The sequence below is a fragment of the Hyperoodon ampullatus genome, assembly GCF_949752795.1.
Source record: "Hyperoodon ampullatus genome assembly, chromosome: 2".
Lineage (NCBI taxonomy): Eukaryota > Metazoa > Chordata > Mammalia > Artiodactyla > Ziphiidae > Hyperoodon > Hyperoodon ampullatus.
Window position 1 is genome coordinate 15,453,575 of NC_136915.1, and position 234,081 is coordinate 15,687,655.

The following is a 234,081-nucleotide window of genomic DNA, read 5'->3' on the forward strand; positions in this document are numbered from 1 at the left end:
CCTGTTTTTACATATTTAAATAGCTGGGGAAGGGCGTGGAGAATCAAAAAAAAGAAGAGTATTTTGTGACACGTGACAAATATATGAAATTCAAATTTCAGGGTCCAGAAACAAAGTTTAATTGGCACACACCCAGGTTTATTGATTTATGTTTTGTCTATGGCTGTTCTCACACTACAGTGGCAGAGTTAAGTTGTTGCAACAGAGACCAAATAGCCCACAATGTTTAAAATATTTATTATTTGATACTTCAGAGAAAAAGTTTTCTGACCCCTGGTGAAGGTTGTTGGCTGACATGGCCAAGATCTTGGTGATGGTACCAGAGTGAGTCAATCCCTCATCATTTGTTTCCATCCAGTTTACAGGTGAGAAGGTAACTGAGGCTCAGAGAGGTTTAGTGACTTGCCCAAGGTCACACAGCCAGTCAGCAGCCAGTGGGAATTTGAACCCAGGTCAGACTCCAAATGGGCATTTGGTGGGCAGGGCTGAACATCACATATGCTTTGCTGATCTTTCTTCCACCCCTTCATCTTCTTCATGTCCCCCAGATAAACCTGGTACTTTCTTTCCAGCCTCTGCACCTTTGTTCCGACACCTCTTCTTCCTGTTATTAAACCCAGCAAAATGGCCTCTCCTCTAGGAAGTCTCCCCCACAGCCCATCCCTCCTGGACCCAGGGCAGACCTCCCTCCTCTGCCCTTCCCACACTGGTACCTGCATGGTGGTGGATTATTCATCATTTCCTGATGATGTGGCTCATCTCCGCAAGCTCAGGAAAGGCCCTGGAGGGCAGGGACTGTGTCTTATACAAATTCCTAATGATTTAGCAGAACAAGACAGGTCTTCCACGCCTTGCTCCTGGTCTATGACCTCACCTCACCTCTCCCCTGCTTCTGCTTTATGCTCCAGCAGTACTGAACCACTTGTAATTCACCACACCCATCATGCTAGCTCAAGCCTCCCTGCCTATACACAGGCTATTCCTTCTGACAGAACACCCTCCCTGTCCAGTCTGCACCTAACTCCTACCCACCGTTCAAAGCCACAACCAGGCATCAGTATGGAGACCGCTATGTACCCCACTCCCACCCCAACAGAGGAGACCTTTCCCTCCCTTGGGCTCCCACATGCCCCCTGCCCCTGGTGAGGCAGTAGAAGGGGAGGCTTAGCCTGCAGACTCTGGAGCCAGACAGCTTGGGGTCAAATCTGGCTCTTCTCAGCTCTAGTTCTGTGTCATTGCACAACTGAATGAGCCTTGCTCTGCCTCAGCTGCTTCGCCTGTAAAATGGGGGCAGTGACAGCAGGTTGCGCCTGGTGTCGTTGTGAGGATTGGATGAGATAAAGCCTGGGAAGCCCCTACTTACAGGGAAGCTCATCATGGTCTGATGTTATTACTGCACTGTGGTTGTGACTGTCAGTTTCTTTGTTTCCTTGCCCTCCAAGTGCAAGAGCGGGTACTGGCTTTTGTCTCCATGACTGTCCTGTGCCCAATACAGCAGATCGGGGTTAGGTGCTCAGTAAACGTGAGTTCCCTCCACCTTCCTCCTCCTCAGTTCCTCCCCCATCTGTGTTCCCAGCTGTTCAAAGCAAACTGGCCCCAGGGGTGGCACTCAGCCTTTCCAGGTACCAGTCTGCTTTCTCACAGCAGTCCCTGACCAAAGATCCAGGGCTGCAGGCCCCAGACTCCCCAGGGCCACCCTGAGAGCTATCCCCACAACAGCCCTTCCAGCCCCTTGCAAATCCGAAGAGTGTACCCCATAAACTTGGTTTATGGGCCAGGAAACAGATTGACACTTGCCTTGTTCATGAGTCACTGGGACCTCAAAGAAGGCCACACCAGCGTCCTTGCTCCCTGTCCAGCACCCAGGCTCTCTCTTGAGAGTGGGTTCCCCCCACCATAAATCTGTAAAAAAAAAAAAACCCAGCCAACCAAAGACACATCTGAATGGTGTTCTTACAGCTGGGCTCAGGGCCAATGCGGCAGCAGGCAGAGCAAACAAAAACCTCCCCTAAACCAGAGTCCCCATAAGTCTAAATGGAAAGGAGGTGGGTCAGCTGCTTAGCAGGGCTCCAAGAAAGGCAAGGTAGTACCATGGCCAAGAGCTCAGGCCCTGGGTTCAAATTCAAATATCACAACTTAAACACTGTGTGACCTTGGGCAAGTCACTTCACCTCTCTGAGCCTCAGTTTTCAACTCAGTCAAACAAAGCATGGAGCTGCTGTGAGGATTAAATAATACATGGGCAGTGCTTTGCACGTAGTGCCAGGCACCAAATAATCTTCAATCCACCTAGTTATCATCACCTGGAGAATCCTTGGGTGCCTCTCTTTCTTCCCCTGGGCCTCAGCTCCTTCCAGGGCAAGTCCTCCCTCCTCAAAGTGGAGTAAAGTAGAGAGCCCAGGGCTGTACAGCACACTGGGAGCAGATGGAGACAGGCCAGCTGGGTCAGGAGACAGGATCAGCCTCAGTGGGACCATAGTCACAGTGCTTGGAAGCACTGCCTTGGACAGGGCACCCCTAAAAGCTGACCCAATTCAAGGATTCATGTACCTAAACACATAGTTTATTGGGGAGGTGATCCCAGGAAATGCCAGTAGGAGAGTGGGGAAATGAGCAGGAAGTGGGGAGGTAGTAGCAGGTAGCTAGAGCTCAATCCCAATGGGGAAATTCTGCAGCCGGTGTAGAATCCAAGCTGAGAAATCTGGGGTCTCTATGCATCAACTCCTGTCTATCATCTAGTGTATCTTGGGGGCAGGGAGCTGTGAATTCCCCAGCACTTCACGCCTACTACAGATGCGGCCTGAGAAAGCCCCCAGGTGAAGACCTGGAGGGGCAGTGGCCGGAAGTGGGGTCAGAGCACTGTGGAGTAGTGAGAATGTGGGTCTATGGGGGCACCCACTGCATCTGCTACAAGCACCTGCTATGCTCCAGGCACACGGGTACCATATACACGGTTTCTCACTCAATCCCCACAACAACCTTGCAGAACAGACATCACTGTTTCCCTCCTCTTTTTAAATAGCTTTACAGAGATGTAATTTACATACCACAAGATTCACCCATTTGAAGGGTGCAATTCAATGTATTTTATTATATTTACAGAGTTGGGCTACCATCACCACAATCTAATGTCAGAACATTGTCCATTTACAGTCACTCCCCACTTCCCCAAAAACAGCACCTCCCACCAGCCCTAGGCATTCATGAATCTATTTTACGTCTTTATAGATTTGTCTGTTCTGGACATTTCACTATACATGGAATCATACAACATATCGTTTGAGGCTAGCATCTTTCATTTAGCATGTTTTTGAGGTTCATCCATATTGTAGATGTTTCAATATTTCAATCTTTTTTTATTCTCAAACAGTATTCTATGGAATGGAAATACCACATTTTGCTTCTACATCCACCAGATGAAGGACATTTGAATTGCTTCCTTTTGGGCCATTATGAATAATGCTGTTATGAATATTCATATAAAAGTTTTGGGGTGGATGTATGTTTTCATTTTTCTTAAGCAGATAACTAAGGGTGGAATCACTGGGTCATATGCTATCTCTATGTTTACTATTTTGAGAAATTGCTTTTCCAAAGCAACTGCTCCATTTCACATTCCCACCAGCAACACACCCAGGTTTCAACTCTGTACACCCTTGTCGACACTTGTTATTGCCCAATGAGTGTGAGTTGTATCTCACTGTGGTTGTGGTTTGCATTTTCCTAAGGACTAAGGATGTTGAGCAGTTTTTCATGTGCTCATTGGCCATTTGTCCATCTTCTCTGGACGTATGTCTATTCAAATCCTTTGCCTATTTTTTAATTGGGTTATGTGTCTTCTTCGTCATTCCCCTTTTACAGATGAGAGGACTGAGGCTCAGAGAGGCAGAGCAGCTAGCCCACCGCACCACAGCTTATTAGGGGGGACAGGCAGCCGGACCGCTAAGCTCCTCCCTTGGCCTCACTGCAGGCCACCTGCAGATCCGCATTTGACCTTATTCCCTACAGGCTCGTTTGGAGCTTGTTGGGAGTGGAATGTTTGGTTCTTTGAAAACGAAGGGGCTGGGGGACCCCTCACATCTCTCCTACCTTTAGAAGTCTACGATCCCCAGAGAGAAAAGGACTTCGCAGCAGCCTTTGCCCCTCCCCAGCATGAGGACCAGGTGACAGCAGAGTCACTCTGCCAGGTGTTCAGTGTTCAAAGACGTGCGTCCTGGACCATGCGGCTCCGCCCCCACACACCCCCGCTTCCCCCTCACTCCCGCAGCCTCTCCATCCGTCTCCCTCTCAGTCCTCCACTTGAGAGTGTGGCCTACTTTCTCCTGACCTCAGGCCTTGGCTCGGTTTCCTGACCACTGTGCTGATTTCTTCTCCACAGTCCAGTGATTCCACTAATGGCACTCTGGGTACCAGCCCTGCTGGCCTGACCCAGCTCTCCTCTAGAAGCCCTCGGTCAATCCCCTTAGCAGACACTGTCTTAACTCCTGCTTGGTGCGGGACACCAGGGACACAGAGAGGACAGGACATTGTCTGTGCCCTTGATGGAGCAGATGAGGCAGAACCATAGATGACTGAGAGCCAGTGAAGGTTTATAGGAGCTGTGACAGAGGAGAAACGTCTGTACAGGGGATGGTGGGGTGAGGGCAGGAAGCAGAGGGAAGCAGATGCTGTGGACAGACTCCCCACAGGAGGGCATAGGCAGGAAGTGCATTCCAAGCAGTGGAAAAAGCAAGAGCCATGGCAGAGAAGTGCAAAATCTGTTTGGGGGAAATGCAAGCTGCTCTGGGCTGTTGGGTGTAAAGGGCATAATTGGGACCTGGTAAACCTGTGGTCATGGAGGACCTTGCCGTACAAAGGAGTTTAGAGCAGGGGGAGTGAATAAGGGTTTTAAGCTGGGGATGGACATAGTCAAATTTGTGCTTTAGAAAAATACAACCTTGGTGATCAGTCTCATCAAATTCAGCCTACTACTCTCCATGGGGTATTTTGTGGCTGCCAGCCCATCCCATTCCACTTCCCAAGCGATTCAACTCTCATACTCTTCTAGATGAGCATTTCACACCTTCCCTCTCTCAAAGCTCAGGCACCTCTTCCCCATCCTCCTTCTCAGCTTAATGACATTCCTTCCTATGTACTAAGGAAGCAGAAGCAACCAGAAGAGATGGCCCACATCCAGCCATCACTTCATTCCAACCTATATGACTCTGCTCTGCATTCCCACTGTGACCATCAAGTGAACTCTCCAGCTCGTACCCGAGCCCCTTTACTCCCTTTGTGCACTGGACCTGTCTATTCTCCCCTATACAAGGACATTGCCCCATCAGCCGGCCCCTGTCTGCTGGGTCATTCTCATCACCATATAAATCTCTTTCTTACCTTGAAGTAATTTCTCAACCTTTTTTTTTTTTTGACCCTACATCTCCAGCAACTGGCCCATTTCTCTGATCATTTTCACAGCACAATTTCTCAAAAGGGTTACATATTTTTCTCTAGCCACATTCAATTTAAAGAATTGAATCAATTCAAAAAAGAGTCAAACTGAACATGGAGCAAGAGATTATAAAAATGACCATGGAGTTTTGAAAAAGAACCCAATAGAACTTCTAGGAATGAAAAATACATTAAATGAAATTTAAAAATCAATGGGTGGGACTTCCCTGGTGGTGCAGTGGTTAACAATCCACCTGCCAATGCAGGGGTAACAGGTTTGATCCCGGTCTGGGAAAATCCCACATGCCGTGGAGCAACTAAGACCATGTGCCACAACTACCGAGGCTGCACCCTAGAGCCCACAAGCCACAATTACTGGGCCCCTGTGCCACAACTACTGAAGCCCATGTGCCTAGAGCCCATGCTCCACAACAAGAGAAGCCACTTCAATGAGAAGCCCACGCACCAAAATGAAGAGTAGCCTCTACTCGCTGCAACTACGGAAAGCCCGCATGCAGCAACAAAGACCCAACACAGCCAAAAATAAATTAATTAATAAATTAATTAATTTAAAAAATAAAAATCAGTAGCTGGATTAAATAGCAGATCATTTAGGGCTGAAAAGGTAACTTGGGAAACTGAAGATATATTTGAAGAAACTATCTAGAATGTAGCACAGAGAGATAAAGTTATAAACTACAGGAAAAAAACCCTAAAGACATGGAGGACAGAGAGGGAGGGTGTAACATTGGAGTTCAGTGAAGTAGGCTGAAAAATGGCCCCCCAAAAGATATCCATGTCCTAACACCTGGAACTTGTGAATGTTACCATATATGGGAAAAAAAAAAAGGTCTTTGCAGATGTGATTAAGAGTCAAGGATGGGGAAATTAGGGTAGATTATCCAAGGTCCCTAAAAGCAATTACCTGTATCCTTATAAGATGGAGGTAGAGGGAGATTTGACAACACACAGAGAAGTCTACATGAAGACAAAACAGAGATAGATTTGAAGATGCTGCCTTGAAAACAGGAGTGATGCTGCCACAAGCCAAGGAGGGTTAGCAGCCACAAGAGCCTGGAAGAGACAAGGAAGGTATCCCTCTTACAGCCTGCAGAGGAAGCATGGCCCTGCTGACACCCTGATATCAGCTCAATCATACTGATTTAGGACTTTTGGCCTCCAGAACTGTGAAAGAATAAATTTCTGTTGTTTTAAGCCACCAAGTTTGTGGTAAGTTGTTACAGCAGCCAGAGAACACTAATACAATGGGAAAGAAGCAATGATTGAAAAGATAACAGTAAGAATTTTTCAGAATTGATGAAATACATGAATCATATTAAAGAAGCACAGTAAATCTCAAGTAAGATCAAAGCTTAAATTCACATGTATGTATAATATAATGCACCTGGAGAAGAGCATGGTCAAAGAGAAAATACAGTTAGAGAGGGCAACAACAAATGATGAACCAAGAAACAAGGATTCAAGGGCAGCTAACTTTTCAATATTAACAACTATGGCTGGAAGACAGTGGAATAATATTTTCAAAGAACCAAATAATTGTCCCATAGTGAAAATAATTGTCACTAAGATTGTGTATCCAGCAAAACTATCTTTCAAGAGCAAGGACAAAATTTTCAAACAAACCAATACTGGGTGTCTTGACCACCAATAAACTTTCACCAAGAGTAAGTCAAACAGAGAAAGACAAATATCATAGGATATCATTTATATGTGGAATCTAATTTAAAAATGGTACCAATGAACTATTTACAAAACAGAAACAGACTCACAGATCTCAAAATCAAACTTATGGTTACCAAAGGGGAAACGTGGGGGGAAGTGATAAATTAGGAGATTGGGATTGACATATACACACTACTATATATAAAATAGATAACTAGTAAGAACCCACTTTATAGCACAGGGAACTCTACTCAATATTCTGTAATAACTTATATGGGAAAAGAATCTGCAAAGGAATGGAGAGATATATATGTATAACTGATTCACTTTGCTGTACACCTGAAACTAACACAACATTGTAAATTAACCATACTCCAATGAAAAATTTTAAAAAACTTTCACGAAGGGAACTTTAAAAAATGTACCTCAGGTCAAAGGAAAATGATTCCAGGTATAAGGTCAAAACTGAAAGATAGAACAATGAAAAAAAGGACAACCATGCAGGTAAATATAAACCAATGTTAACTATATAAGATATAATATCTGCAGAAATTAATTTACCATTCAGTGCAGTTCCAAATAAAATCCCAACCAGGTGTTCATGCCATATGACAATCTCTTTCTGTAATTTATATGGAAGGACAAAGGGCCAAAAGGAGCCAAGACATTCCTAAAGAATTACAAGAAGTAGGACTTGGCCTACCAGGTATCAATACATACAATATAAAGTGATCATTAAAGCATTTTAAAGCTTTAGTAATTGGAGTAGTGTGGTCTTGGCTCAGAGATAGACACACAGGCCACTGGATCAGACTAGAGAGTCCAGAAACAGACTCAAGCATAATGGAAATGTGATCTAGAGAAGAGGTGGTTTTAAAAATAACACAGAAGATGAACTATTCAATAAGTAGAGCTAGAACAGTTGCTTATCCATATGGAAAAAAAACCTGAAATTAGATCCTTATTTATATAAAATCAATTCCAGTTGGCTAAAGACCTAAACGTGCAAGGCAAAACTTTTAGAAGAAGATACAGGAAACTATGTCCTCAGGGGAAGGAAGGATTTCCTTAAGAAGACACAAAAAGCACAGACCACACAGGAAAGCATCAATAAATTCCACTATGTTAAGCATAAGAATTTCTGTTCACCAAAACACACCATTTAGAAAGTGAAAAAATAAGCCACAGATTGGGAAACGCTACTTGAAAGGCATATAATTTACAAAAGATTAGGATCGGAATATATAAAAAGCTCCTAAAGAATCAATAAGAAAAAGATGACACAGCAGAAAAAGACTAGAAACTTAACCAAACGTTGCACAGACAAGGAAACAAGTATCGCCAATGGTAATGAGGTGGATGGACCTTGAGTCTGTCATACAGAGTGAAGTAAGTCAGAAAGAGAAAGACAAATACTGTATGCTGACACATATATATGGAATTTAAGGAAAAAAAATGTCATGAAGAACATAGGGGTAAGACAGGAATAAAGACACAGACCTACTTGAGAATGGACTTGAGGATATGGGGAGGGGGAAGGGTAAGCTGTGACAAAGTGAAAGAGCGGCATGGACATATATACACTACCAAACGTAAGGTAGATAGCTAGTGGGAAGCAGCCGCATAGCACAGGGAGATCAGCTCGGTGCTTTGTGACCGCCTGGAGGGGTGGGAGGGAGATGCAAAAGGGAGGGGATATGGGAACATATGTATATGTATAACTGATTAAATTTGTTATAAAGCAAAAAATAAAAAATTAAAAAAAAAAAGTATCGCCAATAAACATTTAGTCTCATTAGGAATCAGGGAAATGCAAACCTAAAGCCTCCATAATATGCCAATTTACTCCTACCAGGTTGGCACCTGTGTTAAAGTCTGACAACACCAAGTGTTGTCAGGGTTATGGAACAATGAAAGCTCTGTACACCATTTGTGGGAGTGTTGTTAGTTCATATGGCCGCTTTGGAAAGCAGCTTGGCATTGTCTGGTCAAGTTCAGATGCACATATCTTCCAACCCAGCATTTTTATTCCATGTGCCTCACCTAGAAACTCTTATACATGTGCATCAGGGGATGCAATAAATATTGACTGCAGCAGCCCTATGTCCATCAAGGGGAGAATGGATCGGTGATCTTTGCTTTATTCACACAGTAGAGTGCATTACGGCAGCGAAAATGCATGCACAACAGCACTACTCAACAATATGGGTGAATTTCAGAAACAAAATGTAGATCAAAAACAAACGTTGTGTCGGAAAACTCAGACAGCCCAATTCCATTCCTCCAAAGTTCAAAGACATGCGAAACTAGACAGTATATTGTTCAGGACTGCATCCATCTGTGAGAAAACTGTAAAGAAAAGGACAAAGAAATGATAAATACAAAATTCAGGTTATTGTCTCCAGATGGGAGGGACATGCAGAGCTCAAGGAGAGACATGGAGAAGCTTCAGGAATTAATAATGTCAGCTCTCCTAAGTAGGTGGTGGGTATATGAATGTATTATTATTATTATTTCACTTATGTGTTTTACATGGATGAAGTGTTCTTAAATTAAAAAAGGAAATGCAGGGAATTCCCTGGCGGTCCAGTGGTTAGGGGTACACACTTTCACTGCTGAGGGCCGGGGTTCAGTCCCTGGTCAGGGAACTGAGATCCCGCATGCCGAGTGGTGCAACCAAAAAAAAAAAAAAAACCAGCAAAAAAAATTTTTTTTATTGAGGTATAGTTGTTTTACAATGTTGTGTTAGTTTCTAATGTACAGAGACGTGAAGTAGAGTTCCCTGTGCTATACAGCAGGTTCTTATTAGTTATCTATTTTATACATATTAGTGTATATATGTCAATCCCAATCTCCCAGTTCATCCCACCCACCCCCACTTTCCCCCCTTGGTGTCCATACGTTTGTTCTCTACATGTGTGTCTCTATCTCTGTCTTGCAAACTGGTTCATCTGTACCATTTTTCTAGATTCCACATATATGCGTTATTATACGATATTTGTTTTTCTCTTTCTGACTTACTTCACTCTGTATGATGGTCTCTAGGTCCATTCACGTCTCTACAAATGACCCAGTTTCATTCCTTTTTATGGCTGAGTTGTTCCATTGTATATATATACCACATGTTCTTTATCTATTCATCTGTCGATGGGCATTTAAGTTGCTTCCATGTCCTGGCTATCGTAAATAGTGCTTCAATGAACATTGGGGTGCATGTGTCTTTTTGAATTATGGTTTTCTCTGGGTATATGCCCAGGAGTGGGATTGCTGGGTCGTATGGTAATTCTATTTTTAGTTTTTTAAGGAACCTCCATACTATTCTCCATAGTGGCTGTATTAATTTACATTCCCACCAACAGAGCAAGAGGGTTCCCTTTTCTCCACACCCTCTCCAGCATTTGTTGTTTATAGATTTTCTGATGATGGCCCTTCTGACTGGTGTGAGGTGATACCTCATTGTAGCTTTGATTTGCATTTCTCTAATAATTAGTGATGTTGAGCAGCTTTTCACGTGCCTCTTGGCCATGTGTATGTCTTCTATGGAGAAATGTCTGTTTAGGCCTTCTGCCCATTTTTTGATTGTGTTGTTTGTTTTTTTGATATTGAGCTGCATGAGCTGTTTTAGAGATTAATCCTTTGTCCGTTGATTAGTTTGCAAATATTTTCTCCATTCTGAGGGTTGTCTTTTTGTCTTGTTTATAGTTTCCTTTACTGTGCAAAAGCTTTGAAGTCTCATTATGTCCCATTTGTTTATTTTTGAAACTACTGCTCATGGGCACCCATACTCCCTGGCAACCATGAGGATGGTGTGGACTCCAAAGAGAGAAACTGGAGAGGGGAGACCAGCCATGAGGCTTTGCCTCTGTGAGTCTTGTGAGTATTAAGTGAAATCACGAATGTTAAAATGCTTCAGACAATGCCTAGCCTGTGATAAGGTCTATATAAGCATTCACTCTTATTGCAGTGATGAGGGTTTAACACAGGGCGATGGCCATGGGAATAGGGGGAGAGGAATATATTTGAAAGATCTTTGCTGCTTAGAGTGATTGAATGGGAGGGTGAGAGAGTCAATAATGACACTATGATTTCATTGTATTTCTTTCTGTGGCACGGCACGGTTTACAGGATCCTGGCCCCCTGTTCAGGGACTGAACCTGGGCCACAGAAGTGAAAGCGCCGATTCCTAACCACTGGATCACCAGGGAATTCCCACATTGTATTTCTTAATACACTTAGTATTTACAGAAAACCAAGCAGGGACCAGTGGAGGAGAAGCAGTTGGGGGCTGCAGGGGTGGTGGTTGCTCCTTATGTTATGTCACGTTTGGGTCACGTAAAGGTTATTTCCATCAATGTGCTGTGTGCACTGGCCTGAAGAAAGGTGGATGGAGAGGTTTTATAAGGGTGGAGAATCAAGGATTTGCTGGAGGAGCCTTCCTCAAGCCTGCCCTGAGAGCCAGGCACAGACACCATAACTCATGGGTCAAGGCTGCTCTAGCCCTTGGGAAAACTCAGAGTTTACTGGTCACCTTTGGGGCTCACCATAGAACCCTTCTATCACACGACTTCCTCCTTGCCTCTTAAAAATGCCCAGCATCTTATTTGGGGAGGTATACACACCTTTTGAGGTGGCTACCTTTGGAAAGTGCAGCAAATCCATACTGGAGCCCTGTCTTTGTGGGCCTCAAGGGAACATGACTCCTGACGGGGCTCTCAGATGGCAGAGTTTTTGAAGATCCTCCCAGGGGCTTTAGCCCTCACAGCCAAATGTCAAAGTTAACCTTGATGCAGCTTGCCTGGTTTGTCTTCTTGTTATTGGAACCTCAGATCAGTTGTGGAAGGGACTTCAAAAGGTTATCTGGGTGGGCTTCCCTGGTGGCGCAGTGGTTGAGAGTCTGCCTGCCGATGCAGGGGACACGGGTTCGTGCCCCGGTCCGGGAGGATCCCACATGCCGCGGAGCGGCTGGGCCCATGGGCCATGGCCCCTGAGCCTGCGCGTCCGGAGCCTGTGCTCCGCAGCGGGAGAGGCCACAACAGTGAGAGGCCCGCGTACCGCAAAAAAAAAACAAAAACAAAAAGTTATCTGGACAGCTCTACCTTTGAAGACCAACCCGGACCAGACATAACACTTCTTTCTCTGAAGGTCGCCTATGAGAGAAATGCCACTGATTCTCTCTGGATAAGAAGCTGCTCTTGAAAAGCCTTGAGGCAAAGAGGACCTGTCTGGAACACACTGCCTTTGCAGTCTGCAATGGGTTCCCATTTATGGAAGGTGACTGGGCATTGCGTATCAAAAGCTTAAAAATAGCTTCATCCCACATAGTTTCCAAATAAAATTATCCTAAATAAACAACTGGACAGCTGTATAAAGATGCACTTACAAGGTTGTAGATAATAAAGAAAACATATAAATGAGCTATGTGTCAACCACAGGGGATTCAAGTGCATGATGGTAAATGTAAGCATCATAGAACATTAAATGCATCCATTAAAAAAAAACTTGGCTTAACAGACAGAGAAACAAATATCCTATGATATCACTTATATGTGGAATCTAAAAAAAATGATACAAATGAACTTTTATACAAAACAAAAACAAACCCACAGACATAGAAAATGAACTCATGGTTACCAAAGGGGAAAGGGAGGTGAGGAATAAATTAGGAGATTGGGACCAACATATACACACTACTATATATAAAATAGATAACCTACAAGGACCTACTGTATAGCACAGGGGACTATACTCAATAATCTGTAATAACCTATGTGGGAAAAGAATCTGAAATATATATATATATATATACATATATATACATATGTATAACTGCATCACTTTTCTGTATACCTGGAACTAACACAATAATGTAAATCAGCTATACTTCAGTATAAGTAAATAAATAAAATATGTAAAAAGTAAAAAAAAAAACTTGAGAGAATATTTATTGACATAGAGAGACACAATATAGTATTTAAAAAGCAGGTCATAAAACAGTATATTTAATATACTATTTTATTTATTTTTATTTTTGAAGCAGTGGAAAATATAGAAAAGATTCAGAAGCATGTGTAGTAAGATCTTAATAATGGTTATCTTTGGGATGTATTTAATATACGTATTTTCCCCTTCATTTGCATAGCTGTTTTTTTCAGAGGCTTTGCAATGACTATATATTAGTTTTAGCTTTAACTTTTTAATTACACCAGTAATGCACGAAAATAGATTCAGGGTGAAATATTCAAACAAAACACATAAGGGCAGCATCATCTTTAACCACCACCCGCCCTAGTGCCCATCCTCTCCCATCAGTGACCACTGTGATGAGTTTAATATCATTCCTTTGAGTCTTTTTCCTATGCATTTTGCATAGATGTGTGTGTACATTTAGAAATGGACAGCATTCTTTAGGGTTTTTTCTTTTTTTACATATCTGATATTATAATGTATGTACTGTACTGATATGTAACTTGTTTGTTTTTTTTTCACTTACCTGCAGACCTAGAAGATCTTTTCATGTTGGTATAAGGAGATCTACCTCAATTATTTTAACTGCTGCATGGTATCTACATGGATGGACCACAGTTTGTCTACCTATCCATAATTGATGGATATTTCAATTGTTTACAGTTTCTGTTATACAAACACTGATACAGTGAAAATCCTCATCCAAGCTTGTATGCATGCAGGTACATACTCATTTCTCTAGAGGAGGTTCTAAGGAAGTCTGTGGTCATACACATTTTAAATTTAAATAGATAACCCCAAAGTATGTTCCAAAAAATAAGATTTACCTGTTGATCTTCCCACTAATGATATGTAAGATACCTGCTCCTTGCCCACATATGACATCATCAATCTTTTAAATTTTTTGTGTATTACTTTAATAATCAGGAAGAAAAATAGGGTTATCAAAGGTCATTCTGATCAACCTCCACCATCTGATACTTGACTAGATCTTTAACACCTTCCAAGGGGTCCACCAGCCTTTCTCCCCATCGCGAATACCCAGGAACACAGTTTTGTGCTCGGTGCCCTGGGTGGCTGGGGTCACATGTCTGAAGGCTGGACAAGGAGTGCCAGTGGGGCTCTAAATGAGAGGGGAGGTCCCAGAAATGTAGGAATCATCTTCCATCTCCAAACACTATGCACGGAGTATTGGTCTGCCTCCAAAATAAATGCCAAATCTGTCCGTCTCTTCTGACTTCATCACCACCATTCCAGACCCAGCCATCCTCATCCATCCCATGAACCCTGAAATTGTCTGCAATTGTCCCCCACTTCAACTCTTGTCCTTTCAATCCTGTTCATTCTCCACCCAACAGCCAGATTAATCTTTCTTCAAATGTAATCCAGATCCCATCACTCCCACGCTCAAAAGGCTCCTATAGCTTCCTACTGGACAGGGAATTACATCCCAGCCCTTTTCCATGGCTGCAGAGCCCCGCACCATCTGACCCCGCCTCTGACTTCATCTCCTCTGCTCTCCCCCTTGCTCACCACCATCCAGACACCCCGGGTCCTTTTCTACTCCACATAGATCCCCCAGCTCCTCCATACCTCAGGGTCCCTGCCCATGTTGCTCCCTCTATCAGGGACATTCTTCTTCCCTTGCTGGCCCCTGCTCATCTTTCAGGTCTTAGATTAAATGCCATGCAGTCTAAAATGGCTCTGCCCCAACTTGTTATTATTTTCCACGCTTTGCCTTCATGGTACCTGTCACAACTAAAATGTAGAAGTTAATCTGTGTGTTTGTTTCCAATATTTCAGGTTCATCTTCCCACCAGAGTGTGAGCCCATGAGGGTAGAGACTTGTCCACTGTTTCTTCCTTGTATCTTAGCACCAAACACAGTACCTGATAATACTAGATGCTTGGTGAGGAATTAATGGATGGATGGATGGATGGATGGATGGGCATACAAGAAAGAGGTAAGAGAGGCAGCCTCGGAACCAGGGAGGAAAACAGGAGAAGTAAGGAGGTACTTGAGGGAAACCTCACTCAGGAAGGAGTCCTGGGAGGCAGTGGGGGCCCAGAGGTGGCTAAGAGGATGAGCATCTAATGGTACCTTCCAACTGTTTGCTGTTCTGTGATGCAATTCTCTCCATGACCCCAAATCTCAGTAAAAGCCTGTGCTACTCAGGTGAGTGGCACCTTGAGAAGTTAAAGGAAGACGGGCTACTTCTGAGTCCACATGGGGTTGGAGAGACAAGGACAGCTGCAAGAGGCGACTCAGAGAAACACCGCCCCCCTGCGAATCCTTGGCGATTCAGGCCAGGCGGGGGCACCATGGGTCCCCATGGTGGGGACTCATTGAAAGGAAGTGTGACCCCCCATGGCTAGAGGAATTTGGTGATTCCATTATTCTACCAGGTTCCCCATTTTCTTCAGAGGAAAAGAATATTAGAAAAAAATCAGGAAGGACTCCAAGAATGAGGTGGCTTATTCCTCTTAGGAGGAGAGGTGGCGGTACAGGGGCATGAGCCCAAGCCCCGGCCTCAGCTAAGTTCTGGGTTCCAGGGCCAGGCCTGCCTCTGCATCTCTACTTCCTTGTCTGTAAAGTGGGCAGGACAGTCACTGTCTACATCTGGATGTCGACAGATGACATGAGGTAACAAATCTCGAACCTTGGCACTAGTTGACACGCTTTTCACCTTGTTCACAGAGGGTGAGAAGGGAAGGCACGAGTCTAATGCCAACAGCAGGGACCTTGTGTGTTTGCGTGGGGGGAGGGTTGGCTGCCTGGCCTCATGACCTGTGCAGTCACACAGGCCCAGGGCGCACAAGGGACCTACACTTGGTTAATGCTCTGCTTCAATGATGCCATCTTGAAATTCATAATTTTTGAACAAGAGACGCTGTATCTTCGTTGTGCACTGGGCTCTGCAAATTAAATTGTGTAGCTGTTCATGTGCGTGTGCGTATGCGTGTGTGTGTGTGTGACAGAGAGAGAGAGAGAGAGAGAGAGAGAAGGATGCTGCTGTGGGTGCTCAGTGAAGAGATGAAGTGATGTCCTCATCAGCGAAGTAATGTTAATTGATGGTAATACCCACCCTATGGTCTCAAGCCAGCACCACTCACCAACAAGCTGAGACAGCACCTAACAATAGCCCTCTCAGCTCCAAAAACCAACAACCAAAACAACCCTTCCTAGACTTTGGGCTGGTACCCAAACACCTCCACACCCACAGGCTGAGGCCCAACACCCAGTGGTACCAGGTGTAGATTCCCAACAAATTTTCCCAAGGACTCAACCAGCCCGGAGGTTGCTTGCTGGCGTTTCCATACACGAGGCACACGATGTGCCCGCTCCCACAAGCGCTGCCCGCACCACCCTGTGGGCACCCTAAATGATGTGTTTACTGCTCTGCCCTCCCTGGGCGAGATGATGAGTTCCTTGAGGGCAGGAGCTGGGCCAGCATCATCTTGGTGTCCCTAAGGCTGGTTGCAGTGCTTAGAACACAGTGTGTGCTCAGTAATTTATGCAGTCATTCTACAGACATTTATCATCCGGTGGTGGAGATGACCACAGACAAGATGAACATAAGATAAAGGAACACTAAGAAGTTTACAGTCTGAGCAAGAATTTGGACTCTTACTACCAGAGGCTCTGCCTTCTGCCGGCTGGGACTCTCACTGCTGAGAAGTGGGGAGCAAGAAAAGGCTTCTGTCTCCAGCTCCACTTCCAAAATTGCTGCTTCTGGGATTGGTGTTCAGTGACCTGCTCAAAACAGGGCATTTGTCGAAGTGGACTAGAACAGCCCCGACAGAGTCAGGAGACCTTGGTCCCGCTCCCACTCAGCCCAGTGCCCTTGGCCAGACTACTCTTCTCCCTGGACCTTACTTCCCTCTCCATCAAGTGAACTTACTGGATTAGGGCTGCGCTATCCAGTACGGTAGCCACTCACTTGAAATGCGGCTAGTGAGACTGAGGAACTGAATTTGAGATTTTATTTATTTTTAATTAATATGAATTTTAAAACTGATACACAGTCACTGGAGAATTGTTAGGTACATTTGGAACAAAGGGATTTTTGTTTCTGTTTTTTGTTTTTGACGTAGCTATCTTCGAATGTATTTTTCTTCACCTGAAAAATAAAACTTTAAAAAAACATGCAAGAGTTTTTGAGTACAGGTGTATCTTAAATGGCTGAATTATAAATAATGTCTCTGGTCAGGCTCACAGCTAGAGTTGGCTAATGTTCCAATTCCATTGTAAATTTGATAAAATTTAAACACAGATGAAGTATTTCTGGAGAAATTTTAACATTTGGACTAAGATGTGCTGTAAGTATAAAATACAGATTTTGAAGACTTATTATAAAAAAGAATACAAAGTATCTCATTAACACTTTATATTGATTATATACTGAAATGATAATATTTTAGATCTAATGGGTTAAACAAAATATACTATGAAAATTAATTTCACCTGTTTCTCTTTTTCGTTTTTAATGTGGGCACTAGAAAACTTAAAGTTGCATCTATGGCTTACATTCTACTTCTTTTGGACAGCACTGGATTAGGGAATCTCTAAAAGTACTTCCTTTTTAAAAATATTCTAACATTCAGCAAAACAACAGGCTTCTATGCTGGGTAATCATTGAATTCTAGGTTTGCTTGTCCAGCATCATACTCCTCACCCCATTCTTCTGTTGACACCTTGACTTTCCGAAGGAAAATTGCCTCGGGTAGAGTCATCTTTGCCCCCAGCTATAGGGATAGGCATATGACCAGGTCTGGCCAATCAGAGAAGAGCGCCCTCTCTTTGACCACAGTGATTGGCTCAGGAATGACCCATGACCACCAGTCAGTGCCAATGAGACTCCATTTGATTGAAAGGTTGGCAATGAGCCCAGCATTGTTGCTGGGATTGCAGAGGGAGTAGGATGGAAGCCTAGACTTGCAGGCCACCATCCTGACCCCCGCGAGAGAACAGCCTGCCTGACAAGGAGGCCAACACAGAGAAAAGGAGAACCAGGAGAGAGGCCAAGTCTTGTATCTGAAGTCAGGATCTATCCCTGGAAAAAAATAATTCCTTTTTGCTTAAACCAGTTTGAATCAGAATTCTGACCCTGGAATCTTGAATAACACCTGGACGATCAGTTAGGGCTAGGGTTAGGGTTAGGGTTAGGGTTAACCCCAGCTCAAGTGATTGTGTTCTAAAACCACTGGGCTGCCCTCAACCCCCGCCTAAGCTCGGCTTTCCCATACTCCCAGCCTCTTCTCTTGGGGCCAGTTTCACCCTCCTATCAGCTGGAATAACTTGTAGTGACATGAGCCTGCCCTCTTGCCTTCCTGCATTTTCATATCCCTGCATTTCCCACTGCTTGGAAAATCTTCTCTCTCTCACTCCCCACCCCCACTCTGCCCCCTGCCTCATAGGACCTGGCAAACTTCTCATCTTTCAAGTCTCAGATATTCTTATCAAGGTCACCGATGACCTCTGTGTTGCCAAATCCAATGGTCACTTCTCCATCTATCTCTTATGCGACTTTTTGACAACATTCCACACAATTGACCATTCCCACATTCTCGAAACCTTTCTCTCGGCTTCCATGATACCTTATTCTCTTCCTCCTACCTCGCTGACCACTCCTTCTCAATATCTTCATTCATTCCTTTATTCTTTCATGCGTTCCTTCAGCAAATCTTTACTAAGAGCCTACTACTTGCTAAGCCCTATGCTAGGTCCTAGGCAGTCAACAGAACAAAACCCTGCCCCGTGGAGTGTATGTTCTAGGGGAAGTCTACTTTACTGATTCTCCACCTCTGTTCAACCTCCAAATGTTGGCTACGCTGAGGTTCATCGGGGGATCCCTTGTTGTTTCCATCTTATCCACTCTCGTGACTTGAAATTCCATCCACGTGTTTCTGAGTCCCAAATGTTTATCTCTAACCCTGGCTGTTTCCCATGAACTGCAGACTCATAGATCCAACTACCTACTTGATTTAACCACTTGGATATCTACAGGCTGTCTCAAGATTAACATGTTGTAGACAGACTCATAGATCCAACTACCTACTTGATTTAACCACTTGGGTATCTACAGGCTGTCTCAAGATTAACGTGTTGAAAACAGAAATGTTTACTCCTCCACTCTCAGCCTAAACCTGTTTCTTCACCTGCCATTCTCCATCACAGTCAATGGCGCCACCATCCACCCAGTTGCTCAGCCAAAAACCTAAGAGTCATCCTGATTCCTATCCTTTCTTCTCTCCCCACATCCACTCTGTCACCAAGTTCTGTCAGCTCTACCTCCAAAACTGCAACTGTCCACTTTTCTCCATTTCCTCTTCTACCACGCTGGTGCAGGCCACCATTATCCATCCCTGGACAACTATTATAATGACCTCTTAACTGGTTTCCCTGCATCCACTCATGGCTATCACCCGGATCTATTCTTCACACCATAGGCAATGAAATCTTAAAAATGTAAATCAGATCACTTCGCTCCTCTTCTTAAAACCCTCCAGGAAGCAGTGTGGGAGAAGACGTTTGCAACATTTATGAAAGATGATGGATTAGTAACTCAGGGAGGGGATATGGGGATATATGTACCAATAAGGATGTTAAAAAAAAAAAAAAGGGAATGACAGCCATGTTGAAAAATGGGCAAGGGATATGAACAGACAATTCACAAGAAACTCCAAGAGCCAATAAATACAAAGTTACATGTTTAATCTCACTAGTAATCATGGAAATGCAAATTAAAACGAGTTACCACTTTACACCAAAAACATTGTCAAATTTTTAAAAGGCTGACAGTATCAACTGCTGGCAAGGATATAAGGAAATGGGAACTTTCAGACTCTGCTAGTGGGAATATAAATTCGGATGCCAACTTTAGGGAACCATCTGGCAACTTGTTATAATGTTGAAAATGCACAAACCCATTAATCCCCCATTTCAAAATCAGTTGTAATAGTAAAAAATGAAATGCAACCTAATGTCTGTCAATATGAGAATGGATAAATAAAATATGATATATATGTGCCCATATAATTCTATATAGCATTGAAAACAAATTAGCTAAGTTAATTCAACATCTATCAAGGTTCGTTGGATGAAAAAAAGCAGCCATAAAAAGACATGTGCATACTGCTTCCATTTATGCAGGTTTAAAATTTTAAACTTAAAGAGAAAAATGGTTTCCCACTAACCTCACAATGAAACCCTTAGAGCCTTTCCATGAACTGTTCCCTCTCGCTGGCACTTTCCCTAAAGCAGGGTCCCCATCACCTCCAGACATTCTGTGTTTATCTTTGTCTCTCCCCACTAGACCGTGATCTCCAGAAGAGCAGGAAACTTGCTTCTCTTAGTCAGTGGTATATCACGAATGGATGGCATTTTGTCAGTGCTCAATAAATGCTTGTTGAATGAATAATTGTGAATTCCTTCAGGAAGTCTTTCCTGTATTCCTAGACTAAGAAACGTCCCTTAGCTTTGCTTCAACAGCATCCTGCTTGGCTCTCTCAGCTATTTTCCCATTATGATTCAGAAACTCTTGATCTGGGTTCTCGAATGGGTGTCAGGCGAACCCATAAACATCCTAAAACTGTAGGTAAAATTTCATATGCATGTGCTTATTACATTTTCTGGAGAGAAGTTTCTTCACTTCCATCATATTCTTAAAAGGGTCTATGCCACAAATACACAAAAAAGTTTTCATAACACTGCTGTTTCCATTGTTTTATCATTTTACCAGCTCCTCTAGACTGTAGGCTGCTTGACGGCAAGTCCACAACCGTTTCCCTAAACACCAGTGCAGGGCCTGGCATATAATAGATGAATTTCAGTGAAATCTTGAATGAATGAATAAGGGAAAGACTGCATGCTTTTGGAGCCTGGGTACCGGGCCCACATTCACTCTCAGAGCCTTTGGGAGGCCTAGACCTTGGAACTGGAGCAGAGAAGGAACAGAAAGCTGGCCTCAGAGTCAGGAAGGCGAAGCACTCAGAAGGACAGGGTCCTGGACGGGCCTCTCCTCTTGCTCATCCTGAGCGCAGCAAAGCTGATTCATTACAGGCTTTTCCATCCTTGGCCCAGAGCCGGCAGCACCCTCCTTCTCTCTCCTCCTCACACTTCAAGGTGAACCAGCTTTGGTACCAGGGGTGTTGCAGCCAAGGTCAATGCAATTGCCAAGCTCCGGCAGCCCCATGGAAACCCCATAACAAGGCACCAAACAGAGACCAAACCCTTCCCAGGAAACTCCAGGGGCAAGGAGGGGTGCTTCCTTCACCAATGACTTAGGAATCTAGAAATTCCGGTGGAGCCAACTGGGCAAGGGGCGCAGGACACTCAGCCTCCTTCCATATAAAGAAATCCCAAGCTCCAACATACAGCCCTATCTGGTCTGTGGCCAGAGTCTTTGCCCAAGGCCATCTTGCACACCTCCCAGGGACATGTATTTCCCTGCGAAGTTCATGAATGGAGTCCAGGCATGCTGGGTCCTCAGATATCACGAGGAATATTTAATAATACTATTGGCTCCATTAACTGAGGTCAACCATGTGCAAGGCCTTTGTGCTACATGATCCACATTTAAAAAAATTTAATCCTCACAATGTCCCTATTAGCCCCATTTGACAGAAGAGGAAATTGAGGCAGAAAAGGTTTGCCCGAGGCCCCTTGGCCAACGAGTGTCTAAACTGAGATTCAAACAGGTCACCTGATTCCTATGACCTTCACCTCAATCCTAGAGCTGCCATCTACATAGTTGCTCATTTAGGGCTACGCCTGATTACACTCAGGCCTCACAGCAACCCTAGCAGGGGAATCACCATTACTTTCCTTATTTTATTCTATTTTTTAAATTTAATTTGTATTTTATTTGGGGGTATAGTTGATTTACAATGTTGTGTTAGTTTCAAGTGTACAGCAAAGTGATTCAGTTTTACATATACATATATCCGTTCTTTTTCAGATTCTTTGCCCATACAGGTTATTACAGAATATTGAGTAGAGTTTCCTGCGCTATACCGTAGGTCCTTGTTGTTTATCTGTTTTATATGTAGTCGTGTGTATCTGTTAATCCCAAACTCCTAATTTATCCCTCCCCCTTCCCCTTTGGTAACCATATGTTTGTTTTCAAAGTCTGTGAGTCCGTTTCTGTTTTGTAAATAAGTTCTTTTTTTTTTTAGGTTCCACATATACCTGGTATCATATCATATTTGTCTTTCTCCATCTGACTTACTTCACTTAGTATGATAATCTCTAGGTTCATTCATGTTGCTACAAATGGCAGTATTATTTTATTTTACATTTGCACTCTAATCCTAGGTTTATTCAACACAGTCCTTTTACTCTACACGACAAAGTACAACCACAACATTATCTAAAATGCTACAAAGTTACAAAACTCAAAACAGAAAATTTATAGTACTGGCTGTACAATGAAAGCCAAAAAAGCAATGTACATGTTGCCAAGGTAACCTGCAAGACGGCCAAGAACACCAGTGCAACAGGGAGTTCTGTGATGACCCTGAAGAACTGGCCTTCGACCTGTTCATCAATTTCAGAGACAGAAAGGGAGACATGGTGTGTGTATGTGTGTGCGCGTGCACCCACAAGAAAACATGTAAAAAGAGAACCATTTTCAGCAACTAACAGTGGCTATTTGACCCTAGAGGTCAAAAGAGGGCTCAAGCAAGAATGGCAGCTGCACAAAAGCATGCCCTTTCCTGTGGGACCCTGCAGGCCAACAAGCAAGGGCATGACCAGGCCACCAGCGTGGCCCCAGGTCACTGGTGGAATGGAAAAACCTGCTCGCAGGCTCGGCCACACGGCCACCTGGAGCCCTGCTCATCCCTGCTGGCTTTGCCACTGACCTGGCTCTCAGGAACTGGAAACATGGGAGCTTTGTAGCCAGAAAACTAGAGGGCATCTTTATAGATACACCCCTGATAAAAGAAATATTCACATACTGAGGTATGGAAAGTCATTCGGGCTTATACATGAGTTAACTTGAATTTCATGCTAGCTAACACAGCCTGTTTGTGGCCTATCAAACAAACATTGTGTATCTGCTTTAATTATTAAAGAAAAGAGCACATTGACCAGAAGCAAAGAATGTCCATTTTAGAGAACAGACTTGTGGTTGCCAAAGGGGAGTTTTTTATATATATATATAACTGAGTCACTTTGCTGTACAGCAGAAATTAACACAACATTTAAATCAACTATACCTCAATTTAAAAAAAAGAAAGAATGGCCATGTTAAAAATAAAGATTAAATGCCTCCCTTCCCGGGATGCCACTGCTGGTACTTCTTCAATGGTAAGACCTCCTTCCCAGGTGCCAAGACGGTACTGACTCACTGTGTACATGCTGATCTGGGTTTTTTTGAAAGCTTGAAGGAATGTATCCCTGACTCGTTTGATGTTCTTTGTTCTGACACAAAACTGTGCTGAAAACCATGCTTCTCCCTAGCAGTTCCTCAGAGTTACCTGAGAGGCTGTCTCCCAGGCTATAGTCCTCAATTTGGCTCAAATAAAACTCTTTTCCTATTTATAGGTTGTTTATTGATTATTTTCGTCAACACCAACAACCAGCAACACCCCTGCAGCCAGAACTCTGTCATCAGGGGAAACATCTCAATCCCTCGCCTTCAAATCCCTGAATGAGGGATTTCTTTCTGACCGACCCTCCTTGGTTAGAAAAATGACAAAACTGAGTTGGATGGGATATAACTGACGGGGCAGAGCTTCGGTGGCCCTGCTTATTGGGAGGAGTTGGAGCTGCAGCGGCTGCTGTGCCAGTGGCCGCGGGGGCGGCGGGAACTGCGCAGAGGAGAACGTGACTTCCTTCACCTCCACATGACCGGCGCCACGTGGGGTGTGGTGACAGCATTCTCCTGGGAGCGCTGAATCACCAGGGGATGGCCTAGGCCAGGGGGCCAGCTCAGCAGTGGCAGTGATCTCCAGGTCATCAACCTGTCCTGTGTCCACATGCGTGTGTGACCCCCTCCTGGTGAGGCAGGACCCGCCAAACGTTCTCCCCGGAGGCCAGGGACTCCTGTGTGGCGTGTGTGGTGCCAGAAGCAGGCTCACACGGGCTCCTGGAGAACCAACGCTGTTGTTTGCACAACAGTAACCAACCCTTAGTCCCCAGAGCGCTTGGCACACACACGCTCACGTGGTGAGAACCACGGCCACCATGAGGGTGGCACCACGCTTCCATTTTACAGGTTAAAGAGGCTGTAGTGGGACTTCCCTGGTGGTCTAGTGGTTAAGACTCTGCGCTCGCAATGCAGGGCGTCTGGGTTCGATCCCCGGTCAGGGAACTAGATCCCGCATGATGCAACTAAGACCCGGCACAGCCAAATAAATAAATAAATATTTAAAAACATAAAATAAAGAGCAGATTATTTCTGCTCTCACTGGGAGAGGATGTGCTCTCTGTCCTCGACAGCTGCTGGGAGAAAACTTTAAAAAAAAAAAAAAAAAAGGGGCTTCCCTGATGGCGCAGTGGTTGAGGGTCCACCTGTCGATCCAGGGGACAAGGGTTCATGCCCCGGTCCGGGAAGATCTCACATGCCACGGAGTGGCTGGGCCCGTGAGCCATGGCCGCTGAGCCTGAGCGTCCGGAGCCTGTGCTCCGCAACGGGAGAGGCCACAACAGTGAGAGGCCCGCGTACCGCAAAAAAAAAAAAAAAAAAAAAAAAAAGAGGCTGCAGCACAGAGAGGGGACATGAGGTGTCACCCAGGAACAGGTGGCAGAGTGGGGGTCACTTCAAATCCCTCGTCCCTTCTCCTCCGGTCTGTCCCTGTGTATTGGAAACTGACCTTAAGGCAGCCACGGGTCAGGGATGAGATTATAGGACTGCCAAGTGTTTGCCTCTAATCCACAGGCCAACAAGTTGGGGAGCAGCATCCAGATCCCCATTTAAAGGGAAATGAAATGGAAACAGACATTCCATGGGATGTACTCAGAGGTCTCAGTCAGATAATCAGGCCCGGAGGACTTCTGTGAGCTGCACGGAGGACCTCAGATGGGGTCAGGCTGGAAACCAGGCAGAGAAAGAGGGGTCTCACCCAGGGTTGGCCAGACAGGCACAAGCCCAGGCTCAGGTAGCCCCAGGAATCAGCAGTGGGCCCCCACCTGCCCTCCTGCTCACCCCTCCTGCTGGGACACAGGCTCATCATTGGGGAAGCCGAATGCCAGGTAACGGGCTGGGAGGGCAGACCTCTCTCTGGTATGGGCATGGCGTGGGGTTGCCCGGCCCTGCCAGGCCCTCACCAGACAGCCAACCACAAAGCCTCTCTCAGGCAGGCAGACAATTCAGCCCTTTCAATCCAAGCGCAGCCGGGCTGGCATTCCCTGCACCTCTGTTTCTCTCTGGCTCCTGTAAGTGAATCACTTGGAGTTATTGACTCTGGGAACAATGAACTAGGAGCAGGCTTAAGTCCTTGAACAGACAGACAGCTGGGTCCTAGCACACCAAAGCCATGGCTGCTGATGAAGGTCAATGCCGTGGACGCTCCAGGGCTGCAGAGCTGCACAACAGAGTGTCATAGAATCGACACCACAGAAGGGTAGGGTCACAGCATCATGGATTGTTCGAGAGCTACAAATTGTTCTAATCACAGAGCCACAGAAAGCCAGTGTCCCAGAATCATCAATTATTAAAAGTCTAGAATCACCACCTCGGGGAACCAGAGACTTCCGGGACTATCAACCCTCAGCTGCCAGAACCCAGCTCTTTAGAGCAGGAAAAGTTCATCCTGTTTGAGGCTTCATTTTGCAGGTGGGGGAACTGATCAGCTGATCACGGTCACAGAACAAGGGCTGGGACACAGACATCACCACTTCCCATCCTTGCTCCACTCCCAGGGAATGTGGGCAAAAACAGCAGCCCCCTGAGGTCCTGGACACTCGGCCCAGGGACCTGCCCCTTGGGGACTGGCCTAGCCTCACTCTGGGGGGTCATCACTCTGTCAGAGCACCTGTGGTCAAGCCCCTCCATTGCGTCAAGATCTGAGGCTTTGTGAGCTCTAAGGTCAGGATGATGTGTTTGGCAAGTCTGGACAGGCTTGGATTCTTTTCACCAATCCCTCAGTCCCCGGCCTAATAAGGGAGAATTGTGCACCCTAATGATCTTACCTGGGAGTACGCCTAGTGGTGATCACACTGGGAGAGAGCCGGCCCTCCTGGGTTTCAGACTGGGATGCCCATTGCCTCATCGGGGTCACTTCAGTTCACTGTCAAGCTACACAAGGTAATCCTGCCTCACTTCCCAAGGGCCCATCACATGCTAGGGTCAGAGAAGTTACTAAGACAAGCTAATAACTTTGAGGCCCTCATAATCCATTGAGACAGTCACATATGTATGTAATTATAAGTCAAGGCAGAGTGTGATGGCAATAAACACAGAAGAGACACAAATTAAGAAAGGCTTCACGAGAGAGGGGTAACATTTAAACTGAGCCATTAGAGAGATTTTCTTTATGTCAGTTCCTGACTTCTGCTTCTGATTGCGATGCAATAACAAGGATTAGACTCACCTTCCCACCCTACCCTAAACGACTAGAAAACTGGACAAAATACATGAAACAACTGTATTTCAAAATACAATGAAAAGCATGACAGGATGTGATCACTAACAGAAGAGAAACAAATGAAGGGGTCGGGGGTGGGGTGGGAGTGCTGACTGTCCTGGTTTTCTGCCTGGAGTCATATTCCAGACCATGGTCCAAGGAGAGGGATCCCAAGCAGAATATAGTAATCTTGCTGAACTGAGCATTTGGAGATTGGTGTCCAGGGACACAGCTAGAGTTGTATGGCAAAGTTCCAGAAAGGAGGAAATTGTGCAGAAAATGAGCTCCATAAATCTGCATGGGACCTTCTGGAGTTGTTGCTGAGTACTAGGGTAAAATTCCCTGAGATAGAGCAAAACTAAAAAATTAAAGCTGCAAGCAGAACAATTCCCAGAACTCACACAAGTCAGGAGACATTTGAGTTGCAACCAGCCAGAGTAGTGAAAACTCAGTAAAAGCCTCAAACATTCAGTGGAAACTTTGTAGACATCATGTCTTAGCCGTAGGCTGAGCTATCCCTAGAGTGAAGGCTAGTCCAGACCAGATATAGCAAAGTTTGAAAACAGGCTTCAAAGGGATAAAGATGGTGTGCAAGAAACCAAGCTGCATGTTACAACAAAGCCCAACATTCTTTAAGACAACAAAACTGAGACACTCAACTATATAACATCCATAATGTCCAGTATCCAGTCAGAAACTGCTAGATATGCCCCAAAGCAGGAAACTGTGACCCATAACCAGAAGAGAAATCAATCCATAAAAATGGACCCAGAAATGACAGAGATGATGGAACTAGATACAAAGATGTTAAAGTGTTATTATAACTACAAGTATTTAAAGAAAAATGTAATCATAATGAGTAGAGAAATGGAAGATATAAAAAAGATCAAGTAGAACATCTAGAGATGAAAAATATCCTATCTAAAATGAAAAGTTTATTGAATGAGATTTACAGCAGATTAGACACTGCAGAAGAAAAGATAATTGACCCAAAAGGTCAATATAGCAATATAATGTACCTAAACTGAAGCACTGGGACAAAAAAAGATGAGAAAAAAATGAACAGAGCTTAGACATCTGTGATACGACATCAAATGGTCTAACATATGTGTAGTTGAAGTCCAAGAGGAGAGGAGAGAGAAACAGGAAGAAAGAAAGTAAGAAAGAAAGAAAGTAAGAAAGAAAGAGGAAAGAAAGAAAGGAAGGGAGGGAGGAAGGAAGGAAGGAAGGAAGAAACATAAAATATATTTGAAGAAATAATGGCTGGAAATTTTCTAAATTTGAGAAAAACTATAAACCCACAGATTCAAGAATCTCCACAAACCCCAGTCAGGATAAACATAAAAACCCCACACCAAGATACATCATAATCAAATTGCTGAAAACCAGCGTTAAGACAATCTTAAAAGTAAACAGAGAAAAAAGACATGTCACATACAGAGAAAAAATGATAAGAATTAAAAGAATTCTCATCAGAAACTATGCAAGCAGGAGACAATGGAACCTCTCTAAAGCACTGAAAGGAAAAAAAAAAAACAAAAAACTGTCAACCTAAAATTCTATGGCCAGCAACAATACCCTTTAAACAATGAAAGAGAAATAAAAACTTCTTCAGAAAAGAAGAACAAAAGCTGAGAGAATTTGTCACCAGCAGACCTGCACTACAAGAAATAGTAAAGGAAGTTCTTTGGGTGACAGGAAATTATACTGGATGGAAATTTGAACTAAACAAAGGAATAAAGAGCACCAGAGATGATAAACATGTGAGAAAATAGGAAGGTCCTTTCTTCCCTCAGTTGTTGATTTCTCTAAAAGATAAGCAAAAGTAATATGACTGTTTTCTATTACTGTATTACTGTTTACAATATATATAAAAGCAAAACGTGTGGTAACCCTAGCACACAAAGGACAGAATGGGCAATGGAAATATACTGTTATAAAGTTTCTTACACTCTCTGTTAAAGTGGATTTATATTGTGCCAACTCAGCAAGCTGGAACTATATTTCTCAGAATATCTTTCCCTGTATAGTTCCAAGTTAGCATAGGTCACTAGAGACATTTTATACAACATCTGCAAGGTACAGTAAAGCAGTAGCCACTTGCTTTTTTTTGTTTTGTTACTCAAAAAGTTGGCATAGGGACACCAGGTGCAGCTCGCATACACTGTCACTTAACAGCTGGGTCACCTTGTCATCGTGAGGCAGCTGCTGAGCCCACAGCCCCTCTGGCCCCTGCTGGATCATCCGGCAGTTTCTCTGATCCCTGGCCCAGGTGTTTCAACTTCATGATGGGAAGCCCCAGTTTCTCGTCTAGGTCAGTCACATCACTGAAGATGGCATCTTGGAAGGAGTGAGAGATGACATGTGGGTGCTGGTTTGTTCCTGTTCTCCCCCACTCTTCCCCCACTTTGAATCCATCTCCCCTTCCCAATTTCTTTCCCTTCACTGCCAGTAATATACTAGGACCAGACACAAAGAAAATAGCCTTTTAGAGACTGTTTAGCCAGCTCCATATAATTGCATAAGGTCAAATTCCTATAATAAATCCCTTATTATATATCATTCCCAGTGGTTCTCTTTCTCTGGTTGAACCCTGACTAATAAATATGTAAAGTATGCAAATATTATGTGATAAGTTAAAGATGCATATAATTAACCTTAAAGCAAGCACTAAAATAGAAAATAGGGTTTTCCCTGGTGGCCTAGTGGTTAGGATTCTGGGCTTTCACTGCCATGGCCCAGGTTCAATCCCTGGTCAGGGAACTGAGATCCCACAAGCTGCGCAGCCAAAAAAAGAAAAGAAAAGAAAAGAAAGAGTGAAAATGAAATGGGATTATAAAAATATATATAATCCAAAAGAAGCCAAGCAAGGGGAAACAAAGGGACAAAGAAGAGGTGGGACAAATAGAAAGCACATAGCAGGACAGTAGATTTAAACTCAACTATATCGATAATTACATTAAATGTAAATTGTCTAAACTCAGACAAAGTAGGCCTTCAGTACAAGGGATTTTACCAGAGATTAAGAGAGATATTAATGAATGAGAAATTGATCAATGAATCAAGAGGATATATTACTCCTAAATATATATGTGCCTAATAACAGAGGTTTGAAAATACATGAAACAAAAACTTAAAGGAGGGCTTTCCTGATGGCGCAGTGGTTGGGAGTCCGCCTGCCGATGCAGGGGACGCGGGTTTGTGCCCCGGTCTGGGAGGATCCCACATGCCGCGGAGCGGCTGGGCCCGTGAGCCATGGCCGCTGGGCCTGCGCGTCCGGAGCCTGTGCTCCGCAACGGGAGAGGCCGCAGCGGTGAGAGGCCTGCGTACCACCAAAAACAAAAAAAAACCTGAAAGGAGAAGTAGAAAAATCCACAACGAGAGCTGGAAATTTCAACACCCTCATCATTGAGAGAATAGGTAGAAAGTCAGCAAGGATATAGAAGACTTGAGTAACGCTGTCAACCAGCTTGACCTAATGGACATTTGTACAACACTCCACCCAACAGTAGAGTACACATTATCTTCAAGGGCTCACCAAGATACACCAAATACTGGGCCATACAGTAAGTCTCAATACATTTAAAAGAGATGCAATCACTGCACTGATGCTGGAGGGGAAACAAGAAGATAAAGGGGTACACACGTTTTGTTTGGTTTTTTTGCTGTGTTTTGGGGGGGTTTTTTGTTAAAAGATAGAGACGAGAAACTTTCCATATAATGCAAATGAGTTATCTTTGGCCACTTACAAGTGATAGCAGTGGATTACTGCAGTGCGTCTTAAAACCTAACTCCTTTCAAAACAGATCATGAGTCAGAAAGGACTTCTAGGCCGGTAGAGCATGTTGTTGAAGGTCTGGATGACTTTTCAAAGGGAGGGTGCTGGTAATAGTGACTCGAGTCAAGAAACTGGCCAGTAAATAGCTAGTTCCCTGAGCTCCTGTGATAAATTCCACTCTTAACACTTCCTCCTGGGGGTCCCATAGACACATCATTATGTCCAAAAGCAAGCCAACAGTGTAATACCAGCCCCCTAGAGCTCCCATCTTTATTCCTCCATCTCAAAACTTCTATTTCTCCTGCATTATCCATCTTAGTCAATGTCACCACTCAGAAACTTGCAGGTCGTCGAAACTCCTGCCTTTCTTTCAGTCCCCACAGTTTAGTAGTCACAGAGTCCTACTGAGTCTTCTTCTCTCATTAATCACTTGAACCCTCTTTTCTTCCCTTCCTCATCACCACTGCCAAGTCCAAGCCCCTTCTCACTTCTCGCCTTAGTCTCTGTCTCTAACTTGCCCCAAGACTTCTGCCTTATTCCACCTCCCTCTGTGCTATGCCCTGCTTGCTAAAGCAGTCTTAACTTTCATGTGTTTCACGTTTTAAAATTCACATAATAATGCATATTGCTCAACAGAAAATATCTAATACAGGTAAGCGAAAACCAAAATACATTACTTAATAAAAAGAAGTAAAGGCTAATTGTAATTTCCCATCAACCCACCACTACCACCAACTGTTAATATTTTGGATGAACAGCCTTCCAACTCTTTTCTGAACGTTCATTTATATTCTTTACAAGATAGGATTGTTCTAGACGTGCTCCTAGGGTAACCCGCTTTGTTCGGGACAGTCCCAGTTTTAGCACTAAAGATCCTGCACCCTGCAATTGTCACCCTGCAATATATTAGCTTAATATAGTAGCACGTTTCAATGTTAGTAATATACAACTTTATCTTCATTTTAATGACTTCAGGGATTCCAGCATTGGAATTCAATGTATTGAATTCAATTCAACATTCAATGTATCAATGTCAAAATGGCCTTTTAAATGTAAAAATCCACTCTCTTCCATGTGCCATCTTTTCACACACCCCGAGCTTCAAAGTGGGGTAAGGGAGGGCTTCCCTGGTGGAGCAGTGGTTGAGAGTCTGCCTGCCGGTGCAGGGGACACGGGTTCGTGCCCCGGTCCGGGAGGATCCCACATGCCGCGGAGCGGCTGGGTCCGTGAGCCATGACCGCTGAGCCTACGCGTCTGGAGCCTGTGCTCCGCAATGGGAGAGGCCATAACAGTGAGAGACCCGCGTACCGCAAAAAATAAAAATAAAAAAGTGGGGTAAGGGAGATGTATTTCAGGAGATACACAAGAGCAGCCATTGGTGCAAGGGAGAGAAAGTACCAGGATTTCTATTTATATGTATTCTTTTTATTTCTGTTGAGGAATCTGGACAGCCACATGCAAAAGAATGAAACAGGGCCACTGTCTTACACAAAAATTAACTCAAAGTATATTAAAGACCCAAACGCAGGATGAATGATTTGAAGTTCTGGTTTTAACTTTATGTGTTTTATTACATGATTTTCATGGTTGCCTTAGTTTTTTTTTTTAATTAGGTACCTTAAAAAGTGATCTTTGCTGGCAATTCTTTCCAAAATATTAAAATCATCAAATTATACTAAACAATTACTCACAAGAAAAAAAGAAAGAATTGAACGTAAGACCTAAAGCCATAAAACCCCTAGAAGAAAACATAGGCAGTAAGCTTTTTTGACGATGGTCTTGGTGATGATTTGGCACCAAAAGCAAAGGCCACAAGAGCAAAACTAAACAAGTGGGGCTACATCAAACTAAAAAGCTTTTGCTTAGCAAATGAAACCATCCACACAATGAAAAGGCAATCTACCAAATGGGAGAAAATATCTGCAAATCATATATCTGATAAGAGGCTGATATCCAAAATATATAAAGAACTCATACAATTCAATAGCAAAAGAAAACAATCCAATTAAATGCTTGTATTTTTGTGTGTCTTATAATGTACATGATATATTTGTGTGGCAGTACATGTATATAATTTATTCATAACTAAATCTCCATATAATGGAGATTTTTTTGTATGTGTTTATTTGGAGCATGATCCTAAAATTTGGGGACACTGGCCTAGCTGATAAAATATTAACTTTTTAGCAGTCCTGGAATGTTCAGCGTAGTTAAGGCTTTGCTGCTCTTCTTCTTCTTCTTCCCGTTTAGTCCCCCCAACGGAGATAATTATCCTCCGTTTACAAGCAAATTGAGCAAACTGAGGCTCAGAGAGGTAAAAAGACTGACCAACTCCAATTTTCCTGCAACCCTCCCTGTTTTACAACTGAAAGTCCCATGTCTCAGGAGCCCCTCAGCCCCAGGCAAACTGGGACATTTGGTCACCTTAGGCGTAAGCAACCCACCCAAAGAATTGGATCCCCGAGATTCCAGCCCAGATCCGATGCCAATTCCCAAGCCCTTTTCTACCACACTGTGCTGTGCTTCTGGAGAAATAGATAAACTTGAGAGGGAGAAGGAAACACATAGACAAGCCAGTTGGGATGGGGGTGAGAAGTGGGCTGGAGGAGGGTGGGCACAGAGGGGCAGCTCTGAAGTCAGGTCAACCCTGGGTCCCTGCAGCTGAGTCAAGCCATCTGGGAGGTCGGATGCTACTGGGTGACGTGCCATGGGGGGACAAACAGAGGCTGTTCTGTTCTTCCCTCTTTATCCCCGGAGGGGTCTGTTTACCACGATAACAGCCCTGTTATCTCAGCCAGGTCTCTGGTTTCTTGCCAGGCAGTGATGAGGGGTTTAAGGTCTGAGGCTCTGACAAAACCAGTCTCCCTGGGACACTGGCACGCTCCCCGTCCTCGCCTGAGAGCCTGGTTGTTGGGATGGGGGGAGCCGTGTGGAGCGCCGAAGGGCAGGGGCTCCCCACACAAGGAGGCCCCTGGGAGACGAGGACCCCTATGCTCAGACGGTGAATTCCTGTGTTACCAGGAAAAGGATGTCACAGTGGTTGACCAGCTGCTGGAAGCCAGACATGGCCCAATACTGCCTCTTTTTACCTTCTCCCTCCACGAAGCGCTAGAGATAGGAAGCATCACCTCCACCTGACAGAAGAGGAAGCTGAGGCCCAAAGAGGGGACGTCCCTTGATGAGGTCACACAGCATGACAGTGACACAGAGTGTCAGTGACAGAGCTGTGACCCCAGCTCTCCCTGCCCCCCAAGCCTGGGCACTTTCCACCCCTGGACACTGCCCTCTCCCTCCTCCACCTGGCTGAGTCCTCCCCATCCTTGGACACCCAGCTTGAGGGCCCTCACCTGCAGTCAGCCTGCCTGACCCCTAGCCTGGATGAGGGTTCTGTCCCAGAACCCCTGGGGGCCCGTGCTTGGGCAACCAGAGTTCTTACGGTTTGGGTTATAACAGGTACTTGTCAGTCTCTTCCCTGCACTAGGGCACCCAGGGGCCAAGAACTGATTCCCCACCTCCCAGCAATAATATATTTAGTTAATTGCCAGATCACCTTTAGTTGTTCTCAAAACAGTGGCCTCGGGCTTCCCTGGTGGCGCAGTGGTTGAGAGTCCGCCTGCCGATGCAGGGGACACGGGTTCGTGCCCCGGTCTGGGAAGATCCCACATGCCACGGAGCGGCTGGGTCCGTGAGCCATGGCCGCTGAGCCTGCGCGTCTGGAGCCTGTGCTCCGCAACGGGAGAGGCCACAACAGTGAGAGGCCCGCGTACCGCAAAAAAAAAAAAAACCCAGTGGCCTCCTGAAGGCAACAGCCCACTAAAAAGTCTTCCAGCAGGTGCCCGTGCTTCATCCACTCCCTCTCCCCAGTCCCATGATCCCATTGACTTTCATCTGTCACCTCACTACTCAAAGGGTGGTCCCTGGGTCGGCAGCATCAGTACCACCCAGAGCTTGTTGGAAGTGCAGAACCTCAGACCCCAATCCAGACCCCTGGCACTTAGCTAAGAGCTTGATTAATGTTAGCTATCATTATAATATTGGACCCTTGCTCCAAACCCTACTATGTAGCCTTCATCATCTCCATTCCTGCAGACGGAGTGGGGTTCAGGGAGGGGAAATTACTTTCTCCAGGCGGAGCAGCCAGGAAATGATAGAGGTGGGGTTCAAACCTAGGGTTCATCTAGCGCTGGTATTCCATGTGGTGGAAAGAGATGGGAAATCTACATTTATCAAGCATCCACTCCATGCAAAGCCCTTTACCTGGCTTATCTCATGTGATCTTCCCAACACCCTTATGAAGTAGGCGGTTGACAGTCTCATTTTACAGATGAGAATACAAGACTCAGGCAGACAAAGGGACTTGCCCGAGGCCCACAGCCAGGAAATGGCAGCAGTGGGATGGAACCCAGCTCTGCTTACCTGACACCAGTGCCACAGCCTGTTCCTGGCCCAGCGGAGCAGGGCTGCGGACACGGGCTGAGTGGGAGGCTGGCTGGTTCACTGCTCCAGCTCCCACCTGTCCTCTCCCCACCTCTGAGAGCTTGTGGCCTGGGGTCAAAATCCACACTTCCTTCCCCTTTCTAACCCTCAGCCTTCGGCTTAATCATTATCCACTTCTGACAGAACACAAACACCTGCCTATCATGGCAATCAATAGGCTGCCGATGTGTGATGTCACCCCCCAACTATTTCCGTCAGTTGCTGGCAGGTGCTGGGAATTCCTGGGATCTCCCTCCTGTATGCCTAAGGCTCTCCTTGCAGGTTGCTCTCTGTCTGATCCTGGATGTGTGTCTCTGCAGCAGACAGGTCAGAGGGACAGCATCGTGCCCAGTTGATGAACACAGGAGAGGGGGATGTGAGAGGCCCACTCCCGTGCTGTCCCCATCCCTCTCGGTGGTGAGATTTGGGCAGATTTCTCACCATTCTGAGCCTCAGCTTCTCCATCTCTAAAATGGGTGGGTGATAATTCCCAGGTGATCATGAGAAGTATCAGGGCTGCACAGAAGTGGCTGGGGATGGTCACAGTCCTCACTGCTGAGAATCAAAACACAGCTCAGGACTGTCTGTTGGGTTGGCCGGTGAGAGCAGGCAGGGCAGGGGCATTGATCTGTATGGATGGCTCGTGGTCAGAAATGTTATTTCAAAGAGGAGGGAGCATGGGATCAGGCAGTGGCACCGTGTGCGTCCCCTGTGAGGAGGTTCCCGGGCAGGGGGCAGGAGTGCTGTCTGCAAGGACCAAGGTGTGAGCGGAGTGGTAAGAGCAGCCTTTGCTCACCTTCTGCAGAAACACAGGACCATGGACCCAGTGGGGAGCGGGGGAGCTTGGGAAAACAGCTCTTGGCATGAATCTCCATATTCCTACAGATGGCACTGGCCACTGAGGTCAGGCCCCCTTGGTGACTTCAAGGACAAAGACATGGAGGGGTGAGGGGTGGCAAAAAAGAAAGGACAAACGAACAGGGGCTGCTGATGAATGTAGTGAGGTTTCTGGGGCACTGGAGACCCAAGAGGTCCCTACCCTCGGACTCCCAGACCCAACCAAGTAAGATTTTGTGGGGGCCAGATGTCCGAGGAGCAGTTGGCAGCCAGACCCACCGAAACTTAGGTGGGTGCTATTAACACGAGCCTGTTTATACACAAGGCTGGAGAGACAGGTTCCAGACAGAGGAGAAAACACACTCTAGCAGGGGAGGGAAGGGCCCCTGGAAGCACGGCTGGCAGAGCTGGGACTTCAAGCTGGGAGCCCGACAACCTGCCCCCTCCCAGACCTGGCCTCAGGGCAAAGGACACATCCGGGGCGGAGGGGGGCAGTGCTGGGGGGAGCAGTGAAATCCTTATATAGTGAAACCTTTTTCATGAGTCAGCTGGGGCCCGGCCGGCCCAGCTCATTCATTGGAAAGGTATTTTCTTTTCAGCTCTTTTCTGCCCTTTCACTGCCATGGAGGTGAGGTCATCGCTAGTAAACACTCTGCCTTGCGGTAAATTTCCTCTGAACGCTTTGCTTGTGTTTAACTTGCCAAACCTCGAGGGAAGCTGGCAGCCGAGAGTAGTAGAAAGGGCACTGGGCTGAGTCAGAGGCTTGACTTCAAGTCCCAGCTCGAGCCCTTTCCGGCTGCAGGAACTTGCCCAAAGCAAGTCACATCTCTGGGCCTCGGTTTCTCTGTTGACACAGCACCACACACTCATCCACTCAACACATACTTACTGAGTGCTTGACATGTGCAAACACTATGGTGAGGACCGTGGAAATTACAGTAAGGTAACACACATGTGTGTACAAATACATGTGTTCTCTCTTACACATACACACACACACACACACACACACACACACACGGTTCCCACTCTCTGCCCTTGGAAGATTCACATTCTGGTGGAGAAGACAGACAAGAATCAAATGATCCCATAAATGCATATTAAAATACAGCCATGATGAGAACTGAGCTATACGGTGACCCAGTCTGGGGTGTGCAGGGGTGGGACAGGAGAGACTTCCAGAAGGAGTGATGATGGAGTGGGAGATGGAAAATACGATCAGGCAACCCCCAGGCAGAGAGAAGCTGGGAGCAGAGGTCCCGCAGAGATGCAGAACTGAGGTTTGTCCCAGGCCTGGGAGAAGGTCACCATGCCTGGAGCACAGGGGTGAGGGTGGGGAACGTACTAACGGGGCCAAAGACACAGGAAGCGTGGGAACCAGCACCGAGCCTGAAGCCCCTGAGGGCAGCTTCTGGCTTGGATGCTCCAGGCCAGCACTTCCCAAAAGGGTTCAAGTGACTTTGCAGAGACATTATGAAATATCAGTGGATGAAGCTTAATTTGGGGCAAACTCAGACACCATCACCTACTCAGAGATGGTGTGGACCAAAGGCAGTAGGTACGGAAAAACTTATACCAAAAATATTCATTTTATTTTTCTATGATTTGAAAAAGCACTATCACGGTTCAATTTTAGTGATAGAAAACATCAGCCCAATGCACAGAACAGCAGTTTTCCATGGGAGGCCAGTGTGAGCCTAGCTAAACTCAGCACCAGCCTTCCACAGGACACAACATGCATGGGGCCAGCAGGTGCTAGCTGGAGAGGGGCAGGGGGATCCTTGGGTGGCTGCCAAAGAATAAATCACATATTGGCCATGGTTCCTGCCATTTCATTCTGAGAGCAGAAGAAAATTCAGGTCCTGGATCTCTGTAATATTTGTCTTATAGAAAATACGTTGCCAGGGCTTCCCTGGTGGCCCAGTGGTTAAGGATCCGCCTGCCAACGCAGGGGACACGGGTTCAATCCCTGGTCCGGGGAGATCCCACATGTCGTGGAGCAACTAAGCCCGTGAGCCATAACGACTGAAACCTGCACGCCTAGAGCCTGTGCTCTGCAACAAGAGAAGCCAGGGCAGTGAGAAGGCTGCACACCACACCGGAGAGCAGCCCCCGCTCGCTGCAACTAGAGAAAGCCTGCGTGCAGCAACAAAGACCCAAAGCAGCCAAAAATAAATAAATATAAAATAATAATAATAATTAGTATAAAAATTTTTTTTAAAGAGAGAATACATTGCCTACAAGTAAACATGGTGGGTAAGCTCCTTGATGTCAGTCATGGGAATGATTTTTTGGATTTGACACCAAAAACAAAGGCCACAAAAGCAAAAATAAACAAGTGGGACTACATCAAAATAAAAAGCTCCTGCACAGCAAAGGAAACCATCAACAAAATGAAAAGGCAACCTATGGAACAGAAGGAGACATTTGCAAATCATGTATCTGATAAGGGATTACATTTAAAATATGTAAAGAACTGATGCAACTCAATAGCAAAAAAAAAAAAAACAAACAATCCGATTAAAAAATGGGCAGAATTTTCAGCAACCTGGATGGACCTACAGATTATCATACTAAGTGAAGTAAGTCAGACAGAGAAAGACAAATACAGTATGATATCACTTATATGTGGAATCTAAAATATGACACAAATGAACTTATCCACAAAACAGAAATAGACTCATAGACATAGAGAACAGACTTGTGGTTGCCAAGGGGGAGGGGGGGATGGGAGAGGGTTGGATTGGGAGTTTAGCGGATACAAAGTATTATATATAGAATGGATAAACAACAAAGGTCCTACTGTGTAGCATAGAGAACTATATTCAATATCCTGTGATAAACCATAATGGAAAAGAATATGAAAAAGAATGTATATATATGTGTGTGCGTGTGTATAACTAAATCACTTTGCTATACAACAGAAATTAACACAACATTGTAAAGCAACCTTACTCCAATAAAATAATTTTTTTAAATGGGCAGAGGCCCTGAGTAGACATTTTTCCAAAGACGGCATACAAATGGCCAAAATGTACACCAAAATGTGTTCAGCATGACATCTTCAGGGAAATGCAAATCAAACCCACAATGAGGTATCACTTCACACCTGTCAGAATGGCTATTATCGAAAGACAAGAGGGACTCCAGTGGTTAAGACTCTGAGGTCCCAATGCAGGGGGCCCGGGTTCGATCCCTGGTCAGGGAACTAGATCCCGCATGGTGCAACTAAGACCCAGTGCAGCCAAATAAATAAATACATATTTTTTAAAAACAACAACAAAAGATGAGATAACAAGTATTGGCCAGGATATGGAGGAAAGGGAACCCTCTTGTACTGTTGGTGGGAATGTAAACAGGTGCAGCCACTATGGAAAACAGTATGGAGGTTTCTCAAAACATTAAAAATAGAGCTACCATAAGATCCAGCAATTCCACTTCTGGGTATAAATTCAAAGGAACTGTAAACAAGATTTCAAAGAGATATCTGCAGTCCCTTGTTCATTGCAGCATTATTCGTAACAGCCAAGATATGGAAACAACACAAGTGTCCATCATCAGATGAATAGATAAAGTTGTGGTATATATATTACCATAGAATATTATTCAGCCATGAGGAAGAAGGAAATCCCGTCATTTGTGACAACATGGATGGACCTTGAGGGCTTTATACTAAGTGAAACTAAGCCAAAGAGAGAAAGACAGATACTGCATGGTATCACTTATATGTGGAATCTTAAAAAAAAAAAAAAAAAAACGAAACAAAACTCCAACTCATAGAAACAGAGAATAGAAAAGTGGTTGCCAGGGGCCGGGAGGTGAGGGAAGTAACGAAAGGTTGCTAAAAGGGTACAAACTTTCAGCTCTAAGGTGAATAAGGCCTGAGGGTCTAAGGTGTAGCACTGTGACTATAGTTGATAAGACTGTATTATATAATTGAAATTTGCTGAGAGTAGAACTTAAATGTTCTCACCAAAAATTTTTATATATATATAGTGATGGATGTGTTAATTAACTAGATGGGCATGTATATTAAATCATCATGATGTACACTTCAACTATCTTACGATTTTACTTGTCAAGTATAACTATATAAAGCTGGAAAAAGAGAAAATGCTGAACAGAGACCTCCTACTGGGCCATCCTTGACCGTGAGTGCCTGCATCCTGACCCACGGGGATGGCCAAGAGAGCCAGGGCCATCTACTTCACCACTGTGTCTCCAGGGAGGCCACACAGTAAATACCTAAGGAAGGGAAAAAGAAGGGCAGGGGGGGAATGGTGCTTGCTACATGGATCTCCTGGTGTCTCCTGTGGGAGCTGAAATTGTTCAGTCAACATTTACGAATATTAGACATTGAACTACCTAGAATTGTTATTGCTTTCTTTAAGATCGTAGTGGGTTTAGGGGAAAGGCGATTTAGATAACTTGAGTATCTCTATTAAAAAAAGTTGAGAGAACTATACTCAATATTTTGTAGTAACCTATAAGAGAAAAGAATCTGAAATATATATATATGCATATATATGTATAACTGAATCACTTTGCTGTACACCTGAAACTAACATGACGTTGTAGATAAATTATACTTCAAATTAATTTTTTTTTTTTTGGCCACATTGCATGGCATGTGGGACATTAGTTCCCCGACCAGGGATCAAACCTGCGCCCCCTGCAGTGGAATTACAGAGTCTTAACCACTGGACCATCGGGGAAGTCCCAAATTAATTAATTAATTAATTAATTAATTAATTAAAACAAAAAGTTGAACTACAAAACTGGAAATGAAGACGTTTCCCCCTCCTGGATATATATATATTTTTTTTACCAAAATCATTCCTTCTGGGAATAGAGGGATGGAGGAAGGAAGGAAAAGGAAGGACATCCCCAAGCACCTCTGGGTACCCATGCCGTGCCTGCCCTGTGCTTAGGTAGGGTTACCCAGAGAATAGCAAGTCAGGCATCCAGATTAGGAGATGCTAATAATAAAACAAGACAGATGCATGGACAAGGGCTGCAAACGTGATGTAAGCAATGGGCAGTGGGAAAAGACTCTGGGCAAGGCACATGGTCCACAGACAACTCTCCAGGACTGACATGGGGCAGCCAGTCCAGCCTCAGAACACAGGCAACCTGACTTCCAACTCCAGCTCTCCTGCTTTCTCCTTCGGGCAAGTTCTCACTCTGCTCCGAGCCTCAGTTTTCTCAGCTGTGAAATGGGCTACCAATAGGTGTGAGTATTGAGACGAGGTATGCAAAGAGCTCAGACCCCAGTGGAGCTCTCAGGGGTGGAGAGAGCAAATGTGGGCTGGGGGTATCCCATGGGGTTGAATGAGTCCTTAGAAGCAAGGGCAGGACTGAACAGGTGGCGCCAAGTGCCCACAAGGATGCTCTATTCACAGGTAAGGCTGGTGGTCCTTGGGGATGGTGGTGAAGGTGCTACTCCCTTTGAAGAGCAATTTACTTTAAATGAAGGCTGACCATAGATTTAGCCATTTCATGCTCTATTATCACCTGCCTCAGTTTATTCAAATTTCAGCCAAGCAGTGGGTTAAATAAAGGTCACCAGGAAATGGTTTCCCTCCCATCCTTTAACACTTCACTGAAAACCCATAAAACAATTCATGCACCATTAGGGACTGGGTAAAGGAAGCTGAAATAAGGCCCTCATGTCACTGCAAACACTGGCCCAAGACTGCCCTCTAACCAAGGAAGAAAGGGGTAGAAGATGCTGGGAGGATCCAGGCCAACACACTCATTTAGTCTCAGCAAAAAGCAGTGAAAGGCAAAGGTTGACGGTGAACATATACTGAATCTGTTGCTGGGACCCCCCTAATCTTTGCCTGGTGCTTTAGAATCATGGAACTCTTACGAAAGGAGCACAGATGTTGCCATCTAGAAGCTTTAACCAGCAACCTTTCAATTCCAAGTTGGAAAGAAATTTGACGATAGCTAGTGGGAGATTTTTAAAAATTCATGCCCTTTGCCCCAACTATTTCCTCATTTTAAGCCTCGTTCTGAAAGTCATCTGTGATCCTGACAAACAGCTTAGATACAAAGATCTTCATAGGAGAGTTATTTATATTAGCAACATTTGGAAGAAATTAAACGTCCAACAATAGAATGGTTAAACAGAAATTCAGCATAGGGCTTCCCTGGTGGCGCAGTGGTTGAGAGTCCGCCTGCTGATGCAGAGGGCGCAGGTTCATGCCCCGGTCCGGGAAGATCCCACATGCCGCGGAGTGGCTGGGCCCGTGAGCCATGGCTGCTGAGCCTGCGCATCCAGAGCCTGTGCTCCGCAGCGGGAGAGACCACAACAGTGAGAGGCCTGCGTACCGCAAAAAAAAAAAAAAAAGAAGTTCAGCATAAGCTCAAGTTAATATTTCTGGTTTGGAAGGTTTTCTAATAATGACATGGTGAAATGGTCAGGATAAATATACTCAGTGGGGGGAAATACACACAATGACATATTTACAGTATGACTCTGAAGTTATGCTTTTAACATCTACACAAGGAGCTTATTTCATTCTGCCTTGTGTTGTAATTAATTGGTTGTCTATCTGCCCCCAGACTGTGAGCTCTCAGAGGAAGAATGGATGGGTGAGTGGATTATTTGAGAATCTGAGTAGTTCATTTAAAAATAGCAGGAATAAATAGATAACCAACAAGGACCTACTGCATAGCACAGAGAACTATATTCAATATTTTGTAATAACCTATAAGAGAAAAGAGTTTGAAAAAGAATATATATATGTATATATATGTATAACTGAGTCACTTTGCTGTACACCTGAAACTAACACAACATTGTAAATTAACTATACTTCAATTTAAAAAATACACATAACAACAACAAAAAATTGCAGGAATAGCTTACATTTATCGAGCACGTACTATATCCCAAATTCTGAATTGAGGTCTTCATACACTTGTCACTTGATCCTTACAATACTATTATGTGAAGATGATGCAGGTTAGTTAGGGCAATGTTTCCAAAGTGTGGTCCCTTGGAATCAGCAACATCAGCATCACCTGGCAATTTGCTAGAGATGCAACTTCTAGGGTTCCCACCCGGACCTACTGAATCAGAGACCCTGGGAGGTGGAAGCCAGCAATCTGTGCTTTACCAAGTTCTCCGGGTGATTCTGATACAAGCTCAAGTTTGGGAAGCCCTGGACTGAGGTGACATGCAACCCAGGTTTCTCGTGGGCATCCTCGGAGTTGAGGCCTAAAAGCTGTATCCCAAACCAATCAAGCTAAGACCCAGAACAGGCCTTTAATCTGACAAAGTCAGATTTATCAACCCACTGCAGTGAGGGAGAACACCCAGCAAAGGAACCAAACAGAGGAAAAGATAAGGTTTTACGTAGAACTTTGGAGTAGGATGGCATTCGGGTGGAATTTAAATGAAGCAGTGTTTCGATAGCCTCACAGAAAAGCAGGGCTGGGGCTTCTCTGGTGGCGCAGTGGTTGAGAGTCTGCCGCCGATGCAGGGGACACGGGTTCGTGCCCCGGTCCGGGAAGATCCCACATGCCGCGGAGCGGCTGGGCCCGTGGGCCATGGCCGCTGGGCCTGCGCGTCCGGAGCCTGTGCTCCGCGGCGGGAGGGGCCACAGCAGTGAGAGGCCCACGTATTGCAAAAAAAAAAAAAAAGAAAAGCAGGGCTGTGTTTAAAGGGATTGACATCAGGTCTGGGCTGCAACATTGACCCAGAGTCCTGTTTCCTTGGAAACTACAAAATTAAGATAGATGTGGAGGGCTTCCCTGGTGGCGCAGTGGTTAAGAATCTGCCCTGCCAATGCAGGGGATACGGGTTTGTGCCCCGGTCCGGGAAGATCCCACATGCCGCGGAGCGGCTGGGCCCGTGCGCCATGGCCGCTGAGCCTGCGCGTCCGGAGCCTGTGCTCTGCAATGGGAGAGGCCACAAGAGTGAGAGGCCCGCATACCGCAAAAAAAAAAAAAAGATAGATGTGGAATGTTGTATTCAGAAATCCCTTATCGGCAGCCCTGCACTAGGGTTGGAAATCAGGGCTGCTTCTCTGTGTCAAAGTGACTTAGACCCTCAGGGCAAGAAAGGGATATTTGCTTCTTACATTCCATCCTTCTCCAAACTTCCTACTGATAAAATCTCAAGCAGCAAAGTTTTTGGTAGTCGATGATTTTCAAAGAGCTGTATCTCAGTAAGAAAGCAGTTGTCACTTACAGAAGTGTGTTATGACATTTTACAACTGCAGTGTCTATTGCTGTAGGAGAATGGTTTCCTGGTTCCCCTGCAGCTGGCTTTACCCAGGTCTGTCATTCCAGACTGATAAGCGGCTGGCCAGATTCGCAGTTTCTCAGTCCGAGCTGATTTCCACTTTCCCTGCTAGAAAGTATGAGATGAATTAACATTCATAAAGTGCTTAGAACAGTGCCTGGTAAATAATTAATATAAACTATAATTTTATATTACATAAGATAAATTAATAGAAATACATATAACACATAAAAGGTTATATAATTTATATAGATATTATAATTTATATAGATATTAGTTAGTTAATGAAGGTAATAAGAATTGTGGTTTAGGAGCAGAAAGGGTTTTTCCCTTCCTTTCAAGTGAGACTATGGGATTAGAAAGTATCTCAGGTCTCTGCTGCAGTAAGAGAAAGATTAGATTAAGAAAGATGCAGGTTTGGGCTTCCCTGGTCGCACAGTGGTTAAGAATCTGCCTGCCCATGTAGGGCACACAGGTTTGAGCTCTGGTCCGGGAAGATCCCACATGCTGCACAGCAACTAAGCCCATGCGCCACAACTACTGAGCCTGCGCTCTAGAACCCTCGAGCCACAACTACTGAAGCCTGTGCACCTAGAGCCCATGCTCCACAACAAGAGAAGCCACCGCAAGGAGAAGCCCGCACACTGCAACTAGAGAAAGCCTGCGTGTGCAACGAAGACCCAACGCAGCCAAAAATAAAATAAATAAATTTATTTAAAAAAAAAAAAAACAGCACTGCAGCAAATTTTTTTTTTTTTTTTTTTTTTTTTTTGCGGTACGCGGGCCTCTCACTGCCGTGGCCTCTCCCGTTGCGGAGCACAGGCTCTGGACGCGCAGGCTCAGCAGCCATGGCTCACGGGCCCAGCCGCTCCGCGGCATGTGGGATCCTCCCGGACCGGGGCACAAACCCGTATCCCCTGCATCGGCAGGCGGACTCTCAAGCACTGCGCCACCAGGGAAGCCCAACAAAATTTTTTTTTTTTAAAAAAGAAAGATCCTGGGTTCTAATTTCAGGCATGCTAAGAAGAAAGAGAGGGAGAAGTATTTACTGAACGTCTAATTTATGCTGGGCTCTGAGCTAACTCATTTGCCTTATAAGCTGAGTATTGTTACTTCCCCCACTTTGTTTTTTGTTGTTGTTGTTACTCCCAGTTTATCCATGAGGGGAGGTTAAGGTAGTTCCCTAAACTCATCTAGCTCATTAGTACTGGAGCCAGAATTCAAGCCCAGCCATATCACTGATGCTTTGGGAGCCTTTGGTTTTTCATCTGTAAAATGGAGGGGTTCCAAGAAAATCATTTCTCATGCCAATGTTCTCTCTACCGTTAAAACTCAGTGATGACCGCCCCCCAGGAAAAGGCCACGTGTGAAAAGATAATGGTACAAAGATACTTATCATGTACTCTTTATAATATCAAAAATGGGAAATAGCCTAAATACCAAACAATAAAATGTGATTAAATAAATTAGAATTTATCCACATGGTAGAATACTATGCAGCCCTTAAAATGATGTTTTTGAAGTATATTATGAACATAAAAGATATTCATGATGTTCTGTTCATATATTCATAGCACTTCATTGAAAAAAGATAGTTTAAAAAACGTGTATATTGTCTACAGATTCAATGCAATTCCTATCAAAATCCAAACAACATTTTTTTACAGAAACAGAAAAATATATCCTAAAGTTCACATGAAATCTTAAGGGATTCTGAAGAGCCAAATCAACCTTTAAAAAGAAGTACAAAGTTGGAGGTCTCACGGTTCCTGATTTCAAATTTTACAATAAAGCTACAGTAATCAAAATAGTATGATACTGGCATAAGTACAGACATATAGACCAACAGAGAGCCCAGAAATAAATTCTTGCATATATGGGCAAATAATTTTCAACAAGGGTGCCAAGACCATCCAATAAATTAAGTACGGTCTTTTCAGCAAATGGTATTGGGAAAACTGGATATCCACATGCAAAATAATTGATTGACTGATTGATTGATTGAGTTGGACCCTTACCTTACACTATATACAAAAATTAACTGAAAATAGATCAAAGACCTAAATGTCAGAACTCAAACTGTAAGTCTCTTAGAAGAAAATATAGGGGAAAGACTTCATGACATTGGATTTGGCAATGATTTCTTGGATATGAAACCAAAAGCACAGGCAACAAAAGAAAAAATAGATAAGTTGGACTTCATCAAAATTAAAAGCTTTCATGCATCAGAGGACTCTATTAACAGAGTGAAAAGACAATACATAGAATGGAAGAAAATATTTGCCAGTTATATATCTAATAAGGGATTAATATCCAGAATATACAAAGAACTCAGAAAGCTCAATGACATAGGTCTTGATGATGATTTTTTTAATCTGACACCAAAAACAAAAGCAACAAAAGCCAAAATAAAAGCATCTCAAAGGAAATTATCAACAAATGAAAAAATAACCTACTGAATGGCAGAAAATATTTATAAAGCATATATCTGATAAGAGGTTAATATCTAAAATATATAAACAACTCATGCAACTCAACAGCAAAAAAGCAAACAATCCAATTTAAAAATGGGAGGAGGAACTGAATATTTTTCCAAAGAATCATACAGATGACCAATAGGTACATGAAAAGATGCTCAACATCACTAATCATCAGGGAAATGCAAATCAAAACCACAATGAGATATTACCTCACACCTGTTAGAATAGCAATTATCAAAAAGACAAGAAATAACAAGTGTCAGTGAGGATGTGGAGAAAAGGGAACCCTCGAGCACTGTTGGTGGGAATGTAAATTGGTGGAGCCACTATGGAGAACAGTATGGAGGGTCCTCAAAATATTAAAAATAGAACTATCAAATGATCCAGCAATTCCACTACTGTGTATTTACCTTAAGAAAATTAAAACAGTAACTGGAAAAGACATATGCACCTCTATGTTCATTGTAGCATTATTCACAATAGCCAAGATATGGAAACAACCTAAGTGTCCATCAATGGATGAATAATGTAAAAAAATGTGTTTTATACACACACACACACACACACACACACACACACACATATACTGTGGAATATTACTCAGCCATAAAAAAGAATGAAATCTTGTCATTTGCAACAACATGGTTGGAACTCGAGGGCATTATGGTACATAAAATAAGTCAGAGAAAGAGAAATACCATATGATATCACTTATATGTGGAATCTAAAACTGAAACAAAAAAAGAAACTCGTTGATAGAACAGATTGGTGGTTGCCAGAGGCGGGGGTAGAGAGTGGGATAAATGAGTGAGATGGGTCAAAAGGTACAAACTTCCAGTTATAAAATAAAAAAGTCATGGGGGTGTGATGTACAGCATGGTGACTATAGTTAACAACACTGAATTGCATATTTGAAAATTGCTAACAGAGTGAAAAACTCTCATCATGAGAAAAAAATTTTTGTTACTATATAAGGTGATAGATGTTAACTAGACTTGTGGTGATCTTCATAATGTGTACAAATATTGAATCATTATGTTGTACAACTAAAACTTATTAATGTTACCTCAACTTTAAATAAATAAATAAACTCCTACAACTCAACAGCACCCACAAAAAAATCAACCTGATTTTAAAATGGACAAAGGACTTGAATAGACATTTCTCCAAAGAAGATATACAAGTGGCCAATAAGCACATGAAGAATGCTCAGCATCACTCATCATAAGGGAAATGCCAGTCAAAACTATAATGAGAAACTGCTGCACACTCATTAGGATAGCTATTATGAAAAACAAAAACAAAAGATAACAAGTGTTGGTGAGGATGTAGAGAAATTGGAACCCTTGCACATTGCTGATGCAGCTACTGTGGAAAACATTACAGCAATTCCTCAAAAAATTAAACAGAATGATCATGTGATCCAGCAATTCCTCTCTGGGTATATATCCAAAAGAAATGGCACAGATATATGTAATAGCAGCATTATTCGCAATAGCCAAAAGGTGGAAGCAACCCCAAGATGAATGGATAAACAAAATGTGATATATACATACAATGGAATATTATTATTCAGCCTAAACAGGATGGAAATTCTAACACATGCTACAATATGGATGAACACTGAGGACATCACGCTAAGTGAAAGAAGCCAGTGACAAAAGGACAAATACTGGGCTTCCCTGCTGGCGCAGTGGATAAGAATCTGCCTTCCAGTGCAGGGGGACATGGGTTCGATCCCTGGTTCAGGAAGATCCCACATGCCGCGGAGCAACTAAGCCTGTGCGCCACAACTACTGAGCCCCTGCACCACAACTACTGAGCCTGTGTGCCACAACTACTGAAGCCCGCGCACCTAGAGCCCATGCTCCACAACAAGAGAAGCCACTGCAGTGAGAAGCCCATGTACCACAACAAAGAGTAGCCCGCGTGCAGCAACGAAGACCCAACACAGCCAAAAATTTTTTAAAAATTTTTAAAAAGGACAAATACTGTATGATTCTACATATATGAGGTACTTAAGAGTAGTCAAATTCAGAGAGTCAGAAAGTACTGTAGAACGGTGTTTGCCTGAGGCTGAGGGAGGAAGAAATGGAGAGTTGTTGTTTAATGGGTACACAGTCATTTTGTTTTGTTTTGTTGTTGTTGTTTTTTGGCTGTGCCGGCAGCTTGTGGGATCTTAGTTCCCTGACCAGGGATCAAACCCAGGCCACAGCAGTGAAAGTGCCAAGTCCTAACCACTGGGCCCCCAGGGAACTCCCTGGGTACACAGTTTCAGTTGGGGAAGATGAAAAATTTCTAGAGGTGGGTGGTGGTGATGGCTGCCCAAAAATGTGAATATACTTAATGCCCCAGAGCTGTATGCTTCAAAACGGTTAAAATGGCAAACTTTGTGTTATGTGTATTTTACCGCAATTAAAAGCATATATCGAATTAGCCCATTTTAAAATGTATATATTTTTTTTAAAGAGAAGGGCTCTTTCTTTTTTAAAAAATTATTTATTTATTATTTTTGGCTGCGTTGGGTCTTTGTTGCTGCATGTGGGCTTTCTCTAGTTGCGGTGAGTAGGGGTTACTCTTCGTTGTGGTGCGCAGGCTTCTCACTGTGGTGGCTTCTCTTGTTGTGGAGCACGGGCTCTAGGCATGCAGGCTTCAGTAGTTGTGGTACGTGGGCTCAGTAGTTGTGGCTTGTGGGCTCTAGAGCTCAGGCTCAGTAGTTGTGGCGCACGGGCTTAGTTGCTCCGCGGCATGTGGGATCTTCCCGGACCAGGGCTCGAACCCGTGTCCCCTGCATTGGCAGGTGGATTCTTAACCACTGCACCACCAGGGAAGCCCAAAATGTATATGTGTGAAAAGATATAAAAGGATGTATCTATAATGTTACCAATTATTATCTCTGGCGATAGATTATGAATGATTTGAGAAAGCTATCTTATTTTCTAAACGTTTATGGTAAACTTATGTAGATGGATAATAAAATACAATCTTGAAAAATTACAAAGGGAAAGATTTCCAGTACTGTCCTCATGAGAACACAGAGCAATTTTCTTCCACAAAAAACAAGTATAATACTAGACAAAATTATTCTAACAGAGCACTGGAAAATGACCAAAGGCGTGTAACAACTTGAAAAATCTTTATTCAAGAAAAACTGCTGCAGAGGGCAGAGACTGAATTCTTGGCCTTTATGCCTGGGGGTGTCAGATCTCTCCAGCAAGGGCAGCAAAAACCCACAGCTTCACTGGCCAAAGATGGTGGACATGGTTCAAAGGTGGCATATTTAACAGGGAGATATTGAAAATGAGAGAGCCATATGTGATGATTAATTTATATTTCAACTTGACTGGGCTAAGGGATGCCAATAAAGCTAGTAAAACATTATTTCTGGGTGTGTCTATGAGGGTGTTTCTGGAAGACATTAGCAGCATTTGAATCTGTAGACTAAGTAAAGAAGATAACCCTCAACAATGCAGGTGGGCATCATCCAATCCACTGAGGGCCTGAATAGAACAGAAAGGCAGAGAAAGGGTGAATTTGCTCTCTGTGCTTGAGCTGGGACATCCATCTTCTCCTGCCCTTAGACATCAGCATCCCTTGTTCTTAGGCCTTTGGACTCAGACCAGGACTTAAACCATTGGACCCCTGATTCTCAGGCCTTTGGACTTGGGCTGAAATTACACTGGCTTCCCTGGTTCTCCAGCTAGCAGATGGCAGACTATGGGACTTCTCAGCCTCCATACTGGGCGAGCCAATTCCTATAATAAATCTCCTCTTGATATGGGGATATATATATATGTATAGCTGATTCACTTTGTTATAAAGCAGAAACTAACACACCATTATAAAGCAATTATACTCTAATAAACGTGTTTAAAAAATAATAATCTCCTCTTTATATTTATATCCATATATCCCACTGTTCTGTTTCTCTGGCAAACCCTGACTAATATACCGCAAAAGGGTTAAGACAACAAATTCTTCACACGTCTTCAGCTGAATGCTAAACTAAGCATAAATGTAGGAGAACCCAGAGAACCCAGAGAAAATGGAAACCCTGGGACACTTAAAAACTTTCTCCCTCTTCTTCTTAGCATGCCTGAAACTGGAACCTTTGAATGAGCTGCTCAACCCACCCAGAGTTCAGGTTGCAAAGGGTTAAATCCTTATTGGCTTGAGGTGTCTGAGCATAACCTATGCCCACTCATTGGCTGACCCTGAACTATTCAGAAACAGGGGAGAGTCCTAGGGAGCCAAGCTAAAATAGAAAAAAAAATTAAAATGAGCAGAAAGATCAGTAGCTTCATGCTGTGGGAGAGAAAGAGTTTGCAGCTCAGGTCCAGGCAAGTTAATTACCTACTAAAACAGAAAAATCAACAACCTCAGAATGACAAAATAATCTAGAGTGGTTGCCACAATGTGTTATCTACAATGTCAGGTTTTCAACCAAAAATTACTGTACAGGCAAAGAAGCAGGAAAGGTGACCCATATCGAGGGAAAAAAAGAAAAGCAGTCACTAGGTATTGACTCTAAGTGGGCCCAGATGTTGAATATAGATTTTTTAAAAGCTAAAAAAATATATTATAAATATGTTCAAAGAATTGCAGCACTGTGTATTCAAAGAATTAAAGGAAAATACACTACGTGAGAGTGAATAAATAGAAACTCTCAACAGAGAACTAAAAACTAGTTTAAAATCAAATAGAAATTCTAGAGTTAAAAAGTACAATAACTGGAAAAAAAAAGTTTAAATCCACCAGATGGGCTCAATATCAAATGTGAGATAACAGAAGAAAGAAACAATGAACTTGAAGATAAATCAGTAGAAATTCTCCAAACTGAAAAACACAGTTTGAGGGAAAAGACTGAGGAAACATCAACAGAATCTCAGAAATCTTCAGGACAATATCAAGCACTGCAACATATGTTTCATTATGGCCCCAAGAGAGAAAAGAGATAAGTGGGGAGAAAAACATTTGAAGTATAATGGCCAAAATCTTTCCAAATTTGGTGAAAACATTGGCTAAAAGATCCAAGAAACTCAACAAGAAGGATAAACACACAGAATCACACCTAGATACATCATAGTCACACTGCTCAGAGACAAAGATAAAATCTTGAAAGCAGCAAGAGAAAAAAGACACATCACATACTGAGGAATAACGATATGATAAGCAGCTGAGTTCTCACCAGAAATAATGGAGGCCAGAAAACATTGGAATGACATATTCAAAGTGCTGAGGAAAAATCTTGTCAACAAAGAATTCTCTATACAGTAAAATTATCCTTCAAAATAAGGGTGAAATAAAGACATCTACAGATAAATAAACACTGAGCAAATTTGTTGCTAGAAGATCTGCATTACAATAAAAACTAAAGGGAAACTGAATAAAAACTTTTAACTAAAGGGAAATGATACCTGCAGTAATCCAAATACACATGCTGGAATTAAGAGCACTGAAATTGGTAACTGTGTGATATATTTTTTTCTTTTGTTTTATTAATTCCTTTAAAAGATATATGACTGTTTAAAGCAAAAATTATTACACTGTGTATCTAGGTTTGTAACACATATAGGTGTAATATATGTGATAACAATAGCACAAAGAAAGGTGGGTAATTGAACTACGATACTGCAAATTTGGTGAAAGTTAGTCATTATTCATTTGTATTAGATTGTGATAAGGTAAAAGTGTATATTGCAATGCCTAGAGAAATCACTAAAAACCTACAAAAATATCAAAAAATAGAATTAAAATCATGCATTTTAAAAGATTTGTTAGTGGGTACAGAGGGAACGTATCTCAACATAGTAAAAGCTATTTATGACAAACCTAAAACCAATTTAAAACTCAATGGTGAAAAGCTGAAAGCTTTCTTGCTCAAATCCAGAACAAGACAAGGATGCCCACTCTCACCACTTCTATTCAACATAGTATTAGAAGTCCTAGCCACAGCAATTAGCCAAGAAAATGAAATAAAAGGTATCCAAATTGAAAGGGAAGAGGTAAAATTGTCATTGTATGCCGATGACATAATGCTATATATAGAAAAACCCTGGGACTTCCCTGGTGGTGCAGTGGTTAAGAATCCGCCTGCCAATGCAAGGGACACAGGTGCGATCCCTGCTCTGGGAAGATCCCACATGCTATGGAGCAACTAAGCCCGTGCACCACAGCTACTGAGCCTACGCTCTGGAGCCCACGAGCCACAACTACTGAGCCCGCATGCCACAACTACTGAAGTTCATTCTCCTAGAGCCCACGCTCTGCAACAAGAGAAGCCACCGCAATGAGAAGCAACAAAGAGTAGCCCCCGCTCACTGCAACTAGAGAAAACCTGTGTGCTGCAGCAAAGACCCAACATGGCCAAAATAAAAATAAAGAAAAAGTAAATTTAAAAAAAAAAAAGAAAAATCCTAAAGACTCCACACAAAAACTACTAGAATTGATAAACAAATTCATCAAGGTAGCAGGATACAAGATTAACATATAGAAATATTGGTTGCATTTCTTAACACTAACAATGAAATATCAGAAAGGGAATGTAAAAAAAAAAAAACCTTTTAAAATTGCACACACATGGGCTTCCCTGGTGGCGCAGTGGTTGAGAGTCCACCTGCCGGTGCAGGAGACACGGGTTCGTGCCCTGGTCTGGGAGGATCCCACATGCCGCGGAGTGGCTAGGCCCGTGAGCCATGGCCACTGAGCCTGCGCATCCGGAGCCTGTGCTCCTCAACGGAAGAGGCCACAGCAGTGAGAGGCCCGCTTACCGCAAAAATAAATAAATAAATAAATAAATAAATAAATAAAAATAAAAAGCTTTTCTTTAAAAAAAAAATTGCACACACAAAAATATAAAATACTTAGAAATAAACCTGACCAAGGAGGTGAAAGACTGATATGCTGAGAACTATAAAATATTAATAAAGGATATTGAAGATGATTCAAAGAAATGGAAAGATAACCCATGTTCTTGGATTGGAAGAATTAATACTGTTAAAATGAAAAAAAATGGTACTGATGAACCTAGTTACAGGGCAGGAATAAAGAGCGAGACATAGAGAATGGACTTGAGGACACGGGGTGGGAGGGTGAAGCTGGGGTGAAGTGAGAGTAGCATCGACATACGTACACTACTGAATGGAAATAGTTAGCTAGTGGGAAGCAGCAGCATAGCACAGGGAAATCAGCTCTGTGCTTTGCAATGACCTAGAGGGTTGGGATAGGGAGGGTGGGAGGGAGGCTCAAGAGGGAAGGGATATGGGAACATGTGTAGGCATATGGCCGATTTGCTTTGGTGTACAGCAGAAACTAACACAGTACTGTGAAGCAATTATACTCCAGTAAAGATCTATTTAAGCATGACCCTCGACGTCCTTGCCATCTTTCGTGCTGCAGTCTCTGGACCCCAGCCTCCGCTTCCTCTCGCCATGGATCCCAACTGCTCCTGCACCACAGGTGGATCCTGCACATGTGCCGGCCCCTGCAAATGCAAAGAGTGCAAATGCACATCCTTCAAGAAGAGCTGCTGCTCCTGCTGCCCCGTGAGCTATGCCAAGTGTTCCCAGGGCTGTGTCTGCAAAGGGGCCTCGGACTAGGGCAGCTGCTGCACCTGAAGGAGGGGAGAGCCTGCTCCCAGGTGTAAATAGAGCAACGTGCACAAACCTGCATTTTTTTAATACAACCTGACACGTTTGCTACATTCCTCTTTTTTTTTTTTTTTTGTCCTATAAAATACAAGAATGATAATAAAAGTGGTTGGCTTTAAAAAAAAGATCTATTTAAAAAATATTTATATATTGTTAAAATGACCATACTACCCAAAGCAATCTACAGATTTAATGCAATACCTACCAGATTACCCATGACATTTTTCACAGAACTAGAACAAATAATCCTAAAATTTATATGGAGCCATAAAAGACTCAGAATTGCCAAAGCAATCCTGAGGAAAAAGAACAAAGCAGGAGGCATAACCCTCTCAGACCTCAGACAATTCTACAAAGCTCCAGTTATCAAAACAGCATGGTATTGGCACAAAAACAGACATATGGATCAATGGAACAGAATAGAGAGCCCAGAAATAAACCAACACACCTATGGTCAATTAATCTTCAACAAAGGAGGCAAGAATATACAATGGGAAAAAGACAGTCTCTTCAGCAAGTGGTGTTGGGAAAGTTGAACAGCCACATGTAAATCAGTGAAGTTAGAACAAACCCTCACACCATACACAAAAATAAACTCAAAATGGCTTAAAGACTTAAACATAAGACATGACACCATGAAACTCCTAGAAGATATCATAGGCAAAACATTCTCTGACATAAATCATACCAATGTTTCCTTAGGTCAGTCTCCCAAAGCACTAGAAATAAAAACAAAAATAAACAAATGGGGCCTAATCAAACTTACAAGTTTTTGCACAGCAAATGTAACCATAAACAAAACAAAAAAACAACCTATGGAATGGGAGAAAATATTTGCAAACAATGGGACTGACAAGGACTTAATTTCCAAAATATGCAAACAGCACATACAACTCAAAAACAAAAAAACAAACAACCCAATCGAAAAATGGGCAGAAGACCTAATAGACATTTCTCCAAAGAAGAAATACGTATGGCCAATGTACACATGAAAAGATGCTCAACATTGCTAATTATTAGAGAAATGCAAATCAAAACTATAATGAGGTACCACCTCACACCGGTCAGAATGGCCAACATTAAAAAGTCTACAAATAACAAATTCTGGAGAGGGTGTGGAGAAAGGGAACCCTCCTACACTGTTGATGGGAATGTAAGTTGGTGCAGCCACTATGGAAAATAGTATGGAGGGTCCTCAAAAAACTAAAAATAGAGCTACCATATGATGCAGCAATCCCACTACTGGGCATATAACCAGACAAAACTATAATTCAAAAGGATACATGCACCACTATGTTCATAGCAGCACTATTCACAATAGCCAAGACATAGAAACAACCTAAATGTCCATCAACAGATGGATGGATAAAGAAGATGTGATACATATATACAATGTGGAATTGGAATACTACTCAGCAATAAAAAAGAGTGAAATAATGCCATTTGAAGCAACATGGGTGGACCTAGAGATTATCATACTAAGTGAAGTAAGTCAGAAAGAGAAGGACAAATACCATATGATATCACTTATATGTGGAATCTAAAATATGACACAAATGAACCTATCTACAAAACAGAAACAGACTAACAGACATAGAGAACAGACTTGTGGTTGCCAAGGGGGAGGGGGGTGTGGGAGGGAGGGATGGATTGGGAGGCTGGGGTTAGCAGATGTAAACTGTTATATACAGAATGGATAAACAAGGTCCTACTGTATAGCACAGGGAACTATATTCAATATCCTGTGATAAACCATAATGGAAAAGAATATAAAAAAAGAATGTATATATATGTATAACTGAATCACTTTGCTATACAACAGAAATTAACACAACATTTCAAATCAATTATACTTCAATAAAAAAAATATTTGTTTAACACAAAGAAGGCAATATATAAGGCAATATATAAGGAACAGGAACAACAAGAGGTGAAACAAGTAGAAAACAAACAGCAAAATTGCAGACCAACTCTAACCACATCGGTAATACATTAAATGTGAATGAACTAAACCTTCCTTCAAAAGGCAGAGGTGTCTTAGACTGGATTAAAAAGCAAGATCCAACTATATGCTGTGTACAACAAAGTAAAAGGATAGGAAAGGATATACCATGCAAACAAAACCATGAGAGGGCTGGACTGGTCATATTAATAACAAACAAAAGAAGCTTTAAGATAAAGATTATTACTGTAGATGAAGAACATTTCATAAAGACTACAAGGTCAATATGGCATAAGGATATAACAATTATAACTGTATATGTCTATGATAAAAATGGCCCAAAATACATGAAGATTTTAATACTCCTCTCAGTAATTGATAGAAAAAGTAGTCAGAAAATCAGGAAGGATACAGAACATTTGAATAACACTATCAAGAAAATTTACCTAATTGACCTTTATAAAACTCCACCTAGGGCTTCCCTGGTGGCGCAGTGGTTGAGAGTCCGCCTGCCAATGCGGGGGACGCGGGTTCGTGCCCCAGTCTGGGAGGATCCCGCGTGCTGCGGAGCGGCTGGGCCCGTGAGCCATGGCCGTTGAGCCTGCGCGTCCGGAGCCTATGCTCCGCAATGGGAGAGGCCACAACAGTGAAAGGCCCACATACCGCCAAAAAAAAAAAAAAAAAGACTCCACCTAACAAAAGCAGAATATACATTCTTTTAAAGTGTACATGGAGCCTTCACCAGAATATACCAAGTATTGGGCCCAAAATAAGTCTCAGCATGTTTAAAAGGATTGAAGTCATACAGAGTATACTCCTTAAACACAAAAGAATTAAAGTAGAAATTAATGCAGAAAGAAATGTGGGAACCCTCCCCCATCAAATACCTAGAAGTTAAACATAATGCTTCTAAATAACTCATGCTCAAAAAAAGACATCACAAAGGAAATTAGAAAAATATCTGGACCTGAAGGAAAATTTTTAAAACATATCAAAATGTGCAGGGTTTAATTAAAGCAGTGTTTAGAGGGAAATTTATATCTTTAAATGCTTATATTAGGGAAAAAAAGGTATAAAAAATAATTATCTAAGTTTCCACCCTAAGAAGCTAGAAAAGGAGAAGAAATTAAACCCAAATTAAGTACAAGAATGGAAGTAATAAAGGGAAGAGCAGAAATTAATAAAATAGAAACAATTAAGAAAATCAATGAAACTAAAATTTCCAGTATAAACTGGAAGATCTAAAAAAGATGCACAGCAGGGTAACTATAGTGAATAATACTGTACTGCATATTTCAAATTTGTTAATAGATTAAATCTTAAATGCTCTCATCACAAGAAAAACAATTGTAACTATGTACGGTGATGGATATTAACTAGACTTGGGATGATCAATTTGCAGTATATATAATATTGTATCATTACATTGTATACCTGAAACTAATATAATGTTATATCTCAATTTTACCTCAAAATTCAAAACGACTCAAGTCAAATTTTACGAGATGAAAACTATAATGCAATATACAAAGGGACACAGGAAACTTTTGGGGTGGTGGATTTGTTCTCATCTTGATGTGGTAAAGGTTTCACTAGTGTATATATATGTCAAAATGTATAAAATTATACCCCCTAAAATATGTAGTTTATTGTATGTTAATTATGGCTCAGTAAATCTTTTATGGAATAAATATAAACAAGAGAATATTATGGACTTTATGCCAAGAAATTTGAAAACGTAAAGGAAATGGACAAATTTCTCAAAAGATAAAAATTACCAAAACTGACTCAAGAAGAAAGAGAAGATCTTAATATACCTATATGAAGTTAAAATTTTGAATTGGTAATTAAAAACCTTCCCACAAAGAAAAGGTCAGGCCCAGATGACTTTCACTGGTGAATCCTAATCAAATACATAAGGGAGAAATACTACCAATTCTGCAGAAACTCAGAAAATACAAGAAGCATTTCCCAATTCATTTCCTGAGGCTGGTATTATCCTGATAGCAAAGCCAGACAAAGAAATCACAAGAAAAAAAATCCTATAGATACATACTTCTCATGAACATGGATACAAAACTATTTTTAAAGTATTAACAAATCAAACCCAGCAATATATACAGAGGATAATACATCATGGTTGTTTGAGGTTCATCTCAGAATGCAAGTTTAGCATAACATCCAAGCATCAGTAAATATATTACACCATATTATCAAAGGAGAAAAATCATATAATCACCTCAGTAGATGCAGGAAAAGCATTTGTCAGCATTTATTCACAATAAAAACTCTCAGCAAACTAGAATAGAAGGGAACTTCCTCAGTGTAATAAAGAGCATCTGTGAGGGGGCTTCCCTGGTGGCGCAGTGGTTGAGAGTCCGCCTGCCGATGCAGGGGACACGGGTTCGTGCACCTGTCCGGGAAGATCCCACATGCCGTGGAGCAGCTGGGCCCATGAGCCATGGCCGCTGAGCCTGCGCATCCGGAGCCTGTGCTCCACAACGGGAGAGGCCACAACAGTGAGAGGCCCGCGTACCGCAAAACAAACAAACAAAAAAGAGCATCTGTGAAAAACCCACAGCTAGCATCACATTTAATGTTGAAAGACAATGCTCGCTACCTCAAACCAGGAACAAAACAAGGACATCTGCTCTCACCACTTCTATTCAACATGGTACCACTATGCACCCATTAGAATGGGTAAGATTAAAAGCAAACCAAAACACCTGACTATACCAGGTTATATTGTACACTTGCAACTAATAATATAGTGTTAGATGTCAATTTTAAAAGACCCAAATCAAATTTTGAGATGAAAACTATAATGGAACATACAGAGGAACACAGGAAACTTTGGGGATGATGGTGAGGATATAGGGAAACTCGTACCCTGTGCATTGCTGGTGGGAATGCATAGTGGTACAGCCACTTAGACAAACTGCTTGACGGGCTTCCTAAAAAGCATTTTATCTCATGATCTAGTAATTCTAGCCCTAAATATCCACCTAAGCAAATTGAAAACAGACGTCCACACAAATATTTGTATGCCAATGATCACAGCAGTATTATTCATTAAATCCAAAGAAATGGATTCAACCTAAACGTCCTCCAACAGGAGAATGCTGAACAAAAATGTATACATCCATACTATGGAATACCATTCAATAATTAAAAGGGAAAAAAAACACTGATATGTGCTACAATGTGGATGAACCTCAAAAACGTTATAGTCAGCAAAGAAAGCCAGACACCAACGTCCACATACTATCTGATTTCCTTGATATGAAATGCTATGAAAAGCAAAATTACAGTGACAGAAATCACATCAGTGGTTACCTGGGGCTGGAGATGTACTGCAAAGAGATACGAGGGAATGTTGGCAGTGCCAGAAGTGTGTTAAACCTTGATTGTGGGTGTGGATGCACAAGTGTATATATTTACCGTAATTCATTGAACTGTATGCTTAAAATGGGTGAAATGCATGGAATGCAAATTATACCTCAGTAAAGCTGTGAAAAAAAAAACAACAGAAGACAAGAAATTTGTTGTGGAGTTAAGCATTGTGGGAACCAGGAGCGATGCTCTGACCCATAATTCACATTTGGGTTGACATCTGTATGCTACAGACTGCCAGCCTCCTGGGCAAGATTGACTGGGAAGATGAGCTGCCATGGAGACGGCACCCAGTCCAGCGGGGCAGAAAGGCATGTGAGCCAGTCATTGCAAAGCAACGTGGCCAGGCTTCAGGAGAGTTCCAAGTTCTTCAGGCACACGGAGAAGGGAGCCATCAACCCTTTCCGGGAGAGGCCAGCCCTCCCGGGAAGCAAAGTGCCTCCTCAGAGCTGAGACAGTGGGGACATCAGATTGGCACTCTTCCTCCTCTTCCTGCCCATCCAGGTGCCGGGTGGCCATCATTTCTTTTTTAATTAAAGTGTATTAAAATTTAGTCTTGCCTAGAGAGTTCCTTGATCTCGGTGGGGTAGGTGGCAGAGGTAGATAGCAAGAAGGAGAGCATTGCAGGTGGAGAAAACCACCTGTACAAAGGCCCTGTGGCAGGACCTGGTGTGTTCAAGGAACTGAACAGGAGCCCTGTGTGAGCAATGCCGCAAAAGAACCACAGAGGTCTGAGGTACAAACTGCCACGTGTGCTAGGGCAGGGCAACAGCTTATGATGTTATTCAGCTCCCTTATTTTGTCTAATTGTCTCAGTGTGCTTTGTCCTGGCTCCACAGGTAACAACCCCCTGAGGGCAGAGCCTATGCTTTACCTAGTTTCCTTATAAGCCTGCAAAGGAGGGAAGGAATGTTGATTGCAAGCCTACTCTGTAATTTGTGGGCGTTAGAGCCTTTGGTTCTTACATGGTGAGTAATTTTTAAGGATAAGGCAACCGAGGTCCAGAGAGGGGGAGTGACTTGCCCAGGGTCACACAGAGAGGCCGAGCTGGGATTCCCAGCACCACATCTAGCTAAGAGGTGTTCAGAAAGCCCGGTGCAGTAAGGCTGGGCCTGGCCTGCTCGTTTGGCTTATTCCCTAAATCCCAGAACCAGGAAAGGGAGCAGCAGGTGGGCAGTGTGCGGTGAGAGCCCCCAGCTAGCTTGGCCCCCTGCCTCAGTTCCCCTGGTGCTAAGGACCGGCACAATCATCTCGAGTGTGACTAAGGCTAGAAAGATGTGCTGAAAGTTAGATCAGAAGCTAAGAGGAAGGAAGCGGTGTCCCTGGGCACTTCCCACCCCTGCCCCACAGTCATTTCCCAGTCCTTCTACTGGTTTGACGGAGTCGATGGGAGAGCGAGCAGGAGGGAGGTGTGGGCCTTCTGGACACAGCTGCAGGAAGCCGGCCGGGTGGGGAGTGGGTCGTGATTGTGCCAGCCTTCTGGCCTCCCTGCCTCCGGCCCCGCCCCATACCACCCGGCCCACGTTGGGGCTGCCCACATCTGTCCTCACTCCACAGACCCCTGGGGGGCTCCCCATCACTCCAGGACAAAGCCCAACTCCTCGCCTGGCATCCGCTGCCTGCTCCCCAAGGGCGTTCCCCCCCACCCCCGGTCACAACCTTCTGCTGCCCCCAAAAGCCTTTCCAAGCCCCATTTCATCTGCCCTTTGGCCAGGCAGGTCTCCTGCCACCTCAAGATTCCACTTGTTTTCCACGTGTTGACTTTCGACTCGAAATCCTCAAACAAGCCCCTTCTTGGTCCCCAAACCACCCCTGGTCACCTTGATCCAGGGGACTCTGGCCAAGGTGGCCTGGTGTTTTGAATCACCTTTCTGAGGGCCTGTCCTGGGTCCTGGGTGATCGTAGGAGACCCCAAGCGAAGTCCTCCTTGGAGCACCTTCGCCATCCCAGGCAAAGCCAGTGCTCCCAGCCCCCAGCCCATGACCCCTTGCCCGGGAAGGCCCGCAGGTACACTGTGGCATCAGGCCAAAGTGTCGTGGTGACTTGATCCTCGGTCTGTCTCCCCCCTGGATTGTGAGCCTCTGGGACATAGAAGGTGCTCAGGAAAAGTTGGGAGATGGGACAGAGGGAGACGAAAGGGAGCGGGGGAGGGAAGGAAGGAGGGAGAGAAGGAGGGAAGGAGGAGGGAGGGATGAGTCTAGGGTGGTTCCCAACCCATAGGTGTGTTATTGAATACAAAGAAATTATTCTAGATGCATCTGTTTGCTAAGGGGAAATTTACTACCTCCCAAAAAGGAAAACTTGCTGCTTTTACTTTTATAGCAGTAATACATGCTCATGTTAATTTTTTTTTTTCTAGACCAAAGGCTGGTGAACTTTTTCTGTAAAGGGCCCTAAATAATTTAGGTTTTGTGGCTCACATATGCTCTCTACAGCATAGTCTTCTGATTTTTGTTTGTTTGTTCTTAATTCTCTGTAAAAATGTAGAAGTCATTCTCAGCTCATGGACTGCACAAAAACCCCAATTCTAGATAACCCACAAACATACAGATAAGAAAATGGAAATCACCTTAAACTCTCCTTCCAGAAATAACCACTGCCAACATTTTGGTGTGTTTGTCTCTAGACTCCTTCTGGGCATGTGTATTATGTATATTTTTCCAAAATAGGATTATGTTCTTACATTACTGTTTAATAACTGGCTTTTTCATTTAACAAAATAATGTGGATCTAGCTCCACGCTGCTGAATACAGGTGGAGGATGTCACTTTTGTGGCTGCGTTGCACTGCACTGTATGAGCCTAATGATCTCCTTGGTATATTTATTGAGGGCAGATGAGTTGCTGCCTCCAAACCCTCATTCAGTTTATTAAAAGAGATGAAAAGGCTAATGAAGGGATGAATCTTAGTGCCTGGCTACAAGGCACCCCTCCTAGAGCAGACACGGAGAAACATTTCTTGCTGATGATTTTATTACATATTTATCCCACTTCTCTGCAGTGAGGGCTGGGGGAGCAGAGAAATGGAAGCACAGACAGGCGCCTGCTTTGACCCCAAGGCTGATTTTGAGAGCAGACGCAGTCAGACTGAACAGGGAGCCCATTTGCTGGGAGCCGGGTGCAGGCGATACAGCAGCCTTTAGCCGCTGAGCATTTGGATGGGTCTTCAGGCAGGCGACACTGGCTCGGCCAGTCACCAGACGTTTGTCCTGCATGAGGGCAGCCGCTATTTAGAAACTCCTGGAGGGACAGTTCCTCACTTTCCAGATGGGTGTTTGATGTCCCAGCAGACATGCCCCTGGAGATCAGGAGAGGGGCATCCTCCGCATATCCTAAGATGCTCCAATATTTGTAGGCTAGCAAAGGGGGGGTGGCCGGGGGCTTCGATCACAATGATAACACATCGTTTCATGTATCGACCATGCACAGGCTTCGTGACCTCATTTCAGTCTCACATATGCCCAATGAGAATATCCCCACTTTACAGGTAAGGGACCTAAAGCACAGAGCAGTCAAGTTACTTGCCCAGGGTCACACAGTCCGGGAGTAGGAAACCCCAGACCTGCACCTGTGCCATCTGACTCAGAAGCCTGTATCCCACTGTGCAGACAGTAGGTATCCAAGGAAGGGGGTTGCTTCAGCGACGGGGGAGAGCCCAGGGCTAGGAGTACAGAGACCTGGTGTAGGGTCCACCACGTCTTAGGAGCAGGGGTTCTGGGGAACCTCTCAGCCTCTGCTCGCCAGAGCCCGCGTCCATCTCGGGGGTGCCCCACACTCCCCTCAATGCACAGGAGGGCAGGTGGGAGATGCAGACCAGAGGGTGGACCTGAACGCGCTTTAGGTCACGTGATGTAAGGGGAGCCGCGCCGACTGGCCAACCTACAGGAAGATGTCATGGAGAAGGGGCACCGTGGCCAGAAACGAGGAAAGGGCACCACCAGCTGCAAAAGGCAACGCTGCTTTCAGGGACCAGGGGCCCTGAGTTCACAGGAACCCGACCCTCCTCTCTGTCCCCCTGCCCCATCCTGGTCCAGAACTCTCTACCTCCCCTGGACTATCATGCCAGCTGCCAACTGGGCTTCCCGCCACCTGTCTCCACCCTCTGTCCATCCTTCCCACCTTGCTACCGGCATCACTGCCTAAAACCTGACCCTGGTCATGTCACTCCCATGCTTCAGACCCTTCTGTGGTCCCCAGTGTCCTGGTTTGAGCTCGTTGGTGTGACAGAGAGCCCACCACTGTCCAGGTCCTGCCACCTTCCCCTTCATCTCTTCCATCACAAAAACTGCTTTGACTCCCCCAAACGTGTCTCTGGACCTTTGCACATGCCATTCCCTCTGATTGATGCTGTTCCCTCTGATGTGTCCCCTCCCATTTTCTGGCAGCCTCCGATACAGCCTTCAAGATTCATTTCCAAAATCACCATCCCTGACCTCCAGGGCAGTCGGGTGTTGCCCCCTAAGTGTACCAGCAGAGTCTGGCACAAATAGTTCAATGAGTGGAAATCTCTATGTGCACATTCCTCCCAGCCCCACAGGCGCAGGGTCTTCTCATCTTCAGATCCCAGTGCCCATGCTGGGGCCGGGCCCAGAGGCAGCCTTCAGCTGACAGCAGTTGGGTTAAGGGCCAGATGAAAGCCAGTGGGGCCTGACGGGCCTGGGGCCCAGCTCTGCTCACTGACCACCAGCCCAGGGTCCCGGCCCACAGCCCGTGCACCAGCCGGGGTGGAACCGGGGTGCAGCCGGGGAGCCAGTGGGAACAGAGCATCCCAGGCAAGAAGGTGCTTGTCTGAGAACCCAGCCAAGGGGTGACTTCACTGATGACTCAGCCCCACAAACACGAAGGTGGGGGCCAGCCTTCCAGGGAAGGGCGGTGCCTGGGACGATTTGAACAGGCAAGGTGCACGCTTGGGGGCCAGAAGTGGGGTGGATGAGTCAAAGAAGGGGAGATGCCTTGCCCTAAAAAGGGAAGAGCTTCCCTCTCACAAGGCTCTGCTGATCCCATCACACTCATTAAGAGAAAGAAAAGAAATAGGAGGAAAAGCCTCAAACCTTATAGCTGGCAATTTTTCTCAGAGGTAATTAATGATCATTCAGAAAGAATGGATGACACCATCCCTGGTTTGAGCCAAAAGCAAGAGCCCCAAGTGTACGTCAGGTACAGGGCCCTGAACGCAGTCCACTCCAAGGACACTGCCTGCCCGTCAGGTTCATCCTCCCGCCCCTGCAACCTGTCACCCCCCCAAACGCGTCAGCTCCCTTCCCAAAGTGGGGACATTTGCAAGCCCTCTGGTCCTCCAAGGCAGATTTTGGCTTTCCCCCAATATATCGGAGAACGGGGTTCCAAGCTGCTGTCTCTTACGTGTTCCCCAGAGCTCCAGGCTCTGTTGGGAGCTTCCGACAAACACAATCTCCAGAGCTCACAACAGAACCACGAGGCGGGTCCTGCTGACCCGATTTTAAGGTGAAGAAACTGAGATTGGAAAAGAGGAGGGGGAACTCGAGGTTAATGATTAGTGAGTGGTAGCACAGGACACCGTCCTTTTGGACAAAGGGACACATCAGTTGTCACTCTCAGGCAATGGCTGCTTTGCAGAGTCCCCTTACAGGATGAGCAGTGAGGACACTGATGCAGGGCAGGGACCACAGCAACAGAGCTGGCAGCCGTCAGGTGATGACTGGCTTACACTGGGTTACATAGACAGAGCTGGGAGGTAGACAGGGTCTGTGCGCCCAAGAGAGTCACATGGGGAACCCCCAGCCCTTAAAGACAGGGCAGAGGCCTGCCGGCCACCAGGTCCTGGGGGCCACTTTGTCTCCTGCCAGGAGGTTCCATGGGGACAGGAAGTTTGTCCAGGGCAGCTTCACCTGCACCAGGAGGGAGCCGGGCACAGACAAGTCAGTTAATATCCGCCAGCTGAACTGAACCAGATGCGACCTTCCTGCAGGGCCAGTGTTATGGGTTGAATTGTGTCTTCCCAAAAAAGAGATGCCAAAGTACTAACCCCCAGTATCTCAGAATATGACCTTTGGAAACAGGGTGTTTACAGAGGTAAGCAAGTTAAAATGGGGTCATTACCAAAAGACAACCCTCAGAATGGGAGAAAATATTTGCAAATGAAGCAACTGACAAAGGATTAATCTCCAAAATTTATAAGCAGCTCATGCAGCTCAATAGCAAAAAAACAAACAACCCAATCCAAAAATGGGCAGAAAACCTAAATAGACATTTCTCCAAAGAAGATATACAGACTGCCAACAAACACATGAAAGAATGCTCAACATCATTAATCATTAGAGAAATGCAAATCAAAACTACAATGAGATATCATCTCATACCAGTCAGAATGGCCATCATCAAAAAATTTAGAAACAATAAATGCTGGAGAGGGTGTGGAGAAAAGGGAACACTCTTGCACTGCTGGTGGGAATGTGAATTGGTACAGCCACTATGGAGAACAATATGGAGGTTCCTTAAAAAACTACAAATAGAACTACCATATGACCCAGCAATCTCACTATTGGGCATATACCCTAAGAAAACCGTAATTCAAAAAGAGTCATGTACCAAAATGTTCATTGCAGCTCTATTTACAATAACCTGGAGATGGAAACAACCTAAGTGTCCATCATCCGATGAATGGATAAAGCAAATGTGGCACATATATACAATGGAATATTACTCAGCCATAAAAAGAAACGAAATTGAGCTATTTGTAATGAGGTGGGTAGACCTAGAGTCTGTCATACAGAGTGAAGTAAGTCAGAAAGAGAAAGACAAACCGTATGCTAACACATATATATGGAATTTAAGAAAAAAAATGTCATGAAGAACCTAGGGGTAAAACGGGAATAAAGACACAGACCTACTTGAGAATGGACTTGAGGATATGGGGAGGGGGAAGGGTAAGCTGTGACAAAGTGAGAGTGTGGCATGGACATATACACACTACCAAACGTAAAATAGCTAGCTAGTGGGAAGCAGCCGCATAGCACAGGGAGATCAGCTTGGTGCTTTGTGACCGACTGGAGAGGTGGCATAGGGAGGGTGGGAGGGAGGGAGACGCAAGAGGGAAGGGATATGGGAACAGATGTATATGTATAACTGATTCACTTTGTCATAAAGCAGAAACTAATAAAAATAAATAAATAAAAATAAAATGGGGTCATTCGAGCGGGCCCTAATCCAACACAACTGGTGGCCTTTTTTTTTTTTTTGGCTACATTTGGTATTCGTTGCTGCGCGCAGGCTTTCTCACCGCGCAGGCGGTGAGCGGGGGCTGCTCTTTGTTGCGGTGCGCGGGCTTCTCACTGCAGTGGCTTCCCTTGTTGCAGAGCACGGGTTCTAGGTGCGCGGGCTTCAGTAGTTGCAGTGCGTGGGCTTCAGTAGTTGCAGCACGCGGGCTCAGTAGTTGTGGCTCACAGGCTCTAGAGCACAGGCTCAGTAGTTGTGGCACATGGGCTTAGTTGCTCCGCGGCATGTGAGATCTTCCCGGACCAGGGCTTGAATCCGTGTCCCCTGCACTGTCAGGCGGGTTCCAACCACTGTGCCACTAGGGAAGTCCCTGGTGGCCTTCTAAAAAGAGGAAATTTGGACCCAGAAACTGGCACACTCAGACGAAAGACATACAGAGGCACACAGGAGAGGACAACATGTGAAGACGGAGATCAGGGTGAGGCTGCTACAGCCAAGGGAAGCCACAGACTGCCGGTGAGACCCCAGCAGCTGGGGACGAGGCCTGGGACAGATTCTCCCCGAGATCCCCGGAAGGAACCAACCCTGCCAACACTTCTAGCCTCCAGACCTGGGAGACAACACGTGTCTTATTGAAAGCCACCTGGTTTGTGGGACTCTGTTCCAGCAGCCCTAAGAAAAGAATACAGTGGGTTTTGGGGATGTGGGAACTGTGCACAGGGCCGTGTTCCCAGAAGGGCCCGTGCTTGGTATCATGTCCTGTGTTAGTCATCCTGAAGTTCTTAATTACTTTGGGACAGGGGCCCACGTTTTCACTTTGCACTGGGCCCCGAAAATCACACAGGCAATCACGTTTTCAGATCTCTCTGGCAAAACCCCGCCACAAGCCCAGATATCTCCAGGGTGGCTCAGTCCTAGGCCAAGAACTTTATGGGCCCCAGGCCTGGCCTGAGGGGCGTCCCAGGGTAGGGGCCTACTGGGCGTCCTGCCACCTCGTTTCCCCAAAGACCTGCTCAAGATGGGGTATCCTCATTATAGCCGGATCAGGACTCCTGGGGTCTCTGGCCAACCCCAAGTCCTTCCAACTTCCTTCCGAGCCCAAAGCAGGCTAAACATTAGATTTTGCCAACAGGTAGTCACCAAGACCCCCAAGAGACTTAGCCATAATCCCAGCCCCCTCCCTACTGCACTGTGACTTCTTTCTACTTTGTCCTAACTCAGGTCACATCAGCTAGGGTTTCTAGACCCCTCCCCAGAGCTCAATATCATGATTCTGCACAGAACACCCGGTCAGTGCCTTCTGGGAACGGGAGCTCGCCATAGGGTGTAAGAATCAGTTTCTATTTATTTCTTCTTTGAAAGACAAACAAATCCTTCTGGGAAGCAGGTCACCTGACCGTGGAGGATTTCCATCAGCAGCTTCTGCAGGCAGCTGATGTGTTGTGTCCCACTGGATCAGCTCCCTTAACCTAGGGGCAGGAGGACAGGGGGATGGAGAAGGGCAAAGGGGTCTGCTTCTCTGCAGTGCTGAAGTCCTGCCCAAAGCAACACCGTGGATAATCACATCTACTCCCCGCGACAAAGCCGGGACAAGAGAGATTACAATAAGGCCAGGATGGTTGAGGCTCACAGATAATCCCGCACATCTGACTTTAGCGCCAAGTTTTAGGACACAGCAAACTTTCACCCATGTGGGCTGCTGAGAATTCCCCTTCTCGCTTTGCCCCCACCTGCTGGCGTGGTACAGTGGTTCCGGGAGGAGGTGAGGGGAAGAGGGAAGAGCGACCCCGGTGGGGGTGGTAGCCTGAGAACCAGCCCACCAGCCCTGATGTCCCCTGGCCCACCCTGGCTTTCCTCCCTCCCTTCCCCGGCCAACCCTCCTGGGCACCCTGGAAGACCCTGGCAGGCCATTCCTCCCTGCTCATTCTTTTCCTTAAAACATTTTACCCGGATTATCCATTTGCCCATCTCTCTTCCTGACCAGATGATGCATTCCTTCAAGCCAGAGCCTTCTTGATTTAATATTTGGCCTCTGGGCCCTGAATGGGACCTGGCACAGAGGAAGAGGTGTACCCTGAATCTTTCTGGGAGAGAACAGTCTAAGGAGGCAAGAAAGGAAAACCAGTGAGCAAGGCCAGATAAGAGATGGTCATGGTGACACTAGACCATCCACCGTAGATCTGATGAGCGTGGTCTGTTGTTGAATATATGGGTGAATGAAAGAATGAATGGATTAATGAAGTAGAGAAAGATCTCGGGGCCCAAGTGGAGACACAAGCCCAAACCCATTTTGGTGGTGAGAGAATTTGCAAGATGAGAGTGGGCGGGAAACTTTTGCCCTCTTTTCCTTTCACCAGGATCTGAGCAAACTGGAATCATTGAAGCCCTCCTTGGGAGTAGCAGTCAGATAGTAACATTTATTAGGTAAACCCTGTGGCTCTTTTGAGCTGATTCCTGGCATAGACCCTGTGCCAGCAACCAGGGAAAGGAATGGACCCCCTACCCCCACCCCCGGAAGAGTTCAGACCAACCAGGGAATAGGGCAGCCATGGGTAGCTCACTGGCAGTGCCTGGAGCAAATTCCAGTGAATCTCAAGAAATTAAACTAAGCCCGAGGGGATGGGCAGGGCCACGTGGGGACAACCAGGGGAGATTTTGCACAGGACTATGAAATTATGCAGGTTTGCTTCATTATCAAGGTCGTGCCTGGGAATTTTGGAAACTACAGAGAAGTAATCATGTTACCTCCACCCCCCAGCCCTTCCCAAGACAATTGCTATTTTATTTGGATGCATTTCCCCTTTATCTCTTTCTACGTGCAGCTTTCTGTACAGAGGAGAGGAGAGGAGAGGCGTGGGGGCCCCCATGAAGGAAGAGGCCACCCCATCACTCCTCCCATTCTTGGGTTCCACGTGATTCCCACTGAGAAGTGCATGGCATCCCTGTTGGCAGAGGTGGGACCCTTTCCTAGGGGCCTCAGGGCTCCACCAGGTCTCGGGCATATTTTTACAAAGCTGATGGAACAATCCACCCTGCACAGGTGTGTGCAATACTCTTTGGAAACTCAGGGACTAAGGAGGGGGGCAGGAGGGCTTCTAGGCTGTCCAGGGCAAAGGAGCAGGGTCACTACCGTGATGAGGGTCCGAATGCAACCTCCCGGCTGCCCTAATTCATTCATTCATTCATTCATTGAGTTGGTCCATCCATCAGTCAGCAAACCTTCTGGGGATCCAGAGAAAACTAATGCAGAGTCCCTTTCCATTAGGAGCTCTTGTTTTAGGGAAGGAGATGATTACAACTGGGCATGCTAAAGGCACCGTGGAGCTGCCGACTCTCACAGTAGCCCCGGTGGGTTCCCAGGGCACAGCGACTAGGCCTCCTTGTACCCTGCCCAGACACCAGAGGGTGGGGACTCTCGGAGCCATCAGAACAAGGACCCCCTAAGGACGCCCAGTAGTCGTGTCTTCCATCAGCCTGGGAATACTGGAGAGAGGAATTCTACAGAAAGTTCCCCAAGGGTGGAAGGATTGTCCCCTCATTAGACCAATCACTTACGGAGGATGCTAGATAGAAGGATACTTTATAAACTGGACAACACTGGATGAAGTTGAGAGCAAAGAAGGCTATCTCTAAGAGTCTCCTGGGGGCAAGGGCTGTGCCTCCCCCATCAGACTGGAGGTTCCTGTTTTAACTCTGTAATCCCAGAAGTTTCTGCATCCAGGGTGTGCTTAGCGAACCCACTTGCCCCACTTAACGTGGATGCCAATGGACCATTAGCCCTCAGCATTAAGACTCAGCTGACGCATCTGAATACTTTCTGCTTCTTATAAAGAAAATCCAGCTGAACTCTGATATCACATTTTTTAAACCATTTACTATATATATCACATAGTGTACAAGATAACTTGTACCCTGTGGGAACAACATACTACACTAAATTTAGTATTTATTATTATACTAAAGTGTAAATGACCTTATAACACATACTTATCATCTTGGACTTAGAAGGAAACTTGGTGTCCCAGTTCTCAAACGTAGCTGCACATGGGATCACCTGGAAAATGATGATCTTTTTAAAATATTAATGCCCGGGCTTCCCTGGTGACGCAGTGGTTGAGAGTCCGCCTACCGATGCAGGGGACATGGGTTCGTGCCCCGGTCCGGGAGGATCCCACATGCCGCGGAGCGGCTGGGCCCGTGAGCCTGCGCGTCCGGAGCCTGTGCTCCGCAACGGGAGAGGCCACAACAGTGAGAGGCCCGCGTACTGCAAAAAATAAATAAATAAATAAAAATAAAATAAAAATATTAATGCCCAAACTGCACTTCAGAATCCATGGGGGTAAAATCCAGGCATTCATGTGTTTTAAATTCACTAGGGATTCTGATATGTAGCTAAGTTTCAGCAGTGTTCTAGAACAACCTCCCTCCCAATACAGGAATCACAATTATTTATTCAACAGACATGTATAAAGCACCTACTCAGTGCCCCAAACCCAATCTCTTCTACAATGACTCTCTCGGTTCTCCAGCCTTTTTTGGGGGGGGAGGGGGAATACTTCCAGTGATGGGGGAGCTCACTGCCTAATGAGGCAGATCTTTTCCCAGGAGTTGGCTTTTAGGTAGCATGTAGGGAGGGAAGATGGGTTGGAAAGAGGAAACTAAGATGCATTGGGTCCTACTGTGTGCCAGCAATGGTGTGACTTATTTTATAGGCACTATTTCATGGAAATCTCACCAGTGAGGTCAGGAGTACAACCACAGTACTGCAGATGAGGAAACTGGGGCTCAGAGAAGTGAAGAGACTTATCCGAGACCACTCAGCTTGTGGGTGGTGAAGCCAGACCCACACCCCAGAGTGTCTCTTCGTTGGGAGATTGGGGCTGGTGGGGCAGGGCGGGGGGGGGTGAGGCACAGGCTAGGGATTATAGCCAGGTGTCCAGAAAGACCTTCCAGGTGTCCCACCAACTTCTAAATGCACACACATTCCAGACACATTCCTTGCCCCAGTGTTCCTTCCCTCTTGTCCCTTAGGGCTGGGAGAGTCTGACAAACTCATTTTTCTAAAGTACTGGGGACCCGAGTCACACCTGTAGCAGGATGCACTTACACAGAAAAGGAACCAAGCTGGGCAGGGCGATTTAGTCCTGCCTGAAGTCAGTCTGAAGGAATGCCTATCTAGTGATGAGATAGGTGAGATTCTGTCGGTGGAGAAACACACCCATCCTTGGCATTCCCAAACCATAGCCCAGAGCCGATGGCCCCACCTTCCCTAACCTCCCATGGGTACATCTGTGAGGCAATAACAACAGAACCCTGTTTCTTGTGCCCCTACTCTATGCCAGCTGCCTTCCCTCCTTTATTCTCAGCCCTCACAGCAGCCCTGCAAATTCAGGACCATCATGTTCCCTTTACAAATAGAAACAAGGCACAGACAAATCCATCTCCGGAGCCTGAGTTCTTGTTCACTTCAATCAGCATTTTTCAATCTGCAGGTTGTTACCCACTTGTGGAGTGTGAAATCGATTTAGTGGCTCCTGAGCAGCATTTTTTAATAGAATAAGGTGGAAAAGAGTTTTTAAAAAATAGTGCGTATAGTAAGGGAAGGCTGGTTTCATAAACCTTTTGTTTCTGGTGTGTGTGTTGTATGCAAAGTGGTGATGAAAAATATATTCCTTACGGTGAGTTGTGATCAAAATGTTCGAAAGCCAGTGCCCCACACAGTTGTCTCCATCATGCTACTAGAAAGTGGCTTTTTTCTTCCTGGGAAGGGATGAGGTGACAGTGCGCTTTGGGCTCCCAAATATGAGGGCTCTGGAGACCACAGGGTGAGCTCACCGCTATTTTACCTCTAGGACGCTTAGAGAGAGAGAGAGGGAGTGAGCAGCCACCATCACTGAGACGAGCAGTGGCTCTCTCTGCCAAGAGCTCATCCCATCCAGATGTTCCAGCCTGGTTTTCCATAACCTCCACCCCCAGCCAGTCCTTGAGAAAACCCCCAGGAGACAGCCCCAGGGGAAGGAGGCAGCATGAGGGATGTGGTTTAGACACCAGGAAGACTTCAATGAGAGAATGCTGGAGTCCACGGTGAGCAAAGTGAGAAGTACGATGATAGAGCCTCCATGCCAGGAGGTCTTTGAAAGCAGAGTGAGTTTTCTGTCCAGAATACTTCAGCCAATGTTTCCTGCAGGCAGACAGGGTGGATCACGGGGCTCTCAGAAATCCCTGGATTGGGCAATTCTTCAACATTGTGGTCTGGGCAGAGGGCTGTGGCAGGTTGTGAGTATGGAGGGGGTGCAGGTGGGAAAGGGCACAACCGGTGGGAGAAAGAACAGAGCCATGGTGGCAAGGAGAAAAGATCTTTGTGACAAAAGTCTCCTTGTGCAGCCCAGCTCACCTCTCACCTCCTGAAGCAACTGGCATTCCTAGGACGAGCCCTGGAGTGGAGCCTTGGAGGCTCAGCTCTGCCAACAAAAACCCTAAAGCAAATCACACCTCTGGGCCTCATTTTCCTCATCTGTAAAATGGAATAATAGCCTAGCTCAGCACGGTCCAATAGAAATATAATGTGAGTCATAAACGTTCTAGCAGCCACATAAAAAAGTAAAAATGAACAGGTGAAATTAGTTTCAATAATGTGTTATTTACCCTAATATAGCCAAAGTATCTTCAACATGTAGTCAATATAAAAAAGGATTAGGAGGGAATTCCCCAGTGATCCAGTGGTTAAGACTCCACACTTCCACTGCAGGAGGCACAGGTTCGATCCCTGGTCAGGGAACTAAGATCCTGCATGCCGCAAGGCACGGTGAAAAAACAAAAATTAAGGAGATTTTACATTCTTTGTGCTAAGCCTTCAAAATCCAGGGTGTATTTTACACTCAGAGCATTTAGACCAACTACATACCCAGGGCTCAACGGCCCCATGGTTAGTGGCTACCATATTGGAAGCTCAGATATAGATAATCGCTAGGGTCTCCTCTAAAATTATGTGACTGGAGTAAAGGCCAGGCTAGACTCCGTATACATTCTTTATACATTTGCCCCCTGTTGAAGCACAAGGCCCTGGTTGGTCCCAGTTGCAGAAAACCATTCAAGTAACACATTTAGGGAGTTACTTCAAGTGGCAATAAAATGGGTCATTGATTCTGGAATGACACAGACCTGGCTTACTCAGCTGTGTGCTCTGGGCAAGTTATTCTTCCTAAGCCTCAGTTTTGCCATCTGTAAAATGGGAATAATAACAATAACAGCTAACATTATATAGCACATACCATGGGCCAGGCATTTTTGTTCTAAGCCCTTTATGTGTATTGACTTCTCATTCAAGAGTCTAACATGCAGCATCCCAATTTTATGAGAGCTGAGGCACAGAGAGGTTAAGTAACTTGCCCAAGGTCACACAGCTAGTATGTAGTATTGCTAGGATTCAAACCCGGGCCACCTGGCTCCAGAGTCCCTAGGCTGAACCCCAGGTCCACACTGCTGCCCTCCTCAGGAGGTGGTGAGGATTTAGCAAAGGACTGCCCTGAAAGCTCCTGGCAGAGTACCTGGAACACAGTAGGCATGTAATAGATTGTTGCTGTTGCCCTCAAGCGGAGAAGAGCCCCTGGGTGACATCCAAACACCTGGGGCACAGCTGGGTCATGACCAGCTAGGAGGCAGCCCCTTCTGAGCTTTCCTTGTGCCGCTCCCAGTCAGAGGCTGAGAGGGGAATTCGGCTGAGAAGGCGTCTTCCTCATAGCTCTGGTGCAGAGGCCTCTGAAGGTGGATGATTCAGGGTCTGAAGTGCCTGGGGCTTGTGCATGGGTGGGGGGGGTCGGGGGTCGGGTGCCTCGGTGAGAAAGGCAGCCCCATCAGTTCCAAGGGCCGAGCCAGGAGCTCGTGGATGCCTGTCCGGGTTCCACTACCAGCATCTTCAGAGGGTGGGGTATGACAGCAACCTGGAGGAGGGGCTCAGAGGTCAAAGGGTCATGACCTTGCACGCACGTGGTGGTCATGGCAATATCCCAGGCCTGGGAACAGACACCTGCACAGGCAGATGCTTTCAGTTGCAGTGTTGTGTAGCTGAACTTGAAGATCTGATTCAAACTGGCCCAAACAATGAAGAGGCCCAAGAGTCTGGCAGCAGGTGACGCTGGATACAACTGGTCTAAAAATCACCAAGGGCCCACTTTTTGTGCATCTTCCCCCTTCCTGCGGCAGAGCAGCCTCCTCTCACGACTGGCTCAGTCCTGGCGGAAGAAGGCTCCCCCTCATCACCCTGAGTAGGAAGGAGAAAGCATCTCAATCCCAGCATTCCCAGCCCCAAGTCCTGAGGTTCACTCTGATTGGTCCTGCTTTGGTCACATGCTCACTCCTGAGCCAATGCCTATGGCCAGAGAAATGGAACGCACTGAATGGCTTAGTGTGAATCACATGCTCTAGTCTTGCATCCCCTGCCCAGAATGGGAAATGGTAAAGGGGGAGATGGATTCCTGGGGAGGCAGAGAGCAAATCTCTACTCCATCAGGTTCTGGTTCCATTTCTGCTACTGCCTGGTCATGTGACCTGGGCAATCCATTCCCCTCTCTAGGCTCAGTGGACTAGAGTAAATGTTTTAAAATCTTGACTTAGTTTTTTTTGTTTTTTTAAACTTTTTTCAAAGTCTTATGTGGAACTCCAGTATATGAACCAGATCCAACTGGACATGCTGTGGTTGAAGTGGAGGAGGGGCCCGGACCCTCAGCCTCCAGTCCCTACCTTTCCCCATGGGGGCTCCAGGAGCCCCATTGTCCCCTCCATCCCTGGCAGCCCAAGCAACCTGAGTCAACATGAGCCCAGCACCACTCCCAGCACACGATCCAGGTTGGTTGAACCGTCCAGGTAATGTCCAGGGAACCCTGGACACGGTGAGGTGGCAACCCCAGGGTCCTTGTATACAAAGGCGAGACTAGGGATTTGTGAACCCCATTCCCACGATAGCCCCAGCCCCTCAGCACCCTCAGCCCTTTCAGAAAGCACCTGCTGCTGACCATGACCTCACCCTCATGAGGAAATGGTAGGCATGGTTATGGCACAGTCAGAGCCTTCACCCACCGTGGGTGACTCAGCCAGGAGCCAGGCTCGGGGAGAGAGGATGATAGCCATGAACAGAACCGCCTTTGACTACAGAGGACAGCGCCCTCCCCGTGTTCTCCGAGGGATGGCCCTCACCCCCTTATGCCTGCCTGGTCCCCAGGAGCAGGTTAGGTCAATGCTGAGTTGTTTCAAAATAATAATAAAAGAGTGACAGCCATGCCCCTCTCCCTCCCTGGCAATTCACAGGGTGTAAAGCTTTTTCCTTCCCTTTGGCTCAATTGCTTTTGACGGCAGCCACAAGAGGCAGTAAGGGTTAGGTCCCACTGTATGAGCTGACATTGACTGAGCCCCTGCCCTGCACTAAATGCCTTATTAACTCACGTCACCCTCTATACAGTGATAGGAGGCAGACACTATTGTTAGCCATGCCCTTGAAGAGAACCTTGCGACTTGGGGAAGTGAGCCCTCGCCACTCAGCTGGATGTGATGGAGCCTCCACTTAAACCCAGGTCTGCAACTCAAACCATGAGAGGAGCAGTTGACACAACTACAGCTGCTAATTCTACAGAAGAATAGATGGTCACCATCACCAAATCCTTGAAGGAGAGAATGGGAGAGAAGGATTGCATGGGAATTCTGAGAACAGAACAATGTCAACACAGGGATGCGTCAGGGGCTCAGATGTCGATTTGACCCGAGAAAGAATACTGTGACGCTCGGAGCTGAGGGACAGAAGACAGGGCAGCCTGGTGAGGCCTGAGCGTGCGGGCGGAGGCTGAACGGCCATTTGGCACGGTGTGGTCGGAGTTCCCACACGGATGGGGGTTGGGCAAACATGGTCTTGGTGCTGGCGTTTCAAATTTTGTTTATTTCACTAACAGGCCCCCCTGTCTCCAGCCTCAGCCCTCCCCACCCACTCTCCACACTGCAGACCCGGTGAACTTTCCAGAGCATCCCTCCACCAAGTTGCCTCCATTGGCAGTTCACCACCTTCGCCAAACTACCCAAAACTTAGTGGCATAAAACCACCACTTTGTTAGGCTCAGAGTCTGTAGGTCAAGAACAGACAGGGCCTATCGGGGATGCCTTGACTCCGTGATGTTTGGGGCCTCAGCTGGGAAAACTCGAAGGCTGGGTGGGGCTGGAGTCATCTGGAGAAGTCTTTGCTCACATGCCTGGCTGCTGATGCTGGCTGTCAGCGGGACCTCAGCAGGGCCGTTGCCTGGACCACTTACACGTGGTCTCTCCAAGAGAGGGCTTTCTCAGAGCCTGGCAGCCAGGTTCACAGAGTAAATACCCCAAGAGAGCAAGATGGAAAAGCATTTCTGTGACCTAACTTTGGAGGTCACAGAGTGTCATACACAAAGCTCCACCATATACCCAGAAAGTTCCACCCAGGGTCAAAGGAAGGGGACATAGACGCCAGCACTGGATGGGAGGAATGTCAAGGTCATGTTGAAAGAAGAGCAAGCGAGATGGGAGAGAATGTTACGGCCGCCTTTGGAAAAAAATAATCATCGGCAACACATGACTCTTCAGATGGGGGTCCGAGCCCTCAGCCTGGCTGACGAGGCCCCATTTACGCCTCCAGCCTCACTGGTCTTTGCACATATGCTCTTCCTTCTGACCAGAAAACTCGTCCACCCATCCCACCCCCCACCCCCTTCACCTGGTCCAACTCTACTCACCCTCACGGCTCAGCGGGGACATCATCTCCTCCCAGGAAGCCTGCTCTGACCCCTGCCCCCACTGCAGCTGAGGTGGGACACCTTTGGACCACAACAATTTGCCCCTCTGGGTGCAGCGGTTTCTCTACTTTTTCGTCTCTAACAGACTGTGAGACCACGAGGGCATGAATGGTGTCCACCCCATGTGTCTATCATTATATCCCCAGCCCTGGGCCAAATTCCAGCCCCTTTCTGGGTCCTGCTGGTGGACAGCCCGCAGCCACTCCCCCCAGGAAGCCTTCCTAGATTGTCCAGGTGTTAGGTGTCTCTCCTGCTCTCCCACAGGCCCCCTGTGCAGGTGTTTGGAAAGGCTGGGATGAAAGCACAGAGCTCTGCCCCCTGTTCCCAAGCCAGAGCTTGTTATTGCAATAAAAGAAGCAGCAAATTACCAGATGGGCTTGGAGCTGTAATGATTAAAACAGGGTATTGTTCTTGGGGCTGCTAATTGCATACCTGAGAATGAGGCCCGCTCAGCCCACGGTGTATTAACACAGACCTCAGCCACCGTGCCAGGCCCAGACTGGCCGAGAGCCAGACACAGAGGTGACAGGGGCGGAAGAGTTGTCCCAGGGCAGTGTGTCCCCAAAGGGGGTGACTGCATCAGCCTCATCGGGGGACCTATTAAAATACAGATTCGAAGGCCCTGCCTCAGACCCACTAAAGCTCTATCTGGGGGGCTGCGGGCCTAGGAACATGTATTCTTGACAAGCTCCCAAGGTGATTCTGAAGGTCCAAGCCTGGGATTTCTAACTGCCCCACCCCAAAGCCAGACAGAGCGCCACGCCACCCGGCTCAGCTCACCTTGAGAACGTGGCAAGATTGAGAAAGTGAGGACAAGAAGAGGGCAGTTTTCCCAGGACCTCAGGTCCAATCTTCCTCGTGAGCTGAGGGACCCAGGACGAGCCACCCCACCTCTCTGAGCACAGGCTGATTTACCTGGAAGCCACGGGGGCTTAAGCTTCCAAGATGCCCCCAAGGCTCCAGGAGGGGCCTCAGCAACGGGTTCACTTGCTCGTGTGTGTTCAGCAGTTTGCAAAAGTAAGATATTTTTGTCTTCTTTTTCTCAGAGTTCCTGCCCCCCAAACTGTATGAGCTTCAGGCTCCCTAAGAAATGAAGAGAGTCGTTTGGATGTCACAGGGAGCTGTGGGGATGAAACGAGCAGACAAAGGTAGAGCTGCCAGCCCTGAGCCTGACGACCAACTGTCCAGGGAGAAAGCACCGCCAGCAAGGGGCTCAGCCTCTCCGCGCCTCCGTGTCCTCGTCTGTGAGAGGGACATGTGACCGCAGCTGTTGTGCACATCGCGCTGTGCGAGCGTTTGACCAGCGAATATGGATAAAGCATCCAGAGCAAGTGCTCCGCAGGTCCGGCCAGGGATGCACAGCTGATGAACAACCGTGGGACCGAGCGAGCAAGGCAGCCCAGCCTGAGAGGGTTGTGTGATGTGTGTGCTTTTGAAATCGTGTTCCTTGGAAGCATAGAAAGAAGATAAGGCCTGCTTTCGCCAAGCCAATTTAAAAACGGCCCTGCCAAGAGGCAGGGGAATGGACTCAGTGAACCAGATTCGCTGTAATTCTGGGACCGGAGTGACAGAATGGCCTTGACCTTGGGCCAGTGGTTTCTGGGAAGACACCTGCTCTGAGGAGAGGAGCAGACACCCAGATCAGAGGATGCTGGAAGGTTAGGGCAGGAGGAGAGCTTGAGGATGGGGTTTCACGCAGTGCAACCACCTCCCGTACTCCCTATGCTACCAGCAATTGTGAATGACGTTTTCATGGAGAACTTCCTGGAGGAAGCAGCGTTTGAGCAGGGAGGGAAATGACGGGGATGGGCAGAAAGAAAAGACAAGGCCAGGAGATGCAGGACACTCAACAGTCATCAGCAGAATTACGGACATTGGGTGAGCACATCTTATGTCAGGATTTGCCTACGTGCTGCATTCAGATGGTCTCATGTTAGGAATTCTTTTCTTGTTTCTGTTTATTTTGCTCAGCTGCTTTTTTTTTTTTTTTTTTTCTGGTACGCGGGCCTCTCACTGTTGTGGCCTCTCCCGCTGCAGAGCACAGGCTCCGGACGCGCAGGCCCAGAGGCCATGGCTCACGGGCCCAGCTGCTCCGCGGCATGTGGGATCTTCCCGGACCGGGGCACGAACCCGTGTCCCCTGCATCGGCAGGCGGACTCTCAACCACTGTGCCACCAGGGAAGCCCTCACCTGCTTTTATACTAATAGTTTTTAAGCTCTGAAACAATTTCGAACTGGTAGAAAATTTGCACACATAATAGTAAGAACTTTTTTTCTGGCTCCTTTGGAAAGTAAGCTGCTGACCTGATGCCCCATTACCCCAGATTCTTTGGTGTTTACCTTCTACAAGAACAGTTCCCTACACAACCGCAGCAAAACCATCCAGTCAGGAAGTTAGCATCGAAACACTGCTACCTTCTGCTCCCCAGGCCCCGTGCTGGTTGCCCAACTGTCCCGGCAATGTCTTTTATAGCCAAAGCACCCAGTTCACACACCTAAGTTGTCAGGTCTCCTCGTTCTGGACCAGTGTTACTCACCCTTCCTTTCACAGCCTTGACACCTTTCAAGATGTCAGGTCAGTTATTTTGTAGCATTTGGGTTTGGCTGCTGTTTCCTCATGGCTGGGTTCGTTTGTGGCAGGATGCTCCCAGGTGGCACCTACTTAGCTTTGAATTTGTTCCATCATGTCAACTGGGGTCACTTGATTAAGGTGGTGTCTGCCAGGTTTCTCCACTGTCAAGTGACTCTTTCTCCCTTTGTAATTAAGAAGGAGATACTCTGAGACTAGGTAACTATCCCATTCCTCACCAAACTGTCCATTTATTCACTTAGTTATTTATAGCAGGATGGACTCATGGTTTCCTATTGTATTCAGCAGTTTATAATCCATGACTATCATTGTTTACCATTAATTCTCAAATTGTCCCAGAGTTGGCCAGTGGTTGCCCCTTCAAGTGGTTCCTGGGGCATTTTGGCACGTGTCCACCATTCTTTGAGTATTTCCTTAATTTCTGGCACAAGAAGCCATTCCAGTTTCGTCTTGCACTTTCCCCGCCTCAGCCCTAGAATCAGCCATGTCTCTAAGGAACCCCAGTGGAGAGTGGTATATAGCAGCCACCATCTGGGTGCTAAATGGGCTCGTTCTCACTGGGGAGAGCTGCTACTCCCAGGCCCTCTCTGTAGACAGAGCGGGGGGCAGGGACAGGAAGCATATTTATTTACACACACACATACACTATATGGTATTTACACATTTACATCTATATTTCTATATCTCTCTCATATTGGAAACCATGAGTACACACGGATACCTCAATTTCCAATCCAATGCCACAGGATTCATTTCCGTTCTCTCCCTTTCCGTATCTGTAACTCCCTTCTCGGATGTGAAAATCTGTGTTTCCTTGATCCTTACTATATTTACGAAGTTGATGAATCTCCTCACAGGTAAACAGTCTCCCACCACTGCCATCGCCCCCCCCACAGGGATGCCCTCCTCACCCCTCTTGGGCTCTGGCACCCCTCATCTGGCCACCCTCCATACCCTGCTGGGGCTCTGACATCCCCTGTGGCCGACTCCCCCCTCGTGGATGACCTTCTCACCCCTTTGGGTTCTGATACCCATACCAGGTCACCCTTCCATGGGGTATCCTTGTCCCCTTGCTCAGGCTCTGATTGTCCTCTGGGCCACTGTCACCCCTGTGAACACTCTCCTTCCCAGAGCTAGTAAGTTGCAAAGCCCAGATTCAAACCCAAGTCTGTCTGATGCAGACCCTAAGATCTCTGCGTTCTCTAAACAGTTGCGAGAAGGAGCACGCTTTATCTCCCAAGTGAATTTTCCCAACTCAAGGGAATTGAGGAGGTTCTTAGCCTCAGCCAGGGCTGCTTCTCCTGGGGGAGGGAAGACAGGGACCACACCTGTAGCCCTTCTGCTGGGCTGTACACCAGTCCCTCTGCTCCTGCCAGCTCATGGCTTCAGGAGGGACCTTGGGTCTCCCCAGGGGTGAATTCAGGAGCTGGGAGTGATCTGGCTGCCTATGGCAGATAATAAAAACAGCACACCATTTTTTCAGCACTTTACAGTTTACAAAGCCCTTAACAAATCTGCTGAGTCTTCATCACAGCCCTACGAGATAAAGATCAGTAAACCCATTTTACAGGCAGTGAACTGAGGCTCAGACTGGGGAAGGGGCATGAACAAAGTCCGCATCAGACAACCAGTGAGTGTCAGAGCCAGAACTGCACTCAGGCCAGGCTGACCCAGGCCTGATCCTTTGCTCCTCCCCCTCTGGCACTCCCCACCTCTCCACTCTCCTCTTCGAGCGATGGTTTGGCTCAGAAGGGCCCACATCTCCCCTGCGGGCCTCTCCTGAGAACCCCAGGTACATGGCTACAGTTGCATGCGACAGGGCTGGGCAGTCCTGTTCCTGCCTCTCGGAGCCATAATCTGGGGCAGACATCATGGGCGGCTGCGGTACCAGCCACAGTGCAGGTTGCCTCCACACCCTCTCTTCCTAGAAGCCCAGCCACCCACTCCCTTTAACTGGGACCAACAAACGAAGGGGTGATCTGTGTTGTTCGGGGTTAGCCCTCGTTTGCCTCATTGTCCCGTGTGACTCCTACAGGCGCCCAAGACGGATGGTCCCCTCGACGGGCCGGCCCAGCACTGGCACAGGACAAAACCCTGGTGTCAGCAGGCCCAGGGCCAAGACCCACCCGCGAGTGAGGGCGGCTCCCCGCCGGGCACTTGTGGCTCTGCTCAGCCTTGTCACAGATGGGCTGGCCAGGCAGGCGGGAGGCACACTCATTAGCCGGCACGTGTTCAGGGCCCTGAGCCACCGGGCAGCCTCGTGCGAGCCCTGGGCAGGCCAGGCGACTCCTCCGGGTCCCTGGGAGAGGTCCCTGCGTGAGTCAACCCCAAGCTGAGCTCAGCACAGAACTTCTTCCCTGGCTGGCCAGGGATGCCACTCCCCACGGTGGGAACAGCCTTTGTGCCCCAAATTCCACAGAAGGGGACCTGGCTACAGGTCATTCCACACGGCCACGGCCGGGGCTACATGACACCTGCTAAGGCGAGGAGATGAGTGCCTGCCAGGTGGGGCCTCCATGCACCCCAGCAAACTGAAGGAACCCCCTTACCCCCCCGATGCATACTGGGGGGCCACCCCTCTCCCCCAGCGGGGAGGAGAAGGTCACAGCCAGAAAAGGGGCCATCGGAGACAGAACCTTGGCCCTGTGAGCCCTCAGTGGCCCTGGTGAAGGATGGGCCAGGCACAGATGCCTTCTAGTGCTGGGCGGGCAGCGCACATTACCAAGGCACGGCAAGCCCACCGGAAGTGGAAAGGTCATTGGGTGACATTGGCCAGCTGGCCCCCAGCTCACGATGCTGCCTCAGCTTCCCCGTCTGTAAAGTGAGACCGTTGTTTCTGACCAGTGGTCTCTATTCTGTTCTCCGTGGAGCCACAGCCCCCTTGGAGGAGGGGTGGACATACCAAGCAGGTGGGACACCAGCTCCCACTGAGACAATGTCCCCAGAGCTGGACCTTGGACTTCTCTTCACCTGTGGCGGGATTCGGGGGGGATGGTTGGGGGCGGGGTGGCGTGGTCCATTTAGAGTTTGGCTGGAAAATAATAAGGTGTGAAAACCACTGACCCAGGGGAGCCTAGGAGCCCTTAGCATGGCCATCCCTGGCTTCCTTCCCTCCCTCTCCTATTAAGCTCATTCAGCACCTGGACTGCGTAGTCCCACTGGGCTCAGGGCACTGGGCATACTCAGGCACAATGAACACCTGGTCCCTGCGACCTGTGAACAGGTAGGAGTAAGCCCAGGTCCAGCAGATGGGGCTGGGGACAGAAATGAGTTGAGAGCTGCCTCAGTTTCCCTAAGGTACTCATCCTTGAAAGGGCACACTAACTGCGAGGCTGCTGGTGTCAGTATCCTCCAGTTTCCCTAGTTCAATTCCAGGGGTACAGGCAGAAGAGGATTGCACTCCTGCCTCTGGGGATCTTGCGGTGCCAGGGAGCTGATGCTTATAGAGATGATTCCACCCAAGCCAGAGAGGGCTGTGATCAAGAGATGAACAGTCAGGGGGCCAGCTATGAACACGCAACCAGGCGGATAAATACAGCAACTTCAGAGCGTGACAGGTGCTACAAAGACAATAAAATGGGCAGCAGGATATAGAGAAATAGGGACAATATTGGACAGATGCTGGGAAAGGCCCCTTTGAGGAGGTGACATGTGACTCAAGTACCCCGAAAGAGTCTATGAGAATCTGAGGAAAGAGCTTTCTTCATGAGCAAAGGCCCTGGGGTTGGAAAGGGCTTGGCTTGTTGGAGGGACCGAGGCCAGTGTGGGTGCAGCTGTTTCCTCACAGGCTACACAGCCCCATTGCCTTTTGGGGGCACCTGCCCCAGCCCCCAGTCCCACCCTGGCACGTAGGAACATGCACACAGAGAATTCTCTGCTTCCTCCATCTCCTGAAACTCAGCCATCCTTAACTCTACGGTGGATGCAGAGTCACAGACGAGGAGAATTCCTGCCTCATGGAGACCAGGTCCCAGGCCATCAGAAGAGGATCACAGCCTGCCCCAGGGCAGGCTGGGAAAATCCCAAGAGACAGGGATTGAGGATCTTGGCTGTGTGGCTGCCTCCCTGTCCCTCCGGCCTGCCTGGGCTCAGGTGCCCAGCCTCTACCTGGTGGGGGCCCCACCCTGGCAGACGGAGCTTGCCCAAGAAGAGATGATGTCACCGCCTTCTGGCCAGGGGACCGGCTCTACAGAGAGTGATGGGGCAGCTGTCCTGGCGGTGGGGCGGGGAGGGCAGGGCTCCCCTGACTCCAAAGGAAGGCAGGGTGGGAGGTATCGATGCTCGTTCTCACAGCTCCCAGCCCTCCCGTCCTTCTGAGACCTGTCTGTGAACCCGAGGGGCCATTTCCAGGCCCAAGTTTACGTTTTGCCAAAACACCGGGAGCCTGGAAACGCTCAGGTTCTGCCAGCGAGTCTTTCCTGAGGACCATCCAGAGCAGGGGCTGAGCTGGGGGAGGGGAAGGAGGGCCACTTTGACATGTTTTACGAAGGCAGGGTTGGCAGGCACTCTCGATAGAGATGTCACGGTGGAGACAGGATGGAAGGGTGGAGGGAGCCAGCTAGGCTGTTACCACCCTGGGCGGTGGCCTCACACCCACCTCGGGAAGGGGTGGCCAGGCGTGTCCAGAGGCACGCATGTCACAGGGCGCCTGGCCACCGGCTTTGGGCCACACTTCCCTCCTGAGGGCCGAGCCTGAGTCCCTCTCGCACCTGTGATCCCCCAGAGGCTTGCTGCTTCTGGTCCTCACACCTTCCCCTCTGCTGTCCTGCCTGGAACTTTCTTCCCCTGCCCCACCCCACCCCTCCCCCGCTCCCCAGTCTACGTTTTACTGGTTGTTGGGACTCAGCCCAGGCGGCCCCTCCAGGAAGCCTCCCTGACCCCAGCCCCCCACCCCGTGGTTCAGCCACTCCGCCCGCCAGCTCACATCCCCTCTGTCACGGCCTCCAACCTCCTGTCCACTCCTCGGCTCAGGACCGACAGCCTTCTCTCATGGCAGGCTGAAGAGGGACGTGACCAGTAATTGTCCCCGTCCCCCAGGCCTGGCACAGAGGAGGTGCTCAGAGGGCACCAGGCAAAGGAGGGAACGGAGGCTTCGAGTGGCCAGTAGTCAGACAAACAGCATCACAAATAGGCACTCGGAAGGGAGGGGTTGGCAAAGTCCCCAGTCCAGGCTGCTCTTGCTGGGAGGTTGTAAGGAGACCCTCATCAAGCCCTTGGTCTGACTTCTGGTTATGGGACAGGAGCAGGTAGAAGAACCAGTTAAATGACATTTCAGCGAAACAGACAAATCCTGCTGTGGAACATTCTAAAAGACCACCTACCTGGGCTCTTCAAAACGCCACTGTTGTGGGGAAAAGGTGGGGGTGGAGATCTTCTGGAATACAAAAACAACTAAAGAAAAAGGCATACGTCAGCCCCTGGAAACCACTCACCGCGTCCTGCCCTGCGAGGTCCCTCTATCACCCGCAACCCGGGCCTCAGTATTCCCATCTGTGAAATGGGAAACGAGCAGCCGAGTGGGTGGAGAAATGGAAGGCTAAGCCTCTGGGGGGCTTCCAGGAGCACCAGGAGAAGACCTGGTCTCGTCCAACCCCCTCAAGCTAGAGACAGACCAGCAGGGCCTGGGATATGCCCTGGGTCATGCGGACCCATGTCCTGTCCACTGCGGCCAGGCCACCTTCCTCCCGGTCCTGCACCTCCCCTGCCTCCCAGCACCCCAGCTGCACCCTACACCTGCAGCCCCTCCCGGGTCCACCGCCCACTCACCTGGCACCAGGCCTTTCCCAGGGCAGTGCCTACACTGGCTGTGAGACATGCCCAGACCCTCAGGGGCTGGCCTCCCCCCACATACCCTCCCCCACAGCTGTCCCGGCCCCTCTGGAGATTCTGCTCCCTGCACTAAGGAGCCCCTGTCTCAAACGCCACTTCCTCCAAGAAGTCCTCCCCTGACGCCAGCACACCACCCCCATCCAGAAGTGGCTTCTCCCTCCCTGAGGGTCCCGGCTGTCCTGTGCCTCAGTCCACCAGGCCTCAACCCTCTCCCTTCATCCCTGAGGTGTCCCTCTGGCCTCCCCTGGAGCCCTGGCCCTCAGCTTGGGCACAGAGAGGGCTCCGTGGATGTGTCTGTGAATGCTGCCCTGTGCCAGGCTCCCAGTGGCTCCTGATAACAGTTCTGTGGTCGTCAGTGACAGCGCTGTGCCAGGGGCCCAGTGGTCATCATCTTGCTCAACTCTGCTGTTGGGATGAGTAGCTCCTTTTTATGGATGAGGAAACTGAGGCCCCGAGCGATTAAGCAATCTGCCCAAGGGGGTGGTGACTGGCAGGGCTGGGACGAGACCCCAGGTCAACAGACACCAAAGCTTCCCTGTAACACAAACTCCCTCATTTCCCAGGCCCACCACCTGGGGGAAAACAGCTGTCCTCGTTTTTGGCCTCTGATTCATCTGAACCCACCTGTAAGTCTTGGGTGCCCTGCCTCAATCCCCACAAAGGCTGTGCAGGCCCTTGCTTTCCCAGCCTCCCTGCAGCCTGCCCAGACTTTGAAACCAGAGCCAGGGATGCAAAGAAACAGGATCAATGCGGGAACTAGTTGGGGGCCGGCGGGGGTGGGAGCGGCCGTGGGGCACAGGCAGGCCTGGTGTCTGGAGTAAGGTGGACTGTGTGGACCAGATGAAGTGAGGGAGGGGTGCTGGGAGCCCCCGGGGTGGACTAGGACACTTTCTCTGCCCACTGCACAGCACTCCCGCCCCTGCCTCTGGCTCGGGGGGGCCCCGGGAGCATTCACGTCCCTGCCCTGTCCAGCCCCAGGGAGGGCCACTTTTGTCTGAGCCAAGCTGGGCTGTCTCGTCTCCTGACAGGGACTGGCACAGAGATGGGTGAGGGACCCATCTTCGGCCCATGAGACGTGAGGGAGAACCCCTGGGGACTTCCGGGAGAGGTTTCCCGAGGCTCTGATGCAGGGATCAGCAGGCCCCATCTTTCTCTGGTGTGGTCGGGCCAGGCGGGAAGCGATACAGGGACCCCTGGGGGCAGTAGCCCTGTGGGACCTGGAGGGTAGCCGCCTGGGGGCGGAGCCGACAGACAAGGCCCGAGATGTGCTCTCGCTCGGAGACCCGGATCAGCCACTCCTGGGTTTGCTGTTGGGTGAGACGGTAGGTCCCCCTAACCACTCAGGCCGGTTCGCATCGGACCTCTGTCACTCACAGCCACGAGCCTCTCAGCCCCTCCGCGTCCCACGGCGACACCAGTACCCTAGTCACTGGTCACAGCATTTGTTTCACCTCCAGCACTGTCTTCAGCAGGTGGTACCGAGGGCAAGCAGGGGGTCAGCCTGTGGGGTTCTGCTGTAAATCTACACGTGGCAGTGTGACTACAGGTACAGGATGGCATGGGGAACTTTAGGGACTTCGAACGGCCAACGGGGGGCGGCGGTGGCCCCCAGTCTGCGTCTCTCTTCACTGTAACCCACTGTGGATCCCTCTTCCGAAGCAGGACTCAGTAAACATTTTCTGCAAAGAGCCGGAGACTCACATTTCAGGCTCTATGAGCCACATACGGTCTCTGTTGCATATTCTGTGTTTTTCTTCCAACCCTTTAAAAACGTACAAACTATCCTGGCTCTCAGGTGGTACGAAAGCAGCCAGATGTGTCTCACCCCGGACACCCTCCCTGAACCAATTGGCCGCTTCCAGCCAGGTCAGCCTCTGGGGCACTAAGGAGCTTTTCCTGTTTGCCCCCCACAGTCCAGGCCACTCAAGTCCAGATGTTTCCAAGAGAGCGTCCATCTGGGATAAGCACAGAGACAAGGTGGCAAAGAGATGACGGCTGTGGACTGTGGCCTCAGGGGGACTTGGACTCAAATCCCTGCTCGGCCACTTCTGACGGGGCGGCTTCGGTTTCATCACCTGGAAAATGGGGAGGATACTAGTGCCAACCTCATAGGGCGGCTGTGAGGCTCAAAACACCCCGTGAGCACTTTCCGCGGAGCGAGGCACATGTCGGCCGGTCAGGACCATGTGGGGAAGCGTCTGGGGCCTCCTCTGAACGGCATGTCCACCGACTTCTCAGTGAGGCTGCGTGCCCCGCGGTGCTGATACCCGGGAGCCTGTGCAAGTCCCTGTGTCTCCCCGGCCTCGGCTTCCCCCCAGAGTGGCTCATTGGACAGATCTCCATCCACCCTCCACCTCCCCAGGAGTTAATGAGATGGAAACCCCCATGCACGTGGGTGCATCCTGTCCTCCCCCAAGCCAGGCCGGGGGCAGCACAGTGCAGCACGGAGGGGAGCAAGGTGGGGGCCACACCCAACCTGCGCATCAGGTTCACGCTGCCTCAGCATCTCCCCTTTCTCTGGGAGAAAGCCCCTCCAGAGCTGTGGGAGGGGACCCCGGGGAGGTGGGTGCTCTCTCCTCTGGTCTGCTGCCTCCCCCAGGTTCCCTTCAGACTCTGAGAAGCCCATGAGCCACTCTCCCCGCAGCCCTGCCCCACCGGCTGGGGGACAGCCAGAGTCAAGGGCAGGGGGCAGGGCAGGGGCGCTCAGCAGGACTCCATGAAAGGCCCCTCGGAAGCCTCTTTTCCCACATCAGCGAGACGCTTCTCAGGACCCACAAGTGTTTGGCACCTACGCTGAGCTGGGGCGCTTTGCAAATATGGTCACGTTTATCCTGTGAGGCAGCACTGCTCACGTCCTTTACAGGGGACCTACTGAGGCCTGCAGGGCCTGCCAGGCATAGAGGAGGCAGAATCAGAACCCAGGACTGTCTGACTCCAAAGCCCCTGGACTTCCCACCCGCTGCCCCGGCCTGAGTTGGAAGTGACTTTTGATATCAGCATCCCCCGCCCCCCGCCACCTCCATGTGGCACGTCTGTGGTTAAGACTCGGCCTCTGCCTGGGTAACTCGAGTGACAGAAGACTCACTACCTTCAAACAGCTCTTGTCACTGTAGGAGCCCTGCTGTGGATGGAACCCCACCCAGGCCTGTGAAAGCTCTTCTTGGGCTGCCTCGTTCATAACCCCAACAATTTATGTTTCCAGAGCCTCCTCTGAGCCGCGGGCTGCATAAGCGCTCCCTTGGCTAACCCCCGATGAGGTGTGCTCATCTCACACGTGGAGAAACTGAGGCCCAGAGAGGTAAAGGGTTTGGTCTGAGGCTGCACAGCCAGCTCTGAACCCAAATCTGACCCTAAGCCCTTTCCCCGGAGCCCTGGCTCCCAGGCCCCACCCCACCCCTGAGCTGAGCAGCCTGGTGGGCAGAGGAGGGCAGGTGTGCGGGGGAGGCCATCATCAGGTGTGGCCAGTCTGGAACCATCTGAACTCCCCCAATGGGGCTGCCTGTTGAGAAAGACAAGGACCCAAGAAGCAATTAGCCCAGAAAATGGTTCGGGACAGGAAGGGACTAACTGCTTTTCTGCCCGATGTCCGTTGGTGCTGTCAGGGGACGCAGGCTGGGGGAGGCCGAGTTCTTGCCCTGGACCAGCTTCCACTACTGCCCAAGCTCTGCCGAGGGCACCACTCTGGGACCCGTCACAGACCTGTACGGCCACCGTGTCGGCAACCTGCCTGCAACTGCGGCAGGCACGGGGAAGCAGCAGGGGTACATACCAGGAGAAGCTGTGACCATGAAAACAAGAGACTTGATGCGACTGGGCTGGGGCCAAAATTCTGAGGACTTTGCAAGAAACCAAAAAATGAAGGGCAGAGAAAAAGAAGTGAACACCTTGTCCTGAGCCTTGGAGACCTCAGCCTTGCAGGCCCAAGGAACCAAGCTGTGGCTAAGCTTCCGAAGGCCCTCGGTCAAAGCGTGAGGCCCCGAGGCACTGCCATGAGCGCGGCTCAGCCTCCATCGGTGCCCGCCACCCGGCAGGCAGGGATGGTCCCACCTGTTTACCCCTCCCCCTTCCCTACTCTCCCCGCTGCCTTTGCTGTCCCAGATGAAGCTGTTCCAATCTATTCTCTGCTAGGATGTTACGTAACAGCAACTCCACATGGTAACATGGACCTGGGATGTCTCCTGGGAGACGACCAGAAAGCAGGAGATGATGGACCTACGAGAGGGAATGAACTTGCTGTGCTCAGTGTGAGAAGCAAGTGTGCCTGAGACCAAGGTCCGCCATCCACCTTCAAAGCTGGACATATTTAGACCTCACCTGAGATGTGGAGCTTCGTTAAAGAAAAAGCCAAGATTCTGCAGACTGCAAATGAATTCATCAGTAGTAAGAGCGGCCATTTCCTTACTACATGGCAACCAAGTAAACTCGCGTAAACCTGGCAACCAACCACCCGACCCCGTAGATACCGACATTCCCATTTTACAGATGAGGAGACTGCGGAGACACCCAGGGTGGTGAAGCTGGGATCTGAACGAAGGAGAGGGCGCCTGATGCCTTTAGACGTCGCTGTCCCCTCCCTCGAGCCCGTCCGTCCCTCAGAAAGCCCCGTCGCCCACCCACACCACCGTGCACCCCCATGCACTCGGCACACGCACGTTCTCGTCTGCCAGGGCCTGCCTGCCTCTAGCTGGGTTTTTTTTGGGTTTTTTAAAAGATTTTTTTGATGTGGGCTTCCCTGGTGGCGCAGTGGTTGAGAGTCCGCCTGCCGATGCAGGGGACACGGGTTCGTGCCCCAGTCCGGGAGGATCCCACATGCTGCGGAGCGACTGGGCCCGTGAGCCATGGCCGCTAAGCCTGCACGTCCAGAGCCTGTGCTCTGCAACGGGAGAGGCCACAACAGTGAGAGGCCCGCGTACCGCAAAAAAAAAAAAAAAAAAAAAAGATTTTTTTGATGTGGACCATCTTTAAAGTCTTTATTGAATTTGTTACAATATTGCTTCTGTTATATGTTTTGTTTTTTTGGCCACGAGGCATGTGGGATCTTAGCTCCCCAACCAGGGATCGAACCTGCACCCCCTGCACTGGAAGGCGAAGGCTTAACCACTGGACCGCCAGGGAAGTCCCTCCAGCTGGGCTCTTGCAACAAATTGCCCTTGTCTCTCTGGCTAAAGCCCAAGCACGACACTCACTCCTGCTTGCGGCTGCCTGGTCAGGGGCTCCAGGGAAGAGACACTAAGTCCTGGCTCTGGGAGTCTTCTAAAGGGACCTAGAGGCCCCTTCTGTCCCAAATGGTCTGGCCTGAGGAGTGAGCCACATAAACTGGACATCAAGATAGGGGAGACTGTCACTCGGGAAAGCAGGTGGCAGAGTGGCCCACAGGGAAGTGAAGGAGACAGTCACTATCGAGCTCCTCCTCCCTGCGAGGGCATGTCCGGATTAGCCTTGCCCTACAATCTGGGGAGAGGCTCGTGGGAGTCCTGCTGCCTCGCTGAGAGGGCTGCTGCCCATGAACGTGGGGAAGCAGGTCTCAAGGCCCCCAGAGGCAGCTGCCACAGTGGTTTAGGACACGACTTCGGAGGCGCAAACCTCAGCTCTGGCAGCTACAGGCTGGGTGGTCTTGAGCAAGTGATGTTGGTTCATAGGCCCCTTCTTGCAGGGCTGTTAGAAAGACTAGAAATAATTACACACACGCACGCACGCACGGGCCTGGCAGAGAGAAGGCGCTCAGTAAAGGACAGCCACTCAGAGTCTGCCCCAGGCCCTCTCCCAACATGGCAACACTGAAGAGAAGTCGCCAAAGGATTTCCCATTTGAAGTTAACAGGGGACTGTCAAATGCCTCTGCTGTAGAAAGACCAGTGCCGACTGCGCTGAGCTGGCCTTTGGCAGAGGACTAGAAAATCACATGTCTTTGGGCTCCAGCTCTTAAGGCCAAAAGTTAAGAGAAGCCAAGGCGTTTGTTTCAGGAAAGATCATAGCCGTCAAATGCGGTGCCCCAACTTGCTGGCCGAGAACAGACAGGCTCCATTTGGCGCCAAGAGACAGCGAATGTGATACACGCAGGCCTCCCTGCTGACGCCAGAAAGGGCTGTGCAGTCAAGGAGAAGTATTTGGCCAGTGTCACTAAGGAGGGGTTCAAGCACAGGCAACACCTTCCTTTTCAATGTGTATTAAGTCATTTGTTTATTTCTCAAGATGTGCACACTCAAGTATTCAGTTGGCCAGGACAACTCGTGGCTCCTAGGTATGTACAGGTCCCTCGACGGCTTGGGTTACAGACAACTTCATAGCTAGTGCACCACACACACGAGATAAAACAGGAAGCCTAAAATCCCCAAGCCACTCCAAGAAAAGGGAGGGAGGGAGGAGGGAGGAGCAATGATGGAGCAACGATGCAGCAACCCGTGGCGGAAATCACACACAGGAGGGGAGAACACAGAGGCAGGCTAGCTTCCATCTCTGTTGACCGCCGTTTCCGTGTGGTGCTCAGGGGACTGAGTTCAACAGGTCCTTCAGGAAGCTCTCCGGATCAGTGATCTCTGATAAGAGACCTGGAAAACAGGCAGAGACTGCTTAGCAGCGGCCCTCACAGCCCCCAGCCCCCGAGTCACGGAGGCTGCGTCCACGCGGGGAACAACACACTGTGCTCCGACAAGCTCGGACACAGCTTCTCACGGGAGACCGGCGATGACCGCAGAGACAGTCACCGAGCAAACACTCTCGTCCTGGGAGGGGAGCTGGGCTCCGACACCTGGCGCTGCGGCACGATTAAAGGCGTTTAAAGTGGCAGCGGCCAGCTCACGATCTCCCCAGGGCGGAGGTGCTAAACCCGGATCCATGGACCCTGCAGGGGCCTGTAAGTCCACTGAAACTCAGTGCGCAATGGAGGGGGGTCCTCTGGAGAGAATGTCTACAGCCTTCAGCAGATTCTCAGAGGGACCTGGGGCCAAACAAAGGCAAACCCCACTGCCCTCGAGGGCTGGGAAGAACAAGGTAGGGTAAAAGAACCCAACCCCTAGTCCAGGGCCTGGAGCAAGCTGCCAGAGCTCAGGAGCTCCGTTTCCTCCATTGCCAAATGGGGACAGTGACAAGTCCTTGTCACATCACCCCGGTGATTAGATGAGGCCAGTTATGTGAAAGTGCCCAGGGCACAGAAGGTGCTCGCTCAATCAGCATCAGGTCCCCTGCGGCCCCGCCCCTCCCTCACAAGCAGGGCTCTCATTTGACCAGTGCGGGGTCGTTAACCCCAAGGCGGGGCAACACTCAAACTGAAGTCTGGGCTAATTGCAGGAGGAGTGGCCCCCATCAGCTCTTGCTGGTTTGGAAGGTGTTTTCGTCCTTGCATTTGAGTAGGGTGTGTCGGATGTTCTGAAATTTCCTACCAGTTTGAACAAAGCAATAAAGCCCTGCCGTAAACGCCTGCGCTTGAGTAGAAGGCGGCAGAGGCCTCCCGCCTGAACTGCCCCCCACTCTTCCCTGCTCCAGGGCTGATGCAAAGCCCTGAACAAAGGGGAATACCTTCCTTCCCCTGCCCGCCTCTTCTTCCTCTTCCTCGGACTTTGACGTTCATATTGACAGTCTTTGTAGACATTCACCAGACCCCTGGGTGACAGGTAAGGCACTGGGCCCTGAGGACACAGACACACAGGCTACCTGCTCTCAGTCGGGGTCACTTCCTGAAGAAAGCAAGGAGTGTAGCCAAGGTAAAATGTCTAGGTTGAAAAGACACCCATGGGAGCATCTAGTGACGTTAACAAAGGAACTGGGGTGAGTGGTGGCAACCTCTGACCGACAGGTAACAGGGAGGCACCAGACCAGCAAAGGCCCGTCCAGTATGGCTTCCACTGAGGCCACTGCAACAAACGGCCAAACTGGAAGAAAGGCCTGGAGCTTTGGGGAAGCTCCATGGGGAAGAAAGAGGAATTCACACTGAGCATCACTCCGAACGTTTGAGGGTTTAGTGCCCAGAGGACAGACTAGAAAATGCTAGTGGCGACCTTCTCTTGATAGTGGGATCTGGGGAGATTTTTTCTTGCTCTTCACACTTGACAAAATTGGCATCAGGGAAAAGGAAACAAGCTCACAGAAGAGTTAGGCAGTGCGGCTCCCGCTGCTTTGGCTCTGGGAGCCCTACCTTGGAAAGGACGGTGGTGATGGGGGGCTGGACTGCAGGGCCCACACCCTCAGAGGGCACGGGACTTTAAATTCTGGGTTGATTTCCCAGCACTGGCCCAAGTCACCTCCCCCTGCTGTCACCTGATGCTTGGTTATGAAATCCAAACAAATTTTAATGTGTTTGCAATTAGGATGACAAATTTGTTGTATAATGAACCTGTACACAGGAGAGAACAATGACTTCATTTTTACCAGCTGGGGGATGAGGAACTGTCTGAGGATGTCTCATGTGACAGCACTTCAAAGCACTGCCCTATCCCTACTAGCAGAGATGTTCTTTGCTCTCTTTTGATATTTACTATTTATCTTAAGAATCAGAGTTGAAATCTTCCACACCTCCCCGGGGGCAGCTGTGACATAAGATGTCTCAGTCCCCGAAAGGCAGGAGGAAGACAGGTAAGCTCCATGTTAGTTCTCCGAACTGTCGTAAGAAGCCAGGAAACCAAAAGGGGGTCCAGTGATTTTCCAGCTATGCCCCACTGGGAACTTGTTTAATCTTCAAAGCCTCAGTTACCCCATCTGTAAAATGGGGATAACCACAGCTCCACCTCACACAGGGCTGCCCTGCGGACTGGGAACGCGCGTGCATGAGGAACACAGCACCTGGGGTGAAGTGAGCCACACGTCACGGCCACATCTTGTTACCAGGGACCTGGTATGTACACATCTCTCCCAGACCCCTCAGTGGTGGCCCACAGGCTGGTTCTCGCCTGTTTTTTCCTGTGTGTGAAGATGAAAGTGATGGCCAGCCCCACTAAGGTCTGTGAAAGGTGAAAAACCTTGACACTGACCAGCGGCGTCGAGGAACTCTGAGAAGGTCTCCACTGGCATGAACTCCTCCTGGAAGGCCTTCAGGGCCTTGTCGGCAGCTTCGTGGATGGGCATGTCGTTGTGGCGGATGTACTCCGCGAGAGAGCAGGACCAGCCACCCTCCGTGTTGCTGGTCGGCACCTTCTACGAGAAGCAAGAGGACACACAGGCTGGGCGGGTCGCTCAGGTCAGGCAGGGAAGAAGAGAGCCCTCCCACACACATCCAAGTCTTCCCTGGAGGATGTGTTCGGCTTCCAGGAACAATAAAATTTCACTTCATTCCTCTCACAGCCCCTCTCCTAAGCACACGTCACATGAATCTACAAGCTTCGAGAGGCGATGCGTTCTTTCCTCCCCATCCCCTCCACCATCGGCATTTCCCCAAGAAGAGGGACTCATCAACATGCTTTAATTCAGCTGTTTCATTTAGATGATGAAAGGAACCACCCCAAACTCTCCGATTCTCTCAAGGCTGAGAGGAGCGTCCCTATTATAAACTGGGCTGGAATAAGTTACACTCACACAGGGCAACGGAGTTGATCCAAACAGAGGGGACGAGAGCAAACAGAGGGTGACTCGGGGTGGAGCGGGGGGAGAGCTGCCTGTAGAAGAGGGTCTGCAGCAGCCTGAGACCGGGTCACAGGAGCGGTCATGGCTACAAAATGCAGTCTACAAACGCAGGGGTCGGAGCTAGAGGGTAAACCCCTCCCCATGGCGGGTCGGCCTGTTTCTCGGGGGAGGCTGGTGGAGGAGCCAGCTGCCGAGGCGGGGTCAGAGCCACAAGCACAGACGTCTACGCCCCTGCCAAACCCGGCCACGCTCCCAGCGGCCTCCTTACCTTAAACATGTTATAAATGAGATCAACGAGGGCCCAAAAGAGAAGGGAAGAGCGATAAGCAGAGTAGTCCTTCACTGCCTTGTCTGTCAGCCTGGAAAATAAAACCAAATCCCATGTCCGTGAAGACCCCGGGAGGATACTCACAAGGACAGAGCCAAGCATTCTGGGAGCAGGGGAAGAGTCACGGGCACTGAGCATCACTCAGCTCCAGCCACTTGCCATCTTCTCAGAGGAAAGCAGCCACGGGTCAGAGCTTCTGAAGCCCTGGGACCCAGAGGTTTATTCACCACAAGACGCTGCGTGACAGAGTCATCTTTAGTAGCGACTCTGCTAAGCCAGGGAAAATGGGAAAGAGGGAGACGTAAGTTGCAACACGGAAGACAAAAGGCTACTGCCTTAAAGAGTCGCCGCAGAGTCCCGGGTTTCCCTGTGTTTAGCCCCCACACGCGCTCTCAGACTTGACGGGACCTAATAAATGCCGGAGGAAACAAGGTTCTACTTCAGTCTTCACACTCCCACTTGGAGAGTTTTTACCAGCAGCCAGCAGACCTAAAGCAGTCCCACACAGTAATCTGCCAACCACGTGCCGTGTTAAAACCAGCAAGCTGGGAGACACCTGGCGTCGGACAACAGTGATGTCTCAGATGAGAGCCACAGCTGGCCCAACATCGCCGAAATCCCGGGCTAATCCCGGATGCTCACCAGCATCGCTGCTACTTAATCCAGTGATGCAGTCTGGGATTAGAGAGCAGCCAGGCCTTTGGAACATGGAGGGCCGTCACTGACAACAGCGTCCACCGCCTTCTCGGCAGACGCTCCTGGTCTGAGGAATGATTACAGCAGGTAGAGCCACCATGAAGTACAGAACGACCAGCACCCCCTCTGCACGGTGAGTGAAGTGCCGGTGCTAGGGCTTGGTTTCTACAGCCCAAGATCTAGGAGAGGTTTTGTCTGCAAACTGCCTTCATATCTGTAATAGGTAAAGGCTAGATAAACCCTTGTCATGGAGATTCTATACCTTGGAACAGAGCCCATACCAAAGGGACCAGAACTTAGTATTAAAATGTGTGTGCACGCACGCACCACGTGTTTATATACGCTAGAATCATAAACATCAGACAAGCATAGATGTTATTCATTTAGAAGCTAAAACTACACTGTATGGGCCTCAAGCGAAGGGACTACCTAGCATGAAACAGGTCAACCACACCAACATTCAGTCAATGTTTAAGTTATTAACCAGAGTAAAGTCAAATAATAAAATGAGACAATTCTGTTCGCTAAGGTATGCTACCTGTACCCTCCCTCCCCCCAACATCTCCGAAGCGCCCACCTCCTCCCCGACCGCCACGCATGAGGATGCTGCAGCCAAAAGGGAAAACTACTGCGAGGTGGGCCTGTGGACGACGATGAGAATTCTTTCTCTGCAACTCCGTGCGCTGGCAGACAAGTGAACAGAAAAGGCTCTGACGGAAGCCTAGGAAAGTCCCAGGCTTAAATACTTGCAAGTTCCTGGCAGAAGAATCATTTTTCCTGAATGTAAAGCCCGCAGAAGAGGGCAACTTCTCTTGTGCAGACTCCTAGATTGTTGTGTACCTGCTGCTTCCCCCCACCCCACAATGGGCTGAGGACAAAGCCTGCTGCCAGTGGCACTGCCCCAATCACCAGGGGGTCACCCCCTAAATGTCCCTCCTCGGAGGGTGTCCCAACACCGTGCTGATGGCCAGCACTCTGCCACCCTGCTTCCAGGGCACCCTGCTCACACCCTGACACCCTGCCAGGGCTGCTGCTTCTTGCAGCTCTTTCGCACTGGTGGCAGGAATCTGGGGTGGCCCTGCCCAACTTAATTATTTCAGGTTAATTAGTAAAGGTGACTAAACTGCTACAGAGGAAATGGCAACTCATGAGTGCAGCTCACACTGGATTTCCTAATTAAGCTGTGACCAAATCAGCTTTTCCTTAACTGCCTGGGACAGTAATGAATTCCAGTCTCCTAATTGAAAGCAACACAGCTCCCGTGGGTTCAGATTTCACACCTGTCACCGAGAGCGTGTGCCCAGTAAATAGCCACTTTGCGTGCTATGGATACAGGCCGAGCCTGGCTTATCAACAACTTAGTATCTTCCAGATCTAACTTTTGATTCCTAGCAGCTAGTTAACTATTAATGCTTCAGGCTCTTGGTTAACACTGGAAAGTGCTATGTTTGGAATGGGGGCAGGGGCTAGGTAGGAATCTAACAAGACCGGCCCCTCCTGCTCTACACAGAGGCTGGCACCGGCTGGATCCAACAGCAGAGCTCCAACCTGGTCTACCCGGGCCACGAGGCGCCTACCACTAGCGACTTGATAAATCAGCGCTGATGGAGGTGCTGACACCAGGTGTGCAAATTCAGGCCAAGGCTGCTTCCCCTTGGTCTGTCATTATCAGGGGCCTAAAAGCTCCTCCCCTGCACCCTTGTTGGAAATGTCCCCTCGGATCCTAGTGAAAGCAGACACACGAGGACAGACCTTCCCAAAGTGAAGCAGGTTTCCCTCAAGGGCAGAAGCAAGCTGACAACTCATAGCCTACTCTGTAGCCCAGGGAGGGCAGACTGCTCGGGGCCACGACGGGCCAAGAGTAGCGCCAAGGAGTCCCCTCGGCGTGGGGCAATCTGTGAACTCGTCGCAAAGGGCTTCTCGCTGTTGTTGTCTGCAGTTGTTTGCCTCAAGACACCTCCCAGCTGACCCAAATCACAGCACGGGGTCATGAAAACAAAGACCACTTCCTTCCTGAAATGCCTTCCTTCTTAGGGAGGTGTCCACACCAACAGCAGAGAAAGAAAAACGGCTCATGGAACGCGGGGGCAGATGGGATAGGAATGTGACCAAGGAGGGAGATGAGGAGCTTTTAATACCAGAAAGGAACATCCCCGAGCACAGCCCCCAGGAAGCTTTGCTGGTTTATGCGCAGACCAGCAAGATTCGGAGCACCTGGCTACCTGTCTCAACTGCCTGCCGGCCCTAATCCTTCTCCTGAGAGGCCTCACCCTGTGCCTGGCTGGCTTCCTCCCTGAGGGCAGCTCCCAGGGGTAAGCCTGGCTCCACACTTCTAGTGCCTGAACACCTGACCCAGAGGGGCAGGCACCCGGCGGCGTCAGGCCTTGACTCTTGGTGTGACCGGCCGGGAAGGCTCAGGGTCCATTACCGAGTCAAGCGAGGCGCCTCCACTCAGCACCTGCACGCCGCGGGCAGCTTTTACCCACAGCGGTTACAGAGTCCGGGCGACAGGCGGCCCAGGAGATGGCTCCCTGAAGCAGGTACTTCCCGAAGCAAGCACTGACCTGGTGGCTCCCCCTGGAGCCACTGCCCGGGCCTGAGAGGTCACCAGCAGCCGCCGCAGGATTTCCACGCGTATGGCTCGCCACTTCTCGGGGGGCAGGACGTGGAGGGCTAGGACAGTGAAATAGTGGGGCCCGTCCACTTCAAAGGCACTCTCCACCCACTTCTCCTTGGGCTGCTCCAGAAAGCCCTGGAGGTTCTTCTCCTCTCGGGAAGTTGCTCGGGTTCTGGAACAAAAGGAGCACCATGAAACCAGGGCAGAAGCAAGGCACGAGCAGCAAGAGGGGAGGAGGCTTGCTCAATCTCCTGTCTTCTTTTAAGTTTCCTGAGCGCTCGGCTCACGGAACCCCCACCCGTCCTCCACCGCCCCTCCCGCCTCCTCTCCAAGCGGGGCACCCCCAGCCCCGCCCCACTCCTCCTCGGGGGCATCTTCCTCGTCCCCCACCCCCCAGCCCAGCTCCACACATTTCCAACTGCGCGTGTGTCCAGCACATTCACAAACACTCCGCCATCCACGTGTCCTGACAACTCTGGAAGGTGACAGCCAGCACCTCTTTACCAGCGTATCTCAAGGCCCGGGGATTGAAGTGACACAACCAAAGTCACCAAACCAGTCAGTGAACCCAGAGTCTCTGAGCCCACAGCCCACACTCCCCGACTCCACGAGTCTCAGTACAGCTAACTGTTCACACGGCATTTGCAGCCGGTGCCCTTCCTAGGCTATTCTGGTGTGTTCTTTTATGTGTCTGTGTCCTCTCTCCTCCATTAGAACAGATTCCTCCCGGCGAGCACCGCTTCTCGTCTCGCTCTTGCCTGAACTGCAGCAACAATGGTGATCATCAACTTTATTTAACGCCAAGCCCGTTCTAAGAGCTTTCCATGGATTATCTCATTTAATCCTCGCAATAACCAGATGAGACAGGTACTCTCCCAACGTTACAGAAGGGGAAACTACAGCACAGAGAGTAAATATTCTGCCCAAAGCCACACAGTGAGGCGTGAAGGTAATGGGCTGTGACCCAGGCAATCTGGCTCCAGAGCCTCCCCAGCGTGGACTCTCCACCTGCAATGAAGCTTCGACAGGTCACTAGACGGGCACTGAGAGATCACTTCCTTATTACAGATTTCTGGCTACACTCTCTCCTTACGACCTGGATGGTGCTCTCAGGCCAAGAGTGCTTGACGCCCCATCCTAGTTCCCTGAAGGGAAATAAAACACAACACTAGTAGCGGCTGAATCAAAGTTACCAGGTCTGCACATGGCACTGCCAGGCACTGAACTGTGGGAAAGCAGGGGGGATGGTACGGGGACACCAGGCACCCTTCTGCTCCATGGATGAACATGGATGGAACAGGCAGCTACACTAGACTGGAGTGTCCAGAATTGGAAATCAGAAGCTTTGTGCCATCGCACGACCCACTCCACTCTGCGCTGGCTCGTCTGTGTGTGACATACTCGCCTTCATATACAAACGTTCCACCAAAGGCAGCGATCCCTGCTCAACCAGCACCCCCCCGCCCACCGTGACCAAGCTCACACCAGCGTGAACCTGCGAGGGAAGCAGGCTGTGGCTGGGAAACAGTGCCTCTTCATGCAGCTTCCGGCTCAGCCTCTAACTGACCGAGACCATCAGGACACAGCCCGCTCCCTCCCCAACTAAGGAAACTAAGCATGAGTTACAAGTGTCTGGCATTTCACAGACACAGTGACATCTGAAGCCACCAGCTCTGTTCTGCTGGACAAATCATGCGGCCTTTCTGGGTCTGCTTTGCTCCCCGGAGACTGGGGCGGCCCCCTCCACCCCACTGCTGCCAAGAAGAGGCAACGGCTCTGTCAAAGGCCCCACGGACACCAGCAATCAGCACTGCTCAGGCCTGAAGCACAGTCTGGATAATGGGAACGTTCGTGCTGTCAATGACGCAGGTGTTTCTTCTGACAGTCTACACAGCCGAGCAGACGATGTAACGACTGGTGGAGACCCGCCAGTGCCTCTTGGTTAACAATGAAGCCTGCGGTCTCCAGGTCAGCCTTTTCTCTCACAAGGAAATGGGAGGGAAGGGGAAAATCACTTTGCTGAAGACCAGAAAGGAGAAGAGACAAATTGTTCTGCTGCCTAAACTGAACTGCAGCTGCCTTGGGGGGACTGTACACAGCCTTTCAACCCGTGTGTAAAACTCTCGCTAGAAGATGGGGCCTAAAAGTACGAAACTATTTAAATCAAATCTAAGAGCTAAAGTATATTAAATCTCTTAGTTTGCTTTTTAAATCTAGGGTGGAACGAAAGACTATTCTCTACCCCCTTAGTGTTTCCAAACTGCTCCACAACGTACAGATGAAGATACAAATCTTGTTTTTTTTTCTGGGCTACCTTCCTTCTCAGTTGACTTTCCCAAATAATCTTCAACAACACCTCCCCGCTCACAGCTGCCAGAAGCCTCGCTCACTGAAGAAGAAACAGGGATAGCAAGTCCAGGTCCTTGGTCCTGCCACATCCTCCAGCTGTGAAACGCTCACCTGGAACAGCCTGTGTGCCTTTGACAGTGACTGTGTGTGGCCCTGACCCATGGCCTCCCCCATCCAAGGGAACAGTCTTGCAAGTAGCAGCTACACTGAAGTAGAAGCTTCGATGATCTGGCCTCTCCCGCTTCCTGCTCCCCTCTGGGCTGAAGGTGAGTTCAAGGAGGCAGCCCTTGGCTGCCCGTGCTGGTAGATGAGACAGTTTTGGAAAAGGAAGCCACCGTACTCTTTACTCTGTGTGATTCGGTAAAGGCTGCCTGGGGCCAGACATTCGTTCTAGAACTAACTGGAATGGCTACAGAAAAGCCGGGAGAGCTTGTTGGGCAGAGGAACACGGGGTGGATCAGCCAGTGCTGCCCTGAGACGCGAGGTACTGACGTGTTCAGGACGTAAAGCACGGTGTGGATGATGTACGGGATCAGGTGGATATTGCTCTCCCGGCCGCCCCCTCCAGTGTCCGCGCTGAAGGACTGCTCCATGGCGAAGCGCAGGAACAGCAGCTTGATGTCGTGGATGTTGAGCTGGTACGTGGGCTCCCGCTGGCCCGTGCACTCCTGGAGGTAAGTATTGTGCCTGGGAGAAGAGAACAGGTGGTGAAGTGGAAGCAAGCTCCCTGGTGAAGACCCAGCTGGGAAGGCAGAGCCTCCCTTTGGCCTGATGGCTGTGAAGGTTACACAGATGGATAGAGAATGAAAGGGGGAGTCAAGGACAAGGGCTGGGCTCGGGCGAAGACAAGAGCAGAGCACGCTTTTGTTTCTGCTGTGACTGAACGCGATGCTCTCCAAGCTCTGAGGAGAACGCGCCGGTTTGGGGGTGGGGGGAGAGCAGGGGGGGCATTTCTTGATGGACTAATGTCATAGGACATATTGTGACCACATCTGGAAGTGCATTTTGGGAGAAGAAATGTAGAACTTATCCATTCTGACTGACAACGTGATCTATCCATAAGAATCATCTCCTCAACCTCCAAATAAAAGGTTTTCCTATGTCAATGTACATCCCCAACCACCTGGACTCTGCCCCTGATTAAGTCTGTGCCTCAGTTTCTTCATCTGTAGAATGTGTATAATAACAACACATGGTAAGCAGTTCAACATGCTGCCCAACATGACTTTCATCATTATTACTGCCAAGTGCCTGGTTTATGGTAAGTACCTTTTCATCCCCGAGCTTTACAATAGGACTTGGGGTAGGGCACCACTGCACAAGGCATCTGCAAGAGATGAGGACCTCACAGAAGGTTTTGCTACTCTACTCTGGATTTTAAGACAAGGGAGGCTTTGAAAGGAGCCCGATATTCCCCACGCCATCAAGCTATTTTCATTATTTAAACCTCAGAGAAATAGAAGTGAACTCTGGGAAATTTTGGCCTCGAGGACCAAGTCAGGGGTCCTGTGTTTTGCGTCCTAAGATCAGCAAAGGAGGAGAGGTAGCAGATAACCAGAGATTCCACCTGGGGCCCCAGACGCTGAGGGTGCTGGCTTCTCCCAGCAGAGTCCCCTCTCTTCCGGACGGGCTCCCCTGTCAGGAAGCAAAGACAGACATGGATTCCTGAGGAAGGCGACAGGAGATGGCTTCCCCGGGGCCGCACTGACAGCTGATCTTCCCCCATCTCCTGGAAATCCTCTCTTTTTTCTACCATGCAAGATGTCCCACACTCACCTTGCCAGACAGGTGGCAAAAGCTGACTCAGGGACATGGGGCCCCCAGACGGGAAGGAGCCCGTTGCACTTAGTGTTGGCATTCTGAAGCGCGGCACTTTCCCACTCTTCCCGGCCTCGAGCCAGCCTGGAATGGGAGGAGAGCAGGGACAAGTGTCTGCTGGAATTAATCTGGCAACCAGGCACCTGGGCGCGCGGGGGTGGAGGAGGGTTTGCTGACACTAAGGAAGTGCTGGCCCGTGTGTGCCTGACTCTACAGAGAGGAGCAGCCGTTTGTAACCACGATGGTAAATGCCGGCTTCACCGCCTCTAGTAAGCAAGGCTGCTCTCACCAGCCTTGGGCCAAAAGCCAAGTGTCTTTTCCAGATCATATGGCAGCAATGGCACTTGGGCCTGTATGGCTGAAGGTAGGACGCCATAGCCATACTTTGCAGAGCCTAAGGAACAGAATTAAAGCCTCAGGGGTGGCAGTCCCACCCCCTCCCAGTCCAGGGCCTCTGGCGAGCTGCCCGCTCCCCTGAAGTCACACAGGGCTAGAACTGAAGCACATGCAAGGGGAGGCCTAGTGAAGGAGCCACCCCGCAAGAGCCAGGCCCACCTGACGGCAGCCAGGTGGCAATCGTAGTGCACGATGTTGAAGTGGGACACAGTGCTGTAGCCCTGCTGTTTCCGGGGCTTGTTCTCCATCTCCTCTAAGGCTACCCGCTTGGTGAAGGTATAAATGCCCAGGACCTTGGTGGGCTGCAAAGATGACATAAAAAGGAGGAGAGGTGAAACTCCAAGGCAGGCTGTGAAAGGAGGTGAAGCAGAGCAGAGGGGCCCCGAGGGTCTACGATCCTAGGAAGGGATGCATTCAGGAAAGGGGGTGATGGTGAGCCCCTCAAGTCTCCTGGTTAAGCACTTGGCTGGGCAGAGCCCCAGTGAAATGGGGGTTGTGGGGAGCAACTGAAATAAAGTGGATGCTGCGAGACAGAGGGCAGAAATGCGAGCCTGAATGGTCCCTTCCTTTTTGCTTCTTTTATCTGAAAATGAAGAATAAAGTGCCTTCTTGTTAAGTCACGTTTTTCAAAACTGACCAGAAAGCTCCAAGGAGCCTGCGTCACAGCAGGACTCACAGGGCTTGTGGCCCACGGTAGTGGCCCTTCAACAGGCTTGGGTGCTAAGTAATAAATTCAAGCTGGAGAGGAAGAGGGATGCCTTTTAGGCCTTTAGGGGAGCAAACCGGTCACTTGCTGTTCTGCTCCTTTGGGTGTTAAATCGAGTTTGGTGGAGCCCAGAAAGCCAAGGTCCTGACCTTCTCCCCAGGTTATCTGAATATGGAAGCAGTATGATGTGTTTTTAAAAGCCCCAGGTCTGGGCTTCCCTGGTGGCGCAGTGGTTGAGAGTCCACCTGCCAATGCAGGGGACACGGGTTCGTGCCCCGGTCCGGGAAGATCCCACATGCCACGGAGCGGCTAGGCCTGTGAGCCATGGCTGCTGAGCCTGCGCGTCCGGAGCCTGTGCTCCGCAACAGGAGAGGCCACAACAGTGAGAGGTCTGCGTACCGCAAAATAAACAAATAAATAAATAAATAGAAGTCCCAGGTGTGAAGTCAGAAAAGCCTGGGCTAGAACTCTGGCTCTGCTACATGAACTTTGTTTTCTCATCCATAAATTAGGGCTTTTTACAGGTTTAAAGATAAAACTACCCAGTTTACATAAAGGCTCTGGGCACAGGGCCTGGCACACAGAAGGGACCCAGTGAGTGGTAGCTGTTGATGACGATGAAGACTACCATTCAGATCAGTCTGCCTTCCCACCTTTAGAGAGGACAGCTGGCCCTAAGATACGAGCCTTGACTCTGGCCTAAGAACAAAAAGGCCTCAGGTAAGGGAGGCCACCAGGCCCTTGGGACTGACCGCAAGCCTGCAGCCGTACCTGGAACTTGTACCCTTCCCTGCAGATGCAGCATGTGAGGCCCGGCTCCTCAATCAGCTCCTCCATCTGCTTCAGGAGCGCCGTCTTGGTCACGACCTGGCCCTTCTCATTGGTCTGTAAGGGGAACCCCAGGTGGCATGTCAGATGGGAATTTCCACAAACCCTCTCACTGCAGCTTGGGGACACGCAGACACAGGGTTGACCTTCCACATACATGAAAAGGACTGCTGCACTGAAAGGACATCTCTTTAGTTGGCTTCTAATGAGGATAAAGACCCAGATTCTCCTGCTATTCTCTTCCTACAGGAACCACTGAAGCAGAGGTAACCATCCAGCTAGAACCCTGGCAAGGTGCCACTTGCCAACAAAGAAGCCCCCTTTCTTTGTGCCAGCAAGACCAGCTCGCGGCTGACAAGGGCTGTTGCAGCATGATTCATTTACTGTTCCCATGGGAGTTTTAAAACTGCTGACACTCAAGTTCGCTGGTCTGGAGAAGGCTCTCATAGGACCTCTGCCTCCTCCAAGGTAGGACAGTGAGAAGAGCACAGAGCCCTTCTTGTCGAGCAGACCCAGGTTCAAACACCTGTCAGCCACTTATTAGTTATGTGCCTTGCCGATTTACTTCACCTCTCAGCCTCAATCAGTTCATCTGAAAAATGGGTATAAAATCAACCTCTCAGAAGCACATGAGAGCTTAAATCTTACAATCTTACAAGGAAGCTGCCTAAGCACAGTGCCTGGCATATAGTAAATCCTTGATAAACAATGATTATCACCATTTTTAATGCTTCTGTGAACTTGTTAAGTCATTTAACCTCTGAACCTCATCTGTATAGCAGAACAATGATAGTCACACATCAAAGGGTTGTCGGGAAGATGAAAGAAGGTGAAGCATCTAGCACGATGCCCAGTACACCGACCCCCTGCCCACAGCCTTCACCTTCACCATCCCTAACCCCAGCTCTGAAACCCCAGAGCACAAATGACTGTGCCACAGGGTAGGCAAGAATGCGGGGACCCGGCCGTGGCTGTACCGTCATGCCCAGCGTGCCCAGAGCCTTCTGCCTCATGGCCATGGCCATGCGCTTCTTCTCAGCCCGGGTCTCCCTGCGGGCCGCGTCTATCTTCTTGTTTACGTCAGGGTGTTCCCGCAGTGCCTCCAGCAGGTTCTCTGCCAGGGTCCCAATGCCCTCATCGCTGGACACCTGCTCCAGTTTATGCAGGTTTGTGATGGAGTCGGTTCCGATCAGAACCTGTCAAGAAGGGACCAAAGAGATGAAGGCCTCCAATTATGTAAACAAGCGTTCTTCTCAGGAGCTTAAAGGTTTAAAAAATGTGCACAATCTCATGTCATCTGCTTGGTTTCAATCAGATCCTCTGATTTTACACTTCAAGAGATTCGGACAAATGGAGGAGGTTAGGCTCTGCCACCAACCTCTGACTAGTCACCATGCTCTTCAGTCTCCATAACTCTGTCTATAAAATGGGGGCAGGCCAGGGCCGCCATGATGATTAAATCAGATGCCATACGTAAAGTGCTCAGCACAGTGAAAGTGAGAGGGGCTCAGGTAAGAGTCCCTGGAGAAGCAGCACCTGATGAGGCCTCAGTGGTGAACTCAGCAACCACACCAAGCAAAGAAGGCCCTTGATGTTCACGGGGGCTGTGCTAAGTTCTTCATCCGCGTCCACCAAACCCAGGAGCACAGCAGTTTTCTCAACCTAGGAATTCCAGACGTACAACCACACGTGGGAGTGGGGATAAGAAAAAACTTAGAAAGAAATAGATGTAAACAAAAACCTCCTGTGCTTAAAAATGCTGGCAGCTGCTACACGACAGCACCACACTATCCACAGGGGTGGGAGAACATCACAACACTGAAGGCAGGGGAAATCTGCAAAAGCTCTCCAGGGGAGCTCACTGCGAAATCCACACCACCCCATCACTGGTGAGCTGATGCCAGTTACCACACAGTTGACAATAAATCGAAAACAACAAAGCCAACTTGCAGTGTGAAAGCTCAGCACTCAACTCAGGTCACTCACTAGCTCACAGATCTGTTTTCACAGCAGGTATGCTTCCACTTCATACCTCAGCGAAATGACAGGCTAGCTCTCGTCTCACACTCCTCAACTCTGAAATTGCGGTTCAACTGCCTACTGAATATTCCACGGGTCCCCTAGACTTAACATTCGGGCTGTTTACTGTGTGCACGTCTGTGCACACACATGCGTGTGAAGCTCCTCCCCTCCCGAGGCTTACACTCTAGTTAGGAGGACAGACCACACACTAATAATCTAACCTCACAGACTCTCCTCCCCCAACTCACTCCCAAACCTCTTAGTCCCCCGTCTCTTTCAATGGCATCACCACTCCCGTCACTCAGTTCAGATACGGAACGGAGTTCTTGATTCACCCAGCTTCTTCACTGCCCACGTGCAATCAATCTCCAAATCCCATTTATTCCACCTCCCAGATCTCTGTCGAATCCATTCGCTGTCCACCTCACTAACTGGAGTTCAGCCGCCATGGCCTCTCACCTAGATCACAATAAAAGCCTGCCAACTGTTCTTCCCACCTCCCTTGTCACCTCCATCCAATTCACCCTCTAGGGTACGGCCAGGCGCACTACCCTCAGGAGACAATCCACACCCTTCTCAGTGGGGCATGTGACGTGGACCCACGCTTACATCTCCAGTGCCGGCTCTTGCCATGTCTCACCTCCAATGCAACTGCTTTCAATTCCTGGAATGCTTTAAGCTCTCTCACCACTGAGCCTCTGCGGGCACCCTATTCTCCTCTTAGAGATCCCCTTCCCTTTGACCCCTTCCACACTGCATTTACCCCCTGCTCTGTTATCACTATGTCCTCGGCTCCATCTTCCACCAGACAGTAAGCTCCCAGAGGGAGCTGTGACTGTCTCATCTGCCAACGTTGCCTCAACCTAGTGCAGCACAGGTACACGACAGGCACTACACAAATACGTGCTAAAAGAGAAGTGAATGGTCAGAAGTATGAATGCCAAGTATCTAACTAGATGAAGCCTTGTTTTTAAAAAAGAATTCAATTTAGTAACTAAGAATAAGCTTGGAATCCACTGACCTGAGTTCTCAGGTCAATGTGTTGCCACTAGCCAAATTACAACTCTGTCCCTTGACTTACCCACATTCAAAATAAAGATGTTACAAGGATAGGGGTAAAAAAAAAAGTGAAAACTCTTACGTAGGAAGAATTACCCATAAGATGTAGTAATTATGACTATTTCCACTGAACTGAACAAAAGTTGAGTACTATAGTTATTTGAGTGAGATATATGGAAGAACCTTTACTGTAGCCAATTAACCACATTTTTGGAATGAGTTATCAGAACAGATCACTAAATGAGAACGTGGAACTATACTCAAGATAGACAGCTCTAAACAACAACCAAAAAATGCAGCCCTGAGGACTCTCAAAACTCAACACTGAAAAAACAAACACTACTACTAGAAAATGGGCAAAAAATATGGACATACATTTCACTGAAGCAGACAGACAGATGAAAGACATGAAAAGATGTGCAGTGAGTGTCATTATCCATTAGAGAAAACAAATTAAAACCACGAGACATCACTCTACGTCTATCAGCATGGCTGAAGCACCACCAAATGCTGGCAAGGATGCAGATAAAGCGGACCACTCACAGCCTGCCAATGGGAATGTAAAGTGGTGCAGCCACTCTAGAAAACAGTTTGGCAGTTTCTTGTAAAACAAAATAATGCAACTACTACACAAGCCAGTAACTGCAGTCTTGGGCATTTACCCCAAAGAAATGGAAACTTATTCACACAAAAACCTGCACGTGAACATTCACAGCTGCTTTATTCACAGCAGCCTCAAAATGGCAACAACCCAGACGCCCTTTAATGGGTGATGGTTAAATGGGTCACGGTGCACCCCCACCGCGGACACTACTCAGCAGTAAGAAGGAACAAACGACTAATATATACAATGACCAGGACAAACCACCAAAAAATTATGCCGAGTGAACAAAGCCAATCCCCAAGGTTACATGCTTTATGATTCCATTTAGTATACAACATTCTTGACAGGACAAAATTACAGAGATGGAGAAGATCAGTGGTTGCCAGGGCAGGTGGATGTGGCTATAAAAGGATAGGGACTTCCCTGGTGGCACAGTGGTTAAGGATCCGCCTGCCAACGCAGGGGACATGGGTTCGAGCCCTGGTCTGGGAAGATCCCACATGCTGCGGAGCAAGTAAGCCCGTGTGCCACAACTACTGAGCCTGCGCTCTACAGGCCGCGAGCCACAACTACTGAGCCCACGCACCACAACTACTGAAGCCTGCACACCTAGAGCCCGTAGTCCGCAACAAGAGAAGCCACCGCAATGAGAAGCCCGCGCACCGCAACTAAGAGTAGCCCCCGCTCGCCACAACTAGAGAAAGCCCCGCACAGCAACAAAGACCCAACACAGCCTAAATAAATAAATAAGTAGATAGATAGATAGATAGATAGATAGGACAAGAGGAGGGATCCCTGCAGTAAGGAAAAGGTCCCGAATCTTGACTGCATGGATGTCAATATCCTGGCTGTGATAAATTTCCTATAGTTTTGCAAGGCGTTCCCATTGAGAGAAACTAAGTAATGGGTACGCACGATGTCTCTGTATTATTTCTTAACAACTGCGTGTAAATTTACAATAATCTCAAAATAAAAAGTTTAATTAAAAAAAACAAATCCAGACTGGCCACCCGTCTGGGCCAATTAGGGTTTGTGAGAGTAACAGATAGCTCAGCCCAGTGACTATCAGGGAGGAGCAACATGGCGGACAGGGTTGGGCCTCCCTGAGAACCAAGTTTTTGGCTGCCTGGGGCAGAGCAGAAAATGGTAGTGATGGCATTACAAATGTCCCAGGGACTACGGCCAGAAATCGAAACTCTTTTTACCCTCTGGCCAGCCACACCCTCACAACTGCTGCTCAGCTAAGCCGTGAGATAAAGAAGCCCCACATAAGAATGAGTTGAATGAGGAAATCACAAATGTAACTTAATCCTGTCTGCACTCAGAGAGATGAACCAGATGACTTCTGAGAGTCCTTCTAATCTGGGAGTCTTATACATTAGGGCAACTCCCATCTAAAGGCTAATCAAGGTGGTTACCTTCACTCAGTCGCGGCAGATGAGGAGAGGGGGTGTGGTTCCCTCACATGACGTGTCCTGCTCCAGAATAAGGCCCACGTGCATGCTGGTTACTCACCTGGGTGGCAGGGTGCTGGATGGCCAGCCCCCGAAGAAGTCTCAAGATAAACGGCAGGGCTGGGCGAGATAAAAACTTTTTCCAGATGTCAGCATCCAAACTGCAAAGCAGAGAGAGGCTTATGAGCAGGCCAGAGAAGCAAAGGCCACCTAGAAACCGGCTGTTGATTCTGGCTTGTTGAGATGTGACCCTACAAGCGTACCATAAAGAATCACAAAGGACCACCCAACTCAGCTGAGAAACCAGGTAGAAGTGAAACCAGATAGAAGTTTCTGTCTCCTTGAAACAGAAACCAACTAACTGCCATCCTTTCCCACAGCCCCAAGGGCTGCATGGTCACCTTGATAGCTTCCAGAAGGGGAGGGAGACCCCAAGGAAGGTAGAGGGATGCCAAGATGATGAAGGAGAAAAGGAACCAGAAAGAGGGGAAGGAGAGCAGCCCCTCTGACAGAGGTGCCCCTTACTTCTTGGCACTGGGAATGTGCTTCTTCATGTAGTCCAGTGCATTCTGGGTGATTCCCTTCTGGAGGATCAGATCCTTCAGCTGATGCCCGTTGCTGTTGTTCTTGATGCCAGCTGCGATCTTACAGAAGCAGTCCAGGAAGACTTTATCGTCGCCACTGTGATCTTCGTCATACCTAGGAGGAAGGAGCAAAGACCCTGGGAGTGTGAAAGGAGGAACAAAAGCGGACCACGTCCTTTTCTTGGTTGACAATCTTCAATGGCCTATAGGATCAAGTCTAAACTCCTGAGCATAACATAAAGACCCTTCTCATCTGGCTCCTGCCACGCCCCCCTAACTCCCAACCCCCTCTTGCATTTTCATGCTTTTGCACACGTGACTCCCTCCAGCTTGTCATATCCCCTTCCCATGTCACCAACCACTTCTCCTTCTCTGCCTCACCAGGTGTTACTTTAACACAATGTATTTTACTTTTTGCCTCCCCAGTTAGACCAAGCCCCTTAAAGGCCAGACTAACACACAAAAATCTAATAGAAACTCAGGTGATTCTTCCTTAGTCTCACAGAACTAGTTCAGGGTTTTCACAGGGACTCCCGTTTAGCTGTCTGAAATCTAAGCAACATACTTATCAAAGCTGCAGTACGGTTTGAACCGCTCCACCAAGGTCTGCATTTTCTCCACCTCCCCGAAGGACAGGTATGGGATGATGCGAAGCAGGCCCTGAAGCACGCTGGGGTTGGAGCGAACAAAGGTGCTGTTGATCTGGTCCAAGAGCATCACGAGTTGATCTTTGTCACCCGTCAGGAGGAGGTTGCCCTGCAGTAAGAGAGAGGACGGGAGGCCCACTAATAAGGTCGGGACTTCGGCTGCAGCCAACATCTGGCCCTTAAAGCTCATCCATTTCCATCAGAGCCATCAGAAGTAGCCCTAGAAGAACAGCATCTCAGCACTTCCTGGGGAATAATCAGCAGTGTGAGTTCTACCTCACAAATTCGTTTCTAACTTTCTGCAGTGGCTCTGTTAATAGTCTCAAGTGGTCAAAATATACCAACACAATCTTCCCCTCCCCTGAGAGAATGCAGGCTGCCTGGTATTCATTTGGTCGTATCTTTAGCCAAACCATCAGCACCAACAAGAACAGAGGAACACGTGGCTGTGCTAAGTGGAGAGAAACTGAACTGGGAGCTGCAGACCTGAGTTCTAGGCCCCCAACTGTACAGTAACCGACTATATGATATCGAACGGCTCACTCATCTCTCTGGGCTTGGAGCTTCCTCAACTGTGAATTGAGGGGTTGGACTAAGGCCCGTGTCTATCAACTGAAACAGCCAGCTTTGTTTCCTCTGAATCCAGATTTCAGGCTTTAACATAATGATGTCACCGTGAACTGGGCAGGTTCAATCATTCTTGGTTGACACAGCTAGACACAAACAAGCCAGTGGCTGGCAATGAGACGATGTCTGCGGGTGGACAGACCGGGCTCCACTCACCTTGTCCTCACTCAGGGGCTCAGCATTGGACTCATCCAGAATGATCTCCATAATGCTAAGCACCTGCTCGGCCACAGCAGCACCACCACTGTCCTTGCTTTCTTGCTCAGCTACCAGGGCCTGCAGGAGAAGGAGGCCCAGTCAATCTAGGGACAGACCATAACCACTCACTGCTCATGGGATCTGCTCCTCAAGGATGTTCTTCGTGGCCTTACATTCCGGAAATCCTGTGCGTGTGTGTGTGTATGTACATGTGTACATGCATGGAGAGACAGGCAGTGTGTGGGTTTCTGAGGACAGTGAAAACGACGTTTCGGTTTCTTTCTGGTTGCCCTGAGGTGAATGGCACTACCTTCCCACTGGGGTGCAGTCTGGACTGGTGTAGGGACTAACTTCCTCTTGCTTCTCATCTGAATTCAGGAAAGAAACAAGGAAGCTCTCGGGTGCCATGGCAGCAGCACGGGGTGAGCCAGCAGGAGGATATAGGAACAGCCTGAATAATTCAAGCCTCTGTGCCCATCAGTTAGACAGATGAAGGGCTTGAAAAGGCCACAAATCCATTTCACTTGAGCCCAGAAGTGAGATGTCTTTCCCCCACCCAGGACTTCCCCCACCGAGGCTCATTCTTTGTCTTTTGCAGCCCACACTCTTTACCAGGTTGAGAGTCCCCAGCATGACATTCAAAGTGTTCATTTCCAGCTTGACCAGCTGTTGCCGGTTGACTTTCACCTTCACGCAGTAACTGAATAATTTCAGCAGCACCTGACAAGAAAAGCCAGTCAAAACCCATGAGACCATCTGAGAGTGAAGACATGGGGACAAGCAGGAAAGAAATGTCCAAGAGGGGTCGTGTACAATCAGCACATACTCCCCCTGAAATACAGAGGACAGCAAAGTTTCCTTAAGGAGACATGATACGGTGGCTGGGCTCTCCTGTCAGGCTTGCAACTCAACAGCAATGTTCTCCAGCAGTAGCTCCCGTGGGCTGGGTATATATATCTCTGCCGTCTCTAAAACTATGGCAAGGACACTAATTCTTCGTGGAATAGGTGATGCCCTGTTGTCTTGGGGGAAATGCCAGTACTAACTCAGACTCTGAACTAATAACAGTAAACAGAAAGATGCCAAAGCTCATGGCCCGTGGGAGCTCAGAACCATGTAGCTCATTGAAAACATGGGTACAATATGTATGTTCTCATGTTCCCTGAAGGTGAAAACAACAGGGTAATATGTATGGTGCCTTTAGAATCCTCTGCTCTTCCCTAATGAGACAGGTGGATGAACAACCAAACAAAATCCTACAAAAAATTAAAGAGTTACTTACAAAAGCCATTTTAAAAAGCAGTAATAATAATAATTGACACAGGTGCAGCTTTCTGGGGAAAGACAATTAGACACTGGTTCCACAGGTGACTAAAGAAATATAGCAGAAGGCTTGCTATCACGCTGGTTTTTCGGGAGGACTCGGCAGGGAAGAGGGGAGTGGGGGAGGGAGCCTAAAGTGTAGAGAGGGCCAAGGAGGCTGTCAGGTCCTTCACTGGCTTGCACTGGTCCACGGCACCATGCTGCCCCCTAGGGTTAAATGGCAGGGGTCACAAGCTTCTGTCCACGGGGGCCTCTCCCACTTAGCTGCCTCCAACTCACTGTTAGAAGGTGTCGTCCCTGCTTGAAGTCTTTGATCCCTGCCAGTCTGTTAAGCATGCATTCCAGGCCCTCACACTGGGCCATCACACCAGCCATCTTATACACTTCTTCTTCATCTTCTTCTTCGTCTGGAAGAAAAGGGAAGCCAAGCAAAAATGGAGGTGAAGACAGGAATAAAGCACAGCCCTCTTCCAGGCCGGGGGCTACTTCCCTTTTCCGTATCTCCACTAAAGAACGTAGCCAATAAAAGGGGTCAGTATTGGATATCAAACTTCACTGTCTCACTCTTAGTAACTTTTTTTAAAGTTTCAAGTCACTTAAAATTGTTTACTCAAATATGTGAAAATACACGCATTTACAACCACTAGCGAAAAAAACAAAAACAAAAACCCTAAATAAGGGGCCCTGAACACTCATTTGTTGCTCGCTGCACTTCCCCCAGCACCCCCCACCATGGCCCCAGCGGCATCTGAACGGGGCCACTGATAACCGCGTTCTTCCTCAGCCAGAGGAGTAACCCCCCCTCAATTCTGAACAGAATTACGAGAGAGCATTTGCCCAGACTGCCCCCAAGTCCCAGGACGTGAACTGCTGCTCAGCGCTCCCAGTCCTCAAACCAAACGTGCAGTGGCGTCTGTGGGAAGGGCCGTACCCGTGGTGGAGTCCAGGGACTCGATAAACTCCTCGGTGGCGTCGCCCAGCAGCCCCCGCATCCGGTAAACAATCCTCATGGGCTCTCCCTGAGCAGACAGAGTTGGAGAAATGTGCTTGTGAACAGGCCCAGAAAATGCAAAGGACTCGACACCTGGTCTTGCTTAATGCTTCGGCGGTGTGGACAACTTCTATTTCTCTGCAGGGTCTTAACCACAAAATCTAGAATCCAGATGCACTACAACTGACTTAGAGGAAAGAAAGCTCATTTTATTTAAGGTCTACTACAAGCCAGGAATTGTGTGAAGCATTTTACAGACACTACCTCACTTAATTTCATTAAAACTATGTACTAACTATAACAGCTAGTATTTATTGTTTTTACTCTGCGCTAAGCCCTATGCTAATTAGGCACTTTATATTACCCTTTTATACAAGGTTACACAGCTTGTTCAAAGTTATCCAGCTATAAGCCCAGTTCTGTTTCCAAGCCTGTGCCTCCTTCAGGAGTACAAAGTCTCTCTAATCAATAGGGACCACTACTCAGGGGATCAGGACGAGGGAAGTCAATTAGATCAAAGGGCTGCGATTCAAGTCTCAGGAATCAAAAGCAAGAAAACAGAATACACCAATCTTTGCCTAGGGAGATCCTGAGGTCTTCATATAACCCCACAGCAAGGAGAGGATTCATCCAAATTTCCTCAAGCTAAACCTACAACCTGAGAGAATGACTAGAAATAAGTCTTGTAAATTAGAAGATTCCAGCAACTTTCCTAAACTGGATCATGAGACTTCACTCTCCACCAGGTACCAGCTTAGGCACTCTAGCGCACGTCGTATTATCCTAATTTTGGAGGTGAGAAATGGAGGCTTGAAGTCACATTCTAGCAAATTAAGTGGGAGAGCAGGTACCATACTAATTCAAGCTGCCTGCCTCTAAGCCATGCTCAGCTTCAGGAGACGAAACCCTGGAGGGAGAGAACCTGTCAGGACAGGTCCCAGAGCATTTCCAGCTGTGGAAGCCCAGTGGGAACTAAGAGAGGGGACAGCCATAGACCATGGACAGAAAGAGAGAGACACAGAAAACAGACCCTTGTCTGTAGCTGAAGAGATGGGCTGCTTATCAGGGAAATGGGGGATAAAGTAAAAAGGGAAGCTGATGAAGGCCCGGATAAAAAGGTGCCACTGGGGCTTCCCTGGTGGCGCAGTGGTTGAGGGTCCGCCTGCCGATGCAGGGGACGCGGGTTCGTGCCCCGGTCTGGGGGGGATCCCACATGCCGCGGAGCGGCTGGGCCCGTGAGCCGTGGCCGCTGAGCCTGCGTGTCCGGAGCCTGTGCTCCGCAGCGGGAGAGGCCACGGCAGTGAGATGCCCGCGTACCGGAAAAAAAAAAAAAAGGTTCCACAAACTCTGGACTTTGCCAGAAGAACCCCTTGGTGGATTAAGCGCATTAATGGGAGGGACAAATGATCCCAACTTCCTGCTCCTGGTTCAAAAGGGGAGGCTGACGACGTATATTCTTTGGGTTCCACACCACCATTTACAAGGGCGCCCAGAGAAGCTTGGTCTTAATTTTTTAGGTGCATCAGGGATTAAATATGTATGGTTGTTTTGATGCTAAAATGTCAGTGGGGGAAGTGGAATATCTGACTTTTATAAGTGGACAAATGGTACTGAGGTGGCCAAAAGGACCACAGTGTCATGCTTCCTTCATTTCCCTTTTCCACTCCTTCAGAACAACTGCCTTTTGAGTCTCAATTTCCCAACTAGTAAAATAAAAACTATGCTCCTCGACACAGTACTGGAAAATGTTCTGAAAAGTGAGCAAGCCCATGATAGTTGAGATTAATCTCAGTCAAGAGGTGTCCACTCTTGACAGCAAGCCCTCCCCATCACCGGGCTTCCTCAGACTTTGCCCGGGCCAGCTGCATGGCCAGGAAATGCTCACCCCTCCTGAAGCTCCTCTCCCCTCACCAGTAAGCTGCCTCACAAGGAGGACAAGGTGACTGGTTTTCTCCACACCAACACCGACAGGGGAAGTAAAGGTCCTTACATGCTGCTACCACCTGGGCAAGTAACGATGAACAACGGCTCTTCCCAGTACAAGCCTGCAAGTCAAACCACACCTCCAAGCAAGAAAACAAGCACATACCTCATTCGTGGTACACCAGACCTTCTTGTAAACCTCGGCCACAGGAAGGTCCAAACTAATGATTTTATTGTTCACTAGAAGCTGAACAGAAAAGAAAATGATGCTGTTATTTGGAAATAATTGTAAGGCAAGTAAGTTTCAAGGTCAAAGGGTGCTTTATGGCATAATGTCTGTGCATCAGGGACCTATCGACTCTCTCTCTCTAAAAAATGCACATGTGTGCGCAACACGCAGAATTTTGTGCACAAGTTCAGGGGTTACAAACAGCTTTAACCCAAACCAAGACTCCAGGTTAAAAAACTGCTGAGGACCTTCTCCTATCCTGAATCCATTTCAGCTCAGCACCAAAGAAGACAATTTTCTCTATTTCACCAACATGCTTTTCACCATGTATACGATAACACCAGACCCTAGTGTTGTCTGCCAGACGGTACCAGATACAGGGCCAGAAATCTGCACAGGGGCTAAAGTGCCAGTATTTAGGGAGCTTAATTAACTTGGAATCCCTGGGAAGCCTCTGCCACAGCAACAAGAACAATAAAAGCCTGTGCCATGACAAGCAACAGTCACCAACCATTTGCTTACCACGTGCCAGGCAGTGGGCAGAGCCCTTTACAGGTAATTACCCTGTGGGGTAGGTAAGTGGAGATCCTTAGCCCGCATTTACAGAGGCCCAGTGTTAATTGGCTCCTGAGGGAAAGGACCCCTAACCATGACAGTGGTGTCCTATGCTTGTTACCTCCATTCCACTATCATCCTCCAGGAGAGCCACCAAGTCACAGTCCTGGCAAATCTTGTTCTTTATATCCCTCATGAGTGGCCCAATGCCTGGCTCATTGCTGCTGTACGGGTTCCCAGGCATCCTGCCCTGTAAGAAGTCTTCTTGTTGGGGATCCTTCTCCAGGGTCACAAAGAATTCAGTGACTTCATTCTCCTCCTAAAGGACAGAGAGAAGGAAGCAGCAGAAGGGATGGCATAAATACACGTGCAGAGGGATGGCAGAGACCTTTTTGATTTAGACCATGCTACCTTGGCTCATGGACACTCTGAGGAAAACACACCAAACTCATCCAGCCCCTTACATATTTAAAGACATAAAGGATAAGAAGCTCAGAGGTGATTCAAAAAATCCAAATATAATTCAAATAGCCTTAAATATCAAGCACCTTCTCTGAAACTTAAGGGGAGATTAGAAGGGAAAGCCTAACAAAATAAGCAGATGAGGAGTGACCATGAAAGCTGGATCACTGACATGAGGGGAGAGAGGGCTCTCCTCCTGCTCGTCTCATGCGATGTCAACCAACCTGGGGCCAGATGACTTTGTCCCTGGTGACCCTCCAGTCAAGGAAAGGGTCTTCTCTATATTATACAATATTCAGGCACACCCAACCCCACTGATGTCTCATCATTAACTGACAATGCTGGTGTTCTGCATTCTTCCTCAATAACAGGAGGGAATCTTTGGATCATACCACGCTTCTATATAGTTCGGGCTACGGAAACAGATACACCGGCATCCAAGTGTGCACAAAACGTGGGCATGGAAAGAAGGAAGAGGGTGAAAATTTCCTTACGCCCAACTCAGCGTTGCTTCTTTCACAGCATATTGGATTAATACCAGGATTTGGGCAATGGGAGGTTAGACCTAGCCCAAAAAGAAAGATTGGTTTTGACTTTGAATCTAGGAAATGAGACCAAGGAAGGTCCTTAGATTTCCCACCATGTGGAACGGGAATATTATGAGGTTGCTTCTGTTTTACGTGCAGTGCTTCCTAAAACACTGCCTGAACAGGCCACCGCTGGTAAGATTACCCATGACTATAATGAATCACCAAGAGGCTTCATGGAGAAATGGCTCATGCTAACACCCCGAGAGCCACGGGAAGCACCACTGCTTATGCTTACAGGATAGATGATGCTGCAGAGCCTCTCAAAGATGAAGACAGGAGTCCGGTAGTCATCCAGATTGTAGCGCTTGGCTGTCTCAATGCACACAGCCATGAAAGCCTTGGTTTCCGATTCTGTACCTACCAGAAATCAGTGTGGCCAAGTCAGTTAGGAAAGAGCTTCACACACGGAAACTAAGACGAGACTTTAAATGAAGTTCCGTCACTGACAGATTCTTTCTGCCCAGCAAGTCTTTAAATGTCCTATGTGGCAATATCAGTATTTCAACTGGAAACCTGAAGCTGACTGATTCTTATACTCAGACCACATTCCATTCGAAAGCCTTAATACCCAAGTCAACACAGAGCATCACAGTTAGTTGTGTACACGTCTTGCTCCCTCTGGGAATTATAACCTTGCATCCTCTTGCCCAAAATAGGTACCCAAAAATATCAAATAATGATCCTAACTGCATTCCAGTCAAATCAAAAGGAAGTTATAGTTTTCAGTTTCATTCTAAAAGGTTAAGTAGATTGCTCTCTATAAATGAAAGAGATAAACTTCAAGTCATATATGCAAGTGCTGTAATTACGCTCTTGAAAAGGGTCCAGTTGCCAAGGTCACAAACCAGCTCAGCAAGACAGCTGAAAATGGCCCCAGAAGGACCTCCATGTCTGGCAATACAGCAGACTATGTCCCCTGACCTACTTTCTACTCCTCCACTTAAAAACAATTTAAAATACTGAATAAAAAGGTTATCAGTGAACTGCCACACTAGCAAAGAAAGCTACAGCCCCAAAATTAGAAAAATTGGGAACCCAGGGAGGTTAGCAAAGCACTGAGGCGAATTTTTGCCATGAGCTTTCATTTCCATAACCTGCCAGGATCTGAGAGCTGGATACAAAGCCCCAAATCTGCCAAGGTGGAGAATCTGGCAGGAACCACCCCGCTATATACATACATGTAAATCTGGTACCCCAAAAGAGCTACATCCTTGGTATAAGGGTCAACTAAAAATAACTCTCCATTTTCCCCCAAGCAAATCAATGAAAGGACATTGTCTTCCCGCAAAATGCGGCACTGAGTAGAGGGGGAAAAAAAATCTCCTCCAAGAACTCATAACAAGCTGTTCTTCACAGGGGTTTGTGGCTCAAACTATCTAGGAGGTCTGAAAAATCTAAGGTCAGAACTTTGTTGAAGGTGGCCCTGGGATGGCTGTACCCTGAGATGCCTCACAGAAGCGGTTACAAATCTTCTCTGGAAAAACCCACCTTTGACTCAGGTCCTGAAGAATTTCCACAGATAAACCCTCAAAACACGAGCTCAGTCAAAAAAAAATTACAAAATGCGAAAAGATTTAAGGCACCATAAGCAAGAGCCAGAAAAACAAACAACAGAATTAGATCAATAAATACTTCAAATTTTAGAATCATCAGACACAGAAATAAGTTTGCTATGCTGAAATATTGTAAAAAGAGTAGGAAATGTCAGTAAAAAAACTAGAGACTATAAAATCTACACAGAACTGCAAGAATTCAATGGGTAGATTAAAAAGATAACAGAGTGAAGAAAAAAATTAATGAACTGAATGACACGGTATGGGATGGAAGACATTATCCAAAATCAGCATAAAGATACAATGAGATGGACACTGTGAAAGAGAGAGGAAGACACAGGGATGACAGAGTGAGAGTGGAGCTCCACAAGGACAAGGAGAAAGAAGAGAGCAGAGGCAACTGAAGATATGATGGCCAAGAATCTTCCAGAACCAGTGAAAAACACCAACATGAGAACTTTTGACCTCTTCCCGCACTATGAGCTCAATATAAAAAGTCCAAACTGGGAACTCCCTGGCGGTCCAGTGGTTAGGACTCTGCGCTTCCACTGCGGGGGGCGTGGGTTTGATCCCTGGTCGGGGAACTAAGATCCCGCAAGCTACATGGCGCAGCCAGTATAAAATAAGTCCCAAATCTCTGAGGCCAGCTCTGGAATTTTACAACCCCAAGAACCAATAGTCTCAAGAGAAATTTCCTCTCCTTCTTTCCTTGAATGTGAGACGTTTGCTGCCCCTGCCCTGGCTCTGAGGAAGTTGGGGAAATCAGACCAGTGTACCTAAGTGGAGCCAGAAGGGACATGGGAATCTCGGGCTGCAGGCTGCTGGGTGGTGCTACCTGTGGTCATGTCCTCCAGCATCTCCAGCAGCATGTCCTGGGTCTCGTCAATCAGCTTGGTCCTCTGCACCACCAGCTTCCTCAAGCACAGGTATCCATTCAGCACAGTACCCACCAAGCGACTTTTAAAGTGCCTTTTGATGGATTCCACCTCCACGAAGGAGGAAAGAAGGCCTGTGGGGACAGGAAAAAGTTGCTACAAGAGTTCTGAATGAGAATTAAGCTAAGAAGGCTTAATTCATCCTCAAAAGATGACGAGCAACTCAAAAGCAGGGAAACACTATCTTTGTGCTTGGCATGGAGCATGCTCAATGATGTGAACTAGTCAATAGCCAACAGATGCTCAAAGACGTAAAGCCATCCCTGAGGAGAAAAACGCAGACCTTAAAAGTGCAGTGTGGTCAACATGAGAGAGAAGAGAGTCAACCACAGCATCCAAGGAACTAAGGGTCAGTCCCCAAACTATACCCAGGGTACCCTAAAGGAAGGGCTGGGAGGCTCTCTCTACCTGTGAGACTTTTGAGGGCATAGCCCTGCTGCAGATCAGTGCTCAGGGTGGCCTCCTCCAGAGCCAATAAGCGGGCTATTTCCTAAACAGGACAATAAGCACAGTTAGTGTGACAGCACTGCCAACGACACCGGTCCACCCCACCACTGGTCCAGGAACTGGCAGCGCCATCTTTTTATTCTAATGCTCTCTCAAGCTGAACCTTTGCAGAACTCCTTTCCAAGAAGCCAAGGACAGTTGCAATGACGTTAAGGGACTGCTTAAAAATGGAGAACAGTCAAAGTGACCCCAACAGACTGCATATCCTCATGATGAACACAATGAAGTCACAGAAGTATCACACGCAGATCTCGGAAATACTGCAGGCTCAGTTCCAGACCACTGCAATAAAGCGACTACTGCAATAAAGCGAGTCACACAAATTTGTTTTTTCCCATGAATATAAAACTCATGTCTACACTCGACTGTAATCTAGTAAGTGTGCAATAGCATATGTCTAAAAAAACAATGTCTATGCCTTAATTAAAAAATAATGTTGTTGGAAAAATGGCGCTGATAGTCTTACTTGATGCAGCGTTGCCACAAACCTTCAATTTATCAAAAACCCACAGTCACCTGCAGAGTGCAATAAGGCAAGGTATGGCTGCATTTTCAACAAATGTTTCTTCTTGGCATAAAAGAACACCACAAAGTTCACGCAGAGAAAGAGGACAATGAAAGCAGAGCTAGGGAAAGAGGCTCTGCTGGGCTGGGTGAGACGGAGGTACCTTGGTGATGAGGTTGCCCACGTAGGGCAGGACCCCTCGAGCTGCCAGGTAGACTTTCCAGTGAGCTGAAGTGATGAGCTTCTGGTAGAGCGCCAGGTACTCGGCGGCACACTCGCCGGCTACACTCAACTCGTCCAGGTAACTGCCGTGGAGAGACAGGCACTGAGAGAGAACTCAAACAGCTGCAACAGTCCTAACAGCTCCTCTTTGCTTCTTCCATCTTTCATGCCTCTGCTGTCCTTCACTCCCTCTTCCGTGGAAGGAAGGGGGTGGGGCGAGAAAACCCCAAACTCCCCACTCGGGAACTCCCCACCCTTGGGGAAAGCTCAAGAGCACACAACAGGTAATGCAGTGCAACAAACTATACACGTTTGGAACGATAAAGCACCAAAAGATGAATGGCGGTTATTGGGGCAGCACGAGTATGGTTGTGATTGAGACACTCACAAGGTAAGTTTACCAGAGTTTAGTGGCCAATAATGTGGGCTTTGGAATTGGACTGCCTGGATTCAAATCCTGCCTTCCAGTAGGCAAGTTAATTAACCACTTTAAGCCCAGCTAAGGATTAAATGAGACAGTGCATGCCAAGCATTTATAAGCTCATAAGATCTCAAAAAATACTAGCTGCTGAAATTCTGCTGCTCTATTACCGCCACCACCACTGCTACTACCACTACAACTGTACTACCACTACAATTCAGCTTTTTAGAACTTTTTTGTTTCTGTGATCTTCCACAAGGAATGAGACAGTTATAGAGCACAGGTGCGCCTCCAGTCGCCCTGATCTATGGATTCCCCCTGGGAAAGCGGGAAGGGCTCGAGATGAAGTCCAACCACCCTGCCCATCCCACTCTCAAATGGTACCTGGTGAGGAGGTCGAGGACCTGCTGCTTGCGGCTAGGAATGGTGGCCAGAGCTTCTACGATGGTACAGGCCGCCTGCCGTGCAGCCTGCGTCGCGGGAGTAAAGAGCACCTGCGGGGTATGGACAGAAGCCCTGGCTCAACTAACAGCCTCTCATCAGGCCCCGCAGGGCACAGTCAACAGCCACCCATCCAGAGGAAGTCCTCTGAGTACCTCTCTAGGAAAGGTTAAAGGTAAAAATCACCAGCTAACACAAGATCAGACTGCTGCAGGCTGGTAAAGAGGCTGCCTAAGAGCCACCTTCTTCATGGAGATTTTCTCCATCAACTACTTTGGAGAACGTACTCAAGATGACTGAAGTACGAAAAAAGACAAGCAGGTATTCTCCTTAGCAAAGCCATCTATAATTCTATTTTGGGGACAGCTACATGGTGAACACTTAACATTTAATGTAAACCAGTTATTTATGTTATGAACCAATGGACAAATGAATTCTCTAAAATATAAGTACTTTAATCTTGAAGAACATTAGCTGGAAAGAGGAAGAGGACAGCAGAAGATAGGAAAGGCGGAAGAAGAAAGGGGAGTACAGGCACTGAGGCTCGGGTCTGTTCAGTGGTTAGGGAGGAGACCAGAGATCACGAGCCTGATGAGAAGGCGGAAAGAGCTCTGTTTCGGCCAGTCCACCACGCTGGCGGCGGCCACCGAGAACCTCTACCCATGTGAAAGGAAGCAAGAATAACAAAGAGAAAGAAGAGAAAGCAGAGCAGACAAGTGGGGCGGAGCAGAAACACCCTGCTCGGGATCTGAGGCCAGCGCAGCAGGACGAGGGGCCCAGGGGACGCTCACTCACTTGCCGCAGCCAGTTGTTGTGGCCCAGCTTGAGATCCAAGGGGGAGGTCCTCTTTCCCCGACGACTCAGGAACTGCTTCCACCGCCACACGTACTTCTCAGTCAAATAGAGATGGCGGAGCTCTGATTTGCTGGGGGACTTCCCGTTGCCATCGATCCCTGGCAGGCAAAGGGATGCAGGGAGAGGTAAGGAGAAGACAGGGACAGAAAGCGGGGGATTGTGGGGCTGTTGGGATGGGGTAGGAATGACCGATTTCTCAAGTCTTGAAGAGACAGACACACCTCTGATAGGAAGACACTTCTTCCAGGCTTCATAGGATGCCTTGGGGTCTCTCTTGAGCCAGAGCTGAGCCTGGGCATGGATCTCATTGCAGTATGGCTTAACTGTGGTAAGGGCCTCGACGGGAACATCCTGCAGGAGGAAGGGGGACAAGGTGAGAGAGCCTGAGGGCACATCTGAGCCACAGCTGCAATACAATAGCACTGGCACCCCAAGGGGACATATGCAAAGGCAAGAATGTTGAAGGATCAATATTCATATCTTTTATGCCCCCTGTGTGTTCCTTTAAAGCATTTTGATCCAATTTAGCAGTACCAACTCCATGCTGAGCTTAGGGTCACTGATTTTGACTATGCAGGATAAAGTGTAACTGGCTTCCTGCAGACAGTCTTATAGCCACATATACTAATTCCTATCCCAAGGCTGATTTGTAGTTTCCCAAACATGAATCTTCAAGGGGTCACTAAGCAGCCTCCAGAATTTAAAGAGCCATAACTAATCCCAAGGAGCCTACACAGCAGAGCCCCAGGACTCTGGGTTCTCAAACTTTTCAGCCTCAGGACCCCATTACTCTTAAAAATTACTGACTCCGAAGAGTTCTTGTGTGTGTAGCTCTCTCCATCAATATGTACCTATTGAAAATTAAGGTTCAGCAATCTTAAAATACTTATTAATTCATTTAAAAGTAAGAATAAATCCATTACCTGGCAACCTAAATAACATTTTTTATATTTTCCAAAACAAAAATAATCTAGAGAAAGGAGTTGCACTGCTTTATATTTTTGAAACTGTTTAAAGACTGCCTTAATAAGACAGCTGAATTCTTATACCTGCTTCTGAGTTCAAACTGTTGTGATATGTTGTTTCAGTTGAAGTACTCACACAGATATTTAGTTGGAAAAAAGAATATTTTAATAGGTTTTTCAATTAATTGTGGATTTTTTCTTTGATACTAAACCAAAATTTAACAAATTATAGGTTCTTAAAGACTGGCTAGAATGTGGAATCTGAAACCAATCAATAAATATTTCGTATTCCATTCCACTAAAATTCATCGTTTACTCTCACAAGATTCGGTAACATGTACTGGTCATTTGGAAAATACTGGTTCACCGAGTTACGTCAATTCCTCTTTAAGTGACAAGCTCACTTTATTCACTTTTTAAGAAAATGTCTACCAAACACCCGATTCTGAACAACCACAATTTGCTCATCAGCCCTCCTTTCAAGCACAAACGGGGTTCCATGAAAAAAGCAGCTGGTTCAGCTTGCAACGCAGTCACACAAGTGCTTTTCCCCAGGACAACCACTGCGCTGCAGTGCACCAGGGCACTGTCTCTGGGCCTCGCACATAGTCTTGCTGAATATTAAAAAGATTAGCTGGGCTTCCCTGGTGGTGTAGTGGTTAAGAATCCGCCGGCCAATGCAGGGAACACGGGTTCGAGCCCTGGTCCGGGAAGATCCCACATGCCGCGGAGCAACAAAGCCTGGGCGCCACAACTACTGAGCCTGTGCTCTAGAGCCCGCGAGCCACAACTACCGAAGCCCACGTGACTAGAGCCCGTGCTCTGCAACAAGAGAAGCCACCGCAATGAGAAGCCCGCACACCGCAACGAAGAGTAGCCCCCGCTCGCCGCAACTAGAGAAAGCCTGCACACAGCAACGGAGACCCAACGCAGCCATAAATAAATAAATTAAATTAATAAAATCTTAAAAATCAGTAAAAAAAAAAAAAAAAAGATTAGCACTCAGGAGTCAAGATTTACTAAAATTAACCGACGATGCTTCATCAAGGACACTCTAGAAGGAAAGTACATGGCAGGGAAGAGCACGGCTCTGAGTGGAGCTGGGCCCAAAGCCTCTTCGTGCTAAGCCTCCAGTGGCCTCACCATCACTGACTTGGCACCATCAGCACAAATGCCACGAAACAGTGAAGAGGGCAAATCACGTCTTAGGGTAATTATGAAAGCAATGTTGACCTCACAGATTCCCTGGGAGTCTTGGGACCACCCAGGGATCTATGAGCCAAACTTTGAGAACTGCTGCTCTCTCTAGGCTAAAACTAAGCAAAATGTGAGGCTTCAGTGCTCAGAGAGTAAGAACCCCGTGGAAATCTTTTACCTCACACCGTGGGAAAAATGACAGTTACGTGGGGATGAGGTTCCTCTTTTTAATCAAGAACCAATTTTTATTTGCTGAGACTTAGCTCTGAGGCGAAGTAAACCTTCATCAAAGGGAAGGAAGGGGGCTCTTTTCTGAGGACTGTCCGGGCAGACCAGGGAAGGGAAACAGAGTAAACTGTTCATTGCCCAGCTTCCTCCCTACTGCTTACCACTCAGAATCCTACAATGAAGACTTCATTTCCCACCAAGGGATTCCATCAGGATGGAGCAGGAAGGAGAATGGCCCAAGGACTACAAAGATGGATAGGAGGCACTGACGGCCTCAGGCACAGCTGAGGGAAAGAATTACGGCCCGACTGGTGTAAGCAAGTTCATCTGTGGCTAGGATTTAGGATTAAAAACTTGGCTTTATTCATTCACTTAATGATTTGCTGAATGGCTATTATAATGCTAGATATCACGCTATGCACTGGACATAAAAACATCTTAAGACAATCCCTGGATTCGAGGAGCTCATAGCCAGCCTAGCAGAGAACTGGTTAACTGAAGGAGCAGCTAACAAAATGAAGGCGGGCATTCCATGCAGAGGAGACACCATACGGCCACAAATAACATTTATTAAGGATTAACAAGGGCCAGACACTGCTCTGAGCACTTGATCTGCATTAAGTCATTTATTCTTCCCAACACTTCAGGTGGAAACTGTATTCCCATTTTACAGATGGGGTAACCAAGCAACCTAAGTTAAATAACGTGCCCAAGTCACAGTGCTAGTTAACGGAAGAGCTGGGATTTGAAATTAAGAGGTCTGCCTCAGAGCCCAGGACTTCCACCACTGCGCAAAACTGCATGTACAAAGGCACAGGAGTAGGAAAGAACGCTGTGTCCTCTGGGAGCTGCGAGTCATCTGACGGGACTGGAGAAAGAGGCAGTCCTCCACGCTAACCACTTTGTTCTACGCGTTTGTATTTCTGTGTTTGCTTTTCTCTTGAGTTCCCTCTGAGAAACCTTCCTTCTCAAAAACCCCAACCCAGCTCTGCTGAACTGCCGCAAAGGAAGCATTGGTGCCGCCCAGGGAGAGCGAGTTCACGTGAGCAGAGGCCTTTAGAGGCAGGGCAGGTGCTGGCCGGGGCCTGCGCCCCGCTCTCCCTCTTGGCCCCATACCTTGTTCTTCTTGCTGGTGGGAGCAGGTGGTTTAATCAGCTTCTGCAAGATCCGCAGGCACATGAGGGTAATGTTCTCAACAACCACGGGAGTCTTAATGTTCACGGCCATGAGGAAAAGGCTGAGTGCTGGGCAGAGGAAAGAAAGGCAGAGTCACACGTGATCACAGAACACATCACGCCTGCCGTGGCAAGGCTGCCCAAGCACAGCTTCCCCTGCCCTCTCCCGCCCTGCGCCTAGGACTGCGCCCTGAAGCCTCCTCTCCTTTCTCTAGCAAGCTGCTAAACAGACGTCCCCACAAACTCACCACAGCGTAAGCGGAGCTCCCAGCAGCTGTCCTCCTTCGAGATAGAGTCTGTCAGCAACAGCATTTCATACTGAAGGCTACTTGCCTAGAAGGCCAACAGGAAGAGACATGAGTAGAGGAGGGTCTGCAGGGTCAATCCCAGGACTAGGGCTCACGTCCATGCTCAGATCCGGGGACTCAGCATTAGAACGTCTGGTCACAGGTGGACCATCAGAGAGACAGTGGAGAGAATGGAGACCCTCCACAGGGCCAACCACTCATTTCTCTTCTCTCTGAGGTTGACTCTGACCTGGGAAAATCTTTGTGGGACATGAGCTCTGCAAATGTGCCGCTCCCTCCCTCCCTCCCGTCTCTGCAAACGAGACTGGCGGGGAGGAAGCCGAGGGAATGAAGGCAGAGAGTGAGGGGAGGGCCAGCCTGCTCACCAGATCAGGATTGGCCCAGTGGCCCTTCAGGGCTGTGGAGACTTTGCCAATAATCAGGTCGTTCATTTGCTGGGTGGCCTCTGGATTGTCCCTAGGGAAGCAGAGAAAGGAGTCCTGTTATTCACCATTGGCTGTGTCCCTCCTTTGCACTTGAAGGAGCCCAGAGAAAAGGAAATCAATGTCTAGGGCTACCCAGCCTTCCCAGGGGCAAGAAGACACACTAGCCCCACAAAACCCTGCTGTGTAATAAAAAGGGCATGCCCCAGCCGCCTTTCCTGGGAGGAGACGCTGACCGAGAATAGAGCAGCACTGACGTATGGGGGATTTTCTCCCCAGCCCACATCCCAGGCTGCACGGTCCCCAGACACTGCCTGGTGTGTCAGCCTCCCCAATCTAGGTGTCCACTCTCAGCCTTGGCCACAGCTCTTTTCTCATCTTCGCCAACTACCCTCACTTCATTTCCCACAAGGCATCCGCATTTCCCATTTATGTCCCTTTGTAATAATGTATATTTTAATAATAAAAAACCCCCCACGAATTGTGTCACATCCCTTTCTTGCTTCCCAGCGTGTCTTGAATAAAATCCAAGTCCTTATAATGGCCTACAAGACCCTACAGGATCAGGGCCCTGGCGATCTCTCACTAAATCCCCTCCCCTTTGTTCCCCCACTGGTATCCTCCACTCCATGCACAAGGGCTCCTCGTGGCCCCCGCCCCTCACACCCCGGGCACACCCCTGCCTCTCCTCCGGACACTTGCTATCTCCTCTGTGTGCAGCCCGCGCCTTCAGTATCTGCATGACTTGCCCCCTCACCTCACACAGGGCTCTGCTCGAGTATCACCCCTCGGAGGTCGTCCTTGACCACTTTATCCTCCGCAGCAACCCCACCCGCAACCAGGGCTGCCATCGCAGCTGTACCGCTCTTCACATCTAATCTCCGGACACTGCACTGTGTAATTACCTGTTTACTGCCCTTCTCCCCTCTAGAAGGTAAGCTACATGAGTGCGGGGACTTTGTTTCATCTACCACTGTATCCTCAGAGTTTAGAACGGTGCCTAGCATTCAGCAGATGCTCAATCAATATTTGTTAGATGAGTGAATAAATAATACAGCAAGTAATACTTACCAACCAGCTAACATGTTCCAGAACTTATGCAACATACTCAGTAAATAATCCAAATCCAGCTGTGGGTACTGCATGGGCACAGACTAAGTACTCCACAAATATGAGTTATTACTTGCATGAGTTATGTTAGTCTATCCTCACCACAAGCCTTTAAGATATTTGCCACTATCAGTATTTCTCAGATAAAGAAACCTTACGCTCAGAGAAGTTAATAAATGTGTCCAAGGCACATAGTACAAAATATCTGATACTGGGTCTTTTTGATCCAGATCCAAGCTCTTAATCCCTAGGCTCCACTGCTCCAACTGTCTTCTTCTGTGAGTCTTGAGTCCAAGTGCCCCGCTGCACCCTTCTCCTCCCTCACCAAAACTCAGAAACTGCTTCCTCAGGAAACCCCACTGGTACCAACCAAGTACACTGGTACCAACCAAGTACAAGCCAAACATACTATCTACACGGAAACTTGGGCTTCAAATGCTCCCCAAGTTTGTTCAGCTATACCCGGGACCTCTTCCCATTTTTTTCTCTATTATAAGCTAGCGAAGCTGTTTGGCAGGGAGAAGCACGGTTCCGTGCACCCTCTGGTACTCCCAGCACCGCTGCCGCCTCCACCCCAGCACGAGCAGGCATGAGCGGCCCCCGTCACCACGGTGCAAGCTCTGACCGGGTCAGCAGGCACATGAGCTGGCGGACCTCCTCCCGCATGGCCGCAGAGCCTCTGCGAAGATTATAATCAAAGAGCTCCCGGATGAGGCCCTGGGAGACGAGGATGTGCCTCAAAGCGGGGTTGGTGGCCAGGGCCCGGAGCAGGGTGATACAGTGCTCGGTGACGGCCGAGGCGCAGCCGTAGCACTTGGTGGAGGATGTGTGGCCACAGCCCAAGACAGACAAGGCGCGGTACTGGCTGGCAGTGAAGGTGGGCTGCACGGAAGTCCGAGATGACTTGGTGGCTGCTTCCCTCTGCTGCAGGTCATATTCCAGCAACTCTTTGCGTGAAGCAAAAACTTTCTAAGGAAAAAAAGAAAAAAGAAAAAAAAAAGACAAAGGAGAAATAAATCAGCAATTAAAATAAAAAGAGGAAGTTAACTAGAAATCAGCTTTGGTTTGAAAAAACACTTTACATGCATTATCTAATTTAACCCTCTTGATAACCTTAGCAGTTAGATACTTTATCCCCATTTTATAGAGGAGGAAACAAGCTTAGAGGGGTTGGCTTGACCAAAGTAAGTGGCAGAGTTAGAACTCAGCCTCTGATCGCAGGCCCACACCCTTAATTCCCACGTAACACTGTCTCATAAAGAACAAAGTCAGGAATGTAGGCATGTGTAGCAAAGATGGCACACCAGCAACTTAAGGGACAAGGACCCTGGCTCCTCTCGTCTGCGGCTAGCCTTCCCTCCCATGGGGGTGGGGTCTGTAACATGCCATCCACTGTATGGCCCACCCTGGTTGACTGGAGTTGGTGTGCCCTACCCTTCAAGCCTGCAAACACGTCTGTCAGAAAAAACGGGAACAAAACCTTGGCACCCAATTTTTTTAAAACCAGTTAACCCCTCTACTAAAAGATGGGCTGTGAATGGTCAAGAAAAACACTTCTATAATATATCTCCGTTATTCTGTTTTCTGGAATGAACTCAGCTCTCTACCGAGCACCCAAAACCGCTGTGGGTGAGATGCTATGAGGCTGGGCAAGGGCACCCCCAGAGCTGAGCTGCTGGGGGAGACCAAAGAACTGCTTTGAAAACGACATCGATAACACATGACCAAGCACACGGTCCAGCTGCTCCCGTTTCTCTACCTGGATGATTTTGGAGAGTTCATCGAAAGAGTTCTTGCAGTCTCCACAGTACTCCTGAGCCAGCTGCAGGATGTACCGGTTCACACTGGCTGAGGTGGAACTGATGCCCCCAGCCGTCCCTGAGTCATCCTGCAACCAAGAGGGAAGCTGTCAGCCTTCCACCATGAGATGGCCTCACCCAGGGGCTAGTCTTCTGCTTCTGATCCAGAACCCTCTCCAAATGTCCCTCCAGCTTTGGACTACCTGTGGCTTTTCAGGAGCTGCCTCGTTCACTTTGCAGAGCAGGTTCTCCAGCTGTGGCCGATGTCCCATCAGCTGGTGATACACTCGATCAGCTTTGTCCAGAAGTGTGTTGATGTTGGAAACAGCCTAGACAGGAAGAGACAGGGGTGTGCGTGAAGGCTTGTCAGCATGAAGATTTTCCCTGAGTGATCGGTCAGGGACCTCTAGGTCAGGTACTGTGTTTCATACATTATTTCTATTCTTCGCAATAATCCTGTGGGGCAGGTATGTTATTTTTAATAATACACAATGTATATGATATATGCATAAATAAACAATGCTGAGAGCAGTGACTTATGCCAGGTCACACAGTATTAAAAAGCACAGGTGGAACTGGAACTTTCAACCTTCTGACTCCAAAGCTAGGTGCTCTTTTGCTTTGCCAGGCTGCTGCTGCGAGTGACTATCCTGACAGTTCCCCCCTCTTCCCTGTCCTCCCATATCCAGTCCCAGCACATCAGCTGGCAGAGAACTAGCCCCTGGACAAGCCAACAATGAGGGAAGGCCAGCAGCTGCAATTTGAAGCAGCCTGTGGAATAAATGCAGGGCAAGTCACCCAACTTCTATCTGCCTTTCCAAATCTTGTCATTTGTCCCTTGAGATATTCTAGTTTCATTAACAACATGTCTCCAAAATCCTACACAAACCATGTGTTCCAATATATCTGTCTTATTTGTTGCCACTCAAAAGCCGAGCCCTGAAAACAGTGCTGAGTTGAGAAGACTTCAGCTAGAAGGAAAAGCACACTCCCCACATGAGCTCAGTCCACAGCTCAGATCAAAGCCCTGCCTGAGTCTCGGACAGATGCGGCCTCACCTTCTTCCGGTCTTCTTCATTCTCAATGGGATCCACTGCACAGCAAGGCTTGGCATAGAGCATGAAGTCGAAGCGAGCGTATTTACAGAAGCCACAGGCATTGCACAGGAAGGGGTCCTTTTCATCATAGTTGATGGATCTGAAAAACCACAGTGATTGGGTCAGGGGGCAGCAAAGGATTTGTAGGGAGAGGAGATGGACCGTGCCACATCTATACACTGCAAACTACTGCAGGGACTCTCGGAGGGGCAGCAGCAAATAGGCGAGGATGACTTAAGCAACCAGGTAACAAGGGAGACCCAGAACCAAACTTAGGGACCCCAGCACCACCCACCACTGGATGGTCTCGTGAATTCACATGCACGCGCACGCCCACACACATCCCACTCTTCCCCTTCCCTCTCCTTTTCCATCCTTGAACTCCGCACTCTACATACCCATAATCCTCTAGTTATTATGAGGGCACCACACAATGAAATTGAGCACAATGAGACTCTTACAGAAAAATACAAGGAATGTGCCTGGCCTGGGTGACAACCACTCACTTACCTGCACTTGTGACACTGGTAGACATTCTCTCCACAGTTGCCGCAGACCCCTGGGTTGGCAGGGACTGAGGCACTACAGCGTGGGCACTGCAGGGTCTCCGTGGAGGCCTGATAGTTTTCATAGAAGTCTGCAAACTCAATCATCAGGTTGGAAGCAACTATTGGCAAAGGCAGGTCGATCTTCACCTCTGTCTGCCCAGGGGTCAGCTGAACCTTCTTGGCTTTGTGCCAGCGAGCCGGCCTAGGAGAGACAGTGTCAGACAGAGGGGCAGATGGCCTAAGAGCCTCTCACAAGACCCTCAGCAGTGACAGTCCGATGAGACGAAGAGAAGACTGTCCCTACATATTCTTCTAAGGCAATTAAGTTGTTATTCTAAGGAAAGGAAATCTGGCAAATAAAAGCAACTTAATTTAAAAAATGTTTCCTCTATTCTTTCTCTCTTAAAAAAAAGGGGGGGGGGCTTCCCTGGTGGCGCAGTGGTTGGGAGTCCGCCTGCCGATGCAGGGGACACGGGTTCGTGCCCCGGTCTGGGAGAATCCCACATGCCGCGGAGTGGCTAGGCCCGTGAGCCATGGCCGCTGAGCCTGTGCGTCCGGAGCCTGCGCTCCGCAACGGGAGAGGCCACAACAGTGAGAGGCCTGCAAACCGCTAAAAAAAAAAAAAAAAAGGGGGGGGGGAGAACATAACAGGTGCTTTAAGACATTATATATGATAATTTTTGATACTCCAGAAAAACAAGGGAATGCACATCAAGGGAAGATATTACTCCAAAAGTATGCCACACTGAAGCCTGTAATCCCAAGAGGTACCATGATGATGACTGCCATGAGTTCCTATCCAGACAACTACCTTGGAAGGATAAAACTCAGGTTGCTTTAGAGAGGCAGGGGGACATACCAGGATCCGGACCAAGTGCCAAGTAGAGTCAGAAAGAGTAAAGGCATGGGATAATTTAGAGGTAATTATATTAATACAATTAGAGCTAATATTTACTGAGCACTTACTACGGGTCAGGCTCTGTTCTCAGCACTTCACATATACTAACACATTTAATTCTTAAAATAACACCCTGAAAGTGGACTTCTCTCCATTTTACAGTTAAGGAAACTGAGGCTATGTAAATTCTCCAGGGGATGTGAACCCACAGTCTCATTCCAGAGTCTGAGGTCTTTACCAGCAGCTACGCTGAGTCTACACAACAGAAAATCAAATCCACCTTCTCCAGAGGGGACTGGGTCATCCCAATGAGCAGCTTCTACTTGCAGATCATCAATGTTAACTATGCTTTTCAAAGGACAAAGAGAAAACTTCCTTTAAGCAGAGCTCCTGTGGCCATTTGTTCATGTGGTACATGCTAGCTTTAGGCTACCTTTAGAGTAATACCAATACTTCCATTCTATGCACAGAGCAGCACTCCTTGTAGGTCTAAACATTCAAGTAGCAACTACTTATATTCTCTGCCCAAAAAAATGCCTGAGTCTTCAACAACAAGTGGTCTGTCTCTGTAAAAGTTGACACTATAACCCATGCTAGTGTCTTCTTTGGCCCATATACAACATGCCTTGAGATTCAGATGTTAGGGCAGATAATCTAGAAAGATCCAACATCAGCATATGTAGAGGGAATGCACCATGCAGAAATGGAAGGACTTCAAACTAGAGAACCTCCTTGAGAAAAACTGCCTGCTCTGTCAACAAGAACAGTGTCCTAATCCAAGAAACAACTACTTCCCATATAGAATCATCTATCTAAAAATAGAACCGCTCTAGTTAACATGGGTATGAGAAGCCTAGAAGCCCTCACTCAGCTTCCCTTCAGGCTGCTGAAGATCTTAGACCCTGAGGGTTCCATGGGACATAATTTCAAAATAGTTTTCGTCAGCATCCTTAAGAACTGGTGTTTCACCTGTGTCCCTCAGCCATGACCTAAGTAGGCAAGAGGACATACTAGGCCTCTAGGAATGTGCTGCTTTACCTGATTCCAGCAATCAAAGGCAACAACTGATATTGAGCCTCGTAAGCCTGCTGCCCCTCCCCAAGTCTGAAAAGCCCGTACTTGTTTTTCAGCTCCACGATGGCCTGCACAGTTCGGTTGTTGTAATAGAGGTTGATAGTCCGCACCATCTTGGTCCGTTTCAGGTCCCCAATTTTCACCGTCACTTTGCTGATGGTGTGGCTGCCAATGAGCTTCACAACCTGCTGAGTGGTGGTGTACCTCGTGTCCACTTTAATGGAAGACAGCTTGATATACTAAATGCAAAAGTAAACACAAAACACTGTGTTAGTTCAAGGCTAACGGCTCACCCTGTCCTCTTCAAAACTCATCAGTGTAACCCACTCTTCATCCATGGATGAAGTTTCTATTTAAGGTAGCAGGGCAGGTAAGGATTAATACCACTGCAACCAACCATTGGGAGAGGGATGCCTATGCAGTAATAATCAACCTCTAAAAACAAGAAGCCCACTGGCCCTGTAAGCCTCGGCACTGTCCATGTTAAAGATGTCACTTACACAAAATGGCACTTCTGGATTATTACACACCAGGCAGGGATCACTCTCCAGGTAATAACCATCAAACTCCACTAGGCCAGACAAGGTGCTAAGGAAGAAAGCAGTCTTAGCATAAGGAGATTTTCATTTTAGAAAGCATGGAGCTTCACAAAGAAGCCATGAGAAAACCATGGCTCAATATTCCCCAAGGCAAGCTCCACTCTAGTGAGAACACAAGGAAATGTGAGAAATCCCAACAGAGTTAAGTCACAGGAAGGGAATTTCAACTGAGTGACCTTAGACGTTTCCTATTTCTGAGCTGTTCTGAGGTCACAGGAATCCTAAATGTTACATTAAAATTTGACTCAAAGAAGAGTCACAATTAAATTTACTAAAAATCACTGAATTGTACACTTGTAATGTATAAATTTTGTTGTATGTAAATTATACCTCAATAAAGTTTGGAGGAAAAAAAAGAACAGTCACTAATAAACCAGGGAAATAATAAACTGACACTTTAACCAACACTCTCTTCCAAAGTTTTTTTTTTTAATGCAACCATTTCTGTAATCTTGCCTTATGTGATTTACACTTAGACCCTTGAAAACTAGAGACCTTCTTAAATCATTGCTTACCAAACCCTAATTCAGCAGTTACATTTTGAGCACCTTCTATGCACAAGGCCCCAACTACAAGGGAGGGATTCAAAGACCAACTAGACAGGAGCGTATTGATTCATAAAGAAGAGCCAATCAGTGTGGAAATAGCAACTGGACTGTTGACCGAGCTTCACATAGGAAGAAAGCAGAACAAAACTCACTTGTAAATGTTGGAGTTGGGATGGTTGGTAAGAATGTGGTTTTGAGTACGAAGAATCTCCACAGCCTTCTGTGAATATTCTTTCAACTGAAAACAGAAGTCAATATAGGACCGGAATTAAAGCCCAAGGGAAAGTCTTACTGGCAAAGACTTTTTTCCTCTGCTTTCTAGCTGATACTGCCCTAGAAGTAGCAGCCCTCATTCAGAATCAAACAAAGCTGAGCCTAACTCCTAGTCATTTAAAGGATTCTATCTTCTTTAGTAGTTTCCACGATCTTAGTGACAGCCCCTCTTTCTATACCCTGTGGAGGAAGAGAAATTTTACTATTATGGAGAAGCCATGAAATGGTTATCTAATGGCAAAAACACGTTGGATATGTGATCAGGACTGCCAGGAAACCCAGAGGAGCACTTTCTTTCCCAAGCAACTTTAATGAGTTGCATTTTCTTCCCCACTTTATCTACTTCTATTGGCTAAGCCAAATTCAGACTATACTTATTTGCTAGTGTGTATTTTCTAGGTGGCATACATACTGGGACTGCTTAATATATATTTAAAAGAGATTTCATATATGTACTCCCATGTGGGTTAATCATAACGTCCTTAACTCAAGATAAAAAAGGTTAAAATGTAGCAAGTTAGCCTCTCTGACCGTCAATCGTCTGTTACCTTCTTCTCTGTTTGTGGGGTTTTCAAGGAGAAATATCCTAGTAGGTCCACAAACTGGGCAGCCTTACGACCATAGGCTGGGAGTTCTGGCCATATAGACCACATCAGATCTAGCAGGAGCTCCTGTTGAGATTTGCTAGAGTTTCTGTAGATAAATGACAGTTCATATTATAAGCAGCAGAAGACCCTGAGGTTCCTTTATTTATCAACAAGGCCCAGGTACCGTTTTGGAGATGTATCTATTTCCCCACAACTATGGGTTAAGTTTGAATGGCTCTACTGTTCTTTTGACAATCAACCTTAACAGATGTAGTATGATCCTTTCCTGTCTTCAGGAGGTGATTTATTCCCATCATCTGACCTCTCTCAATGGCAGAAACTGAGCTTTGTTACCCTAAAGAGTCAAGCCTGGTCATTTTACAAACTTCTAAACATAGCCTTCTTAGTGGAAAACAGATCATCTCTTGCTTCTGACATCAGTTTAATAGCCAAAAAGCAGATAACTCAATGAAGAAATCTGCAATAGTCAAGAGGATTCAGATTGGTGTAAATACTTATAGTACGGACGACCTTGAGTATGTAACATAGAGCCAAGACAGAACTGTTGATACACCACCCACTCTGGTCCCAGACCCACACAGTCTGCTAAAACTAAGCCCCGGACCCTACCTGTAGATATGCAGTGTCAGGCAGTGGGCCTGCCAGCGCACCGAGGAAGAATTAGACTCTAACAGGAAGCAACGCAGAAACTGGACCAAGGTCTCCTTATCTGCAAATTTGTTCAGCTGGTTCACCAGAGCTGTGCACAGCTGGTCCTCCTGGCTTCCTGAGCTCTCACCTGCAAGATCAAAGCAGGACTGAAGGGCTGAAAAGTAGGAAGAAGTGGTCTAGGGTCCTACAGCCAGTGCTCAGGTGGAAAGAGAGGGAATTCTGTCCATGTTTTAAAGTTTCACCAAAATGGTTATGATTTGAAAACAACTTTCAGTTGGTTACTGGGGGACAAAAAGTCAGCCCCAGATATAATAATCCTACCAAAAAAAGTACCTCTACAAGCCTGGCACTGACAAAGATAGTCACACTGGAGAAGGAATTTCCTTTCAAAAGTTTGCTACCTACAACAGTCAACATTACCACAGACCGGCACAGAGGGATCTGAATAATCCATTGGGGAATGTGAACCTCCACTGCTCTCCACCAATCACCTGTCTCAGGCCTCCAAGGGCCATGAAAATCAGGAACGCAGAAAAAAGCTTTTGCCTTTCTGATGGCAAGGAATCAGCTAAAGCTCACTGCAGTGTCCATTTGTAGAGCATTTACCAGTTTACAAGGCACATTTATAAGCACAGTTTCATTTAACACTGACAATCTCTCCACGAAGCAAGTGTTATTATTTCACAGAAAAAGAAACTTGGGCCTAGTAAAAATGTTTGGTGCACTTTGACCTTTCCCGTTACAGACACTAGGTATGGAAGTCACACTCTTTAAGGTGTCACCTTCAACATAACTGAAAATGAGACCAAGAGTAGACACTAGAGGGCATTTGGGTTTTAGGTCCCTGTAAATCAGGATGAAAAACCTTTCAGAAGAAGAGAATGACAAACTTATGGTTACCAAGGGGGGAAGGGGGGAATGCGATGAACTGGGAGATTGGGACTGACATGTGTATACTACTATGTGTAAAACAGATAACTAATGAGAACCTACTGTATAGCACAGGTGACTCTACTCAATGCTCTGTCGTGAACTAAATGGGAAGGAAATCTAAAAAAAGAGGGGATATATGTATACGTATGACTGATTCACTTTGCAGTACAGCAAGAAACTAACACAACATTGTAAAGCAACTATACGCCAATAAAAATTAATAAAAAAAAAAGAAGAAGAAGAAGAGAATGAACGATGCGCTCTCAGAGAGATTAGAACACATCACCCTGGCCACTGAGACAAGAAGGTGACCCTTACCCTCTTTCTCCTTTTCCTTTTCTTCTTTCTTACTCTTCTTTGTGGACGACTTTGACTGTGTTGTGGCTTGTCCAGAACCAGTGGCCACAGGGGCTGAGGAGGAGGAAGCACTGGAGGGCCCTGCCGAGGCCGCCAGTGCAGCGAGGACTTTGCTGCCACACAGAGCACAGGAGAGCAGCTGCAGCAGCACCGGAGACACCCCCTCATCCACCAGGAAGCTGACTTGGAGGAGGAAGTACAGGACAGCTGCAGGCAGAGGAGACAGGGGCTCAGCTCTGACACAACTGCGAGACTCACACACAAGAATGGGAGCACCTGCTCCAGACGCCAGGGCTGCCCTACCCCCACCACCTCCTTTGTCCAGGTTCTCTGCTGGAAGTTCCCAGAAGAATTTACACCCTCTTTGGAAATATCTGACAAGTACTGCAACAACTACACAGAAGCTGGCTCCCAGCCCCCACTCCTTTGAAGAAGATGATTCTCCTCCTTAGTTGACCACAACAATATGGAAGTCAGATACTCCTACCTTGTGCTCCCACTGCACCCCACATTTTGTCTATGGACGCTTAGCAATCCTGTAAGTTTTTACTTGTCTTCTTTGCTGCGCAGAGTTCTGTCTATCTTGCTCATGGCTATATCTCTAGAACCCAGTTTAACGCTTGGCATATAGTGGGCTTTGATGAACAGTTCTTGAAGGAATGAATGAATAACAGCAACCAAAAGGAGAAGCACTGCTTACAGTCATCTTTGATGCAGAATTTCTGCCAGTTGATGGTTCGCTGGGCAGCAATCTCTGCACAGGCTTTCAGGTGCTCCATCTGAAATGGAAACCAATCACCAGAAACGACCCACACCTGCTGTCTTGAGGGGTCATCACCTCAGCTTTGGACTACAAACCCTGGCCCTCTGTGCAAGGTTGGTCGGTGCCCCGGTGAACTTGGGACCAAGGCCCAAACACTGAGCCTCCTACATTCAACGTCCCACCACACAAAGCCCTTTTGTTTTCAGGGATTCTTCAGACCACTCAATAATGCAGCAGGAAGGTAGGTCATGACCTAAGACACTACAATCCAGTTTACTTTTTTCTTGCTAAAAGCATAATAGTAAGAACACTGGATTAGGAGTCTTTAACACTGAAGATGTTCTTTCTAGATGTTCCTATGCAATATATTCAATTTACTCCCCAAAGTCAAACAACTGATCTCAGGCGATAATACATCAGTTCTTTAGTATTCAGGGACAAAAATGAGAGGTGCACAAATCCCGGGTTGATCCTGTCCACGACATGAGCAAATGACACTGGTAAAAAGCCCAAGCCACCCCTCCTCACAACAGAGGAACCACTGCCAGGTGGGGGTGGGACCAGGGAGGGGAAATCGCAGACCCTGAAGCCAACTGCATGTGGTATAGCACCCAGTTGGGTATCATGGATTTACCCTGATCGCAACCCCGGCCATGATGTTCTCAAAATACTGAAAAGCCCTGTACGTGCTGCTCCATCCTATTACCTACTTGGCTGAACCTCGTCCACAGCCTCCCCTGCCCTACCACACCACCCCAACACCGGCCGTACCAGGCTGATGAGCGTGTCATACTGCAGGGCGGAGCCAGAGCTGGCTGTAACCACACTCGCCCGGAGGAAGATCCCCTGCTCCTCCAGCAGCTTCTTGATCCCGCGCACATGGGAGTCGAGGGTGTGCAAATCCCGGAGCTGGCGGTATTTCTCCTTTGACCCACAGATGAAGAGCAGAAGTTTGCGGACTTGCCGGCGCACAAATGGAGTTTGCTGGATCATCAGGTACTTGAGGGGAGAAACGACACAGAGAGTCAATGACTCTGGAACTGTATCTATACCAGCCACGGCGCCTTGGGTTTACATGAGCTGTTACTAAAAACTGGTAACACAAACCAAGCTACTCCCTTGCAGTCAAGCTAGCCCCTGGTGAACTTTAGCATTCCTTACAAGGACCAGGAGAAAGAAAGGCATAGAAAGAAAAACGTCAAAAAGGGAAAAGGAGCAACATTCCTGCTACCGCTCGTGTGGAGTACTTAGGAATCTATAGGAGGCTGGTCTGCACTCCAGCCCACCCAGAATGAACGCGTGAAGAAAAAAAACATTCAGAATCTCTCTTTCAGGTAAAAGAGGTGGGGAAGAAGCTGCGTTGTTACGTCTACATGACTTGAAATGGCTGTTTGGGGTTTGCTAACATTATTCTTCCCAGAGTTAATCTCATGTTTGCTGTGCAGGTTATTCAGCTATTTCCTCTCGGCTCCAAAGCCACCCCACCACACCCTGCTCTGTGACGTCCAGTCCAGAACTAAAGCTAACTGCGCTGTTTCTTGCCGGCTGGTCCCCTCTTAGGTTCTGCCAGTGGGGAGCACTGGAGGGACACCAAAAGGCAGGAGGGAGAGAAGGGACTTGCTCCTTCCCACCTGCCTGCCATCCTAGGAGCAGCCCTTCACCCTAGCGGCCTCCAGCATCTCTTCAATAGTCAAGGACAAACCAGGTCCGGGCGGTCCTGTTCACTGGCTTCTTTTAGAACTTCCAGAATCCACCACATCACATCCCTTCAGAGCTCCTGAGGTGCGAGCAGCAGCAGCCGCTCCTCAGATCCACGGGGCCTCTCCTCTGCATTCAGGGGGCTGCTGGCAGCTGCTGCTTGCGGTTACTGCCCCTGTGTTACCGCAACGTTCCCTTTTTATCTTTTCGGTTCTTCAGTGGCTGTTTAACCAATTCTCTATACTAAAATCTCTCAGTTCATTTAACTAGTATACTTTCTGTTTTCCAGGCAGAGTCCAAACTATTAAACTTGTCCATTATCACCACATGTGGGGGAAGGTAAGTGTAGAGAATCAAAAACTAAAGTGGGTGGCTTGCTCCGATACACATCTTCCACAGTTTCACCACATAGTACACTCTGGAGGGGCAAGACCTAAATGGTGGGAGGGACTCTGCTGGGGGAAATACCACATGGGGGTTAGGATGCAAGGGAGCCACAAAGGCAGTCACAGCCGGTGTGTCCTCTCCTCAACTGGGACCTTCACTTACCTCTGAGAGAAAGTAAAACCATGAATGATCAAAGACAGGAGGCGGGATTCGAGAATTGGTGTCAGCGATCTTTTTGATTTGGTATGGCAGCCTCAGTACCATCTCTGTGAGAAGCTGAGTATAGGCCTCAAACACATCAGCAGCATGGCCCTGGGACAAGAACGTTTGTATAAGAACCTGTGATTGACAATTTCCCCGACCACAGTTAGGAAAAAGGCTGGTCTATTGCTCACTAGGAGTACCTCACGCTGGAGATGGTAAATGGCACCTTTCAAAGCTGGAGCCTTCACCGACTGATAGCTTAGTTTGCAAACCCAGGAAGACCCCAGGCTCCCGGGGGCAATTTCATTACATTCAAAGCTTATTGTGGAGGCAGATCTCACTGCTCTTAAATGTTCTAACATTTCACTCTGATTACTGACACTGGATTGATTTTACTCTGCTTACACAAAAATTAGAATAGGAAAAAATTGAAAAAACAGTAATGGAGAAGGATTTCTGACTTTCTATGAGATGTATTCCATTCCCTAGAACCGAAGCTTTCCATGACAACAAGAAACATTCGTGTAACCAAGGGGTGTCAAAGATCACTAAACTCAGTCGAGATCCTGGGCCCACACACAGAGGCAGGGGTACCGAGAGATTGAGGACAATGGAAACAACAGCTATCCTACAACCTGTGTGGTCCCCAGGAAGAGTCTGCGAGAGTTTGGGGGCACGTGTCCCACATATTCAATCACCAGTTGTTTATCAGACCTATGTCAAGCACTGGGCATGTGAAGAGAAATAAAATATGGTCTTTGCTGATAGTCTGGAGGGGAAGACGCTACATGTGTGCACAGGGTGCTCTGGGACCCAGGGAAAGGCCATCTCGCTCAGACAGCAGGAAAGTGTGTTCTGGGGAAGGATCCAATACTTGAGCTGGGTCTTGAAGAAGGGCTAGGAATTAACTAGACAGGGGAAGGAAGGGATGCAGAAGGAGAGGAAAAAATTTCTGAAGGGACAGCATGTACATTGGGAGAGACGCAATGATTAGCAGGGCTGCATGCAGGGGTGTTACAGTTGATCAAGTAGAGAGTTAAGTAGATAGCTGGATTGGCAAAGAACTTTTTGGCTGAAAAGTTATGGAAAACCACTAGAAGGTTATACAAAGAGAAGGATATGATCATATTCAAAATTTTTGCCCTGTTAGACTCCCATACTATTCGAAGCTGTCCTGAGGATGCAACAAGAGGCACAGCTACCCCAGGCCATCTGCTCCACTACATGGACTCAAATGCAACAGAAATGGTAATAATAATTAACATTTATTGAGCACTGGTATGTGCTAGGCACTGCGCTTTACAAACATCACCTCATCCAATGCTCACAACAACTCTATAAAGCAGATACTATGTGTATGCTCATTTTCCAGGTGTGCCAACTGAGGCTTACTAAGGTTAGATAGAACTTCTCCAAGCTTCATGGCTGGTAAGTGGGTACACTTCTCCCCGAGGTACATGTTCCCAGACTCACCTGACCCGAAAGCCCATCTTCTAAACTAGGGCATCCTGTAACAGCAGGGGGAGTATGTGACATCCTCGGCTCCTTCAGCACTACTCACTGAGACTGAAGAGGACAGTGCCCTAGATGAGGGACAAGAGTGGTTCACTGCCCGGGGAAGGACCTCACCTTCACATACTGGCGGAGGAAGAATGGGCTCATGTCGGGTGGGGATGACGTAGTATGTGGTTTCAGCAGCTGGCTGGTAGCCACGGGCTCCTCATCGTTCTGCTGGCTCTTCCAGTACTCCAGCAGGGACTTGAGCACGTGCAGGCAGTAGTCCACAGCGCCAGAGCTCAGGAGGGCTGCTGCTGTGGCACTGGAGATGAGGGAAGATGACTGGGGAAAAACCAGGGAGAAGCTAAGAATGGCCTGTAGAACAGTGTGGCATTCAGCTGAGTGTTGGGGGTAGGAAACGCACTCACAACAGCCTTAGGAGTAGCTGTCATGGAAGTGAGGGAGTCAGTCTCTTGAGTTAAGTTTCCCGACTAGGGGCTTCCCTGGTGGCGCAGTGGTTGAAAGTCCGCCTGCCGATGCAGGGGACACGAGTTCGTGCCCCGGTCTGGGAAGATTCCACATGCCGCGGAGCAGCTGGGCCCGTGAGCCATGGCCACTGAGCCTGCGTGTCCAGAGCCTGTGCTCCACAACAGGAGAGGCCACAACAGTGAGAGGCCCGCATACCGCAAAAAAAAAAAAAAGTTTCCAGACTAGGTCAAACATTTCCCCCACTCTTCTGAACAGCAGCATGGTAAGAGAAAACAAAGAAACACCAGTTCCCAAATCTAATCTCCCTACACATATGTGCCAGAGGCCAAGGAGGCCAGGATTAGATAACCCTTCCACCTGCAGGGAAGAGGTTTTCTCTTTCTCCTTGGGCAGCTAGAAAAGAAGCCCATTTATGTTAAAAAGAGAGAAAACTTTCCACTATAGGCACTTCTTTGCAGCCCCACCCTCCTAGTAGGGGCTCTTTCCATAGAACCAGCTTCCAAAGGAGATGGGGTGAGTGATCACATGAACAGAAAAGCGGGAGAAAAGCTACTATAAATAAAACCATTAGGAGAGCCTGGCAAATCCCAGCCACCCACACAGCTCAGAAGCTCATTAAGACTGGATGCAGTTCAGCCTCCATTTCTACCTTCTCTGCTTTGTGTTAATCTCCTTTCCACCACACACCACTGCTTTCTCTCTGCTCTATTACCATACCTTATAGCAACATACAAGAGGGGAATCCTCTTAGCCACTCTGCGTCTTGCAGAACAGTCTCCTGCTTTTCAATAATGCAACTTCCAAACGCTTTAACCGCCCCCGGTGGAGGGATTGTTGGAAAAGATCAGAGCTTAGAAGGGACCCCGAGAAAGGTGGATGCTCGGCCCCTGAGGAGTGGCAGCTTAGAATCTTACTGCGCTCGAGCGACAACGGCCTGGCTCTAACAGAGGCCTCTGCCCGCTGTCCGAGCGCCAACCAGACAATCCTCTTTCCTTTCCCCACACCCATTAGCCCAAAGCAAGATACCTCGCATACGGAAGACTTGGATCCGGATTTGGTCCTGGACATGAAGACACTCAGGAGTCTCATCACCACCAGGTGGACCTCATTCAGGGCACTGCGTTCGTTCTTCTTGGAGACATCCTGGGGACAGAGGTGGAGCCCAGAAGACCACACTTACTTTAACCTTGAGGCGTCCTCTCAACAAGATTGCCTCACTTAGAGTCAGAGACAAAACAAGCTCCAATGTACCTGTGGCCTATATGTGGATGATCTAGAGCCTGATACATCTAGGAAGCCATGTTAAGATACAAACAACCAATTTATTGTTTTCACCTTGTGGAGATACAAAATGTCTATGAGGGCAGGGACTTGGTCTTGTTCCTCATTTATAGCCAGAGCCAAAAGTATGCCAGGGCCAAAGCAGGCACTAAAAACGTTTCTGATGAATCAACAGAACTGGAGCCCTCAGTGGAGGGTCACCCCTTGAAACTAGATGAAGTTCCTCTAAGAGAGGAATGAAAAACTGAAAACTGATCTCAGCCAATCCCTGCCTCTCACACAGTGTGACTCTCAAATTTCACCTTCTTATCCATGCCCAGTTCAGCAATAAGCTGGGAGAGCAGGTTGTCCAGGGCCCCCTTGTCTTTTTCATCTTCTCCATCCAGATCTGTAGTAAGCATCAGAATGACCTGGACGTCAACAGAGAGATAAAACATGAAAGCCAATTCCCTAAAGAACAACAATTCTAAACACAAGGTGTTTCAGAAGAAATCTCAGTTTTCCTGACTGCCCTGTCAATCCTAACAATAATCCATGAAAAGGTTCTAAGTCCTAACGTAACCAAAGTTGAAGTGTCCAGAGTCAGAAGAGTCAAATTATGGCATATGCTACCCCTGGCATCACAGAAAATGTTCTGCAAAAAGTCTGCAAAACTAATTGACTAGCCTACACTATATCCAACCAAAGTGGCTTAAGATATGGCACTGTGGTATTCTAATTAAAGAACAATTTTGCCTAAGACGAAGGCAGCTAGTGGGAGAACAGCTATCAGACCACACTCTACTACTAATATTAATAAAGAGTTACTAGGGCTTCCCTGGTGGCACAGTGGTTGAGAGTCCGCCTGCCGATGCAGGGGACACGGGTTCATGCCCTGGTCCAGGAAGATCCCACATGCCGCGGAGCGGCTGGGCCCGTGAGCCATGGCCGCTGAGCCTGCGTGTCTGGAGCCTGTGCTCCGCAATGGGAGAGGCCACAACAGTGAGAGGCCCGCGTACCGCCAAGAAAAAAAAAAAAGTTACTAGACACAAAGAATCTCTGAAGCAGACTTTTGTTCCTGGCTCTGTCAATAACTAGCTGGATGGCTGTAGAAATTTTTTAATTTCATTCTGTGATCCTCGGCCTTCTCATCTATAAAATGAAGGGCTATAACTTGCAATTCAAAATTACATTCCATTAATCTATGACCTAATACCAAACCAAGTCTTACAGAGCCTCAGAAGGAGAGCTGTGAGCATGCTTAAGGATGGTCCAACTCTGATGTGTACAGACCCAAGTGAACTGAGGGATACCTGCATGTATGGAATGGCCCGGACACCTCCAACACTTCGTAACTGGGGCAAAGTTTGCAGTAGTCTCTCCAATAGCATCAGACGGACCATGTGCAGCCTAAAAGACCAGGGAAAATACATGAAACATGAGCTAATACACAAACACTAACCAGCTGAATATAGTTCTTTCCTCCTGCCACTGACGTAAATAAGGAAGCTACTTCTTAGGAACAATCCTAGCATTAAAAAAAAAAAAAAAAAACTGTTAAAAGATATGCCTTTGGTATACCAGCAACATAGAAGGAAAAATCTCACTCTGTTAAAGTGGAGCAAAACTATTCCAAGATACAGCTGATGGTACTGAAAACTTACTACAGGAAAGTTAAAATATTTCTCAAGCAACCAGGTCCTAGTTGTTCTCACTATTCAAACCAAACCTTCAATAGTAAGCTCTATGGCTTTTCCCAACACATGGCCCTATTCTGCCTCCAGGCATTATTTTCTGGAATTCTCCCGGCTACAAATTTTACATCATCCAATTGCATAGTGACCTAGCCCTTTTTTCTTGCTTCCCAAGTCCTTAGGAAGGCCAGTCACTGCTTTGCCCTCTCACAGCTTAGCCATCATTTTTCCTAGTATAAAATTCAATCTCAGCATCAATACTAGAACCGTGAGTTCTCCCATATATGCAGTTGGCCACTACCTAGCCTTCTTCATCTGCAGATATACAGCTGGGCTTCTATAGTATAACAAATGTGTGTTTCTGGATCTCTAGTGAATATGCTGATTCAAGAGGACCAATATGAAAATTAATTAGGGTCTTGTCAACAAGTGGGTTGGCAGTCTCACCTAACACAATCTTACACAGATTAACAGTGCATTTGCTAAATCAATTAATGGATTCACTCTCAAAATTAATAAACCATTTTGCTTCATTTTACTTTACGTGTGTAAGAAACCACATGCCTTCATATTTTTTAAGTGTGATTTTCATGCATTCCATATCCTAGCAGGTATCCAGAATATTTTCAGTATAATAAAAATCTGAATGAAAATAGAGTCTTGAATAATAAATGACAATTGTTCTAAAAAGAACTTGAAGGAATGACCTAAACAACCTTCAGAATATAGTAATACACAAAAACCCAGGCATGCATCTTCGAATAATTAGACCAGCTGTGTGAGGACTACAAATGAATAAAATTGCTCAGGAACAGATAAGGTACAAGTGATGAAAGACGAGATGACAGCAGCAGCTTAATACTTTTAGGATAAAACATAACAAGTTCTGAGATGGATTAAAATCCTCAGATTTGGAGAACGTGCATGTGAATATACACAGAAAGGAAAAAGCCAACATAATGAGTAGAGTCTGGATCTGGACCAAGATCATGCCAGATTACTGACTTTTCAAACTCTTAAGATAGTAGTGCTCTTGCAACTTAACAAAAAAATTAAACAGTGTACCAAAATTACAATTTCCTCCTCGTGACAAAGTAAAACCAATTCAGTTATTCTATTATTTAAAACAATAAGTTACTTAACAATTCTTTAACTAACTTATTCCTGAAAAATACAGTTAACTTAAAACAACTTTAGAGAATTTCATTAGCAATATGGCTAGGTTACCTAAATTGACCCTCCAGCTAAAAACAAATGAAAATCCTAAAAAGATAAAACAACATTTTCAAAATAATGAGTCTCAAGAAATTTCAAAGGATCGAAATCACATAGTATGTTCCCCAACCACAGTAAATTAAGCTGTCAATCAATAACAGAAAAATAATTAGAAAATCCCCAAATGTTTGGAAATTTGGCAACATATTCCTAAATACCCCATGGGCCAAAGACTAAATTACAAAAGAATTTAGAAAACATTTTGAACTAAACAGCAATGAAAATACAACGTATAAAAATATGTGAGGGCTTCCCTGGTGGCGCAGTGGTTGAGAGTCCGCCTGCCGATGCAGGGGACACGGGTTCGTGCCCCGGTCTGGGAGGATCCCACATGCTGCGGAGCGGCTGGGCCCGTGAGCCGTGGCTGCTGGGCCTGCGCGTCCGGAGCCTGTGCTCCGCAGCGGGAGAGGCCATAGCAGTGAGAAGCCCACGTAATGCAAAAAAAAAAAAAAAAAAAAAAAAAAAATATGTGAGCTCCAGCCAAAGCAATGTTAAAGGGAATTTTAGAGAGAAATATATAGCTTCAAATATGTATTGAAAAAGAAAGGTTTAAAATCAATGATTTAACTTTCCATCTTACGATGCTAAAAGAAAAACAGAAAATTATCCCCCCCCACCAAAAATTAAGATACTAAAACAAAAAAGTTAGAAGAGAAAGGAAATAATCAAGAGTGGAAATGAAATAGAAAGTAGGCATACAACAGAGAAAAATCAAAGCCAAATGTTGGTTCTTTGTAAATAAAGTTGATAACTTCTAGCAAGACTGACTTTTGGGGGGAAAAATATTTGTTACTCATACTAGAAATGAAAAAAGGTATATCACTACAAATCCTAAAGACATTAAAAGGATGGTAAGATATATTACGAACAACTTTATGCCAGTAAAATGAATGAATTCCTTGAAAAGCACAACATATCAAAATTGACACGTGAAGAAACAGTAATAATTCTGTGTCATTTAAAGAATGAATCTATAGTTGAAAGTCTTCCCTTAAAGAAAGTCTTCCCTTAGAGACCCAGGTGACTTCACGGCTAAATTTTTCCAAGAACTCAGACGAAATAAAACCAATCTTACACAAACTCTTGTAGAGAACAGAGAAATGGGAAACATGTCCTCACTTACTTTATGAGGCCAGAATAACATGAACACCGATACCTGACAAAAACATTTCAAAGAAGAAAAATTACAGGCCTAAATAAAATATCAGCAAATCAAATCCAGCGATGCAAAGGATAAGACATCACGATCAGGTGTCCCCAGAAGGTTGGTTTGATAATGGAAAATATTAATTACTGTAATTTACAACCTTAAACAGAATAAACGAGAAAAACATATAATCAACTAAGCGCCACAAAAGCAACTGGAAAGCTTCAAAAACCAACCCAAGATAAAATATCTCCCAGCAAACTACTAACAAAACTTAATTTGATAAAGAATATCCTAGAAGGGTTTCCCTGGTGGCGCAGTGTTTGAGAGTCCGCCTGCCAATGCAGGGGACACGGGTTTGTGCTCCAGTCCGGGAAGATCCCACAGGCTGCGGAGCGGCTGGGCCCGTGAGCCTGCGCATCCGGAGCCTGTGCTCCACAACGGGAGAGGCCATAATAGTGAGAGGCCCGCATACCACACACACAAAAATTTTAATTAGATTAAATTAAATTAACAAACAAACAAATAAATAAATAAAAGAATATCCTAGAAAACCTTCCAGTTAACATCACACTTCATGCTAAAATAGGAAACCATTTCTCCTGTGTCTGGTAATGAGGTAATAAGGATTTCCACCATCACCACTTCTCTCCTACCCAATACAATAAGGCAAGAGATAACAGTTAAAAGGTGTATAAAGATTGAATGGAAAAAACTTAAATGTTGGGCTTCCCTGGTGGTGCAGTGGTTGAGAGTCCGCCTGCCAATGCAGGGGACACGGGTTCGTGCCCTGGTCCAGGAAGATCCCACATGCCGCAGAGCGGCTGGGCCCGTGAGCCATGGCCGCTGAGGCTGCGCATCCGGAGCCTGTGCTCCGCAACAGTGAGAGGCCCGCGTACCGCAAAAAAAAAAAAAAAAAAAAAACCCTTAAATGTCATTATTTACAGGAGACAAGATTGTTCATGCACAATCTGTGATAAGAATTAATCTAATTACCAAATCCATAATTAGGATTAATCTAATTATCAAAACCGATAATTAGAATTTAAGTGAATTTAGAAAGATCACAGAATACAAGGTCAAAATAAAAGCAATAATGAGCTCACCAGCAATTAAGAAATTATTAGGCCAGGAAATGAGTGAAGACAGAAATCCAGAGGGGTAAGGAGAGCCCTGAGACTGATTTCAGGGCATCCGAAAACTTGAGGCTATGATGCTCTAAAGGCAACTTGTACATCAGGGTGCTAGGACCTTACAAGGCGTCTGGACTAGGAAAAGATGCCTAGAATCTGCCCCAAGTGAGGAGAGTCTTCTAAGAGAATCTCATAAAAAACCACAGAAGGCTACAACCTGACTTTAAAAGTAAACAAATATACCACTTCCCCCCATACCACTTTTTCCCCATCCAGGAGTCTGTAAGAAAAATTAGCTGACTCAAATCCTGATGCTGAGACAAAAGGAGGAAAAAAAAGAATCAGCTGCTGAAATATAGTCCAATCTATATATCTTTTTCCTTTTGGTTAACACTTTTTGTGTCCTATTTAAGAAATCTTTGCCAACCCTAAGTTATGAAGATATTTTGTCTTCTAAAACCAGTACGGTGTTACCTTTTGTGTTTAAATCCATAGCAACTGATTTTTGTGTATGATCAGGTCAAGACTCATTTTATTCCGTATTAATTTCCAACCAACCTATTGTCATTGATTGAAAAGACCATCTTTCTTCCACTGTACAGAAGTCTCATCTGTGTCATAAATCAGGTGACTATGTATGTGTGAATCTGTTTCTGAACCCTAGTCTGTTTCGTTAATCTATTTTGTCTATCCTTGCACCAATATCCCACTGTCTTACTGAGCACAGCTTTATAAGCTACAGTTGTGTAGTCCTCTAATTTTGTGGGTTTTCTTCTATATTGCCTTAGCTAATCTTAGTCCCTTGCTCTTCCAAATAAATGTTCGGATCAGCTTGTCAGTTTTGACACATATATAAAGCCAGCTAAGATTTGTGACTGGGATTATACTGAACCTGTATCAATGTTAAGACAATTGTTACCTTTATAATAATGAGTCTTTCAATCCATAACATGGTATATCCCTTCATTTATTTAGATCTTCTTTAATTTCTCTCAATTAGCTTTTATAGTTTTCAGTGTAGAAGTGTTATATATCTTCCAAACCTATAACTATGTATTTGATGTTTTCTGATGTCACTCAAATAAATCTTAGGAAACTATAAACAACTAATCACAGGAATTTAAAAAAGAAAGAAAAGAGATATTAAGATACATGGAGAAGAGAATATGATGGTCTAACATCTATCTAAGTCCCAGAAAGAGAAATAACAGAAAATGAGGCAGAAGCAATGCCCAATGAGATTAATGAATGAGATATCTGAATGAGATTAATGAATGAGAAGTTTCTAGAATTAATAAAAGACACTAACCCAAACATTCAAGCAGAACAAATGTAAAGAAATCCATCCTAAACCTATCCTAGTAAAACTACGAATAACAGTGACAAGATAAAGACCTTAAAAGCAGCAGTAAAGACATTGTCTTCAAAGCAATAATTGTAACAGCAGGTGACATCTCATTGGCAATAACAATGGATACCATTTTCAATTCTGGGAGGATGAAACCATCAACACAAAACTGTATACCCATCAAAAATACATCCACAAAATGTAAGCTAAATAAAGACATTTCCAGACTAACAAAACCTGAGATTTTGAAACCAGGGGACCTCCCCTAAAGGAAAATCTAAATGACATACTTCAAGAAGGAAATGATCCTAGACGGAAGGTCTGAGATGCACAAGGAAAACATGAGCATAGAAAGTGGTAAACATGTGAGCAAATCTAAATAGACACTGACTACGTAAATTATATAAAAGAGCAATAATATCTTGAAAGCTTTAAAAAGACTTTTCTTAAAACACACAAATATAATTGCTTACATTGATAAGAATGAGCAAAGTCTTTTAAGGTACTAATTCAGGAAGAAGATATAGCTCTTAGTTAACCTTAGTTTTGGTTAAGTATGCATGTTGAAGTGATCAGTATAACTACTAAAAGATGGGAAACAGAGTTAACGACCTCCAAACTTGCAAAGTTGGGGCAGGGGAGAATGAGAAAAGAGCAAATCAACCCACAAGAGGGCTACAAAGAAAAAGAAACACAGAAACAAGCAGAACAAATAAGCAGCACAAAATAAATTCAAATATATCAGTAATTAACCTTAGTTATAAACAAACTTAACTGTTCCAATTAAAATGCAAAGGTAGACTGGATTAAAAATATTTTGAAAAATAAACGTCAAAGAACCAAAAATCACAAAGATCACATTATCTGAACACATGGAATTAACCTAGAAATCACATGAAGAGGAAAAAAAAAGATTAAGTAGAAAATGCCTTTTAGGTTAAGCAGTTAAGAAACAAATCCCATCAAAATATCATCAGTTAACCGAGCCAGAGGTCATCTTCCCCAAAGGGATGCTGCAAGAGTTTAAGTGGAAGAACACAGAGAATAGAGGAAACACTCACTGATGCCCTCCCGAAATGTCTCCGATGCCTGACCTCAGTTACCTCTTTTTCTGATCGAAATCATTCAGTTCAAAATACTGATTTCTGCACTAATGCGATAACTACGGGCCTCACCAAATTTAACAAACATTGTATCACGAGTATATTCTTAGGTTTCTTTTCTTCCTCCTCTTCTATTTCTCTAGTCACCTCTTGGTTAAGAATACATTCCTCCACCAATCCAGTACCAAACACCACCAGAATTTCTTCAGGGGGCTGGATTAGGATTTTATGGATTACTTTCAATTTGCCAAATGCCCCACCACTGGTATTTCTAGTCATAAACTTGTATTTGCTGTTTGATCTCTCTATTACCTAATAAACATGCTGAACAAGCAGTTATTTCTAGTATTTACTTAATAACTATCACTTTTGAGCCCAGAACAGTGTCACTTATAAAGAGAATGCTACAAAATAAGTGTATGGTTAATGATGAAACAAGAAAGATTTGACTAAGGAGGATACGTGTTTTTACGACAATCCCTTTACTAAGGGATATAGGGGGGCCCTAGCGAAAAACCACTTTCTATTCTCTCTGCAATTGATTTGATGAAATTCTAATTAGGACCAGAAGACAGACCTAGAACACTTCTTAAGGTTTTTAAACTGTTTCACGAGTCTATTACCTTTACATGTCAAAAGAAATAAACTGTTATCACCACTCCACCTCCTGCAACTGATCCATCATCCTATTCCTGAAACATTCTCCCCTAGGAAAGCCTCTTGAGTGCAAGTGGCCAGCTCCTGACCTGTTGCTAGCGTGGACATCTCCTTCCCCTTCCCCTTCTCCTTCTCCCTCGGAGCCATCTCCTTCCTGATGTCCGGTGGTGGTGCTGATGGCGCCAGTGCTTGAACTGACACTTCCTGGTCCAGCCGGATGCCCCTCTGCTGTGGCATCACCATAAGCACTGCTCCGGCCAGATACTAGAGGGAAATGGTTTAAAAAGTGCAAATCAACTCCCAAAGCACGGTGGAATCCAGTGCATTCTGAAGTCAGCAATTATCTGACTAGTACCTTTAGAAAATTTTTTTCTTCTGTGTGAAGATCAATAAGGATTGAATTCACGATTTCGGCCCCACAGGACTAAATGACTAAATGACTCTCTGGGTACCCAAAGAACAGAAGATCCACCCACAAGAACAATTAATCTCGACTGTGGATAAATTTCCATCTCATACTCCAAAAGAAACATATACTGATTTGGGAATCTCAAAATTATCAGCTACTCTGTATCTCTTCCACAAAAAATTTTCATATCCAATTTTTAAGCAGAGACTGATTTTTAAGATCAAACCAAAATGGCTTGTCATGCTTCCTCATTCCAGAAGCTCAACCCCCACGAGCTAGTACAGATGGCCTGCTATATTAATATACCAGATCATTAACAATGGGACTGCCCAAAATCTCTTCCCCAACAGAAGCAGCAAAAACCACCATAGGACTGATTTCAAAATCATACGATAACTGTTTCCAATTAATCATGATTTGGGATTATGTATGTCATTTCTTTCTTCCACTAACAGATAATTAAACTTCCCTTTGCTGAAACCAATCCTAGGACCCAGGCAGGGATTTCTGTTTTGTCCCCACCCTCTCTGGCCAAGGATATCAGGACCTCCAGCCACATTACCACTGTGCTCGCCAGCCACCGAGTCCACTGCACTTCCCCCGCTCTCCGAGCCCACACTACCACCGTGGTCAGCAGGGGAGGTCCGAAGGGTGGAACCATCAGTTGCTGCTGTGCTGCCCTCGTCGTCTGAGGCTGGAGCTGAGAGAGTAACGAGAGCTGTTACAGGTAAAAACCCCTCTTCGGGGCAAAAGCATCAAACTACATAGTGCAGAAGACACAATGCAGTTTATACATCCTGTTGTCAAAGAAAAAAGGGAAGGATTTGCTTTGCTGGTTAATCACTAACAGGAACAAACACTATACATGGTGCATTGCAAACAGTACTTAGACAGAAGTGAAAACCCAGTTCACTGGGCATTTCCTTCGCTGTTACATCACAGTGCAAGTAAAACAGTGCAGAGATTCAAGAAGAATCTGTGACATGGACACTCAGTTTTCCAGCTAAAATGCTTCACGGTCACCATAGTCTAGGTGTTACTGACACCTGCTGAGATTGGAAAATAGCCATTACCATTCAAAAGCATAGATTCTGAATTTTCATGAGATTTGTTTTGCAATCAATTTATGCTTATGCTAGGAAATCACTTATCATGAGCTCTCAAATCCACCCTGTCTGTTTTTCAAATCAGATGGTCCAGAGGGGAGCTCGTTCGGAAATTTCAAACTTCCTAATCATCCTCATCAGATGCTAATAATGAAGCAAGGAAATTCCCCAGAGACAGCCACAGCATCCAGGATCAGGGCTGAGCTGAGACAGGAGGAAAATGCTGGATGAGATACATGGGGGAGAAAAGCCAAGACAGCCACAGAGCACAGTAGGAACACAACTGGCACAGCACAACAGTGACCTCCAAGCCTGAAATGACAGCAACTAAAGAGACCTAAGAAAAGCAACAAGCCACGGCAGCAGGCGAGAGGGGACAGCCAGTTTCTCCCTTTCTTATCTATCCAGGATAAAACGCCCAAAACAAGAAACAAAGGAAAAAAAAAAAAGAAAAAGAAACAAATAGAGGGACACATCAGTCTGAAAACTCTCAATCAACCCTTAAATTACTCAGGGGCTGATTTTCCAGTAGATTGTTCAGGTGTTCCATTCTCCTCTATTTGGTCCAACTCTCCACTCAGGACATATTTTTTTTCTTATCAGATTAGGAAAAGTGATTGAAAGTAAACACAAAATGAGGTCTGAAGATTTCCTATGCATTTGAATTGTCCATAAAAACCCTACCCACCAAGCTCAGATCCCACGCTGACCTGAAGTGTAACTCAGCTTCTTGTAGCTTCACTTTTATTTGCAAATGAAGAGAAAAAAGTTAAAAGGTTTGAGCTCCATTTCTTGTCTCCCTTTTGAAACTGTCTAAAATGTTAGAACTCTGGTGAAGAACCCTGAAAGCTGAGACTTAAGTTCTAAAGCCGATCAACCTGCAAGCTGTTCTCTTGGCCTTTCCTTGGGGAATTAGCTGAAGCCAGGCAGCATGCAAAGTGTAGGGAAGCAGAGCCATGAATGCCTTTGCCAAGCTGCATCACTATGCCTTCCACACCCGCATTTCTAAAGCAAAGGCACAAGCAGGAAGTCCAGGATGGCCTGTCAAAGCAGCTGCCCATTACACTCTCACAGCGTTGGAAACGAGGCCTGAGGGTCCTGGGGCCCTGAGCCGCGCTCCTTGCTGTGGACAGTTACCTGATGCTGTGGTGTCAGAGAGGGTTCCTGCGTCCAGAGAGGAAGAGCTGGGTGCCTGGCCGGACAGCCCCAGGCTCTGCAGGCCCAGGGCACTGCTGCTGCTGCCTGGGAAACAAGTGGAGAGTGAGCACAGCATCCCCTCCAGACCCCATCCACAGCGCCGCTTGGCCACCTGCTGCCCTCAGGAGTCTAAACTCACCAGCGTGTGACCCCCTTGGCCTAGAGGAAGTTACTCAACAGCCACTGCTGTCCACCCACCAAATTTAGTTACAGAGATGGTGGAAGCCTTCCTTCAGCTCAGGCAGGACACAGGCTGGAGGAATCTAACAGATTTGGGAGGAAATAATCCAAAAGACCAAACTAACAGAAACTATGAGATTGGCTCCCAGACTAAAAATCCCACCGTGATCCCTCTCACTCTCCACCTGTATCTCTGAACAGCTCTCACCCAGATCAACCTCTCCCCAAATCTGGGGACGAGCTCAGTCAGCTGGATATCAGTAACTGCCAAACCCTCTTTCCTGTGCAAGGCCAATGGGCCACTGTGTTCCTGGCATTGCCTTCTACCTTGCTGGTCCTGCTGCAGGCTCAGGGCAATGGCTAGTTCAACCATGGTCTCGTCATCTGCATCAGGTGGGATGTCCAGCATGGGGGGGAAGCCCTCTGCGCCTGCCAGCAGGGCCTCCAGGGGAGAGGGGTTGCCATTGTTGACATTTTCAGCTGTCTCCAGGACCATCGACTCAGACTGTAGAGAGAAAGCTCTGTCAGTGTCCCGTGGTAAACGGCAGCTTGTGGAAGTCCACTGAGTAAGAGCTAGAGGAGAGTTCTGAGGCTCCTCCTCCCCTCTCCTGCTGCCAGAGACTCACCACCATCTCAAAATCTCCATGGTCCACCTCACTCTGTTCCTGGCTTTCCTGACGGATGTGGCCACCATTCGGGATCCCTGACGACTGCATTTTCTCATCTGCGTCATCATCGTCATCATCATCCTTGTCTCCTGAGTCAACGAAACCCCAGTCACCTGAAGACGCTTGCTCTTTCCTCCCTCGGCGGGTGGTAAGATAAGCTACATAGCAAACAAAAACCAAGACAAGCAAGCTACCAGCTAGTGCCCTGTGCTTTAGAGATAAATTCCAGGGAGCCATGCCTGGCCTTGTTCTCCTGCTTCCTGGACCTAGCAGGATCTGGGAAGGTGGGGCTGGCAGTGATAGCCTGCTCCACTTAGGAGAAGTCTTTTCCAGCTGATGAAGGAAAACAAAAACAAAAACCCTTGGATTCCATAAAGCAGAAAAATCTAAGACCAGCAGGTCCCATGAGCTTGTGCCAACCCTCAGGAGACCCTGGACAAGACAGGGAAAATAATACAATTGAGATGTTTATCTATTATCTGTCACGGCAGCTTGGAGTGTTATCTTACTTTTTTTCCCCCAAAACAACTGGGTCACTGAGAGTTTCACACTACATAATCATTAAGAGAAGAACCAACTGAGATGTGAAAGCATCAAATGAAAGCTGGTTCTTTCAGCAGAGCACTACAGGTCCTACCCGGACCAGCTTCTGTATGATGGGGAAAAGCCTTCTAAAAAGGGAGAAGCCCAGGTTAGACTCCTAATTATCAAAAAAGGAGGGAGACCTTGCCTTCCACTCAATGGGCTGAAAAAGTATGTGCATATGACCTTAACTGGAAACATAAACTATCCGGACTCTAGCTTCTCCACAGAGAAAAGATGCACAAGCTGTTGCCTGACTCATCAAAAGCTTAAGATGAATGATACTCAAGGAAGGTTGTCTGAAGGTCGTGAAGCTGCATGTGCTCCTCTAAACCTGCACTGGACCACACAGTAGCCACAGCCACTAGTTACAATGTGGCTAGTCCACATGGAGATGTGATGTTAGTGTACATAGTACACACTAGATTTCTTTTTTATTATTGGAATATAATTGCTTTACAATGTTGTTAGTTTCTGCTATACAATGAAGTGAATCAGCTGTATGTATACCTATATCCCCTCCCTCTTGGACCTCCCTCCCACCCACCGCCCCGCACTAGATTTTTGAGACAGTAAGAAAAAATTTTTTAAGAAAGGAAAATATTTTACTAATAATTTTTTATATTAATTATGTGTTTAAATAATATTTTTGATATATTGAATTATCAGTAAGTTAATTTCAAGTATTTTTTACTCTTTATCATGTGACTAAAATAAAATTTTAAACTATGTATGTGACTTTCATTAGAAGTTTAACCTCTGAGCTAAGCGAAGTAACCAGAGTTACACAATGCACTACTGCTAAGATTTAGACAACTGGTAGAATTGCTTTTCCTAAAATGTTAAATGTTATGTCCTTGACTTGTATCCAAGTGTATCAAGAGAGAAATCTCTTGTGAAATTTGCTGTCAATCTTATTGTAGGTAAGTCCCCTGAAGATACTACCCATTAGGCAACAAAATGGACCCTTAATGTAAGAGCTTTCATGCGGGGAAATTTTTCATTTCCTGAAAAATGGCGGGTTTTTTCTTCAGTCACTGTGATTTTTGAACTGTTCTCATTTTATTTTCACTCTGGCTTTTGGGAAGCTTTCAGCCAAAAATAAGATCTTCACTTAACAACCATGTAGGACTTTGTGATGCAGATTTTATGTCCTTGGCTTGATTTTACTATTGTACCTTTATTTTCCCCTGGCCTCGATTTTCCTTCTTTTTATTCTACTTACTATGCGTTTTTTATACACCACCTTCAATTCCTCATGGAATAAGGCGGCGTAAAACAATGGATACATCACCAGAAGTCTCCAGGGCCTTGGTCAACGTGAGCAGCACATCCTAGTGCTTTATTTCCCCTTCTCCCCCCGCCACACTCGCACAAGCCTAAACCCAGACCTCACATTACCCATTGGAGTGTTGCTTCGAGGGGAGGAGGGCAATGTCACATGTCTCCGCTTGTTCCTCGGCCTTAGGACTCGAATTAGAGCTTGTTTACAAGAGAAGCTCACAGCAGGATCCTGAGGTTGAAAGGAAACCATCATTCTTAGGTTTTAATATTATTCATGAAACTGTCTATAAAACACTTTCCTTTCTTGGACAATCACATGCATGTGGAAGATCTGCCTGCTCTCACCTGCAACCTGCTGAATCAGGTCAGCAGTTAAGCCCATTTCCCCGACCTGGCATATAGAAGCCCCATATGCTACATTCTTGTATCTTAGTTCCTGGTAATAGACTGGCAGGTCATTTGGCCCTGAAGTCCCTTTGGCTGTCTACAAATTGGTTTTGGCTTTTCATCAGATGATCAGGCTCACTTAGCTCTGTGCTAAAATCAGTACTTCCAACACTAGCTTCTGTGCCAGAGTCACTGGAAATAGATGTTGATGATGTTCGTTCAGGTACTCATTTAATTCTTACTTAGCATTAACTATGAAGCAACCATCAGCATATTCCCTGGGGACTCAGCACTGAATAAAACAAACCAAGTCCATTCCCTTTTCAAACCTTTCTTTCCATGCATGGAATGAGTAAGATGTTAAAGGTTTTACTGATATGCAAAATTCTTAATTCCCATTATACCCTCCTTTAAGTCTGTTTTATTTCATTAATTATCAAACTTACAAAAAAAATTTTTTCCAGACATTCCCAGATAAGGATTATCTGGGGTTATAATGATACGTACAGGGCACAATAGCATCTGCATGTATATCTTGGATGCTGTATTAATACAGTCCAGCTCACAGGTACAGTAGCCATGGATAATGTCTACCAGAGCATTAACGGTAGCTTCAATATGAGTTAGGCCTAAAGGGGAGAAACAGATGGTGAAAAAACTTCTAACTACTTGACAGTCAAAGACAAAAGTACAAATTCTTATGCCCACGTAAAGGTCAAGCTAACAAGAAAATGACAAGCACACACAGAAAAACAAACAAACAAAACACACATGTAGAATGTAGGCTGGAGGCATTGTTTGTGATTTGTTTTATTAATAGTCTCCTAAATCTCCCAGACTGTCTCCAAAAGCCTTTCCAAATATCCTGCACCACAGAAATAAATAGGTGTCTACTCTCTATGGATATCAAGAGACAGGGCGGAGAAATGTGAAGAGCTGAGCAGAGTCTAAATGTTCCCTACTATCTCCAAACCGTAGGTGATAAAGATGACCCTAACAGGCCTTTTGGGTTTACTGCCCAAGCAATGTCCAAACACAAATGAGTAACAGGGGTCCTTCTACTTTTCTAGATTGCTATTCAGAACCTTATTACTCTTCCACTTAAAAACCTTAGACAGTGTGAAAAGTCAGATACCAAAGGCAGCAGTGGCTTAGAAATAAAATAATTCTCTAGTATGATGTTTTTGGGTTTTGTTTTAAATAAATAAATTTATGTGTTTATTTATTTGTTTGTTTATAGCTGCACTGGGTCCTCGTTGCTGCGTGCAGGCTTTCTCTAGTTGTGGCGAGTGGGCTTCTCATTGCGGTGGCTTCTCTTGTTGCGAAGCATGCTCTCTAGGAGCGCGGGCTTCAGTAGTTGTGGTACACGGGCTCAGTAGTTGCGGCCCACAGGCTCTAGAGCGCAGGCTCAGTAGTTGTGGTGCACGGGCTTAGTTGCTCCGTGGCATTTGGGATCTTCCTGGACCAGGGATCACACCCGTGTCCCCTGCACTGGCAGGCGGATTCTTAACTACTGTGCCACCAGGGTAGTCCCCTCAAAGACTTCTTTTAAAACAATTATAAACACCACTAAGGGCACACGCACGCACACACTTCTTTATGTGAAGTATTCAATCCGACATGAGAGATACAAGAAAGTCCCACTTCTCTGCTACACTGCTAAATTCCTCTATCAGGAACATTGATCTCACAGGCTTCTGTTTCCTAAATATTCACTAAATATCCACTCTGGAAGAGATGGATGATGAAGGCTAAAGGTGAAGAGTTCAATCTGTTCCAAGAAACAACTTACATCAGGCTTCACTATCAAGTATCCCTTTTAACATGATACCTGGCAGGCAGGCAGGTGCCAAGAAGGCATTCTTGGGTTTGGATGCATGGAGTTTCCAGAAGTGGTTCACCAGCTGGGTGATGAAACTACAGCAGTCTCCCTCCAACTGCTTCTGAGGTTCTCTCCCCTCATCCGCTCCTTCTAAGCAGGAGAAAGAAAAATTATTAACGACGGTCAATCTCAGATGGAATTGAATTTGCTTTAAGGTTAACTCAGGTCGAGGAAGCTTGCCTGGGGAGGGAGTTTCAAGTGGGGCCCCAGTCAATATGCCAACTATCCCTAGACTCCAGCAGGCACATCTAGGAAGAAAACAGTCTGGGAAAGGAATATCACAGAAAACATTGTGTGTTAGAATTAAGTAGGAGGGGAGCATTCAGGAGCTTACAGCAGATTCAGAGATCTCAGGTGCAAGTGTTCAACTCCTAAAAGCTAGGGGAACATGTGCAATTTTCTAGAATGATTCGTGAATTATAGTATTAGAGGAGGAACAGGATGATGACAGCATATGGAAATATGTAAATAACAGAACTGTAAAGGCATCAATCAGCTCTATGTGATGAAAGCAAAGCAGGTTTGGTACCCAGCCAATGTGAGGAGAGAGGAGGAAATAGAATCAAGCACTGAGAAAGGCTACAGATATTAATAAAATACTGGCAAAAGTACAGCACAAAAGCAAAAGACATGATCCTATTACTTTAAAGCAACCAGGGCACAAGCTTAACTTTACCCTGAAGATCTTAAAGAGGTAGTAAATTCAGAGACAGATTATATCTGATGTCCAGAGCACTAAATAAACTCAAGAGTAATTCAAGGGGTAAGCACTGGAAACAGTATTTACTCAGAATGATACAATTCTAATGTCAAAAGTCCTTCAACATATAAAGACAAGAGAGTAAAATTCCTGTCTCAGAGCATGAAGTCAGTCAGAAGCCAGTGAGAACAAGAAGATGAGAGAGTAAAGAAGGTGGTGTAGCAAGCAGATTTCAGGACCACGGCCATACAGGCCAAGTTCACCTGTTTCCATCTGGGGCAGCTTTGACTCCGTAAAGTGGACAAGGTTGTTAGGGCGCATGATGGCAATGGAGCGAGCTGTGACCACCAGCCTCTGGAAGACCTCAGGGTCCAAATCCTTGCCTTCTTTGCTGGATGTGTTGAGACACTGCACAGCTTTGCTCAGCAAGGCCTGATCCTACAACAAAAGAATCACAGAGGATGAACCCAAAGCAAGGAAGGCCTGGGTACTAAAGCACAGAGGAGAGGGGAACCGACAGATCATCAGGATGGCTACCTCCTCTCAAGAGAACAGGTTAATTACCGTTGACGACCTGGAACAAATCTTCAAAGCAGCCCAACACAGATCAACTTCTTCATATAATAAAACGTTAAAGACGCTTAAAAAAATAAAATCAAAAGCCATGAAATCAGTACCAAAGTATGATAGGAAAACTAGAAATACCAGCCGATTCTCCAGAGCTACAACATCCCAGATCTCCTCCCTATGGAAGTCATTTCTTCGCAGGCTCACACCAAAGCTATGTTTCCAAAAGCGCCTTTCCTTGACAGGTTCAGCAGGTTAGCTCGCACTTCTCAGCTCTCTGGGTCGGAGGCACCAAGGCATCCGGGCTGGCGGCTTCGTCCTCACGGATCTGAACTGTCGACAGTCTCTCCCATTTTTAGAAACTGGCCTAACTTACTGCCTTCAGTCGCTACTTACTTTTATAGGTGAGACCCGCTCTCCCCAGATTTCCCCCTCAGTCTCTCCAACAACCACTTACCAAATTCATCACAAGCAAGTACACCTCACTGAGGGCTGTGGCACAGCTGCAGGAGTGGAAACACCAGCAGCCCTGACCCGAGTGACTTCCCGCCCCACTCTTTCAGTGAGAAGCCACCCCTACTCGAGCATCCCTCTCCTCCCTTCCTTAAATCTTCCTGATCCTATTAGAGTAACAGAACAAAATGAATGCAAACCAGTGGCCCATTACTGGCTGGTCCTCATTTTGAGTGGTATTTATTAATTTCTCAGGAGAAACTTTAGGATGTGTGGGTCTAATCTCAACGCTCTCCTCTCCCCACCTTACTTTGCTACGCCTCTGCTTTACATCCAAAAAACCAACTTGCCTGATTCCCTGTCAGTACCACAACTTACGCCTTGACAGAAGGCACCCCTGATTACCTTGTGGCTGTGATAGGCTGAGCGGCTGGTGTGCAGGCTGGCCAGAAGGCTCTTGGACTGCTGCTGGACACTGGCAGGCGCTGGCAGGGACAGCAGCAGAGTGGCCAGCTCCTGAGCTGCATTCTTGTTTCTCTCCTGATGCAGAAGACAGCAGGACTGTCACTAACCCCACCAAATCCATGCAGGATAAACTGCCCACACGCTGCCCCCCACGCCTTCCTCCCTTATCCGCCAACAGGACTAGGTTAGGCTCCATGGACCGCAAGGAGCAAAACAAAAGAATTTCAGGAATTACAATCCTCCCACAATACAGGTAAAGAGAGTCCAAGGTCATGACTCCCAGAACAATGTTCTTTAATCAGAACACTAATTATTCATCCTATTCTACAAAACACTCTCACTATGGGTCCCCCAAAAGTAGGACATAAGGCCTTAAGCTGAAGACTCCTCTGGATCATCTATACAAATCAAGATTATGCTATAAATGTTCTTTAGCTGCAAGGCTTCGAGGCCTCTGATGACTCCACTGACTTCCTGCCTCTTCAGAAAGCTCCCATGTGCTTAAAAAAAGTAACTTGGGGCTTCCCTCGTGGCGCAGTGGTTGAGAGTCCGCCTGCTGATGCAGGGGACACGGGTTCGTGCCCCAGTCCAGGAAGATCCCACATGCCGCGGAGCGGCTGGGCCCATGAGCCCTGGCCGCTGAGCCTGCGCGTCCGGAGCCTGTGCTCCGCAATGGGAGAGGCCACAGCAGTGAGAGGCCCGCGTACCACACACACACAAAAAAAAGTAACTTGCCTTCTCAATGATTGGGCCAACAGCAAAGCAGCTTTCCAGGGCTTCTAAAGAACTCACAACCAGCCTAAGGAGACAGAAAAGCTGGTGTGAGTACAACAACCCTTCTCTCTGCCTGGTGCTTTAGCCTGCACAGACTACAGTCGTGAGGACCTTGGGGACAGCTAATGAATGCCAAACACAAAATCAAAGCAAAATAAGACCTGCCACAGGCACCATGCATATCGTTTCCTTGTGTTACTGGCCAGAAGAAACCTGGCTCCTGCTCGGAGATCAACCTGAGGCCATGTTCATAATCCGTAACTCAAAGACAGGGCTTTTCTCCCTCAAAGAGGATAAATGTGCTTCCTCCTGCTGCCTGTGGCAGGGAGCCCTGAGAAGGGCCTAACAGTCTTGATGCAATGGGACCCGAAGCTCAGGTGCCCCATAGATCAGTAGGCAGAGGGGACACACAAAGAGAAAGGTTAAAACCATCTTCTTATACTGGGAGAGCTGGGGTTATATTTTACTTACACCTCCAAGAAAATGCACAAAGGCACTTCGTATGAGTTCCCCAAGTACGGGGAAGAGAACAAACTGTATTTTCAGGCGCACACCAATTGCCAACATTCAAAGGGTACTATAAAGCACCTTTAGGAAACTGGGCAATTTTCTCTAAGGGAAGGATAGGAAACCCAACCACTGAAGGGTACCAAGTGACACGCTCCCAAGGGCTCACTCCTGTGGGTTTAATGCAGCACAGTGAAAAGACCAACATCCTGAGGGCTGAAGCTCTGGACAGAGAGGGCAAAGTGTGGAGAAGGCAGCTGGAGAGAAAAAGGTCAAGGGGCAGAGGAAGGCAGTAAAGAGCCAGGAAAGAGAGACCTGGGACATAAAACCACGGTGGACAGAACAAGCTCTCTGGTGGCTTTTCAGACAGTAGAACTTTTCCACTGTCCCGGCGCCCCCTCCCCGTTTCTCATCCACTGTAGAGAGGGAGCAGAGAGGGATGGGGTAAGGAAGGGGAAGCTAAGAGTCTGAAGCGGCCGACACCAAGCACGCACGTACAACCCTCCGCATTCTCTACTTTGACACGGGACAGCTCTGCAGCCATGCAACGACCAGAACAGAAAGAAGCAGGAGGACTTTTCCACAGAAGCGGAATCAACGCAAAGCCACACCATCGGTTACACCGCTCTCTGACACACACTCGCTCGTGCAGAGAAAAGAAAGAGGGCATACTAACCGGTCCAGCTTGGTTAGGGACTCAGTTTCAGAACTTGGGGGAGAAGCAAAAGAAAAAAAAGGAAAAAAATGTGAAGCTCAGAGAAACCTGGAAATACATCCTAAGCAAACAATATAAGAATAGGGTGGGGGGAGGAAGAAAGAGAGAGAAAAGGGGTTGGGTGGGGAGGCTGCTGGCAGGAGGCCGTGATTCCAAGCCAGGCTATTCCTACGACTTACAATGTAAGAACTGAACGTCTTACATCCCGCATCTGCCACGGCAAACCAGCAGCTCCCTAGCGCAAAGAAGCCAAGCGCAATGCTTAAGAAGGCTACTGGGAGGAGCCTCAGGAGGCTCTGAACTCTGCTACAAGATGCCTGGGACAGCCTCTTGCCAGCAGTGTTATTACCACGTGAAGTAGCTGCTGCAGAGGAAGATGAGAAGACGATGAAATCGGAATGAAAGGGAAGATTTGTCCCTGTATCTTCAGCAAGACTAGATCCTAATCTATAATACTGGCTTAAGCATCTTCTGGTCAGCAGCCTCTGGCTACTCCAAGGGGTACCTGAGCTTATTAAGAGAAGGGTCCAGGCAGAGCCTTGGGAGTCAGATGGCTCTGAGCCGCCTCCAGGCCTTGTCGGCACACTAAGGAGACACTGAGTGAAATCCTGAAAAACTCACAGGCCAGACTTGGGACACTTAGAGGCTCACTCTCTCAAGACACAGGTTCTGCTGGGAGAGTGAGAACCAGTGAGAACTGAAGTCAGCCCCTGCCAGTGCTGGTACCTCTCCAGGACAGTTCCGCTCGTGGTGGTAGGGGCAGCTGAGTCACTGTCTCCAGTGCCATTGCTCTGGCTCAGGTTTGAAGGACAGATGTTGCTGACGGAGGCAGAAGGGAATTCTTCCGGGGGCTCATCAGGCCAGCCAAACTGCTCCTTAGTCTTGCCATAGACTTTTACAGCATCGATCATGGTGACACCTGCTGGATCCACTGAGGCCCCAACTGCAGTAAGCAAGAGCAAGCTTTTAGGAAGCACATTCTCTGAAGGGTTACCACCACCACCTACAAAGCAAAGACCAGACTAGTTTGGACAAAGTACCAAGCCTCATCGATTTCACAGGCATAGAGGAACTTTATCTCCTGAGACTTCAGTAGCACTTTCTTCTTGTATAGATGCTGACTACATGTAGAAACAGTTCCATGAACCAAAAGTCTCCTACTCAGAACAAGAGTCCCCAAACACCGGTGTAGGGATCCTCTGGTGCTATCAGGGTACCGTATCTCCCAACTCCACCCCCAGGGATCTCTAAACACTCCTTTTGTTCAAAGCACAGATCATCATCATGAATGAATACCAACAGCAACTGTTTCCGGAAGGAAAAGTATCAGACAGGTGGCCAGTAAATGGTAGGGAAAGTTGCCCGCCTTATGAAAGGCTCAGGGATGTGTACTCTGAGGGTTTAAAGGCATTGCTAAACATCTCTCAGTGACATGTGCCCTGAGGCCTGCATCTGCGCCTTAAGAAAGCCTTGCAATTTCACATGCTAATCTTGCTGCCTAAACACCCAGGCAGCCCCATCAGCAAGGCTACCCAACCCTACAGAAGTGAGCCCTGAAGCAGAGTTTTATCCAGTCTTTACCCCTCCCATTCTCGAGTATAACCCTTTCCTGTAATCTTGTTTCCTTTATATCTCAAACGAAGCTCAACGTTTCATGATGGCAGGGACCACAGAGCTATCAGTAAAGCAGAGGGTTCCTAGAATACTGGAAAGCCACAGAGAAGTGGCCACCCAGTCAGAATTCATAATGAGAAGGATACAGTCTATGCCAGGGGCTGGGGACTCACTGAAGAGGTTCAGCTTCTTATCGGCCTGCAGGGCTTCTTCTCTGGTGAAGGGGAAGTCAAACCAGCGTGAGCGACTCAGATTAAGCTGCATGGTTCTGCCAAAGATCTCAATATATGATGGGGCCCGTTCAATTGCCTGGGTCCCAATCTGGATCCGCATGCCTGTCATCACCATAGTGCTGTTGTTGTTACTGATCTCAATGGTGAAGCCACCAGGCTGGAGGGAGAAGAGGCACACATCACACAATTATTGCAGGTTCTTAAGGGCCAACTTTCGATCCTTCCTGTGACAGTGACACAACGTATGATCCTACAAAAGACCTTTATCATTTTTAACTCCTCAGCACTGACTTCTTTTCCTCCGAGGATGGGAAAACAGAGGCAGGGGGTAGACTCTTCAGTTTCAGGCTTCTTTCTCCCCAGCATTAACCACCTCCTGCTGTCCTGTGCACAGTAACCCTACTGAAAACATGGGAATAGGAGCCCTTTGGCATGGAAGTGAGAATATTCATTCATTCTAGGGACCATGAAACTAGAATCAAGGGTTAATGACTGTGAGTCTTGCATTCTAAGAGTAGGTGTGTCCTCAAACCTTCTAAATGTGTCCTCGAGTCCTTCTACCCAGCGAATGAACCCAGCACGGTGCAGTCAGTCCTCACCTTGGTGTTGGCCACATACATGCCAGTGGAATTCAGCCGGTGCTTTATCTGTTGTGCGTTGTAGACCTGCAGGAGGTCATTACCACCAAACTCCACATCTGTCAGCTGCTGGTTGTGTTCAAAGAAGTCAATGGGGAAGGTCACTTGGCTAGACGTGCGAGTTGCTGTGGAGAAGAGCATCAGATTGCCACGGAGCAACATCAGTGCGATCGCTACCACCTCTGTGCTCCTAAGCTCACGCGTACGCTCCCTAATCTTTCTAGGCCAACTCGGCATTATAAGGTTTGCATCAGTATGACGCCTACACGTGGTCAGCTGTCCAACAGTCATCATCCCCAGCCACAACACAACCTAGCGGGGCGAAGAAATCTGATGTCAGTATTGGGTACACTTAATAACAACAAGCTCTCTCAGAGCTGGTTTATTGAAAATAAACAAAGGAAACTATTTCTTTATAGGAGGATGAGCTGCATGATTATCTCAAACATAGACTCTAGAACGAATTCCAGATAGTGGGGTGAATCCTGTAAAGATCTTTGCTCAGCCCGAGTCACTCACTCCTAAACTCAAGCTTTCACTCCCTGAAGAGTCCTCCTCCATCACTCAGGAGCAAAGACTTCCAGCTCAGACACCTATGATGGCTTCTACACCAGTCGGCGAGAATGAACCAGCCAAAGGATCTACTCCTCAATCAGTTCCATCCTGCACACCACATCAGGGAAGCCACTTTTTTTAAACCCAGAGAAAACCATCTCAAACCAGGTCCAAGAGAGAATTCTTTCCTGGGCACCTAGGAACTGCTGCCTGACGTGGACAGCCAACAGGTGCTTGCCGTGCACAGAACGTTGAGTGGCCTCAGGAACCTTGACTCTGCTTCTGAGAAACTAGCTAGCAGGACAGTCCCTGTTTCTTCATGGCTATCTACAACGGTCTACTCTAAGTCCCCGACCCCTACCAGTCTTCTAAGGAGGGGCCTTACTGATGGTAGCTGTTTTGCGCTTTCGAACGGGCTTCATTATGCTGATGACACTGCTGGGCTGCAGGGAGGGCTGAAGCCAGTAGGAGGTGTTCTCCACGTTGGCCATGTAGATGCGCAGGCTGCCATCCTCACACAGCAAGATCATCGTTGTCCGCTGCTGCTCATTGCAGGCTGTGTGCCTGATGGCGACCATGTCCTGGATCTAGGAGGAGGGGACAGAGGAGTGGTAGTTCCCACACCTATAGATCAGAACCTACAGAAAGAGGCAGAGAAGCAACTGGATTCATGGTCAACTGAGGGGGTGCTGAGGCTGCCAAAGAAAAGGCGTCTAGGAGAAAATTCTTCTATAGGCCTCCATTGAAAGAGCTGGCAAAGTGACATGACATACAAATATAAAAAGAGAGCAGGTTCACAGTCTATTCAAGTGATGGGAGAACGGGGCACTGACCTTTGCTTTGGCAGGAAGAGTCTTAATCTCCTGGATGAGGAAAGTGTCTGGTTTCACCATCACTACCAGGGGCACTCCTGTAGTTTGCTGGACACAACACACCAAGCCAGGGTGGTTCATCACCTCAGACCACTGGCAAAGGGCAGGAGACGTCTTACTGCCACCATTGGAACTACAGACGACAAAAGTGGCCACAGTTAGGGTGTCAATCACCATCTAACAGTTCTTTTCTTGACCTAAAGGCCATCCTCACGAACCACTGGACTCTCAGAGCAATATACCTACCCAAGGACTCAAATTACCCACGAGTCTCAGTCTTATTCCGAGCCACATAAATACTCTCATACACCCCAATGTGCGCCCCCAGCAGGAGTCCTGGTTTAGGATCTCAGCCAGCTGCTGGGTTCCACTGTCTGAGGGAAGAGGTGGCCCTATGTGCGTAAGGCTGTCAACTGCATAGGGCCACGGAGCTGCCAAAGGCTGATGACCCGTTGTCCTCTTAAGAATTTCCAAGCACATCAAGCTACGTATGAATGGTATCCATTTTATTTCATCTCAAACCGGGTAATTCACAAAATACAGGCCAGAGAGAAAGTGCTTTTCAGTGGCAGATAAGAAAGAGGGGAAGAGACCCTAAAACTTTGCTGCCTCCTCCTTAAATAAAACACTCACTACCTCACACACCCATCACCTAGAAGTCTGATGGCAGCCTCCACCTCCCCAAGCTCCAAGCTCGCCCCATCTGCTGACACCATGTTCTATTTACTGATCAACCCCCCAGGAGGGAAACTTAAAGGGCATCTTAGCAGCACTAGCGTCTAGGAGAAACTTACATTCTCTTCTCAAAACTCAGTAATCAAATTAAAATCACATTTGCTACCCTGACCCTAGCTTTTCCTTCTGAGTGACAGTGGCTCCCCAAACTACCTGTTACAGCTTGGGGTCTCCACGGTGGGAGACAAACCATGCAGGCCGCCCAACCTACCAACACTGGACACCGCTTGATTTAAAGACACCAAGCAGGGAAGGGCGAGCCCTTGTGAGGGGCGGAGCTCTCCTGCTGCATGTGGGAGCTGCGGAAGTGCACCTTTAAGTGCTCATCCCCACCTCTTGATGTTGATGGAGAAGAGCTGCAACACCTCCAGCGTCGTCCTACTGATGGTGGCTGCAAACGACCTGCCCTGACAGTAGCTGAAGAACAGCATCTGCAACACGTGCGAGTAGTAGACAGACACACCGCCACCTGCCACCTGGCTGTTACTGTCCTGTCACAACAGAGACACAACATCCGCATTAACTTCTCATGCTGCCTGGGGCACCAGCTTCTGCTCTGGCTGGTCATTCATTTTACACCATGATTATGGGGTCTCATTCTTGAAGTATGAGATCCCCGCAGGAAACCTTAAAAATACCAAGAGAATAAAGGAACTTCAAGTTTAGTCCTAAAGGACTAAAGTTTTTGCTATTAGATAAAAGTTAGAAGAAAAAAGAGAAACGAACAACAGAAGCCGTGCTAGGCTAATTAAACCTGGCATAGAAGGGAACAGTGCCATGTGCTCTAACCTTCAGGTCCTCGTGGTTTATTTCCAGCACATTAGTAACATAGAAGGGTCCCTGCTGGGCACTGCTGGCCTCTTCCATGAGCTGGGTATAGATGTACCCAGCCGAAGACATTATAACAATGATGTTCTTTCCCTCTTCATTGAAGAGGAAGGTAACATCTCTTATCTTTGAGCTGGGCAGGAGAAAGTAGAAGGTTGGACTCAAGGCATCAACGGACAGGTCATAAATCTGCAGAATGGAAGGAAGAAAGATCAAATAAGGGAGATCCATTTCAGTCCCATGCCCAAACTATCCTGCTGAACCCACAGAGCTGCAATCAGTGAGGAATGAGCACTCAATCTCCACTCAGCAAGCACCTATAAGTGCTAGTCAATGAGCACAAGATGATAAAGTATCTTTTCACTGCCTCTCAGGAATGAGCAGAGGAGAGATACACATCAACAAATTCTATACCAAGTACAGTAATTAACAGCTGTGAACTGGACACAGGGGGTGTTGAACCAGAATCAATTTTCTGCTACCTGCACACAGATAGCTCCTGCTCAACAACATAACAAAAGGCAACAAAATGTTAGGATTTTTCATTTTTAAATTCTAAGGGACGCTAGCACATATAATGGAGATCAGGCATTTTGGATTTAAAAGCAAAACCATTCTAGGATGAGATCATCAAAGGGCTGTAACTATACCTTGACAAAATCTGCAGTGACGATCGCTAGCTCAGTCTGTGAACCAGGTAACCACACGGCTTTGATGATGAAGTTCCCTGTTGCCAACTGGGGGTGCAAAACCAAATGATCCGACACAGAGCCTGAGCTACTGAAGGTCAGCACATGGCAGTCCTGGACATGGTTGAAGGAAGAGAATGGTTAAAAACTGATTTGGAAAGTAGCCTAAGTAACTTCAGAGTTCTAACGCTGCCTTTTCTTCCCTAATATTCCCTGCCTCCAGACAGTACTCAGACTGTCTAGTAACATGTTTTAAGTGTCAAGAACACACAAAGATTATTTCCAATACAAAAGAAATCTGGAAGATCTGGAAGAAATTCAGAGATTTCTTTTGTGTTCCCAATGGCTTTTAAGTTCTGATCTCAACAATGAATAAGAGAAAGTGGTGCTGAAAACAGGGGAGAGAAGGTGACTGGGGTCCATATTAACAGAACCAAACCTGGATCAGGATTGTTACCTTCAGCCCACAAACAGCAAGGTAGTCCTCCTTGCACGGATTCCCCGTGAGGCTGAGCACAGTAAAGGGGACTGGGGCAGAAGCCAGGCGGGTCAGAGTCAGCTTCCTTTTGCTGGAATCTGCTTGCTTCAGGAGAGCTGAGAGCTGCAGGACAGTGATCTGCAAAGGAATAATTACCAATTTATTCTTAACCCACATCCTCTCAGAGAACACAGAGCAATAAAAAAAACGTTCCTTCAGGGCTTCCCTGGTGGCGCAGTGGTTGCGAGTCCGCCTGCCGATGCGGGGGACACGGGTTCGTGCCCCGGTCTGGGAAGATCCCACATGCCGCGGAGCGGCTGGGCCCGTGAGCCATGGCCGCTGAGCCTGCGCATCCGGAGCCTGTGCTCCGCAACGGGAGAGGCCACAACAGTGAGAGGCCCGCATACCGCAAAAAAATAAAAAAAAAATAAAAAAAAAAAAAAAACAAACGTTCCTTCACTAGAGCTACTGATTTGGAGGCTTTTTTTGTGGGCAAGTCTCTTAGGAAACTCCAAGACCAATATCAGTCATACATCCCCTGGTTAAAAGAATGGAATGCCTTTCATTTCCTCCTTCTAGAGATGACAAAAGAAACCACCTTCTCTTCGTATAATCAGTTCATAAAATATTTAAACAATTCCTATATACTACTGTCCCTTCTCATTTTCTCTGAGAATGTTTTTGAAAGGATTTTAGAGCTATTTTAACCTCTAGTTTGTTTTTCATTTAACGTGTGATTAAAACAACTTTACTGGTAATGAAGTCAGAATATAGAAAAGTGTAAGTTACGATACTCTCCTCCAACCTCTCCTGGTTCTATAAAACACGATAAACTTCCCTGCGCCCTTAGAGGGCTGGGAGGGCAGGAAAGAACTAACTAAGGATCACTGAGCCTTCCTATGAAGACCCTTCTCTCCCCACTTGTGTCCTCAGAGTGGCCAAAATGGGAAAGACTGGGAGCCACGGTGTCCTAGGAAACCACCAGTCGTTGCCTTCGCCTAGGGGTTCCCACAATAGAGTGGGAATTAACTATTTAGACTCTCTGTTCTAGTCACACTGGTCCTAAGTCTAATAAAGTAACTCAGGGTTCAAGTAGAAAAGTTTGTTGAGCTCTGTCCCTGAAGCTTTGCTGGAACCCAACAGACTCTTTCCCTGAGGGCCAATCTGAGTGTAGTCATCTATTTGTTTTGCTCAGCACCTAAGACAAACATGACCTCAAATGAAAGGGAAGGAATTGGAGGACCCACCTTGCCTTTCTCATGGCTGACAGCCAAATGCTGGCGGCGCCCATGAGGGGAGGAGAGCACACACATAGCCACCCTCCTGAGCACATGGGCGCTGATTAGCTGTCGAATAGTCTGGCCCTGGTCTCCACTGTAATTCATCCGAACATTCTCAAAGGCACCTTCCTGGGAACCTAATGTGGGAACCTGGCAAAGAGGGAAGCAGAGAGAGAAGGCAGTAATAAGGCAAAAAAGATCAAGTGGATTCATACACATGCTATTCATGTGACTGAGACACTGCACAATTTAGTTATTCAAAAGCAACGGGACTGGGCTTCCCTGGTGGCGCAGTGGTTAAGAATCTGCCAACCATGCAGGGGACACAGGTTCGAGCCCTGGTCCGGAAAGATCCCACATGCCTCGGAGCAACTAAGCCCATGCACCACAACTACTGAGCCTGCACTCTAGAGCCCACGAGCCGCAACTACTGAAGCCCGCACGCCACAACCACTGAAGCCCATGCGCCTAGAGCCCAAGCTCTGCAACAAGAGAAGCCACTGTGATGAGAAGCCCGCGCACCGCAATGAAGAGTAGCCCCGCTCGCCGCAACTAGAGAAAGCCCGAGCACAGCAACGATGACACAACGCAGCCAAAAATTAAGTAATTAATTAATTAATTAAAGCAATGGATTCCAATCTCTAATCCATAGACAGCTAGGTAAATTCATCAAAATTATTGTCAGTCCAATAAGAACAATGCAGTGAATGTTGCATAAAGCTAAGTTAATACAAAGTATCCACTTTTTAAAAATGTTAAAATGCCTTTTTTTTTTTGGCTGCGCCACATGGCTTGCAGGATCTTAGTTCCCTGCCCAGGGGTTGAACCCAGGCCACAGTAGTGAAAGCGCCAAGTCCTAACCACTGGGCCACCAGGGAATTCCCAACTGTAACTGATTTTTTTTTTTTTTTTTGCGGTATGTGGGCCTCTCATTGTTGTGGCCTCTCCCGTTGCGAAGCACAGGCTCCGGACGCGCAGGCTCAGCAGCCATGGCTCACGGGCCCAGCCGCTCCGTGGCATGTGGGATCTTCCCAGACCGGGGCACGAACCCGTGTCCCCTGCATCGGCAGGCGGACTCTCAACCACTGCGCCACCAGGGAAGCCCCTGATTTTTAATAAAATACCAGAATATATGTGTGTGTATTACCAAGTGATTATGGTTCCCTTAAAAGCAGTCACCTTGTGAGATCTATTTGTGTACCTCACTCATTTTCACACTTCCCTTCCAGAAATGCCGACACTTTACTTTCTACTACTTTACACAGCTGCTGGAGACTCCAGGCAGACCACGCCAGGGGTCCTTCAGTCAGTGCTAAGCAGCAGGTGTAAAGTGGATAATGACTTACAACTTACAACCCAAGTCATAGGAGGAATTAAAGGAAGATAACCTAAAGGTAATCTTTGGCTATAAGCCAAAGAGGACAAGCATTATTTTTGTAAACAAGGTGAACCTTAGGGGAGAAGATACAATAAGGAGGTCTTCTATTTTACATACAGAAGAAATTTCTAACTATTGTAATTTCCCCCAAATGTCGTTCCTCACATCCAGGGGTTCACATATTTATGTGAACTAAAAAGGAGACTTACTCACTGGGTTTGTCCGAATGACCTCTGGATTCCCTTCTCTGGAAGACACACCTCACATGCTGATTTTCACACTGGATGTCACGGTATCTTAAATTCTAAGTTCTGAATGGCCAGGGGTTGACTGTTCTAAGGATACTCCTCAGAGTATCTAGCACACTTTGGCATCTCAGTCAACGTGCTGGTTCCCACCTGCACCACGTAACTCCCAGACCCGGACACACTCACCATCAGCTGGTCTGTCATCTCAACCACCTTGTCCACTGTGTGCAGCTCCCGGAGGGCCTGCTGGGCCCGGCTGCTGCTCCCCACAGCTGAAGCCTGCTGAAAGTTGGTCTGAATGGCATCCATGAGGAAATTGAGCATGTCTAACACGAGAGGAGCGAAGGAGAAATTGGCCTGAGAAAAATCCAAATACACAAGTGAAAAAGAAAAAGAGAAAAATAATGGGTCATACTCATCACCACAATCTTGCTAGTAACTACCTACAGAATCCAGAACCCACTTTCCTCACTTCAGTTTGATATTCTAGCCCTCATCTCACTCTCTCCAATAACACTGGATTTGATTCCAGTCAATTCGCTATTGTGCTACTAACCTAGAGCAATCTTCCTAAACCAGGGATCCCATGTCGATATCCTACTGCTTGAACGCACCCACCATGTGTAATTAGCTAACTTCTCCCCAATGCATCTAGAATGCCTCTAGTTATGTACCATCCTTAGGAAAACTGAGAAAATAATCGCTCAAATCATCTTCTGTATTCTGTGCTTCAGAAGAGGAAGCCTGACCAAGAAAGTGTGCTCTAGAGTGTTACACAACTAAAATTTACCCTCCCACAAACTTCCCAAACACTCCTCAGTCATAAATTCTTCCTTATGAGTAGTGACTAACAACACACACTATTCATATTCCACTGTGGAAATCAGCAAATTTAGAGAGAGGAGAAAACAACCCCATGCCCACTAGTGGGGTCGTAAGGAGAGCCTGGTGCACTGATCGCTCGTGGCCCAGCTGGCCAGGCTCCGTGCTCTGGCCCCCGTGCTGGACGCCGCCGGAGCCCACCTGGTTCTGCAGCTCCTCCCGGCAGCCCTCCACTGTGCGGCACAGGCTGCTCTTCTTGGGCTTCTCTTCATCAGCAACCTTTCCGTCACTGATGGTGACTTTGGCCTTGTCAGCCGGGGAGGTGCTGGTGTGGCGCACGAGACTCTCTGAAACTCTGGGTTCACTCTGAAATGCTGACTCCTTCATGGTGGAGCTCATGCCGCTGCTGGGAGTTCGCTTCACTAGAGCCTGGGGACAGAAAACGTCAGAGGCCCCAAGTCTTGCCACAAGCATAGATGAAATACTGCCTAAGATGCTGAAGGAAAATCTGACCCAAAGGAGACACTGGCTAACCATTTAAAGATTATCCAAAAGCCTGAATTCTGATCTTCACTGTATTCACCTAATGTCTGGTACTTTACCCACTTAGAGCAATAGGTCTTGAAATTGTGGAGGGGGTCTTTGAAAAAACTGCAAGATCTCTAAGGACACTGCAAGTTCTAATATTCTAAGTGAAGTGCGTAGGCCATGACTATATAGCTAATCAATGACAACCAGAACTTAGTCCTTGACCCAGGCCACCATGAAGGTGACATGGGAATTGCCCAGTCTGGCTTAAGCATTTGTGTCACCAACAAGTCACCCTTTATAGCCGAGAGAATGCTCCAATCTCTCACCAGACAGCTGCCATCTTCCTTGGCTCCACAGTCACAGAAGAAGGATCCATACTTGGCATAGGAAATCTCATGATCCTTGTGGCACACCTTGGCACATACTGTGCACACACCCACCCCATCAACCATTTTGCAGGTGTGACAGTGGTACCTACGAAGAATGAGAACCAGCCAATGAGCCCAGAAGTCCCAACAATCAAGGCCCAGCAAACCCTCACCTGAAACGAAAAACTACTCTTACCAATGCTGGTTCATGAATTCTTTCTGAGTGATGGTAAAAGTGCACAATTTATTGCAAAGAGAATCTTCATCCTTCAAAGATAATAAATAGTTTTAATCAGAAATACATCCTTCTACACAGGGACCCATAAAAACACACCCTGCGGGGGCTTCCCTGGTGGCGCAGTGGTTGAGAGTCCGCCTGCCGATGCAGGGGACACGGGTTCGTGCCCCGGTCCGGGAAGATCCTACATGCCGCGGAGTGGCTGGGCCCGTGAGCCATGGCCGCTGAGCCTGTGCGTCCAGAGCCTGTGCTCCGCAACAGGAGAGGCCATGACAGTGAGAGGCCCGCGTATCGCAAAAAAACAATACAAAACAAAACAAAACACACCCTACGGAGAGTAAACCACTGACTCATAAATGACCAGTAGAAACCTACTCCAATTGAAGATAGCTTGCAGGCTATAAATATGCTGCAATTTCAGGTGAGACCTTAAGGTTTTGTGGCTAAGAAAAAATAAATCTTATGCTTTCTCTACAAGGGAGCTCACACCATCCCCATGAAGAACTCATCTTTGAAACTCCATTTTGGATGCAAAAACCAAGGAAGTGTAGGACAAGTGCCTCTAGATGGAGGAAGGCATGTGCTTATTAAACGGCCCTTCCCCTAGGAGATTAGAGCCCTACAGCTTGCTCTGCAGGCCTGGAAAATCAGTCTGGCATTAGTCATGTAAGCTGTGAGAAAGCAGCAAGGGCTGGGAAGAGTTCTGAAGCTCACAGGGGCTAGAAGGGAGGGCCAAAGGATTGTTAGTGTGAGCTCTGCAAGTGCCAATCAGCCATGACCGTGGTGGTTACTTTACTTACTGAATCCTCAGCCTGGGAGTCTTCCTCTTCCACTGCCAGCTCCTCCACCCAGTCTGAGTCCACTTCAATGGCCCGCTCTTCCCCATCCACTGAGAGGTGACTTGGGCCTTGACCATTACTCTGGCTCAGGGCATTGGTGACATCAGCCAAGTAAGACATAATATGGCAGGTGCACTCCAGGACTATCACATGCTGTAAGAGAAGACCACCACACCATGGAAACTTCAGTTCTCCATATTTGATTATTATGTAAACTGTGTTTTCTCAAGCTTTTTCCAATAAAGCTCAATATCAAAGGAATAGTATAAAAGCAGAGAAGAAAAACAACATGTTTTAATTATCTATTTCCTCAGCTCTTAGCACTATGACTACATGTAGTTGGTCAATAAACTGTACTGAATCAGTGTGATTCATTTTTTCTTTAGCACAAAGACAACTCTTTAAAAATTTTTATAAAATGAAGTACAATGGAAATCAAGAAAAAAAAAGTTAAAATGGAGACAAAAATCATTCAAGAAAAAAACAGATTGATACAAAGAACAGACTGGTGGTGCCAGAGGCAGCGGGTAGGAGGGAGGGCAAAATGGGTGAAGGGGGTCAAAAGGTACAAACTTCCAGTTATAAAATAAATAAGTCATGGGGATGTAATGTCAAACATAGTGACTAGAGTTAATAAACACTATTGTATGCATATCTGAAAGTTATGAAGAGAGTATGTCTTAACAGTCCTCATTGCAAGGAAAAACAAATTTTGTTAACTACGTATGGTGATGGATATTAACTAGACTTACTGTGATCACTCTGCAATAAAAACAAATATCAAATCATTATGTTGTACATCTGAAACTAATATTCTATGTCAATTACACCTCAAGAAAAAAGAAATAAGGCTATGTTAAAAGTATGAATAAGCTCTCATTGGCTTTTTTCTTTTGTTACCATTTTTGTAACCATTAGTGAAAGATGTTTAAATTACTGGGTTTTTAATTAATGAAGGAGGGGAGGAATAGCTTCAGAGATCAAGGGAAAATTTTTCCAGCAAATCACTACAGATAGTTCGTGCTTGCCTAAAGAAACCCAAAAGTCTGGCATCAAAGCCTCAGATTTCTAAGGTCCTTCACTCTGCACTCTTTAACAGTTCAGTGTGGAAAGGATAAAGATCAGCAAGAAAGCAGGGAGAGATGAATGGTGCTGTGGTGGGTCAGAGGCCAGTTATGTGCTCTTAGCCAGTATGTCAGGTTCATGGGTTGGGTGGGGGGAGAAAATGCCTGAATGCAAGATTTCTGCCAGTTTCCACCCTTTTCCTCAGCACAGTGACCTGAACCTTCAGGTAAAGTAAACAATTCTAGCATCTGGACTGGAGCTGAGGAGGTAGACCGTAACTCCGTATAACACTCAGAGCACACAGTTCCAATGCAGGAGGAGGGGACAATTTCCCAGAGATGCCAATACCTAAAAATAGCAGGAATTCACCGTTTTAAGAAGGACTCTGTTGGATGTCTGTTTACCAAAATATTTCCTTCCTATCACTTCTTGCCACCGAGAAGAGGCCTAAGGGCATGCAGTTAGCAATTACACACTTCTAGGCCTTTGAGATTATAGGCCTTATCCTCTGTAGGCTAGCCAGGGACAGAAACCAACAGGAAGGAGACTTCCACCTGGCTACAAAGATAAGAATCACCACTCCCTGACTGCTGCCACTCCTCACTTGTCTTACCTTTCCATGCATTACATTGGCATTCAGTTTTTCAACCACATTCTTCTGTGACAGGTATTTCTTGCTGTCCCAAAGAAAAAAAAAAGGGGGGGGGACACAAAATCATCTAAGGAATCAAAGAAAGGAAGCATCTTCACATACCTCGCATCAATTTGTGGACACTGAACGAAAGGCATTCTTAGAAAATTATGTGGGTAATCAGAAGCTGGGGGCTCTGTTCCTATCAGTGGCAGGTGGTACACTTTCCCCAAGACTTCTCCCAGGAATAATGAACAGAAAATCCTACTAATAAAATAATGAAGATTAAATCTAAACTGAACAGTTACTGGCGACTCCCTCAATCCCCAATAAAAAGGTAGAGATTCAAATTTCTTTTATACTCACTCTGAGCTACAGAAAATAGCCTGTAATTAATTATCCCCCTTTTCTCTAAGAGCAATGTTGTAACATACAGATGCGTTCCTCCAATTTCACCCTCTTACCATCTACTCAGCCAGTCCACAGCAGCATTATGAAGCTGAAGATGGCCAGCACCTTGACCTGCACTGGCCAGGGTAGCCATCACAACCATGAGTTCAGGGAAACCAGTCCCATCACCGTTGGCCAGCATCTCTGTTGCCATGGGGATCAGGGTGCCCAACAGCACAGCACACACACCTTCCCCGACTTGGCTGATAGAGAAGAAATAGCAAGTTGGTAAGCAATCAACAGGAATCTGACTGTACACTTCTAAATTTATAAGAGTAATTACGGAGTTTAAATTTAAACATTAAAAGCATGACTATACACACTAAGCCCAGTTGTGGACTTGGGCTACTAGAGCACAAAACATTCATCCCCGTTACAACTGACATGCCAAGTCACTGCAAAAGTTTTTCCATGGGAAAAATCAAGGAGAGCCACTAGATTCCTTGAGTCTATTGAGAGGGAGCTATGGAATCACTGAAAATGCTCACGACTGATTCCTGAAAGAAAGACAGTGGCAGTGATCTCACCTTATCTCTGGGGCCGTTAGAACATGTGAAATAAACGCAGGTGCCCTACCTGTTTTCCCGAACAATGTACGTGGTCAACAACTGTAGCAGCTGCCTGTTCTCCTGGATCACATCCAGCTGATCGGAATCTTTGGGGGGCGATGCAGTCATGCGGGTGAGCCAGGCCTGGAGACGCACAGGCTCCACGCAAGCCAGCTGTGCCAGGGAACCACAGAGATGCAGAAGGCTCGGGTTAGGGCTCTTCTCAGCTGGAGACAGACCGAGAGGCGAAGGTCAGTGAAGGAGGGCAGGGGGAAAGGAAGGAAGGCGCAGACTGTGAGCAAGGAAAGGGGGAAAGGCTCCAAGGAAGTTTTCGACTTCCTTCCGAAGTACCTCTGAGGGATTCTCTCCACATGTTAGCATTTTCATGCCATAGTTATACTTGGGCAGCAGATAGGCACAGTCATTAGCTGGACATCAAAGCTCCCTTAACAAGATTACTAAAAGCTGTCACTCACTCAGCTGGAAGAGTTTGGTGAAGAATTTCAAAACTCGGTTACAGAATTTAGCAGAGAGGTTCTCATTGGCTGTTGCCATCATGATCTGCACAAGTTCTCCACTGAAAGGCAGGAGGGTAAAAATGGAAGAATCACATTAAGCTTCACATAAAAGGCATCCATTTCTATTTCTTCACAATCTCATCCCCTCTAGGGGAACTGGTCATTTGTGAGTCAACAATGCCAGGTGTTCATGAAATCAACCCCCTCCACCAATAACCTCAAGGAGCCAGCAGTTAACCGAAGTCCTCCCAGAGGTACAAACACCTAAGCAGGCTTTTGTATTCCCTGAGAAAGAACACCCAAGTCAACATAGACAGGTCCCTACTTCCAGGAGATACTCAAAAATGTTCACTGAGGAGAACGAAACATAGCTCACCTGTCAGAGAAAAAGTCCTCCATAGCTTTACGAGCCTGGCTGCTTTCCAGTTGCTTTTCCAAATATTGGAGACATTCCTCTAAGATGGATTCATCCAGTCCACTGAAAATCCAAAAGAAAAATTAACTACCAGAAACAAGGGCTGTTTCAATGTCCTCCTAATCCTGACCTTTAAAAATCCAAAGTCTGTTTACGGCTACACCTCTTGAGGGCAATATTCAATTTTGTTTTGTCAAAGCTTAGCATAAACCCTGGCATACAGTAGGTGCTCAATAAATTTTTGAGGAATTAAACTGAAATAAAATTTAAAAATTCCTAAAATCTGAGATAACTGGTGTAGTCGATGGCTAAGAGTTCCAAGAATCACTGCTGTTATTTCAAAGTGTTAGAAAGAGGAAGGAAGGGAGGGAAAGACTGAAGGGGGGAGGGGGGACGAAAGAGAAGTGGGGAGGGAGAAAAAAAGAAAAGGCAGCCCCTGATGAAAACCCGGATTCCTCAACAACAAAAAGGCAGGAAATCCCAATACCTGGAACCCTTTATTTGTACAGTTCTCAGTGGGATAAAACTGTAACTTATTCACCTGTTCTGTAAGACTCTCCTACATCAACATGGCCTACACTATCAAGGTCAAACAATGCTATGAGACCACCTAATTCCACAGGACACCTATCTCAGAAGCACGGTTACAAAAATATTAGAAATTTTATCATGCTCCTTTGTACACTTCATCACATCTAGTACAGCATGTTTTATTCCTAAGAATTAATCACAAAAGAAGATTCCAAGTAACCTTTCATGCATGTCCACAAGAACACAAAATGCACACAAGTATAGAACTTTCTGTTAAAAAGCACAATCATAATCTAATCATTAACAACATGAAGAAGCTAGTGTTGGTACATTGCATTGATGGTAGCAGGAGGTCACAGGAACCGGAGGCTCCTCCCCAGTCAGGCTCACCTATTGGGATCTGCATGATTAGCCAGAATGTTGTAACAGCCAGTGATGAGTTTCTCATAAACGCGAGCCAAGAACTCATCAGACTCTGCAGGGCCCAGGATGCGCTCCAGAGAGTTGCTACTGATCTCGGCGACACTCTCAGTGCTCGACTCCAGGAGAAGGGGAAGCAGGGTCCGAATGACCTGTGGTGGGTTCATCTCATCGGACCAACTTCAGCAAAGAAAACAGAACCAAATTCGTGAATATACTCCTCTCAAAAGCTGCAAGGGGAGGAGAGGGCAATCTACTCGTTTACTGAGAAGGGCTTTTTTCCTTTGATAGTTGTTTTTTACATAGGTATCATCATGCAACTTCATGGTCTCCTTTCTCATTACTGTATCAGAAGCTAAAATCATTTCCATATGAAAAGTCCACTTATTAAGATGTTAAATTAATACTATAAGATGTCTTTTATAATATTTAGAAAAGAAAATTAACTGAAACCTAAACTAGTAACCCTCCCAGACAACCTTTCTAGAAGAATTCCCAGGAATCTGGATCACTTTTTTTTTGTGTGTGTGTGGTACATGGGCCTCTCACTGTTGTGGCCTCTCCCATTGCGGAGCACAGGCTCCGGACATGCAGGCTCAGCGGCCATGGCTCACGGGCCCAGCTGCTCCACGGCATGTGGTATCTTCCCAGACCGGGGCACGAACCCGTGTCCCCTGCATCGGCAGGTGGACTCTCGACCACTGTGCCACCAGGGAAGCCCTGGATCACTTTTAAGGCAATGAGATATAGGACTTCACCCATGACCTATGTACAGGAAAACAAAATAGTCCCTCCACTGGCCTGCCCTTAGTCTCCACGATGGCAGTATCTAACTTCCGCAATGAATCTGGAGAAGCGTGACTTCAAATACATCACTGTCACCTTGAAACTTAAACCCAGAGGACCTCCAAATCACAATATGGTTGAAAACCAGCATGCCTTTTCTGGAACACACTACACAGAAGGAGCGGGGAGGTACTCGGCTGCCCTTCACATCTAAGCCAAAAATCATTCTAGGTAAACGTTCATACTCGAAGGCAACAGGCTCTCTCTGCTATAGAAGCAGGCAAAAAAAAGTATTATTACGCAGTTATTAAAACTCTCATTGTCTTCCCTTAGCTGTGACAGAATACACGAGTAGAGAGCACTTAGGGCTACGTAAAAGGTACTCACACTATAAGATCTCCGGTCAACCTGACCAGTGAGAGGAGGGTGTGCTTCAGGGAAGCAGCCAGGGGCAGACTCTGGCCACAAAGAGTCCCCAGGTGAGCGGCCTGCACAGCACTGATGTAACTCTCAGAAGGGATGGTGTCATTGGCAAAGGCATTGCGCTGAAAGGAGGCAAAGCAGACATCAACGGACAGACCATCTATCTCCCAGGACCAAATTCTTACGTGAGAAAAAAGAAACCATGATGACATAACCGAAGACCCCACTGAGATTCACAGACAGTGACTCTATTCAGTATATACTCTTATTCCTCCTGGGAAGGAAAGTGGGGTGGAGTAAAGGAAACGGTTAACAAATTCTAGTTAGCACAAAGTCGAGTTAAAATTTAAAAGTTAAAGGTAAGCTAAAATTTAGTTAGTACATAGTTAAGATACCCAATACCACTTTTCAAATAATTAGAATATATTATATTTAACATTAAAACTATGTTTGTTTGCCTCTAGTAACTGAGAAAGATCTGGATTTTACAATGCATCTGGGTCCGCATTACAAATATCTTAATTACCCTTGCATGATAGCTCTGGGTGATGTAAACAGAGGTCACCATTACAAAGCAGGGATAACTAGATTATAACACTTGGCTTTTCCAAAGAACTGTAATAACGCAATAATCTGTTAATAGACGTAATCTGAGTAGAGCACACAGAAAGATCAAGGAAACTAACAGAGGACTCAACAGCCTTCCAAAAGCCTAGAGAACTTAAAAGCTACCCCATAAAATTATGTATGACAAAAGGAGCAGGTTCTTGACACATAACCTAAAAAGAAAAGGAAACGGTTAATATTTACTGAGAATTCATGTGACAGATAATGTGCTAGGCACTCTACATTTAATATCCTTAATATTTACATCCCAGTATTTAGCAGATGAAGAAACTGAGGCTCCTAGTAGTTGACCCTTAAGTACCACAGGGGTTAGGGGTGCTGACTGTCTGTGCAGTCAAAAATCCATGCACAGCTTTACAGTCAGCCCCCCGTATGTGCAGTTCCACATCCACAGATTCAACCAACCACAGATCATTCAGTACTGCAGTCCAGATTTAGTGAAAAAAATCATGTGTAAGTGGACCCATGCTGTTCAACCCTGTATTGTTCAAGGGTCCACTGTAATAAAGCAGTTATTCTATAAACCAGTAACAGACTTCTTATTCTTAGCAAAATGATCATATGAGTACCATGAGTAATTCAAGGCCTTGGTTATTGATTCAGCCATATCAAGTACTACTGCAGCATATTAAAATCTCTTGGTGGCTAGTTTAAGCCTAAAGAGTAAGAAGAGAACACAGAAACAGAACAGTGCTCCTAATTTCTACTCCTGGGAACAGACAGATGCTCACCCAGGATCCAATGTTTGGAAACTCATTGGTGTTGATGTTGTTCCAGGATTCACAAACAGCCTGCACTGAAGATGGTAAATTCTGAACCAGTGTTGGACCTGGAGGAGACAGAAAGGACAAGGAATCATCGTAAGAGAGAAAGAAAGAACGACACACAGCATTTTAAAAGCCAAGCCCAAATGCAGAGAGAAACACACCACAGCCCAGGCTGTCAAAATAATTACTAAGACAGCTTAGATGGATATTTATTTCAGTAGCAGCACTATGTCCAAGAACTTGCTAATTGCTTAACAGCTAACAATCTCAATTGTAAGGTTTTCATTTCCCATCGTATTCACTTTCTAATCTTGCAAGTAAAGAAGACAACTGAATAAAAGATGCAAAGTGAGAGCAAGTCACTACAAGTCACTATTAAACATCTAGACCTTCTATGAATAGGTAACACTCTGATCTCTTTTCTACTTAACACAAATCTTGAGGGCAGGGATCATTAATGCACGTTAAGAACAGTATTCAAAGAAGTAATGGAATTAAATTTCTAAAAGTAAGAATATCTGAACATTAAAAGGGTCCTTGAAGCTTGAAATTCAGGAATACACAAATGCCTGTACATTTTAAAGGGTAACTATTGTACTTAACCCCAATCCTGCTCAAGTCCTTTTGATTCCCCATCCTAAATTTCGATTAGATCATTCCTAACACAAGGAGGAAGTTCTCCCAAGCACTAAGCAGTAGCTTGCTAGTCTTCCTGATCTCTATAAATGAAAAGAACAAAGGTCTTTGCCAACAGCGAAATAGCCTAATGCCTTGGAACCAACTTATCTTGGTTTGGATCCCAGCTCTGCCACTTGCAAGATGTAGGATTCGGGCAAATAACTTCTCTAAGCCTCAACTTCCTAATGAGTAATAGGGGATAATAACAAAGCTTACCTAATAAGGTTATTGTGAAGACCAAAACAGATAAACCTACGTCAATGCTTGACACTCAGAAAGATTCCAATAAGTGATGAATGCAGTAGACAGGTAGAAAGGGAGAGAAATAGCACTACTAGTCATACTAGTGTTAACAGTCTTATTCAAAAGCACATTCACTTACCCAGAGTGTTTGCCTTGCACCTACTAGAGCCAATAGCCAAAACAGCAGCAAAGCCATGCAATTTCTCCTGGGAAGGTTTTTCAGTGGATCCCTCTTCATTAAAGTTCTGCAGCAAATAGGCTCTGGAGAAAAAAATAGGCAGTTATGTCAAAGCTGAAGGAATCTAGTGCCATTTTGGTTAGGAAAAACTAACCCTAGACCAATCAAAAAACCTTTATCTCAGTTGAGTCTCCTAAGAATTACAATGGGTAATTGTTTCCCAAAGAATATGCCATCCTCTGAAATGCTTACAAAACTCAATTCCAGGACGTATCTACCACACTCTTCCTGGCCTCAGAAGACTGGCAATGTATATACTAAAGGCTCTGAGAAGTATTATTTTTTTTTCTTTTTTAAAAAAAGCACTTCCTAAACTAATTTGCCCAGGAACATGTATTAACAGCTCAGTTTAGAAAGTCTTAGCCTATGGGCCAGATTAGAGCCTAGACACTCTCAAAGGGTGGTGACTCGGTCAGCTTTGCTACCACTGTACCCCCAACACCTAGAAAAGTACTTGACATGTAGCAAACACTCACACTTGTCATTCATAAGTTTATTGCTCATATTCATTCAAAAATTTTGCCTCAAGCAATAGTCCTCTGTCTACTGCAAAGCATTCACACTAAGACATTAGTTAAGTTTTACAACGATCTAAGTCCCGTTCACCATCAACGCCCCATAAAACAGGAACTGAACAGTGAAATCCTACAGGGACCAGATAAAGTAAATGAGCTTAAAGGGTCCCAGTGAGAATGGCTAACGAGAAGCAGCCAGTCCTTAGCTGCAGTTTGTTACTGTCATGTGGGAAGACAGGCCCAATTTTGCCAGTTCTTCTACAGGAAGAAAAGCCAGAAATGTTGACTTGTGAATAAATTCCCAATTTTTATAAATGAATTCTAAAATATTTAAACATCATGCAGAATAAACAAAGCAAGTCTACAGGGTGTGTAATTTGCAATCTTTATTATAGAAAGGGCTGGGTTTCAAAATACTCTCTAGGGGACTTCCCTGGTGGCACAGTAGTTAAAGACTCTGTGCTCCCAATGCAGGGGGCCCGGGTTCGATCCTGGTCAGGGAACTAGACCCCACATGCATGATGCAACTAAGAGTTCGCATGCCACAACTAAGGAGCCCGCCTGCCACAACTAAGACCCGGTGCAACCAAATAAATAAATAAATATTTTTTAAAAATACTCTCTAACTCATTAAGAAAATTTTTTCTCTACCTACATACCATGAAATTTAAAGAGCTTCATCTTAGTAAATAACAGAAATGACAGTGTTTGGAAAAATTACATTATCTTTCTTTGTACCCTACAAGAAAAATGCTAGAAAGTATTTAAAGATGAAAGTAAACCACCCAAGCATCTACATTCCCCCATCTCCGACATCTCTGGGCAGGCAGCCCATCACACCTAGTGAATGACGCGTAGGTGTCAATGAGCTGCAGTGTGGCTGGAAGCAGGTTCTTGGTGATCTCAGATGACTTATGAGGATCGGTCTCGGCAGCCATCTTAGAAAAATGTTCATCCAGAGAGACCTGGACCTTCGAGATAGCAGCGTCGAGGGTGTAGATGGACTGCAGACTGGGAACTTCGTGGAGCTGCAAGATGGTGGTACAGTCGATGCTACAGAAGGATGAGATCTTTAAAAATACACAAGATATTAATTAGTTGTAGCAAAAAAAAAAAAAAAAAACTGTGACATAAGCCAAGTTCTATCATTATGGACCTCAAACTTCCATACCTGTCGAGCAAAGTATTCCTCTACAATTTCAACGTCGTATTTCACTGAGCTGCACTTGCTGGATGCCAGTTCTAGGAGAGAACCAGCATGTTCAGCCTTCATTCCCTGTTTGATAAGGTGGTCCTATTTACAGCAAGAAAAAAGTGTTCAGGAGATCAATACAGACAGTGTCTAAGGCTTTCATTAGCCTTAAATTTAAAAGTTCCTAGAAGTAGAGTATGTTGGCTTTGAATACTTCATAGCAGCAAGCCTTGTGGTACCTTTATCCAGTTGACATAGGAGCTGATCCGGAGGCGGGAAGACCACCGCAGAGTGTGTAGGATGTCACATTCACTCATCTCTGGCGAGTTCATGGCCAGCTGGTTCATGTACGTCTTTGATGGTGGCAAAATCCCTAGAATCCTCCACAGTATCAAGAAGTAATACTGAAGGGCACAGGCCTCCTGGAAGAAGCAAAAAGAGCAATCACAGAGGTAGAAGCTTCTGGTATTGCCTCAACAGCTCCCTAACAGTAAGAATTGTTCCAAATTCAATTTTCAAAGCAGAACTGAGATTTGGCTCTCAAGTCTGCTCACCAGGTCTTTCTAGAGAATACAGCCAAAGCAGAAAATGGTAAAACGCACATTTTATATCTATATAAAACTTGTTCCATATTCTGCACATTTCACAGGCCAAGAAAGCAATTCTGAGATAACTTTGGCTCCCCAGTAATTCACCAAGTTACTGAAAGAGAGCAAGACATTCTCCTCAGCACGCCCGCAATCAGCTGGCCCTTTGCCTTAATTGCTCTTATGAGCTCTACAGGCACGAGACACATTCACAGGACCACAGGAAAAGCTCAAGTGTGAGGCTTTCAATATCATACAACAACCAGCACTCACAGGAGATACAGAACTTAGGTGACGCTTACTCTCAAAGTCACATTCTTCTAAGTGTTAGCAAAAAAATGCAAAAATGAGAGATAAAAAATTATCTCTAAGGTGAACATAACCCCCAAACTAGACAGAAATAATGAAGTATCTAGTCAGTTTTGCAAACGGATATCCAATAAACTGACTAGATGCCAGAAGGAGATTTCTGGTAGACTGCTACCCAATCATCAAACATATCCCAAACTCTTCTTAATTAGCCCAGGTTTCCACGGTCTTACCAGGGCTGTTACATTCTTGTTCTCCTTTCTCCTGACTGTATCAAGCTGGGATCCAGCCGCCAGTAGGGATGTCAGTGCAATGTAGAGCTCATCGTACTTGACAAGCTTGGAGTAAAGAACACCACATGCCTAATATCAAGAAAGAAAGACAATCATTTTTTCTTATTTTTTGAAACATCTTTTTCCTACTACCCATACACTACCACTTAAACTCAGGATTGACAAAATAGCTCACTCCAAATATAGTTATTAATTTCTCATTGCAGCATGATTCCCACTTAGGGACCAACTCAGTTTATGGATTATTGTGAGCACACAAGTGCAGGCTTTAGAATAAGGCAACTATTTTGTCCATTAAAATAGCTGCATGTGAAAATGCTAACAGAGATAGTCTTCAGGAATAATGTATCAGAGGTGTCAACCGCCAGGAAGGACGTCCCCTACCGCCAAACTGGAGCCCAGTGAATAAATCTCAAAACAACACTTTCCTTTTAGAATAAACTCAAATCCTAATACAGACCAAATTCCCTCATTACAAAAAGTTAAGTCATTCCCTTTCCCCTGATAGACTGATTTTGGTGGAGACCACCTAACCAACATGTAAAATGGGATTTTTAAATTCCTGGTACCACAGAATCAAGTCGGTTCAAATCATCCTCTGAGGCTTCTGGGGACAGGACACAGTAGAATCTGGGTTGTGGGACAGCATCTGAAAAACAATGTGCTTACTGAAAGAATGGTTTCATTCTCAAGTCTAACAAACATGAAACATAAAAACTAAGAAAACACTTTGGACCAGGGTTTCCCAACCTTGGCACTACACATTGACATTCTGGGCCAGATCATTCTCTGCTGTGGGAAACTGTCCTATGTTTAGCACTATCCTGACTCCTATCCACTGATTGCCAGTAGCACCCTCCCAGTTGTGACAACCAAATATGTCTCCAGACATGGCCCCAGGGCCCATTTGGGGATGGGGAGGACAATCATCCCCAGTTGAAAACTTCTGCTCTGGGAGTTAACTTCTGCTCTATAATCACCAAGTTAATCAACAAACTTGATGATTATATCAAACTTGTATCATTAGACTGACTGCCTTAAACTTAAATGTTGTTTCCCCAATATCAAAGGGACTAACTGCTAAGAGATCCCAATGATAATAAATTCATACTAGAGCTTGATGAACATTTCCACCAAATACACTTTACATCTAACAATCCTCAGATGAAAGCAAACACATGCTAAAATGAACACAAGAGGCACCTTCTGAAAAGTATGGACCACTGCTATGTGAGAAACACTGGAGAGAATGTCACAGCTCCCACTGTCTGAAGATCCTGACCCAAAGAAATTAGCCTGTGGGTTAGAACCATGTCCCTAAGGGAAAATTAATTCAATCACCCAGTGTGGCAGGAATACATATACTGCACTCTATGGCCAGAGGATTCCTAATTCTCATGTCTCAATGTTTTTTGCTTTTAAATAGATGCAGGATATGCGAGAGTCTGTTTCCACAAGAGTTTTGAATCTCTAGGTATCTGCCACCCACAGGAAGGAGACTAAACCGATGACCAAAGATCCTCAAGGATGCCCCAAGCTCCAAATTCAACCCTTCCAGTGAAAATCAGCAAGTCGGTTTTTTATTGACAATCTTCTTTCTGACCTGATGAAAAATGCTTAGACCAGTTTTCTTCTACTTCTTTGAACCCATGATAGAGAGGGGTGGTTGCCCGGCGGCTGTTGCTGTCCTGGGATCCATTCACCCACCCAAAAGGCGGACTAAGCAGGTTATGCTGCACCTTTTAAAACACAAATACTCAAATTAAGAAAGATACACAGTCATCATTCTGCTTCTCACTCCAGGCTTGACATTAGATCGGTACAGCAAAGTTTGGGAAACTTATAAACCAAAACAAAATTTTAGATTTTACTGTGACTTCTTTTGGGAAACATCTTTTTGCTGGAGTATAAAGGGAATAGTGCTCAATGAAACATTTGAAGAAACGCTGAATTCTTTTTTTTTTTTTTAATTTTCTAGCAGCCATAATTTTTTTTTTTTGGTGTATTAGTTTCTGCGTTTTAACAAAGTGAATCAGTTATACATGTACATCTGTTCCCATATCCCTTCCCTCTTGCGTCTCCCTCCCTCCCACCCTCCCTATCCCACCCCTCCAGTCGGTCACGAAGCACCAAGCTGATCTCCCTGTGCTATGTGAAACGCTGAATTCTTAAGTGGCCCTTCCATCCTCATTTTGGATCCCTGCAACAAAGGAATTTACTAATCCATAAAATTTACTGCTCGACCATCATTCAACCACTAGTAAATACTGAGGCCCAACACACACGGCACTGTGCTCGACACAGGTAAAGAGGGGTTGTTCAAAGAAAGACACCTGTGAACAGAGCCTATGAGCCAATTTTAACAAATGCATCAAATCAAATAATCTACATTTATCGCTTCTGGCTAAACATAAACTGTGGGTGCAGAGACACAAGTCCCAGGGGTCACCTAAGGCTAATCAAACACACTGCAATGAACACCTAAACCCTAAAGTGAGCAGGTCATTTTGGTTTGGAGCATGGTAACTTGAGAATAATTATGCTCTCAGTAACAGCTGTAAAGCAAAAAAGAACGTGTTCATCTGTACCTGCTCAAACAGATACACAGGGGCTTTGGAGTACTGATGAAGCAGATAATCAAAGATCAAAAGCAGGCGAGCCAGGATGAGAGGCACAGAGCGCGTCTGGGCATCCACGTTGGCACTCAACTCCTGGATGATCTGCACAAAAAGGGTCAATATGTCCCGCCGGCCTTTCTCAGAGAAGTTGTGGAAAATGAGGAGGAGCAGCTGCAGGTGTTCTACATTCAAATCTTCCGTCTCACCGGGCACCACCCCTTGCAGGGCATTCTGCTTCATCGTTGACAAAAACCTACCACAGAGGAAAGGAGACGTGTCCGGTGAGGAAAAGTCAGAACATCCCCCAAGAGTGACAATGTCCAATGCCGGAAGAGTCCAACTTCTTAAATTAAGATAACGAATTAAGGAAGACAAGAAGCTACATGTAATGAGAAGATAAAAACTAAATCTTGGCAACAAAAAAGCCAGATTTGGCCACAAACACATTTTCAAGACCCTTCGGCAACATTAACCATGGCCACAGTGGTGGTATCCCCCACGCTGCCGTTCCTGACAATTCTGAAAAGAATTACAAGTTCTCCAAAAAGCAGCTTTTTTTTTTTAATTAATAAATCCGGGCAGATAGAAGCAATTCAGTTACTTTTTCCCTATGATTTGATTCTACAGTTTAATTCTCGTTTTGAGAATTTATACTACAGGTTAAAAATCACTGCATGATAAGTCAAAATTAACTCTATGCACTTAAAAAGCAATAAAAAAAATTGTACTATTCAGAGAATTTGTGAGAAAAGCTTTTATGCAAAAAAGGAATGAATGGAGCCAACTATTTCCACTGCCTTTGGCTATTAGGAAAGAGATTTGTATTTTAATAAGGGTTTTGCTCCCCACCTCCCCCTGGCCCCCACCTTCCGGCCTTTTTGCAAGATTCCACCAGGAAAAATATAGTGCATATCTGGCATTCAAGGGGGTTTATAATTTCTCAAATCCAGCATTAGAGCTATTTGATCACAGAATGATGAAGAGGAAAACAAAGCCGTTTAGGAAAACAAACTGCTTTGAAGACTCCCAACCATGTAAACAAAAATGGCAAATACAGGTCCATCTAAAGAGGATTTAGATGATTAATGTGAGCTTCCCCCAAGTAAAAAAATTCTTTAAAAGTTGTCCAAAAAAGACTGCAAGTCACTCTAAGTGGTTTCATGTTGAAAGCAAAATAACCAAAGACAGAGCTGGCTTCCCTGTTCCCTCTCTTTCAAAAAAAACCAGGTCAGGATAAAATTGGTTACGTTCAGGATCCAGGTTCTGTCTCATAATTGCAACCAAATCCCCCATGTGCTAAAGGAAGATTCTATTTCCAGACTGTAGTTTATATACTTCTGTTGTTTAAACAGCACAACTCCTCTCAAATCCCATCGGAAACACACTCCTCCACCCTTGCCACTTTAAATTTATCATCAGAGTACCACCCCAGAGTCACAGATGAACTACAAATAAGTCAAACAAATTTTAAAAAGCAGCCTTCTCCGTGGAGCTTCTAGTTAAGTTACCTTACCTGTCCCAAACTTTAAGGCATTCAGGGACATCAGGGTCACCTTGAGCGCCGGCTTTATGTTGCCAGATGAGCAGGAGGCGTGAAAGCACAGACAGGCTTTGAGGATGAATGTATAAGGGCCAAGGGCCCTCAGAAAAAGGAGCCACTCCCAGCTGCTGCAACAGTGTATTCTAACATGAAAGACATACAAGAAACCATCAGGGAAAAAGGCAGGGGATAAAGTCAACAGGTTACTAATGCTCTCTAACGTTACTTTTTAACACTGAAAGGAATACTTTAAAGAAAGAAAGACACAGAAATTCAAATTCAGAAGCAGTTTGCAAAAGGTCATTCACACATGAGAAAAATATAAAGGAAAAATTACTGATTGAACCCCATTAACAACTATAGTTAATTAGTGTCAGAAATGGGGTCCCCAAAAAGGAGACGTGCATGGAGACAGCAGAATCATGATAAGTTTCCAATGGATACTGTGCCTTTGAAAGAAAACTTCTTCAACAACTGTAATAGTTAACATTTTTCTTTCATAATCAGTTACATGCCACAAACAACAATCCAAAGGGGGATTTCCAACAACTTGTAAGTCCAACAACTTCTAGTAATAGTATTAGCAGAGAAATTTTGCCTCTAAGATGTCAAGGCATCTAGAATTAATCAGGGTTGTCTTTGCCTCCAGTTGTGGCATGTCTTTCAAATGAGCTTTACTTTCAGCTTAGTTACCTAAGCTGCAACTTATCTCCTCAAATACACACACAAGCTGAGCAGGATGCCAATGGAAAACCAGACAAAAGCCTGCTTTCTCACTTGGCTTCAGAAAACACAAATCACGGTTACCTCAGGATACAGGATAAATTTTGAAGTCTGCCAAATTAAATTATATTCTTATAAAACATCCCAGAGAGGGACTTCACTGGTGGTGCAGTGGTTAAGAATCCGCCTGCCAATGCAGGGGACATGGGTTTGAGCCCTGGTCCAGGAAGATCCCACATACCGCGGAGCAACTAAGCCCATGCGCCACAACTACTGAGCCTGCGCTCTAGAGCCTGCGAGCCCCAACTACTGAAGCCCACGTGACTAGAGCCCGTGCTCTGCAACAAGAGAAGGCACCGCAATGAGAAGCCCACGCACCGCAACAAAGAGTAGCCCCCGCTCACCACAACCAGAGAAAGCCCGCACGCAGCAAGGAAGACCCAATGCAGACAAAAATTTAAAAATAAATAAATATATATTTTTTAAAAATCCTAGAGGACCCTATTCCTCGAAGACATTCAAAAAGTCACAGATATCATGAGTAGTTCCCAGGTACTGGGGGGTTCCCATAGGCTAACTGCTGTACAGAGACCATCACACTAAATGCTCAGAGCTACAACGTCAGGTGGGGTGTGCTCCACTTCACTGATGCGGGAAACAGAGCTCAGAGTGGCTGAAGAACATGACCAAAGCCACAAGATTACCAAGTGACGAAGCAAGGTTTATCTCTAAAACCTACATTCTTCATCACTATGCTCAACACAGCCATAATGACTAACTTCTCAATTCCTGACTCAAGAAAACAATTCAAAAAAAAATAATAAACATGCCTGAGCTATATCAGAAGTGTTAACTGGAGCATTACTGTAATAATAAAAAAATCAAATCAAGGGACATGCAGCCATAATGGTGGCAACTGTAAAGACCAAGGTAAACATAAAAACATACTCTATACATATTACATTACATATATAATAGTAAAATTTGAAAAAGCAGAAACCAAGGGATATATCAATGTTCTGATAATAACCGTAAAACTATGCTACTATACAGACAGGGACTAGAAGGAAACAAGGAAAAATTAAAATCATGAATTTCATGGGAGGATTATGATTAATGTATATTCCTTATAAGTTATTTACACACTTTTTTTAAGTGAGTTTTTGTTTCATGTCAGTTACTTGTGTCTTTAGGTCAGTTTATTTAGGCCTCAGAACCTTAAGAAACGAGCTAACATTCCTCAGGAACCTAGTTTTTCCCTACCACTCAAACTCTTATTAGCTCTAAGGAAGAAGAACTGACTTCTGAAGTAGTAAAACTGAGCCACAGCACAGCAAAACCCTGGCCTCACCCATTCCTTGCCACCCTCCGGCTACCTTTCCTCCACTCCTTCTCAATGCTGGCATTCCTGAGGTTTCAGCCTCAGCCTTCATCTCTCTTGCTATCCCCAATCCATCTCATTGTATCTCATCACTTCAACAATTGCCTCTTAATGGATAATCCCCAAAGCTGCATTATCAATCTTAATTTCTTAACTCCTAAATTTCAGACTCACATTTCCAACTATTTTCTAGACATCTTCATCCCACTAGCACCTCAAAATTTCACCGTATTTAAAATGATATTTTTTTCAATAGTAGTAATGGTGACTATTTATTTAAACTAAAAACACTGATAATATATAAACTGTTTTTCTCATTTGATTGAAAGGGCTATAAAATTCAACATACTGACAAAGGAAACAATATAATCACGTAGATGATGCCTCTGCTAATTGCCTTCAGCTTACTCCTTCCTTAAAGGAGAGCCTCACACTCAGGTATACAGTTTTCTTGACCGCACGATGACTCTATGGCTAGCCTACTAAATGGGACTAAAAGTCATGTTGAAGAGCTGACACGGACCTGTTTGTTTTTATAAACAGAGAGAAAATGGCAAATTGTGCCTCATGTACCTGAAGAACCCAAAGGATCGTTCTGAGAAAATGTGAACTAAACAAGTGACCCTTGAGAATTTAAGTTGGCGCAACCACTGTAGAAAACAGTATGGAGGTTCCCCGGAAAACTAAAAATAGAATTACCATATGATCCAGCAATCCTACTCCTGGGCATATATCCAGGCAAAACTATAATTCAAAAAGATACATGCACCCCTATGTTCATAGCAGCACTATTCACAGTAGCCAAGAGATGGAAACAACCTACATGTCCACCGACAGATGAATGGATAAAGAAGCTGTGCTACACATATACAATGGAATACTACTCAGCCATAAAAATGAATGAAATAATGCCATTTGCAGCAACATGGATGCAACTAGAGATTATCATACTATGTGAAGTAAGTCAGAAAGAGAACGCCAAATACCATATGCTATCACTTATATGTGGAATCTAAAATATGACACAAATGAACCTATCTGTGAAACAGAAACAGAATCCGGACATAGAGAACAGAGTGGTGGCTGCCAAGAGGGAGGAGGTTGGGGGAGGGATGAAGTGGGAGGCTGGGGTTAGCAGATGTAAGCTTTTATATATAGAATGGGTAAACATCAAGGTCCTACTCTACAGTACAGAGAACTATATTCAATATCTTACAATAAACCATAATGGAAAAGAATATAAAAAAAAAGAATGTATATATGTGTATAACTGAATCACTCTGCTGTACAGCAGTAATTAACACAACACTGTAAATCAACTATACTTCAATTTAAAAAAAATTTTTTTAAGAAACCTGAAAAAATAAATAAATGTGACCCATGAGTAAATACAACCTCTGAGTTGACTTAAACCTAGATGAATGAGCCACTGCGTACTCAGCATCACTCCATCTATCCCCAAACCAACTCTCCTTCCTGACCTCCCTATTTCTATTAAAGACAACAGCATCCTTCTAGTCTCATTTGGGTTTCAAGGGTTTTAAATTCAGGCAATATCTTGAATTCCTCCCTTTCCTTGTCCTTCACCTCATTCAAATAATTTCCCATGATCTCTACAATAGGTCCTTTATCCACACCCTATCTCCCCTCTTTCTCATGATCCCTTGCTAACTCAAGTCATCTTTATTTCTTCAGTTCCTATAACAGTACCCGGCACATAGTTAATGAATACTTATGAATGAACCTGGATCACCATAGTAATAGTATTATTAAGTTATTATTATGTTATATGCAATGTTAAATGTAATATTAAGTAATAATAGTAACAAAATACATTTTACTGTAAAATACATTTTATTGCACTGTCTGTGTCTTGCAACCTAAGTCAGGCACCTTGGCTAAGGCAGCTTTGCACATTACTCCAAAGAAACAATATCCAAGGTTAGCGGAACTCAACAGCAGATAGATTACACTGACTATCCTTCATAGCAATGAAATGTGGGGGAACAATTTAAAGTTCCATGTTTGGAAATGGACTGAAAAAGGAGATCTGAGGATTTCCTCCGCAGAGTCAGTAGCTATGGGCAGCCAGGTTGCATGTCCACACAAGGTCTGTAATTATTTTTAAATGCTAAGAGGGCAATATCATTACAGGAGTCTTAAGAATCCTATTCTCTAGAGAAAAATATTTCTTCCCCATTATTTGGACAAGTTTAGACAAGAAAAGGCCACATCTATGAACTTTGAAACCTCCCTCCTTGCTCAAATCTGGGCAAGGAGCTGATAATTTTGGCAGGACACCCTGACCCTATAGTCTGAGAAGGTACTGCAGGCAATATACTAACTGAAGCATTTCCTTCTCTTCACCTTAGACAGGTCAACAACTTTTCTACTCTATATATTCCCTTTCCTGCCAAAAAAAAAAGTTTTCATGTAACAGTAGGTAAGTATAAATAGGTTTTATAATTATCTTTTTAAACAACAAAAGAAATGTTTAAGAATTTCTCAAATAGCTTGGGATTGTGAGAATCAATTTTAACCTCTTGAAACAGCTTCCTGGATTTTGTCCCTTTGGTGGCAAATGCAAGCCCTTGAATTGTGTTTTGATTCTGAGAATCCACTGAAAGAATCCTAAGAGTAACAAAAAAATTTTCAAAACAATCTTAGGGCAAATTATTGGAGATTTACCAAATTAAATTCTACTGGGGTTGATGGGGGGGAGCGGGAGGGTGAGTGGTCACAGTACCTAGGAATCCGCAGTTTTAATAAATTCCCCAGGAATCCTTATATACACTAAAGATTGAGAACCACTAACTCTGACCATGTTATTATCAGACTATGACATCATCAAATGTTGGGAGAGAATATGAATCCAAGTATCCCTGACGCACTACTGGTGAGAGTAAAACATGGTGCAGCTACTACAGAGAGCAGTTTGGCATTATCTGCTTAAGGTCACATACTCCACAACCTGTCTATTCTACTCCAACTTATATTCCCAAGAGACTCGCTTGTAACAGGGTACATACAGGGGACACGTACAAGAAAGATCATAGCAATAAAACCTGACTGACACAACCCAAATGTCCATCAGCAGGAGCAGAAGGGAGATGAATAAATTGGTATAGTCACAAACACGATGGAATATCATATAGCAGTCAAAACAAAAACTACGATATATGCAACAGTACAGATGAATTCTGGCAATAAAGTACTAAACAATATTAAGTGAAAAAAATTACACAGAACATGATGTTATTGCTAAAAACAGTCAAATAATTTTAAATTTTAAAGTATTCCTTAAATGCAAAAACAAATACATATATGAAACTAATGAAATGAGGAATTTAAGATTTAGGATTCCAGATATCCACTACTTCAGTGAGGAAAGCAAGCCACAAGGTTTAGACAACCACAATCAAGATCCTAGACTTTATTTTGGTGGTGGGTTTGCAAGTAAGAGCGTATATGAGAGCATCCATCTCCTGTAATTTGATTGATCCTTTAAGATACGCGTTTTAATTTATATTTCTTAGATTACTAATGATGTTGAACATTTCCTATGTTTGTTGGCCATTCTTTTTTTTTTTTTCTATAAAATGCTCTGTTGTCTATTTACTTTTCTACTAGGATAGTCATCAGGAGTTGTTTTTGTTGTTTTCCCTTTTCTTTAAGCTTACTAAGTGACTTAGGGATAAAGGACACATTTTTTTCTCGAAATGATCCTAATTAAGGCAGAGGGACATACTAGGATAGTCTCTCAACACTCTTTCCAGGGAGGGGATCCCATGATAAACTTTTCCTTAGCAACAGAAACAAGTGCAGCCTACTGAGTACAGATGTAGAGAGCTCTTGGCCTACACGGTTGTAGTGCACACAAACCTGCAGGTTAGGTGACTGAAGGTCAGAAGTTACCAAAGAGTGGTTGAAGTGATAGAGAGCGGCAGCAAACTCTTCATCTGATGCACCTTGAAGACAAATGGGAAAACCAATTATTCAAGCATCTAACTGATGCATCGCACCATGCTGCCAACAGTCAAACACCACTAGGAAAAAATCTACCAGGCACATATCCTGTCTACTGACCCTTGAGTCCATCTTTGTCCACCTCCTTAATGATACTGGCCAGGGTGGCCATATGGTGCTCTGAAAGAGATACACTCAGATAGTTTCGGATAAAATTATTCCGAGAGTTCAGCATGGAAGAGGTGATGAAGTTCAAAATGTTGGAAGCCAGACCTAAGAACTAAAAAGAACACAAAAAAGCTCATTGCAGGTTCATAAGCCTAGAGCTCCTACAAATCCTGAATACAAATAGAAAATAAAATCTGCCCATAGGTCTCTTGCAATAAACACAATGAATTAAAAAATCAGATTTTAAATCACCTACAGTGGGACTAAGTTACAATAGTCTTTCCCATGTGATTCTACCAGTTACAGAAAAGGGTATGCCAATTTAATACAACAGACTTCAGGAAAAATTGCATGACAGGATTTCCAAAGAGATTAACTCATGTATTTCATTCTTCTAAGGTCCTGTATTGGTCCAGCTCTAAGATATTATTGATATATTCAATTCTGAAGCCTATATTGTCATTATACATGCTTGGAATTCCCAGTTCTTTACTTCTCTATTAAAATTAAATTTCCATCCATGTCCTTGACTAGACTAAGCTGTATGAAAGCAAAGACTGTATATGACTTGTTTACTGATAGAGCTTCAGAAGAGGGGCTGCTGACACGCAGTACATCATTAATAAATACCGGTTGAACAAATAGTTAGCAGTCACTTACGAGGTACCAGACCTAGGCTAAGGGCTCCTTAATTCTTCACAACACTCTTAGAAGAGGTACAATCACTCCCATACAACAGGAGACAAAACTGAGGCTTGGAGAAATTCAGTTTCTTGCCCAAAGTCATAAAGCCAGTAAGTGGTATCTAACTCCAAAGGCTATGTTACTAACCCTCAATGAGAGAAACAACACCAAGAGTATAAGAGTTACTTAATCAAATATAACCAATACATTTATGTCCTAAGTAAAAATATCTTTAAACATTAGTTATCCAACCTACAAAATGTTTTTGTTCAAATGATCTGCTTTTCACACCCCTTCTCCCCATTTCTCCCTCCCCCTTAACCTCAGAAATCCACTCTTACCAACTCAGGATCTTTGCGACTAGCCAAAATGTTGCCCTTCTCACCAGAGGCCTGCTTACTGGGGCTTTTAACTCGAGGTGAGCTCTCCAGCGGAGGGGGTGGGGGAGGAGGCGGAGGTGCCACTTTCTCTTTACTGGGGGAGATGGTCTCTTCAAACCACTGCCCCAGAATAGGCTCACTGTCATCATCTAACAGGGAAAGAGAAATGCAACAAAAATAACACGTTTTTTAAAACTTTTTAGTACATCTGCTTTGTAAAAGTGCCTGAGTCAAAAGGAATTCAAGGTTTGTAGATCATGGTGGTAGTTACACTGCTGCATAAACTTGTCAAAACTCATCTAAATGTATATGCAAAATGGGAGTATTTTATTGTATGTAAATTATACCTCAATAAAACCAGTATTTTTTTTAAAGGAACCCAATGGAGGAAGAGAAACCACCTCATTTTACTTCACCAGCAAGCCAAACATGCTCAGTAGCAGAGTTTTACTTGTCTACCAACTGTAAGCCCCCAGATAAGAATCGTACCTCTGGCAATTCTGTACATTGCTCCCACAAACCTGGTTAGAAAGAATCTGAGATACTTATCTTATTCAATCCCTCTCCAAACCAAGGCAGGAGGGAATGTTAGTGTTGCCCTGTTGTTCACCACAGCAGTCTGGCATTTCTTTCCCTATGCTTCCCCAAGCCACATGTCTATGACGTCAGCCAAACCCAACACCTCACATACAGCCTTCCTTTTGAGTCTCACTGGGAAAGCTCAGAGCAGAGTTCCCAAAATGAGTCAGCACAAAAAGAAGTATGAACAACTGAGATGTATTCTGATTGCGGAGGGAAAGGAACAAAAAGCAATCTGGGCTTTGCTGACGGCAGTTTTAATCACTCATCTTCAACAGCTCCGCTTACTCTTGAATAACACGTCGCCTTTAAGTGCACATGCCATCAAGATCCATGCCGGGTGGGTGAAAGCAAACAGTGACTAGGAAGCTACAGGAAGCTCCTAGGGACACTTCCTGCTGCACTCTATAGCTTATCCCCTGGGAGAGAGCGAAGAGGGGTGTCTACCTTGGCTGCTGTCCTCCTCCGTGCTGCTGAAATCATCCTCATAGTAGGTGTTTGAGTCAGTAGAGGCACTGGCATCGCTGCTCATGGAGCCCTTCCTCTGACGCTGCAGGACACATGCCTAGGAAAATAGCGAGGTTTCTGTAACTGATGATCACAAAAATGGAGCCATCCTACCTCGTCCCATTTGCCACACGGAAAGTTTTCTCCATGTCTTCTTTTCTCTAAGTCCAAGAAGTATTTCTCCTAATAGCTCCCTCCAGGACTCTCATAGCCTTATCCTATAGAAGCACTCCAAAACCAGAGATTTGGACAAGAACTGAAAAAGGAATGTTTCCATAGTGTCCTCCATGTTTTTGCTTCAGCATGCCAATTGTCACAAATCACCAAGTAGCCATATGGACCACAGTGCTGATAATCAATAACTAATTCAAATGTTTGAAACCATTTAAGAGTTTTTCTCATCTTCAAAACCATTACCACAAATTATGGCTTTATAAAGATCATGGCATACAGTCAGTCTCATTCATTTTGAGGAGGTTATATAAGAAGATCTTCCAAATTATCAATGGCATGACCCCACCCACCTTTCTGTAGGAAGTTGAGAGTAATGTCAACAGCAGGTTTGTCAGTGGGACAGAGTCTATCAGCCGTTGAATCCTCTGTATGGAGGTACTCTGGGCCATAATGCTCAGGACAGCAGGGGGACCATCTGCCTCCCAACCCTGAAGGTAACGACATGAAAAGAGAATTAATGTCAGGACTCGGCAGGAAATAACCACCTGATCCGATGGCTCAAGCGAGCTTAGCCAGAAAGGGAGCCAACAGTCAATATGCTGGTTCTGAAGACAAGCCCTCACCTTGTGCAGAGCCTCCACTTGCAGGTCTTGAAAGAGAGACGTCAACAGCTTGACGGCATGGTTTGCCAATATTACTGAGAGCACCCCAAATCCCTGATGCCTACACAAAGCAAAAAGGAAACACAAACGTTAACAACTCACAACAAATTACAATCTCAGAAACCACGGATCTTGCCATTTTGAGGTCCTACACCCACTTCAGAATCTATGGACCTTTCCCCAGGGGGAAAAAAAATTGCAAAAACATAAAATTTGCATATAATTTCAGAAGCTCACAACCTCCCTGAAGCCCATCTACACACTGCCTAAGGATCCACAGGCTTCAGGTTAAGAACTTCAGGACTAGAAGAAATTCTTCCAAATCCATGAAATTTTGGAATTTAAACTATCAATTCAAAGCTATTGGGTCATGTGAAGACACTAATATTTAAATGTTGGTTGAATTTTTAAAGTCATTCTTTTGAGAAGAAAAGGTTAAAAATCAGCAACTTTTACAAAATATCTGGACACAAACCAAAGAGAATAAAAACAAAGGTTTACATTAAATCTGAGTAAAACTTTCTCTTTCTGTCCAAACGACCACACGACAAAGGGTTAGTATATCTAATATACAATAAGCTCATGTAAATCAATAAGAAGAAAGGGCAAATATCAAAGAGAAAACTGGGGCAAAGGATATAGACTGTGTGAAAATGATCACAATCACACTAGTAACCAACAAAATACAAATAAGAGCAATACAGTAATATCTTTCTCCTCTAAGATTAGCAAACATGAAGATTAATGACTCCCACTGTCAAACAGGACCTGAGGAAGAGGCATTCGCACACACAACAGCTAGGAATGTATATCAGAGCAGTTTAGCAAAACATTTCAAATTTTTAAGTAAGTATATCCTTTGTCCTAACAATTATACTTCTAGAAATTTACCCCAAGGGGATAACTGAACAAGGTCACAAAGATTTATGTTTTAGAAGGTTTATCAAAGCACAGTTTATCAAAACAAGAAATTTGGGGCTTCCCTGGTGGCGCAGTGGTTGAGAGTCCGCCTGCCGATGCAGGGGACACGGGTTCGTGCCCCGGTCTGGGAAGATCCCACATGCCGCGGAGCGGCTAGGCCCGTGAGCCATGGCTGCTGGGCCTGCGCGTCCAGAGCCTGTGCTCCGCAACGGGAGAGGCCACAGCAGTGAGAAGCCCACGTAATGCAAAAAAAAAAAAAAAAAAAAAAAAAAAAAAAAACAAGAAATTTGGAGCACGCTAAGTAAGTGTTCAATAAGTTAATTAGTTAACTATGGTGTATTTATACAGTAGAATACCATCAGTCACTAAAAACACAGAATCTATAATCGTATCTATAATTGTATCGTAGACTGTAAACATGTCTACGATATTTTGTAACAGTGATCCTATTTTCATAAACATGTACGTTTAACATATGAGCACAGAAAAATGTCTGGAAGAACGTTTACCAATTTGGGTGGTAGAATTTCGGGCAATTTTTTTCCTTTCTTACGGTTTGCAACCTACACAATGTATTTGCATTCTTTTAAGTCTCAAGACACTACAGCCATTTTTCAAATGTTTCTGCTGCTTCTAAGGATATATCTTTTGGCATTCTCCCATTTCCCTTTATAATACCAAGCATGCAGATGCTCAAAAATCAAACTACTGTTCTCCCTGGAACATGATTACCTCCCTATTTTGCTTAGTGTCTACTTCCTACCATCCTAATGTCTATTTCAGATTTCAGCTCAGTAACACTTCCTCAGGGAAGCCTGTCTTGATTTCTCTAACCAGGTCAAAAGCCCCTATTATAATACTCTCTAGATACAATCTGACATGTATTTGCATGAATAACTTCTTGTGTCTTCGGAAGGTGTCTATTTTTTTTTATTCATCACAGCATTCCAGAACTAACACAGAGCCTGGAACAGAGAAAGTAGTGAATAATTTGCTGAATGAGGTCCAGAATGCGACTTCCTCCTTGAACTCCAGACTCACATACACAAGTGCCTACTCAACATCTCACAGAAAGATCTGTCAGTCCTCTCAAAAGCAGCATGGCCCAGATTAAATTCATTTCTTCGACTTCCTGCCATCCAATCTACTCATAAACTGGTGTGCCCTATCTCAGTAAATTACACAACCCAGGTACTCATGCCACAAAATTCTGATGTCGTATTTTTCAGACTCAACATCCAAGCCACCCGCAAATCCTGTCAGCTGCACCTTCAAAACATCCCGATGTGACCTTTTCTCCCTGCCTTTACTACCACCCACTCCGAGTCCTCTCATCGCTTGTGCAGAGTAAGGCTGGAGCCTCCTAACTGTTCTCTCTCCTCCTTGTCTTACGATCCCGCAGTGTATTCTCCATACAACAGCTGGGTTCTCCGGTCACTAATAATTCAGATCACGCCACTCCCCTCTCACAAACCCTCTAACACCTACAGATTACACTTGGCCCTAGGTGATCTGGCCCTGGCTACCTCTCTGACAGCATTTTCTACCACTCTCCTTCCTCGATTTCTCTATTCTAGACATACTGACCTTGCTGAGCCTTAAAAATGCCAGTCATGCTTCCACCTCAAAACCTGAACAATTCTACCCCAAATATTTGCATGGCTCATCCGTCACTTTTCACTTCTACACCTTGTTCTCAGAGCCCTTTCCTGACCGTGCTAACTAAAATACTAGCCCCTGACACTCCCTAACTCCTTGTTCTGGCTTATTTTTCTTCACAACACTCATATATGATAATCTATTATGAACTTACTAGTATGTCTGTTCACTGTTGCTCCAGTTAGAAAATAAACTCTATAAAGGCAAGGACATTGCTTTGATTAGTGCTCTATCCTCAATGGCTGGATAGAGCCTAGTGGTACATGGTAGGGACTGAAAAAAAATAAATAAAATCCAGAAATGCCTAGGCTTAGAAAATAAAACCTTGAACAACACAGAAGTCACATCTCTAACTTCTTTCCTGGCAAGCAAGGGTTTCTGTCCAGACTTCATCAAAACAGTAGTAAATGTTTCAGGAAGCAAGCCAGGAGGACCTGACAGAATCCTCACTTTACAGGTTAAACACACAAGCGAGTAACCAACTCCAAGTCAAACAAGCCCATTTTACAAAATAGAAGCATTTTTTTTTCTGATTTGAACCTCACAGAAGTCCTAAAATATGTATCACACAGGGCTTCCCTGGTGGCGCAGTGGTTGAGAGTCCGCCTGCCGATGCAGGGGACACGGGTTCATGCCCCGGTCCGGGAAGATCCCACATGCCGCGGAGCGGCTGGGTCCGTGAGCCATGGCCGCTGAGCCTGCGCTCCGCAACGGGAGAGGCCACAACAGTGAGAGGCCCGCGTACCGCAAAAAATATATATATATACATATATATGTAGTACACAGATGTTTTCTCCCTTATAGAGAAGGAAACAAGATTGGAGACAATGAGTGATTTACCCAAAATCATACAGCTATGATGTAGAGATAGTAAACTATGATCATCCTCTTCGTAGTTACATTCAACTGGATGGAGGCAAATTTTTCTATTGCTGTGGAGGTGAGAGGAGTTACACTAGCTCCCCATAAATATAAAATGGCAGGAAAACAAAACCTGAGTGGCAGTCAAGGGGACACATACCCTTTTCCAGGCCCCAGCTTTGGAGAGCCCACTCCCTCCTTTGTACGAGAAAGGATGTCTCTGACCCGGAGAGCAGCCAGCGGATCTTTCTCTTTCCCCTTATCAGCCAAGGCAGTAGGACTGAGGTTCAATATGAGGAAAAGGCTGTTTAACAAACACCAGGCACCCAGCAATTGGAAGTTCTGATAGTGCTATTGAAAAAGGCACAAAAATATATATAAACAGAGAGCTTACAGGCTATGTACCTTACAGACAAGATATAAGACAGGAATATAGCAGAGACTTCTTACCTCACCACCAGCCCGGCGGGAATTGCTGATTGCTTGTCCAATCATTTCGTAGATTTCGAGCTGTCCAATATCAAACATACACAAAAATCTGAGCAAGGTGACACAGTTCATTACAAATGCTAAATCCTACCCAAAGCAATTTAGTTTGAAGACATCAATATCCTCAAGCCACTTCCAATGATAGAATTCCATCACACTTTCCTTGACCTTCATAAGATGTTGACTCTGTCTTTTCATTCAGCTCACGTGTCACCTTCTCAGAGGCGTCCCCTCCACCCAATCTAAAGCAACACACCCAGCACCACATCAGATCACCTTCTATCACACTTGTTCATCCAATCCACTTATCACTATCTGAAACTGTCTTATGTCTATCGTATGCCTCCACTGAAAGTACACTGACACAGTACAGTAAGCCCTTATATATATTTGCTGATTGAATGACTCATCTTTCACAAAGTCCATTGCCACCACAAAGTTGCAGTGTTTGCTGCAGAGCCAACCAATCTGCCAAATAAACAAGCTAAAGGCCCACCTCTTAGACCTACTACCCAAGGGGAAGGGGTATGGAGAGCACTCCACGTCCTTCCCTCTAAAAAGAAAGAAAGTGGAGCTGGCCATATTCCCTCATTTGAATAAATCAAGGTTCCATGTCCCCAGAGGCGTAGCTTACACATTTTTGGACAATTGTAGCTGCGTCACTCTCATAGTCATCTTCTTTGGAGCTCGTGGACCCTGTCCGCACTTGCTGGGCACTACCCACATGAAGGATGGCCATGCAAGTTGCCACACTCACACCTGAAAAAGAAGAGATACACACATTCCAAGAAACTGAAACACAAAAATACAACCCACCTACAAGCAATTCCATGATTTGATTACTGAAAGTAAATTCCATAAGGGCAAGACTAAACACAGTGTTACCATACAATCCAACAATCGCACTCCTAGGCATTTACCCAAATGAGCTGAAAACTTCCATCCACACAAAAACCTGTACACAAATATTTATTGTAGCTTTAGTCATAACTGCCAACAAATGGAAGCAATCAAGATGTCCTTTGATAGGTGAATCAATGAACAAGCTGTGGTATATCGATACAAGGAATATTATTCATCAATAAAGAGATGAGCTACCAAGCCACAAAAAGACATAGAGGACCCTTAAATGCATGCAGCTGGTCCCCCACATCCCCAGTTCCGCATCTGGAGATGCAGCTAGTGGAATCGGTGGATGCCGAATCTGCAGATGCTAAGGCTGACTGTACTACACCATTTTATACAAGGGACTTCGAGCACCCGTGGATTTTCGTATCCACGGGGGATCCTGAAACCCCCCACCCCCTGCAAGCAAAAGAAGCCAGTCTGAAAAGGCTACATACTATATAGTTGATTCTAACTATGACATTCTGGAAAAGATACCTATGGAGAGAGTAAAAGATCAGTGGATTCTAGGGACTGGCGCTAAGGGTAGGGGAGAAGGACCACTAGGTGGAACACAGGGAATCTGGAGGGCAGTGAAAACATTCTGTATGACACAGTGATGGTTACATGACGTTATGCATTTGTCAAAACCCGCAGAACTGTACAACACAAAAAAGGAACCCTAAAGTAATAAACTATGGACTTCAGTTAATAATAATGTATCAATATTAGTTCATCAATTACAACAAACGTATCCTATTAATGCAGTTGTTAATAATAAGGGAAACTGTATACAAGGGAGAGAGAGTATATGGGAACTCTGTACAATCTGCTCAATTTTCCTGCAAACCTAAAACTGCTTTAAAAATGAAATTATTAATTTTAAAATATTTTTAAAATTTTTATGATGGAAAAAAAAAATCCCACATTTAGTATTTCTCAAAGACATCAAGGCCAAATCCCTTTCTTTAAGTCAAATCCCAAGTGACCAAATTTCAATAACAAACCAAATCTGGGCTCTTTAAACAACTAAGAATTTTTATGCGGCATCTAGTTCCCCGACCAGGGATTGAACAGGCGCCCTCAGCAGTGAGAGTGCAGAGTCCTAACCGCTGGACCGCCAGGGAAGTCCCTTAACAACTAAGAATTTTTAAGGACTCTTTAATCCTTATCAACTAAGTACACTGAGATCCATGTGATATTCAAGAAATTCCCTGAAAATTGAAATTAATAAACCGCAAATTTAAAAATGCAAAAATCAAAGATAGAGAACTAGGAATAAACACTGGAAGCGGGCTTGGAGAGAGTGCCTGCTCACACGCTGCCTTAGCTTTCCATTCCCACTGCTGCTGCTCTCGCTCAGACTCTTCACCTGTCTTGCCCGAATGACCACAAATTCTTCCTAGCAGATCTTCCAGCCTGGTACTACTGCTTCAATGTGCTCCTAAAGTATAGCTCAGATCATAGCACACTTCAAAATCTTTAATGGTCTCTACTGTCTACAGGATATGGTCCAAATGACTTAGACTGCATTTCTAAGCCCTCTGTGATTGGGTTGTACTTTCTTTCCAGCTGTCCAACACCCACTAATCACACACACACACACACACACACACACACACACACACACACACACACACACACACACACACACACACACACACACACACACACACACACACACACACACACACACACACACACACACACACACACACACACACACACACACACACACACACACACACACACACACACACACACACACACACACACACACACACACACACACTCCAGGATACTCTTGGTCCTGCTTTCGCCTCTGCCTAGGGATAGCCAAACTGAAATCCTACCTGCCCTGCAAGATACATCAACAGAACTCCTTTGTGAATACTGCCTTCCCCAATTGAAAGTGCGTTTATCTTTATATTCCTGTTTACACACAGATGTTTATAATAAAGCCATTCAAAGAATGTAGGGAGATGATTAACCTCAGCAATTTCTTGGTGCTCCCAAGGTCAGGTTTCCAAGACTGTTCACATCCTCACTCACAGAACCCAGTAAATGTCGGAAATTGTTATGTCTCCCAAGACATACCAGGACTATGGTATTTAAAACCAAGGATCAGTGATTTGTGTTAAAAAGCCACTGTAACAATAACTTAAAAGAGAGTAAACACCAGCTGTCAGGCCCCACTTCCAAGGCAGCATGATCAACAGGAAGGGAGGGGATTTTGCGGCAGCATGAAGAGTAACAGTCGTTGCATTTATCAATATAAACAGATACCACCTGTTCTATGAATCCTTCCTCAAATCTGCCCCCACAGCAAGACTCAATTCTCCCTTCTCTGTGTGCCCATAATATTCTATACTTCTCTTATCGCCTTTATCATCTCCTGTTTTATATTACACTCTGTGGTCCTATCTATCCTCCATTGCTCGAGTATAGGCTCCTTGAGGGCAGGGATTACATACTGCTCATCTCAATATCCCAAAAGCACAAGGAATTTTGCTTTCAAACAGCAGACACTTACCATGTGCACACACTATGAAATCAAATATCCACATAACACAATGGCAGCAGTTGAACAATAAGCGAATTTACAAGATTCCTATTGAGACCTCATTTCATCTAGATGAGATATTAGATGATCCTTGGGGGAAGGGCCTAAGTAAAGGGGGAAAGAGTACTCAGAAGGATCTCATGGTTTCCAGAAAGTGTAACTGTCCTTGGTTGAGAAAATGAGATCAGATATAACAACTTCTCACCTGCATACAAACAACTTAGGCTGAGGACTGTCACATCTTGCAGACGAGAAGGATTGAGAGGTTCCAACACAGGTAGAGAAAGGGTATCCAATGCCATGGTTACATCAATCACCAGTGAATGAAAACTGGAATATAAGAGAAGATTAACAAAAGTGTCTCTTTGAGTCACTTGCTTCTATAATCTGATAGTTAAAGAAAGTCGGCGTGCCATAAAAACTAACCAGTTTCTCTCTTTTTGAGAGCAGCATTAAAATGCAAAGCATATGCACCCTGGGGCACCTTACCCATTACGAACAGCAGTGGCATCTGCTACTGTTGCAGGCATGATGAAGAAGGAATTGGCCAACACTGCATCTTGAAACCGATTGATGTAGCGTAGGAAATAGGGCAGGTTTAAACACACACGCAGTAGCTTCTCTGAGCCACCTGAATTAACGAAAAAGCTCAACCTTACAAACAGGCCTCTGCTGCTTGATTTTCTTCCACTTAAGGAATTTCTGAAAGCAGAGAAACCACCTTTCTGATGACAATTAAGAGTCTTACCAAGCTCCTGAAGACTAGCCACATTCTGAGCTATGAACACATTCTTGGTTTTGATAGCAGAGGCTTGATCTGTGGATGACTGCTCATCATTTTCTCCTTCCGCCTGAAGAGAAACAAAGGATGTGAAAGGCCCATCAAGATACCATCATCTGTTGATCGCTGTCCTCAAGTTCAGAATAGAACCAACCATCCAAAGTAAACAGCTGCTCCACAGACACTCTTCAGACCCCCCAGTTAATGAGGGGGAAATTCCTCTCTAACGTTGGGGAAAATACAAGTCATTTTTCCAAGAGGAGGGGGAAAATGTATAGCTTTAAAATATATATATTCTGTAACTAGTATAGAGTGATGCCTTTTACAGAAAGGAGTACATGCTCTTTGTCTACTTGCATTGAGAAATGTTGGAAGAATGGTCCTCAAAATAGTAATAACTGTGAACAGAAGGAATTGGGGTGTTACTTATTTTTGGTTTGTCTTCTTCAGCTTTGTACCAAAGGCAGGTACATCATTTTATATCACAAATGTAAAATACATTTGTTAGCTATTTTTCCTAGTATTGTCATCTTGACAAACCCCACAGGATGAGGCCATTTGGCTGAAGTAACTCACCGGAGTCTGTGGACCTACGGGTGATGATGCTACAGTTCTAGGGTTAAAAACTGACGTCAGCTGGTTCAAAAAATTCATCTGGACCTCCTTCTGCTTCAGCTCTGGGCTTACTGGTGCAGCCAGCTCTTTCTGATCTTCCACTACAAAATATAAAAGCAAGAGAGGGATGAGGGGAGTGCCACTAGAAGGCAAAAGAGGAAATACCTGGCCAGAGGACTGGCCAAGAAACCAAGTCTGGTGAAGGAACACTCACCATCTGACAGTGTCTTCACTGTTTGTGGCAGCTTGGCCGATTTCATCATTGCTGTAAATGTGATAATTTCAGTTCTGTCTAATCGGCTACAGCCAGTGCACAGGCCCTTGATGAGGAGAATCAAGTGTTTCTGGAAAACAAAAAATTTCAAATATGCCTTTTAGAGGAGTCTATTCTTTAGGGACTTCTAGCTGGCAAAGGGCCAAATTTAGGTTCATACCAAGAACTGCAAATTAGGAAAAACAGGAAAGCAGAGTTCACAACCTGATGGTCCTCAGACCATATCTGCTTGCAGGTTTGTCTTACTGTTCTCAGTGTTGTTGTTGTTGTTGTTTTAATTTGAAGTTATGGCCAACTTTTTAAAACACGGAAGATTTAACACACAAATCCAGATTTCCTGTCTCTCTCAATAATTTACAAGACAGAGCAACTCTGCTGCCATTCCTGTAGGGCAACAGTCAGCTGGAGCCAAACAGTGATTGGCCCCTTCACAGCTGGGTCACGCACCCTTCTCAACCAGCATACTTGACTAACTTTATGTCACTTGCCTGGCCCCCATAGGCATATCTTCGCAATCCTTGAAAAAGCCTCTGCAGCCCTCTATACCAGGGGTTGGGAAACCATAGCCCCAGTTCAGCCCACTGCCTATTTTTGTAAATAAAGTTGACTGGACCACAGCTATGCTCATCCATTTACGTATTGTCTGTGGCTGCTTTCACACTACAAAGGCAGAGTTTAAAAGGCAGAGATCAGCTGCAACAGGGACTGGATGGTCGGCAAATTATCTACTATGTGGCCTATTACAGAAAAAGTTTACCAAGCCCTGCTCTATGCCATCCCTTCTCCATCATTCCACTTGTCAGTCACAAGCCTACCACAAAATAAGGGCCAGAAATGGGCCCATCACTCTTACCTGGGACACAGCGCAAGCCTCATCTGGATTCTCCAGACGCAGGAGAGAAAACTCAATCAGGACTTTACAGGCTGCTGCCACAGACTGAAGTTGGTTCCGGGGAACTGAGAAAGGAATAAACTTGACTTAACTTCAGACTGCTATAACTCACTTCAGCCTCACAGTCAATAAACCAAGTAAGTATTGAGCTCCATATGTCCAACATTCCCAATATCATTCTACGAGAATAATTATTCAGAACCAACAACTCTACAGGCAAACAAAGGCATTTTGGCATTGATAAGCATCAACTGCTTCTAGATCAATTTATCTTACATTTACTAGAAATTAAGATAATTATAATAGGAAATACATCATAGTAAGTACCAAGCACTTCAAATATATTAACCCACTTAATCCCTAAACCAATTCTATGGGGTAGATAATATTGTTACCCCCCTTCCCTTCTTTTTTTTTTTTAACAGATAAGGAAATTAAACCATAGACAGGTTAAATGACTTGACCAAAGTCACGCAGCTGGAGTTAAGTCCAGGAAGTCTGGCTCTAAAGTTCATGCTCTTACCCAGTAGACTACACTACCTCTCCTTTCCCTTTTTGCAACGGGCTTCCTACTCAAAGTTTCTCCAATCTAAAAGTGACTCTTACAGTGGTAGCCAATGCCTATAATAAACAGCACTAGACACCGAAAGGTTACTCAGCAACCCTGTAACTTCCTTTCACTTTGCTTGCTTAGCAAACTATCTAAGTAAAATAATTCAAATTCTTCAGAACTATATGAGTTAGGATTGGAAAAAAAAAGTGAAAATGCAAAATTTCAGAAATAGTGGAAAGTAAGGGCTTAGTCACGTTTGGGGGTAGAAAAGTTTAAAAGATGGGGAACTGAAGTTGAAATCCAGTCACATACCAGAGAACACAAAAGCAGAATTTAATTTCTCACCAAAACCAAATAAGGAATAGGGCCTTGGTTAGTGGCTGCTAACCCCAGGTCAGTATCCACCTAACCCCCCAATCCCACCCACCCTGCCCCCCAAAATTAGCACACTAATAACTACATGTGTAAAATCAATACAATGCTTTCGATTAAAAAGGCAAGGAAGGTTAACTTAATGGTTATGAAATAGATGTCCAAACCAAATAGTTTTTAAATCCCTTTTGGTTGGCCTCGGTAAAGGAACTTCCAGAGCCTTATCATACTGACAGTTGTCTCCACTCCTGAGTGAACAGGTTACAACTAAAATACAGACTTCATTAACAACTTGTTCAGACACCGTAACAAGAGGACACACAATTTCCCTATTCATGAGCCCTTAAAAGGGAATGACAGGAATAGAATACTTACTGAGGCTACAAACTGTTGTGATATAGTGTGTGGAAAGTGCAACAAAAGATGAGTAGAAGGGCTCGTACTGCTTCTCGTGGTGCAGGATTTCTGATTCACTGCAAAGAAAATCATTCAGCCAACATTTACTTAGTGCTTACTATATGCCAGATACCCTGCCCCTGTACAGACATTACCTGACTTAATCCTTGTAGCAATCCTACTTGGTAGGCACTGTTATCATCCTCATATCCAAGTTGAAAAAGTGAAGCTTAGAGTTAAAACTAAGTACCTTATTCAAGGTATCAGGCTTAGTAAATGGCAAAGGCTAATAAACAGGAAACACTTTCAAACTCACTTAGAATTAAAGAAATACAAGTAAAAACACAACAGGATACCATCTTGTCCTGTATTACTGACTGGCAAAGACAAAACTAATAATGCCATGAGCTGGCCAAAGGAGGGGTAAAGCAGGGCACTCAAAATACTGTTAGTGGGAACACAGACTATAGTAACACATTCTGAAGACCAAACAAGTCCAGTCCATAATGCAGTAACTTAAAAAGAATCAACAACTCAAGGGAAGAAATCATCTGATGGGTGATAAAATCCAAAATTCTTTAGGTACCAAAGTCCTCCATCCCCCTCCCCACACCCACAGTATACAGCTAGATCACAACAAAGTGATTATTAACCACATCCCTTATCTTTACCTGAGAAAATGGCCTCTTCAGTGAAAATCTGGAGCCCAACTAAGTCTAAAAGCTGGATACATTTATGTCATTCTCTTTATCAAATCAGATGCTAATTGCAACCCACGGAACAAGAAGGCAAAGAAAACACTAAAATGTCTTATTAAATGGAAAGAGGAGAGCAATGTGGCTAAATTGTTTCCTCAGTAAGTTAATTCTCCAACAAGAACTATCAGCCTAGGAAGGGAAACGTGAACAGAGTCAGGACTCCACCCACTCGCCAAATCAACACAGGAGCCAAAAAGACAAGCTCAACATTTGGAAGGTGCCATTGTGAGCGATGAATCACCTCAAACAACACTTAAGAGTCTGGCACTGCAAACACTTTGCTATTTGGAGATTCATCAAGGATAAACAGGTGTTTATCAAAGATCAGTTCCTTATCTTGGAATATCTCCTTCACCAAGAAAAAATATTTATGGAGCACCTATGATGTGCAAGAACCTCCCTGCCCATCAACGATCATTTCTCCCTAGTTGTCAGGTGGACAAAAAGAAGGAAACAAAAACCTTAGAACATCAAGCAACACTCAAAGCTTCAGGGGCCATCACACAGCTGAGAGTCATATCACATTCAGCAGAGAACTCCCCAACCCCCTGCTTCCACCTCCAACGAATAGCTGTTCCTTCACTCCCATCCTCACACTTACGCATTCATTGTTCTAAGGTTTCCCCACCCTGTAATTTGATCCATTTTACTAAGTATTTAGCTTCTCTGCTTTATTTCAAAGTTTCAGAGCTGCTTACCCCCATGTTTTTCAACTGAACAGGTTTACCAAAACTAAGAGAAAAACTGCCTATCCAAAGAACAAACTTATTCTGCTGCTTTCATTCCCATTCAGATAATAAAATATATCCACAATATAGGAGTAAACACACTTAATTGCCTGGTTCAATGCTGCCCTATTATGATTTAACAAACCCTACTTCCTGCCCTAGAAATACACAACTGCCTTATTCCAATCAAAAACAAAGAACGCACTTTGGGGAAAGATGGACATTGGCAATAGAATAAAATGGAGCAGTCTTGAGGCTCAACTTACGATTTGCTTAGGACAAGTAAGGATTAAACCTAGGGAAATTAGTGTTAAAAAGACTTAAAGGTGGGGCACTTCCCTGGCGGTCCAGTGGTTAAGACTCCACCCTTCCAATGCAGGGGGCGAGGGTGAGATCCCTGGTCGGGGAACTGGGATCCCGCATGCCGCACGTTGCGGCCGAAAAAAAGAAAAAGAAAAGAAAAAGAAAATATATCAGAGTGCCTTCTTTTAAAAAAAAAGAGACTTGAAGGGGAGAGTAGGCAGGTGGACATGTGGCCCAAAGGATAATGTTGTTATCTCTTGATTCTAAAGAAACAAGTGTGTTTGAGTACCCTGATGAAGACGTGCGGCCACGATTCCTTACCCCACCCTCATTTCCCAAGAACCTGACAGACACCAAGTCACCAAAGGAGGCAAAGAAATGGAAGAAAGCGCAAGACATTAGGTAGGAAGGGGAAGAATGCAGAAATTGAAGGCAAATATGACAGGAAGAAAAATAAGGAGATTTCAAGGTAAAAGTATCTCTCCTCTAGGCAGTCAAGCTATTTTCCTCAAACGTCTGCTTCGCCTAACAAACTCTGCAACAGAAGTATCACAGAGCCTCAAACGCTGCTGAAAAGACAAGGAATCTGAAGTGGTTTTATTCCATACAAAATAAATGCAATGCAGAGCATAAAGGGAAACAGCAGCTAAGCAGAAGTCCAATTTGGTCAGAGAAGTCCAATTTGACACGTAAGTAAGAAAGAACTGGCCAGGGTCTGGAAATATCTGGGTTTTTCTAGGAAGAGGTGAAAAATCTGATGGGGCAAAATAAAAGACTAAGTATTCACCTTCCTTCTCCCTCTTAGATTACTACTTATATCTTTGTTGTAAACTGTGGAAACTCCACAAAGCCCTTTCCCCTTATCAGAATCATAAACTCCCAAGTACAGAATCTATTATGCTTGTTTCAAGATACTCAGAATCATGAAACAAGCATAACGAATACATTAATGAGATATTCATTTAAAAAATGTTTATTGACCATCTGCTGTGTGTCACAGAGTACTTAATACATGTTAACCAAAGAACTGAAAGTTTTCACATACATCCCTCACACTCTCCACAAACCTGCAGGGAATGTAATACTGAGACATGGAAACATTACCTAATCTCACAACTAACTATATACACTTATCATTTGGTGGCTGGCTTTCTTTCTGTAGGTCAATCACGAACTCGGCTGATGATGGCACTAGTGCACCCCTTTCTCCCTTAAGAGATTTTTAGAAAATGACTGTGCATTATCTAATGGGGATGTTGTAACAGCTTCTGCCTTCCCAAGTAGGTCTCCTCAGCCTAAATTTTATCAAATAGCTGGGAGGCAGGGATTCAAGGAGGCTTATCACTAAGAAAGGCAGGACAGCCTAGGAAGGACTGGTTCAGGGGGAAAGGGCTTTTTTTCTTTTTTTTTTAATCTACAAAGACTCAGTCAAATTATTCAATGAGAACCATTCTCACCAACTTATCCTGCACAGAGTTAAGAAAGGAATTCTGGGGACTTCCCTGGTGGTCCAGTGGGTAAGACTCCGTGCTCCCAATGCAGGGGGCCCGGGTCAGATCCCTGGTCGGGGAACTAGATCCTGCATGTGGCAACTAAAAAGATCCGGTGTGCCGTGCCACAACTAAGACCCGGCGCAACCAAATAAATAAATAAATTTTTTTTAAAAAAAGGAATTCTGTATTGGGTAGTATATAAGGCTACACTCAGCAATTACACTTTATGCAATTAAGCCCACATATGGCATGTGCTCCATTAAGCTAGTTCTAGCTTCATTTCTGGTCTAGAAAAGTAATGGTGTTTAAAAGATTTTCAATCTTTATTACTAAAAGACATGCTATCAACAAGCAGCAGAAATGAAGATGAAGTCCCCTTTAAGTAAACTCAGATATCTTTCTCCTTTAAAAATCTAATGACAGGGGCTTCCCTGGTGGCGCAGTGGTTGAGTCTGCCTGCCCATGCAGGGGACATGGGTTCGAGCCCCGGTCCGGGAAGATCCCACGTGCCGCGGAGCGGCTGGGCCCGTGAGCCATGGCCGCTGAGCTTGCGCGTCCGGAGCCTGTGCTCCGCAACGGGAGAGGCCACAACAGTGAGAGGCCCGCGTACAGCAAAAAAAAAAAAAAAAAAAAAAAAAAATCTAATGACACTTTTGAGAGTATGCTTCCCAATTTATCCATGCTAATCTCTCCTTTGTTTCAGTTTGGTTACAAAGTCAAATTTAACAAACGGGGTCCAGGGAACTCCCTGGCAGTCCAGTGGTTAGTACTCTGCCAAGAGCCCGGGTTCAATCCCTGGTTGGGGAACTAAGATCCTGCAAGCCTCGCGGTGCGGCCAAAAAAAAAAAACAGGGTCTGGATCTAGGAATTATTTCTTCTACCTTTTCTTCAAACCCAAAGGTCAATTCCAACTATAAAAGTATGAAAAAATAGAGGCAGAAAGTAGTATGAAAGAATACAGACAGAAAGTAGAATGGCGGAGGAGTCTCTCAGGGCATGTGTCATCGTCCCCAAAGGTCAAAAAGGGAGGAATTCAATGGATGAGTAGGCCACCGGATAGGAAGTAAGAGCTGACATGATGCAGCCAGGACATCAAAAAGAAAAAAAAAAAAAGTTGAAAAAAGGGAAGCAGAGAATAGCAGACTGCAACTGAAAAATAGAAGGTCCCTGGAGGGAAGGAAGAAAAACATGGAAGGCATGCAACCACAGAAAGAAACACGGGACTGTCTGGGAGCGGCAACCACAGAGGTAAAGTAGCAGCACCCTAGGCACCTAAACCTTTGATTACCTGCAAAGCGAAGCACGCCACAGCATCTGTACAGTGCTGGCTCTGACCTGGTTCTATACTCAGTAGCCATAACTTGATGTTCAAGAAATAATTCCACAATTCTGACACCTTTTTTTTTTTTTTTTTGGAAAAGCAAATAAAACTTTTGAGAAACAGAATACTGATAGCAGGGTATTAATTTTTGTGCTCTAAACCAGTGGTTGGCCTGCAGGTCAAATCCAGCCAGTCACCTACCTCTGTACAGCCCATATTTAGGAATGGTTTTTACATGTGTTTTTATGGCTGGAAAAAAAAATCAGAAGAACATTTTGTGACACGTAAGTATCATATGAAATTCACATTTGTGCCCATAAATAAGATTCTGGAACACAGCCACACCCATTTATTTATGTAATGTGTATGGCTGCTTTCGCCATACAATGGCGGAGATGACTAGTGTTACACGCCGTATGGCCTGCAAGTTAAATTTACTCTGATCCTTTACAGAAAAAAATGTGCTGACCTCTGCTCTACACCAAACTGAACACTTGATATGTTTAGTTGTTCTAACTGTAAAGAACTTGTAAGCCAGATATTGCTTCTGGAAATTACAGAACCATGTAACAGCAAACCAATAAACAGTCCCATTTGCAAGAGTATGAAAATATTTTATTGAGAGAGGGAGGGAGGGAAGGAGGGAGGGAGAGAGAGAGAAAACTGTTTCGGTGGGAAAATGACCTCTCAGAAATAAGCACAACCTTCAGATCATATTGCTCTCAGAGAGCCTGAAGAGGACACATAACAGGCTTTCCAAAGTTGACCGAGCCACAAAAACCAGAACAGAGACTTCAAGGATCTTGCCTTCCAATAAAAATATGTGTTACTAAACAGCCATCAGTTTGGATTTCTTTTCCAAACCATGAAAAGAGGTCTTATTAGTGTCTATAAACGCAGGCAACCCTTGATTATCTTAGCTATACAGAGTGCAAGAGGGGCCACTATCACTTATTTGGCAAAATTCAATCGTACCTTGACATATTTGGTTTTGGTTCCTTCTACAGGTTGGAGGGAGTTGCTTAACTATTACAGTTTAAAAGGCGTGGGCCCATAATACTGGATGTATGGACCAGGGTGTCAACAAATGACTTTATTACCTACTCAGCTCATGTCCATAAAAACATAAAAGCAAATGTTCTAAAAAGTGGAACACTGACCATTCTAAGTAACACGACAAGTGTAATTCGGGAAAAATATCACTAATGCAAATGTTTAAAACAGTTATAAAGAGACTACATAATTTGAGAGCAGTATCTTTGATATTTGTTTACATCTTCCGAACCTTCTTGGCTTAATAATGAGATAGGAAAATCCATCTGTAAAGTTAACTGTGAACTTACCAAACCAAACCATTATTTTATTCTATTTTTTTAAACCTCATCCAAAGTATCACAAACCTAACAATAAACACTATAATAGACAATGTGTCAAACCATGGGTCTCCCTTGAGTAATAAACTGCAATTTCTAACCTTCTGGATAACATGTAGGAATACTCTTGTTGTCACGAAGCTAAAATGACCCAGTTAGCAATTGCAGAAAGTTGCTGAAGTCAGGTTTGGCTAGAAAAATGAAAGTGAGACTAGCTTTAAAGGCAGGTCTACCATTAAACTAACGAAAGACTGCTCTGAGGAAGGTAAGACAGGAAAAGGCAGGCACTGTGATATCACTGGCCTTGTATGTACACAACTTTCACAATCTAAGAATCTCAGAAAGAAAAATTCATGTAACAGCAAACCAATAAACAGTCCCGTTGGTAAGAGTCTAAAGATATTTCATTGAGAGAGAGGGCGAGTATACGGTTTCAGTGGGAAAATGACCTCTCAGAATAACACTGAAATGTTTTTAATCAAAGACCGTTACGGTAGCAATATACCATAAGTGCAACCTGAAAAGAAAGTCATCAATGATAACTAGTGGCTTCAGTGACAGAAACAGCACGTGCCCCCAAGTAATTACAGCACCAGGGAGACCGTTATTAAATTATGGGGTAGCTCTCCAATTTAAACCCCGGGCTCCGCTACGGCCCAGGCTAGGGGGATGAGCGCGGACGAGAAATGCAAACTCATCAGCGCTTTGACCTTAACACAGGGGGCAGCCCTGGGAACATTCCCCTACGAGGTCGATGCATCTCAAAATTACTCCGAAACCAGCCCGGCCACGCCCTCCCGAGAGGGCGTCCTCAAAAGTTTTGCTCGTGAGGGAAATTGAGGCACAGGATTTACCCGGGTTGGCGGAACAACACGAGACAAGCCTTCCTCTCCCAGGGCCGGGGAGCCCCGAAGCCGGGGCCAGGGCCGCGGTCCCAGAGCCTCAGGAGGTAGCCGGGCAGCGGGTCCAGATCCTCTGGCACGACTTCCCCTCCCCCTCCCGGCTCCCGCCCCACCGGGGACGCCGCCCGGTACCTCTCGATGACTGAGGCCACCAGCTGCGGCAACTCCTTCATCTCGAAGGCGGAATAGGACGCGGATAGCAAGGGCCGCACCGCCACCTCCCAGCCCGGGGTCGTGTCTGCCTCCGTTGCCGGGGCCCCGGGCGCCGGCGCCGCAGCCGCCGCCTCTTCGCCGCCGCTCGTCGCCATCTTCCGTCGTACTACTGCGGCTCCCTTCAGGGGCTTGCCACCGGCCCAGCGCCACCTCCCGGGAGGGGGCGGAAGTGACGCAATCTGCGCGTCAGACTGCGCGACGCAGTCGCCAGCCAAAATACGCGACGCGCGAGGACAGCCTCCCTCTGCTCTCGCAGGGGGAGCATGACGCGGCGTGGGGACGGGGACGAGGAGATGCGCCTGCGCAGGACGTAGTCTTTCGGGTGAGGGCGGGAGCGTTAAGCTCCGCGCCAGCGGGCTGGAAGTCGTCCCCGAAAATGGGAGGTCTGTGGCTTTCGGGCACTACGGAGAGGTGAGTTTGGGACTTGGTTTCAGTTGACTAGACCAAGGCAGCGAAGTAGAACTGCATCGGCGAATATAATGGCCCCGGCTCAGGAAAGCTAAGGACGAGAAGAGGCCATCGAAGCCTAATCACGCTCACCTGCTTCACTTCCCTGATGACTCCCCACCCACTCCCAACAGTTACAGTATAGCGCTTCAGTTTGCAAAACTCTTTCTCCTTCACACACCACCTCTCGCTGTTAGTGTAATGACCAGTCCTTTCTTTGCGCTGTAATCCCTTTTATGTTGTTGGGTTTTTTTTTTTTGCGGTACGCGGGCCTCTCACTGTCGTGGCCTCTCCCGTTGCGGAGCAGAGGCTCCGGATGCGCAGGCTCAGCGGCCATGGCTCACGGGCCCAGCCGCTCCGCGGCATGTGGGATCTTCCCGGACCGGGGCACGAACCCGTGTCCCCTGCATCGGCAGGCGGACTGTCAACCACTGCGCCACCAGGGAAGCCCCCCTTTTATGTTTTGATTACCATGATTAGTAATGTTACCAGCTCGTGTTTGCATCGCTCTTTGCTATTTGCCAGGTAACGCTCCATTCCCCCCTTTTTCTACTAGCAAAGAAAGAATGTAAACTTTTCCTCCGGTAATTTTCTTGTTTCTGGTTGTGGGCTTTTCTTTTCCGCCTAGAGAATTTCCTTTAGCGTTTTTTGTAAAGCTGGTTTGATGTGATGGTGCTGAATTCTTTTAGCTTTTGCTTGTCTGTAAAGCTTTTGATTTCTCCATCAAATCCGAATCAGTTCAGAATGATAAATATAGTTAACGCCGTATGTTATATATGAAAGTTCTTAAGAGAATAAATCCTAAGAGTTCTCATCACAAGGAAAAACATATTTTTCCTTTCATTTTGTATCTATGTGAGATGATGGATGTCCACTAAACTTATTGTGATAATCCCTTTATGATGATTTTAAGTCAAATCATTATGCTGTATGCCTTACATTTACCCAGTGCTGTGGGTCTATATCTCAATAAGACCTGGAGAAAATAAAATAAAATCCTGAAAAAAAGAAAAAAAAAAAACATCTGAATGAGAACCTTGCTGGGTAGAGTATGCTTAGTAGTGATAGGTTTTTCTCCTTCATTACTTTTAAGTATTGTGCCACTCCCTTCTGGCCTGCAGAGTTTCTGCTGAAAAATCAGCTGATAGCCTTATGGGAGTTCCCTTGTATGTTATTTGTTGCTTTTAATATTCTCTCTTTATCTTTAATTTTTGCCATTTTGGTTACAGTGTGTCTTGGTATGTTCCTCTGTGGGTTAATCCTGTATGGGACTCTCTGCACTTCTGGACTTGGGTGACTGTTTCCTTTCCCAGGTTAGGGACCTTTTCAGCTATTATCTCTTCAAATGTTTTCTCAGGCCCTTTCTCTCTCTCTTCTCCTCCTGGGACCCCTATAATGCAAACATTAGCACACTTGGTGTTGTCCCAGAGGTCTCTTAAACTGTCGTCATTTATTTTCAGTCTTTTTTCATTTTTCTCTTCAGCAGCAGTGATTTCCACTACTCTGTCTTCCAGCTCACTGATCCGTTCTTCTGCCCCATTTAGTCTACTATTGACTCCTAGTGTATTTTTCATTTCAGTTATTGTATTCTTCAATTCTGTTTGGTTGTTCTTTATATTTTCTCATTCTTTGTTAAAAACTTCTTTATAGGAACTTCCCTGGAGGCGCAGTGGTTAAGAATCCGCCTGCCAATGCATGGGACATGCGTTCGAGCCCTGGTCCAGGAAGATCCCACATGCTGCGGAGCAACTAAGCCTGTGCACCACAACTACTGAGCCTGCGCTCTAGAGCCTGTAAGCCACAACTACCATGCCCGCGAGCCACACTTACTGAAGCCCACGCACCTAGAGCCCATGCTCCGCAACAAGAGAAGCCACCACAATGAGAAGCCCACGCACCGCAACGAAGAGTAGCCCCCGCTCAATGCAACTAGAGAAAGCCAGCATGCAGCAACGAAGACCCAACACAACCAAAAATAAATAAATAAATAAAATTGAAAAGAATAGTAATAAAACTTCTTTATACTATGGAATACTACTCAGCCATAAAAAAGAATGAAATAATGCCATTTGCAGCAACATGGATGGACCGAGAGATTATCATACTAAGTGAAGGAAGTCAGAAAGAAAGCCAAATACCATAAGATATCACTTATATGTGGAATCTAAAATATTACATAAATGAACTTATCCACAAAGTAGAAACAGACTCACAGACATAGAGAACAGATTTGTGGTTGCCAAGGGGGAGGGTGTATGGGGGAGGGATGGAATTAGCAGATGCAAACTATTATATATAGAATGGATGAACAACAAGGTCTGTATAGCACAGGGAACTATATTCAATACCCTGTAATAAAACATAATGGAGGGGGGCTTCCCTGGTGGCGCAGTGGTTGAGAATCCGCCTGCTAATGCAGGGGACACGGGTTCGAGCCCTGGTCTGGGAGGATCCCACATGCCACGGAGCAACTGGGCCCGTGAGCCACAACTACTGAGACTGCGCGTCTGGAGCCGTGCTCCGCAACGAGAGGCCGCGACAGTGAGAGGCCCGCGCACCGCGATGAAGAGTGGCCCCCGCTTGCCACGACTAGAGAAGGCCCTCGCACAGCAACAAAGACCCAACACAGCCAAAAATAAATAAATAAATTTATTAAAAAAAAAAAAACATAATGGAAAAGAATTTTTTTAAAAATCTTCTTAAAGGCACACATTCCTATAAGACTATCCTAAGAATTATCAATTTCCTGGACTTCTCTAACTTCAATTTAGGAAATATTAACTATCCTAAACTCCACATCCTAGCCTTGCCTTATTGTCTTGTTTTGCTGAGTGCTACTTATTTAATATTCTTTACAACAATGCTCTTACTATGCGGTATAATGATGTACTACTGTAATATCAACTTAAATGAAAAAAAAACACTGATTGCTTGCTCTATGCATCCATTCTCCTCCCGAGTTCTTTGATCAAGTTTACAATCATTACTCTGAACTGAAAGAATGTGAACTTTTATCCACAGGATAATGTCTATATTTTTGCCGATAAAAAATGATCTGGGTTCCAGATCTAAGAGGGAGAAGCAGCTTGACTTAAGGAAAGGTATGCATGCCTTGAGGGCCCTCTTGTGTGTGAGTTCTCGGTGGATGACTTCAAGCTCCAGGCCCTGAGGCTCACAGTCCACCCAAATCAAAAAATTCACAAGAGCTGTGAAGACGTTTTGAAAATCCTGAAAGCCCTGAAATTCTCCCCCATGGTTTGGAGGAGCGCCTTTTATTCCTGGTGTAATGCTGATAAATAAATTGGTACCTGGTGTTCAATCTAGAATCTTCGTAAGAAAAGAGCTATTTTACATTAGAAATAAAATTCAGGCAAGTCAAGGCCAGTCTTGGAGGAAAACATGGCTTCAGTGATAACAGTAGGAATTTTCCTTTGGTGTCTTATATCAGGGGTTAATTAAACAGCAGTTTCCTTAAACATAAAAAAGATGAAAGGGAAAAAAACCTTTCCGTAACACAGTAACTATCGCCATACTACAAGATACAGAAACAGAACCCCAAGGAGAAGGCTGGAGACCAAATATTTTATAGTGGCTCTTGGGACATTTATTTTACCCAAAGGACAAAATTAATCTGCAAAGGTTCTCTTGGAGAGGCTTCAGAAAATAATAAAAGATCAAATGACCCTGCTCTCCTCCATCCCCCTCCAACTGCTGCTGCTGCAGCTGTACAAAAGAGTAAAAAAGGCAAATGCAGACTATCACAGGGAGATTTGCATCTGTACCTAAACATTTTTTTGGTATATTTTTAATATTTCTGGCTTATAGATTTGAAGAATGCATTCTAGGGTAATGACCTTCCATTATAAATACCACATTAATTTCAGTTTTGGAGGTTTTTCTATTGCTACAAAGATTTGGAATGGGGACTTCCCTGGTGGCGCAGTGGTTAAGACTCTGCGCTCCTGATTCAGGGTACCTGGGTTCGATCCCTGGTCAGAGAACTAGATTCCGCATGCATGCCGCAACTAAGAAGCCCGCGGTCGCAACTAAGACCCGGCGCAACCAAATAGATAAATAAATTTAAAAAAAATAATAATAAATATAAAAGATTTGGAATGGCATCCACATTCTAAATTTAGATAACGAAAGAAACAGGATAAATAGGGGAGTAAAAAAGACTTCTAGATGAAACAGCTTCTAATACTTCGGCCCAGAAAATAAGATAGAAACTAAAAAATAGTAATTTTTATAAATTATTACCTGAGGGACTTAAAATACTAGTTCTCTTCTAAGCCCAAGTGGCTGGGCAAGGAACTAAAATAAATTGTAAAAGAAAGCAAGAAATGATACAGTCATGTTACAGGAAATACAATGAAAGAAAAAAATTAAGCAGCTGTAGCTGAACTGTATGGTTTAAAGATCAATGTGGTGGATAAAATAGATAAGATTTACTATATAGCACAGGGAGCTATATTCAGTATCTCATAAAACTATAATGGAAAAGAATCTGAAAAAGTATATATGTATATATGTACAGGTATAAAAATAACTGAATCACTTTGCTGTACATCTGAAACGTAAATTAACTAATACTTCAATTTTAAAAAAACAATGCATGCTGGTTTATGTACTCTATTGCAAAGCTACATTGAGAGATGGGAGGGAGGATAAAGCAAATAGGTGGAAAATGTTAACATTTGGGGAATCCGAGTGAAGGGTATCAGAATTCTTAGGACTCTTCTTGTAATCTTTCTCTAAGTCTGAAACTGTATCAAAATAAAAAGTTAAAAGAACAAAATTGTAAATACTTTGTGATTAGGAAAACGTTAGTTTTCCTAATTAGTATATCATGAGTATAATGACATATGGCAGGCACTTAACAGAAAATAGTGTACATAAAGTCTAGGAAGAGTGGAATCCAATGGTTATACTGTATGTATTAGCACTATTGGGGCATGAGGAAGGGCTGTCCTGATCAGCGGAAGTGAATATTCTGGTCTCTCTTACAGATATATATCTATGATAAAAACCATGCATAGGATATCACACCCCCTATTCTAAGTCCATAATAACCAAGCAAACTTATAATAGCACTTTGACTTATTTTCCAGGCTTTTTCATAGGAGAGAATATATATTTCAACTAGCAGACATAAGTAGTCTATTCCTCTTTGCATTTACAGTCTTCACTGTCATCAATAAGCTGGCATTCTGGTCATCAGTCTAGGTTATCTTATCATAGCATATGGGATGTACAATAGCACCAAAACTATAAAGAAGTATGATGGACTTATATGAGTGTGCCTTGGACACGTATTTTTGCTTTCTTAACTTTCATTCTTTCGGATTGCATGTTATAGTCAACAGTATGCTTCAGGGAATTCCCTGGCAGTCCAGTGGTTAGGACTCCACGCTTCCATTGCAAGGGGCACAGGTTCAATCCCTGGTTGGGGAACTGAAATCCCACAAGCCACGCAGCGTGGCCAAAAAAAAAAAGTGTGCTTCAATATGAGTCTGTGGTTATTTTATAAAGACACCTTCCTAAATGCGCTCAGTCTCTCCCGGAATAGGCACATCCCCAGTATCAGAGATCAGAAATTTAGATAAGCCTCAGGACTGGTGAGAAAATGGCTTCTTGGTTGAAGGTCAGTCTCAACTGACATCACACCCAAACTCCTTAAAAAATGAGGAGGTGGGTGTACACATTCTTTATGTTATTATAAACCCTTACTGGAAGGATGGTCTAAATAATACAAGAGAGACTTACCTGAAAGAGTATTCAACTGATCTCATAAAAGTCCCTAATGGTGGGACTGGTGGCGCAGTAGTTAAGAATCCGCCTGCCAATGCAGGGGACACGGGTTCGAGCCCTGATCCGGGAAGATCCCACATGCCGTGGAGCAACGAATCCCGTGAGCCACAACTACTGAGGCTGCACTCTAGAGCCCATGAGCCACAACTGCTGAGCCCGTGTGCCACAACTACTGAAGCCTGCATGCCTAGAGCCCGTGCTCCTCAACAAGAGAAGCCACCACAATGAGAAGCCCGCGCACCACAACAAAGAGTATCCCCTGCTCACAGCAACTAGAGGAAGCCTGTGCACAGCAACAAAGACCCAAAGCAGCCAAAAAAATAAAAAAATAAAATAAATTTATTAAAAAAATTAATCCCTAATGGAATAACACTTAAGAATTTCAGAGAAAAGACAGTCTCTTCAGTAAGTGGTGCTGTGAAAACTGGACAGCTACAGGTAAACGAATGAAATTAGAACACTCCCTAACACCATACACAAAAATAAACTTAAAATGGATTAAAGACCTAAATATAAGGCTGGATACTATAAAACTCTTAGAGGAAAACGTAGGCAGAACGCTCTGACAGAAATCACAGCAAGATGTTTTTCTTTTTTTTTTTTTTTGCGGTACGCGGGCCTCTCACTGTTGTGGCCTCTCCCATTGCGGAGCACGGGCTCCGGACACGCAGGCTCAGCAGCCATGGCTCATGGGCCCAGCCGCTCCGCGGCATGTGGGATCTTCCCGGACCGGGGCACGAACTCATGTCCCCTGCATCGGCCGGCGGACTCTCAACCACTGCGCCACCAGGGAAGCCCACAGCAAGATGTTTTTCAATACACCTCCTAGGGTAATGAAAATTAAAACAAACAAATGGGACCTAATTAAACTTAAAAGGTTTTGCACAGCAAAGGAAAACAAACAAAATGAAAAGACAGCCCTCAGAATGGGAGAAAATATTTGCAAACAAAGCAACTGACAAGGGATTAATCTCCAAAATATACAAACAGCTCATGCAGTTCAATATCAAAAAAACAAACAACCCAATCAAAAAATGGGCAGGGGCTTCCCTGGTGGCGCAGTGGTTGACAGTCCGCCTGCCAATGCAGGGGATATGGGTTCGTGCCCCGGTCCGGGAAGATCCCACATGCCACGGAGCGGCTGGGCCCGTGAGCCATGGCTGCTGAGCCTGCGCGTCCGGAGCCTGTGCTCCGCAACGGGAGAGGCCGCAACAGTGAGGGGCCACAGCAGTGAGAGGCCCACATACCACAAAAAAAAAAAAAAAAAAAAAAAAGGGCAGAACAGAATTCCCTGGCAGTTCAGTGGTTAGGGCTCCATGTTTTCACTGCTAAGGTTGCGGGTTCAATCCCTAGTTGGGGAACTAAGATCTGGCAAGGCACGGGGCAAGCACAACCAAAAACAAACAGACACAAAAAAAAAAACAATGGGCTGAAGATCTAAATAGACATTTCTCCAAAGAAGACGTATGGATGGCCAAAAAGCACATGAAAAGATGCTCAACATCACTAACTATTAGAGAAATGCAAATCAAAACTACAATGAGGTATCACCTCACACTGGTCAGAATGGCCATCATCAAAAAACTACAAACAAGGGGCTTCCCTGGTGGCACAGTGGTTGAGAGTCCACCTGCCGATGCAGGGGACACGGGTTCGTGCCCCGGTCCGGGAAGATCCCACATGCCGCGGAGCGGCTGGGCCCATGAGCCATGGCTGCTGAGCCTGCACGTCCGGAGCCTGTGCTCTGCAATGGGAGAGGCCACAACAGTGAGAGGCCCGCGTATCGCAAAAAAAAAAAAAAAAAAAAAAAAACTACAAACAATAAATGCTGGAGAGGGTATGGAGGAAAGGGAACCCTCCTATACTGTTGCTGGGAATGTAAATTGGTACAGCCACTATGGAGAACAGTATGGCGCTTCCTTAAAAACTAAAAATAGAGCTACCATATGATCCAGCAATCCCACTCCTGGGCATACATCTGGAGAAAACCATAATTCGAAAAGATACATGCACCCCAATGTTCATTGCAGCACTATTTACAATAGCCAGGGCATGGAAGCAACCTAAATGTCCATTAACAGAGGAATGGATAAAGAAGATATGGTACATATATACAATGGAATATTACTCAGCCATAAAAAAGAACAAAATAATGCCATTTGCAGCAACATGGATGGACCTAGAGATTGTCATACTGAGTGAAGTAAGTCAGAGAAAGACAAATATCATATGGTAACATTTATATGTGGAATCTAAAAGAAAAGGTACAAGTGAACTTATTTACAAAACAGAAATAGAGACACAGATGTAGAAAATAAACTTACCGTTACCAGGAAGTAAGGGGGGGCGCGGGGAGGGATAAACTGGAAGATTGGGATTGACATATATACACTAATATATAAAAAAATAAATTACTGATAAGGACCTACTGTATAACACAGGGAACTCTACTCAGTACTCTGTAATGGCCTATATGGGAAAAGAATCTAAAAAAGAGTGAATATATATATATATATATATATATATATGTATAACTGATTCACTTTGCTGTACACCTGATACTAACATGACATTATAAATCAACTATACGCCAATAAAAATTTTTAAAAAATAGGATTTCAACCCTGTGGCCACTAAAAAAAGGGTGTGGGGGATCTATATTCCTAATATGGAAAGCTCTCCATGATATGTGACATGATAAAATCAAGTTGCAGAACATTATGTGGTCTGGAGAGATGCAAAACAAATTGTTCAGTGGTTACCTCCGGGAAATAGAGGGTTGGAGAAGGTTTGTTTGTTTGTTTGTTTTCTTTGCGGTACACGGGCCTCTCACTGTTGTGGCCTCTCCCGTTGTGGAGCACAGGCTCCGGACGCACAGGCTCAGCGGCCATGGCTCACGGGCCCAGCCGCTCCACGGCATGTGGGATCTTCCCTGCCTGGGGCACGAACCCGTGTCCCCTGCATCAGCAGGCGGACTCTCAACCACTGTGCCACCAGGGAAGCCCTGGGGAAGGTTTTGAAGGGGAGACTCGCCTTAATTTCTTTGGCATTGTTTAAATTTTTTTTAACTTCTATAATCTTTTAAAATAAAGAACTTAGTAGCAAAATTGGAAGCAGTTCATGCATACAAAGTACCAGTATCTCCATTATTGAAAGGTAGATGGTACTTCTCAGTTTACATTTTACAAAAATAAAAGTGCACAATGTTGTCTACCTTGTTTTAATTATGGAATGATAATTGTCAATTTTTGAATGTTAAGGCAGTTGTTATAAAGAATAGTGTTTTCCAAAACCTATTTGGACTTTGAGTCTGAGTAATCAAAGTTCTTTTTGTTTGTTTGTTTATATAAGTACATATAATACCAAAAAGATACCTTTCCTTTTTAAAATGGAAATTACGGTACCACGAAGCTCATTTCCCATATTGATCTTATGAGCATTTCTCTTAAGTAGTAAAGCAGGGTTTGTCAGAGCTCCAGGCACACCAGGGAAAGGTGGGTAGGACTACCTCTTGGCATTTCAGTCAATATAAGAATTCCTTACTAAGTCACCAAAGGCACTGTAGAAACTTAAGAAATTAGGGACAAATGTCCTAAGGCTTCTATCAAGAAGGTATAACCATTTGGGGAACTATTTGTCAAGTAGCAGCTTTATTATGCTTAAGATTGTGGAGAATTCAAAAAACAGTCTGACAATCCCTGGGAGACACAAGATGACTGAAATAATAAAATGCTAGGATACATCATTCAGGAAATTGTGTGGCTAGTAGCCAGGAAACTCGGAGGTCCTTGGTAGCCAAAATCAACAGGGAAGGCTTTATGGAGTTTAGATTTCAGACAAACCGGATTTTGAGAAGGGAAGAAAGCATTCCAAGTAAAGAATATAGAGAAAGATAGATTCATGACTTTAAAACAAAATTTTAAATGAACAGAAATCTGTAAATAAGTCTTGGGATAATCCTGATAATTGTAGTTTATGTAATACGCTCTTACCAGAAAAGGCAATTTATAAAGGAAGTGAAATTACAAATCTGAAATTTCCGAGCTGAAAGACCTTACAGGCCATGTAATCTATGCCCTCACACAAACGGTAAAACACACTCAGAGAGGTTAGGTGACTTGCATTGAAGTCTCTAATACATACGTTAGGACTTGAGTATTTTTTTCTGTCATACTTTGTTCCAGAAAGGATTTAGGGAATCTCTACAAATACATGATGTTTAAGATGCATCAGCTGAAAAAACAAGTAGCAGAATTAACCGTTAAGAAAGAGTATGTATAGGGAATTCCCTGGAAGTCCAATGGTTAGGACTCAGGGCTTTCACTGCCATGGCCCGGGTTCAATCCCTGGTCGGGAAATAAGATCCTGCAAGCCACGTGGCACGACCAAAAAATGAAAATTAAAAAAAAGGGGGGGGGGGCTTCCCTGGTGGTGCGGTGGTTGAGAGTCCGCCTGCCGATGCAGGGGACACGGGTTCATGCCCCCATCCGGGAGGGTCCCACATGCCGTGGAGCGGCTGGGCCCGTGAGCCATGGCCGCTAAGCCTGCGCGTCCGGAGCCTGTGCTCCGCAACAACAGGAGAGGCCACAGCGGTGAGAGGCCCGCGTACCACAAAAAAAAAAAAGAAAAAAAAGAAAAAAGAAAGAGTATATATACAAGAACATTAAACTTGGACTACCAGTGCCCTTGTGGGTAATCAATATTAGCACTAGCCCATATTAATTTTTGAATTTTAACTTAAAAAAATAATGTATATGTTCTATTTAAAATCAAGGAAAAGAAGATTTTCTAAAGTGACTTAAGAGATACCGCTATTCCTGATACCAAGACAAGAGGGAAATTTCTCTTTGGCGCTCTACATAATATGATAAACAATGTCCTTAACAGAATAAATGCAGCACCAAGTTCTAAAATCCATTCCTAAGGAGAGGCTATGACAAAATACTGTCCCTTCTAATTCAACCTAGATGCACAGCTAGTTCTCTGCTGGTCTGGCTTCATCTAGGGATTGACTTGAGAGAAGCTCGAAGAAAAGATGGAATATATATAAAACTGTACTGACTGCACATTAGCCTGCTCACCGAATTTCTTTGCTGGGAGAAGGTATCACCACTTTTAAAGTGGTGTTAAATCAATAGGTTATCATTGTAAGAGGATCAGTGGGGCATAACACATTATTTTTAAACCCCTCTTCCAAAAAAATTATCAAAATTTAAAAAGGCCCTTACTGATCCCAGACATTCTAACCTCAATTCTGGATTTAATTCACGCACGTTCCCCAATCACTGATTGCTGTCCAGAGTCAAACGCTAAGGAGAAATTATAGCAATAGCCACAAACCATTCTACATTATTCCCAACAGGGACTGAGAATCATTAAATACTATTCAGTGGCAAAATTTTACACCAAAAGATCTTGTACGCTGACCAAACTAATAAAAAAACGACATAAAAAATACTGAAGAACTTACTTTTCTAAGTGAAACACTCCAGGGGGCGCCCAAATGAACCTATTTTATGGAGGCAGGGGAAAACACTTGGCTCTAGGGATACACACAGGAAAAGAGGAGGACAAGAAAACCCATCAGACAGGAATTCCTGGCAGTCCAGTGGTTAGGACTTCTTGCGTCCACCGCAGGCGGCGCGGCCAAAAAAAAAGAAAAAGAAAGAAAACACATCAGAGATCTGAGAGGAAGCAGTTTCAAAGGCCATGGGTAGAGGCTGAGCATAGCTGGTCAGAAGCAAGTGCTGCTTTGAGATTAAGAAAGGTTGAGAACTAAGAAGACTTAAGATTTGACCATGCCGTTAGCATTAGCTATTTTAACTGCCTGCTTTGAGGTAACTTTCAGTAAAATAGTTATGCTTAAAGCTGAAATAGAGGGAATTTTATGAAAAGGCAGATAACTTTCCTCCCATCAGCTTGTTCTTTCAGATTCTGGCACATACATGGGTAAATGAAAACTAGAATCTAGCAGACTTATTGGGCCGTGTAAGCAGAGCAGGCAGCAAGGTAATAGGTAATAATGCAGCTTGCACACATTTATTTAGGACAGGCAAAATTCCATCCAGGCTTTATCAAAACTAGGGCAGAATTTTTTTAAGTTGTACTTATTCCCATCTCTCAGATCACTTTAAACAAAATATGTATGCCTTGAGTCAGGATGAATGGATGCCTATTTTTTCTGGAGATACTCAGATGTTCATTCATTCATTAAAATCAATTTCACAGTTTTATTTTAAAGTAAAATTATTCTCACTTCTCTTCCTTCTCTACCATCAGCATATGACCACAGAAAGAAAAAATTTTGTCTTTTAAATAACACAACTCTTATATGATTAAATTGGCATGTTTCCCAGTTAAAATACTGCACTCACTCCATTTCTGCACAGCTTTCTGTCCCCCTCCAACGCAGAAGTAGCCTCAATATGATGTTCCAAAGCCAAAAAAAAGGACTTGAACAATGTCGTTCGTCATTCACTTTATTCAAACACTTAAACGTCTCTCTCTCCCAACAGGGCTCTCTGTACATTTCATCCTTCACAGTAAAGAAAAACGCCATCATTCCCCAAATCCATGAACAAGGGAAAATTTTTAGGACATCTTTAGTTTGTAGCAGAGACAACAGCCCAGCCAATCAACAATGCTACCCACAAGATGCCAGTTTCTACCCCTACCCTTTTCTCTCTTTTTTTTAAAGGTAAGATTTAAAATCTGCTCATTTTAAGAGAAGTAGAGTAATCCACACATTAATTTATAACTAAAAATAATGAGGTTCTTAAAAAAGAACAACTTTCTCTATCTAGGTTCTAAGATGACTAGACCAGCTTGTGGGTGAAATGAGAGATTATGAGGGACTGTGAAACAGGCAGATTTGCCTTCCTCCCTTGAAATCTCTTCAAGGTTCAGATAATTCAGTAGTATTGAAAAGGACTCAGCTCCGACACATCTGAGGAGAAAAGCTTGGACGACGATGACCAACAAACCAAGACAGTATTATGCACTTGGCTTTCAATAAACTGAATCTAAGACTGGGTGGCCCATCGATGAATGGGAGCATGTAACGAGAGGCAAGTTTCGACACACACATAGACTCCTCGACCCAAAGTTACTTTGGAGAGAAGCCATGAGAGGCTGCATCAGTCCTCAAACTTCAGCTAAGGATGGCTCTTCTTCCTCCCCAGTGTAAAACAGCAAATGCACCTATAAGGTGGAGGTGTCAATAAGAGTTCCCTTCTGACTTTGAAGCAAGGAGCAGGGAAACAATCAGAAGGCTTTCCAGATACACCCGGGATACAGAAGGCAAACCAACATCA

General features: G+C 45.8%; 2 protein-coding genes and 1 long non-coding RNA gene across 3 annotated transcripts; 2 read left to right on the forward strand and 1 right to left on the reverse strand.

The window, feature by feature from the left end:
- Positions 1–53,866: 53,866 nt before the first annotated feature.
- Positions 53,867–54,074, forward strand: LOC307047831 (metallothionein-1E-like; the record flags this gene model as incomplete). The annotated part of the gene is made up of 1 exon (XM_079696516.1): positions 53,867–54,074. Exon 1 carries the CDS (start codon positions 53,907–53,909, stop codon positions 54,072–54,074), a length of 168 nt encoding a protein of 55 aa, XP_079552642.1. The 5' UTR covers positions 53,867–53,906.
- Positions 54,075–92,044: 37,970 nt separating this feature from the next.
- On the reverse strand, positions 92,045–220,605 carry UBR4 (ubiquitin protein ligase E3 component n-recognin 4; the record flags this gene model as incomplete). Its single annotated transcript, XM_079726660.1, has 106 exons — positions 92,045–92,424; positions 94,840–95,002; positions 95,697–95,787; positions 99,017–99,241; positions 101,911–102,105; positions 103,195–103,320; positions 103,792–103,934; positions 105,110–105,223; positions 106,144–106,362; positions 110,367–110,466; positions 110,831–111,004; positions 111,455–111,645; positions 112,320–112,439; positions 112,974–113,081; positions 113,964–114,091; positions 114,616–114,703; positions 116,765–116,845; positions 117,504–117,701; positions 118,670–118,791; positions 120,823–120,996; positions 121,331–121,412; positions 122,098–122,239; positions 122,962–123,071; positions 123,814–123,971; positions 124,095–124,224; positions 127,380–127,507; positions 127,687–127,771; positions 128,112–128,202; positions 129,904–130,247; positions 131,038–131,166; positions 131,281–131,406; positions 132,136–132,274; positions 132,685–132,924; positions 134,740–134,933; positions 135,195–135,282; positions 135,994–136,079; positions 136,663–136,807; positions 137,332–137,500; positions 138,625–138,870; positions 139,364–139,442; positions 140,198–140,425; positions 141,674–141,823; positions 143,345–143,554; positions 144,728–144,844; positions 145,285–145,392; positions 146,275–146,371; positions 153,408–153,582; positions 154,290–154,427; positions 155,971–156,075; positions 156,538–156,715; positions 156,837–156,967; positions 158,862–158,973; positions 159,639–159,760; positions 160,963–161,103; positions 161,977–162,151; positions 163,139–163,273; positions 163,934–163,997; positions 165,921–166,137; positions 166,982–167,198; positions 167,641–167,804; positions 168,620–168,821; positions 169,068–169,239; positions 170,175–170,332; positions 170,631–170,858; positions 171,320–171,472; positions 171,816–171,974; positions 173,084–173,266; positions 174,929–175,099; positions 175,766–175,993; positions 176,422–176,569; positions 176,660–176,730; positions 177,502–177,693; positions 179,219–179,282; positions 179,701–179,889; positions 180,263–180,461; positions 180,711–180,811; positions 181,129–181,230; positions 182,089–182,298; positions 183,292–183,449; positions 184,686–184,783; positions 185,782–185,903; positions 187,236–187,465; positions 187,567–187,689; positions 187,827–188,009; positions 188,717–188,845; positions 189,346–189,425; positions 190,380–190,515; positions 191,365–191,647; positions 192,908–193,077; positions 198,921–199,006; positions 199,125–199,284; positions 200,198–200,385; positions 201,263–201,380; positions 201,847–201,984; positions 202,120–202,219; positions 205,760–205,950; positions 206,050–206,109; positions 206,723–206,847; positions 209,742–209,866; positions 210,026–210,167; positions 210,285–210,387; positions 210,894–211,033; positions 211,147–211,276; positions 212,060–212,163; positions 213,399–213,496; positions 220,430–220,605. The coding sequence occupies 106 exons, from the start codon at positions 220,603–220,605 to the stop codon at positions 92,360–92,362; spliced, it is 15,546 nt and encodes a 5,181-aa protein (XP_079582786.1). The 3' UTR covers positions 92,045–92,359.
- Positions 220,606–220,772: 167 nt separating this feature from the next.
- Positions 220,773–222,950, forward strand: LOC307047955. The gene is made up of 2 exons (XR_013810695.1): positions 220,773–220,921; positions 222,608–222,950. It is a non-coding gene; the product is annotated as an uncharacterized lncRNA (long non-coding RNA).
- Positions 222,951–234,081: the final 11,131 nt, after the last annotated feature.